General features: G+C 42.2%; 77 protein-coding genes across 77 annotated transcripts; 41 read left to right on the top strand and 36 right to left on the bottom strand.

Annotated features, from left to right (window-relative positions):
• Positions 1 to 1,875: 1,875 nt before the first annotated feature.
• BDB00DRAFT_768938 (uncharacterized protein) lies at positions 1,876 to 3,118 on the bottom strand (the record flags this gene model as incomplete). The annotated part of the gene is made up of 4 exons (XM_053119783.1): positions 1,876 to 2,213; positions 2,303 to 2,598; positions 2,684 to 2,901; positions 2,987 to 3,118. Coding segments are annotated over 4 exons (984 nt in total), but the record flags the coding sequence as incomplete, so codon positions are not given.
• A 7,817-nt stretch (positions 3,119 to 10,935) lies between these two features.
• Positions 10,936 to 12,943, bottom strand: BDB00DRAFT_560320 (uncharacterized protein). Its single transcript, XM_053117850.1, has 6 exons — positions 12,653 to 12,943; positions 11,930 to 12,559; positions 11,734 to 11,809; positions 11,606 to 11,668; positions 11,424 to 11,437; positions 10,936 to 11,287 (listed from the first exon to the last, which is right to left on the bottom strand). Exons 1-6 carry the CDS (start codon positions 12,834 to 12,836, stop codon positions 11,064 to 11,066), a joined length of 1,191 nt encoding a protein of 396 aa, XP_052976652.1. The 5' UTR covers positions 12,837 to 12,943; the 3' UTR covers positions 10,936 to 11,063.
• A 1,309-nt stretch (positions 12,944 to 14,252) lies between these two features.
• BDB00DRAFT_875438 (uncharacterized protein) lies at positions 14,253 to 16,347 on the bottom strand (the record flags this gene model as incomplete). The annotated part of the gene is made up of 6 exons (XM_053127351.1): positions 14,253 to 14,752; positions 14,843 to 14,956; positions 15,034 to 15,298; positions 15,380 to 15,867; positions 16,040 to 16,110; positions 16,190 to 16,347. The coding sequence occupies 6 exons, from the start codon at positions 16,345 to 16,347 to the stop codon at positions 14,253 to 14,255; spliced, it is 1,596 nt and encodes a 531-aa protein (XP_052976651.1).
• Positions 16,348 to 17,282: 935 nt separating this feature from the next.
• Positions 17,283 to 20,460, bottom strand: BDB00DRAFT_961179 (uncharacterized protein). Its single transcript, XM_053129726.1, has 13 exons — positions 20,420 to 20,460; positions 20,260 to 20,342; positions 20,123 to 20,172; positions 19,773 to 20,048; positions 19,606 to 19,695; positions 19,486 to 19,524; positions 19,203 to 19,414; positions 19,048 to 19,125; positions 18,690 to 18,983; positions 18,439 to 18,627; positions 17,706 to 18,355; positions 17,598 to 17,622; positions 17,283 to 17,499 (listed from the first exon to the last, which is right to left on the bottom strand). The coding sequence occupies exons 1-13, from the start codon at positions 20,435 to 20,437 to the stop codon at positions 17,326 to 17,328; spliced, it is 2,178 nt and encodes a 725-aa protein (XP_052976650.1). The 5' UTR covers positions 20,438 to 20,460; the 3' UTR covers positions 17,283 to 17,325.
• A 3,165-nt stretch (positions 20,461 to 23,625) lies between these two features.
• Positions 23,626 to 24,829, top strand: BDB00DRAFT_838299 (uncharacterized protein). The gene has a single exon (XM_053124634.1). It carries the CDS (start codon positions 24,062 to 24,064, stop codon positions 24,674 to 24,676), a length of 615 nt encoding a protein of 204 aa, XP_052976649.1. The 5' UTR covers positions 23,626 to 24,061; the 3' UTR covers positions 24,677 to 24,829.
• BDB00DRAFT_790424 (uncharacterized protein) lies at positions 24,814 to 25,981 on the bottom strand (the record flags this gene model as incomplete). Its single annotated transcript, XM_053120956.1, has 3 exons — positions 24,814 to 25,161; positions 25,242 to 25,327; positions 25,969 to 25,981. 3 exons carry the CDS (start codon positions 25,979 to 25,981, stop codon positions 24,814 to 24,816), a joined length of 447 nt encoding a protein of 148 aa, XP_052976648.1.
• An 819-nt stretch (positions 25,982 to 26,800) lies between these two features.
• On the top strand, positions 26,801 to 28,904 carry BDB00DRAFT_768964 (P-loop containing nucleoside triphosphate hydrolase protein; the record flags this gene model as incomplete). The annotated part of the gene is made up of 7 exons (XM_053119785.1): positions 26,801 to 27,261; positions 27,344 to 27,539; positions 27,631 to 27,805; positions 27,916 to 28,029; positions 28,101 to 28,171; positions 28,230 to 28,504; positions 28,565 to 28,904. 7 exons carry the CDS (start codon positions 26,801 to 26,803, stop codon positions 28,902 to 28,904), a joined length of 1,632 nt encoding a protein of 543 aa, XP_052976647.1.
• Positions 28,905 to 30,650: 1,746 nt separating this feature from the next.
• BDB00DRAFT_769027 (velvet factor) lies at positions 30,651 to 31,252 on the bottom strand (the record flags this gene model as incomplete). Its single annotated transcript, XM_053119786.1, has 3 exons — positions 30,651 to 30,741; positions 30,830 to 30,892; positions 31,056 to 31,252. Coding segments are annotated over 3 exons (351 nt in total), but the record flags the coding sequence as incomplete, so codon positions are not given.
• Positions 31,253 to 32,850: 1,598 nt separating this feature from the next.
• Positions 32,851 to 35,067, bottom strand: BDB00DRAFT_838255 (WD40-repeat-containing domain protein). The gene is made up of 9 exons (XM_053124633.1): positions 34,912 to 35,067; positions 34,712 to 34,800; positions 34,527 to 34,630; positions 34,308 to 34,429; positions 34,153 to 34,208; positions 33,951 to 34,046; positions 33,582 to 33,863; positions 33,354 to 33,459; positions 32,851 to 33,230 (listed from the first exon to the last, which is right to left on the bottom strand). The coding sequence occupies exons 1-9, from the start codon at positions 35,051 to 35,053 to the stop codon at positions 32,962 to 32,964; spliced, it is 1,266 nt and encodes a 421-aa protein (XP_052976645.1). The 5' UTR covers positions 35,054 to 35,067; the 3' UTR covers positions 32,851 to 32,961.
• Positions 35,068 to 36,051: 984 nt separating this feature from the next.
• BDB00DRAFT_838253 (uncharacterized protein) lies at positions 36,052 to 38,902 on the bottom strand. The gene is made up of 9 exons (XM_053124632.1): positions 38,596 to 38,902; positions 38,208 to 38,484; positions 37,873 to 38,116; positions 37,742 to 37,796; positions 37,569 to 37,651; positions 37,222 to 37,449; positions 37,020 to 37,145; positions 36,612 to 36,939; positions 36,052 to 36,515 (listed from the first exon to the last, which is right to left on the bottom strand). The coding sequence occupies exons 1-9, from the start codon at positions 38,786 to 38,788 to the stop codon at positions 36,256 to 36,258; spliced, it is 1,794 nt and encodes a 597-aa protein (XP_052976644.1). The 5' UTR covers positions 38,789 to 38,902; the 3' UTR covers positions 36,052 to 36,255.
• Positions 38,903 to 41,504: 2,602 nt separating this feature from the next.
• Positions 41,505 to 41,870, bottom strand: BDB00DRAFT_768930 (cytochrome b5-like heme/steroid binding domain-containing protein; the record flags this gene model as incomplete). Its single annotated transcript, XM_053119781.1, has 2 exons — positions 41,505 to 41,663; positions 41,775 to 41,870. The coding sequence occupies 2 exons, from the start codon at positions 41,868 to 41,870 to the stop codon at positions 41,505 to 41,507; spliced, it is 255 nt and encodes an 84-aa protein (XP_052976643.1).
• A 103-nt stretch (positions 41,871 to 41,973) lies between these two features.
• On the top strand, positions 41,974 to 43,335 carry BDB00DRAFT_559795 (uncharacterized protein). Its single transcript, XM_053117849.1, has 6 exons — positions 41,974 to 42,144; positions 42,247 to 42,440; positions 42,521 to 42,625; positions 42,712 to 42,858; positions 42,939 to 42,995; positions 43,079 to 43,335. Exons 1-6 carry the CDS (start codon positions 42,036 to 42,038, stop codon positions 43,265 to 43,267), a joined length of 801 nt encoding a protein of 266 aa, XP_052976642.1. The 5' UTR covers positions 41,974 to 42,035; the 3' UTR covers positions 43,268 to 43,335.
• Positions 43,336 to 43,599: 264 nt separating this feature from the next.
• Positions 43,600 to 44,882, bottom strand: BDB00DRAFT_790417 (ankyrin repeat-containing domain protein; the record flags this gene model as incomplete). The annotated part of the gene is made up of 4 exons (XM_053120955.1): positions 43,600 to 43,632; positions 43,758 to 43,972; positions 44,102 to 44,338; positions 44,540 to 44,882. 4 exons carry the CDS (start codon positions 44,880 to 44,882, stop codon positions 43,600 to 43,602), a joined length of 828 nt encoding a protein of 275 aa, XP_052976641.1.
• An 879-nt stretch (positions 44,883 to 45,761) lies between these two features.
• BDB00DRAFT_875426 (integral peroxisomal membrane peroxin-domain-containing protein) lies at positions 45,762 to 48,196 on the top strand (the record flags this gene model as incomplete). The annotated part of the gene is made up of 5 exons (XM_053127350.1): positions 45,762 to 46,025; positions 46,528 to 46,689; positions 46,764 to 46,847; positions 47,157 to 47,414; positions 47,540 to 48,196. The coding sequence occupies 5 exons, from the start codon at positions 45,762 to 45,764 to the stop codon at positions 48,194 to 48,196; spliced, it is 1,425 nt and encodes a 474-aa protein (XP_052976640.1).
• A 9,173-nt stretch (positions 48,197 to 57,369) lies between these two features.
• On the bottom strand, positions 57,370 to 57,827 carry BDB00DRAFT_790415 (uncharacterized protein; the record flags this gene model as incomplete). Its single annotated transcript, XM_053120954.1, has 2 exons — positions 57,370 to 57,643; positions 57,736 to 57,827. 2 exons carry the CDS (start codon positions 57,825 to 57,827, stop codon positions 57,370 to 57,372), a joined length of 366 nt encoding a protein of 121 aa, XP_052976639.1.
• A 3,742-nt stretch (positions 57,828 to 61,569) lies between these two features.
• BDB00DRAFT_838198 (uncharacterized protein) lies at positions 61,570 to 63,759 on the top strand. The gene is made up of 7 exons (XM_053124631.1): positions 61,570 to 61,989; positions 62,118 to 62,178; positions 62,296 to 62,465; positions 62,546 to 62,824; positions 62,917 to 63,028; positions 63,120 to 63,684; positions 63,743 to 63,759. The coding sequence occupies exons 1-6, from the start codon at positions 61,612 to 61,614 to the stop codon at positions 63,278 to 63,280; spliced, it is 1,161 nt and encodes a 386-aa protein (XP_052976638.1). The 5' UTR covers positions 61,570 to 61,611; the 3' UTR covers positions 63,281 to 63,684; positions 63,743 to 63,759.
• A 614-nt stretch (positions 63,760 to 64,373) lies between these two features.
• Positions 64,374 to 65,156, top strand: BDB00DRAFT_875421 (uncharacterized protein; the record flags this gene model as incomplete). The annotated part of the gene is made up of 1 exon (XM_053127349.1): positions 64,374 to 65,156. The coding sequence occupies one exon, from the start codon at positions 64,374 to 64,376 to the stop codon at positions 65,154 to 65,156; it is 783 nt and encodes a 260-aa protein (XP_052976637.1).
• A 1,301-nt stretch (positions 65,157 to 66,457) lies between these two features.
• On the bottom strand, positions 66,458 to 66,613 carry BDB00DRAFT_728010 (uncharacterized protein; the record flags this gene model as incomplete). The annotated part of the gene is made up of 1 exon (XM_053118272.1): positions 66,458 to 66,613. A coding segment is annotated over one exon (156 nt), but the record flags the coding sequence as incomplete, so codon positions are not given.
• A 66-nt stretch (positions 66,614 to 66,679) lies between these two features.
• Positions 66,680 to 68,851, bottom strand: BDB00DRAFT_559356 (uncharacterized protein). Its single transcript, XM_053117848.1, has one exon. The coding sequence runs from the start codon at positions 68,725 to 68,727 to the stop codon at positions 66,784 to 66,786; it is 1,944 nt and encodes a 647-aa protein (XP_052976635.1). The 5' UTR covers positions 68,728 to 68,851; the 3' UTR covers positions 66,680 to 66,783.
• Positions 68,852 to 69,485: 634 nt separating this feature from the next.
• Positions 69,486 to 72,179, bottom strand: BDB00DRAFT_961166 (uncharacterized protein; the record flags this gene model as incomplete). The annotated part of the gene is made up of 7 exons (XM_053129725.1): positions 69,486 to 70,547; positions 70,629 to 70,761; positions 70,834 to 70,952; positions 71,059 to 71,165; positions 71,258 to 71,359; positions 71,438 to 71,471; positions 71,978 to 72,179. The coding sequence occupies 7 exons, from the start codon at positions 72,177 to 72,179 to the stop codon at positions 69,763 to 69,765; spliced, it is 1,482 nt and encodes a 493-aa protein (XP_052976634.1). The 3' UTR covers positions 69,486 to 69,762.
• A 2,600-nt stretch (positions 72,180 to 74,779) lies between these two features.
• On the top strand, positions 74,780 to 77,225 carry BDB00DRAFT_838193 (kinase-like domain-containing protein). Its single transcript, XM_053124630.1, has 8 exons — positions 74,780 to 74,928; positions 75,095 to 75,223; positions 75,360 to 75,534; positions 75,623 to 75,699; positions 75,798 to 76,059; positions 76,141 to 76,152; positions 76,291 to 76,557; positions 76,687 to 77,225. Exons 1-8 carry the CDS (start codon positions 74,885 to 74,887, stop codon positions 76,837 to 76,839), a joined length of 1,119 nt encoding a protein of 372 aa, XP_052976633.1. The 5' UTR covers positions 74,780 to 74,884; the 3' UTR covers positions 76,840 to 77,225.
• On the bottom strand, positions 77,213 to 78,428 carry BDB00DRAFT_838189 (kinase binding protein CGI-121-domain-containing protein). Its single transcript, XM_053124629.1, has 5 exons — positions 78,088 to 78,428; positions 77,859 to 77,981; positions 77,667 to 77,750; positions 77,479 to 77,568; positions 77,213 to 77,401 (listed from the first exon to the last, which is right to left on the bottom strand). Exons 1-5 carry the CDS (start codon positions 78,232 to 78,234, stop codon positions 77,318 to 77,320), a joined length of 528 nt encoding a protein of 175 aa, XP_052976632.1. The 5' UTR covers positions 78,235 to 78,428; the 3' UTR covers positions 77,213 to 77,317.
• Positions 78,429 to 79,191: 763 nt separating this feature from the next.
• BDB00DRAFT_875416 (uncharacterized protein) lies at positions 79,192 to 80,255 on the top strand (the record flags this gene model as incomplete). The annotated part of the gene is made up of 3 exons (XM_053127348.1): positions 79,192 to 79,256; positions 79,512 to 79,730; positions 79,841 to 80,255. The coding sequence occupies 3 exons, from the start codon at positions 79,192 to 79,194 to the stop codon at positions 80,253 to 80,255; spliced, it is 699 nt and encodes a 232-aa protein (XP_052976631.1).
• Positions 80,256 to 84,545: 4,290 nt separating this feature from the next.
• On the bottom strand, positions 84,546 to 85,605 carry BDB00DRAFT_931301 (uncharacterized protein). Its single transcript, XM_053129035.1, has 2 exons — positions 85,405 to 85,605; positions 84,546 to 85,304 (listed from the first exon to the last, which is right to left on the bottom strand). Exon 2 carries the CDS (start codon positions 85,152 to 85,154, stop codon positions 84,717 to 84,719), a length of 438 nt encoding a protein of 145 aa, XP_052976630.1. The 5' UTR covers positions 85,155 to 85,304; positions 85,405 to 85,605; the 3' UTR covers positions 84,546 to 84,716.
• An 8,942-nt stretch (positions 85,606 to 94,547) lies between these two features.
• On the top strand, positions 94,548 to 95,764 carry BDB00DRAFT_559107 (uncharacterized protein). Its single transcript, XM_053117845.1, has 5 exons — positions 94,548 to 94,655; positions 94,740 to 94,891; positions 94,972 to 95,071; positions 95,145 to 95,497; positions 95,595 to 95,764. The coding sequence occupies exons 2-4, from the start codon at positions 94,766 to 94,768 to the stop codon at positions 95,387 to 95,389; spliced, it is 471 nt and encodes a 156-aa protein (XP_052976629.1). The 5' UTR covers positions 94,548 to 94,655; positions 94,740 to 94,765; the 3' UTR covers positions 95,390 to 95,497; positions 95,595 to 95,764.
• Positions 95,765 to 96,775, top strand: BDB00DRAFT_559108 (uncharacterized protein). The gene has a single exon (XM_053117846.1). The coding sequence runs from the start codon at positions 96,042 to 96,044 to the stop codon at positions 96,594 to 96,596; it is 555 nt and encodes a 184-aa protein (XP_052976628.1). The 5' UTR covers positions 95,765 to 96,041; the 3' UTR covers positions 96,597 to 96,775.
• On the bottom strand, positions 96,614 to 97,406 carry BDB00DRAFT_875413 (uncharacterized protein; the record flags this gene model as incomplete). The annotated part of the gene is made up of 3 exons (XM_053127347.1): positions 96,614 to 96,754; positions 96,841 to 97,179; positions 97,260 to 97,406. The coding sequence occupies 3 exons, from the start codon at positions 97,404 to 97,406 to the stop codon at positions 96,614 to 96,616; spliced, it is 627 nt and encodes a 208-aa protein (XP_052976627.1).
• Positions 97,407 to 98,216: 810 nt separating this feature from the next.
• BDB00DRAFT_838161 (ribonuclease H-like domain-containing protein) lies at positions 98,217 to 101,441 on the bottom strand. The gene is made up of 12 exons (XM_053124628.1): positions 101,243 to 101,441; positions 100,731 to 101,096; positions 100,592 to 100,637; positions 100,381 to 100,488; positions 100,189 to 100,291; positions 99,925 to 100,097; positions 99,769 to 99,814; positions 99,596 to 99,674; positions 99,401 to 99,523; positions 99,067 to 99,318; positions 98,428 to 98,994; positions 98,217 to 98,345 (listed from the first exon to the last, which is right to left on the bottom strand). Exons 1-12 carry the CDS (start codon positions 101,337 to 101,339, stop codon positions 98,233 to 98,235), a joined length of 2,073 nt encoding a protein of 690 aa, XP_052976626.1. The 5' UTR covers positions 101,340 to 101,441; the 3' UTR covers positions 98,217 to 98,232.
• Positions 101,442 to 104,065: 2,624 nt separating this feature from the next.
• On the top strand, positions 104,066 to 108,952 carry BDB00DRAFT_838153 (dehydrogenase E1 and transketolase domain-containing protein 1). Its single transcript, XM_053124627.1, has 15 exons — positions 104,066 to 104,428; positions 104,551 to 104,618; positions 104,781 to 104,908; positions 104,995 to 105,102; positions 105,216 to 105,327; positions 105,454 to 105,615; positions 105,714 to 105,907; positions 105,999 to 106,259; positions 106,366 to 107,028; positions 107,126 to 107,383; positions 107,490 to 107,597; positions 107,735 to 107,989; positions 108,121 to 108,276; positions 108,380 to 108,784; positions 108,899 to 108,952. The coding sequence occupies exons 1-14, from the start codon at positions 104,118 to 104,120 to the stop codon at positions 108,482 to 108,484; spliced, it is 2,889 nt and encodes a 962-aa protein (XP_052976625.1). The 5' UTR covers positions 104,066 to 104,117; the 3' UTR covers positions 108,485 to 108,784; positions 108,899 to 108,952.
• Positions 108,953 to 112,805: 3,853 nt separating this feature from the next.
• BDB00DRAFT_838148 (uncharacterized protein) lies at positions 112,806 to 115,636 on the top strand. The gene is made up of 3 exons (XM_053124626.1): positions 112,806 to 113,335; positions 113,415 to 113,888; positions 113,977 to 115,636. Exons 1-3 carry the CDS (start codon positions 112,963 to 112,965, stop codon positions 115,245 to 115,247), a joined length of 2,118 nt encoding a protein of 705 aa, XP_052976624.1. The 5' UTR covers positions 112,806 to 112,962; the 3' UTR covers positions 115,248 to 115,636.
• A 2,997-nt stretch (positions 115,637 to 118,633) lies between these two features.
• On the top strand, positions 118,634 to 119,871 carry BDB00DRAFT_768929 (ankyrin repeat-containing domain protein; the record flags this gene model as incomplete). The annotated part of the gene is made up of 3 exons (XM_053119780.1): positions 118,634 to 118,981; positions 119,135 to 119,345; positions 119,465 to 119,871. 3 exons carry the CDS (start codon positions 118,634 to 118,636, stop codon positions 119,869 to 119,871), a joined length of 966 nt encoding a protein of 321 aa, XP_052976623.1.
• Positions 119,872 to 120,585: 714 nt separating this feature from the next.
• Positions 120,586 to 122,425, top strand: BDB00DRAFT_768933 (kinase-like domain-containing protein; the record flags this gene model as incomplete). Its single annotated transcript, XM_053119782.1, has 5 exons — positions 120,586 to 120,999; positions 121,165 to 121,455; positions 121,554 to 121,650; positions 121,752 to 121,883; positions 121,983 to 122,425. Coding segments are annotated over 5 exons (1,377 nt in total), but the record flags the coding sequence as incomplete, so codon positions are not given.
• Positions 122,426 to 122,783: 358 nt separating this feature from the next.
• Positions 122,784 to 123,741, top strand: BDB00DRAFT_838143 (uncharacterized protein). The gene has a single exon (XM_053124625.1). It carries the CDS (start codon positions 122,897 to 122,899, stop codon positions 123,440 to 123,442), a length of 546 nt encoding a protein of 181 aa, XP_052976621.1. The 5' UTR covers positions 122,784 to 122,896; the 3' UTR covers positions 123,443 to 123,741.
• BDB00DRAFT_838141 (uncharacterized protein) lies at positions 123,742 to 124,625 on the bottom strand. The gene is made up of 4 exons (XM_053124624.1): positions 124,426 to 124,625; positions 124,252 to 124,296; positions 124,117 to 124,155; positions 123,742 to 124,022 (listed from the first exon to the last, which is right to left on the bottom strand). The coding sequence occupies exons 1-4, from the start codon at positions 124,523 to 124,525 to the stop codon at positions 123,772 to 123,774; spliced, it is 435 nt and encodes a 144-aa protein (XP_052976620.1). The 5' UTR covers positions 124,526 to 124,625; the 3' UTR covers positions 123,742 to 123,771.
• Positions 124,626 to 124,673: 48 nt separating this feature from the next.
• BDB00DRAFT_961150 (uncharacterized protein) lies at positions 124,674 to 125,975 on the top strand. Its single transcript, XM_053129724.1, has 4 exons — positions 124,674 to 124,969; positions 125,056 to 125,196; positions 125,288 to 125,443; positions 125,539 to 125,975. The coding sequence occupies exons 1-4, from the start codon at positions 124,744 to 124,746 to the stop codon at positions 125,940 to 125,942; spliced, it is 927 nt and encodes a 308-aa protein (XP_052976619.1). The 5' UTR covers positions 124,674 to 124,743; the 3' UTR covers positions 125,943 to 125,975.
• Positions 125,976 to 127,018: 1,043 nt separating this feature from the next.
• Positions 127,019 to 129,932, bottom strand: BDB00DRAFT_838138 (RasGEF domain-containing protein). The gene has a single exon (XM_053124623.1). It carries the CDS (start codon positions 129,741 to 129,743, stop codon positions 127,338 to 127,340), a length of 2,406 nt encoding a protein of 801 aa, XP_052976618.1. The 5' UTR covers positions 129,744 to 129,932; the 3' UTR covers positions 127,019 to 127,337.
• Positions 129,933 to 130,025: 93 nt separating this feature from the next.
• Positions 130,026 to 132,821, top strand: BDB00DRAFT_838136 (tRNA synthetases class I (M)-domain-containing protein). The gene is made up of 9 exons (XM_053124622.1): positions 130,026 to 130,200; positions 130,361 to 130,476; positions 130,568 to 130,726; positions 130,778 to 130,909; positions 130,997 to 131,108; positions 131,190 to 131,675; positions 131,805 to 131,978; positions 132,054 to 132,127; positions 132,255 to 132,821. Exons 1-9 carry the CDS (start codon positions 130,083 to 130,085, stop codon positions 132,537 to 132,539), a joined length of 1,656 nt encoding a protein of 551 aa, XP_052976617.1. The 5' UTR covers positions 130,026 to 130,082; the 3' UTR covers positions 132,540 to 132,821.
• Positions 132,822 to 132,845: 24 nt separating this feature from the next.
• BDB00DRAFT_917643 (uncharacterized protein) lies at positions 132,846 to 133,914 on the bottom strand (the record flags this gene model as incomplete). Its single annotated transcript, XM_053128713.1, has 1 exon — positions 132,846 to 133,914. A coding segment is annotated over one exon (957 nt), but the record flags the coding sequence as incomplete, so codon positions are not given.
• Positions 133,915 to 134,792: 878 nt separating this feature from the next.
• BDB00DRAFT_979855 (histone H3) lies at positions 134,793 to 135,492 on the bottom strand (the record flags this gene model as incomplete). The annotated part of the gene is made up of 3 exons (XM_053129968.1): positions 134,793 to 134,990; positions 135,082 to 135,232; positions 135,325 to 135,492. The coding sequence occupies 3 exons, from the start codon at positions 135,490 to 135,492 to the stop codon at positions 134,899 to 134,901; spliced, it is 411 nt and encodes a 136-aa protein (XP_052976615.1). The 3' UTR covers positions 134,793 to 134,898.
• Positions 135,493 to 135,651: 159 nt separating this feature from the next.
• Positions 135,652 to 138,297, bottom strand: BDB00DRAFT_838134 (uncharacterized protein). The gene has a single exon (XM_053124621.1). It carries the CDS (start codon positions 137,873 to 137,875, stop codon positions 135,923 to 135,925), a length of 1,953 nt encoding a protein of 650 aa, XP_052976614.1. The 5' UTR covers positions 137,876 to 138,297; the 3' UTR covers positions 135,652 to 135,922.
• A 5,593-nt stretch (positions 138,298 to 143,890) lies between these two features.
• Positions 143,891 to 146,420, top strand: BDB00DRAFT_558690 (P-loop containing nucleoside triphosphate hydrolase protein). The gene is made up of 5 exons (XM_053117843.1): positions 143,891 to 144,237; positions 144,321 to 144,847; positions 144,913 to 145,473; positions 145,609 to 146,271; positions 146,344 to 146,420. The coding sequence occupies exons 1-4, from the start codon at positions 144,043 to 144,045 to the stop codon at positions 145,940 to 145,942; spliced, it is 1,617 nt and encodes a 538-aa protein (XP_052976613.1). The 5' UTR covers positions 143,891 to 144,042; the 3' UTR covers positions 145,943 to 146,271; positions 146,344 to 146,420.
• Positions 146,147 to 147,611, bottom strand: BDB00DRAFT_884199 (uncharacterized protein; the record flags this gene model as incomplete). The annotated part of the gene is made up of 3 exons (XM_053128309.1): positions 146,147 to 146,260; positions 146,330 to 146,688; positions 147,380 to 147,611. The coding sequence occupies 3 exons, from the start codon at positions 147,609 to 147,611 to the stop codon at positions 146,147 to 146,149; spliced, it is 705 nt and encodes a 234-aa protein (XP_052976612.1).
• A 7,222-nt stretch (positions 147,612 to 154,833) lies between these two features.
• BDB00DRAFT_838120 (uncharacterized protein) lies at positions 154,834 to 155,565 on the bottom strand (the record flags this gene model as incomplete). Its single annotated transcript, XM_053124620.1, has 3 exons — positions 154,834 to 154,989; positions 155,029 to 155,226; positions 155,350 to 155,565. The coding sequence occupies 3 exons, from the start codon at positions 155,563 to 155,565 to the stop codon at positions 154,834 to 154,836; spliced, it is 570 nt and encodes a 189-aa protein (XP_052976611.1).
• A 66-nt stretch (positions 155,566 to 155,631) lies between these two features.
• On the bottom strand, positions 155,632 to 156,074 carry BDB00DRAFT_838114 (uncharacterized protein; the record flags this gene model as incomplete). The annotated part of the gene is made up of 1 exon (XM_053124619.1): positions 155,632 to 156,074. A coding segment is annotated over exon 1 (168 nt), but the record flags the coding sequence as incomplete, so codon positions are not given.
• Positions 156,075 to 159,730: 3,656 nt separating this feature from the next.
• On the bottom strand, positions 159,731 to 160,659 carry BDB00DRAFT_838110 (uncharacterized protein). Its single transcript, XM_053124618.1, has 3 exons — positions 160,560 to 160,659; positions 160,224 to 160,436; positions 159,731 to 160,117 (listed from the first exon to the last, which is right to left on the bottom strand). Coding segments are annotated over exons 1-3 (315 nt in total). The 5' UTR covers positions 160,562 to 160,659; the 3' UTR covers positions 159,731 to 160,017.
• A 1,255-nt stretch (positions 160,660 to 161,914) lies between these two features.
• Positions 161,915 to 164,890, bottom strand: BDB00DRAFT_838103 (107-domain-containing protein). Its single transcript, XM_053124617.1, has 13 exons — positions 164,709 to 164,890; positions 164,516 to 164,617; positions 164,382 to 164,418; positions 163,979 to 164,270; positions 163,837 to 163,910; positions 163,707 to 163,766; positions 163,436 to 163,605; positions 163,259 to 163,351; positions 163,009 to 163,159; positions 162,844 to 162,919; positions 162,638 to 162,762; positions 162,356 to 162,515; positions 161,915 to 162,250 (listed from the first exon to the last, which is right to left on the bottom strand). The coding sequence occupies exons 1-13, from the start codon at positions 164,843 to 164,845 to the stop codon at positions 162,096 to 162,098; spliced, it is 1,632 nt and encodes a 543-aa protein (XP_052976608.1). The 5' UTR covers positions 164,846 to 164,890; the 3' UTR covers positions 161,915 to 162,095.
• On the top strand, positions 164,878 to 166,767 carry BDB00DRAFT_838098 (uncharacterized protein). Its single transcript, XM_053124616.1, has 6 exons — positions 164,878 to 165,265; positions 165,336 to 165,560; positions 165,746 to 165,829; positions 165,901 to 166,028; positions 166,148 to 166,409; positions 166,480 to 166,767. Exons 1-6 carry the CDS (start codon positions 164,960 to 164,962, stop codon positions 166,510 to 166,512), a joined length of 1,038 nt encoding a protein of 345 aa, XP_052976607.1. The 5' UTR covers positions 164,878 to 164,959; the 3' UTR covers positions 166,513 to 166,767.
• A 16-nt stretch (positions 166,768 to 166,783) lies between these two features.
• On the top strand, positions 166,784 to 169,221 carry BDB00DRAFT_838090 (triose-phosphate transporter family-domain-containing protein). Its single transcript, XM_053124615.1, has 8 exons — positions 166,784 to 167,149; positions 167,193 to 167,195; positions 167,374 to 167,553; positions 167,677 to 167,765; positions 167,869 to 168,022; positions 168,110 to 168,335; positions 168,421 to 168,531; positions 168,620 to 169,221. The coding sequence occupies exons 1-8, from the start codon at positions 166,833 to 166,835 to the stop codon at positions 169,007 to 169,009; spliced, it is 1,470 nt and encodes a 489-aa protein (XP_052976606.1). The 5' UTR covers positions 166,784 to 166,832; the 3' UTR covers positions 169,010 to 169,221.
• A 1,440-nt stretch (positions 169,222 to 170,661) lies between these two features.
• On the top strand, positions 170,662 to 171,838 carry BDB00DRAFT_838085 (uncharacterized protein). Its single transcript, XM_053124614.1, has 2 exons — positions 170,662 to 170,881; positions 171,014 to 171,838. The coding sequence occupies exons 1-2, from the start codon at positions 170,846 to 170,848 to the stop codon at positions 171,569 to 171,571; spliced, it is 594 nt and encodes a 197-aa protein (XP_052976605.1). The 5' UTR covers positions 170,662 to 170,845; the 3' UTR covers positions 171,572 to 171,838.
• A 116-nt stretch (positions 171,839 to 171,954) lies between these two features.
• BDB00DRAFT_838082 (uncharacterized protein) lies at positions 171,955 to 173,160 on the top strand. The gene has a single exon (XM_053124613.1). The coding sequence runs from the start codon at positions 172,247 to 172,249 to the stop codon at positions 172,811 to 172,813; it is 567 nt and encodes a 188-aa protein (XP_052976603.1). The 5' UTR covers positions 171,955 to 172,246; the 3' UTR covers positions 172,814 to 173,160.
• Positions 172,051 to 172,245, top strand: BDB00DRAFT_736790 (Homeodomain-like protein; the record flags this gene model as incomplete). The annotated part of the gene is made up of 1 exon (XM_053118401.1): positions 172,051 to 172,245. A coding segment is annotated over one exon (195 nt), but the record flags the coding sequence as incomplete, so codon positions are not given.
• Positions 173,161 to 175,106: 1,946 nt separating the features above from the next.
• Positions 175,107 to 176,901, top strand: BDB00DRAFT_838074 (hemolysin-III related-domain-containing protein). Its single transcript, XM_053124612.1, has 6 exons — positions 175,107 to 175,579; positions 175,675 to 175,918; positions 176,001 to 176,056; positions 176,142 to 176,305; positions 176,373 to 176,501; positions 176,576 to 176,901. Exons 1-6 carry the CDS (start codon positions 175,201 to 175,203, stop codon positions 176,699 to 176,701), a joined length of 1,098 nt encoding a protein of 365 aa, XP_052976602.1. The 5' UTR covers positions 175,107 to 175,200; the 3' UTR covers positions 176,702 to 176,901.
• On the bottom strand, positions 176,817 to 177,666 carry BDB00DRAFT_838070 (uncharacterized protein). Its single transcript, XM_053124611.1, has one exon. It carries the CDS (start codon positions 177,637 to 177,639, stop codon positions 176,938 to 176,940), a length of 702 nt encoding a protein of 233 aa, XP_052976601.1. The 5' UTR covers positions 177,640 to 177,666; the 3' UTR covers positions 176,817 to 176,937.
• Positions 177,667 to 178,584: 918 nt separating this feature from the next.
• On the top strand, positions 178,585 to 179,498 carry BDB00DRAFT_558145 (uncharacterized protein). Its single transcript, XM_053117841.1, has 4 exons — positions 178,585 to 178,845; positions 178,941 to 179,084; positions 179,176 to 179,261; positions 179,370 to 179,498. The coding sequence occupies exons 1-4, from the start codon at positions 178,762 to 178,764 to the stop codon at positions 179,416 to 179,418; spliced, it is 363 nt and encodes a 120-aa protein (XP_052976600.1). The 5' UTR covers positions 178,585 to 178,761; the 3' UTR covers positions 179,419 to 179,498.
• On the top strand, positions 179,463 to 180,889 carry BDB00DRAFT_558172 (uncharacterized protein). The gene is made up of 4 exons (XM_053117842.1): positions 179,463 to 179,662; positions 179,766 to 180,002; positions 180,353 to 180,553; positions 180,611 to 180,889. Exons 1-4 carry the CDS (start codon positions 179,579 to 179,581, stop codon positions 180,680 to 180,682), a joined length of 594 nt encoding a protein of 197 aa, XP_052976599.1. The 5' UTR covers positions 179,463 to 179,578; the 3' UTR covers positions 180,683 to 180,889.
• On the top strand, positions 180,785 to 182,240 carry BDB00DRAFT_558070 (uncharacterized protein). Its single transcript, XM_053117840.1, has 4 exons — positions 180,785 to 181,117; positions 181,212 to 181,357; positions 181,449 to 181,821; positions 181,915 to 182,240. The coding sequence occupies exons 1-4, from the start codon at positions 180,887 to 180,889 to the stop codon at positions 182,068 to 182,070; spliced, it is 906 nt and encodes a 301-aa protein (XP_052976598.1). The 5' UTR covers positions 180,785 to 180,886; the 3' UTR covers positions 182,071 to 182,240.
• Positions 182,241 to 183,465: 1,225 nt separating this feature from the next.
• On the bottom strand, positions 183,466 to 184,102 carry BDB00DRAFT_732929 (S-adenosyl-L-methionine-dependent methyltransferase; the record flags this gene model as incomplete). The annotated part of the gene is made up of 3 exons (XM_053118345.1): positions 183,466 to 183,610; positions 183,693 to 183,790; positions 183,866 to 184,102. Coding segments are annotated over 3 exons (480 nt in total), but the record flags the coding sequence as incomplete, so codon positions are not given.
• Positions 184,103 to 185,529: 1,427 nt separating this feature from the next.
• On the top strand, positions 185,530 to 186,743 carry BDB00DRAFT_875387 (uncharacterized protein; the record flags this gene model as incomplete). Its single annotated transcript, XM_053127346.1, has 3 exons — positions 185,530 to 185,847; positions 186,037 to 186,426; positions 186,573 to 186,743. 3 exons carry the CDS (start codon positions 185,530 to 185,532, stop codon positions 186,741 to 186,743), a joined length of 879 nt encoding a protein of 292 aa, XP_052976596.1.
• Positions 186,744 to 192,890: 6,147 nt separating this feature from the next.
• BDB00DRAFT_557994 (uncharacterized protein) lies at positions 192,891 to 194,572 on the top strand. The gene is made up of 2 exons (XM_053117839.1): positions 192,891 to 193,533; positions 194,019 to 194,572. Exons 1-2 carry the CDS (start codon positions 193,110 to 193,112, stop codon positions 194,201 to 194,203), a joined length of 609 nt encoding a protein of 202 aa, XP_052976595.1. The 5' UTR covers positions 192,891 to 193,109; the 3' UTR covers positions 194,204 to 194,572.
• Positions 194,573 to 195,496: 924 nt separating this feature from the next.
• On the top strand, positions 195,497 to 196,449 carry BDB00DRAFT_875386 (uncharacterized protein; the record flags this gene model as incomplete). The annotated part of the gene is made up of 2 exons (XM_053127345.1): positions 195,497 to 195,606; positions 195,678 to 196,449. 2 exons carry the CDS (start codon positions 195,497 to 195,499, stop codon positions 196,447 to 196,449), a joined length of 882 nt encoding a protein of 293 aa, XP_052976594.1.
• A 1,500-nt stretch (positions 196,450 to 197,949) lies between these two features.
• Positions 197,950 to 201,045, top strand: BDB00DRAFT_557706 (uncharacterized protein). Its single transcript, XM_053117837.1, has 8 exons — positions 197,950 to 198,226; positions 198,421 to 198,579; positions 198,689 to 198,818; positions 198,928 to 199,072; positions 199,141 to 199,609; positions 199,689 to 199,873; positions 199,942 to 200,513; positions 200,590 to 201,045. The coding sequence occupies exons 1-8, from the start codon at positions 198,063 to 198,065 to the stop codon at positions 200,929 to 200,931; spliced, it is 2,166 nt and encodes a 721-aa protein (XP_052976593.1). The 5' UTR covers positions 197,950 to 198,062; the 3' UTR covers positions 200,932 to 201,045.
• Positions 200,761 to 201,850, top strand: BDB00DRAFT_557765 (uncharacterized protein). The gene is made up of 2 exons (XM_053117838.1): positions 200,761 to 200,911; positions 201,010 to 201,850. The coding sequence occupies exon 2, from the start codon at positions 201,022 to 201,024 to the stop codon at positions 201,664 to 201,666; it is 645 nt and encodes a 214-aa protein (XP_052976592.1). The 5' UTR covers positions 200,761 to 200,911; positions 201,010 to 201,021; the 3' UTR covers positions 201,667 to 201,850.
• On the bottom strand, positions 201,744 to 202,826 carry BDB00DRAFT_838023 (60S ribosomal protein L14). Its single transcript, XM_053124610.1, has 4 exons — positions 202,773 to 202,826; positions 202,447 to 202,554; positions 201,970 to 202,221; positions 201,744 to 201,859 (listed from the first exon to the last, which is right to left on the bottom strand). Exons 1-4 carry the CDS (start codon positions 202,776 to 202,778, stop codon positions 201,809 to 201,811), a joined length of 417 nt encoding a protein of 138 aa, XP_052976591.1. The 5' UTR covers positions 202,779 to 202,826; the 3' UTR covers positions 201,744 to 201,808.
• A 2,373-nt stretch (positions 202,827 to 205,199) lies between these two features.
• On the top strand, positions 205,200 to 206,958 carry BDB00DRAFT_979822 (DDHD domain-containing protein). Its single transcript, XM_053129967.1, has 3 exons — positions 205,200 to 205,333; positions 205,579 to 205,984; positions 206,243 to 206,958. The coding sequence occupies exons 1-3, from the start codon at positions 205,212 to 205,214 to the stop codon at positions 206,711 to 206,713; spliced, it is 999 nt and encodes a 332-aa protein (XP_052976590.1). The 5' UTR covers positions 205,200 to 205,211; the 3' UTR covers positions 206,714 to 206,958.
• Positions 206,959 to 207,043: 85 nt separating this feature from the next.
• BDB00DRAFT_790379 (uncharacterized protein) lies at positions 207,044 to 208,809 on the bottom strand (the record flags this gene model as incomplete). The annotated part of the gene is made up of 3 exons (XM_053120953.1): positions 207,044 to 207,075; positions 207,284 to 208,451; positions 208,561 to 208,809. The coding sequence occupies 3 exons, from the start codon at positions 208,807 to 208,809 to the stop codon at positions 207,044 to 207,046; spliced, it is 1,449 nt and encodes a 482-aa protein (XP_052976589.1).
• A 1,669-nt stretch (positions 208,810 to 210,478) lies between these two features.
• On the top strand, positions 210,479 to 211,364 carry BDB00DRAFT_875381 (phosphatidylethanolamine-binding protein; the record flags this gene model as incomplete). Its single annotated transcript, XM_053127344.1, has 4 exons — positions 210,479 to 210,545; positions 210,679 to 210,839; positions 210,925 to 211,000; positions 211,117 to 211,364. 4 exons carry the CDS (start codon positions 210,479 to 210,481, stop codon positions 211,362 to 211,364), a joined length of 552 nt encoding a protein of 183 aa, XP_052976588.1.
• A 32-nt stretch (positions 211,365 to 211,396) lies between these two features.
• Positions 211,397 to 212,437, top strand: BDB00DRAFT_875380 (uncharacterized protein; the record flags this gene model as incomplete). Its single annotated transcript, XM_053127343.1, has 5 exons — positions 211,397 to 211,666; positions 211,768 to 211,920; positions 211,991 to 212,044; positions 212,152 to 212,316; positions 212,387 to 212,437. The coding sequence occupies 5 exons, from the start codon at positions 211,397 to 211,399 to the stop codon at positions 212,435 to 212,437; spliced, it is 693 nt and encodes a 230-aa protein (XP_052976587.1).
• Positions 212,438 to 212,882: 445 nt separating this feature from the next.
• On the bottom strand, positions 212,883 to 213,107 carry BDB00DRAFT_768944 (uncharacterized protein; the record flags this gene model as incomplete). Its single annotated transcript, XM_053119784.1, has 1 exon — positions 212,883 to 213,107. The coding sequence occupies one exon, from the start codon at positions 213,105 to 213,107 to the stop codon at positions 212,883 to 212,885; it is 225 nt and encodes a 74-aa protein (XP_052976586.1).
• Positions 213,108 to 215,174: 2,067 nt separating this feature from the next.
• Positions 215,175 to 217,459, top strand: BDB00DRAFT_838012 (uncharacterized protein). The gene is made up of 6 exons (XM_053124609.1): positions 215,175 to 215,288; positions 215,366 to 215,691; positions 215,754 to 215,906; positions 215,932 to 216,039; positions 216,132 to 216,972; positions 217,005 to 217,459. The coding sequence occupies exons 1-6, from the start codon at positions 215,223 to 215,225 to the stop codon at positions 217,296 to 217,298; spliced, it is 1,788 nt and encodes a 595-aa protein (XP_052976585.1). The 5' UTR covers positions 215,175 to 215,222; the 3' UTR covers positions 217,299 to 217,459.
• A 3,264-nt stretch (positions 217,460 to 220,723) lies between these two features.
• Positions 220,724 to 222,419, top strand: BDB00DRAFT_837997 (uncharacterized protein). The gene has a single exon (XM_053124608.1). The coding sequence runs from the start codon at positions 220,857 to 220,859 to the stop codon at positions 222,267 to 222,269; it is 1,413 nt and encodes a 470-aa protein (XP_052976584.1). The 5' UTR covers positions 220,724 to 220,856; the 3' UTR covers positions 222,270 to 222,419.
• Positions 222,420 to 224,224, bottom strand: BDB00DRAFT_837994 (WD40-repeat-containing domain protein). The gene is made up of 3 exons (XM_053124607.1): positions 223,877 to 224,224; positions 223,652 to 223,758; positions 222,420 to 223,543 (listed from the first exon to the last, which is right to left on the bottom strand). The coding sequence occupies exons 1-3, from the start codon at positions 224,157 to 224,159 to the stop codon at positions 222,452 to 222,454; spliced, it is 1,482 nt and encodes a 493-aa protein (XP_052976583.1). The 5' UTR covers positions 224,160 to 224,224; the 3' UTR covers positions 222,420 to 222,451.
• A 7-nt stretch (positions 224,225 to 224,231) lies between these two features.
• On the top strand, positions 224,232 to 225,372 carry BDB00DRAFT_837992 (uncharacterized protein). The gene is made up of 2 exons (XM_053124606.1): positions 224,232 to 224,468; positions 224,535 to 225,372. The coding sequence occupies exons 1-2, from the start codon at positions 224,306 to 224,308 to the stop codon at positions 225,119 to 225,121; spliced, it is 750 nt and encodes a 249-aa protein (XP_052976582.1). The 5' UTR covers positions 224,232 to 224,305; the 3' UTR covers positions 225,122 to 225,372.
• A 501-nt stretch (positions 225,373 to 225,873) lies between these two features.
• BDB00DRAFT_837987 (histone chaperone) lies at positions 225,874 to 227,373 on the top strand. Its single transcript, XM_053124605.1, has 6 exons — positions 225,874 to 226,204; positions 226,391 to 226,506; positions 226,659 to 226,876; positions 226,964 to 226,978; positions 227,057 to 227,117; positions 227,195 to 227,373. Exons 1-6 carry the CDS (start codon positions 226,096 to 226,098, stop codon positions 227,210 to 227,212), a joined length of 537 nt encoding a protein of 178 aa, XP_052976581.1. The 5' UTR covers positions 225,874 to 226,095; the 3' UTR covers positions 227,213 to 227,373.
• BDB00DRAFT_837985 (uncharacterized protein) lies at positions 227,374 to 230,101 on the bottom strand. The gene is made up of 2 exons (XM_053124604.1): positions 229,692 to 230,101; positions 227,374 to 229,401 (listed from the first exon to the last, which is right to left on the bottom strand). The coding sequence occupies exons 1-2, from the start codon at positions 229,909 to 229,911 to the stop codon at positions 227,552 to 227,554; spliced, it is 2,070 nt and encodes a 689-aa protein (XP_052976580.1). The 5' UTR covers positions 229,912 to 230,101; the 3' UTR covers positions 227,374 to 227,551.
• A 1,411-nt stretch (positions 230,102 to 231,512) lies between these two features.
• Positions 231,513 to 233,718, top strand: BDB00DRAFT_979808 (homeobox domain-containing protein). Its single transcript, XM_053129966.1, has 2 exons — positions 231,513 to 232,526; positions 232,620 to 233,718. Exons 1-2 carry the CDS (start codon positions 231,749 to 231,751, stop codon positions 233,291 to 233,293), a joined length of 1,452 nt encoding a protein of 483 aa, XP_052976579.1. The 5' UTR covers positions 231,513 to 231,748; the 3' UTR covers positions 233,294 to 233,718.
• Positions 233,719 to 234,025: 307 nt separating this feature from the next.
• BDB00DRAFT_769038 (DNA polymerase alpha/epsilon subunit B-domain-containing protein) lies at positions 234,026 to 236,292 on the top strand (the record flags this gene model as incomplete). Its single annotated transcript, XM_053119787.1, has 10 exons — positions 234,026 to 234,264; positions 234,377 to 234,527; positions 234,596 to 234,855; positions 234,957 to 235,011; positions 235,072 to 235,152; positions 235,231 to 235,351; positions 235,452 to 235,647; positions 235,741 to 235,855; positions 235,938 to 236,048; positions 236,140 to 236,292. 10 exons carry the CDS (start codon positions 234,026 to 234,028, stop codon positions 236,290 to 236,292), a joined length of 1,482 nt encoding a protein of 493 aa, XP_052976578.1.
• Positions 236,293 to 236,914: 622 nt separating this feature from the next.
• On the bottom strand, positions 236,915 to 239,127 carry BDB00DRAFT_875370 (major facilitator superfamily domain-containing protein; the record flags this gene model as incomplete). Its single annotated transcript, XM_053127342.1, has 10 exons — positions 236,915 to 237,256; positions 237,335 to 237,471; positions 237,547 to 237,792; positions 237,900 to 238,033; positions 238,103 to 238,252; positions 238,360 to 238,378; positions 238,465 to 238,556; positions 238,630 to 238,803; positions 238,906 to 238,968; positions 239,066 to 239,127. 10 exons carry the CDS (start codon positions 239,125 to 239,127, stop codon positions 236,915 to 236,917), a joined length of 1,419 nt encoding a protein of 472 aa, XP_052976577.1.
• Positions 239,128 to 240,865: the final 1,738 nt, after the last annotated feature.

Raw genomic sequence — 240,865 nt, 5'->3', positions numbered from 1 at the left:
CCATCATTGCAGCACCAGGAAGAATCGTATGACAGGAAAAAAGACCATGACACGAGCAACCAAATGCACTTAGCATAATAGCACGCCCTTCTCCTTTTTTACGAATGATGGTTTCGTCACAAGCAAGGTACAATCTTCTTTTGCTATCATTGGAGTAGAAATACGTTTCATCAGGCGTTACAAGTACTTTTTACCGATCCTAACATAACATATAAAATATTAGAACTTTTAAAACCATTTTTTCAAACATTTTTTATAGATATAATTACCCAGACTTCCAATGACAATTCCTTCGGTTCATCATTATTGTCATAATGATTTATGGACTTTCTGTATTCGAGCATTCTTTCTGCCCATTTCTTCCGGTATTCCACCACGTCTTGTCGTTCATGTCCGTCAATATAAACCGAATCCGTCTTACTGCGACCAGTAAATCCCCATAGCTTCAAATAACGACGAACTGTTGATTCTGAAATTTCTTCCAAACGTTGATCCAGGGTGTTTTGATCAATCACCAGGTCGTTTTCAATGAAAAACTTGAGTTTATGGATTGTTCTTTGTTCTGGTCGAACTGAACAGAAATATGCGACACAATCATCTTTCAAATGTTCATCTCGAAGGATAGAAGCAGTTTTGACGTGTGCACCTCGTTTTGATGTTGTTAAGCTGTTTATGGCCAAGTATTCGTTGGCCCATTCGTGGATACGTCGTGCAAAGCGTTTTCCTTTTTTCCAAGTGTCTTTGCTTAGTTGCTCTGATGCCTCCATTCTACCAATTCCTTTTGAGATTTTCAGAAAAAAATGATGGAGAGTGATAAGACGTGTTCTTTCGAAATGGTTGACCTCGGGTGTTTTTTGAAATGGATCAGCATATTTTTTAAGAGCAGAAGCAGCATTTTTGAATTTGTTGATTTGCTCTTCTTTCTTTGTGAGTTTTGCTGCTTTTTGTTCGATGCGTTGCTTCCAGACTCGCGCGGATCCCTTTGCTTTCTCTTGTTGTTTCTTTTTGCTGCTTTCAATTGTCCGTGGGTCACTTTTATTGTAAATCTTTGGCCTTCCTTGTTTGTCAGCACCAGGTTTCCAAACAACAAAGTTAGCTTTCAACAAGCTGGTTTGAACGTCGTTTAATTCTTCTTCGTTCAGGCCAGTGGGATCTTCATCCACAGCTTCTTCTTCCTCATCCGTGATCTCGTCGTCACTAAGAGGGGATTCTTCCTCTTATTGAATGTCTTGAACTTCGATCTCTTGTTGTTCGCGTTCTGCTCTTTCGCATTCTGCTTTTTCGCGTTCAAGTCTCAATCTTTTTCCTTGTTCGTAGTTGGCTTTACCAACTTTAGCTCTTCTTTTGGTTCCTGCCATTTAAATGCGTATTTAATTATGAAGTTGGTGAAAGATGACGTGAAAAAGATTTGCGATTCAAAATAGATAATGGGGAAATGGTGTACAAAAATTGTTCGTTTCCTAGCTAAAAGTACTAAAAATAGTAGACTTCGAAACGTCATAGCTCAGCAACAAGTGAGCGCATTGAAAAAAAACTTAGTACGTTGTGTTCCTCTCCTCTAAAGCTATCGATTCTGCTATCTTTTGTGGCAATTAAGCATGCAGAGATAACTCTATGAAGGCTGGAAATCGGGTCTTAAATTGGCCCCTTTAGCTGACGCCCACCTTAATATCAGGAAGAGCCATGTCCTCAACCATCTTTTACCGCACAGACCAAGCTTTTTCCCCACATTGGGTTTTCTCAGCTTGTGTAACTATGTACTCCAGACACACCTTATTTTCTGTCACACAGATTCCAAAGAACCACCAGGGAGCTATCTCTAAAATGCCTACAGGCGCGGATTGAGCCTCCCACATACTTTTTCATCTGAGGATATCAATAATGAAAGGCAGGTTCGGTAGTGTAAAAATATTTATTTAGATTGTCGACTTGGTTGTGTTTTCTTTTTGTGCCAAGTTTTGGAGATGGCATGCAAGGTGGAATTTGTGGGGGTTCTGGGCCGTCGATCGATAGAAAAATGATTTCTTCACCAGCATTTATAATTTGTAGCGTATTTTTCATGATAACTTTGGTTTGCCAAACCAGAGCAAGGAGCGGAATGAATTTCTTTGCGAATTTTTCGACAGATCCGGGAAACTCGTAAGGACCAATACTTTTTAACCTTGTCACTGAACCAGCAGGACAGTCTTCGATGTACAACGTGATGTTGATGTCTATTCAAAAGCAATTTAGTCCAATACATCAACTTTATAATGCGACAACTCAAAGAAAACACAGTATGACTACTAAATAATATATTTACTAGAAATGACCAAACCTGCAACCTTGATATCGTTCATTTTTCCTGGTGCCTCCTTCGTCAAACGACACAAAATATCCTTCAAAGTCCTTGGAAGTTTCAATCTACCCTCGTCTACGCCTTTGGTGTTCAATGGATCGTCTGAACAACCAGCTTCCATGCAACTGTATTCTAAGTTTCCTTGCTTGATGATAAGGTCAACTTTTGTGCCAACCACTTTCCTGTTGAGTTGACCTTCTTCATTGGTAGATCGGTTTGAATTTTTTCTTATTGAGGAACTAATGCTGGACTTTTCTCCACTATATATAACCATAAACACATTAATGTCTATGTTGCCATACATTTGAATTTGTGCCATCGTAATGATTTGTGTTGAAATTTTACCTTTGGACACGGAATCTCGATTCATAAAAGCAGGACTGCACAAACCCCCATTTTTTACGTATGAGATCACTTTCAGTATCATAGGTCGCAGGTAATTGCTGGTACAAAAAAAGATCTGTTGCATGGATAATCGACTTCTGAGCCCAATACAAGTCAGGTTGGGTTCTTGGATCGAAGTCGTGTCGTTTGCGATGCTCCAAAAGCTGATCCAATGTTTTCTATATGATCAAACAGCCGTAGAATTACTCACCGACACATACTTACGAAAAAATTACTACTACACATGCTCAATATGACCTTTACCTTTCCTTGATACGACAAAAAGTATTCCTTGAGGGAAGCAGGTAGCGATGGAAGTTCGATAGGGTTCAGCGTGTTGATTTGATGGAGTTCTTGGGGCGAAAAGTAATCTTTCCAAGCATCGTCTTTAGTGTTTAAGATTATTGAATGAGCGGGGCTGAATACAAAATGAGAATATTGGTTAGTATGACTACTTCTAGACTCCTTCTTTCCCTAAAAAAATACTGCGGTGAACTTACTGGTGATGGGAGTATTTTAAAGCTAGTATCTTCATCTTATCTTCTACTGCTACCCTCTGTACTTATCCAGATTCAGACGTCGTACTGCTGGTTATCCGCTACTTTTGATTCGTTTTAAGATTTTCGTATGTGGAGGATGTTTACTAGTTGAAGTTTTTCATCTAAACTAAGGTCAACAAAATATTTAAGGTTCACAAAAATTCCTCATGTTTACAAAATTATTATATTTTTAAAATTGAATATAAAAAAAATTGAATTTTAATTAAATATAAAAATATATTACAATGGATAACCAACAAATAGATGAAAAGATTAATAATGAAGTTAACAAAATTATTGTTAATAAGTGGGAATTTTTGGAATATAACTGGCCAATTGTTAATTATAATTACAAGCATTGTACAGAATTAAAACATATTAAAGGTATTGATGATATTAAAAAGATTTTAGTAGATAAACTTGGTTATATAGCTGTTTTTTTCTTTTTGGTTATTTTATATACTAGCTGTGAATATCCTGGCCCTTATTTTGAAGTTGAAATAGGTTTATTTTTATTATATCATTTAGTTTCTAGTGTTTCTGGTATTGAAATTAATAAGTTTATCCCGCAAACATCATTTCACAAATACTATAAAAAGTTTTGGATGGATGAAGATAACTATAAAAGGTTAAATAAAAATGTTAATGATTCTATGGAGAATATGTTTTCTTCTTTAACTTTAAGAATTTTATCTTCTTATAAATATAATCCACCACTTTTTAAACACATAACTTTTATAATAGATAGTCATGATTTAAGAATTAACTATGTTAATACTGATATAAAACATGAAAGATTATAGTCATATAAATTTAAAAAAAATGGAGTTCGTATACAAATTGTTAGCGATATTAACGATATGATTTTATATGCTTCCAAAAGCGATTATTGTTCTGATAGTTCTGACAGAAGTATGTTTTTGAACATGAAATTATATAAGAAAATATCTAAACAAGATGTATTGGCAACAGATGGTGGTTATACTTTATTTGTTAATCAGCTTATAGAACTTGGTGCAGAAAAAGGATATGATTTATCTTTAAATAATTTTGTTTATCCTATACGCAAAGAAAAGAATGTAGATTTAACAGTAGAAGAAAGGCATTATAATGATGTTTTTGGTAGCTTCCGTTCAAAAATAGAAGACCAATTTGCTGCAATAGGTAATAAATTTTATAGATTTAATAATAATAAATCTATTGTTAAGATGGACAACATAAAGTTTTATAATCTTCAATTTCGTGTTGCTTATTTATTAAAAAATATAAAAATATTTAGTGAAAAGTTTAATATTAATACACAAGCACATCATAAAATTATGGGAATTAGATAATTTTGAATTTCCATACGAAGCTAAATTAATAGATATAGTTATTAGCAATTCATCTAAGGCAAAAAATAGATTAGATGAAATGGTTAAATTACAGGAACAGTTTTTAAATAATTTAAGTATAGATAATACTGATATGATTATTGATAATGAATACAGTGATGAAAATAATAATGATAAAGATGTTTCCAGCGAAGAAGATGTACCTAAATTCAATGAGAAAAAAAGAAAAAGGAAAGGTAAAGGCAAAGGAACATTAATGGATATAAATAAAATTAGAAATAATTCAACTTCTAATATTTCTTATGAAATAGAATCCATAATAAATTATAAATTTGAAAATGACTCCTATATATTCCTAATTAAATGGAAAGGTTATAATGAATCCCAAAATAGCTGGATATCAATGAAAGATTTTAATGAAACCAATATGTTAAATAACTATATGAAAGTTAATAAATTAACTTAGATAACTCGATACTTTACCCTTCCTAATAAAATATCATAACTATGTATAGTTATTTTATTTTATGTAAGATATATTATTTGAGTGTGTATAGTAGATAACGTCGGTTCCTATTATTGTAATAATCCTTTAAGTACATTTGCTAGGTTAAAACTTCCACTGTTGCATATATATATTTTTCTAGATTTTCTTTTTTTTATTCTTTTGTTATTAGTTTTATGTATAAAATCACCATCATTAACAATTATGCATGGTAAATTAGGATTTTCTATTTTTTTTGTAGATTTTTTATTTTTTTTCTTTGGAACATGAAGTTTACTATGTATAGTACAAAGGTAATCAGGTTTAGGTTTATCTCTATTAAGATTAGTATTAATTTTTCTATGACACATATGGCCATTTTTCTTACCTCTTTTATGTATGTAAGTGCACACATTATCGCTTGTATTAACATACCAAAAATAATTATCTTTAACTTTATTAATTTCTTCATTAATTTTTTTTTTCATAATCATTTTCTTACTTTCAATATCTTTAACTAACATTTCATCTTCAAAATAATTATGCATAACTTGCTCCATTAAATCTTTAATAGAACAAATCATACTATTCTTATTAATAAAAAGCTCAGTATTTAATATAACTATTTGAATTTTTTATGCCAAGTAATATTGGAGGTATTTATTTTTATATTAAAAAAAAATTCAGTTTTTTTTTTAAATAAAATTTAACAGTATGCACGATTTCAAACTCCGAGAATAAAAAAAATTGTCAGTTAAGAAAAAATTTAAAGAAAATTTATTAACATCGTGTTAATGTTTATTCCTCTGTGTTTTGAACCCATTGGCGATGCTTGACAGACAGAGAAGACGAACTAGCAGGTATAGAACGTGGAGTAGATTAATTGCGTGATGTCGCAGGGGCAGCTGAGTCACGTGGGGTAGATCCATTACCGGTAGCTGAACCACTTGGGACAGATCCAGATAGACCGGCAGCTGATAGTTGGGGTTCATTTTCAGGTATAGCAGTTTGATTATGGGATCGACGTGTTGCTTGATTGGTGACGCGGTGTACAAGACCTTCATAAATTTTTGGCCAGTCTGGTTTACTACGTTTCTTTAAAAATATACACTATTCAGTCAGAAGTCTTTCAAACAGTAGGGAACATATCCATGTACCACACTAATAAAACATACAACAATCAGATCCAGTTCTTTGGCTATGAAGGCAAACCTGGTCGTCCAGTCTGATTGAAAATCGTCACCAAGGATTGTTTGAGACAAAATGAGTGTTGTGTTTTCATTTACAAAGTTCTGGAGAGTCAAACTTTTGCCAGTTTCGGCTGCATTCAAAAGGTATTGTTTGATGACTATAAATAATTATATATTTAGTATCCAAGCAATCATTTCCATAGTCACTCTTTTTCTATTACCTGAATTCTATTCAAGGATTTCTGCTTGGACCGGCTCTGATTCTGCTTCCATGGCGATGGTGTTTGAGAAGGCAAAAAGCGGTTTGATTGAGCTTTGTACAGGAAGTCAAGGCTGCAGTTTCGAACTCAGTCAATTTTACTGATAACGGCTGCAGCACATAGCAGCCGCAGCAGTCCGTGATTTAAAAAAGAAACAATCTCGCCTTCAGTTGACAGCTTTGGGATATTTTTATCATGAACTTGGTGGTACAACAACATTAGCTGGAGTTTCAAGTGCTCTTATTCCGAATTATGGGGCACCCACTAGATATTACAAAGACAAAGTACGCAATGGAACAGTAAGTGACGCGACGCCGAAAAAAGCAAAAGGCACCGAAAGCCTAACTTAGTCTAGAAACCACAAGTCATAGACACTAGCGACAGGGGCCGGAGTATTACTAGGATCTTCATTGAGCTTTAAAGTTACAATTTCCGAATTTCGTCAGAGCAGTCCCAACTTGCTTTCGTCATTATCATGGATATAAAAATTGGGCATTCGTCATCACCGAAGCGCAGTACCTCTTGTCTTTTTTGAATTACAAAACCAAAACTAATGATGATGGAGTAGATGAACATATGCGGCTGACTCAACAATGTATTTTTCTTTTCTCAGCTCCATTTAACAAGCATATTTCTCTCTTTTCAATTTTTTTGTTTAGGATTTTAATTGTTCTCACTTTGTAGTAGATCCCTTGTCGATCACGACTAAGTGACAACAACACTGGCACTTACGTCTTGCAGGGTGCATTTATTCTTTGGCAAAAGATTTTTCCTTTTCTCCCTCGATTTCAGTTATATTTCTTTAAGCAGCTCGTAGATGCATACTTGGTCGAGAGACCCTTTGCCTTGTCCCTCTCCATGCTTGCGAATTTTGTCTTTTAGTAGGTTGTGGATGCATACTTGGTCGAGAGACCCTTTGCCTTGTCCCTCTCCATGCTTGCGAATTTTTTTATGTTTTTTTTATTTATACACTAACAATACATATTTGTAAACATTATCTTGCTTAGAATTTTGTGTTTGGATGCAGTTCCTTCAACCAGCGGGTGCAACCTAATGTACAAACGGGGTGGACAAGGCTACAACGTCAGCAATTGTTTGTTATGACCAAGAACTAGTTACTGGCAAGGCAGGATTAGTACAAGTGACTGTTGAAGACAAGGCGAAAGTATTAGCTATGAAGTATATCCGGCATCAGTGCGCTCAACGAAATATTCTGGAGGAAAGTCTATAAAATTAAGTACCATACTAACCAGTGTTCTTGTGCTGTTTTAGTTTTCTAATCAACTATCTTCATCTTGAAACACTGTGTGCGGTTATCGACGATGCAATGGTGGGTTCCCGTATGGATGCTTAGAAATATGATTGACTTTAGGCGCACGACTCTGATTAGTATGAAGGATCCGGACGTGGTGACGATTGACCAAGCGGACGTTAAGAAGAGTCCCAAAAAACGAATAACAATCCAAGATCTGAAAGTAAGTCTAAGATCCCTTTTTGGCTCTATTTGGAAGTCCTTGCATGAATGAGAGACACTATACGTTGCTCTTTACATTTTTATCATTGGTGTGACATAATCATAGTATAAAATTTTGTACTAACGTATTATGTTGTAAAATTGATTTTAGCTTACTTTTAAGGAATCGCTTTATCTATTGCTCAGCCCACACGACACCGACTCTTTTATGCAAGCTAGTACAGGTTTATTGGATTGTCTTACCAAAATTCATGAACGGGATGCTATGGACTATACTATGTGGGCTATTCAGTTGTATGTGTACACAAGGATCAAATTGGAAACACTATACTTTGTTCAAAAAGTTATACCTTTCATTTCATTTAAATGTTTGTCATGCTGTTTAACAGTATTTTCTCTCTGATAAAATCGATTTTATGAAGACCATTGTCATTGGGTCTTGTGGAACATCACTATTCATGGTTAGACCTGATACATTATTATTACTGCCCACTTCTTGGTTGTTCCTGTATATACCTAATGCATACCACGAATTGGAATAATTTCAAGTACTCGGATAAACCCCTAAAAACCTAACCTCTATATTATAGTGCTTGCTCACGTTCCCTCAATCCCAACACATTATATATAGTTCATATTCTTGTATCATTAATTAATATAAATTTTAACAAGAAAACAGGACCGAAGAAAAGTATTTCGAATTAAAGAAGTGCACATGTATTCAAGTTTTTTCATTAGACCAGAGATGAAGACATGGAAGTATATATGCTCTCATCCGCCCAAGTCCCATTTGGCCAGTCGCTTTGGATATAGATTACCGTTCTCTTTTATTTTTCTCAGTCATTCGCTCAATAAAACATCGAATAAGAAAATCACAGCATACATACAGTACTTCTATGTCGGAATCGACGGTCTCCTCGAATTGAGGGGAGATTCATCGACCGTCAATTTCATCCAAATGATAACATTGCTATAAATTTTGATGACTAGATCAATCCTTGTACCTAAAAAGAAGCTTTATTGCTTCGAGGATGTGGATCGACCATTGAACTTGAAACTACCCGGTGTTAATTTATATTATTATTAAGTAATATTTACGTTGGCAAAGTGACTGAAGTATCAATGCGATGTTATATGATGATATTCTGATCACTAACCGTTCCTGGTAAATAGTTATTCGATCATCATTTAACCTGGCGCCAAAATATTATACACAATAAGATAGATTCTCACTAATTAATTTATAATAACTTGTTGCTGCTCCAGTATTGATCTGTATTTATCAAAATGAATCATAATGTAAATCTTTTCGACATTAGGAGCAACAGAAAAATCTAATATTTATTTTTTACCAGCATCTTTAAAGACACGTAGACTGCTTTTGTTTGAAAGATGAAAGAACTTCAACCAAAAAAGTCTTTTTAAGCAATCAACCATAGGGGTCGCAATTGGACGTGTCAACACTCGGGCTGACGGGTTAAGACCGATTTCGATGTGGTAATGAAGGAAGTGTCATCCAACCTAAGTACTGGAAGTGCAAGACTCCATATATACACTGCTCTCAAAGGTGATGGCACGCAAATGTCTAGCAGTGCTAGTAACATCTGCTTTGTGTGCGTTTATTCTTAAAGGTAAAGGGTTTTGTTCCATCAGAATGAAATCGCTTGGGTTCATATGCATTAAAAAAAGTGTACATAATGGTTAAAGTAGTGAGGTTTAAAATCGACTTCCCCACACGCCCTTAATTCTTTTCCTTTTCTTCTCACTTCTTCGTTCTTATTTCTTTTTTCTGCAATCGTTTTTCTTTTCTCAATTCCTTTTTCGTCTTCTGTCAAATCTCGTCTCTTACTGCCACCCTCATGTTGTCCGTTCTTAGTGTACTATTGCTACTTCTATACTCCTTATATTGCTTATAGCTTATTTATACACTTGAGTATACAATATAATCCCACAATAAAAAGAACATACGGGCATTTTATGTCAAAGTTTTATAGCAGATATATTTACAACAACATCTTTGATATAATGATGTTTGTCAAGAAGAAGATTGACTACTTAGATACCAGTACCTCATACATTTAATATGTATACACGGGTCACAACAGGTCAACGAATTGGGTCAAGGGTTGGACGGGTCGACACACGGGTCAGAAAAGCATCAACCTGACCCGTTGACCCGTCCTTGACCTGTGGGTAGGTTTTGAACTGCGGGTCAGATTACGACCCCTAGTATGAATCCTTTGATTATACTTCAATGAATGCTGTTCAAGTAATGTTATATGAACCACAGTAAAGATTTTGATGTAATAATTGTTAGCATGTATATTTTTATCCAACAAATAATGTGTAAATATCGCTGTTTCTTTAACTTTCATGTTATCCACTTCGAATCAAATGTAGAAATGTCAATTAACCTGGTTATGTTTTCTTTTGGAGCCAAGTTTTGGTGATGGGATACATGGTAAAATTGGTGGGGATCCGGGCCTTCGCTGGATGAAAAAACAATTTCATCACCAGCGTTTATGGTTTCTAGCGTACTTTTCATGATAGCATTGGTTTGCCATACCAGAGCAAGGAGCGGAATGAATTTCTTTGAAAATTCTTCAACAGATCCGGGAAACTCGTAAGGACCGAATTGCTTTTTATCCTTGTCACTGAACCAGCAGGACAGTCTTCGATATACAGCGTGATGTTGAAGCCTATTCAAAAGCAATATAATTCAATAAATTAAGAAAACGCAGTATGAGTAGTAAATGATATATTTACCAGAAATAATGAGACTTGCAACCTTGATAGCATTCCATCCACCGTCGCGCACTTGATTTACATCGAGACGTGCGATCGCTAACACGAAGTAAAAGGGAATGGAAGCACCATACAATACGCAGGTACGATCAATGCATTGTTGTAGCGTTATTGTATCAACCGTAACACGAGTGCTGCACCCAAAGCGGCCGACCAAAGCATCAAGGTATGTGAATCAAGAAACACTTTTTCGAAACATGGGGAAGGTATAATCAAAGTTCTCGTCCAACCGACCAGCCACTTCAATGCCAGTGATCACCAGAAACCATCCCACGCCACCGATGGTCCCGACCAGGATGTGCCACGGAAAGAATCCGATGAGGATCCCAAGTTGAATGCACCTAGCAAAAAGAACGCGACGCCCGTCATTATGCTACTAATAGCAAAAGCAACCATGGTGGATGCAATAATTTCCTGCTTATGCTCTTCTCCAACATAAAGGACGATTCGTTCGGCCATGATGTGCAGGAAGGGAACCACTATAGCAAATAGTCGCAAAATAAAATAAAAAAATGTGAGTTTATGATACTTTTCTGCTTACGCACTTTTATTAAAAGGCTATACGCTGATAGATTATCAACCCAAAGTGTTTAGATTCGTCCTCCAGTTTATTACCTTCAATCATCATACTACGTAATTACACGTTGTAGCGAGAATATGATTTCACGATGCAGGCAGGAAAAAAAGCATATAAATCAAACATGTAAGCATATCATCATATGCCTCTCTCTCTCTCTCTCTCTCTCTCGCGCGTACACACAAGAAAATTGTCTTGTTTGAGATCGTTGGCATACTACCTTCCGTTGCCTCCGGGAAAGATACTTCCGCCGCATGAATACACAACCTGTGCAATTATGCAACTAAACATGTGTGTGAGTTCGGTTCCCTAATTAGTCTAGTCCACGTGACAGATCCGATCAAATACCTGACAAAAAACATCGAGATGCCATCCGGACCGAAGGATGCGAAGATCGGATTGTTGAGCGGAAACGTAATCATGCCTAAATAGCGTTAGAACCGCATTCTACGATTAGAAAGCATGATTTTCTTACGACTACTACTGCTGGTACGATATCCGTTCAAGGCGTGTAGAAATCTTGGATCTTTTCACATATTTTTACCGTATGAAATTGCGTCCAAAAGATTAAGTAATAATCCCAGAATGACAGCTGGTATACATTCTAGCGGTCTCTTGACCAAGTACATCACGAGCGCCATGCCACTCTGCTTGTCGTCATTTGTACTACGTAATGAGGAGAAAGCAGCACGTAACAGTCGATGTAGCCACAATGAAGGTGAACGTTGCTGCTGTGTTCGATGGTGGTGCTGTTGCTGATAATGCGTGGTATGGTGTGATGGGTATTGTGTACTATATCCGTTTGAATCAACGGCGCTTATAGAATGATATTGTGTGGACGTTGTACGACCAGTATCGACATGCTCAAGTAATGGTCTCGACTCTTCGTCTTGTTGTTGTTGTTGTAGCTGCTGCTGCTGTTGTTGCTGCTGGTAGTGCTTTGTAGGTAGTGGCGAGCCATTGTTACGACTACCATTTTGGTGTTTCAACAGAGCTGACAGATTGCTGACTTTGGAGGTTGCCGCAGGTACTACTGGTTCTGCTTCAGAGGGAGCAGCAGAGCCGTCGCCTCGTCTTACTCGATTTTGGGTATCCTCTGTCATGTAAAGATCGCCTAAAGCAACTGACTGGGCACGAATTGAATCGATTGAAGCAGAGTATCGAGTGTCCGTATCTATGTATAAAGAAAATGCGCATAATCAGAGTTAGACGTGTGTATAACAGTCTCTCAGTATAGCCAAGAGAAGAATAATTTGACGGGTCATACGAGGATCATAGTTGACATGAGACGAAAAGTAAGAACGAGAAGGAAGGTCATGCGTGGCGGTGGTGGTGATGGAATGGCGAGACATTGTTGGCGAGACGATATCTCTTGGTGAAGAAGAGACACATTGTTGTTCTTCGGGAACGGGCGGCAAAGATTCCGCGTCGATGGAATGCCGTCTGTCCATCTAAGCAAGCAATGTTTCTCTGAAAAAAGAATTTGTTGTAGCGAAAGACCCGTCTATTCCTCAAAGTGTAAGGTCGTTTGCTTTTTATGAAACAAATTAGTGATAAGATAATAAAAGCGTCTCGAAACATAACTCTTCTCCCAAACTCCTTTTGTAAAAAGGCCGGAGCCGGAAATTTGACATTGACGGATATGGTCCTTCCTCGTTTGTGGAAAATCATGACGTATCGCATATAGATTTTTGGTGTCCGTTGCTCATCCGAATTGAATTATGAGAATCACACTACCTAAAAGGAAATAATATCAAAATATTGATTGATTGTAAAAAGAAAAACTTCTTTGCAAGAAAAAGTTCGAACAGGGTACGTGTTTTCATGCAAAAAAGTGATGACGATCGTTTTGGTTTCGAGATATGGATAAATGAAGTTCGAAGGCGAGTTATTACACTTCAAGGGCTTCATTGTTTGTTAGAAATATGTCTCTCTCCTGCTGCAGCAACATTTATCATACGCATCTCATGTTTAACAACAAACTCAGCGTTGTTGTTCAGGAAACCATGTAACCGAAAGGATAAACGTATAGAACATATAGCGTTAGCGAGACGGGAAGGAAAGGTATGATTCAGCATTAACTGTGTGTGTATGATCCGCTTCAAAATTTTTACGGTAAGCATTCCGATACAGTGATGAACGAAGCGAATCACATCATTGCTTAAAAATCATAACATTGTGATTGATGATTTGCGACTAACGCACTAGTCTCCTAATAGCAGCAGTAACTGAGACTTATTACATAACAGAAAGGGAAAGAATGATGTATACTTTGCTTAATGAAACTACTGAAGTTTGAAGGGCGCGAATGAATTCCTTCAACTCAACAAGCCATCTACGAAAGGATCCACCATCTTTCTCGCTTTCTCCTGTTTCTTCTTCTTCTTCTTCCAAATAAACTTGCACCTGATGAATATGTGATTCCACTACTGCATTGGTCATTCTTTGCTGTCTGGATTCTTGTTGTTTTGCTTCTTGATTGAACCATCATCGCTATCATACCATCGAAAAATTCTATTATTTTTATCATATATGAGTTCGACACATCAGTAACCATCATCAGGACAAATACAGTACAGTACGACAGGTCTTTAGAAACCACACTGGTAATATCATATGTGTTACAGGCGTATGTATTAGGCTACAAACAATTTTCGCAAAGCATGCGTGCGTGTTGTTAATGTTTGTTGTACTATATATAAAGAGCAAGGGAGCACAGCAAAGGACTGAAAAGTTGGATGGATGGGAGGATACTATCGTGCGTTTCTGGATGTTTATCAAAGAAGGTGGGGTGTAGGAATTGTTACGTGGGTAGTAGTAATGATACAGAGAGTTGGAGAGAATAAAGTGTATGCAAGTTTAAATGATTATATGGTCCAATTCAGTTGAAACGCGTATCGTGTCATTGTTTCCATTCGATCACTTGAGAAGTGAAGAGAGAGCATGATAAACTTAGTTGCAAATTGCGGATCTGCTGATCTCATACGTTCAAAGGCTTCCTGTGTCAGTTTCCAAATAACTGAATCTTGCTCTGCAATAAGTGACCGCGTACGATGAGGACCACATGTGAAGAGTCCAAGCTCTCCCACTACAGTGCCTGGTAAAATCGATTCAACAACGACATAGTCGTTTTTGGCGACAGGCATCAAACTTCGTAACGATCCCTGCTCAAGTACAATGAGGCAGTCTGCAGGGTCGCCATCTTTCCATAGACATTGGCCACGCTGACAAGTCTCTTTCTTTAGATAGCCACCGAGCTTATGATAGAACTCCACAGGTATGTCGTCATGAGTCAGCTCGCTAAGTGCCTGGACCATTAATAGCGTTGGCTGTGACAGATTGGAGTACATTTGGGGTGTGCCCGTGTCTGTTACAATATTATTTCAATTGCTTCTGTGAGTGATCCTATTCTACAATGAAAACGAAAGACACATCAGTGAGAAAAGAAAATACACACCTGGAATTAGTTGTTGGATAGCTTTGGTCACCATTTTGTGGCGTGGAGAAGCATCAGAAATCATGTCAATATGTGTCTCCTCGCTATCAGCAGTGTTTGAGTCCTTGATTGGTACTGCAAAAAACAGCAAGCATAATAAATCTGTAAGCTTATTAAGATAAAACAAGAGAGAGATAATTTATATTCTTTACCTGGGATCCGATGATGTGGCACGCGCGCAAAATACGCACGCAGTAATGTATTCTCGCACCATTCCAATGCATCGTTGAGATACTCAAAACACTTCAGGTCACCATCGTCGAGCTCGTCCGCCCACATACCGGCCTTCATCAGTGCCTTGGCCTGATCTGAATCGCGTGCAATGTTACAGAGGATCATGTAGACTTCTCTGTTCTTGAGCAGGCGCCGTATACGAACGAACGCTTCAGCAGCACTGAAACCAATACCTTGAACCAACTGCAAATCGAGGATCAAGAAACGGACAGGACTCATTTCTCATGCGCGCTCATCCAGCATATCTCGAATAGCACGTTCAACTTGATTGATGGTACCAAAAAACATGTACCCTTGCAACTTGATGACTTGAATCTGTCCGCCAACATGTTTTAAGAATTTTTGCTGACGATAAAGTCTTCTGACCGTGGATCGTAGTTCTTGGCCCGTGTGCATGGATCGGATTGCATCGCAAAGTCGAGCATTTTGCACCACGAAAAAGATACACGCCATGACGATACCGACGAGGATACCTTCGACGAACCCCCATATGGCCATGAAAAAGATGATCATGCAGATTGTTATGTATTCGAGATAGTGCACGCTGCCCCATGTATCATACAGTGCTTCCTTCAACAGATCCAACACGAGATGAAAAATCAAGCTTCCGACAACAAGTGTGGGAACATAGCCAACGATCCAAGGACCCACCATCCATGGCGCCATGGTTGCTCCAGCAAGCATCAAACCAGCTAATCGGCTGTCACCACCAGATCGGATAAACAAAAGACTGTTTGTGTATACAAGATAATCTATTGGAACAAAGTAAAGATTTGGATATAGTCTAATTATCGGAAAAGTACATGTTTTCCTGGCGAATTGGAAGGATAGTGATGGTTTGTTCGATAATGATCGCAGACATACAGAACAGAAAATTCACTTGCTCTATATAGAAGCGGTGATTGAGAGCCAATCAAGGCGGACTAGCAGGTGGAGCACTTGGAGCAGTTTGATTATGAACAAGACCTTCACAAACTTTTGACCAGTCTGCGTCTCTAAAACAGTATAGAATATTCAGTCAGAAGTCTTTCAAGAAATAGAAACATATTCATATAACACATTAATGAAACTTACATAACTAAATTCAGTTTTTTAGCTACGGCGGCAAACCTAGACGCCCAATCGGATTGGAAATCTTCACCAAAATTGTTTGAGACAACAAATCGGAAGGAGCTGGAGAAACGGTTACCACATCCAAGGAAGGCAGCAGGCACGCAAGTTACCCCCAACATGGGGAAATAGTGACAATAAATAACAAGACAGGGCTTTTATAGTCTTGCAATTGGCATGAGTACATTTAGTTTTGTCAAAAATTAAGAGGTGCTGCGCTTCGATGATGTCGACGAAAGCAAGTTGATACTGCTCTGGAATGAATTCGAATTTGAAGCTGTATAAAAAAAACCAAGTCCTCGCTACTTGGTATTTCGACTTAGGGTGTTCTCAAAAAGGGCGAACGGTCGTTCGCCCCACCCACGAATAGAAATAAATTTAAAATGCCGAACATTCGGCTTCCATATGAAGGTGGGTCGAAGCTTCCAAATTGAGCGATTCGTAGTCTCAACAAATTGTTGAGACGACGCCTTGGTCCGAACTCGAAAAGGAAAATTGCTGTCTCACATTCATGCAACGGCAAAAAGCATACCTGTCTATAACTGCTGTACCAGTAGTACAGATAAATCTCACTGGAATAAACGTTCTTACTACTTATTGGAGATATATATAGATGAGAATACTAAATAACATGGTCCGAATGCCTGCAAAATTGGTCTCAAAATGTCCGTACGGACCACCACAGTTTTGGTAATACCCTACTTCTGAATCAGGACCCCGTCCGGACGGCCGTTCGCCCTTTTTGAGAACACCCTTAGATGTAAAATTCTCTAAAGCTTTCTCATTAAAGTGCTCAACAAGGTTTCCACTTGATTCAAAGCTCTCGAGTTGTCACAAGTGATTTAATGCATATCATTAGAATATTTCAAGGGGTTGGGCCAGGTGAGGTTTGTGTGTACACCCCGCCTCATCTTCTCTCGCACTATTTCACTTAAATAACCTGTCGTTCCAATCAACGATACTTCTTTCGGGTGCAGGCGTGAGCCGCATACAGCGCAGTTGCCCTATACCAAACACTACGAACAATAGGATGTACTCCGCTTGTCTTTTTCTTAACACCTAATACTGCTACAACTACATTATCATTGTATTGAGGTTCTTTATCGACGCAGCCGTAAGAAAAATGCATTTTTACTATATACACTATCGGAGGAAAGATATTTGTCGTAGAAATCCACAATAAACTCCTCTGGCTTAAAGCCAAATTTTTGGTATAATATCATGGCACTGTTGTTGGCCGACACGTGAAGCGTAATATCCTTACTGATGGCAGTCTACAAATTCATCGAAAAATAAAGGTTAGATGTATTCAACACTGCTATACCGAGTACTCCTTTCTCCCTCTCATCCACTCCGGGTATGACAGCCTTACCTGGAATAAGTGATAAAGCATGAATCTGTGAACAGAAAAAATGGAGTTCCATCACCGATTAGTATCACATTACTACATACACACACGAAGAAAGATATTTCAACTTACTGGCCAATTCCTGCACCGTCCCATCCTGGTGATACTGCAAAGTATGTGATGTATGCTTCCGGTGTCATGAATGCACATCCAATCACCGCTTGCTTGTACAAAGCAACAATGCTGAATTCTGGAAACAATAACGATTCAGAAACATCGATCCCTTCCCAAAAACTGCGTCGAAGCATAGCGTTGGCTTGATCCAAATGTTGTGGCTGAAAATAGACATAGTCAATGCTCGCCGTGTAGTCCTTGCTGCGCTGCGAAGAGAGTGGCCGTCGCATTGGTTTTCCCGCACATGCCTCAATTTCATGCAAAATTCGCATCATGGGCGGCCTGCTTTGGAAGTCCCTTCGAATAAAGGGTCGCAACTTGCGTCCGTTCCAAGACGACAGCCATGGTTCCTCCCTTGTCACCGCGCTTTCTTGACGAATCGATCCATAAAGTCGACGAGCAAACGAGCAATTGTATGTGGTATGCGTGATTTTCTCAAATTCTTTGGATAATTGCAACGTTTCCTCGTTTTCTTTTTGTGTATGATCCGCAGCACCCTTCTCTCCGGAAAGCTGTTTGGATATTGGTACAAGTTCTGATCGTGATCGTATTTGTCGTGTAACATGTGCGTCCAAGTCAAATAGCTTAAGACCTAAATTGCGCTTCAGCTATATAGCATATTTAAGATTAATCTTTTTTGACACTTGTTCTCCAAAAAAAGCAAAACTCGAACAATGTTTTTTACACTGACCCTTCGAACTGTAAGTTTTCGTTGGTAGCGTAGTGCGGCTGGTGGTAATCGTTTACTAGCATTGTTAAGTTTTTGGAGTAGTTGCCATTCTTCTTGTTGCGACAAAAACGCGCTTCGAGCAGGTTTGGGTGGTGCATCGGTTGTTGTTGGTGTTGATGTTCCCTGAACCGTTATATCTTGAGACTTATCCTAATATTTAGAAACAGCTTGAGTCGACAATAAACAACAGATGGCGTGTTCTACAATCTTACCACTTTGTCAGAACGTTTTGATTCGGCAACAGCAGAAGCCGTAGCCGTAGCACTAGCGGCGAGTGCAGAGTTAGGAGGGTTGATTGTAACTGCTGTGGTGGTAAAGTGCTGCTCTACGTTGTGGTGTGGTACTGTAGCATATGGGCTTTCAGGTTCATCCATTGAGGGGATATGTGTTGGCATAATTTCTTGCTTTTGTTCTGGCTCGCCCACAGGTGCGGATGTAGAAGCAGGTACCGATACTAATGCAGTTTCGACTTTTCGTGGTGATTTTGTGATCCTCTTTGGAACATCCTAAAATGATTGGGATTCAGTCTTTATCTACAGTGTGTATGCTAATCCTCTTATTGTAGCATACCGTATGATCATTTGCAGGAGCCATCTCCTCGTCCGATGACAGTTCCGACAGTGAGCTCATATTGAACATCTCATCATCCTGTAGACACATGAAATGATCGGTTAGCCTTTTCAGTTTTACAACGTCCTGCGGCAATCTTTCTTCTCGTTAGATACCTCTCTAGATGGCACTTCAGCATCATGAACCGGTTTCTGTTCTTTCCGTTGCCCTTTTTTTAATGGCTTTGGTGATGGCTCCACATGTTCTTCTCTACTCTCAACCTTGATCTTTTTCGGTTTATTGGCTTGTTTTTTATTTTCGCCATCTGGCCGTGCCCGCTTTTGAGTTGGTTTTCCCGGAGCTTTTACTTTGGTTGTTCGAGGTTTATCTATAAATTACATTAAAACATATTAGCGACATCTTTATTAATATCCCATAGCAGAATCATAATCTAAATACCTTTATTCGGAGGCACTTGTTCATGTAACGACCACCAAGCTAGCACAATACAAAAGAAGGATGTATTAGCAGAAACATCACCAAAAGAAACAAAATAAATAGCGACCAGCCAACACATACCACTTTGATGAAAAATCTCGTATCCAGATTTAAAAACTGTGCCATGCGTTGATAATACACTAGCGATCGTATTGTTCCAAGTTACGGATCCTACAATAGCATATACCAAAGTCGATAAATCTTCTGATCCTGACATCCTCTACGATCATCTTCACTTTAAATCTTACTTTTCTTTCCCGGGACAAGATAATCCCAATAATCATCGATGAACGCACATATATCATCCTTCCACCGAAAATATTTCAGGCCTTTTTGGTCATCGGGTTTGTTCTGGTCGCGTAGATCCTGTCGTACCATCAAATTGTATATCACCAAATGCACGACAGCCACCCAGCTCATATTATGACGATGATGTTCTTCCGCGTCTTGTGTGCATACGCTGCAGCGAAACGTGAGAAAGTTATCGCCATATAATAGTGGCCTCGGCAAGCAAGTTATACAAGCTAAAAGCAGACCAGAAAGTTAAAAAAACACGATTCAACAACACATGTAACATGAGAAGGAAAAAGTGTATTACCTGAATGAAAAAGCTGTCGACAAGAATCACAATGAGCCATTGGCTTATCCCTATACATTCAAATGTCACGATTAGCTTTACTCTCTCATGAATCAAACTTTTTCTATAGATCGATCGATTTCACAGCAAGAACATACTCTGTGTATGGACCACCACAGTAGCAATATACGTTTTCTTCGTTGCGTGAATGGTCATTGTCGATCCATGTTAAATCGTCAAGCTGCAAAGTTGTATTAGTTAACTTGTTTTACACTCGTGGGAGGGCAATGGGTGGAAAGTGTAATGGGGAGAACTCACCTTGTACGGAAACTTCATATGCTTCCCAATTTGGTTGGAAGAAAAAAACGCAGAAGATCAACACAGATGGGCGAGCGGCAGCCCCTCCCGAATTAATTGATTACCAGAGTCGCACAAAGAGCTCGATTCATGCAAGAACAACAATGGTTTCTGTGGATATTTCGGTAGCCTTTATGACAGCACGTACAACATTCTCCCATGTAGTCAAAAGAGCTCTCTTGGTCATCTAGATCGCCAACAAGCAACATGGCCTCTTCTGGATATCAACTGATTAGGCACAAAGGATAAAACGAAACAAAATGTTCTTCCGCCGCTTTCTTTGCTGATAATACTACATTAGATTCAATGAACCAGGCAAGCCATGAATACATGAACCAATTGCGTGTTCTTGGATAAACATGCTCCGGCCATACTTCATGACACTGTTCTCAAACGATAAAACAACAGTTACATGATAATATAAAGCATAGGCGAGACTGTCGACCGCTAAAGACACACGACATCCTTAAAAGTCACTAAAGGCTCTCAAAACCAATCCGTATCGAGCAAGTACATCACCTCACTCAACTAACAACATGTTAATTAGCGACCAGGATCCTCCTGATCGACTATATTTTATCAAGAGACAAGCTTGGGATGCATAAAACGGTAACGAAAATACCTCCAATGTACCTTCCAAAGCGGGTCACTTCTGACAATGAAGATAGTGCAAGCAACGAGTTGAATGACATACTGTATAAATGTCAAATTAACCGAGTTTTCGATCTCTTTGACTAAGAACACTGAATGGAAAACAGCAATTTGTCAACATCTAAGCAGGACTAGTTGAGGTCTGTCGGCGCGAAGTTTTCGATCTACAGTCTGTAAGGACATCATCGCTTTCTAAAGTCGTCTAAGAAAAGTGCCTGCGCTGCAACAAACAACCTTTTCTGAATGGAATTTGGTTGCCATGATGTTGTCTCCGTTCTCTAATACAGTCAAAAAGCGCCTATGATTAGCACTTTGTACTTTTTTTAACGGAAAGCATTTTTGAATGTTTGGCTTCAGAGCAAAGTCAAGTCAATCGCAAAGGAATATGTGCGCACTAAGAGCCGATGACCTCCATATCTATCATATTAAACATAAGAAGCGCTTTTCCCCATCACGCACTTCGTACAGTCTGCAGTATAATTTCCATTTCTTTCAAAGCTAAAGCAAAGGGGGGCTAGCGCAGATTTCTGTGCCGTCATGAAGAAAGTAGTATATAACTTTGGATGTAAACCAACATTGCGATTTCTACTATACGATACAATAAGGTTAGATCTTGGCACATATCTGCAGGCAGTTAACGCGCAAAGTGATCGAGCGCTGTCAATTTAGTAGAGGTTGCCTAAAGTTCGACGCGCTGTTAACATTTCTACTCGATTATTGTCCGAACGATTTGCCCTCCCGAAAAAGAACGCTGAACAGTTGTTTGCCAGTCGAGCCTCGGATTTCTATTTTCGCTTCTTTCAGTGACGTATACGATATTGTCTCTTCTTCGGCTTCTTTAAATTCTCGTGCTGCCTTTCGGAAGAAGACTTTTTTTGACCATCGAATCCTCATGAATAGCTACTTGAATACAGGTATTTATGTTGAATTACATAGCTTCTAAAAATCCGAAAGAAAAAGAGACAAACATAAAAAGGCGTTTTAAAGCGCATCGTCTTATTTATGCAGTTAGGCAAGCTAACAAACTAAGGTGCCGTACCGAAAAAAAAGTTAATGAAAGGGCGTATAGAATGATGCCTTTACCAGAGTAACAAGCATCCTTCAAATTCAACAACAGCTCACCTAATTGATTAATCCTTCTTTGATAATACTTGTTCGTGCAGAGGCGCGACATTCACACATCTGGGGAAAGTATCACTTTGTCGACATAATGGCCGTTACAACCGGAAAATGGGCATCTCTCCTTTGTAAAAGAGCCACGTGACCCAGCTGCTTTTGTTCTTCTTCAACGTTAATATCTCAACATTGGATAGCAAGCCAGTAGCTACACAGCTGGATACGAGCACTTGCCAAATTACGCGTTCCAAAAAGTACACAATAGACAACCGGGTAATGGACTGTGTTCTACGTGGATATACCTCGACAGACGTGTCCAAATATTTACATAACTCGTGACACCACGCAAATATTCGCTTGCGTACGAGATCCCAGTTCTCTTTTTTGCTTGTACGTATTATACTCACAGCAAGATAGAAAAGAAGCATGACAGAAAAACGAGACCGGTGAGTACCCATTACGACAGATTCCACCAAAGAGAAGTGAACAAGGCGGTTTCAATGAATATTCTTTCTCAAGATATATATGATTTGCGTGTTATATTTTTATGTAGTGATTCACCCACTTGTCGATAATAAGAAAGGGAACTGCCGATGCATAGTATGAATGGCTGTATACAATAATGTACGTGCATATTAAAACACAGGGGGAAGGTAATTCTACCACGCACCTGCTGGATAGATCCTTACTCTCCTTGCAGTGGGGCTGGTGACTACTTGACTCATTGTTACAAGCCGAATATATGGATGAAGGAGCTTCGCACTTGACGCACTCCAGTCCATACATTTTCATGTATACGCCGTTGTTGTTGTTGTTGTTGTTGTTGTACTATCAAATCAACGGGGTGTCATCTTATAGGAGCAAGCGTAGCAATGGTTAGTTAGTGAAGTAACCAGCCACCGAGTAGGGTCTACAGTAAGGTTATCAATAGCAAGCACACTGATGATGATGCCATGGCGAAAAAGAGCGTGTTCCGTGTACTACCTGGACGAGGAGAGATAATCGTGTAGTGAAATTGATTTTGCCCTGAAACTAGAATCTAAGCCTCATACGCTGCTGAGTCTATTCTCGTTTCCCTTCGCCCTCACACAGGTTGCTTTGGGCAGCTGAGAAACACATAGTACGCATGGTAAGTGAAGAAAGAAGGAGATAGATACCCATGGCGTGAATGAGAACAGCTTCTTTTATATGTAGACATAGGAAATGCGCAGCAGCAACAAGAAGGAAAGGACGCATCTGCAAAGGCAATCTGCAACGTGTGGCGAAGTGGAGGAACAGCCAATCAAGGCGTCGGAAATGGACCTGTTGGGGTGCACAGTATATAGCGGTTTACAGTACCCAAACCCAAATTCTCGTACTATTTTTCAGACAGCGTATCTGGCTGCTTCCCCTTCCCTCTCTCTCTCTTACTTTTTTTTTTCTTCCCTTTTTTCATACAAAAAAGCCTTTCTCTCTCATTCTTTGCCCATACCATTAATCCAACGGCAAAGGAAGGTGCAAAGGAAATACAGCAAGAAAGACTTTCCAAACACACGTAAAACTTATCTTCCACACGAGTGATAAGCAGGGTCTTTTCTTATATCGCTTGTGTCTTCAAGAAAACCCACAACCCAAGTGTCCCTACCCCACAAAGCAACCATTCCTCCTCAAAGAACCCTCATTTCTTCTTCAACCCATCTTTCTCAAAATGACTACTCACTTTGCTTACCAAGAAAATCCCTCCACCAACTACTGGACCACCCACCAAAGCTCGCTGGCCGCCCGCAAGGGACCGAACGGCTGTCTGGTTGCTGCGACGAAGCCGTGTTTTATCCTTGCCTGCCGGGAGCTCCCACCATGAGCAGCGACGACGAAGAGCCCCCACCTCCAAGTCTTTTGCAACAGCAGCAACAACAACAACTACTACAATCTAACACTACTCTAACTCACGGACACTCTTACCTGGACGCCCCTCTTCCATCTATACAACGCATGCCACTGCCTCCTGTAGTCGGATCCGCTGGCAAGGACCCATCACCTCGTCGGCACATTCAACCACAGCAGCGCTTCCGACCTTACCCCAACCACCACCATCCTCATCCCCGCAACAACAACAACAACAACTCCACCCTTCATCTCAACCACGAGCAAGAACCACTACTCGCCAACAAGCATACAGACAAACCAGCAAGCAACAACAAAGTAAAAGAACCTGATAAACAGCAGCTCGACTTGTTTGGTAGCATCCCCGAATCCCAGACGTGGTCGACTTGTTCCATGTCGTCGTCACTGCTAGAATCAAGCAACAACAACAACAACAACAACTTTCACGAGACTGTTTGCGATGACGAAACAATCTTTACAGAATTTGCTCAGTTAACTGCTGACCCTTCTTCCCCATCCTTCTGTTTCGAGCACGAATTCTCCTCTTCTTCCAGCAACGCTGATGATGACTTTGTACTGTTCCCATAGTTTCCTCTCTGTTTTCTTTTGTGCCAACACATACATTAGCTATTTTTCTGTCTCTTTTTTTTTTTCCTTTTCTGTTCTGCTCTGTTCTGTTCTGTTCCCCCCCATCTTTTGACGAATTTACAAGAAATATACTTTTTCTAATTCTTTACAAGTGCTTTGATATTGTCTACTTTATCCAACAATGCCTGTCCTTGCCGCACACCTTCTTTCCGTTGGTTGCGTGCCTTTTCATACTCGGGTCCACAGAGAATACCGTCAAAGTCAAACAGAATGTTCATCAACTGCTCGTTCAAGTACGTTCCATAATCCACCAGCTTTTTTTGTTCTTTTGCTTCCTTTTGCTCTGGTGCTCTCGACATGAACTCTTTGACTCGCTTCTCGTACGAGTCAATCTCAGGCATAATCCGTCCGTTTAGTTTCTCGGTTATTGCGCCAATCATTGCGAGCAGTTGACCTTCAGCACCTCCAGGAACACCTTCCGTTGCCTTTTTCAAACATACATTTTTTTGGGGTCATTATCTATACTTTGTCTTTCAACGCATTTATATCGAATTTGTTTTGTTACCTTGGCAGGCGCAGCCATAAGAATCACTTTGGAACCGTCTCTTACTCCGTAACTGATCAGTCGTTCTTGATCGTTTTTCATGACAGCTTGAAATATAGTGATCCCAACAATACATTAGTCGACACGCCTTTTCTGTTCATTATGGGTTCGTGTTCTGTCTACCTCCATAGGCCAATAGTTTCATTCTTGCTGGATCGACATGCGTGGTTTCGTGGCATTTTTGTTTCAAGTCGTGCACAGTCGCATGCTCGAATTGTTCCGGATTAAAATGTAGTTGGAATCGTTTTCCAGTCCATTTTACTTCAATGTGGGGCATAGTATGATAAATCTGGTTATGTGGTGAAGAAAAGAAAAAAAGGAGCGAACAAAGACGTCTAATCAGCAAACGTTTGTATAGGCACACAATCAATAAAGAGAATAACCGGGGTTACTGGTAGCCGTAGCAGTAAATAGCAATAGTACCTTATTGACAAGTGTATATAGTATTTACTGTATGTGTTGGTAAAAGAAACAGCCTGCTGCGGCCTATGATTAATGCGCTGTAAGAAAATAATTCGAGCTTTATCAGGCTCAGCAGCTTACTTTTTTTCTTTTTTGCACTACCCACAATGTCGAAAATCTTTAGAAAACGACGACGATCAAGCGATCCACGCCAATGGCATAACGAGAGTCTACCATTAAGCATCTTTAATGACTCCAAAACTCTGGTGTACACCGCAAAACTTACCAAACTGACTCATTATGACGGCGATCCAAGTAGCAGTAGTACTACCACAACAACCATGCCATTGTATTATCAGCTGTTTGATCAACATTCATCGTCGCAGCACCAACAGCAACAACAACAACAACGACGTCCAGACGTCAAACATGATCGAAAACGTTTTAAAGTTGAAGTTGTTTTGAATCCAAAGAATACAGATCCTAGTAAGAAGATACGCGTACCTTATGGGATGTCAAAATACCTCAAAGAACACCAGGTTCGTTCATGAACTTTCTGAGAGAATCTACCACTGGATATATTGACACTTATCTATTATCTGGGATAATTCATACGCATGAAAATTCACCAGATTGAGGGTGTACGGTTCATGTGGAAGCACATTGTTGAACGAAAACAAGGCTGTGTGCTTGCGCATTCAATGGGTTTAGGCAAATCTATACAAACTGTCACCTTTGTTACCACCCTGTTAGATGTCATGGCAAAGCATGAACATAGCTCATCCTTTCAGCTTGATGAATTCAAGGCAAATATACCATCTTTTTTTTTTTTACTTGTGGTTTTATCATGATAAAAGTAACACACTCATTGGAAGTTACAATTTCCTTTTTTTTTCTTTGTATACTACCGAAACAGTCAAAACGAATATTACTTCTTGCTCCACTAATTACGTTGAGCCATTGGGTGAATGAATTCGACAAGTGGCGACCTCCCGGATGTGTTGAGACTAGCGGAAACATCTACAACTATGCTGGTACGAATTAAAAGAGGGCTTTTCCAACCTCGTTTAATGTGTGCAACTAAAAAGATAACTGCTGATACATAATCAGATACTCCCATGGCATCTGCATCACGACGACTGAAATACCTTCAACACTGGTACAAGGATGGCGGTATCTTGTTGATGAGCTATGAACAATTTCGTATTTCTGTGCTCCGGGAGAGCCACGATAGAGACTTGATACGAACCATGCTCGTCGATCCAGGTCCAGCAATACTGATCGCCGACGAAGCACATCGAATCAAAAACAGCACATCACAACTCACCATAGCTTTACAGCTCGTCAAGACGCGTGCACGGTTATGCCTGACTGGATCACCACTGCAAAACAATTTGCTCGAATTTTATCATGTCGTCGAATTCGCGTGTCCCAATTATTTACCAGCTCAACAAGAGTTCAACCACTTGTATCTGAAACCAATTCAAAATGTATATGCGGATTCACCAGCGTCCAATATTTATATGGCAAAAAAACAGTTATTCAAGCTACAGCTGCTAACTGCTGATATCATTCTTCGGTAAAAATCTTACTATTTCTACCTATATAAACACATATCACATGCAAAAAAGCTGAACGTTATACGTCTACATTTTATCTAGTCGGGACACTACAATTTTGGCAAAGGAACTCCCTAAAAAGATTGAATATTATGTTGGATGCAAGTTAAAAGAATTGCAATACAAAGGATACGAGTCGTTGTTGCATCTGTTTAAACATACGGATATCCAAGAAAATCCAATGATCAACTTGTGTGTATTACGAGCCATCTGTAATCATCCCTCGGTGCTTAATCAGGTAATATAATGATACGAGCGTTGTTGGTCATTTTTCTAATGCCTTTCTTTTCGGGTTATGTCGTGCTGAATTTTTTGTTTTTATTGATTAGATGGCGGTGGGACGTCAAGACAAAGTGATGCCAGTACCAACAATTTCTACGCAAAGGAATCATGAACTTGAAGAATCCGATATTGCACTTGAAGAAGAAATGATGGAGATCAGTACAGCTATCAAAACCACCCAGCTAATGGCCATGGCTGAAAAGTTATTTGATACCATCCCAGGTTTGTAAAGCCATCATATTTGCAGTGGAGCGTTTTACAAATATACTAAATTTTGTAGACTGCCATAAATGATGAGTGACAACACGACTGATATTCGTTAATACATCTAGATATAGATGACCCGCGGCATTCTTCCAAGACAGAAGTGATTGTTGGCATCGCCACAGCATGTCGAGATGCTAACGACAAGTTGGTCATTGTTTCACATAGTATCTTATGCTTGGGTAATTTTCCTTACATTAAAACGTGAACAGAGAGGCCAAGTCTAATCTCTTCATACACTATAATATAATAGATTACCTGGAAAACCTACTGGGAACACTCCAATTCCAAACAGCGAGAATTGATGGTAGCACGCCCGCTACTGTAAGTGTTTGTAGTGATCACAATAGAACTTTACACCATGTACTGATTGATCTACTAGGAACGACAACCTATTATCGAGACATTCAATAACAGCACTACACAACACATCATGTTCCTTTCTGCCCGAGCTGGTTCTCTGGGTGTGAATATCACTGGTGCCAATCGAATGATTCTCTGCGACTCGGACTGGAATCCCCAGCATGACGAACAGGGTGTCGGCCGCGTGTACCGCTATGGCCAGACCAAGGATGTATTCATCTATCGACTGTATACTTATACCACCATTGAACACAAGCTGTTATACCAAAGCATTCATAAACGGGGAATAGCAAGGTAATAATAATCTCTCCATCCGTCTCGGACAAAAAACTTATTTTTTTTTTCTTTTTGTAGTCGAGTCGTGGATAATGATAAGCTATCTCTACAAGACAAGCACGAGATGCGCAAGTATTATGCTTTGCCACAACGAAACCCGAGTTCGAACACAAATCGAATCCTATCCAAGATTCAAGATCCAGTCTTACGCAAAGTGATTGAGGAAAACGCGAGTGACGTGGCGGATGCTGTTTCGAAAGAAACACTGGAGCGCGACGGTGTGCAAGCAGAAACTGAATTGGAAATCGCAGATATTGAAAAGGCACGAAAAGAAGTGAAAGGATATCAACAATTGTACTATTCAACAAAAAGCAAACGTAGTAGTGGTGGCCGTGACAGTTATAGCGACATTTTATAGCGTGATGAGAATAAATACGATCCACCCACTGATTTGTACATACACCGTATCATATATCGAGAGCGTGTATGACATGCGTGTTAGTCTTTTGATTTTTTATAATGAAAAAAAAAGAAGACTCCTATATAAAGGGGGAAAAAAGAAAGAGAAAATCCAAATGATGGAGATATGTGCATGTGTGTCTTATGTATAATTGATTAATTGATTGTGTGTGCGTGTGTGTATGTGCTGTGTTTTTTTAGATAATTCGTCTCCCACCCTACCTTTCCCTACTCTTGCCACAACCCCAAAAAACCGCGCATTATTACATTGTAGAAAATAAAAAAAAAACATTTAAAACCATCCATGTTCTCCATCCTTCCCTTGAATTTTCCAGCTACTTGTTTTTGTTGCTGTAGTGGTAGGTATTGAGAAGCCGTCCTTCCTCGACATTACTTTGGGGTCTATGTGCATTTGAGTCAAAAGACTATTGATCACCGATGGGGTTCGTGACCTTTCCGCAAAGACACCACTGCTGCTCCTGATACTGTCACCACCGGTAGTCCTGGGCCCGCCGGTGCCGCCGTCATCACCACTGAATAACAGTGGAGAGTCGCTCCTAGGATCAAGGGAAGATGGCAAAGTACAGAGGGTATCGTGTTGTTCGGGCGTAGAGAAAAGTGGATGCAAGGTTGGATGATGATGATGAAGTTGATGAGGATGATGATGGCTGAGTGTTGTGTTGCGTTGTTGTGCGTATTCAGGGTAGTAACGAGGAGCGGCAGTAATGGCAGTACCCTCTACTACTGGGACGCCTTTGGTGTTGTTGTTGCTGTTGTTATTGATAGATGACACGCTTACGCTAGCGAGTCCACCGTGGCCTAGAAAATGCACAATGTTAGGTTAGTACCAGAGTGCAACTTTCTAAAATGTGTGCATAAGTGCGAAATAAATGCTTAGAGGCACGGCTATCCGACCTGATGCAACATGTTGGGAAGGTGCATACATTTGTTGTTCTTCACTTCTTCGCCGCCATTGATACTCGCTTGGCCATGGCGCCCGTGATGAATCCATGGGAACGGCCATTGGCTGCTGCTGCTGCTGTTGTTGTTGTTGTTGTTGATCTTGTTGGTTCGGTAGTGGTGGTGGTGGTGGTGGATGGTGCACGCGCATTAAGGGTACAGGTTCTAAGGCAGGTGAAGATCCGTGTTGACGTTGTGCCAAATAAGTGGCAGCAGCTCGGGGGGCTGCATCCGGCGGAATATCATATGCTGCAGCTCGATTTGGAATGTCTGCTACTCGAGAATCGTCCAAGGATGCTGTTCTTTCACGAGAAGGAGGAGGATAATGTTGTGGAGGTATATCGGACATGATTTGTTGCTGTCGTTGCTGTTGCTGCTCTGTTGAAGTTGTTGTTGTTGTTGTTGTTCCTACTGGATGATGATGATGATGATGATGATGGTGTGGAGGAGCACTAGTACTAGCACTACCAACAGCAGCAACAGCAACAGGAGTCGGTGGCGTCGAGGCGTCAGGGTATCCGTAAGCTGCGGTTCGTAAAAATGGGCTTTGCGTATCGCTCAAAACAGCCGTTTCTGATGACTGATCTGTTGTTGTAGCAATTGCATGATCAGGCAGCGGAGAGCCGTTGTCGTCGTCCTCGTCGTCCTCTCCATTTCTGACGCGCTTGCCACTCTTGGTCTCTGGTTCAGAAAACATGGTAGTGTCGGCCTCGTCTGAATCCTTTCTACGGCTCAGCTTCCTTCGCTGACGACGAAGTTCCTTCCGTATCCGAATTTTCAGCCCCTGATCTGCAAACGCCCTGGACAAAAAAGTCGATTCTTCCATGCCAGGGAACCTTAGAAAATAGTAGTATCTCAGAAGTTTAGTTACCCATGATAATTCGATCGTCATGATCTCACTCTTTCTAGAATACTCAAACTCACTTTTTGGCCGAGTATACAATAAAGACATCCGATATAATCGATCTGCAATGAAATACATCTTTGCTAAAGAGAAAAAAAACAGAAACAACACAAGAATGAGTTAGTTTTCGTTCACGTCCCCATTTAGTGAAGGGGTATATGTGTGCTTTCAGAAAACAATACGTTCGGCTCTCCTTTCCTTCCGCTCCCCTTCTCCATCCCTTTCTTTTTCCATATACAAACTCACCCAATGATTTCAAACAAGCTTAGTTTAAGACGATAATTGCCCTCGACGCGCACGGACAGATCGGGAAACACAAAGAACCCAGCATCCGAATTGTCAATGTCCTTTAAATGATACAGTGACGAAACCACTGACCCAGTCGTGCTTCTTGTTTTGCCGTCCCGCAGCAGGTGTAACTCTTCATCCAGATCTGCAGCCATAAGGGAAGCGTACATGAAGTAGTACGGATTCTGCAAGTACGAGCTATAGAAAACCGACACATAACAAGTAAAGCGTGAATACACAAATACAATCACACACTGTTCTCCCTCTCTCACACTTTCACACACTTCTTCCCGTGGATGACTCGCCACACCCAACAATCCTTTCAATACCTTCGATCAATGGACGACAGATTCGGATCATTAACTTTGAGTTGGACGATGGCTGTACATATATATACACATACACGTCACAATATTTTTAGTTTACTGCCGTTCTGGAAGGCGAGGAGTCAATCAATAATTTAAAACGAAAAGCTTACGTGGAGGATCTATTGGTCTTCGGTCCGCTGTGTAAACGGGAAATGCCGAGTCATAATTTAAAAAAACGAAAACAAATTGTAATGCCAGGGGCGAATATCCACAAACTACAATTTACCTTTTTCGCCTACACCACACATGCGTGATTGCTTTGGCTGTTGGCGTAGCTTGAGTTGATACTCACTACATGGGAAAGAAGAGATAAAATGAATGCGTGTTCGGCATTGAGGCGTGAATACAAATTTTAACTAAAGTCCAAGTTATCAACTTTTGGGCATTGCTCTTCCTTTTTTTTTTGGTATAAAACCAAGCGCGTGTAGCATTTATACGTAAAGGGAAAAGAAAGTGATAAACATACATTCTCTGCCTGTTCTGCCGAGATTGTTTAACCGTTGCAAAATGGTAAGACACCTGATCCTCCATGGGTTGAGATGCATGCAAGGTAGGTTGCTGTGAAGGGCGTAAGTGTAGAATGGTGGCTATTTTGTCGTTGTGGTTAAATGTGTGAGTGTAGTGTAGTGTGGTGTGTAGAAAAGAAAGAAAGTAAAGAGAGAAAGACAGGGAAAGTAAGCGAAAGGGTGTGTGAAAAGTGGGTTGTGTGTATGCTTCGAGTGGTATTGAAAGTATAAGTGGAGAAAAAAAAAGGTCAAAGCTTGCTGTTTGCTGTAGTGGTGTGGCGTTTCGTATGTGTGGTACCGAAATTGGTATACCGCTTCTTTCTGCTGGGAGAGGCAAACGTGCAGTTATCAGACATGCAAAAAAAAAAAAAAACTTCTTATTCCGCAGTGTTTTCTCACGTTACGGCGGCCAATCGCAATTACACTAGGTCTTTTTATATCTTTCTTTTACAACAGCGCTTCTGCTCTTGAAAGCAAGCATCATTACTCGATTCGGGTATCACAAAAGCCCAAGATGTAAGGGATAGTATGCAGCGTGCGCTATGTGTGTAATTGGGGTTAGCTGCAGAAGTGGTTACAAACCCAGTGATGATGATTGACGCAGCGTATATTACGCTCCTTCCTAAAAATTTTGCAGAGAACGTTGCTAGTATACATCACAAAGACAATAGCTGTTTAACTGAGTATGTATTATCTGATCCGTTTAAGATAACTGTCTCCTGGCGACGCGGGAACATCATTCCCGTATTCATAACAACGTGCTACTTTCACCAAGCAGACGTGACATGTCAACAACACTTAAATGAACAGGCAGGAAATTCACTGCGCATTCAGCAGAACGGCGTGAACATGTATATATTTACTTGGAACAAATATATGAATGTGTAAGCTTTTTACTTTTATTAAGAGGATGAAAATGCATAAATGTGTGTAAAAATGGTTATCAAATTCTTTTTTTACGTTGTTATCAGTAGCTAAATGAGTGTGGTTTTATGCTTTGGTTTGATATATCCGCAGGTGCTTATCTTCACCACCACTAATGATGAACTGCTCGTCCCAGTCAACAGAAAGTACTTTAGAGTTTGAAGAGGCATCGGCTGCATTGACAGTGTAAAGAGGACCTTTGCTTCGAATATCCCATACGCGTACAGTAGAGTCGTACGAGCCAGAGCATAAAAGATGCTCCGACGTCTTTGACCAAGATACCGAAGAAATCCATGCCGAATGACCACGCAAAGATTGCTTCACGTTCGTGCCCTCTATTTATAGATTTCATATTACATATAGAATTGTTAAATAACATGTGCAAACGTGAGCCAGCTTTTCCTCTTATCACACTGTAGAAGGAGGGGGGAAAAGGACGATGATCAAAGATACATTACCTTCTGAACGAGGATCCCACAATCTTAAAACGTTGTCAGCGTGACCAGTAGCAATCAATCGCGAACGAGAAGAGTAGTCAACATCCAATACAACTTTTTCGCAGTTCTGTGTGGACAAACAGTCATTGTTAGCAATTACAATGAAGGGAACGAAGCTTGATCTGCCTACGTCTAGCCTATCTATCTATCTATCCTGCCTCTGGTCGCCATCTTTTCTTTTTCCTTTACCTTTGTAACAAGATTCACTTGTTGTTCAATGTTCCAGGATCGGATCGAATGGTCCCAGCCACCCGAATACACGACGCTTGAGTCGCTATCGTCAAAAACAACTGCATTGACAGCACCGACATGTCCTTCCAAAGTGCACATACTGGCCTTGGTCTTTCTGTCACTCTTCTTTTCCGTCTTTCTTCGCTTCGATTTTCCAGCAGCAGCAGTTTCTTCTTCATCCTCTTCAGGCTCTGCAGTAGACCAGATCTTGATCGTGCTATCTGCTGATCCACTAGCCATCTAAACATATTTCAATTATGAAATCATTAATTGGATTAGCATTTTGCTGACATAATCTACTGAAAAAGAATTGAAATCCAAACGTACGAGTTCCTTGTCTGCATTCACTGAAATCGACTCGATTGGGGCCTTGTGTCCCTTGCACTCATACAAATCACGCTGTGTTCCATTATCCGCATTGTACTAGATGAAAATGTATCGCCATGGCACCAGTTGAGTATATCTCGTTTTTTGTCAAATCCCTTCCCTCGAACTGTTTTTTGTAACTCAAGCTTGTTTCCTAACTTACAGCCCATGCCATCAACGTGTGATCCAATGATCCAGACAATATAATAGCTTCGGAATCTATTGGGTTAATAAGGATATTTGATTTAGTCAAATTTGCACAACAACAGTCTTACTTGCCAACTGCAAAAGAGGCCACAAAGGTCGGTTTATATTTACCAGTTGAGGGGCCAAATGCAACAGATTTGACAGCATCGCTATGTCCAGTAAATGTTGCTACGCATTCTCCTGACTTGTTCCATAATCGAAGCATGTTGTCGTACGAACCCGTTAAGAATAAACTATACATGCATATATAATGAGATACAGTTGTCAGTCGAACAAGCCATTTTCTTTCTTGAAGATCTTTTTATAACCTTGTATCAGCATGATCCGTACCCATTATGTGCTTTCACAGAGCTAATCCAATCATCGTGTTGAAAAGCACTGAGTTGTGTAGGTGGAAGCATTGATTCGACATATTCGATAGTGAGCGTGTTTTCCTTTTTGCAAAGAAAAAAAAGCCGTGGTATCAGTTAAATCCACCCTCCAAAAAAATGAAGCACCCGTGATAGAGCCCTTACAGTAGACAATCGCTTCTCAGAGAGATAATCAGCAAGACTGGTTCTAAGGATCTGACCGTCGAGAAAGAAATCAAATGGAATCGGCTTCTCTACATGTGTTCCAATTGTGTAAGTATTCAGGTTGAATCAGTATAGTCGCTTATTACTGGGAACGAACATGCAGCTCTTGTCGCGATCTACTTGGAAGAAAGAAAGCTTACCGTGACTAAGAAGGTTGTTGACGATCTCGGACAAACCGAAACGTTTAAATGCAGTGGGTACACGGATCGCCGCGTCAGGAATAGCATGTTTTTCCTGGCGACTCACCAATCGCACCTGAATTTGTTCTTGGTCTACGTCCATTGTATTGTGTAAAAAGAAAATAAAGTTCTAAAAAAAATTTGTGGATTGACAGCTGGAGTTGTTTTTAAGCACAGTTCAATTCTGTAGCATAGACATCCTCACAATCATGATACTAAACGCAGCAAACACAAGTTTTTAAAGTAGGTATATCCTCGCACAACACCATTCAATAGATTCCAGTTATAGTACTGTCATCTATGGCTACGCAACAAAGCAATGTTCCCATGCTTTACATTTATGATGCATACGAAAAATATCTTTTCAAGATTTTCACAAAAGGACACTGTGCACTAACATTATATCCTTAGCACTACGTGAGATGGTTTGCCTGTTCCTTATGGTGATTAAAAATATGCTGCAACAGCCAAAATAGTAGGCCCATGTGAGGAGAGAGATCGACACAGCTTATTTCGTCTATGTATCCATGATATGAACATGTTAAAAACAAGTATACAATATATTTAGGTAAGCCCTTCAACCTCTGGTGTAGCCATTGCCATCGGAACATAAGACCTAAAATTCCCCATGCAAAATCAAGGTTGTTTTGAGCCAGCACAACAAATGTCGTTTTTAAAAGATTTATACTCCATACTGATCTTATGATAATGGAAGGTACAATATGTACATATACGTTTGGATTCATATCACTTACATGGTCCTTCATTGAGCATCATAAACTGGTGTAGCGAATAATTAGATATATATATTCTGCTGTTGTTGTGAGTATACACAGCAGATATAAGAAAAACCTCTTTTACTGATCCTTTCTACTTTATGCTAGTGTGTGTATGGAGCGCGGGCTTCACAACGCATATATGTAATGATTTATGTATGTATACGGAAAATACTATACCTGTTTCGCTTATTAAGGAACAGAAACTAGAGGGCAACTAACCGTATAAATGTGATTTTTTTTCATCTTCAACTACGTCCGCCAAAAGTATTACGGTAGATTCTATGCGACCACCAGCGGAAAATAGCATTCTAAAATAGATACACGGAAGAGCTACATTGTTTGTTTATATGCAATATTTAAGATAAATCTTCGGTAATGGTGGGTACACAGCAACTATGAATGAATAAGAGAATGTATAGATGGGTGTGGGTTAAAGGATGTTTACGGCAGCTCTATATGTTCTTTTTTCTGTATATATACATAAGGTGATTGCGGGGCACTTTTAAGAATCGTCGAATGGATGATTTCACTGGAATATACGGGTGAGAAGGCTTGCTGCATATCTTTGTGGTGAAACAGCGCCCAGACGTTCACTTTCGGCTGGCAATGCTAAGTCTAGGTCTTGAATAAAGTTTTCCAAACCAGAGAAGTTCTCATCTGCTGTATATCGGTCCAAGAGCAGCTTTTTTCGAATCGCTGGTAAATCCATACCCATATCCGTCGTTTCATTGGGTAACGTCGAGAGAAACACCCGCAAGATATTCTTGAGTAATGGAGAAGTAAGATCTATTGGTGCATGTGTGTGCAATTAATAAAATACTGCCACGCTACTAATATCTACTACGGCCTAGTGTCACGCGTAGCTCATTATCTTATTCTTACCTCCAGATGCACCAGCCCCTTTTAAAACAAGGCCTTGTCCAAGCACAAGGGGAGCATCACCGTTGGAGCCTTCTCCAATGTGCACAATGTTTTCATCGTCTAGCAATAATGCCCAGCCTTGCATCTTTGCCACGCGTTCTTCCTCCGGAGCAGACTTTCTCAGAATACCACGCAGCTCTGTTAAAAACGCAATCTCTGGAGTGACAAATGACGGCGATGAACGGCTTTTACGCGTTTCCGAAGCAGTACCAGTCTCTTCCTCTCGTGTAGCAGCTTCATTGAGTTTAGTATCGATAAGATTATAGACATAATCCTTGAGATCCAATTCCTATTATGAAAACATGTATGAGTTGGTTTGACACAGAATGTTATACGATGCATGTGCATAAAATTTGTAATCATACTAACAGTTTGCTTTACTTGCTCTTGTTCAATCTTTTCTTGTTCTCTCTGTTGTCTTCGTTCTTTTTGTTCAACGGCGATCTGCTGTTGCTCCAATTCATCTGTTTTGAGCCGCTTGCTCAATTCTTCCTCCTACAAATTTTTATAGTGCAAATGCTTAGACTTTCATTACATCCTAAAAAACAAAGAATACTACGATGATATTTACCTTGACTTCTAATCGTCTACTACGCTTGCGTGGTAATGCTTCGAGTAATCTCTGCTTTTCCAATCGTGCCTCTTCACGTGCTTTTGCTGCCTGCTTGGCTTCTAGTTTGGCAATAATTTGGGGTGCGATTTCATTAATTGTGTGGCCAAGTGCTTTTCCATTGTGATTGCGTGTCTTGACCGAGAACCGTGAGAGACAGCTTTGCCAACTTTCGAGTGTATCACAGACCTAAAATGTACCCCATTTTGATTAGTATCGTTGTTCTTGCTACTCGTGTTTTGTGTTCCTCTCCCGTCACCTTTTATCGACACCTTTACTCTAACTTTGGATCCAATATGATGACTTACCATCTCAAATGTATAATCCGTATCCCTCATCAAAGGCAGACCCTTCTTTTGTGGCATTGGTAGTTCTCTGTATAAACGCATATCTAGTATCGCATCCCAAAAAAGAAATACATTAACCATTAGCCGGATTATAGATGACTTTACACTTGTATATCTGTACCAAGATGACGTACCGTCAAACATCCAATATCTCCAACCTTCAGCGTCATCTCCGATAGGTGCCAAGCGCTATTCAGAAATAATCCCATGATGGATTAGCTTTGCATTTTCTTCTAATGCAAATCAAACAAAATCAAATCCATACCATATCTTCAGGAGCCTTACCAGCACGTAGCTCCACTATCTGATCCGTCTTCTCGATACGATCAATCAAGGATTTCAACACGCGTATTTTCACCGGCACGGCAAGGTCCCAAATAGTCCAGCTATTCTTTGGCTTGCTCAACTTGCATTCATCCTCATGCTCATAATTGCTGTTATCGTTTTCTTCATTATGTTGTTGTTGTGACACCAAAAAATCATACAAGAAGCCGTGACAATTGGATGTGCTAACACATGTATGTATAAAGATGGAGAAAGACAATAAATATCTCTGCTTTTAAAACACGGATCATTTATATCGCTATATATAATACGTACTTGACCCGTTGACTTTGAACATGTTTCAAAAGTGCTACGAGGATTTGTTCAAGCGTTTGTCGTGCTGCGTCTTTTCGCGTTGAATCAAGTATAAGGCTGTTGTTCATTTCTTCAGCAAGAAAGCTGCCTTCAGATCGTGCAAGTGAGGGTTCTTTGGTAACTTTGAGCGCATTCTCAAATGTTTCTATGGTAATGACAGGAAGTTTCAAGAGTGATCGAAACAATGACAGGAATTGGAAACAATAGAAAAACTTCCAAGACGATCGCAAGATTTGATCTGTGTCAAAATAGTAGAATGAGTTACAGCACTGATACTAGCAAAATATAAAGTAAAGAGTAGATCGAGTCGCTGCTAACTGTTGTTGCTGTACTCTTTTCTTTTTATCACCTGGTGAAGACGCGTCTGTTACGGTGACAGTAGGCGGTGGCGGTTTCTGTGGTGTTGCTTGTTGTGTTTTTGTACTTGCTTTGGCATTCGTCTTTTTCGTGCCACTGGTCTTGCTTGTTTTAGTTGATTGGGTCGTTGTCTTCTTGGTAGCAGAAGATGTGTTGGCTGTCTTGAGCGATTTCTTGGCTGCCATGATGTTGGTTTGAGACCTAGTCGCGAAAAAACAAGAAAAAAAAATTGTTGACGCGCGCGTCTGCCTGAATTGACGTGACTATTCTGTTGGACAACCATTTCATTTTAGAGATCACTCAACCTTCCATCAACATGTCTATCCTCTTTTCAAGCTCGCTTTACATCTATTTTATTCTTTGATAATTCCGTCTAGCTCGCTCGGACATCATTAAGACTATCGTATGATAATAAATATCTTTACATGTGTAAATGGTATGCTGATACATAGTGCATATCGCATGGACATAAATTATATATGCTGCTCCGTGCTACGATGCTAAATGTCCAAGGTTGGCCGACAATGGCTGTAGTTTCCACCGTCTCAGAAATGGGCGAGTTGATAATGTATGTGTTCCTTTGTTACTGATCACCCGTGTTTTCGACTGCTAAGGAGCTACCGATAGGACAGCGAGAAATTGCCAAGAAAAAGGAAAAGATAAAAGTTTGATGACATTATATCGTATGTAAGGTTCGTCATCAGCAACCGTGATCATAATAAATAGTCTGACTACAATCAGGGGCTAATCACGGTGGCGAGGACGCATGGCTATACTTGATTCGATGGGATGCCCGGTGCGCTATGTATCATCATTATTTTTGCCAGACTGATCCTGTTAAAGAGGAACTATGCTGTTGTGCCTGCTCTTAATCGAGTTCGACGACGAAAAGACATGCGGAGTAATATCGCGACTAACTTAAAAAAACAAGAAGATAAAGGAGAAAATGAGTGGAGGAGTGTAGGAGACCTCTTTCTTGTTTAGAGGGAAAAGAAACGCCTTGCAGCATCAAGGGGGCGTAGTATAGGATGACGGCGGTCAGATAGCATATATGCTATGATAATTATTCTACTGATGTGATGCTGCGTGGAATTAACGCAGCTATTATCATATTAACCCGGTTAAATTTTTAATAGTCGAGACGGTTATAAGAGATGAGTAAAAAACCAAGAGCGGCTCTTTACGTACATGGTGCTGCTGATATGCACACAAAGAAAAGAGAAAATTGATCGACGTCAAAAAGATGAGAATCTTTCGATCAGTAAAAGAAACAAAGAAGCCGTCAGGAGTAATAATGAGTCTTGTTATGCTTGTTGAGGACACGAAGGACGAAAATAGGGCGTAGATGTACACTTAGGTCACATACATACATACTACTACTAGGTAGTAGTAACTCCTTCTGTTCCCTTTGTCCTTTATTTCTCCCTTCTTCTTTTGTTTTTCCAGTCTACTACAGAATCTCCTCGCAACCCCCGGATAAATAGAATTTGCTTTCGCATGCATCTTAAAAAAAAGGAGGGTGATCCTACTAATCGTCACCACCTAGATCCAGCAAGACTATCATGGAGGTACTATGCTTGACGCGCATTAATATTGGATAAGCGTCCTGGTTTTTTTTCAAGGTCCTTAATTGACTCCTATACGCGTCTTTAGAACATAGGGAAGAAAAAGAAACCATGTACATAACACGACAGAAGAACGATTGGTATATCCCAGAGCAAGAGATAATCTAAGGAGAAATGCAGAAAGAAGAAGAATATAAAAAAGCACATGTTTTTCTGGAGGAGCCCGCATTTTGTTCTTGTCAGTTTCATCGCAAAACATGGTAAAAACAACGTTCTTGGCTGCCGCTGCTACCTGTGTTCTGCTCTTTGCGTCCACCACCAACACAGTCATGGCCGACGATCAAGCCAAATGCAAGTGTGAAAACGAGTACAAGGGAAATACTGCAACCTGTTGTCTTCAAGTCGGCGGGCAAAATCGCGGTAGCGACTGTCTACTTCCAGACCGCAGTGTAGGGCCTCAAAATATTTTCTTAGGATGCTGTAGAGGTCCAAGTCTCAAAATCCTCGGTGACATTGAAGATTCGGAACACGTCGCAGGCCAGTGCGGTGACTAAACGACGAACCTATTGGTATGTATACACAACATCTAACGCCACGATTGATTGATTGAATTTTAGAACAATACTGACATATTATATAACGATGCGTGTGTATAATTAGGCCTGTAATACATTTTCGCGATAAAACTCTTGCGTGACCCTCAGAGCTTAATACACGCTTCCTTCTTTGTCTATTCCTCCGCGTCTCATATTACACATCCAAGTTTTTTCTTTCTCTAATAAACAAACAAATGATGTAAACTTTTCTCTACTCCTCACCAACAATACATAGCATTAGGTATATTAATATCAGTCGATTTATAAAATGATACTTGTGAGTGAGAATAATATGTTTTACACTAATGTCCTTTGCTTGTATTGATATGTGATATATAAAGGAGCTCTGTGTATATAGGACGTTTTTTTTGGAGGGTAGGTATAGCAAGGCAGGTATTAGCCAGAGTAAATGTACTTGACGACAATGATGGACACAATCAAGACCAGCAAGGGGATCGCCATACCCGTCAGTGTGCTATTATAATATTAATGATTACAAAGAAAAAAACGATAGAATAAAGTATCAATGTTCATTCTCTACGTAAATATAAGCGATCAAACGTTACCTAGAGTTTGTACCAGCATTCCCAGCAGTCGCCACTGGGATTGGTTTTGCTTCTGGTATAGGCTTCCTGACAGTTTCTCGAGCACTCTGTATGGGTCAGGAACAAGCGAAAGTCAATCAATCAATCGAATAATCAAAGCGAATAGTTTCATCGATTGCATACGCGCACACCCCGCTAGTAAGTGGCTATACTTCGGCTGACCTTTTCATCCAGTTCGCCAACGAGGTATTTCTTCAAGAGTTCACGCGCATCATCCGAGTGGCCAATATCCTCGAATGACTCTGTGGCGTCTCTACCCCCTTCATCCAATAGGACTTCTTCACCACCAGGATGCTAGATATTATTCGAGAACAAAGTAATAAAAGAGAGGAAAGGTTATAAAGATACAGTCAAGAAAAAGAAGAGAACGACTTATCACGAACCAAGAAAAACAATATAACTCACCTCGCTCAGGAACGCAGTGATGTCATAAACTTTGTTATGAATGACTACATAAAGATCGTTACGCTTGTCGTGTTTTTTGATTTCTTCGAAATTCATGATGCCACAGAAAGAAGTTGGAAACAAAAAACAGGTCGGTTCCATATGCCGAATGTGCTGGTGTAACAAAAGAAACGAATATTTTGGTGCGACGTTCAAAGTTCAGATAGACTTTCTCTTTTGCCCTTCCAGCAAAACGGCATTTGAGACGAAATTATATTAAGCATGGCCAACAATGACGTGTTGATTATACTTATACCCGTTGCACTTTGCTTATTGGGCATTTTATTATTGTTGGAAATACGCGAACGATTAAGGGCTGGTCCTGGAGGAGGTAAAACGACCACTTTTGCTGTATGATTGTCTCCAATTTATGCGTTTCTGACAAAAGCACACTACGAATTTTCTCGCGAACCATATATATACAAATGTACAGAAGGAGACAGCACATTGTTGCGCACCTTAGACGAGGATAGTGATTCCGAACTGCTTGACGACTATATCGATGAAACAGCAGAAGATAATAATGATCGTGGAGAAGGATCTTCGACTGGGGTTCATGTTAGAAAGATTGGCAAGAAGAAAGGCGAAAAGCTGCGGAGAAAGGAGCAAATGCGACAGTATCGTGAAGTAAGGATACGCATGGGATGTCAAATAAAAAGCAGGTGGAAGATGGATAGTCGACTGATATTTTTTATGTGTACATATAGTATATGAATCAGCAACGTGATCTGCGACGGGCTCAGGAAGAAGTACTGGAGGAAGAATTCCAAAGAAAAAAAGCAGAGGAAGCAATACGAAGAGCTGATGAGGTAGTGAACGTGAACATGGACCACATATCGGACGAGAAAGAAGTCAGGGAATGAATATGTGCTAAGATCATGAGTCTTTATTTGTACAGAGTGAAAAACGCAGAAAGGAGAAGGAAAAGAAAGCCAAGCAAGAGGAAAAAGAACGAGTAAAGCGGGAAAAGGCAGAAGTAAAAGAGGCCAAGAAGAAACGCAGTCGGTTTGATAAGTACAGTGGTCGCATTGCAGATGCTGCAAAGGTAAGATACTCTACATGGCGAAGTGTATGCGCTTTCCATTAGTCAGTCAGCTGATCGCAATGCTATTTATGTATTCCTAGCGGCTCAAAATTTGTAACATGGAAACGTTAGCAAATGCATCCGGGTTTTCAGAAGAGGTAATATATCTGCAAAAGAAGAAGAGAAGAAGGAATTATTATACGTGAGATAAATGAAGTGGTAATAGTGAACTATCACATAGGAAGCGACAGATATCTTAAAGGAGCTATGTGCCACATCCTCAGAGTTCCGGCTATCGCTGTGGTCAGGATCGACGTTCATGTTTGTTACGGAAGAAGATTATGCAAAGCTGGCAGCGTATTTGGAGAGGAATGGCAAGACATCGATCAAACATGCCAGTCATGACATCTTGGCGATATTGCAAGCGTGACCAGGAGGGGGTAGTAGCGGTAGAAACGCGATAGGATGATTTGAAAAGAAGGAAGGGAAAACAAAAAACTGCATACAAGCTAGGAAGAAAAAGAACGATAGACAGATAGAAGACGAACAATGACAACAACAACAACTATATGTGTAATTTGGATATGACGTCTCTTAAACTTGTCATGATCTCAAGTTCTTCGTCATCATCCTTGTTGTTGGAGCCTGGATCACCAGCAATCCCACCCTCTCCTCCCCCTTGTTCTTGTTGCTGTTTCTGCTGCAATCCAATTGATGAAAGTTTGGAAGCAAGTTCATCCAACTCGCGTGTAACGTTTTCGTTCACACGACTCGATCCCTGTTGTTCTTTTGGCGCTGGAAAGTACCGTAGTAACTTGATAATCTGGGAATTTATCACGAAGAGCGGAAAAATAAAAAGGAGAAAATACATCCATCAGTACAACGTTAGAAAGATGGCATGTTTTGGGGTTGATATCTACCTGTACGATTTGATCCATGCACACTTCGCGTTGCTTGGTCACATTGACACCATCGGTATTTTGGCGCTGTGCAATGAGCAAGTCCAGTCGCGACTGGGCCAAGCTAAGTGGTGATCGGGCACCAACGCGACGGTGTGCAGGTGCTGGCAAGCGACTGTCTCGTTCACTCATACTAGTGGCAGGTGGTGCGACAGGAGGCTGTGTCACATGGGCCCCTGTGATATGTAGAAATCCAGTTAAAAAACGCTATCTATCCCAATGCCATATATCCATATATGATTGAACCCACGCATACAATAGCTGTACTCGTCGTTTTAAATTATGTAATCCTTTCTTTGTATTACCTGCTTCCAACAATGCCAGCACCGTATCAAAACTGTTAGAAATGACGGCCAAATCAAGCGGCTTATTGCCGATAACGTCTCCCACTGGATTGTTGACATCTGCGCCCCATCGTATTAGCACCCGAACCACATCTGCTTTGCCTGCTGCACAGGCGACAAGCAAAGGCGTGCGAAGTTTGGAATCGCGCACCATATCTGGATTGACATTAGGTTTGGTGTGTGCAAGCAGATGGCTCACTATCCAATCATATATAAGCTGTTAGATTCCATCCATCCATCTACCTTCATCTCCAAAGAAGCATGCAACCATCACACACTCTCTCTTTCTATCTGCCATTAACACCCACACGCACATAATTCACAGTATCCAAGCACACATAGAGTGTACTGTAAGTATGGCCAGATAGGTCTAGCTTCCTTTTTCCCCCCATTACATACCTCTATCAACGTCGCCTTTCGAGCAAGCGGTCATAAGTTCCTCACGTTCTCGGTTATTGACAAAGAGGTTTTTCAGCTTGGTTGTAACTTGCTTAGAGGTCGATTTGCGATCATGGTAAGACGTGATGCGATTTGCAGTTGATTTACGGATGACGTCGCCTGGCCTCCTTGCTTCTGATAGGGCTGGTGACATGTGCTGACTTGGACTGGGCCCACAGTGAATCGAGTAGTAAGAACTTGGTGACAAAGTCGGTGCCTGATTGTGTTGGTGAGTGTGTCGAGTGTAGTCAATGGGCGGCCGTGGTGGCGGTACATCAGTGGTGCTATTGTTGCCAGTGTACATTGTATTTCAAAGATCAGGTAAACAGAAGCGGAAGAAACGAAGAAGGAGAAAGTAGAAAAAGATAAAGAGGTCGACTAAAAGGAAGTGAGTGGCAGTGCCAGTTGGAAAAAATACAAATGTCGGAACTAGGTTTTTGATGAGCAATGTTTCTTGTTTCTGGTTGCCGCTTGCTTATATAACACTTTGGTGCAACAACCCTTATTTTTTTGTTGTTCTTGAATCTCACACAGCCAGCGACACGAGTTGCCCTTCTGCACCGTCCCTTCCTTTCTTTTAATTATACGAAAGTACAACAGCAAACTATCCGTTTTCAACCTGGTCACCAGCGCACCCATCCAAAATGCACAGCACCCGCATCTCAAATATATTGCAGTTACACCAACCTGAATTGTAATCCATGCTAACCTCACCGGTTCATCTCTAAACGAATCACAACCGGCTCGTTGACTGCTGCTGATCAACGTGTCAGCTCTCATCTACTTCACAATAGTGTAGCGCTACCAGATAGTGAAGTTGTCATCATCCGGATAAAACGGATCCCGACTCAATAGCGTGGTGCTAAGTATCACTTGGTATTCTTAGTAATACAAGTCTTACTATATAAGCTATTCTTGGAACATATGTGTTCAGCTTGTTGAGCTTGACATATATCGGTTGCTGCTATTGATACACTCTTTTCCGGAATCAAAGCCGCACCCCATCAGTTCGGAAGTCACAGGTCATCAAAAATAGAAATCGTGTCTGCCCAGAAGTCTTTGCGCGTGATGACGAATCTGAATGTCGTATCCATTTAAGAAGTAGCCGTACAAGAAGGCTTGGTAAGTCTATACCTATATAGACACGCCAACTTTTCAGACCCATATGGTTTATTATTCGAAAATGCGCAATCAGTTTTTTTATGAAGATGGACAGGGCCATGTCGTTGACGAGCATGGATGTCCTAAGCCCATGGATTATGTAGTTGATGAAAAAGTGTACGCTCTTCAGACCATTAGTTCTCATAGTGATTATTTGCGCACTTTTACCAGTGAGCATCACAGCGGGCTTACAGCTATGCATGTTGAAGAGCCAACCGACATTGATATTCGTGTCAAAGAAACGACCCCTAAGCGTACATACACTGCATACACTGATCAGGATAAGGTTAGATATTTCAAATTGATGTTTGAGAAGGTTTTAAGTGCATCAGCTGCTGCAAAGCAACTAGGAATACATATTCGTTCGGCACAAAGATGGGTGTTACAGCATGAAAAGAACCCTGACAGCATTTTCAGAAAGCGCACAAACAGAGGTCGTCCGCGCATCCTTGATGAAGAGATAAAAAAAAGTTATGTTAGAGTGCATTGTTGAAAATTCTTCGATTGTCCTAGAACAGTTGATCGAGCGACTACTTCAAATATATGATGGATCTAAAGTATCCAAAACGACGCTATATTGACTCGTGAAGAATGAATGCAACTTTTCATTGAAAAAGGCTAGGTTTCAGCCTGTAGATAGAAACAGCGAGGCTAAAGATCCAAGAGCGCCTTGACTGGGTGTGCAAGTGGGACATGACTGACCTTGACTTCATAAAAAAGCTGTGTCTTTCTTGATGAATCCGCCTTTCATATTAACATGAAGCGCAGCATGGCGTGGTCTATAAAAGGCTCACCTGCTATCCTGTGCTAGAGAGTTCTATCAACAACTGTATACCCCCGACGACATTGACCAGCAGGCCATCAACATACTACTGGATGCCGTCCCTTTGACTGCAATCTTAGATCCCACTCTACAGCCGCCTCTGCTTCGTACCTGGACAACAGATGACGTAGAGGATGCTCTATTCAAAACCCCTGCCAAAAGCAGCTCGGGCATCGATGGGATACCTTATGAACTCCTTAGGCACCTATGGACATCTTCACCTTTCATTCGCCAGTTGCTACAGTTGCACCCCGGTTTTTGCAACCCCCGGGTTTGCAATTCCTCGTATATCTGGAACTTTTTTTTGAAAAATCCAAAAAAACTTAGTAGTTTCGCAAATTTGCAACTTGCAAATGAGTTTATACGATTTGCGCGTTATCGGGGTAAAAACAGCTTCAATTTTTTCAATATCAACTGAAAGAAGCATCTGTTGCGTATTATCGAGGAATAAAATGATACGGTTACTGCACTAGACAGCTTCAATAAAAGAACGGTCTTATATATGCAAGTAGTAACATTTAGAGCTGTGTAAAATCCCCACAGAACGTATCGTACATCATCTCTAACAGATAAACAATGGGTTAGTGTATATAGGATGACTTATCCAGTGTCTATTTGAAGCAGAATTGTTTACCCCGTTACTTGCAAATCCTCACTTTGTGCAAAAAAAAATCGTTTCTACAATCCTTGTTTATGGGTGTTTTCATCGGTCCATTGGAGTCTCAACACGGAACAGAAGACGCACTGGTGCGCAGACGATCATTGACACAACGCGTGGAGGATTTCCAGCGTGAAAAGATGCAATTCAATGCAACAACCTCTGTGTTTGAATTTGTCATTTATGAAAACCAGGTACGATCCGATATGTGCAACACTATCTAAAATCGAATGCCAGAGGGAAGGGGAGTAGGGGAAGATATGAGTGGAAAATGAAGGAATTAAGCGAATGCACAATTCTTGGTCATTTGATTTACTAGCGATCTTGGCCATTGAGAGGCTGGCGCGCAGCAACACTGCCCTTTATCGATCGAGCACCGTGGACAGATCCTGCCAAGAAGCCGCTGGCTCCAAAGACCGAATTTCAACTTCCAGAAACGATTCAGGCACAATCTGGTGCGTGGACATGGTCATGGACGGATACAGAATGGCGGCTTGCGTCAAAAACAGAAACGGATGCACTTGGATGGACTTATGGCACTTTGCTATGGTCTGTGTTCGATCGCCATCCAAAAGGTTGGATGTCCACACGTTATCGACGATGGGCACGCACAGCAACATTGACAAATCAAAACCCAACAAAAAGCACTTCCTTGTTACCACCACGTATCGATACCGCATCATCGCGTAGCGGTCTGCTATCCCCAACAAGCCCAGCATCACCGAGCCCATCTTTAATGTCGCGGGGACGAAAATTGACTTCGTCTGTACGTTTTTCGTCAGCAACAATCACGGAACACGATAATGATAGCACAGTCAGCAACAGCACTACAGGCACTACCAATACCACCACGTTTAAAAAGAAATTATGGTCATCGAGCAATAGCTCATCCACATCTACTACACCAAAAACACCACCCGAACAAAAACGCGATTCTGTATGGCGAAGTATTGCTCGCGTCAACAAGCATCATTAACTACCATTTTGTACTGTTTATCTTCCCACTTGCCAACCATCATTGACTGTATGTTCTGATTATTCATTATAACTCTTCCACTTTTGCCTTTTTTCCATTGGGTACGTTTACTCTACAGAAATACAAAGATTATAAATATGTAAAGCAAGAAATATTTGTTCCAATGCATTTATTTTGACTGCAGCAGTATGTAATCAAGTCAAATTTTAGCATCTATACCCAATCAGATATCTCCAGCATCATGTATGCTATCATAACAGGATACATTGTTTATCCTTAGATAACTACTGAAAGTAGCCAAATTGTTTCTTGCTCGTGCCCTCAATACCAAAAACACTACTTTCCCTGCAAACATATGTTCCTTGTCGAGCAGGCGGTGAGCAACATCACAGTGCGACCATCCCTAAAGGATTGGTTAGCAGCTGTCCAAAATACAAACAGCACTACATCAAGCACCCACAATAGTATTACACGCCCACCCACCCAAAATCAATTGCAACGCAATGACGGACCAAAGGATAGCCTTAAGTGCGCATTAAAGAAGCATATTAGTAAGGCAAATGCCATGATGCGTCGCGTAGACAAATCTATTATAGATAATAGCAAAGCTGATGAGGTTGCCCAGTTGCTCGCCACAGTTGAAAAATGGACAAACGACTTTGATACCTCCCTGAACAACATCCTTTCCACACCGCCGAATTCCAACTTCCAAAGGCAAAACCCATAGCCCTTTTCTTCATCTTCTTTCTATTCTATTATTATCGCTTCATTATCTTTTGTATAGAATATCATTGTATTTATGTCTGTTTGAATATTCTCTTCTATAAAAAACCATCTTCCTATCCATACACGATGCGCTCGATCTCCCAATACTCTACCTATAAATTTATGTCGATCCAACTGCTTACTTCCATCGTGTACAAAGCAACTACACTGGTGATGGATAAGGCCGTAACGAACGGATCCGATCATCGTTGCTACATTGATTTCGTATTTGTGTGGATCATTGTTGCAAGGTTGAGATACAAAGGCTGGATGCTGTGATGGCCGATCCATAAGGTAGGTCGTTGTGTAAGAAACAAAAAGCATACTTCGATTCCATCCAATGATGTATTGACGTCCATCCCACAATAGCATCCCTTCCCTTTAGCTCCATGCCTACAATATCGTTTCGTTTTCGTGCAAATGTGCAAGTGATCGTATGTATATATGCGTATTTGTATGTGCCGTACAATGTATGGATCGTGTATGTATAGCGAATCGTGTTTGTAACGTGTGGTGCAGGGTATAACATAAACGCGGCGCAGAACCTATAGAAATAAGAAATCAAACCTACAAGTGCTAACTTCATATACAACATATCTTATTCCCTTCCATAGCTTGTCAGTTTTCTATCAATGAAACAAACCTTAGGTATCAGCAGTGCTTGTGGGTACTTGATACAGTGGATGGACGGCAAGGGCGAGTTGAGAGCAGGCAAGAAAAGTGTTGAATATCTTTACTGCACTCTATAAAGAATAAACGAAAAAGACCCTCGCCCTGACCTCTTCCTTTTCCATCAACTAATGAGTCTTGATTCCTGTGATTAAATAAGAGTTCAAATGATTCACCAACGATGCCGCTACCAGAAATGCATTCACAACGTGCTTTTGCAACGCAAACAAAGAGCAAGTGTGTGGTAGTTTCTTAACCGCGTTCTGTAAAAGCAAGGAGAAAAAAGCTTTCACAATTCGTACCAAGTCGGTCAAGCAAATCGTCCGAGTAAAATGAGTTGTGTGCCAATGCCAACGATGCTGCTTCGATTGATCCCTTCAAAATGAGTGTTTCTCAACAATGAATACGTTCTAAAGAAACATTAAGAAAGCAACCATCGTGTTTGTTGTTATTACCGCGTTACATAGAATAAAACAAAGAAATAGCACTTTTCATTCCTTTTCACCCCTCCATTTAAAACCATTACCTTTTGAATTAGGTCAAGTTGCTGGCATTTTCATGTGGATCTGCAATTAAGAACGGTTTCTTTGTTGCTTTAGAGAATGCTCTCAGATGAGCTGAAAAAAAAAACGTTTTTATAAAGGAATATAAGGCACTTGGTAAAATTCTCTTCCCCTCAAATGCCCCTCTGCTGCCCAGTACAGTGTCTCTGGCGGCTGACCTTAAAATTCAAAAAAATTGAGGGGGGGGGAACTAACGACGAGTCTCGCTCGCATATGACAACAATATAAAACACGCACAAGCAAGTTTAGCGAACGGGAAGAGAAAAAAACATTTTTTATTTGATACATGATACTACTAATCAATAATAGGGTGTCGATGTCTTAGCTTCCCTGCTCTTAAGCAGGTATGACAGGAGCAACCACGAGAAGGTGCATCGACATCTGCTCCCGTAACCCTCTCACCACAAAGCTAGGGTCTTGTCTTGGTCGCTTTGTGGATCATCAAAGGTCGATTGGTATTGAGATGCCCAGTCCGCTCTCACCAATCGCGCGTGCCTACAAAACAAGCACCACCTGCCCACCCACCCACCCACACACCACACCACACCACCGTCGCCTGTGCCTACAAAACAAGCACCACCACCCACCCACACACCCACTTACCTTCACCCACTTACCTTACGCCTCCGTCGCCTGTGCCTACAAAACAAGCACCACCACCCACCCACACCCACACCCACCACTTACCTTACGCCTCCGTCGCCTGTGCCTACAAAACAAGCACCACCACCCACCCACACACCCACTTACCTTCACCACTTACCTTACGCCTCCGTCGCCTGTGCCTACAAAACAAGCACCACCACCCACCCACACACCCACTTACCTTCACCACTTACCTTACGCCTCCGTCACCCGTGCCTACAAAACAAGCACCACCACCCACCCACACACCCACTTACCTTCACCACTTACCTTACGCCTCCGTCCCGTGCCTACAAAACAAGCACCACCACCCACCCACACACCCACTTACCTTCACCACTTACCTTACGCCTCCGTCACCCGTGCCTACAAAACAAGCACCACCACCCACCCACACACCCACTTACCTTCACCCACTTACCTTACGCCTCCGTCACCCGTGCCTACAAAACAAGCACCACCACCCACCCACACACCCACTTACCTTCAACCACTTACCTTACGCCTCCGTCGCCTGTGCCTACAAAACAAGCACCACCACCCACCCACACACCCACTTACCTTCAACCACTTACCTTACGCCTCCGTCACCCGTGCCTACAAAACAAGCACCACCACCCACCCACACACCCACTTACCTTCACCACTTACCTTACGCCTTCGTCGCCGTGCCTATAAAACAAACACCACCACCCACCATACACCCACCACCCACGACCTACAAAACCCGCGTTAGCCCCCACTCCCTCCCCAGACATCCACAAAAAAAAGAAAGGGACTTACCATACATGATCGTGAAAAAGTGAAAAGTGAAAAGTGAAAGAAAAAGCGAGGAAGCAACACGCTGCGGAAAATGGGTGTCTTTTTATGGGCAAAGTTCATTTCCAAAAAGAACGCTGGTCTGGGCCCAATGAGATTCTGAAGGGACGCTTGCTTTTTTTTCCTTTCCTGTATCTTTTTTTTTTGCGTACAAAAAACTAAAATAGGCAAAGAAGCTCCGTGCTCAACAAAGCGCACAACAATGACAGACGACAGTAACACGATCACAACGCGCATTATCACACTTTGGCACTGTTTTTTATCTTTTTTTTTTTTACTTTCTGTGTTCGCGTAGTTCAGTTCGCGAAAATAATGGAAAGGAAAAAAGTTTTATTATTCCAAAGCACATCACGTAGTTCAGTTCGCGAGAAAAATGGAAAGGAAAAAAAGTTAGCTCGGAGGATACGTTCCGAGCCAATCTGGTTTGCTTTTTTCGCATGTATCATACTTCACGCGCACCCTGGGAAAAGCAGACAGATAGGATATACGATCGACGCTGTTTTTCTTGAAAAGAATCCCTTTCTCTGCATCCACCACGCTTGCCAGCTTACGATTATCGTTCGTTAAGCTGACTACCGAGCGAGCTCAATGCGAGACTAAAGACGACAAGCAGTCTAAAACCACACCTCCATAAGCGTATACAGTGTAGTGTTTTCGCCTGGACGAGTGACGTCCCCCAACTTTGGTTCCATCCCCCCATCCAACCCCCCACCCCCAACTTTATTCACGGCCAGCACGGAAGGTCTGCGCATGAAGAAGCCGAGCATGACAGCAAAGTACAATGGAGACCCTGCGCAAAAAACATCGTAACTTGGCCTCAGAGCCTCGAAAAAACAAGGGTTGAGTATGTGCGTGTTGCTACGAGTCTGCCCATTGCGCTGGTTGCGGTTGTGTGAAAAAAGCGCTGCGAATCGCTTCGCAAGAGCAGCCGCCATTTCGCTCGGAATTGGTCAAAATGGGTGACGCGAATAAAATAAAATGTGTTTTGACATGCTTGTCCTGGCAACAAGCGGCTTTCAGGAACATGGATTGTCATGACTACTGAATGCCATGGCAATAAGCAGCTTTCTTATGCAGCGTGGTTATAAAGCAAGCCTCATAGAGAAGGATGTTAAAACGAGCAAACCAAACAACAGTATCAACCTGAAGAAGCAGCCTGTATGGATAATAGTAGCTCTAGGATGACGCGCATACTATGCTGAAAACAGCCATGCTGCTCCATATTCTGCTCTTGACAATCTATTTTAAGCTGCCCACATCCATCATTGCGGGCTTGGAGGATCAGCAATCGTTAATTGCCGTGCGCATATACTCGTACAAGAGAGCGTTTTTTATTTTCGTTACACACGCCACCACAGTCGATACAACGATGGCCGAGTCTTTCACTGATCCCATGAAGACGCTGGCTGCGGCGTTCAGCACATGTTTACACCAAACGAAACCCAAACAAACAATTTATTGTTCAATATAAACAACATTGACCCGAACCCTGTACAGAGACCCTTTGATCATTGGCCTGACCTTTGCGCTATCCCAATCTAATACACGCCCAGTCATCCTGCTGATAAGATATTAACCAACTTGCATAACACTATCCGCTATCTCCCCCATCCCCCATCCCCTTCTTTCCTGATACTTTTCCTTTTTTGGATTATAATTCACCAATATAACTAGTAACAAGACAACCATTCCAAGTGCATCATCAGCCGTAAATAATCGTTAAAAGATCACAAACGACATCATATCACGCCAGCCCATTCGGGTCATAGGCGTTCATTGCTGTACAGATGTTGTTTTACATAAACTGGATCATTCGAGTATAATGTTTCCGTGCTTTATGGGGCATACTAGTGTGTCTCAAAATCTGGAGATATCTGGAGAGCTCCAATATCTGCAGGATTTTTCAAAATGGATACGCTTTTGGATACGCTTTTTTCAAAATGGATACGCTTTTGGATACGCTTTTTTCAAAATGGATACGCTTTTGGATACGCTTTTTTGAAAATGGATACGCTTTTGGATACGCTTGTTTAGAGCGTTTTATAACTTGAACTGGATATATGTTTTTATAAGTATTACGATACAGTAATTGAGAAGCTTAATATAAAAGAAGAGACTCCATTTTCATTTCAAGCTACTATTGTCCCTAGCTTTATCACATTGTACTACACTTCGCTTCACTATTTATTTAACGCTTGCCATTACAGCTTTAACTTCAAAACAATGCCTCCTACAAGGAGTTTTGCCGAATCTACGAAATTTTTTATCAGGGGGGTCGGAGGATGCCTATAAACGTTTCTTCATCCTTTTCGTTATTGCCACTTATGCTGCAACCTTCTTCTATTTTTACTTCGTTATCGTCGTCGATGTGTGGAGTAGTAGACAGCGTAAAATGCGATACCCCGTAACACGGTCCGAGCTTCCAAATCGCTACGAAGATTCGCTTGCACGCATTACGTTAGCCAACCGGGTTGACCGACAGTTTATTGGTTGCTGTGGATGCACTGTTGCCGCTTTCGATCGCCTGCATCGCCGGTTCGTGCGCTTTTATCTGGCTTTAAAGCAGCGTGGTCGCTCTCACTCTGACCTGGCTTCACACATACAACAGACAGGACACAACCGGTTCCCTCTATGGTGTTGTGCCAGCTACTACTTCGAGAGCAAGGAATCTTGGTCTAGAGACGCTGTACAAGGTCTTCTCAAATGAGAACGACAGGCGATGGCGAATTCGTTGGTCATCACAGCAAGAAATGGCTCGATTTGCATCAATCATACAGCATGTCGAACCATCGTTGCAACGTGTATTCGGTTTCGTGGATGGACTCAACCTAAGAATCGAGGATCCAGGCGAAAACAATATTCAAGACGCGTACTACAATGGATGGCTGTCTGACTGTTATGTAGCACAGGACATTGTTTTCACGCCGAATGGTCGCATATGCTGGATCAAGTAGGTGTCATGCTAATTTACTTTTACTTCATGTCACATTGCTATCTAGTATGAATGGATCACTGACAATTGAGCTTAACTTAGCTACAACTGCCCTGGATCATCGCATGATTCTAATATTACCGAGCCACTCCTATCTACAGTTCTTCGAGAACAAACGCTCGGTTGCAAAAACCGGGGTACAACTGTACTACAGGTATTCAACACTGCGCTACACGAGCACGCTTTTCCAGCAACATGGCAGCGGTCGACCGTTATATTACTGCCGAACAAAAGGGATCGCATGCTGCTCAAGAACTGGCGCCCGATTTCGCTCATCTGTACCGATGCCAAGATTTTTACTCGTCTTATAGCCAACCGCGTCAAGTTTGTTTTGCCCGACTTGATAGATCCACATCAAACTGGATTCATGGCTGGTCAGTTTATTGCTGACAACGGTTTCATCACGCGACTGGCAATGGAACTGGCGCAGAAGTTCAAGCTACCAAGGGTGGCAGTACTTCTCGACGAAGAAGGAAAGCATATGAGCGGTTGCATAGTCAAGATCTACAACAGTGTCAGCTTCACTTTGGATTCCCAGTGGAACTGGTGGATTGCTTGATGTCCCTTTTTTTCAACACGTCAATCTGCATCAATACCAACGGCTTTTTTCATCAGCTTTTGGACAACAACGTGGCCTCCGCCAAGGTGACTCAATATCTCGTCTGCTTTTCAACATTGCCATCGAACCGTTTCTATGTACCATCCGGCAACACCCTGACATTCTTTTCAGTCAGCGGTTGGATCACCGCCAAGATCAGCGATATATCCCGACGTCTCGCCTGTTAGGACCTTGGCGTACGCCGATGTCGTCTAAATTATTCTTGCGAGATACGCACGAACTGGCTGCCTGTTTAAATCTCGTCGAAATCTATGGCCAGACATCCATGCACGGATCAACCGGGATAAAACGATTGCTGTCTCTCTATTAGGCGCGGACCAGCCTCGCTGGCGCCTGTCTTTATTCTCAGCGGGTATCACTCAATGGGACAATTTGCAGGCTGGCGATGCGGTCAAATACATGGGTATCCTCTTACCAATGCACCACGCCAGCTTGACCGTTTCTTTGGCGAGCTCCTCAATACAATCTACACTCACGTCAACATTCTCACTGCTCGCAATCTATCCATTGCTAGCCGTGGCCTGGTCGCCAACTCCCTTGTCACAAGCAGACTCTGGCATACTATAAGAATCTTACCAACACTGACATCTTTCCTCAACAAAGTTCGGTCTGCCCTCATACGATTTTTTTAAATATCGCAATTTTCCAACAGTCAGCTTCGCAACCTATACGCGCCCACGTCACGAGGGAGGGTTGTCTATCCTTGATCCCGATACTCAACTTCAAGCACTTCAGTTACGATGGGTAATTCCTCTGATCACCGCCAACCACAATGACCCAAACTCATTGTCACTACCAATCATCCGTTTTTGCTTAGCCGCGCTCGCTGACGCCTGAGATCCTTTGATTCCACTGGTTTGCGGGATCCTCACACAAGCCTGCTACGCCGTACCACACACTCGCCTCGCCAGCAACATCGTAATCGGCTCCTCCGTTTTTTCGAATTATACCAACGGGGTCAGTGCTCTCTCGCACCCAGCTTTGTCCGCCATTTTATAATATATCTATCGAGTCACCAGCGACGCACACAACGTTTGCCTCCCGTGCGACCTACGACCCCAGGAATCTCGTCCGGCCTACCCTACTGACAGGAATTGCCATCGACGAGTTGACCAACCAATTGTATCGCCAAACCCTTCTCACGCCCCTGTCAACATTACCTGTCACCTATCCGCGGGCAACCCGAGCAGCATGAAAACATTTTTGGCAGGCACCACAACAAGCTCCCCAGTCGCGCTCGTCTTCACCAGTTGATCCCGGACAGCTATCCCTCAGACTCATGCATTTTCTGCGACCAACGGTAACCGATCACCACTTTATCTGGACCTGTCCAAGGAAACGCTCAGTCTGGGATCAAGTTGCCACTGTCTGTCTTGCCACACCTCACCTCTCGACTACCAACACCTCCATCTTACACACACTACTCCGCCACACATTAACAACAAATACAAGATGCTCTCTTTCCACTTATTTATTGCTTGCACTGCCCTTGCTATCTGGCAGGCGCACTGGAAACGTATTTTTGAGGACGCCGACTTCGTATCCAATCACGTTGGTCAACAGGCAGTGAGCATGCTCACCCGCCTGCATCAAGAACTAGCTTTATAGACAACTGTGTATCAAACTTATCTTCCATTTAAATCGGTTTCTCACACCGATACAATAAAATTTCTTCTCTTACAAAAAAAAAAATTCGCTAACTGTTAAAAAACTAATATGTATACCAGTTTCGAACGTAAACTAACGTTCTCTTATACTAGGTTTACCTACCCACCTGCAATTATGTTAATTGTCAAGATGATTGCAGTCAACGATCTGTATGAAATATATATATTTAAATGGAAAAGGGAACGAATAGAAAGAAAGCATATGAAAGAATATATATCAAAGAGGAGTGGTAAGATTTAAAGTGCTAAGACAGAGAGACGAAGAGAAAGGGAAGGAAAAGAAACAAGATATAGTGAGAAATCTAAATAAGAGCACTACGAAGAGAAATTTACATACTGTGTAAGGGAAAAGATCTATAGATATAAAAAGCATGCTAATGTTACAAAAAGCAATGATTAATATACATCAAGGGGGAATTATTTTTGGCACATACTTAAACATTGCGAGTGTACCGGGGTACATCTGTATATGTTCTGGGCATTGTACGCCTACGACGGGATTGGATTATGTTTGCTAAATATGTGTGGATATCGTCACGTTCAACACTCATGTCGAAATCTCGCAGCAAAGCGGGAGGCAACGAATTACGGTAACCCGTGGTTTCAACCGAAAAGTCATCATCTAATTGTTGCATTCTTTCGAACAATTCACGACGTTGCCGTCTATTTTCTTCCATCCGCTGCTCACGTCGCAAAAGATCACGCTCACTATCATTAAGAATGACAGTGTATTGACCATTTTCGCCAGTTTCAGCCGCTGGTGGTGGTGACCGTTGATTTACTGTTGTTGCTGTATTCACTGCGCTTCGTCAACGTCGGGGGAGTCGTCTATAGTGATGATGGTGGGAGTGGTGGTAGTTGGAGCAGGGCCGCCTTCTTCAGGCAATGCCATATCACGAAAGATATTTTCTGCTAACTAAATAATATAGGAATAACGTGTTATGAAATACTGTGTAATTAGTTCATCTCCAACGGACTCGCTGTCACTCTGTTTTTGCGGAATGGCGAGCCACAAAGCACCCCAACATGATCATAAATATCTCTGTATAAACTACTATCCACTGTATATAGTGCTGTTATGATAACGTGAGCAACTGTACGGTACCCTAAACAGAGAAATCATCGACTTATCGGCTGATAATGTATAGTACTAGCTAAATCACCCATTTTGTGATGCAAACAAGCTTGTCAAGATATCGAAATATCAAGTTTACAAAGTATTTTGCTCTTTTAAGGTAGCAGGTTCGGTACATATCACAACTCTTTCACATCCTTTTCCCCAAAGTGCAATATCACCGCAGTCTCACTAAAATTGAAGGTAATCGGATTCATCTCCAACAAGAGGATAGCGAGTCCACTGGAGATGCTATAAAAATCAATCTGCTAACAGCAAAATATGAAGAAACTGAACTTACTGGTCTAATACGAATGAACGGGGCAATCGAAACACGTTGGATGAAGTATCCCCTAGCTGCTATACGACGAAAGCCCGAACGCAACACGAGATGTTTACAGCATAGGAACCGGCTTTTCAAGAAAGCCTTACAGCCGCAAGTCCATGTATCAACTGATGGTATGTCCAGTGTATCGGCGTCCACGTTTTCTGTTTTGCGGTAGTCCTTGTTCCACTGGCTAACCAAGGATTGTTGCCATCTTGTATGGGCACGAGAACGGACAATATCACGATTATATTTGTGCCGCAACTCAGGAAAATGCTTATCCATGATGACAAAGACAAGCAAGTCCAAGGGGGCACGGTTGTGGCGGTAGAGGTGGTTGCGCTTCAAGACCTTCCAATGGGCTTCAATAAGCATGGTTGTCTTGCCTGCAGGGATACGATCCGGAACAGCACTGCGCGCCCGTTGTTTCCATGCACGTGGTTTATACCAGTTGTCGTAGAGGTAATTCCAAGCATCAATATTCTGGTTTATTTGGCAATCGTTGTAGACTTGTTCAGCAGCATATTGAGGAATTTCATCAGATGTACGTCTATGTGCGACTATATATTTAACGAATCAGCAGCTACGTTATTGTTAGGGTTACGATAATTTACATGAAATTTTAAAAGACTCGGGTGCATGTTTAACATGGCATTTTACCATCAGGTATTAATGGATGCATATGATATTGCTCAGTCATCATATTGATGATCACAGTGTGTGCAGATTTTTGCATAATTGCAATTCTTCCGCCGCGGCCTCCAATTGATGGCACAAAGTCTGTGTCGATGAAAGGGAATGCTGCTGTGCTTCAAAAGGACCGTATGGTGGTATGTTTGTGCTTCGCGCCTGGCAGAGATTGCGTTCAACCGGTCTTTGTAAGTGCCACAGACATAAACGTAATCGAACAGGGCCCCACGTGGCTTCGATGGCATTCATTTGAGCTTGTTCTTTATCACCATTTACAGTGGCAATAATGCCATACAACTCGGAATTAGCACGATTTGTTTAACGTCGAATCAATGCAATACTCTTCAATACATCCACTCATCATCAACAAATGGAAAAAAGGAGTAATGAAACCAAAGGCAACATAATCAAGAGTACGTCACCAAAACACCTATTTTTTTATTAAACTATATAAGACTTTACTCACACTGGAATATCACTACTAATTTTAAGACCTAACGGCAGCTTATACAGCAAAACCTGGATCATTGTCAGTAGATATCTGTTTCTACGTACCTCGTAAAACCCTCGACTGTTGTAGCGTTCAACAAGCATCCTGGTCGACGTCATCTGGTCATCATGAAGACGATACTAGGACTCAAAGCTGCGGCTCCACCAGTAATACACTTTCATAGGTGTCACATCATAGTTTTGGAACAGTTGGATAACACGCCGGTACAGAGCTGTCGCATCCGTTTAAAGAACGTTTTCGGCAATATCCGCACGTATATCGGAAGGGACCAAATTACGCTCGATGGTGCGGATGGTGGCTCCGTGCTCATCAACGCTGACACCTACGTTCTCGTGCTCTTGATGTGCCACCATGAGCTCTACGTAGCCGAGTTTTCTTCTAATCGTTCCCTTGATACGGCCTCCGCACGTGAATGTAGGCATTCTAACATTCACGCGTCTAAGAAGCTCCTCCGAAATCTGGTTCTGGTACGTTTGGGAGCGCGAACAGTACGCAGTGAACGATAGGTTGTTCGATTGCTCTGGGTCTGCCACATTCTTCAATATATAGCGGTATCCGTCGCACTTTTGCACCTCTTCTATAATTCTATCAATCATGTCTTCATCGGACATAATTTCCATGATAGAATCAATGGATAGATAGCAATAGAACGGGGTATCCTATAGAGTTCAAAGATAAATAAGCATGGACAAAGCAAAAACGCAACTACAGCATTATTTAGGTAGTTGACCTGCAACCATATCCTATTTACACTTACAACGGTACCTGGACCTGTATATTGTTCTTCCAATGAGTTGAGGTTTACCATTCGGTCGATAGGAATAACTTCAAGGGGTGTATCCCTATGACGACAATCAATACAAGTTCTGTATGGTCTCGTCCGACCGAGGTAATCAAGTCCTGGCTTGCAGTGGCGACATCTCTTGCAATAATACGATCGACTTTCGTCGAATGCATTGCTAGCGATCGCTTCTTGAACAGTAGGCAAACGAGTTGGGCCAATTGGCAAGGTGGTGTTAGAAATGAGATCCATAGCTAATAACAAGAAAGGAGGGAGAGAGAGAATCAAAATAAGCTAGGCCCTGGGGATCACTCTATTGAAACTCATCTACCATCTATTGCTACTTTGATAAGCCACATATAAAGCTATAAGAACAAAATATCTCATACAAAGTCGCTTTTAGCAACAATAAATTATATATCCAAGAGTTATTGTAGTTATTGTAAGCTGGATATATTTTTTGAAGCCTGTTATTTTATTGTTTGCGATCGTTTTTGATAATTTCATAGTTTTGGAAGAAGTTACATTTTTATTTATCGGAATTTATTTATCCGACTTTCTTGTGCGCGAATTTTCAGCGGCTCCTATGAAACCTACTCATTTATATCGTTTGTTGCAGCTTGAGCCCTTCAGACAGTCATTCTACTTTTGTTATGGCAATTCTCATTGGCAAGAAAACTAAACCCACAGCTTTAATCATAGAAGCCAGGCTATGCACGACAGTAAATGTAAAGCTATGTACCAGCAGCAGCGTTTGTGTAGCATTGGAAAAAAAAGCAAGTTGTCGGCCATTCGGGGCTTCTTGACAGGTGCATAGTTCCCACACGTTACATCAGGCAATATTTGGAAGGGGTGTGTTTATGCACCAGCGGGACTGTTGTTGTTGTTGTTGTTGTTGTTGTTGTTGCCGACTCACGTGTTGGGAGTCTATGAGCTTCATTAGCCGTGCTGGTCGATCTATCATGAGATCAGATCCAACCATCCAGCAGAGCGAAAAGAAGCTTAAGCACGTCTTCTATGTTAGGTGTTACTTGCGCAAAGTAGGGGTAGACGAGTAAACACAAAGATAGAGATGAGCCGGCGCCATTATTGTGTGGTTGACAAGAATCACTTGGCAGACCAGCAGCAGCAGGCTGCTCGGTGGCGCGTGACTTTCTGTGGGGGAGAGGAAGGTGTTTGAATCTGCATAAAACACATTTTCCGCCGCCCTCTTCTTTCTTACTCTCTTTTCTACTCTTGTTTTTTTACATATGCCATGCTAGCATCAATACCTGTTGCATTTGTATCACTACTTCTTGCTCTGCTACAAGCTGGCTCCTCTGTTACAGCAGATGACCGACGACAGCAGCAATTCCCATTTCTGTCAGTAGGAAATCAAGAAAACGACGACGGAGGAAGTGTATTATGCGATCAAACAACAGCACAGCAGCACCCAAACAGTCTTCTCCATCCTTTTACGAGCGAATGGGTACATGTGCTGGAACAGTTTTATAATGCCCTTGGTGGCCATGCCAATGCATCATACAAAGGACACGATTGCCCAGTATCACTGCCAACGTTTGATTGTGAAGCGTTTTACTGGAATGACTATGCCTATATTCCTTCTCGCGATGCTCAGCACCTACGACCTCATGTAAGCTAAATGTCGAATGGTAGCATAGAAGAGAGTGTGTGGTGGGCAAGAGAAAGGACAGCGCCCAAAACTTCTCTTGGGCTACTGATTACGACGGGACGATGATGGTGTCTACTGCGTATATTTAGGACATCAAATCAGTGATTGCGCTTGGGGACAGCATTACTGCTGGGTTCGGCATGCTTTCAGGTCACATTACCTACTTGATTTGTTATTGGGGGAGAACGGAGAAAAATTTGGGGCTTTTTTTATTTGTGTGCTGTATGTTTGGCTTCAACTAACATGCAAGCATTTACCGTTTTGCAGGTCGACCACCCTTTGCAACTGTTTGGGAATATCGAGGCAAAGTGTTTTCAGCAGGCACCGATCCGGACGAGTATACTATTCCCAACTTTTTGAGCATATACAGCAACGCTGCAGGAGGACCTGATGGTGTCACCTTTCCCATGTCACGTGGCAAAGATTTGGATAATGCGGTATGTGTGTGTGTGACCAAGACAAAACCTTCTTGAATCATGCGTCAGCGGAAAGAGGAAAAGCTTATTCTACACTGTAGATCAGTGGGGCAAAGACACAGGATCTAGACGGCGAAGTGACACGTCTAGTGCACCTGCTTAGTTCCAACAATCACCATTATCAGAGGATCAAGGACGAATGGAAACTGATTACGCTGTTTATTGGGGCAAACAATATCTGTGTCTTGTGTGACCCTCCCATGACACGTCTGCCATTGCTTGCTCAAGCTGATGCATTTGAAGACGATATCCGACAAGCCCTTGGTAGGTTAAAGAAGGAAGTCAGCAAGTCATTCGTGAATCTGGTCGCATTGTTTAATGTGAGTATCCTGTATGTTTTCCCACGGCTGCTGTTGTGTTATTGTGTGTTACCTCACATCATTTATCCATCATCCATCATCTACACGGCTAGGTCTCAAGTGTCTACGAGGCGGCTCAAGGCGATCCATATTGTGAATTCGTCTGGAACAAGGCGCATATGACCATCTGCTCTTGTGTACAAAACGATGAGGCACAACGACGAGGTACATATTTTTTTTGTGGAAAATCGAACATTCAAATTGGAGCTGACTGCTCATGACTAACATATTATCATGCTATGACTGTCAACAAAAGCTGCTGACGATATGGTGGCAGAATACAATAAGCGTTTACATAAACTGGCGTCTGATGAAGCACTCTCTGACAAGCACTTCCAAGTAGTCTACCAACCAGGCTTTACAACATTGCCCATTGCTAAATACAAGCAAGGATATTTAAGTGGCATTGACTGGTAAAGTGTTTTAAATGCTGCTGAGTCTGCTTCATCTGATGCTTTTCCCTATTTTACAGCTTCCATCCGAATAGGTGCGCTAATCAAGTCATGGCTATGGCTTTGTGGAATGTTAGTATATACACAACGTACAAACATCATACACACTATGCTCTAATATGCACTAATTCATCGAATCACAAATCACCCCTTTGATAAACTAGAATATGTTTTCGACTCCAGAAGAAAAACTTCGACCATTGGATCTTGCGTCATTGAAGTTTGTTTGTCCTGGACCGGATAGACCGTATCTGCAATAGATTGAACTGTAATAGCATAAAAATGTTGCAAATGGAAGACGGTCAAATAAAAGGCGGTGTGTGTTTTCGTTTTACGTGGACCATCGTGTCTGATGTGTGCTTGGTATTTCTACGTTTATGATAACATGCGTTATCTTCTTTTTTCTGTTCCCCGATCGCTACCTTACCATATTTGACAGGCATGATGAGCCGGTGATCAAAGCCAGGGGCTTCTTGAAAGAGCTGGCCACTTTTACAGCCAATGACAAGGTCACAAAGTAGACCTATTGATGAAGACTAATCTTGCAGGCAGATATACTTGTTGCGAAGTTGACAAAGCGAACTATGGTGTTGCTAAAGTCGTTTGGGACCGGATTATAATACTCCTCGACCTTCACCAACGTATCGCTTCATGTCGCCTTACAATTTATCCTCTCTCACTAACTCGTTGAATTGCTCGAGAAACAAAATTACAATGGGCTTTGTTGACCAGAATCGAAAAAAATCGATATGTATCACTTGATTTTTAACTGTTCTCCAATCTAAAAAAATCATTAGTGCAAGTCAAACGCTACTAGATTCCAATGATAATTAATCAAGCAATCAAGCTACATTCTTTGTTTTGAATTACCGGTTGCACGGCCCTAATTATCCAGCAGAGGTTGTTACACAGAAGAATAACTCCACACTTTGTCCAGGAACAAACGGTTATTAGATGATGATTTCGTCCCTATTTTTCACCTTCTTTTTTTTTCTCTCTCTCTCTCTTTCGACTCTTTTTCTGTTTTTTAATTATTACAAAATACATACCTCTCTAATATGGTCAGAAACGACAACAATTGTATATCCGAGTCTAAAGAAGAAGAGGAAGAAGAAGGCCCGATGGATACGGTCGACTTGACCAAGCAGCAACAACAACAACAACAGTCCAATGATAATGACAGCAAACCTTTATCTCACCATGGAAATAACAACGACAACGATGCAGCGGAAACACTTGACATTGAAGCGATGGCAGCTGCTATTACAGCAGCAGTACAAAGCAGTGGCCGAGGGACATCCTCTATGGCACTCGGCAACGCATCCATTATTCCTAACCGAGCGAGAAGTCAAAGTGAAAGCACTCGAACCCCAGCGAGAAATAATGTGAACAACAAGTTACCACCACGAGTCATACCCCAGGATGCCATGGCACCACGACCTAAACGTAGCAGTAGTATGAGCAGTCAACACAGTTTACCACCTTCATTTACGTCCTCCTCCTCCTCATCAACATCAACACGAACACGATCCTCATCATCAGCATCCTCATCGTCAAGGCATTACTCGGCTCGGTTTTCTTGGTTGGTTGGACATTCACAAAACAATAGTAACAGTAACAGTAACACGATTGACACCCAACGTCAACAGCAAGAAACAATTGTTGAAGAAAGCTCAGAAGATCCTTCGGTGGATGATGGCCGTAATGAGTTACTGTATCGAGGCATTCGTGTCAAGGAAATGAAGACGACGCTCAAGACAATGGTGATCCCCCATGAAGTCGAGAATCCAATGCCCAAAGTAGAGCTGCAGCGACCTGGTTTTGCTCGCATTAATTATTAGAAAAGATTGGATGATCCCTTTTTTTTATTATTATTATACTAGTACTTATTAGTGAATTTGTGTACACACGCACACACAACACATGCATATATTTATACTATGTGTGAGACAACAACAGCTCATATACTTTTTTTTACATAATAAACTCTTTCTTTCGTTACATCATTTTTGCCTGTGCGCATGTGTATTTGTTTGCGTCGGTGGAAAATGGAGATGATATGTTACAAAGTAATAGTGTAATGGTGATAATAATGAAAGATGATGAGGATGTTGATGTTGATGTTTGATGGATGCGTGATAAATGAAGTTAAGGGGCAATACTATTAACAGATATACTATTTTTACAAAGCAAGACCAAAACACACAGATAAAGGGAAAGAGAGAGAGAGGTGGAAGGGGGGGGGGGCTTAAGGAAGAGTAATAATAGTAGTAATAGTAATTCAGTCATGGCAGATGGTACCATTATCCAAGAACGTCCAACCTTCAGGCTGCTTAAGTCGATCGGCGATCCTTGACTTGATCTGCTTACGTTTCTTATCCAAAGAAACCAAAATGTCAATCTGCTTCCTTCGTTCACCATCCAATTCCAATTGCCGTAGTTCTCGCCAATGTTCATGCTTGGGACACTTGCCAATCTTGTTGCAAATAGTATAATCATGCAGATCCACGCCATCCAAAAAAACGTGTTTCTCTTCTTTGGTGCCATTATTACTACACCTACTGCTGGTGGTGGGATCCTGCAACTCCACTTTGATATCCGTCCCATCCCTGGAGATGCTTTCGATAGCATGCCAGACACTGCTTTGCCACGCAAGTCGTGAATCGTACCCACACATCTTGGGGTCATTGTCTTGTTGGCTTTCAAGTACTTGGTGCAAGAACTGTGCCTGAATGTCCACAAAACTGACAATAGCTCGGGCTTTGGTCCGTTCTTTTTTCATCCGTGCCAATCGTCCCATATCCCATCGATTCGAGTCAATGTTGAGCTGACTTTTGTTGCCGGGTTGTTGTCGTGTCTGAAGCATTTCCTGTAACTTCTTTTCCGTCGTCGACTGTTGTTGCTCCTCCGTCCTCATAGTATTATGGTCATCATCATTACCAATGCCACGATCATGTTGTTGTTGACGATAATTTTGATGATCTGAATCATAAGTTTGTTGTGCTCGCTGTAATCGATCTCGTGCAACCCGCATACCGCACGCGTCTGAGCAGTATTTTGATCTACTGCTGCCTCGCGTGCTGCCACGAGCCGGACGCTTACAATGTGGATTCGCACACACTGATCGACGGGTGGATTTTTTTCCCGTAGCTGTTGTACATTCCTTGCAGTAATACAGATCGAGGAACTCGCCGTCCCTTGCTGTAATCCCGACACACGCGCCATGGAACCATTTGCCGCAGTGATCACACAAGAGCATATAGCGGGGACTTTCAAAAAGTGATTGACACGTACAATACCGCTTAGCCTCCTCCTTCTTTGCTGCTTCTTTACTACTGCTCAAACCGCTATTACTACTACTGCTTGCAGTCTTCTTGTTGGCCTTCTTTTTTGCTGCATTGGCTGCTTTTTCCGCTGCTTTTTGTGCTTCGGATTTTGGCGGTCGTCCTCGTTTTTTCGGTACCTTCTTTACTTGTGCTGATTCGTCAGTTGTCGCCAATTCAGTTGCTGTATTAGCAGTAGCGTCAGGTGTAGCTGATAATTCCTAAAAAAAAATATGTTTTTGATCGTCAGTGTGTGACCAGATCGAGGAAAACGCTGACAGACGCCACCCCATTCTCTGTGTAACCTCCTATATTGAGAATTATTATTTTTTCCCATTTTGCATACTTTAGGTTTTAAAGACGACGATCCTGCGTCGTGTTGTGGCTGCGTTGTCGCTGTTGCTTTTGATGCCGCTGCAGAGGGCGGATTCTTTAACGGTCGTCCCTTTTTCGCCGGTTTCCCTGGTTCTGCTGTGCTTGCAGTCTTTGTTTTCTTTGGTTTTTTCTCTTTGATAGGTGGTGTTGGAGGTGGTGGTGGTGGTGGTCTCGCAGAGGGTTGTATGATTGGCTGTTGTTGAATATAATGCGGCGGCATTGCATTAGGATCCATAGACGGCGGCGGTTGGTGGGACGCTTGCAAATAATAAGCTGGATACGGTTGTGGTGGTAGATATGGATTGTGCTGATGCTGATGCTGATACTGTTGAGGCGGATGGTACATGTAAGTTTCTGGATATGGTGGCGGTGGCTGATGCTGATGGTGATATTGAGGATGTTGGTGATGAGGATGAATAGTAGCAGTGTTGGGCGGCATGGGAAAGGGCGCAACAACATCACTGTTTTGACGTACACGTTTAGGTTGATTGCTGTGATCCACAGGCAAACTTCGTTTCCGCGTGTTCGCTGTAGAAGAAGTAGTAACAGCAGCAGCAGCAGGAGGAGGAGGAAGTTGTTGAATGTCATTATTAGTGCTGAAAAAGGGCGGGGTCGTTGATGAGCTGTTACTAGGCGATTCTGGCGTAGGGTAATGGTAGTAGTAATAATGGTTTCCGGTAGGCGATGGAACGGTATACATCGGTGCTGAATTTGGTCTAGGAAGGGTATCGTACGACTGTGGTGGTGGTGCTTCTTGTTGCTGTGGATAATAATGGGGATGATGGCTACCATTGCTGTTCTGTGGATGATAACCAGGTGTACTGTTGATAAACTCGATGGGCGGAGCGTGCATTGACATTGTTGGTATCTGGCGCACATCTGCTGGTGTTGTTGCTGATGAAGGTGGCGGTGGTGGTATTAATTCCCCTGCTGCTGAAGACGAAGGTGACGATGACGGTAGTGGTGGCGGCGGTGGTGGTCGACTAGGACGGTGATGCCCGTTTGTGGGTGGCAGTGCGGAAATGGAGGCATACACGTAGTGCGGCTGTTCACCAAAATGGTCCTGAGGCGTTTCCACCGGTTGCCATTTCAGTGTTGCACCTTCCGCAACAGAAGCAATGGTAGAGGGTGTCGACTTGTCCTTTGTTCGTTTGCGGTGTGGAAGTTGTTTTGGCATATCACCCCCACCACTACTACCGCTGCGACTGCCGTTACTACTATTACTGCCACGCTTGTTTGCCGTTTTTGTCACGACTTCTGCCGCCACTGTCGCGTCTTGTGAAAATATTGGCACTAATGTTTCACTACTTGTTCCATTAGTATACCCGTGTGGCGATCGCGTTTGTGATTCAAGCACGCCACTATCGTTTGACAGTTGACGTTGCTGTTGTTGTGCATGTGCTTGGATTACAGCCGGCATTCCTTGTGTTGACGGCGGTTGCGGATGTCTTTGTTGGTAACAGCGATCGTCAGTACTGCTACTATGCCTTGGTGGTGGTGGTGGTGGTGCAGACACTGAGCTTAACGATACCGGATTCAAAATAGAGCCAAGGTTCAAAGCACTTTGGCTTCTGCTTTTGTCATTGGTAAAGGCAGTGTCGTAAGCGGGCGATCGCGATGCAACGGAAGTGGTGCTGTTGCTGCTACTGTTGCCTTGCGGTCCTCCTCCGGTGGATAAGGGTGGTGGCGCCTCCTCCAACGGCCTCTGTGGCATTATCTACTTATGTTGGAGAAGAGGTAAGAGAGAGAAAAGGGAAGGAGGAGGGAGGAGAGAAGGGGTGGAGAGAGAAGAAGAAAAAGAGGAAGGGTGAGGAAGTATGTACGTAACAAAAGGTGTGTTCAATTCATTCATTCAGTCAATCAAAGCGTGGGCAGGCTGCCCATCTGTGTGACTCCCTTTTCACTTTTCTGCCGGCAGCTCTCTCTTTTTTTTTCAGTTGCCGAATGAATCTCGCGGCAATTACTCAGCTCCGTGTATCCGGGGCTGAAATGACCCGTCGTGCTTTGCACCCTTTTCAACATTTTCGTGTTTTTTTCCTTTTTTCGATAATATGCAGCGCATCAGTAAATACCAAATTTCCTTTTATAGACTCAGGTACTATTATGTGATCCCTGAACAATACAATCTACAATAGCCGTAAAAAGCCGATGAAATAATAATGGCGCGTTCGCACATGCACGCGTGCTCGCGTCATCAGAAATATCGTTGACATGCAGACGTTTCTACGTAACATATGAGCTTAACCCATCCACATAGTATTATCGAGTCTTTCTTACGACATTACACCCTAAAAGATATATGCTCTTTAGAACATTTGCTACTATCATACAGCTTTTTAAAAATGGAAAGAGAAGAATTATCCTCCTCATAGGTAGAAGAAGTCCAGCAAGATTAATGTTTCCATTACTGGTGCACTAAGATGTACTGTTTTCGGTTAATTACATTTAAATTGACACTTTTGTTGTTGTTGTAGCTATTAATATGTGGAATATAGATAATGATATGTATATTACTTTAAAGTAAGAAGAAATCAGATGAACGAGATGAAAAGTCATTGCTACTACGCGAGAACTTTGTCGGGAAAGAACAGAGAAAATTCGAAGCAGAAGGTAAAAAATGTAGAGGAAATAAATAGAAAGGAAGAAAGGTTAGAGAATAAGTGATTCCTAAAGTGTGAAGGAAGAGAACTGCTGTATGAGTATACCGAACGTCGATGATGCAAAGTAACAACAGCAAGCAGCAGATGCCTTAAGGTGATCTGACGCCACCGTTGTTTGTGGCGCCTCGAGGTGATTGATGAAGCCACATCGAATCGTCAGATTTCTGGCGACGAACGCTTTCGTATGGCTGTTGTTGCTGCTGCAAATAGTTTGATTGTTGTTGTCTCACTGAACCAGTTCCTGAGGTAATAGGTTCATGTTGCATAGGCCAATCCACTGTTGATTCCCAATCACCCGAAGCGGCATCATGGTTCACAGCCGTGACGTTAGATTCGTTCAACGCTGGCATGGCGTTATTGTTGTTGTTGAGGGCAGGATGCGGTGGCGTTGTCGATACGGGTCTGTTATTGTGGCTATTATTATTCGCTGCAAACATATCTTCTGGAGAATAACCGCCGCCATCTTTACGTTGTTGTTGCTTTGTTGCAGGTGTAGAAACGAGTGTTGCTGTTGACGGCGTAGTTGAATGTGTCATGGTTTTGTTTTTCTGTGACGACTGGTAGTAATGGTTCTGGTCAGTGGTGGGGATCGTTGCGAGCGGATTTAATTGGAACGTCGTACCACTCGCATAACTAGGTTGATTCGCCATGGGAACAATGACGGAACCGGACTTTGTGTAATGCATAAACTCACTGGATGCTTGAGAGCCCTGTGGCATCAGGATGGGCGATCCCGTGTACGTATCAAATTGTTTGCCTGTTGATAAGAAGTCTTGCGTAGGTGCTGGTAGGGTTGTCGTCGTTCCTTGGCTTGTTGGTTTTGGATGGAAAATCAGAATTACGATAAACCATGTAATGACCGACGTTACGTTGACTATTGGTGTTTTTGTTTTTCATGGTTATAATGGGAATTTGCGCCTTATTTTAAGCTGCAGAACATCTAACCAGCACTTACTGTTGCAAATGAAAATGTCAGCAGAGAACTTGTGTGCGTTTAAATACTTGCGTCCGGTCAACCCGTCAGCGCTAAGGATGATGAATGACACGGAATCGATAAACAAGACAATCGATAAAAGCAAGTTCAGCTCCTAATACAATATCAATAAAATGTGAGCAATTAGCTCTCTTTATCGAAGAAAGTAGGTATAGTAGATGCATACTTGGAAATAACGAATCTTGTGAGTGATGGATCGCGCATTATTCGACTCGCGCGAGTTATTGAGCAACTTTTTGAAACGGAAATGAGAAATTACACCAAGAACTGCAACGACAAATAACTCTAAAATATACATGTAAAAGGATTCAAACATTAAATATTCATATCAACATTGTACTATCAAATACATCCTTCAAGCTCATAAAAAATTCCCCGAGATAATACACACCACATCCGTAGATAAGTTCTGGAAAAACTTCTTTATACGTTGGATCGTAAATGTCACGTGAGAAGTTATATTGCACAATAGGAAACATGATTATGCTCAGCACAGTCCTACATGTGCACGTAGTAAATGGATCAAGTAGTACTATTAGTATACGTATGCTATCTTTCGATTGCGACCGAGCTAAATGTCATCATCATACCAGCCGATATAGAACATGAATTCTTTGCTGCTCATGAAACTTGCTTTGGCAACGGAATTGGCAAGATAGTTCCAGAAACATTGTAGTAAAAGTAAAGTACCCCTATATAATGAATATACATCATTAGCCCGGTTGGGAAATCAAACTATGATGGTCGTTTGTCATCAGTTGTGTACTTACGTTTGGAGGGAAAATCCAATACACAGACTGTAGTCTAATAGAACAAGCGGGAAAACGTTTTAGCTATGCATAATCTAACTAAATCACTTTCGATCATAGTACGCTCTTCTGAAGCGATGATTACAAGCAGAACAAAAAAAGGTGGGGGTATAGGGTGAGGAGAGGAGTAGGAGTAGCATAGAGAATAAGGACTAGTACGATGGTGAATCTGGCTAGACCTAGGAAGGAGGTGGGTGGGTGCCAAGAGGCCGTAAATAATATTGCGAATGTAGTATTTCCCAATACGGAGTATCGTAGTAAAATAGCACTCATTGGACAAGCAAGAAATTGTGGACACAAAAGAAGGGGAGGAATTGAGGGGAGGAGAGGAAGTAAAAGGAGTGGCGGAGGGGAAGAGAAGGGTGTTACTGCAGTGGTGATAGTTTTTTTTTTTTGTTGAAATTGGGTGGCCAACTTTGTCATAATGGGCAGTAGTGGTAGTAATGATAATAGCAATAATAAACAAGACGAAGAAGAATAGCACGCTTGCTGCATATTTACCTGTTGGAACGACAAGTGCTTTATCAGCTTCTGTCCACATTACCTCGGGTTTCGTAAATACGTGACCGAAAATATTTGCGAATCCTTCTTCGTATTTTATCTTGCATGTAACGATATCTGTCAATGATGTACGATAATCAATGCGGTAAAGAAGAAAGAAGTTAAAATCGTTAATGTTGCTGGAATTCTTCGCGATTCTCATTCTCTCTCTCTTTCACCCTTCCCAATTAATCAGCCCACGCACCATCATCATCATCATCCCTCGCCCCTATTTTTCTTTTTTCTTCTTTCTATCCTATTACCATAGTAGAGCTGACATGGTACCATGAATAATACTAGCAATGTTACCACGCTCTTGAGTTCACCCTGTCGAAATCTCGATGGTCGTAAACAGTTAAACCCATCCAATGAGTACACTCGGTAGAAATACCAAACGTACAAGTACGTAAGCGAAACGGCGCGCTCTACATATAGTATATACAGAAAAAGTTCGTCAATGAATGCAATATGCTGAAAATCGTTGTTTGTCGTGTGAAGAGTTGTAGATCTTAATATCAAGCTACTGCTGTTGCTGCTGCTGCTGTGTTGCTGATGTTGATTATTCTCTTACGTAGAAAACTGAAATCGCTAAGATGGGTCATTGTTGCTATTAGTTGTCGATAGTCGTGTAGTCGATAAGAAAATATTAGATATTATTTAATAAATAGAAACGTAAGGTGTTCGGAAATATGTGTGTGCTTGTTGAGTGAACGAGAGGAAGAAAAGAAGGGAAAAAATTGGAGAGGATGAAATAGTATAAAAATAAGTGTCTATCTTAAGGCCCCATATTTTTTTGACGGGTAAATCTCTTCTACTATAAACGAAAAGCTGGAATGATGCGTACGTGTCTGTAGATCGTAGCATATGTAAGAAGCAGAGTGTGTCTGGCCAGAGTAGCACTACTAGTGGGTATGATGCATCAATAATGACCGATCAGCCGTATTTCTCATCATCATGCCCCCTTACCCCACCTCCCGCAAGGATTCCTCCTGCTCAATCCTACTTATCCTCATCATTTTTGTGAGAAGAAGCATCTCATCGCGGCGAATGAAAGGGAGGGAGCAAGACAAATACTGTTTGAGGAGGCATTCAAGTCGAAAGTAGTAGCAGTAATTAGACTGTGTAAATCAGTTGCTGTATCCTTGATAATGTGTGTAACGCCAGTTCTTTTCATGCAAGAAAATGCTACTAGCGACGTTAGCAAAAAAAAAAGGAGATAAGGCTTTAATCTAGCAGTATTATGAGGGCAAATACCAACAGATTGCGGAAGAAACTGCTGGCTGCTCGCGCATCCGCCCGTTAGCTCACTTATCCTCTTCCCCGTGGATATGATAATTGCAGCAACGAGTGAAATAAAAAAAAAACAAATTGTACTACTACTATAATACTACAGTAGTAGTAGTAAAATCACATCATTTTGCACACCTTATAAGCATTACAGCTAGGGGAAAGGAGGTATGAAGAAATCCTAAGCAGTTTTTTCGTTTCTTTCCAGTATTATCTGTTCATTTGTGCAAAAGCTAAAATAAGAATGTTCAATCACTACTCTAGAACAAGATAAGCGATGCATATTTTAGGCATTTTTGAAGATCTCATTAGTACGTTAGGCAGCTATGCAGTGAAAGTAACATGATATTGTTTCCACTTATAAGCTTCTCTTTTTCAGACTGGATTAAGCACTTGCATGATATGTGCATAAGATTGAAAGAATTTGATGGCTTTCCTTTTTCGATCCCTTTTCTCTCTTTCTTGTGACCATGCGCAAGAATATGTAGGGGGAAAATTAAGGAAAATTGGAGATATCGATGACAGTAGCAGTCTGAGAGGCCATGAGCACCAGTGTTAGCCAGCCCACGTACTGTTACTACTGCATATATACATGGCTATTTAATTCCATACGTACGTATGAGGAGAGGGCAATCGAAAAAAAAAATTGATGAAGTTCGGTGAAGAAGAGAGAGAGAGAGCAAGGTCCCGTATTTTCTGCTCTACAATGCGAAACGGGTGTGATATAAAGATTGTCTGTAAGACGTGCATACAATATACACAGTAGTCTTTTCGATGGAGTCCATTCATCAAAAAGATATACAGAGAGCTATCACTATTGCGAGGGACGCATCTCTGGTGGTCCGTTTTCTGCATGTTCCATCCATAATACAGTCGCACCCGTTTAAAAAAAGGTACATATTAGGAGGCAGCAGAAACAACGAGTAGTCGCTTCTCTAGCCAACGAAAGGCGTGTTATGTTTATAATAACAGCAGATGAAGAAGGAGGAAGTAGGATGAACGAAAATGTGTTGCTTGGCTGGGGGCGCCTGAAGGAGGGAGGGATGAAAGAGACAGCAATAGTGCTTAGTAGTAATAGCAGCAGCAGTAACCGCAATAACAGCTAATTCTTAGTCCGGACATAATTTCGATATAACGGTAGCCAAGAGCGTGCTTGTTCTGTTTGCTAATATTTCCCATGTTGTGCATTTGTTGTTCTACATGTATAAAACGTTCCTATTTTATACTTTTGGATCATGGTAACCATAAATTGTTTACATTGATAGGAGCTTCTTCCCCGGAAATAGTTCATAAGCTCGCTCTAAGATGTTTGCATAATGTATACTCTCTCGATTAATTTTTCTGTGCGCGGGCACTCTTTAGCCCCTTCTCCGGACAGGTGCCGTGCTTATGAGAATTGTAATTCGTGTATCACCGGAAGCACAGCGCATGTTGAGGGAATTTCAAACCCGATCATTTTCTTTTGTCAGCGGCATTAGCTTTTTGACTTCAGAGACAAGTGTGGGACATATTAAGCATTAAACTCGATTTCTCTTTGCTTCTCTTCTTTTATTTTTTAATTATCATTATTAATTGAAAAATATGGCTGGTCAAAACGGTCAAGCAACATCCGGTGTACGAGCTGGGTACGTTATTATCAGGAACAAACAGGAAGAAGATCAAGTTTTCTTCGTCCCCTTTTTCTCCTCCTTGAGCGTTTGCCGGAACAAAAAGACACGTCAAACCAAGGGCTTCCCTTATTTTTATAAAAAACAAACTGATGTATTTTGGGGCGGGAAATACATAATATAGACACGAGCTCAATGAGGCTGCTCTGGAAGCATACCTTGTTGCCAATGTCGCTGGCTTCGTCGCTCCTCTTGAAATCAAACAATTTAAACATGGTCAATCGAACCCTACTTATTTGATCAAAGATGGAAAGTAAGTCGTTGTTGTTTTCTGAATAAAGCACTCTCAGCATTACCCCAAAGATGTCAAATTCTTGTCAACTTTATAGAAATTAGGAAATAAAACTCATGTTGTACTCTCTCTCTTTCTTTGGGAAAACCTAATGTAGCAAGAAACAATATGTTCTTCGCAAGAAGCCCCCAGGAGCTCTTTTGTCGAGCACTGCACATGCTGTTGAGCGTGAGTATCGTATCATCAAGGCATTGGGTGACTCGACAAATGTGCCTGTTCCCAAGGTTTATACCCTGTGTAGCGACAAGGCCGTTATTGGAACTCCATTTTATGTAAAGTGCATTTTCCAACCTAGGAGACTGATTAGTGGATGCACGAAAGCTCTAACTAATATTGGGTGACGGGATGCTGGTTATGCAGGTTATGGAATTTTTAAAGGGCAGGATCTTTGAAGATGTCCGTATGCCATCCATTCCATATGAAGAGCGCCGAAAGTGGTGAGTTCTTTTTTTCTCTAATTTGCTGCTATGAGAATCCGTTGCTATGAAACTTTCATGCTTATTTGATACACAAAATCTTTATAACAACAAAAAAGCTGGTTCTCTGCGATGGAAACTCTTGCCAAGTTGCACCGCGTTGATTTCAAAGCCATCGGTTTGGGCAACTATGGTAAACCATCTGGTTTTTACGAACGCCAGATCCGCTCGCTTGCCAAGGTGTCGGCTGCTCAAGCTGCTGCTGTTGATGAGGAAACTGGTAATGCCGTCGGCCCTATTCCTCGATTGGACGAGTTGTTCGCATGGTTCACGAAGAACCAAGTTCCTGACCAGGCAACCATTGTTCACGGTGATTTCAAGGTATTCATAGAACAAAATTTGATAATAAAAAATTGCTTGGTCTGTGCACACTATTTTTACTAACATGACAATTTCTTCTAGATCGATAACTTGGTATGGATATGAGTGCTATGAAAGAATGGTTTTTATTCCAATGCCTTTGTACTTTTGTACAACAGCATGGAAGAAGGCTGTATTTTTGGTTATGGAAAGTAGATTTTAACCGTGGTCTCGAACTAATGTTGGTATTAGGTCTATCATCCTACCGAGCCCCGCGTCATCGGTATTTTGGATTGGGAATTGTCAACCATTGGTCATCCATTGTCAGACTTGTCTAACTTGTTGCAACCATTCTACGTGCCCGCTAAGAGCAATTTGGTCATGCGCGGTTTCAAGAACTCGACTGAACCTTTGCCCATCCCTCCATCGGACGAATTAATGCAAGCTTACTGTAACACAGTGGGTAGCCCCTATCCTATTGACCGATGGTTGTTTGCTGTCGCCTTCTCCTTCTTCAGAGTAAGTCGTTTTTGCTTCTCTCTCAATTCCACGTTGCTCTGGTAGAGCAAGAAAAGTGAAGAGACAACGGGACATGGAAAAAAAAGAACATAGCCTAATTTGCATCTGCGTGCATCATTTCATTTTTAGCTTGCTGTCATTACACAGGGCATCGCTGCACGTGTTGCACGCAAACAAGCATCTTCGGCTGAAGCAAAAACTTATGCAGCCATGTTCAAACCCGTTGCTGCCCTTGGCCTTGAGATTGTGGATGAAGGCGATTTGAAACCAAGCAAGCTTTAGATGTAATTAATAATTAGTTTGTAATTGTGCGTTTATCTGTTCATCCACCTCTCTTGTGTCACAAATCCAACAATAAGATAAATTCCTCTTTGATTTTTTGTAATATTCCAACAACTCGTTCTCCGTCTTACTCGACCCCTCTTTCTCGTTGTTTCAATTTGAACACATTCTGCATCATCTTTCAAAGTATAAAATAATTCCTTGAGGATCTGCACACAATAATAGGAGCGCACTCATTAAGGTCATGCAAATGTTTGTTTGTCTTTCTCCGTCCTCGTTTCCCTTTCGTACCTAGGCCATTCCGAAAGTGTGGTGATCTATTGTATGTTTAGCGTAAGGTGACTGACTATACTGCTCGCTACCAACGCCGATAGAGAAGGAAAACGAATTATAAATCTTCCACACGAATACATCGTAGGTTATGCCAAGTCCCAAAGAATTGTCATATTCCTCGTTCAAAACTTTTGCCTTTATATTATTATACATGTCCTTTCAAGGCCATAGCACCTGCCACTAGTTGCATGATTATGTCTAAATCATCTTCGTTTCCTACTTGATAATACTACAAAAAAAATTCGGTTCACTCTGTTTAGCAACCATCGCTATACCATCCAGCACTGAATACAATCTTTCATTTACCTTTTTGATTTTCTTGATATCTCTCACATCTTCTAACTGACTCAAGGGTACCAGGTCTCCTTTTACATTCTCGCGCATTTCCTTTTCAACCTATAATTATTTGAAAAACATATATTTGCGTATAAGTTTTCCTTTACAACTCGGATAAGGTATAAAAATTAGATTATCGCTTGCTAAAGCCACGTTACCTCAGCAGTTTCACCTCCAACTTTAACTACTACTAGATCCTTGGTTTCATCGGTTAATCCAAACCTCCGAAACGCTTGTGCAATCTATAAGAAGTGTTTGGTTTTCATATACAAGAATATAGAGCTTAGTATCCGGGTTGAGTTATGTGGGTGAGCGTGTGTGTGCGAGTGGGTACAATTATTAAAAGTTACGTTCGGTGAAGGTGAAAGATCGACAACAATTTCGGAATGGACGTTGTGGCTCTTTATCTGGTTATTCTGCTCATCGTGCACAGCACGATTGGTCGCGAGAAGAACGTGAAAAACATTCATTACCTAGTTTAATGTTTATAAAAGAGACTATATTAAACATCACGCTCTCAAATCTACTAGTGGTAGTGCTGGTAGTGAATTGTAGTTGATACATAAAAAGAATTCATACCACAGTAGCGTCCACCAGTGCACAAGCAAGTGTTGTGTCTTGTGCTATTAATCGTTTTCGTAACTCAGGTGCATTGGTAACGTTGCGAAAGAGGGATACGTGCACAATCCCGCGATCAGGGTATAGTTCTAGCGTGTGCGATTCCATTACAAGAAAAACGTGAAGGTTCTTTTCCTGTCAGATACGGATTTGAACTATGCGAATTGCTGAGTTACGAACTGCTCACTCACACTCATAGTAAAACACTATTTTCTTTCTTGTTCCCCTTTAAATTCACTTGGAGCGATACGAACACTTAGCGATCCGGATGCAGAACAACAAAAATGACGCTAATATAGTAAACGAGCTAGCAGTATGCCTGGATCCCCTTGCGATCTTTTATTTGAAATACTGCTTGAGCTTTTCGCCAATATGTTAACGGGTGACCGCATGGCATGCATGACGGTGTCGCACTCTTGGCGGACGTGGCTTACGGTTACACCTATTATCTAGCGATTACCGGACGTGACCTTATTGTCCAATATATCCCTAAAGCAAGGCGGGCTTAAAAATTTGCTTCTACACGTTGCCAAGTATATCGAACAATTTGTTGTCGATATCCACCCGAACTTTTACTTGGAGCGAATGACGAAGCAAAGCTTTTTCAAAGATCTCAAATCGTTAAACATCATCGGTAAAGTATCTAGTATTGTATGTGAATATTAAAGCTACAGAGCACCTTCTTTTGTTTTCTCAGTATTATGCACACCCAATGACATTGTCGTATAGCGATGGGCACTCACTGGCGGTTGATTAAGGAGAGTACCTGAACCGCGATCTTTGTACCAATGTATTGCGGACGGTCAGCAACACTTTGACGGAGCTGACAGTGCTCTACAGGGTAGAAAAACTGAGCCCGTCCCAGCTTACTTTCATAGACATTTTGCAGAGCTGTTCATATCTTGTGAAGCTCTATTACAGGTTAAATCCCGAATATATTGAAGGACAAGGGCCGTTACTAAGAGGAATAAGAACCTCAATCCAGGAGCAACAGCTACATAACAATACCAGCAATGATGTCAACTGTAACCTAATCGAGCTTGGAATTTTTTCGCCGTCTACAGTATGAGCAATCAGGATTCAATCGTAGTCTCGTCACAGCGCCCCGAGCTCAAGATACCAGATGCCCAGTGTAGACGACGCAGACAGAAACGTATTTTCACTTTTGCTCCAGTCATTGTCCACAGCTAAAGCGACTTTCATATCATCAAGCTGACGTGAAAAGATCGACTTTTCTGATTACAATACCAGAAACATCAACAACAACTGGATCTTCATCCGGAAGACTTACCAATTTCTTTTCCACCTGACTATTAGCAAGACTTGTCGTCTCCTGTTACATGAGTAATAAGTAATTATCTTCGTGAAATACATTTTCTTTTCAGCTACGGTAACGAAGACTTTTTGCAGCATGACGGTCTACTCCCGCAAGAGTTTGCCATGTCCAACCTTTACAGTGTCAAATGCGTTGTTGGCGAGACACGGTCTCGGATATGCGTCGCTTCGCTTATTCGTGACGCACTCAAGTTCGGCGCCGTCAATCTTCGAAATGAAACACGTCGGGGTGGTGTACCAATTGACGACACCTTACTTAATACTTTGACGTTACTTAACAGTTTAAATGACTCGAATTGCACGAAAACAAGTATTTCCTTGAAAACGGAGTAGCTCTTAACAAAACAAGACTATCCAGCTTATTTCAATCTCACGTAAGTCTCGGTGATACATCTCCTTTGCAATACGTGGCTCTGGATGGTAAATTTCGTTCGGTGGATGCCACAACAATCCTTGATGCGTTGGCGCACATTGTGACATTGCGTGGTGTAAGACTGGCGAGCTGTGCTCCACGGATTGAACAGCTGGACCGATTTCTCGCAGCCATCGAACGCTGTACAGCATTCGATGAAATTCAATTTGAAAAATTGAAGATGGTTACCAATAGGACTCTAGGAGAAGTTGACAGGATTTCGACATTAAAATGCGTCCTTTTGTCGGACTGTCATAAATTGTATAACAATGGCTTCTATACTTTGGTTGATAACAGCAAATCACTCAAAGAGATCAGCATTGATAGAAAGACCAATCATCCAAGCGACTTGGTAGCTTACGCTAGAGAGAAAAATGTTTAATTTTCATGCATCACCTCTCTTTATTATGCACTTTATTACTATTATTGTAACTGAAGCTGTCATTACAAATAATTCAATGGAGTATAATATCTATATCCCTACTACACACAGTTTGATCACTACTACGTTCTCTGGCGAACTTTACGGGATTGAATCATAGATAAAAGAACCCATGCTTGCTGGTTATGTAAACAGCTGAGCTTCTACTCTTAACTCTCAAACTGCATACTATGTATGTAACATGATACCTTCTTCTCTGATCGCATTTTGAAAGTAGCAGACAAGAATTATTTTTAGCGATGCACGCACATCAAAAGGAATGGCATTCAAAGTCTCTGCTTCTTGCCTTTTAAAAAGGCCACCTATATCTTACCCTCCCCTTTTTCTTTTGTGTCGTTCGAGTATATATAAATATTGAGGGAGCATCATTTCTTGAAGTGATTGACGCAGAAAAGTATAGGAACGGAGGACTAGTGTGTAGATCGTCGAACGAGCGAACGACGCAGCAGCAGCAACATGTACCAGAAAGCTTGAATTGTGCCTTGCTTTTTACTATTAAGGATGCATGTTCCTGCTTTGTAGATTATGAACATGCAACGCTCTTGGTCTTCAATCCAAAGTTATGGATCGCTAGTCATGCTGTCAGTAATTCAGAAAAAAAACTAAATGGTATAGCAAAAAACCATCTCAACGATGATTATCGAATATCGGATGTAAGTAAGAACAAGAACTTTTTTTGGTTTTGGGGAATAGAAATATTAAGTGAGAATTGAGCATGATCACATCATTTCTCGATAGCTACAGCTGCTCTGTGCACATACTTCATGATATACGTAGAGGCCACAGCTGCCACCCCATTCATAAAAGGCGCGTACAATGATGCTCTAGATGTTCCTGATAAACCGATTACAGTTGGATCGGACCCTGGGCACCAGCTATGTCAATCCCAAGTGCATTAGCTTCTTTATGTATGATTGCTGTGTTTTCGTGTGTACCTGAATTACACAAAACCAATATAACGCAACGGCATCATATATATAGTTGTAGGGTGAATACATACAATCATATTTTTTGTCCCTCAGTCATCAGTCAGGTATTTATTCTGAGGGTTTTTACTCCAGTTCGGTATATACGTATGCCAAGAGTATACAGCTGGAATTTAAAAGAGCGTTGAGAAAACTCTCTTTTTTACTTGGATAGGCAAATGACGTCGATGCAAACTAAAGTTTGTCACATGCTCACCTCTTGCTGGTCTGCTTTCGAGTATTTGACGCTAGGAGGCATATGACAGAACTACATGGAAGTTAGCAGCTAATAAATTGGTGATCCAGCCTCTATGGTATCTAAGACAAATGGTTGTTTTCAATTCTCGCGAGCGCTTAATCAATAGATGTAGGGCACAGCGCTTAGCTTTATTTCTGGTGGCATCGGCGGTACGTTAACGAAAGAAGGGGTCCAATTACGATTCCGAAAAAAGTGCTACCCAAGAATGGTCGTCGAACATCCCTTTTTTTGCTCTGCCTAAATGACACCCAATGGTACGAGCGATAGGGTAAGTGGTATCCACTATATTATTCATTTCAATTCTTAATTAAATTGTTACATATTACGTCAATCGACCATGTCCCTTTTATCTGTGTCAATAAGAAAGTTTCATGCTCTCTGACCAGGCGACGTATTTCTATCCGCTTGAACATATATCGATGTCAAGAGTTCGCTTGAACCGAATTCCGTACTCAATCAAGAGCAATATATTAGTTATATATTGTACGTGGGTGTAGCTTTGTTCATAAGAGAGAAAAATAAAACGAAATTTGGAGAAGAGTACTTTGGTGTACTCTGTCATTAGGTTAGTAACATTTACAAGCAATTAAAGAAAGGAACCAATTGATGAAGTCAACAAACAAAGCAGGAGAGAAGCCTGGTGAAGGTTTTTTTTTGGGGGTGGGTGAACATTTATCTGGTTACAGTACAAGCGGTATTGTAATGGGCCATCAGTGACACTCAGCAGTTACACTTCTTTTGCCTCTCCTTTTTTAGCATAGGTGGTTGCGACACCGCATGGATAGACAGAACAAACAAACTACGTGTGCTACCACACCATTACTAATCTCCACATCAAAAACCCTTTGATTTAACATGCCTTCAGTTGTAAGTGCGAGGAATCGACCTGTGGCTGTGCTTTTTTCTCTTCATTCATATCAACTGATGCTTTGTTGTATATAGCAATTCTTAGCTATGATATAATGGTAAATGGTTCTCGAAGTGGCATATGTCGTGAAATAATATATACTTTTAGCTAGAGACCATTTTGCTAGTACACTAGCTGTTTGAACTGGTCCAAAAGTCTTTGTATATGCCTCATTACTCTAACGCGTTGTGTAAGAGTTACACAACGCGCATGAGGACGGTATATACTTTATTATTTACTGTTTACGTCTCTCTTTCTAACCGGTTCAATTCCGAGTAAACTTTTTTGAAAATGTGAGCTGGTTGAGAGGAAGGTACAAGAAGGAATGGTGTACGAATTACAGTGCGTCCCTACCTTAAATCCCTCTTATATTAATCCCTCTCCTTTCTCCTTGAATCAAGCCTCGAAAATTTAAGCGCAGCGACTGGATGCGTATTACTTATTCGCGCGCGCGAGCATTTGAGTCAATTATTTGAGTCAATTAGATGCTATGATATCGGGTGATGGTGCAGCACTTTTGTCAATAGATGAGCGGAGCGTGTTTCACCACTCGGACATCTCTTGGCTCTGCATATTAATGCGTATGCACCCCACGGTCCTTGCTCGTGTGTCACTAAGGAATCAAGAGGAGTATGCACATAAGAAGAAACAGAGGATGGGCTAGTGGAAGTATTGCACTTGATAATAATATGCATGGAACTGACCCTTGATCGTCAAGGATTAATTATTATTACTAAAGAGGATCTGACCACGCGTGACCACATGGACTTGCCATCTCCCGAGGATGGGAAAAGAAAAGATCGACATGCATAAGATGGAACGAAGATGCACACTCACACACACATACACACGAGGTCTCGGCTCTGTTCGTGCAGTATAGAAATGAATGATGCTGGGTTTTTGCTCTTCTGCCATGTGGGCCTTTTTGTGTCTGTATGTTTTCTCTCTCTAACCCTCGTTTGCACAATGAGTTGGCGCGCATTTCTTGATTTGTTCCCACCCCGCAATTTCCACGAAAAGTTTGTTTCAAATGACCTCATATCTATGCAGTAACCAGCATTGTAACATCATCACGCGCTTTCACCAGAACTTACATGTAAATCACATCTCTTCTTCTCAGACATGTTTACACGTTTCCCCATCTTTTGACTGTTTTGATTCATTTGATTGACTGATGACAACAGCATCATCAATAACTCTTGTAAATATATCCATATATGGTGATTGTTGCGCGGGGTTGGGGAAAGCAGCATCATGAGTATTATCAGCACTCGCAATCATATCCCCTCCGCCTGAAATCTCATCTTTAACACGATGATGGTAGCATTCCGTCGTTGCCGTTGTCGTCGTTGCGTTTGATTTATTCTTCATTGATTGCATTTCCATCAAGGGATCAATTGAAAGCGAGCTCAGATAATTATTAAATCACGCCCTTCCCCTCTGAGTCTCCCCCACTCCCACTCCCCCAACATCTTCGTCCAGCAATAACGTACGATATCTTGCACTCTTACCTTTTCCGATACTATGTGCACAATGGCAGTCGCTGCTGGTGTTGCTGAGGCCCAATAAAAGCGCGCGCGTTTCCCTGATTTTTTACCCTTCTCCGGTAAATACAGTAACCCTATAAGTTGACGCTTTTCTAACGATTAAATCATATCTATTGAGTTCGATACGCGTAATATATCTGATACGGGGTCTATTTCGTCACAAGGTCGTCGTTTCCTTTGCTTCTGAAGATACCCTTGTCTGTGTTGCGTGAGCGTGTGTTCTCTTTTGTGCTACGTTGGACAAGACTGTTTGCCGGAAAAACAGAGTGCAACGTGGCATCTTGAAGGACACCAATGACGTCAAACGAAGTACCTAGCGGACTTGGTTTATTTTGGTAGGAGGGCTGGAAAAAAGAAAAATACTATAGTTGGCTTTGCCAATATATTGGCTGGGCTTATTTTTTAAACTTAGTCCGTTTCTTCTATATCCCGTCCCCCCACAGTTGCCTCCCCCCTTAGCTCAAACCCCACAGGCTCACATACAATCAACGATAGGTGTTACCAAAGAAGCAAAAAGGAAGAGAAAGACGCACGCATTAGACACTATTTGATGTTGTTATCATCAGTTGAAAAAATGAGTAAAGTAGTAGTTTTAATTAAATGTGTTTGAGTATGTAATGTAACATTTAAGAGTAAATGCATCTAGTACATAAGCAAATGACACAAAAGATGACATGATAGTAGTAGTAGTAGTAGTATTATGGAGGATGAAAAAAAGAGGTATTACATATATATGGAGTGAGAGACAAGTGGGGTTACTTTTACAGGATCACTTGTATATGGACATATTAGAAAGTGGTGATGATAGTGTAATATGCATAGATGTGAAATTATTGTGAAGAAATGTGTGGAAAGATTATGAAGAAAGTATATAAAAAGATAATAGTGGGCCGGCCTGCCATGTTGCTTGTGTGTGTGTTGTGTTTGTATATGGTTGATGTTTGTATGTAAGTATATATCTTGATTGAGGAGTATGCGTGATTGAATTGTTTGGTGAGCGCCTGCTCGTCTATAATGGTTGGTATTGTTGAATGGATAGAAAAAGAAGAAAGGTCGTCGTCGTATAAGGTGGAGAAAGGAGATGATTGTTGTTGTCGTCGTGATAAGAAGGGTGTTGTTGGTGAAGTTGTCCTCGTCGGCCACAAGAGAGTGAAAACGCATGGGGGGCTTGCATCGATCTTGCGTCGTTGGAAAAAGAAGATCTCCCAGTCAGCGAAGGCTGGAAATTGATACCAAGTTACATGGCCAACAGGTTTTGTCATGGCGAATTGGTTTGACTAAGAAGAGGAGTTTGGCTTTTTCGGGCACATCCTAACGACAGCAAAATAACAATAAGGTTAGCTACGTTGTTGCTAAGGAATTTGTTGTTGTGGTAATAAACATAGCAACCATAATTGCCATTAATACTTACATGGAGTAATGACCCTTTTGGCCGCAGTGAATGCATCGTCCGTCAGACATGGTTGTATAGTAGCGTAAAAGATTAGAATTGGCTTAAAGAAAAAGAGAAAAAGAAAAAGAGTTTGCAATAAATCGTATAGTGAACGAATGAGGATAGCCACGTTGCAAAATCGAAGGCTTTATATATAGTTTTTTCTTCTCTTCCTTTTTCTCTCAAACCTCAGCGTACTTGCCCTTTTTGGGGGGAGCATAACAAAATTTCTTTCTTGCTCTTAGGCTGACCACATCACAGGAATCATTGCCTGGTAACGCCGATCTTTGTTTTTTTTATACGTGGCACGTGGCGAACTTGTCATCTTGCCTTTTCATTCGTGCTGCACTCACTTGAGCGATTGGGGGTGCTGGTTTATTAGAGCGGGCTTTTTTTGGTATGCACTGTACAACACCAAGGCCCGATTACAGATCCCTCATTCGCTCATATCTGCATTGTAAAAATATAAGTAATATATTGGCTCATTATTTTTCAATCACAGGCTCTCTTGAGCTCTCTGCTGAGCCCATATACACTGCCAATATACACACTCGCTCCCACACATACACACACACAAAGAGAGACTCATCTTGACCGAGAGTTTGGGTTGGTTTACAAACAAAGTAACTCATTAATTTGACGGTCTTTTTCCCATGCCATGATGTAAATAGTCATTCATTGTTCTACTGCTAATACTTAGCATGATGTCCAATGATCGCTCTTCTCCATCGTAATCCACTAAATTCCACTGTCCGTGAGGGGAAGAGAGGGAGAATAAAAATAAATTAGCAGCTAAGAGGGGACAATGAATACTAAAAAAAACAATAAGTGGCCCACATATTACATACACCGTGGATATTCACCCTCCCAACAGCTAGTATATACCCGCTAATTCTTGATGCGACAATAAATAAATGGTGCTCGCCCCTCCCCGCTCCGGTATTTGTACCGAAGACGGAGTTGATGGCGCCTATGACCAAACTTGTAGAAATGTAACAATAACAACGGATAGCAACTTGATGTAATTAGCAAAAGAGGCAAGAGGAGATTATTCCATCCGAGTACTGCTATTGTGAAATATTTTCGTTTTATGATGCTATTGAGAATTTACTGGTGCATTGGTACCACTACTATGGATGATTAACAAGTGCTGCGTTGGTTTTGCTCATTTGCTTGTTAATTTTCTATTGTGCTTCGCTGACCGAATCCCGCGGAGAGAAGCAGTTTTGGCTTGTTCGGTAAAAAATAATTGCTATCCGAATACACGTGGCTAATTCCGATGGATTTTGCCCGCGCTTTTTTGATTATTATTCATTCACTACTATCGTGATCGTTGTTATTTCGCAGTAGCTGACATGGAAAAAATGCATGCAAGGGAAAATGTAAGAAATCGATGATATAATGCTTCCAGCATATTCTTCTTGACTCACAACGTACGGAAAAACACGTTAAAGTTGAAGCACAGCTTAGGCTCGCAGCAAACAGCCAGTAAGCTGTAGTGGCTTAGTTCGTGAATTAAGAAGTTTCTGGTAACCCTGGTGCAACATACCACATGAAGAAGAAACCTCGCATTTAGGCGGTTCCGAATTCATCACTATGGTATGCTGTCCAGCTGGCAATGGATTATTATAGCGAGAACGGACTATGTTATTACTGCCACGTTTTTCATGGTAGGAAGTAACAATGACAAACAAAAGAGCAGTGAACCCCAACCCAACTCTCCATTTTCGGAATCCTTTCCCGCAGACCGCAACATGCGCAACCCTACGGACACTAATCATATGCACCACTACAAACTTAAATCAGGAGCTAGTTCTTCTTATTTATGAATAAAGAAAAAACGGTAGATTCGCGAACATCTCATTACGATGCTTTTGATATTGACTTTACTGACTATTGTATGTTGGTATATACTGTGTCCGTATTTTGTAAAGATTTAGCCCGCTGACCAGCCCGTCTGTCGTACACACAAAATAACAACCTTCCTATTTTTATGTACGGCTCACCTGTCTATATTCATAATGGATGGCTTGTGTCCGGCTACCTTTTCCAGGTCGATAAACTGCTCACTACTCTACATGTGCAATACTCAACACAGGATCGGTGCATTGTTCTCATGACGGAATCCATACGCCGCCATCATCTGCTAACTTCTTTTTCTTGGGGGTGAGCTGTGTGCCTGGACACCAAAGTTCGAGCTGCGAATTGACGATTAGAAAAAAATAGAACAAAGAAAATATATTTCGATTAAGGGACCAGTGGCAATGAAAGGCTGGCCGGCCCTTGAAAAGACTGGACCTGCTTCCGAGCACTCTATCTGTCCTCCCCTCCACCAAAGAACCCCCAACCCCTTCACCCCCGCCACTAGCGGACCGACGGCATCTCTCGGAAGAAGTTTGAGGAAAAACCCGAGACATTTTTTTTTGTGCCTGAGTTCCTCGTTTCTCCGCAGTTAAAATATGCATGATAAAATTAGTCATAATGGCGTGTATCCATCCGGTTAAGGCTCGCAGCATTTCTTTTTAGCCCACTAGATTTTATGCTTGTGGTGTATGAGTCTGTATGCGATGTGCGTATGCATGTGCATCATGAATTACTATAAAAAGTGCTGTGTGGCTCGTCGTTGGGCCCACAAATAAAATACCCCGGTACTACAATGTTCTATATCGAGCAGGGTGGAGAGCCATGATGGGGCATTACACAAAGAAATACACTGTTTCTGTGTGTACGGCTCGCGAGCTGGGTATCCTGTTTCGGACAGTTCGGCTCTTACACATAACTACTAGTTGGTATTGATCGGACCAATCCTCGACCACTGTCGAGTAATACAACAATGCACACTCTTTCATCTAAAGTATACATACCAAGAATATACAGGTTCCGCTTTCTTTCTTCTTCTTTGTGTACTACGTGTCTGTGTGATGTATGATGCGCTGTCGCGTGGGCCTAGAGTAAAAATTTTCTATGTGAAAAGGGTAAAACAACAACGTGGCAAAATTATATTTCTTGGCACCTTATCGGATCACAACATATCATCATGAAATTTTTCCTATATGTTTCGAAGCGTTCTACTAAGTCATCACATTAATAGCCACCATTATTTCTTTGTTCTCTGTTCTCATTCACTCCCCCAAACTTGTCAGCTGTTTGGATATACACAGTAACATTTATGACAAAACCAAGTCTGTGGCAACTTCTCTTTTTTATGTATTGATGGCGACAAACTGAGAATCGAGATACGAAGCTGTTGTCATGTGTGCAAACCAACTACTATCCTGCTCTGAGATACCAGACAACAAGAAAAAGAAAGGTCTCTTTCCACTACGCGCGTTGTAGTAATTTATCGATAGTCGTTGATGAGTAACTACAGCATGTTGTCACGCATATGTTTCATGCGCCACAGGGTTAGTCAAGAGCAACAAATCCCCTGCTTATCATCAATCATCTACCTTTCTCTTCTGTATCAAATCTCACGTCCTTTACTATCAGCATATCCGGAATAGCAACTTTTTTTGAAACTTGTTAGTCCTAAAGAAGCAAAAATAAGCGCTCGCACGTACATTGAGGGTTAAAAAGAACAAATGAAGGAGGCTGGAGGAGGCGAGTAGGGGGATGATAGGCATACATAACGACGATCATGTTGAAGACGATTATGTTATCTCTACGTATTAAGAATACACGCTTCAGCCCACTACTCAATAATTTTTCCCAAAACAGTACGTACTATCTTCCGGCTAATATAAACTATGTGTTCCTTAATGAGGGTTCATACGTATCGAAAAGAATAATGCTGACAAGGTGGCTTTGACGATGACAATGACCGAACAAGAAGTTCGGCTAATAATGTTATTTTTATTTATGTAGAAATTTTACAGTATGTATCGGCGTGAAGACCGTTATCATCCGAGTAAATACCCCATGATACTTTTCTGAGCATCTGCTTATCTTAAAATTAGCGTTTGAATTGGTAAAACAGGAAGACCAGGCTAGGATAAATCAAGAAACGTATTACCTCCATTGTAATGTAGGTTGTGATACGCTATTCCAATTACATGGTGATATGTCATACTTTGAAAGAAAGCACTGGGGGCATACATAGAGTCAGCACTTCATCCGCTTTCCCTTATTTTCCATACCAATTGGGTAAGAAACAGGTCTATTGGATTTGAATGCTGCTGCACCATAGTCGATGCTGCACTTCACGATAGCATAATACGGCATACTTACAGTTGCTATTATGACGTTATGAGTATACGGTGCAAAGCATCTCAAATACGCTATGTGAACTACTTCATGTCTATATAAAGAAGCAAGTGCTATATCATCGATCAATCTTCTAATATCTGGAAGAGTAAGAAGAAAAACGCTTTTATGATAACTGCTTGACTGCTACTATTATACCCATAGAGAAATCTAAAAAAATACATGCGATTGCTGTCAGCGTACACGATACGAGCTATGTATGGCATAGCTTCAATTAGTGCTCGTTACTAATTGTAAAAGATGTATGTGTTCTTCATTTGTCCGGGGAAAATCAATAATAGCCGATCATATCAATGATCACTCAAAGTGTTTGAGGGAATTCAGAATGGTGGACATAAGTTAATGTGTAGAATGTGAGAGACAAACACCGTTCGAAAAGGTGCTATCACCATTGGCTTGTATTATCGGCTGCATGAGTGCCTTTAAAAGCAATTTGCATGTACTGTAATAGCTCGAAACCATCAAGGATTTGAATGCTAGATTCTTACTTGTAATGTTTCACCGCGTTGTCATACCATATTCATGATTGATGGTTCATCGGTTGATGGACGCGATAATGCGTGCGCTATATACCTTTTAACATCTAAAGTTCGAACATATTGAGATGAGGGACATGGCCTAAGGACATATACTATAACTACGCTGCATATAATATACATTTCGACCTGAAATACGAAAGCTATGATGCCTCTCCATTTTGCTTTTTTTTGTTGCGACTCCTTATAGTCTCCCATACTGTATATTGTTTGCTTGACGACGGCTACTAGTCCTATACATAGAGACTGCAATGTATACACATAGAAACTAATCAACAAACAGGTCATGAATAGTCTCTTTCATGGTTCCTTATCCGATTACTTGTATGAGATTATAGCAAGTATTCGTAATACGTCGAAGATTTAAATTTTGATGCTTTTTAAAGCCTTCAAAAACCTCTAAAAGCTATCCAGAGCAGTTAGAAATCTCAGAAATCATTAAATCACAAACTTGAATACCGACGTACTTCTTCAAATCTGGTGCCATGCCCTTTTCCCGTGGATTATAGCCCCACACAATCTACAGTACATATACATACGCAAAATGTTTTTATGTAATTTCGTTGACGAATACCGCCCTCCTTTGTCATCATTATTTGACTATATAGAATAGGTACTGTATTTCAGTGGTCACATGAAAAGTCGTATACGAAAATGACGTATCAATATGTGAGACCACGAAATACGCTTGCATACTACAGGCTTAGTAACATTTCCTTTTAGGCCTTAGTACATATGTTCTAATCGCATGATGGCTTCAAACTCTAATTTAGCTACAGAAATCTCGTTGATGAACGTGTAATTCAATGTGTACACCACCGGGAGCATTTATGCGTCATTGTAGTCGTCGCATGATGAGTTTTTTTTTTACACAAACACAAGTTACTTGACGCGTGTGTCGTTCATGATTTTATTGTTACAGTGGAACGTGAACATCGCTTTGCTTGACCTCCACGATCAGCTTTTATCAATAGCAGAAGCGTTTAGCTCATTATAAATAATAAGCCAAGAAAAAAAGATGCTTGCTCCCTTGAGCAAATAAGACATGGTCAAATACAGACTTGTCAAATTTCCACAGCTAGCAACAAACCCCATCTTCTGATTTCAGCTTAATTTTGCACCTCCAGAGCCTTTTTCTTACACAGTAGCAGTGATACAATATCAAGATCAGAAGGCGAAGATACAGAAGTTTATTGGCCTTTTCGGTAGTGTGGAATAAACACCGTCTCGTCCGACATGTAAAAAGTCTTAAAGCGCCTTTACATGCTTTTGGATGCAGGATAATGTATTAAATAATGCGTTTAGGTATCGCAAATGCATTCAACGACGTCCGAAATGGGTTAAAGGTATTTTGCGTTTGGAATGACATATTAACCGTGTCATTGATCGAAGTCGTGCTGAAAGCACATAACGAAGAGGTTATCTGCAGTTGCAATCAAAGCCTCGGCAAATGCTTTGTAGTCTTCCTCATGGTGATCTCTTGAGTACATTTGCTCTTATATAATGTACCATTATGAACCCTTCATCCATAAAAGTGAATATGAAGGTCTGTTACTATCAAATTTTACTACTTAGATTCCTCCCTTCATGACGATCTGATCTCTGTTGAGGTTTAAGAGCAGTGATTGCTTGGTGTTGTAGGTATCGAAATCAGAAGCTGATCAGTATTCGTCAAGCGATCTTTTTAAGAAATACTGTAGACGATCACGGTTAACAACCAAAACGATTACGTTAGTAATGTCCTTTCGCACTATTCTTCTCTTTACTCTTAATCGACCAGCTGTATATGTATACAGCACGTATAATTGACTCTCCCATCGTATCATTTACTTAACTATCCCACTTTTTTTTTCCAAGTGAGCTAACCTTTTATATGTACGACACTACAACATACTACACTAATTCCTTTGTCTTGTCTTGTTGTCGGCTAGATATGTTTAGCTAGCAGTGGTTTATGCTTCCTTTTACAAAGTTATCTTTATCAAAAGTTACACGCTTCTCTAAAATACCATTTTATTATTGTGATGCTCAGATATTATTCATGACATAACTTTCAATTATGTACATACTGATCATAAAGTTACTATTGTGAGAAACATGGAAGTATGTAGCCAAAAGAGAAAAACTCTGTATAGAGTCTTTACAATGTCAAAGTTTTAAGAGTTAGGCAACACTTGGTTTAAGAGATGCATAGTATAAGTAGCAGCTGTTTTCTCAGTAGAGCTGGCAGCTTTATTTAGCAGCTGAATTGGTCACATGCATGATTCCGGCTATATCTGGTCTGCATTGTTACTGACCTCGTGGCGCTATTTCGATTAACCTTTTTCTCCGCTCTCCACATTCTATATGGCTGATCGACGATAACAGCGACTGTCCAATATGTCTCGACGACAATATAAAATGTTAATGCTGTCAAAAATAAAAGCTTCTTGTCAAGTCGAGCACCATACTCTCTAGGACTGGTCATTTTCTTCTGTGATGCGTGTTTGCGTTACACACGATAATTCTAGATCGTCGTCGTACCATTGCTGTTACTTTTTTGAAGAATAGTAGAGCAGGTTCACTTGAGAAAAAAGGATCGGTAACGATAGCACGGAAGGTGTTCCTAGATGTATGTTTCGTATTGATTACTCTTGTCTAATATTCTGATGCCAATAACAGTAATAACAACAAAAAAAAAAAAGACAAAGAGAATGGGTGGGGAAACGAGGGGTGTAGTAGATCAGCAGCAGCTTTTGAAATGACGAGAGCCCAGGCGCTTGTCCAATCAGGATTTCTCTTCTTTGGTTTCTGAAGCGGGTGTCGGTGTGTGCGGTCTCTGTGGTAGTAAGTGTGTGCCTCTTCTTTCGTTTACTCTGGACAATCACCCTCCTCCCTCCCCCCGGAGCAACCGAACTTGTTCACATCACACTTGCAATGTATTCTGAACAGTCCTTGTTACCGCCACCACTGCCAGGCTCTCCGCCGCGCTTCACACTGCCACCCATTGGCTCTCCACCACGCTTCTCGACCACATTGCCTCGACTTCCGTACGCCGGGCCCATTACTACTTCTGCTGCTGCTCAACAACACCAGCATCAACAGAGCCAGCATCGCGAGTCAGGGGCACCACCACCAGTGTTGGACAACAATAACAACAGCCCCAACAGTGCAATCTACAAAGTCGAACGTTGGAAATTACCGCCCTTGTCAGGTCTGTCGTCGTCTTCGTCAACCTATCAGGCACCGTTCTCGTACAACGCCAGTTCTTCTACCACTGTCAGTGACAGCAATAACAGTTTCAACAGCAACAACAATGGTAACGGCGTTGGAAGTGGAGCAGCAGCATCAGCAACAACAACGGCATACTCTTTCGCACCCTACAGCTATAGTAATAATAACGCCAACGCCAGTAACACTAATGCTTATCAACCGGTGAGAGCAACAACACCAGCACCAACAGCTGTACCTGTAGTACCGCAGCCACCTGGCCCGGCTCAGGTAGCTCCATTACCACCCCCACCAACAGCATCAATATCAGCATCCTCAATGGTGACAGCTTCCACACCAGGCTACAGACATGAAACTGATATGGGCCATCAACAACAACATCATCATCAGTCGCAACAACATCACCAGCAGCCGGCACCGGCAATATCGTCCATATGGCGAAGCACATCTTCTTTTACATCCACTTCAAATAGCAACAATCGCAATAACAACAACAATAGTGTGATTGGTGGTAACGGCAGTTCGTTGTTTGTAAAGCATGAAGCTCCACGTCCTTCTTCCGCTTCGATGCATCACAATCAGCAGCAGCAGCAGCAGCAGGCACAAACCCGACCACATCGTTCACCACGCTTCTTGTCCACTCCAGTGCCAGATGATCCGTACTACTATTATGGCGATGATGCCAGATCAGGCGACTGGATGGATGGTAAAGACTATTGGTGTCATATACAAGGATGCGGGCAGTGTGTAGTGTATTCATGGTTGCATGTATTAAATGGGCTCACCATATATCTGTAGAAGATACCAGCGAATATACCACCGCTCCTACAAATGCTGCTGCTGCGTTAGCTACGATGCCTAGTACTGCTATCAACAGCAACAACAATACTGCACGATCCAATCGATCCATTGAATTCACCGAACGGACATTGGAGATCAACCAAGAATTTCTCGAAAACAAGGAAACGTAAGTATAAGAGAGTTACTTTCTCTATTGTAGCACACAAAGATTGTGTGTATCTGCTCTCCCTTCTTCACTGCATCTTGTCCAAGACATTTTGAGTAAAAAAGTTTACATTTTCTAACTCTTTATATTTCTGAACCCTCCGCCCCCTCTTTTCATCCTCCTGCTGCTTTTGCTGCCTCCTTTTCCCCGTGACCTTAGCATATATTTGGAAAAAATCAAAGCTTTGCAAGAAGAGCTATCTGCTATCCAGCATGGTAAGCACATACACATCACTTCTGCTCATCCACTCCATCTTTGATATAGTTGGACTGACGGATTCCCGCTATATCATTCATTAGGTGGCCATGAAGTCTTTGAAGAGCATATGGTGGATCTCGAAGAAGAACGTAGCAAGGAAATCAAAAGGGCACAGCTACTTATAGAGTACCGAGTACAGTGTGCCGAAAAGCTGTATAATGATGCTTTACGTGCTGTTGAAGCGGAAGCTGAGGTAAGAATTATATTTGGCATGCATGTTGGATACACAATAGTAACACATACAGTTGTATTTATGTGTATACAAACGCACAGGTGGAGAGGCGCGATTTGAAAAAGGCCATGCTGTTCATCATCGATGAAAAGAGAAAGCGGATAAAGGAGCACAGAGATGAAGAAGCGATCGTATCAAACGGTAAAGTTCAAATGCTATTATATAGTGGCTATATCTCGTCCACGCTGATTTATTCACATAATGCGCTATCCAGATTTCGTTGTCGCAGCTCCACAAACACGTAACCGACGTCGGATACGAGGTGTTGCCGCCGCCACAGTCGCTGCGAATATTACTGATGGCAGCCTGTCACTTGAACAGCTCTTGTCTGTAAACAAGAATGGCGTCAAGACAACAAAACGACGAAACCATGATCATATCCTTTTACTTTTATGTAGAGCACCTGTACAAACGCATTCCACTGCTCATTTACTACTACTCGAATCTATCATTCTTTGACTCGTTTCTTCCTCTATAGTACGCTCGAGAGAATTAGCAGGTCTAGGTCATGTATTATCAGCAAGAAACGAAGCCGAGATCGAAGCTGATTATAATGCGATGCGTCAGGTAAAAGAGGAAAAATATCGTCTATGGCAGTGCTGACAGTTTGATAGAGATGATGAATGCTTAAACTATGTATATGTTGTGCATGCATGTACTTTAGGATCCTCCTCAAGAAACTAACAACACCAAATCATCACCACTATCGGAGGACGATGACGATGATGACGATGACGACGAGTATTTGGAGGACGAGCAAGACGTATCATCGCCAAAACGAGCACGAACAGCACAGCACTATTACCAAAGCAGCAGCACATACCAACGTTCATCCCGGCGATGATTATAACGTCTCTTGTTTTTCCTTTCCTATGTACTTTTTTCCTCTCTCTCTCATTTTAATTCTTTTCTGTAATAATCTTCTTTTTCTTTCGTGAAGCCACATCACATTCAGCCAGCCACACCACCTACATATTTTTCACATTATCACCCATCACCGCGACACTCTACCATAGCGTAGACGTATCTCCTTTCTTTGGGTCTTTCTACATCCCGTATCTTTACTCAGGCTCATTTTATTACAACAAACACACAAAGCATCTTTAATAATATGCAAAATATTCACGGATGGGCACACCTCTGTTTTCTCTCTCCCTGTTATATCGACGACGATCACAATAGCGAGGGCGTGATCTTTCGCGAGTTTCGCGGCCATGTCATTAGTACCATCAGCACAGCAGATCCCACAAGAAGCACTATGAACACGACATTTGGCATTGCCGGTGTTTATGAACCCAATCACGAAGATCCCAAACATAACGACTGCATGGACCCTGTCTTATTTTATCAGACGACGTTGAAAGGTTATAACAACAGCAGTGAACAACGACAAAGCATACCCATAACCACTAGTAATTCTTTCCTGGTACGACGCGTCACTGGAGATGATGCTGCGGGCCTCAGCACAGAACCTCAAGATAATCCAGACGAGCAATGCTTACACTTTGAGACGGAAAACTTTCTTGTTGGAACAAAAGCAGTGGAACATGTAAAAAAGTATTTGGGCGAGCATGTACTATTGACGATGGCAGGAGGAAAAACAGATGCGGAGGGTGAGCAAGAGGCTGTAGTGTGTATCGGTAAAATTGATATAACAATAAAATAAGACCAGAAAAAGCACTTTTAAAAGACATCCATTGTGTCGCAAGTATTGCAGACGCCAAGGATAGAGGTTCCATCACTCCCTGGTTCAGGAGCATAAACGATGCGACCTGGGCATTGTTGACTATGTTGGATGACTGCATTTTGAATAGCTCGAAAGGTCTATGAAACTTGGGGTCAGCCATGTACGCTTCCATCATACTCGTAGTTGTTGATCGCCACTACCCCATATCCGGTGTATGTAATACCTTTTCTGATGCACTGAATCTACATTTGGGACAAGCCAGCTTGTCCGTCCCATCCTCTTGCTGTAAAGACGCGTCTTGACAGTTCACACATATGAGTATAGGAGTGGAATGTAAGTGGATGTAGTCGGCTTCAGGATCATAGTCTTCATAAATATGTTGTTCGATGGGTGTAGTCGTGGATGGTGGTATAGAGGGCGTTGATGTAGGGTGTTGTTGACGATGCATTTCATCCATTTCTTCGAAAAAGAGGTCTGGGTCAAGAATTCCTTCTTCTTTTAATGCTTCCTCGTGCATTCGCTTAAAGTTTTCCCACTCGTCTTGTACGGTTAGCTGCCAAAGCTATGATATTGTTTTCTTCAATAAATATGGTAGTTCCTCTTCTGTCTTCAATGCATATTATATCCTTGTCAACTATTGACCTTCTCTTGTCGCTTTTGATCGACCAAATTCCAACGTTGTGATGTTATTCGGTCTCGACATTGTTTTTGAAACCGATCGCGCCATTGTTTTGAGCGATCGCGTGAGTTTTGTTTTATCGACTGGCGTTCGGATCTCTGACACAGCATGTCTTGTTGGTATATATAGTATAGTAAAAAAATAGTTAACGTTTATGTAAGAGGAAAAGGAAGAAGAGAAAATTATATTGTGGATGCCGCGTGAAACATGCTCACCCCTTTCAGGTTTTTAGACTTTCTTTTGAGAGAGCGCACTTGCTTTGTCTCACTTTTCAAAATACCACTTCCCACATGAGCACTCGCCCAAGAGAATCAATAGTGTCCACAATTCCTCACTCGACAAAGAAAAGTAATTACGCACTACTGCAAAACCAACTGCAAGATCTCGATAAAAGCATTGCCAGACTTCAAAAGAATCTTCAAATAACCGCAGAACAATTGCCGACTTTTAACAAGATTCAAACAATACATTCTTCAATGTAAAGATCACCCACAGAATGAGATTATGCTTCAAATTAAAACATGTACCGCGTTTTTACGTGTTTTTCTTTCTTTTTGTTTGATTTATTGACTTATTCTCTTCCTTGGATAGGTTTTTGGTTTCCACTCAAATGGGAAATGAAGACGGAAAGAAGACAGATTAGAAAAGGATAACCGTGTTAGCCAGGTTGGGTTATCACAGTTTTGGACCACTCGGATGATGGTAGATGCGTATCTCCTTCCATGGTGACAAACCACGAGCGCAGGGCAACAGTGAAACAAAACTTTCTGTCGCTTTACATAAAGCAAAAGCCAAAGAGAATGAAGGACCTTCTCACTCTTGGCGAGTACTTTGATACCTCTTCTGATACGGCAATCCCCAGATTGTAAATATTTTTTATTTCACTACTATGTACAAAATAAAACATGATTTCGATGTGTATGGTGTATACAATTACTATTGTCTTTTCTTGCTGCTCTTCTTTTCGTTTTCTTCATCCTCCAAATCATCATCGGGTGCTTTTCGCTTTGAACCACGCATAAAGCTAGGCGGCATCGGTATATCAATGTCTAGTAGTAATAAAGCCTGTCAGCAACAGCACGTAGTGATATTCGAAACAATCGAAAGAAACAGTAGTGAGCAATTTCTTACCGTCAAACGCATTGCCACCAACGGGGACATAAGGTTCTGTGGTTGCTGCTTGTTTCCTTTCTAATGTATTTGATGTGTCCTTTGGTGACTTGCCACTTTTCTCCTCCTTCTCTTCTTCTTCTTCATCTTCATCAGAACCAGAAGCAGTATCCACAGACGAGCTTTCCTCCTCCTCCTCCTCTGATGTCTTTGTTGTTGATGCTGGTGCTGGTGCTGGTGCTGGTCCATTAGCTGACGACGATGCATCTGCCTGAAACTCGGGTCGTGTCCGCCACTGCTCGTAGCCATACAATTCAATTTTGGCGGCAGGTGCTGTAATATTCAATGAAACGCCCTCGGCAAAACGAGATGCGCCTCTGAGGAATGGCTTGACGCGTTCTTCGCCCAAAACGCCTTCCTTGGCAAGTTCAATCTTGTTATCGTGCTTGATAATCAGCCAGGCACTGCTTGAGTTGATCCAATGGATGGTCATGGGTCGTAGTTCAGGGTATAGAACCTCGATTCCATATGCTGTCATGCCTTCGGGGACGTTGGTCAAAAAGAACCGATTAGGTACCTCGATAACCGCTACATATAAATAAAGACATTAGCATCTCTCCTTTGAACACGTTTCAAGAGAAACACAACTATAATACATACGCATCGTCTCCTCATGCACCAAATCAATATAAGGTATATCACTTCTTGTAACAAATATCCGGTTGTAATACGATGTCAATATATCTGCCAGCAGAGGATCTTCGTGTAATCGTGGAAGTGGCTCGTTTTCCCCTACTTGTCCTTCTTCTTTTTCCTCCTCCTCCTCCTCCTCGCTATCCAAATCGGATCCTTTTTTGCTCTCTTTTCCATTCTTTAAAGAAGCTTCAGCATTCGCTTTTGCTCTTTTATCAGCTTTTTAGAATGCATAATCAAATTAGTAATTTTTCTTCGTATTCATGAAGAAATTTAAACAAAATATAAGCATATACGTTACCTTCCCGCTCATATATGAAACGAGCAAAACCGATAAATACAGATCCAGTCATATATGCATCATAGCCAGCTTCGTGTTGTGCATCCTGATCCTGCGTATAACGATCGAAATCGTCTGCGATTTCTTTTAAACAGCAAATAAAGAATGTCAGTACGTTCTTTCCCAGCATCAATACATATCCTATAATCTACTCACTTATGGAGAACTCTGCTTCTGTCATTTCGTTCACAACTGTATTATACAGAGGTCCCAGCGCCGTTGTATTGAAGCATCGCTACAGAACAAGTAAATACGCATAAAAGTTCTATAGTTAAGATGAAAAGTCCCTCTGCTTCTTTTTAGTCCTGGGTTTATCTTGCAGTACATACCTTCAAATGTGGATGGAATTCAGCAAGGTATTTTGTGTCTACGATACTATATATACATACATACAGTCCAATTTTTCGTTTAGTAACTCAAAAAAAATTGATCGTACACGATTATATGCCCAAGGTCAAAGCAAGAAAAAGAAAAGAAAGCATTACCATGACCACATTTCATTGGCAAGGTTTTTAAAATCGGTCACTTTTGTTGGTAAATATTGCCAGAATTGATCAATGGTATGAAGAACATCTAGATAACCGTTGTGGGCTACAACGGGGCATCCAGCTTGGTTGATCAGTTCAATCACACGTCGGAAGTTGAGTTCTGCTTGAACCTATTACAGCATCCTAAGGTAAGCTACACATATTTTCAACATTAAAATCCCCTCCCCTCCTCTTGCTTTTAACGAGAGAAACAAAAAGTACATTATCAACACGCATGTTCTCCTTTCGTTCCTCATCAGTGAGTTTGTGAATAGACATATGCTTGGAATCACGCATTCGTCCAGTCAGGAAGCTATTGTATTTTCTGCATTGAAAAGCGAAGTCCGATGTTTGTATGAGTGCTTTATGTTTTCGCCTCGATTATCATCATCATCAGTTACACTTTCAACTTACCCTTCCTGTAATTCTTGATGGACTAGTCGTCGGATAAAGGAGTTATTGGTTTGGATTACGAGAGGTTTAGAAGTCTTTCCAGATTGCAACCAGTCGTCAATGCTTTTTCTATGTAGTGTTATTGTCATCTGATGAGTCACCATGTTTTCAGCACCACAAACATCCTATAGTAAGGTATATAGCTTGTCGCTATCCTTCACTATTTTAATACCTTGTTGTTTCCACGAATTTCATCTGTTGTTTTGTAAGCATTTGCACTACATGCACATATGGAGAAGCGCGTCAATGATTGTTCTCTCTGATCCCACTCTACCATCACTACCCTTATTACTGCCCTATATATTCCTTACAGTTTATAGGATTCTGTAATGAATTGGGCCGATCGATCCGTTTCACGACAGTTGACGTTTCAGCAAAGTTATAGAACGGGATACCATAATCGATCCACTTGTTGAAATCGAAATTATGCGATCGCAAAAACTGCAAGCTGCTGGCACTGCAAAGGAAGCTACGTTGGCTCGTCATGGTCGCCGTGTCACCACCAAAGATATAAAAGTTGAATGGTTTTGCAACGTAAACGCGTGATCCGGCTCCCTTTTTAAAAGTGCACACGCCATATTGAATAATACTGTATTCCTTGACAGTGTCGCGTAGTTTTCCGTATCGAGCTTGTTGATCGTCGAATTGAGAGTGAATGCTCGTGTTTAGTCGAAGGCCTATGAGAATTTATAAAGCATTTTTGAATGTCAATTCCGAAATTCTTTTTCCAGGAACTTGAAGTGTGTGCACACATAAAGGGGTGCGTATTTGTCTATGTGTGCTTTTTGCAAGGCGAGGAGGAATAAAGAAGCGAGGTCCATACCACTGAATTCGGCATCGATGGCAATACAGTCAGCTTCGAGAATAGCACCGGCAATGGTTGAGAATTTTTCAATAAAATTGTCTTTGGTGATGTTCATGATCAAGGAAATAGATCTATCACGCTGTTAAGCAGCAAGAACTCAGCAGGTTGACATTTTTATGTTACTATTGAACAACCGAAACAACAAAATACACATAAACAACGAGCGAAGCGACAGTACACGATTAACACGAATCTTTAATAGCAGGTAGTAAGATGAGAGGCAGGAAGATTTACACTTATACTTAAACTAGGTGTAATTCTACGACTAGGATTATGAATGAAGCATCCATTCTAACATACTTCAGCTCAGTGCTTCCACAACACAACGAGCCAACTCCATTACAATTCTCCACCTGCTTTAAAGAGCAGAAGAGGGAAAAAGTTTTTTTTTTATCATTTTCTTATTTTAAAAAAAAAGAGTGGGAAAGCACACTTTGACAAAAGAGTAGCCTCCTTTGAGTTATGTGGCAAGCACATATCCGCAATTAGCTTGGTTGATGACAAACATAATGCTAACACTAGAGCTCCAAGGCACTCATGACACTCGAAGATAGTAGAAAGCAACAGCGTTTCGCTGCCTTTTCGCCCTTTACGGACTAGCGGCCAACAGACCGGTGTGTCAGGAGAACTTCCCCGTCGCTTTGAGTTCATTAGTGAAAACGAACGTGATAAGAATGCACAAGGCATACCGTGTGTTTTGCGACAACATGCGGATCTTTTTACAAAGTGTGTTTAAAAAGAAAAATACGGATGGGCCTTTGCGAGGGGTTTTTTATACCGTTAATTCCTGTGACTTTGATTAGCGTGACAACGAAAATATGTATTCTCCGATCCAAGTTTTACACACAGCAGCACAAAGGGACAAACTGTACAACAAACGCGTAGAGAAGGAGGAAACCTGTACATACACTATCACCCATTATCTACTGATAACAGACTCTTATAAACTCTGCTGTGATAGTCTTGCAGCAAACCATCTCCTTGTGTAGAATTGGAATGTTTTACACTCTTTGAGGCCTCATTTCACTTGATGCATGTTATACATAGTATATAGCATCGCAAAAAACCAAGTTGTTGAAAGTTTCACATATGATACAATAGCTGCAGCATCGAACATCCGCAGGGTTTTACTAATCAGCTGGGACGCTTGGATTACAAGTTTTTGTGTACTTATGTTTTAACAGCATCGTTGCACTTCGAGTCTCCTTGCTATTTTCGCTGCATTTCAACCGCTACAGACCCTTCAATTTGAGGTGGATCTGACAGTTCATCGAGTACAATAGTCGGAAAACGCTGGAAAGGAAAGGATAGCGACGATAGTATGAGTCTGTATCTTTTGAGGTAGCAGTAGTATGGCACGGCATCTGGTGCTAGCAGCAACAACATCACCATGTTCTCCTGGACTACGCACCCTAAAATTTTGAACTTCAACCCACCTACCTTTCCAGGATATGAGATATAATCTATGTGCTGAGGCGCAGCCAGGACTCTCTGGATGTTGCCATCTGGCAGATTGCGTGTGCTGACAGGTCTTTCATCAAATCTGACAATGCACAGCTTAAGCAAATCCGTATGCAAGAGCATCTGCTCCAGAAAGATCGATTAGTGAGTGAATACCTCGAACTTGACTTCAAAATCAACTAAAATCCAATGCTGGCAGATACGCTCGCACGTATGGTATTATTGCCGACACTCGTCCTGGTTCGCCTCTTGATGGCCTTTGGCGCACTCCCGTTTACCTAGGGTATCCCGTCTGCTTCTGATTCCAAAAGCTCGCTACAACTGCCACATAGAAGATTAGTTATCGGGAATTCTATGCGACACTCTCCATTCAACGATAGTATCTTGCAATCATTCGCATCTAATCAATCCTCGCGTTATGTGCAACTACAAGGTGCCTTTACAAACTCTAGCTCTTCAACGACTGACCAAGAAAGTGCCCGCCGTCATTGATGAGGACTCATTATCAGTAACAAAGCACAATTCCTCAATTGTATCATAGGTGACACGAGTAGTTTTCAATACTAACGACGACATTGATCCATTAAGCAAAACATGTTTTGCACACCCGAGATTCGTCGGATGAAAAATCGATCTAAACTATCTAATTGTTTTTTCTCTGCTTGGAACAAGGTATAAGGTAGGAACTATTATCGACCCGAGTAAAAGCGTTGCTGTAAACTTTAGTGTAATTTCGGGCCAGAAATCACACAGCAGAATTCTTCGGAAACTACCGTAACTCTGTAATTTCGAGCTGAATTTCGGGTAACAGATTACCAGAATTTACGGTCTCGCTCTCTTGGTCTCCTCAGTTCTCTTGCTATGCTGTCTTCAAAGGTGTATGAGGTTATAGGTGAGCCAAAAGCACATAATATTCATTCTGAAACAATAGTGCAGTAGCATACAGATATTCAGGGGAAAATAGGGAGAGATGTAGCCTATGTAACAAAAGCTCGCAGGAAGAAGTGAAAAAGAATTCCCAGGTTCAAGATTTCCGGTTTACTGTATCACGAAACGTAGCTCTTATCCTTTCCCTCTAATAACACATTACTAGATAAGGAAGCGTCGTTTCCGAGTAATTACGTAGCAAACCTAATGGTTTGTCATGATTTTCTCTATTCGTCGAGTTTAAATTCTTCGTCATAACAGTTCACTGCTGTATGTTGTCGCAAGTGCATTGTAACGAGGTGAAAGAAGTCCGCGTACTTGGGTCAGCAGAGCGTGGAAAAAAACAATTTAAATTTGATCATGCACCCGTTTCTTTTCTTTTGCCTCTTCGTTTCTTTTTTAACCACGAGTTCTTCTTATCACTTTTCTTTTAATCCATCATATTATGCTTCCATACTGCAGGTCGGTGACAAACCGGTTGGCCTCTTCCTCAACAGTCGACCCGCGACGACGCTTGCTTCTTCAAACAAAGCAAGGAAACAGCGGAACTCTCCATAACATAACAAAAAGACGGCAATATCATGATCGCGGGGTCTATGGTTATCGTGTTCCCAAAGAGTATCGGATGCCCGATTACACCCAAGAAGAACTCGCCAATCGTATGGAATATGGTAGCCTTTTACGGTTCGTCCAAGCATACAGACAGCATGGTCACAAATCGGCCCGTCTGGATCCTCTTGAAATCATGCAACACGAGTAAGTGATAATGTTATACATATGGTTAATTTGAATCATATATGGATTGAAGCGAGGAAAGCAGCAGTGGATATATGGAGAAAAGTTTAGCATAGGTGATCTAATAGTAGTTCTGTATAAAGAAAAGTGCTGTCACTTCAAGCCGAACGCTATGGATTGACGGATCCAAAGAAAATGTACAATCTTGCAGGTATGGTCATTAGGATTCGTTATCTTTTTCAAAATTTCGGTCGGTCGTGGATGTGATAAAATAATGAAGGCTTGAATACTTGGCGGGGTTGACATGATATCATCCTTTCTCTTTCCGATGGCATGACGCGGTTCTGATATGCTGTACGTCCACTTGAAAAAGGCATCCTTCATGTAACTGAGTCAACAAGCAATCCATCCGGTCGAGAAGAAGCGGATTTTGAAGCCATTCTGGGCCATCTTAATGCCGTGTATTGCGGTAAGATTGCACACGAATTTATGCATCTTCCGGTAAAGAAACTCAAGAGTAATGAACATGAAGCAGGATCCATGCAACGACAACTGCAATTGCAGCTAATCTTAGATCGTTCATGTAGTCTGCAAGTGAAAGACGATGGTGGTACCATGCTGTAGAATCATGGACAAAGCCGCAACTTTCTGTTAAGCAAAAACGGCGTATTCATGAATTGCTGACAAATTCGGAGGTTAGTAATGCTCAAGGATGGGTGGAGGACGCTGATGTCTAAGGGAAAAACAACTGCTGGTGGTACTCTCTTATCTCTCAACAAGGTTTACTGACGAGATACTTTACTACTAGACATTTGATCATTTCTTGGCCAAGAAGTTCCCCAACATGAAGCGATACGGCTTAGAAGGAGCCGAGAGTATGATGGTAGCGTTGGATCGACTGTTTGAGCTGTCAGCACAAAGTAAGCCTCGAATAAGGGAAATCAGGGGCGTGAGAATATTTGTTGCTTAGCCTTGCATGATTGTTGTAACTGACCACAAATTACTTTTTTTACCACGGATTTTATCATGATGCCGGTTATTTTTAGCTGGCGTTCAAGACGTGCTTATTGGTATGCCTCATCGTGGCCGTCTGAATTTACTCTGCAATTTACTCGAATATCCACATGCTGCTCTATTCAGTAAAATGAAAGGAAACTCGGAACTGCCTGGTGATACGACGCATACTGGTGATGTGATTTCGCATTTAAGTAAGTTTTACCGTTTACAAACAGGTTACCACTGTGTGTACAAACTGGAGTTATAATAAGTAGTATGGAACCACTTCATGTATTTATTGTTGACTTAGTCAATAACCCAACACTCAAATACGACGGCGGCGAGGTTCATGTTTCATTGCTGAGCAACCCTTCTCATCTCGAGGCTGTGAATCCTGTTGTTATGGGCAAAGCAAGAGCCAAGCAGACCGAATTGTTGACTTCAGCCAATCCTGATTGTAGCTTGGGTGATCGAGTTATGGCTGTTCAAATTCACGGTGATGCAGTACGTTTCTATTTTCTCCTCTTTGCCATTATGATTTCAATTGAATTTAATGTTGAGAAAATAACCGAACATTCGGGTTAATGATTCATAGGCATTCACTGGACAAGGTATTGTCATGGAGTCATTGAGTTTATCCAACTTGCCTCACTATTCATCTGGTGGTTCGGTTCATATTGTGGTCAACAATCAGCTTGGTTATACCACACCCGCACAGAATGCCCGCTCGTCCGCTTATTGCTCGGATATTGGCAAAATGATCAATGTGCCTGTCGTTCACGTAAATGGAGATTTCCCTGAAGATGTGGCGCGTGCCATGGATGTCGTATTTGAATATCGAAACAAGTTTAGAAAGGTACGCGCAACATCATTTTATTTTGATTTTGGCAAGGACTTGAAAGAAAAAAAAAAGAGCAAAAACTAAGGGAAATTAATATTATACCATTTGCTACTATTGATAGGATATCATCCTTGACTTAATTTGCTATCGTCGATGGGGTCACAACGAACTGGATGAGCCTGCATTTACCCAACCATCCATGTACAACAATATTCGTCTACATAACTCTGTTCCTAAACAGTACGAGCAAAAGCTGATCAGTGAAGAAAACGTATTCGAGTCCGCTGAAAGCGTTGCTGCTGTGCGTGAGTCTCAATACAGTCTACTGGATAGCGAGCTTCAAAAGGCCAATAATGAGCCCCTTGTCGACTGTCCATCTTCCTACCACTTGCAAGGCAATTGGAAGGGTATCAAGCATGTTAAGACAAGGCCGCTTCCTGAAGAAGAACCTGATACTGGTGTCGCGACAGATGTTTTGACGCAAGTTGGCAAACAGTCTGTGACATCGCCTGATGCCAGCATTAAATTGCACCCGCGCTTGCAAAAATACCATATTGCATCCCGACTCAAACGTCTCGATCAAGGTTCTGGTATTGACTGGGCTACAGCTGAAGCACTTGCTTTTGGAACATTGCTGCAGGAGGGTCACGATGTCCGAATTTCAGGCCAAGATGTGGGCCGTGGTACGTTCTCCCAGCGTCATGCCATGTTTGTGGATCAAGGAACTGAAAAGGCGGTGATCCCGCTTAACCATGGATTGGGCGATGGACAAGGGTTCCTTGAGGTTAGACCATACATCTTGTCATGCTCATGATTACCAATCTGTTTTAGAGAAACTAACAAAAGATATTTTACAAACTTCCACGTTGTATAAATTATAGGTTGCCAACAGTCCATTGTCTGAATATGCTGTGCTCGGGTTCGAATACGGCATGTCAATCGAATCACCCAGCCGACTAGTTATTTGGGAAGCTCAATTTGGCGATTTCTTCAACGGAGCCCAGATTGCTATTGATACATTTGTCTCTAGCAGTGAAGCTAAATGGTTGCGCCAGACTGGCCTTGTTATGCTTTTGCCACATGGTCAAGATGGTGCTGGACCAGAACATTCATCAGCTCGCGTCGAGCGATTTCTTCAGGTATGTCGCACAAATTTCTTCCTCCTTGCAGCAATATAATTAAAAGTAGCAGTAGTATCTTCTGTTGCTAATGTTCCTAACGGTTACGTGACGCTTGATTCTTCAGATGAGCAACGAACCTATGGATATCGACAAATGCTACGACGTAGCACCCAATTGGTCTGTCGTGAACTGTACTACACCTGCCCAGTACTTCCACGTGCTTCGACGTCAGGCATGTAAACTCATTTTTAATAATATTTGGAGGAATAAGAGAGTCATAGTGGAATAAGAGATGTCTGTTCCAAATATACTTATATATATGCTTCTGTTTCTTTCCGTCCTCTAATTTATACTATATAATTATTATAGATCCATCGCCCTTACCGCAAACCGTTAATTGTAATGTCGCCCAAGGGTTTACTCAAATCTCAAGCGGCTGTTAGCACATTGGATGATATGGCACCTGGCCAGCAGTTCAAGCCTGTATTGGATGACCCTGTGTCAACAGAATCGCCCAATGGAGTTGAAAAGGTTGTCTTTGTGTCGGGCAAGCTGTATTATGACCTGGTCAAAGAAAGAGCTGCCAAGGGACTTGATGATCGTATTGCATTAATAAGAGTTGAGGTAATGTAAACTATAGACAAAATGAAAACAACACCGCCATGGGTTGATAAGATACATAAGGAGGGTTATCAAACCTCAAATGTAGAATCAAGATAAGTACTCACTATATACATTGTCAATACATACAATAGGAATTAAGCCCATTCCCACGCAACGAGCTTGAACAAGTTGTCGATCAATACAATTATGCTCGCGAATTCATATGGTGTCAAGAAGAGCCCGAGAACGCGGGTGCTTATGCATTTATGGCTCCTCGTATTTCCCAGCTGATCCCACGCAATGAAAAGGTAAATTATCATATATTTTGGAGTTTAGTCAAGTTGCTCATATAAATAATTTATATGGTTTCATTTCTCACGTCGTTATTGTCACCAATCCTTGTTATTATAGTTGCAATATGTTGGTCGCGCCGCACTGGCGGCTCCCGCTACTGGAATTTCGTCCCAGTTCCGTGCCGAACAAGCACGATTGATCCAAGATGCTTTGACCGTATAAAAAAGTTGCATTGTAGAATAAAACAAGTTAGCTTATACTGTCCTGAATAATCATGTTTTCCTTTCATAAACCAGCAACATCATCCATGTCTAAATTCCTAAACAGTACTATCATATATTGGTTAAGAGATTATAAAGTAGCGTTTCGGTGTTGCTCATCACTTAATTTATCAATTTCAAATATACTTATCATAGTAAGTAGTTGGTTGTTGTAAATAGCGTATTATACAGAAATATGTTCTACTTTCCTGTTTTGTTGTAATTCATTACACAATGGTAGAAATGGGATAATATATTGAGACTGAATAGTATACATAGGGAAAAAGTTAGATTTCATCATCAGCTAATTTCACGTAATGGAAAGATAAATAATCAAGTAGTTTGAAATGTAATCAAGTTGCTCATGTAAACATACTACTAGATCTGACTACACCTCTCACGGCATGACTGTCGTTGCTTTAAGTAGTTGCATCATCCTGATCGACCCTTGCTGGCTACTATAATCTCGTCTCAATTCCATGTCAAACAATCATAATATATCCAAGATGCGTTAACGGTGTAAAAGGAAGAAACAGTCGACATTACAGTTGACCCCCGCTTTTTGCACCTCCGCTTTTTGCAGATCCTCAGTTTTTGCAGCTTTTTTTGGAGGAATCCCGCTCATCATTTAGTAAAATTGCAGTTTCCTCACTTTTTGCATTTTGCAGCCCAAAACCAGGACCTGCAATTTCCCGCTAGTGGTTTTCATTCTCCCCAGAGAGCGGCGACACTGAGAATCGAACCACTGATACTTCCTAGTTTTCTATATAAAGCTTTATATTTATTACATAAAGGTTTTATCACTGAAAATAATTGGTGATTCTGGATTGTTTGTTCTGGCTTTTCTTGCGGAAATCATCCCGGACTTTTCTGAGCTCATTCCGGATGTTTTGATGTTCCGGGGCATCTAAAATAGCAATTGTTTTTTCTAGTATTCTTGTTTTTTCTTGCAAACTATATACTGGTGTAACAGGTTCAGATGAAACAACAGTCATGCTAGTATCTTCATTGCCGTTGTCAACAACATCATCAGCTACTTTTTCATTAAGAACAGCACTAACAATTTCTTCATCGGAAAGCAGTGGATGAACAGCTGCAATTTCCTCAGGTAGATCTGCATCAAAAGTGAAATTTGCAAGGTTGTTGGCACCATAAATAAGACTGAGATGATCTGGCCAAGTGCAACTTCGTCTGCATTGTCTGACCCACTATCAGTGCTGCTAGTCATGACTGCATCTATTACCCTCGTTTTTATGTAGCAGTTTACAATTGTCAGCACTAGAACACTTTGCCATGCCTCATGACACCATTGTATTTCTGTCAAAACATCAATACGAAACGTATTTCCGTTATCAACAGGCAGGCCTTTTTCCAAGCGCTCCTGAATTCTGCTATATGCATGCTCATATTGCAAATTCCTAATACAACAGAGAAAATGGTTACTTTCAAATTTCCAAATACATATAAAATAAGCCTATCTAATAATTATAACAACAACGTACTTGAAATGCACCTTGAAGCTGCGGATAATACCAGCATCTAAAGGCTGCATAAGCGATGTTGTATTTGGCGGCAAATATACTAGCTCGACATTCTTTGGCTCGTAATCGCAAAAATGGCCCGAAAAGTTGTCTAAGAGCAATGCAATTTTTCTTTGCTGATACACCATCGATTTATCCAACATAGTAAGGTACTTCTTGAAGATATCGCGCGTCATCCAAGCATTGGCATTTGCACGGTACTTCGAGATGTCAACCTTTCTCTGCTGTGCCTGTTGTTATATAGAAAATATAATAAGCAGTTGATCATCATCTTTTACTTTATCGTATAGCATACTTTGCTGAAACAGGTTGGGCGCTGTGCCTTGCCAATGAACCAGGGGCGCCACTTATCAGATCCATCAGCATTCGTCGTCAATACAAGTGTCAACCGCGACTTGTCCTGCTTGACCCCTTTAAACGGTCCAGGTGCAATTGTAGACACAGGAGCACTGGAGTAGAAGACAGCTGTCTCGTCCATGTTGTAAATGTCCTTTAACGTATATTTTTCTAGCATTCGTTGTATTTCAGGCAACTTGACTTCTGCGAGTGTGACATCAGCAGAGCTAGCTTCACCACTTATTTTTTGGACCTTGAGGTTATATCGTTTTTGGAAGCGGTTTTGCCAGCCATTGGAGAATGTCAAGTCCTCAGTTGAGATTTCAGCTTAGTTGCAAAGTTTTCACCAGCTTTCTTAATGATATCCCAATTGATTGGGATCTTCTCATGGAATCTTTGTTCTATCCATGTATATAAAGCGTATTCTAGTTCCTATTGTATTATTTTGCTTTCTTATTAGTAAAGTGAATAGCAAGCAGTACTCAATAAGCTTAAACATACGGGAAACTTTGCTCGAGCTTTTTGTCTTTTATTTCTCTCGATGCCGTTTTCTTCTTCATGTTTTCTCTTAGCAATCATTCGTGAAATTGTTGTTGTATTCGGAACACTCTCAAGGTTGTATGTTGTTTTTATCCAGTCGAGTAAATCCTTGTATGTAAACTTGCGCAGCGCTTTCTCTTTGGCGACGTAGTACTGATACGCTGCTTCACTTATTTCGTCAGTAAGCTTTTCATATTTTCCTTTCGTCATGATGTGTAGTTTGAGTAGTGTGTATAAGACAATTGCAAAAATTCAAGTCTTTTATATATAGACATTGCAATGTGAAAGTAACCTCAACAAAGTACCGATATTCTTTAATTGTTTCACATAATTGACACTTAGTAAGCTAAGCTATACTCAGCCTGTGTAACACCCTTATACCCATCCTCACTTTTTGCAGTTCCCCGCTTTTTGCAGTTTTTTTCATGAAAAACTGCTACTGCAAAAAGCGGGGGTCAACTGTATATAAAAAGTATAGGCTGTACAGTTAGTTACAGCAATAGAACAACAATCATCCGACTTTAATCTAAACTAGAATTGTGATCGTCCCTGTCGTTAACGCTCATCGTCCAAAAAATATGTAGTTGTTTTATTGTTTAACGTCTCCTTTAATCATTTACGCATCGTCGTTTATTTGTCGGCGCAGTAGTATACCTTATTGTACATATTGTGCTTTAATAAGTATTAATAAGTATTATAAACCTGCCATCGTATCTCCTTTTTAGGCTCGATCAATGTTTTTTTCCCTCTGTGAGTAAGGATAGTATATATCGTAGCAATTTTTCGTTCCGTAAGATTGTTGAAGTAATCAATCAAGACCGAAAATAAAGTAGTAGTAACCGCAACAATCGATCCTTCTACTTGTTACATAGTATGCCTTGATTTAGGAGAAGAAATTTGTGAAGGGAATAAGAAGGGAAATTGGGAGTTCCAGGAGAAAGGGAGCGTGTTTTTGTAGTAGGAGTAGGAAGATAAAAGAAAAAAGGTGTTATTGTTCGGTGATAGACTATATATCAGCATACAGTGTCGCTCCTATTCTGATGTGTCTATTGTAATACACGAATGATCCGATGAAAAACAGCCTTTCGTTTTTCTTCTACCCCCCCTCCCATGTGGACCTCCGCTATTTTAAGCTACATATTATGCAAGACATTTTTGAATAATGCACAATTTCGTTCTTGAACATTACTCGTTTTATAGAAAAACCTGTTTTTTGTTTTTGATGTTGTTGTAAGATGATCGACGTCCGTCGTCAATTTCTAGGTTAATTCTATGTACATATACTATGTCGATGCAGCACGCACACAGATATATACTGTGAAGAGGAACATGTGCATTGTGGGTCTCTGTCCATTTGCTGATGTATGGAAAAGCCGATCGAAATTATATTCATGATATCATTAGCAATAACCGATGAGGAAGTATATGATATGTTAAGACTCTTTTTTCCTTGTCGGAAATAGATGATGATGTTCTTGAGTATTTCTTTATATCCATGATATCGAATCCAACTAAATAAGAAACAGCTATAGCCACCACTCACACCGTAAAAAGGAAAAAGATAGAAAGGGTATGGTGTGGCATTTAAACACTTCTATATATGTACTACTGCCACTAGTAACGTGGTTGATAAGCCAGAAGCACATTTTATTAATCATGAACTGTTTTATTGTCATTCTTTAAAATGACATACCAAGTCTGACAGATTGCTTGTCATTCTTAATCAATGATATGATTTTGGAGAAAGTATTATATGTGATCGTAGCAATCATCGCACACCATAGTAAAGTACGGTGTGGCTGACTTCTGTTGCTGCGACACCCTTAAAAGGTGGCGGAGGTATCATGCTTTTTTTAAGTGTGGCCACACATTTGCCGCAGTAAATCTATAATAATCCGCGCCATAACCGTTTTGTATATAACATTATACCTACGACAGTCAAATAACCATACTTTACCTTCCGTCTATCGACCATTCCCTCACTCCGTCTTCCTCCATTCTCAAAAATTATAGACTTAAGAATATGCTGGACATTGAAAAGTTAAAACAACGTCCACTGAGCGTGTTTCATATTCCTCAAGAACTACTCGACGCACTACATCCCGTCGACTATGATGGAGATCGTCAACAGCAACAAGAGTCTCAACAAGTCGACGTGACAGCTGCAGCTCTCGAGAATCTAGAAATTCAGCAACATCAAACAGCAGCAACAACAACAGAGCCCGGTTCATCCGACGTGTTGACGTGTAATACGTGCGATCTCGCCTTTTCCACGAACGATCGTCAAGATCATCGTAAGCATTTCTCAACTGACTGGCATCGATATAATATTAAGCGTAAACTGGTGCTGAAACAACCCCCTGTATCGTTGCCCGAGTTTGAAGCCATGCTTGCTGGTAATTAGTTTTCTTTTCTGCGTTCGTATTGGATCTGTTCACTATATGGTTCTCTAATATATGAATATGTGGTATACAGACTTGGCTGAAAGTATCTCGGGATCCGAGTCCGAAGAAGAAGACGAAGAAGACGATGACAACAGCTCCAGCGACAGCGAAACACAGAACGACAACACAAACGCATTGCTCAAGAAACAAGTCCAACAGCAGCAAAAGGAAGAAGCACTCCATGTTTCGCTTGATGCTGTAGCACAAGACCTGTCTCCATTCGAGAAGAAATACCGTGCATTGTCGTGGTTTCAAGCATCGCCTGCATTGCCTGGATCAATCCATTTTGGCGTGTATCGGAAACTGACCGAGACATTGGAAGGCTTGTCGCGCTTGCAAGCGACGCGGTTTGAACAACGAAAGCGGCTGTGGACGATCATCATGATTGGTGGTGGTCATTTCGCAGGTGCTGTGGTGGATGTCAATAAGAGTATCCGGGGCCCTCACAAGCTGGATCCACACGAGGTGAAAATGGTTGCGCACAAGACGTTCCATCGCTATACCAGTGAGCTTTCTTTTCTCTTATTTTATTCAATGATGGATCGCTAAGGAGGGGATCTTGATCTACTTACAACAAAGGATTTTTCAAATAGCGAGACGAAAGCAGGGTGGTGCACAATCAGCCAACGATAGTTCCAAAGGTGCAGCCAATTCCGCAGGCGCACAAATCCGTCGACACAACGAACAAATGTTGCAGCAAGAGGTACGCGAGGTGCTTGACCAATGGAAACAACATATCCAAGAAAGCGAACATGTCTTTGTCCATGCACCAAGCAACAATCGCAAGCTGGTGTATGGCTACGACGATGCCGTTCTGACGCGCCATACTTCGGAAACCATCCCTTTTCCGACAAAACGACCAACATTGAATGAAGTACGCCGTGTATTTATTGAAATGAGCACGCTCAAAGTCCTTGAAGCGGACATTGAGGCAATCCAGGCACATCGAGCCAAAGTGATTGACAAGGAGGAACGGGCACGTCAACAACTAGAAAAATCTAAAAGTGGCGGTAAACAACAAGATATGAAAAAGAGCACCAGTGGTGCTAGCAACAGCAACTACAACAAAGCGCTTCCAGCTCAAGTCGAGAAATTGGTGTCCCTGACCAAGCAGGGTAAAGAGCAATTGGTGCTAGCGCATGTTCGAAAGCACGAGGACATTTTGCTGTCTTTATCTCGTGGTCCTATATTAGCATCATTGTTCCCATCCAGTAGTACTGCTACCACCCCCAAGGGCAGTAACAACAACAACAACAATTATGATGATGATGACGCTGACGAAGAATTAAAGCGATATCCGACGCTACTTCATTTGGCAGCACATGCCGGTTACCCCGCACTCGTGTCTGTTCTGGTGCGCGAGCTGGATGCCGATCCGACAATTAAAAACGATCTAGGCAAAACGGCGTACGAAGTAGCCAAGGACAAAGACACACGTAATGCGTTACGACGGTGTATGTGTGATCTAAGCAGCCGCTGGGATTGGCTCAACGAGGCACGCGTACCGAGTCCACTGACACGAGAAGCTGAACTAGAACAGGCGGAGAAGGATCGAGTACGGAAGGAGCGTGAAGCAACAAGGCGGAGAAAGATTGAAGAGGAACGACAAAAGAAGGAAGAGGCTCGCATGCTAAAGAAGAAGCAAGAGCAAGAACTAGCTAAAGCATCATCATCACCATCATCGCAAAAGAAGACAGGGCCGCAAATGCTAGGTGGACCAGCAGCAGCGATTGTAGCAGCAACAGGAAACGGTCCTTCTGGAATGAATTTGGCAAGCATGACGCCCGAGGCACGGTCAAGGCTTGAAAGGGAGATGCGGGCAAGAGCAGCGGAAGAACGGATGCGGCGATTACAAAACAAATAAAAAAAATGTGCATTTTACCCTGGATTATTGATCAGAAAGAGGAAATAGCACATGGGATGTTTAGTAGTAGTAGTAGCAACGGGTACGTAGTATCATTGACGAGGGCAGGACAGGAGTGTATGTATATGGTCGGCCACCCGACAGAACCATCATCACCGTCATCATCGGTCAAAGGAGGAAGGGAAAGAGGAAAAGGGCAAAGGAGTACCTAGCGAAGCACTTGGCGAAGCTACCTTGGAAGCAAAGGGAAGGGTGTTGTTGTCCTTGTTGTTGCTAATGGATAGATGATTGAGTGGATGGTAAATAATGATAGAACTCTAAATTAAACAGGCACAGAGATCTGATGCCGCAGTAGGGCGAAAGACCGATCTTCAGCGACACTTGCATTTTTTTTCTTATTGTTCCCTTGTGCATGTATGCTCTCTTTCTTTTTAATAGCGGACTGTGGTTTTTGATATGGCGCATGTGTAACAGATCACTTTCATATAATTTGATTTGTTGCATCTTGTTGCATCTCTGCAGCAGCAGCAGCCTTATGTTGGGTACAGGGTAGCACAGCACCGTACTACTGCTACCGTTATTATTAGTGCTGCTATACACCCCGTATTACACTACTGCCTAGCAAGACCCATCATTAAATCACAGGAGGGGGTGGGTATTTGAAAGGAGGTGGGGTGGGTTAGAGTAGTAGGAGCAGAGGAAACGAGGAGGAAACGGCCAGTAGTTTATGGAAAGGTGCAAAAGACCGATTACTATACCCAGTTTTGTCTGTGTGCCTCTGTTCTTGCTTAATTAAGCTCATTGTCCGTCCCAGTCGTTCTGACCATGACAAATAAAGCCTAATACGTTGTGTGTGAGAAAGTGTGCATGCTGCCTGCCTGCTCTTAATTCCATCATACTTCTTGGGGGGGAGGGATGCAAATCATTGAAGCGGCGATTTGTGCTTTTGGGAATTAAACTAATAAGCCATATGCCGCTCATATCCAACTTGCGAGAAATGCTGTGGATAGGTAGGGCCCATGTGATCATGCTTTTGATAAACATAGCACAAAGTGTCAGCAGCGGCGTATTGTTCTCTAGAATGACAGGTTTACATTTGCACATAGGGAGCCATTGCTATCAAGGGACACAGGTCAAAGAGGGAGAATCGGTGGTGGTGGTTGTGGTGGTGCTTTTTGTTGGGGGGGGGGTGGGGAGAGAGAGGAGGACAATCTTAATTCTTCCAGCAGTCAGATCTACTGTTTGAAAGGGAGACAAGCAGAAGAGGAGTGTGTGTATGTATGTATGTATGTATGTATGTAAGTGTTCGCGTAGTAGTGGTAGTAATAGTAGTGATAGGATGGGGGTTGTTTGGAGCTCTGGAAAACTGCAACCTCTCTATGACATGGGCGCTTAGGAGAAAAAGAGCAAAAAACAATAGTCATAGCAACGGTAGTGTGGTAGCAACAGTAGCTAAGTAGCACACACACACACACAATGGGTGTCTGGGAACTTCATCTGTTGTTGTGGCCCGAGCAGCACTGGGACGCGTACAGGATGGTAGCTCAAAGGTGATACGGAAAGGGCTTCTTTCTTTGTTTTGATGACAAGAATGGGGTATTATGGCACCCATCGAACCCATTTGGCGGGAATTGAAGGGAGAAAAGAGTGTGCGATTCCTGTTCTTCTTTTGCTTCTTCGATGGATTTGTGTGCGCACCCCTCCCTCCTCTCTTCTCTGCTCTGTTTTTTTTTTTTGAATAAGCGTTCAAAATAGGCAATCTAACGGGAGGTGGATGGGTTAGCGAATAAATGCCCCATCGAGCCAGACAGACTAGAGCCTTTTTCCATCTTCTTTCTTTTTCTCTTTTATTTTATTTTATTTTTTTTGTTCCCGACTTCTTTTGTAGAACACATCAATTATCTCTCCGGTCGTTTTTTGCGTTACCTTCATTTCCTGTAATACACAGCACACACTCACTCTATTCACACCCGCAAAAAAACCAGTGTTGAACAAAAAAAATGACTATGCCACCACCACCACCTTCTTCTTCTTCCTTTTCTCCTTCTCCATCCTTCTGCAGTATGGAGGACCTGACTCGACCCTTCGATCGCATGCTTCGCGACGACAAAGACGACCACAGCGACCTGCCCATGAGTGCACGCGAGTGTCTCATCGAGCTAATCCAGCAGGTCGAGCACGACAAACTGCGCCAGGTCCTGAAACTCGAGCTCAAGCGATTGTTGACCGATCACGAACGACTTGTTACAATGTTACAGCAGCGAACACAGCAACTCGAGCAAGAAAACGACCAGTTCAAAGCCGTGAGCGACGAGCATCAACGGCGCTACGAAAAAGCAGTGCGCGAAATGCAATTTTTCAAAAAGAAGTTCGACTATGTGAGCAAACAGCAGCAACCACCACCACCACCAACACCAGTCGCATCATCACAACAGCCATCGCTGGTCCATTCGACCAGCAGTAGCACAACCTCCCGCTCGTTGTCCGCCGAATCAGACACCCTGAGCGAACTCCCAACGTTCTCCAACTCTTCTTCATCTGTACCACATCACCAGCATCACCATATTCTTCATCACCACACAGGCGCCTTCAGCCATCCTCCTCCTCCACTGCCACCTACCCATATCAACAACAGCAATAGCAGCAGCAATAGTAGTAATATTAATAGTACCAACAACCAAGCAATTACAGCGCCTCCACAGCAACCGCCTCCACCTCCTCCTCCTCAGCAGCAGCCGCTGCCACCCACACCAGCCTCTCCACCACAACAACGACTGCAGCAGCCACCGTTGTCAGGCTATCCCTTGACACCCACGAGCCCGCAACCCTCTGTCATTTCTGACTCGTATGAATCGCAACACAGTAGCAATGCAGCAGCAGCAGCAACAGTAGTAACCCGAGGTGGCGCCATCCCCTCACGATCATCGTCGACCTCGACCGCATCGTCGCTTTTGCATCACTACCAACAGCAGCAGCAAACACCACCACAGTCGTACTGGAACGGCACACCTTTGCCCTCTGTCTCGTCCGTCTCGTCTTCTTCCACTGCCACAATGTCATTAGCCGACAATGCGATGCGACAGCCTCCAAACCACCCTATTCGCCATCCAGGCACCAACAGCATTTACAGCGTCAGCTCCGACCTTACGACCGACTCTGCATCGATTCACAACAACAACAACCACCATAACATCCAGCAACTGGGCGGCCAAGGAGGCAATAATCGAGCCTATTTGCGACACAATCCGTCGATCCATTCCTCCTATTCTTCACCGTCCACAGCCTCATCGACCATGTCAGGAAGCGCTAACGGAGGGAGTGGAGGAGGAGGCCCTGGCAGTATTGGCCCCGGCTCTTCATCGGCCACATCGGTCTATTCAGTGCCCATGACGCCTGTGCGGTCCACCACATCCACTGCAGGCTACACCGGCTCTTCGATGATCCAACAACGACGCGTTGACCCGCTCATGTATGGTGGATCCGATGGACTCTGGGACACCATTGCCAAGTCTAAGGGCAGCGATGTGACGGTCGAAAAGATCATAAGCAACTTTTTGCGTCGTGGCGGGTCGCCTAATACCGCCAAACAATCGCCGTCAGCAAGTGCAGTCAAGTATGGCTATGGCATGATTCATGCCTTGATTGTCACCAAGGCACCCGGCGCGTTGGACCTGTTGTTGCAACAAGGCGCGAATCCAAATGCCATGACCATGGGTGACGTCGAAGAAGACAAGGTAACTTGGAATGTTTGTGCTGGGCATGGGGTTGTAGTAGTGGTAGTGGTGGATCGGCTAAGTGGTTGATAACCAAACCTTCTTGCTGTTATTAATTATTTAATATTCATTTAATCTTAATAATTTATATCATGACAAAACCCCAAAATATAGGTGACACCTTGCTATCTTGCCGCCAGCGTCGGATGGCTTGCCGGACTTCAGAAGCTGGTGCAGGCAGGCGGAGATCTTGTCCATGCTCGCGGCCAGGGCTCGCGCAACAAGACCGCTTTGCACGCCGCAGCTGAGCATTGTCATGCGGCCGTGGTGGAGTTTATTGTTGGATATACTCAGGGCGCCCTGAATCTCGAAGTCGACAGCATAGGTAATTTTTTTTTAGATTTGGCATGAATTTGAGTCAGAGCAAGGGGGGAAGACACTTATAATGACGCGATGTACACGATTCTAAACAATAAAAAACACCAAAAATGATGCGTGGCATAGGTGCTACGGCGTTACATTATGCAAGCGTGTCGGGCCACACGGACTTGGTATGCTTCCTTATCCGCTCATGTCGTATTCCTGCGGACCAAGCAGATCATCGGGGCGAGCAGCCGATCCACTGGGCTTCCCGTGCTGGACGACTGGAAGTTGTGACACTGCTGGTGGAACGGTTTAGCTGTGACATCAATGCCTATGTGTCAAAACGCGTGCCCACCCCACTGGAGCTGGCTAAATCCAACAGCCACAAGCGACTGGTCGACTATCTCAAAGGGCTGGGTGCACTCTCGACCAAGAAGATGGACAAGAAGCGGAATGAGGAAAAGTCAAAGACCGTATCCGGACATCTTGCAAACACGCTGGCATCGAATGGACTCTTTGGTGGTGGCGATGACGATGGCTTCTTCTAAGTCTTCTTGTTAGCGATGATAACCTCCTCTTACCTCCTCTTGATTACTACTACTACTACTACTGCCACTGCTACTGCTATTACCGACTATTACTGCTACCACTACTACTGCTCTTTTTAAATAACCCCTCACACACACACACACACCGTATAGTCCTCCTCCTTCTTTTTCTGCTGCCATCATGTTTTTGTATCATTTCTTTCTTATTTCTAAAAAATAGCCTTTTTGTTTCTTTTTTCCATCGTCATCAAATCAGCATCTCCTCTCAACAACGCAAACCATCCCCACCCCCCAGACCCGAGATAAAAAAAGAAAAGTTTCCCTTTCTGAACAAACAACTTCGGCATGTTAGTGCATTGTTTTCGTCCCGATGCGAGTGCCTCGTGCAATGTCGTCGGTGCTTCTCTTTCTTTCTGTCAAGAGGGAGCTTTTTTTTGTGCAAGCAAAGTAGAGGCACCGTGTAGATCTGAGTGGGCATGTTGCGGGTGGGAGAGACATACAGACGGACAGACAGAGAAGACAAATTAATATATTACAACGCTGTTCTAGTCTCTACTACAAAAGTAAGAGCTGCGGCGGTGCAATACTTTTGTACCTCCCCTCCCCCTCCAGGTTGTTGTTCTTTCTTTCTTTCTTTTTTTCGTTGTCTGCGCAGGTCACCGTATAAAACAAATTCCTCTTCTCTTCCTTTCATTATCATTATTTGCAACCTTCATGCCGCTTCGGACTGTGGCCGATCAGTTGCGAACAAAGTTACGTCGGCGCCAGTCCCAATTCCTGCCGAGACAACAACACCACCAGGACGATCTAAAGTCAGTCGCTTCATCTCCACGATCGCACCACCATCGTCCGATAACACCTACTACTACTGATACCCCTCCGGCTACCGTTACTCCTCCGCCACCAGTGCCTCCACCACCACCTTCTCCACAATCCCCTTCGCCGCCACACCAGCAGCAACAGCAACCACAGAAAAGTAGTGATAAAAAGAAAGAATTCCCACCCTCGACAGACACGCTTCTGAATGGTATTGGCGATTATAGCTTCGTCGAACAGATCGGCCACGGCAAATTCAGCAAAGTTATGCTTGCACAACATTATATTACTGGCGAACGCTTTGCAGTCAAGGTTAGTTACCGTATTAAGGGGTGAAGGTGCAAGACACAAAGAGGGGGTGCGCACGAGAGAGATAGAGAAAGAAAGAGATCTCACATAATATACGCAATTATATATGCACCACACACTCAAGAACAAATTATGCTAATATCATCAACGAACAATGGATTAAAAAAGATCATTGACAAGCGCAAGCACGAATATCGCGTCATGTCTCGATTGGTTCGTGAAGTAGCCTTGATGGAAGCGATGGATCATAAAAACGTGATCCATCTCTATGAAACATACGAGACTGCCGAAACGCTTTATTTGGTTATGGAATATGTACCCGGGGTTAATCTGGATGAGCATCTGCAGCGATCCAAGAAAGGTGCCCTGTCCGAAACAGAGGCACGAGCCATCTTTCGACAAGTGGTGGCAGCAGTAGATCATTGTCACCGCAAATGGATTGTTCATCGAGATATCAAGGTATATCTAGTAATATCTCTTTTTGAAAGGGGGGATATGTCTTAAGGTTTATTGGCAGGATTGCAACAATACTGATACGACAGAATTTAATATCAAAGACACCCAATATATTACTGATGCCGGATGGACAAATTCGCTTAGCGGATTTCGGGCTGGGGAATAGATTCGGGCACCAACGCCTGAAAACCTTATGTGGTATGCCAAGATACATGTCATTGACACAAGCTCGTTTCAAGGAGTAAACCTCTATAGACGCTAACTATATACAATCCTAAAACATGTTTTCTTTTATTAAGGATCCATGTTGTATTATAGTCCTGAAATCTTTTCAGGCCAGAGGTATACAGGGCCAGAAGTGGATTGCTGGTGTTTGGGTGTCACGTTGTTTCGCATGACGGCCGGATTCGAACCTTTTGCACATGCGCGCAGTAAGTTATCCAACAAAAGAAGGATTTGTCGGGGCTGGGAGCTGGCTCTATACATACATGATGCGTGCCATGTACTGAAACTAACAACTCGACCCAAAGATCCAGATCAGCTGAAGAAATACGTGGTAAGCGGGAACTATCCAATGCCAGAGAATCTTAGTCCAGGGCTCCAACAGACGATCCGAAAATGTTTATCGGTCGACCGACGAAAACGGATGGGCATCCGACTCGCACTCAAAGACGACGCATGGCTCAATGACGACGGCCGACTGCCGGACCTTTTCAAAGACACGGACCGCGACTATTTTCCGCTGACGGCGGATCGCGAGCGAACGCGGCAGCGGTACCTCAAAGACATGGAAGAAGAGAATCGACGCGGATGTCACGTCAAGAAATCCATCCTGTATCACCCGATCAACCCGTCTATCTATTTCACTAGCCGATCGATGCACTATACACCTTACTCCAAACGAGACGAAGTCGTACAGGCTCAAGGGCTGCTGCAGAAGGAATTGATAAAGACTGTTCGCGCGCAGTTAAAGCAAGCTCAGCTGCAGCCTGTACCTGCTGCAGACATGCATTCGCCTTTGCATCGTTTATTCCGCAAGCTCAAAGGGCCTATGATAGCTGCTGCTGCTGCTGCTCAACAACAACAACAGCAACAACAACGAGGGTTGAAAAAGACAGCTTCTACGCTCAGTTTGTCACAACTTTATCAACGCGTCGCCAAAGATCAAATCACTTATTATCGAATCCAAGGTACTGAAATGGACATGTTGCTACTCGTGCGTGCAGCCTGTGAGCTTTTGGGCATCACTTATCGTCACGACAGCTCGTTGCGTCTGGCATGCGTCATGACAATGCATAGCTATGACAACAACAACAACAACAACAATAGTGGTAATACTCACGGAGGCAGCAGTGGATCTTGGTTTCATGGATTAAAGGATCGGAAAAAATCTGTTGCTGCAGGAGCAGCAGCAGCAGCAGCAGCAAGTTCGTCATCGACACCCATGCCCAACAATCAATTACCACTGTCTCCTTCCTCGCAACAGCAAGCAGAACAGTATACGAACGCGTCATTTGCTACAGCAGCAACGGACGGTCCAGGACAACGTAGCAGTTTACTAAGTAATAACAGTGCAAGCACTGGCACAAACACAAATCGTTGGAGTCGGACGTTCAAGCGTTTATCCATGCCCTTTTCTCATCAACATGATACAATCATGATGCCTTGGTCACAGTCGTTCCAGTTACATTCATCCACACATCACCACTCGTCCCATCATTATCACAACAATAAAAGTAACAACAACAGCAACAACCATCATCACAGTCAGCAACAAGTGCCACAAGCCACTTTGGATCCTGAACAAGAAAAGGAAAGCACCGTTGTATTTACTGTCGAGACATTTGTTGCAGCAAATGACGTTATTGGTCTTCGATACTCGAAACTCGATGGATCTGCCAAAGTATTCAAGTATGCCAAAGGCTGGATCACTGGTGTACTAGCTTACAATACCGAATTTCATTCACAACAGCAACAGCAACAACAATAGCCCATTTATTAATATATACTCACACTGCACACTCACTAACGCACATTTGAGCATCACACAGTACAATGTCCCAATTCCAAAATTCCTCTGTTGTTATTATTTCCGTTCTAGAAGATACCTCTTTTGTTCTCTTTCTTTTCGTTTTCAAGGAATTTCCCTATTCTTTCTTGTTCTTTCATTTCACAAACCTTTGTAGTACTAGTAAGCTGGCATAGCATTTTGACATAACAGAAAAAAAAGGCGGGTTTGTTATCTAGTTGTTCTTGTGTAAGTTATTGATTCAAATAAAAAAAGGAAGATTCTACATTTTAAAATTACTATTATATCACTCATTTGATGTTTGCCTTGTCGTCAGGCACAAACGCATCGATATTATCCGTGCTTTGTTGTTCTTGCTGTTGATTTACAGGTGTTGTTGCTTTTGTTCCTTCGAATGGTACCACAGAACCATGACGCATTTGATCAGTTTCATGGATGATGGATAACAGTTTCGAATCGCTAGGTAGCCTGGCTCGTAATGTGCGCATGCCTTTATCCATTCCCAAGGCACCACCCAGTGCTAATCCCGTGAAAAAGCCAACTATTATATACAATATCTCGATAATTAACAAGTGTACTCTTTACCCGTCATAGAGCCGGATTATATTGTTTTTCACTGCTATCAAAGTACTTACGGATTGTGGGGATGCCTGTGCGTTTAGGTCGTGATTTATCTGAATTTTCGTGGTCACATATTGCATATCCATTAGCTCTATTCTATCCACCCTCCCTCCCTTCAAATAAAGTTAACTGGCTTATATATGACTTACTCCATAAGTATCCTGCTAAACCGAGTGAACCAGCACCCACAGTAGCTATTTCATATTCAAAAAAAACGCGTCGGCAAAGTTCATTCAGTTAGTCTCTCAATCAAGGCGGACGATCGGAATGAGCAAATTGTGTATATATAGCCGTCAATAAAGAAAGAAAAAAAGATAGTTTACAAAGGTTGACAAAGTTGAACACGGCTGATTTGATAGCAGCACGTTCTTCTTCATTCGGTTCGTACTGTGCCAATTCTTGTTTGATTTCCTCTTTTGACATGCTGTTATTTCTTATTCGAGAAGAAAAAGAACAAAGAAGCCAATAACATTAACCTTGTGACTTTTTTTAATGCAGATAATGCGTGATGCGTGTTTTTTCCCCTACCACATATAAATGAATGAAAGGAACAAGAAGAGGTGGGATAGATCGTATTTTCATCCTCCTCACCTTTCATACACAATCTCTTACTTATTTACCATCTCGCTCGAACAAAGACTATGCTGAAAAGAAAAACACACCGGTGCTTGATCATTTTCTTGCTATTTGTGTGTTATTTTACCGTGTTGTGTAATGCTTGGAACAATCCTCCCCCTCAGAATGATACTACTAACGACATTACCGACGCCGACGACCATCATCAACATCATCGTCCTAACCATCACCATACCCCAGAAAAGCCGCAACAAGAAAAACAACATCAGATCAACGATGATAAACGATATGGTTCGTGGTTATTATTCCCACCACAAGGTTTTTTGTGTGTTCAAACTCGAGTTTGTTTGCTAAAGAAGAACGAATGGCTTCGATAGATGAACCCTACGACGGTCCAGGAATTCCTGCTCATATGGGCGTTGCAGCTGCGTTTCTCATGGCATTTGGCGTCTATTTGATGGCCGCCGGATTTCGCTACTTTACTATAACTATGGGAATGGTTGGATTTATCACTGGAGGTATAATTCTCTTTCTTTTTGCTGTATACCACGTTACTTCTAAGGGCTCTCCAAAGTAAAAAAGAAGGCTAATAAAAGCTGCATACTCTAGCTACTATTACCTGGGTCTTGCTTACGGCAGCGGAACCGATAGGTAAACCCTATCCTCATGCGAGCATTGTCTTTTCATTTGGATGTTACGGCGCCGGGTTCTTGTTTGCTGGAGTAGCCATGTATTTCTGGAAAGTAACACTCTATGGGCTTGGCTGTAAGTTGCTATTAAATATCTACATGTTTAAAAACGTGATATAAAAGAGAGCCTTTATATATATATTACATTGACAAATGTGCATATTTTAAAAGTGATAGGCGGCTATATTTTGGCCATGTATTTCTGGACATGGGGCGATGGACTGCTTATCCAAAACGTATACGCACGTCATTTCGCATCGCTAGGTTTTGGTCTTGCTGGTATAATCGCGCTGCTCTTGGTTGAATTTGCTGCTGTGTGTATCCTTACTTCGTTCCTAGGCGCCTATCTTTTCATGCTGGGTCTGGATCTTGTCGTGCATACCTATATGGTTAATGGACCCCGTGCCATGCTTGACGCTATCCATCATATCAATTACAAAACCACTCCCCGTATTTATGCTATGCTTTCCGGTGTGCTTGGATTATGGATTGTCAGTACCTTATGTCAACTCATTCTTAATCGTGGAAACCGATTTGGCTTACATCTTGTTATTGATGAAGCGAATAAGAAATAAAAGCAGATACAGTACATACTGTATGTCCCCCAGTTACCGAAAGAGGGATCAAATGTATATAGCCAGCCTTCTATATAATCACCGAACGTAATCAAATAAACACATATGTTCTATTAACTAACAGTGCATGTATATTTAATGTTTTAGAACAACATGCAATAGCTTCAGGAAAGCACGAAAAAATGACGTCTATTACTATGACCATTAGGATCCTGAATATCTATGATGCTTTGTTTACTGATCATTGTTACAGAAATGTGCATACTGTATCATACAAAAAGTGCCGTGGATGGATGCGATAAAGGGAGTAAAGAATGGAAGTCGACACGAATTACAGTGCAAGTCTGCTATAAGACGACTCTTTATGTATGTACTGACATTCAAGGTTTTACTTTACCATAGCCCAACGACGGGCCGCTTCCAATATGCACCACTGTTGAAAGGATGTCATCTGAGCGGATCTGTTGTGGTGTTTCGTCCGTGTGGTCCGGCCAGCGAAGCATTTGCGAGAAAGAAAAAAGTCGACAATCAAGTCGTGGAACTAGGTTTGTAGATTAAACTTATTTAAATCACCCTAGCCAAGCGACCAGTTTATTCAGCAAGTGAACGAGCCTAATATACGATACATGCAGAGCCAAATGGAAACAAAAAGATAAGTAACTTTATGAGGTTGATGTATTGATGCAGAGTTCACTTTGTTTGAGTTATACTGACCGTTTATTCGGATTCGCTTTGTGTGCATAGTTCGCGCATAGACTGTAGAAACATCACCGTTAACACTAGTATTAAAATCAGTGAATCAGAGACAAGCGCACATCGTATTCCTGGCAAACGAACTATTTCCCCAGATGAGATATTGTTCCATTGGTCAGTTCTGAGTTAAAAAGCGTCAGTACTCCATTGCTGTGCTGCCCTTTGAGGGAAGAAAGCAATCATTGTTTTCAAAATCAAAATAGCGTTCTGATGGATCAGGATTTGTAGTATGCACTGCCTACCACGCCGACATTCAACAGCGATGACCTTTTATAACATCCTTTGAATCAAGGCTTGTCGATGAAGCATAACCCTTAGCCGCTAAAGATCTTTCCTAACTCGATATCGACAATATGGTTTTAATGGTTGAATGATATCAAAATGAGATAAATATATTATAAAGGATGGGGAGAAAGAGAGAAGAGTTGACGCGATCCTTTTTTTATAATAAAAAACATAATCCCACAACATAAGGTAAAAGAGAGACTGATCACTTACACGACACAAGGAAGGGGGTATAGGGGAGATATATAGGATGATGGATAGTGTAATGGGGTTGGTGGGGGTTAGATAGAAAGAGAACTTTAGGGTTATACTTATGTACTACTGGATGGGGGGTGGGGCAGAGTATGAAAAGGTTATTTATGAACGCAGCTTAGGCGCCCGTCGGTTATTATTAGGGCTGTTTTTGCTATTTTCTTGATGCCGACGGAACGATTCAATAGGATCATCTTGACGCCTTGCTTGCCGCGACTTTTCAAATTCGCCATCCATCATGGTACTCGAGTCCAGTTCATCCTCGTTCAGTGTTTCCAGTGTATAACCCTGCCAGTCGCGTTCTTGTACTTGAAGATCGATCTCGCGTTGCCAGACCGCTTCCATTTTGGATGCGTGGTATCCTTTCCACTCTTCAGAACTTTCGGATGGCGATGTCGATATACGTCGTGCTCCGCCTGGTCCTCCCTTGGCGCTATTACTACTGTTGTTGCTTTCTTCCAAAGGTGGGCTCGGATATCCGTTCCATGTCTCTGATTCCGTCTCGTCCTGCTTCTTGTCATAATACAAGTACCCGTGCCATTCCTCCTCGGAATCATGTTCATTGTTTCCGGTTACTTCTTGTTCTTCTTCCGCAATAGGCGCTGGGAGCTCGCGTACATCTTGAACAGAGGATGCAGGAGATACGACCACTGAGGATGGGGGTTCGGCTGTCAAGCCGCTGGTGGAAAGTTTACGCGAAGGCACAAATTCAGGAGCTGTGGGTGACAGGCGGGATTTCTTGGTCTGTTTGCTTGCTGACGATTCTTGCTGCGTTGATCCCGACTGCGTCGATTGATTCGTCAGACTCTTTTCACGCTTGTGCTGATCGTTGCCACTTGCTTCTTCCATCACATCCGGCTGTTTGCTATTCTCCTCCGCATGACTGACGTCGTCGTTTGTGCTGCTCCAGACATTGTGAAGATCTTCCTCTATTGGCTTCACCGATTGCTCCTCCTCTACCTCCGGAAGTTGCTGCTCCTGCTGAGCTGGCTGAGTTGGCTGCTCAGGTTCCACCGGCTGTACAGGCGATGGTGGAGGCATGGGTGACGCTAGGGTAATTTGTGGCTGCGGCTCTTGTGTAGGTACCGGTGGCAGTGGTATGGTTTCCGTAGCAACCGGATGATCACCCTGGTTACTATCGCTGTCATCGTTACGGTCGTCACCATTGTCATCACGGTCCACATCAAGTGTCAAGCTGGCACGTCGTGAATTTGAGGGCACGCTACCCAGCACAGCATCCGTATCAGCCATATCCCGCTCCAGCAACTCCTCTTCCTCAATTCCGGTGTCACACGCCAGCGTCTCACCCGGCTGCAATGGCTCGACTTCGATACTTTCGCTGATCAACTGATCCTTTGTCAAATAAACGCGTGAAACCAACCAGTGATGAGCAACGACATCGCCAGGCAACAATCCGTTGAGATCAGCGGGTGGGACAACGGTGCCTCTAAGACCGTCGACATGGATTGGTTTGAACGACATGCGTCTAGTATTCTTACTGGAAAGTTCTTCAATGAGATCCGCCGACTCTGTTGTGGCATTGACTTGGCACAGCTCGAGAACAGCAACGACCATGGAGAGTTTTCGGGCACCCGGAGCCGATAGGACCATTTCACCAATGCGTGCGGCTCGATAGTTGTCATGATCACCCGCGGTATATTCTTTGGTGATCGATTGGATTTCCGAGAGATGCGGCTGGATCCAGGGCACGGCCACAGTGGAGCCATTCGACGAGTGCTGGTGGAATAATTCGAGCTTGCGATGCATGAGATCGTTGTACGCCTGATGATTTTTAGACGGAGACATGATTTGTGCCAGTTCGCGGTACATGTCGCGTGCTCGTGACGAACACGCCTGCCACAACTTGCGAAGGCGTCGTACTTCGGGGAGCATTAAGGCACGCATGATCGCGGCAAATCCATTCATATCGCGATACACATGTACCAAGAGGTACGCCACCTTAACCAAATGAGTGATCAAATTATCCTTGGGATGTATTGGCGGCACCACGCCTAAACTATGACTGAGCGAATTGTTACTGTTGCTGTTGTTATTACTCGAGGACATGGACGAGGCCAACGAGGAGAGCTCCGACCAGTAGATAAGCTGATGAGCAAAGCTATGTGTAAGGTAACGATGAAAGTCGACGAGATGTACAAGTTTGGATTGCTTCTTGTCCAATTGACACAGCCATTTCTTTTTTAAAATGACTTTGGCGTATAGCTGGCAGTCGATGGCGGCAATTTGTCGGGCCAAAACGTCCGGGTCCCAATTAAAGGCTGTGGCGGCCTGCACAGATTCCATTTGGTGTTCAAAAGTGTCGAGCCTTCGTCGTTCGACCCGTGTGTCTTCAATGAGTCTTCTCAGGGTCGCCACCGTCACCGATGGTTTAGTCTGCTTTGCCTCCGAAAGCTTGTCGTTTGCTTCGGTGTATGCATGCTTGCACAATAGAGCTGATTTGGCGAGTGGGGAGAGCGGCACGAGAGGAAGACCACCGGTGGCAGCGGCCATGGTTTTTCAAAACAGTTGTGTATGTGGAGTGTTGTTTTTAAGTGTGTGGAGTCGTGTTCGAAGCGTCACAAAGAATTATTTAAATAGATAAATAGAGCAAGACAAAAGGGCTCCCAAAAGCAAAGAAAGGCCGCAGAGTAGAAAGAGTAGGAAGCGAAAGAGAAAAAGGAAAAGAGAAAGAGAAAGAAGAAGAAAAAAAAAGGCTCACTGTTTCTATGCACAGACTGAAGTTAAAAGTATGGAACACCACTACTTTGGCACGGGACGACCAAGTAGAGTTTTTTTTTTTCTTGTGCTTGTGTAAGCTTTTGCCCCGACAAGTGTCGTCCCCTTGTCACAATGTCAATCCATTCACGGTTGAGACCCGCTGTACTACTACGCCATGCCATTCGAAATCAACGACGAATGAAGCATTCCACTGCTTATGTTACCACGCCAATTTACTATGTCAATGCCGGTGTGTAGTGTTTTCCCGTTTTTTATATCTAAAAGAACGTTTATTATTTTTGCGTGTGGGTTGTGTATGTGGCTGCACCGACTATCTATCAACCGACCTATCCACATACTTACCCCTTCTCTCTTTCTCTATCTGCGCTCCTGGTTTCCTCTTGTTCCAGTTCCGCATATTGGACACTTGTATTCCAGTGTGATTGCAGATACACTGAAAAGGTATTATGCATTGAAAGGTGCCGATGCATATTTGTGCACCGGGACGGACGAACATGGTTTAAAAGTATGTAAAACCGATCACCCCTTCTCTCCTCCCGGACTCCTTTTAATTACACTATACTCTATGCTGACAACATATAACCATCACTTGCTAGATCCAACAAGCCGCTGCCAAAAACAACGCATCTCCTCTCGATTTTTGCGATCGCGTTTCCGAAAGCTTCAGGCAGCTGTGTGATGCGGCAGATATTAGTTATACGACGTTTATACGGACTACTGAACCCAGACATGCCAAGGCTGTGGCTGCACTTTGGGTAATGTATACGAACATCAGGAAAAGACATGTTCTTATGTATTTTATATAGACCGAGTTGGAAAAGAACGGGTATATCTATAAAGGGAAACATGAAGGATGGTATGCAGTTTCGGATGAAGCATTTTATGCGTCCAACCAAGTCAAAGAAGCAATCGATGAAAAAACGAGCGAAAAAGTCATGGTTTGTAACATGAAATGACACAGCTGGTCTCGGAGAAGGGTGCAGTGGAGGGAGATACACTGACCATGTACTAACATACACGTATAGGTGGCAATTGAATCTGGGCAACGCGTAGAATGGACAGAGGAAGAAAACTACAAGTTCAAGCTATCGGCATTCCAGGAACCATTATTAAAATGGATCAATGACAACCCTACAGGTAAACTCTATTTCTGACTATGGTTACACACAACAGCAGGACAACAGAAATATATGAAATAACACCATATGAAACATATAGCCATCGTCCCTGGCAATCGGCGCAACGAGGTGACCTCATGGATCAAAGCTGGCCTTTCGGATCTTTCAGTCTCTCGGCTCCGATCTAGACTTGACTGGGGCATCCCGGTACCAAGCGATCCAGGTCATACGATCTACGTTTGGCTTGACGCCCTCGCAAACTACCTGACAGCCAATGGTTACCCATGGCCCAATAAAGAGAACAGCGTTAGTGACAGTCAGGTAGCAAACGTTTGGCCTGCGGATGTTCATGTGGTGGGAAAAGACATCGTCCGGTTCCACGCCATCTACTGGCCCGCATTTTTGATGGCTGCACAGTTGCCACTTCCGAAACAAATTCTGGCGCATGCGCATTGGACCATGGGCAAACAGAAGATGTCAAAGAGCCGAGGCAATGTCGCAGATCCATTTGAGGTCATGGATACCTACGGTGTCGATCCAGTGCGCTACTATTTAGTCCGAGATGGCGGATTCGCAGATGACGGAGGTATATATAGGCATATTTGTAAACATACACGCATACACACACTATACACACATACATCCAAGAACAACATAATCGCAACAAACCAGCCGCTCACATCACTCATTATTTCTTCGTATATGCACCGATAAGATTACTCTGAGGATAACATCATCAAACGCTACAAGGACCTGGCAGGTCAATTGGGCAATCTCTTGAACAGAAGCACGGCTCCTGCATTGAATCCCAACGCAATCGCCCCTGCCATGCCCCAGAATGTTGGTGCACGCGACCAGACCCTGCACGCTAAGCTTGCTGCATTGCCAGGTTAGGAATAGAAAGATAACCTGATTTGTTTATATTGATTGCTTACATGACTACTTTCTTTCATCCATGTTCCAGACACGTATGATCAATCTTTTGAAGCACGTGAATTTGGTAAAGGCCTTGCTGCCGTGTTTGATATGTTGGCCGAGGTAAAGCGCAGAAAAGAAAATAAATCCCCTTCACATTTCTATACTCAGCGCCCTCTTGCATACTTCCCACCCACTCAACATACTGCGTTCTGACAACCAATAATTCTACCATTTATTCGTGTGATAGGCCAACAAGCATTTCCAGGATAACAAGCCATGGGATTTAGCAAAGGATCCGGCACAAAAGGAACGTCTTGATCAAGTACTCTACTATGCGATCGAGTCATGCCGTGTCGCTGGTATTCTTTTGCAACCAGTATTACCATCCAAGATGGACACCCTGTTGACTCGTCTTGGCGTGCCAAAGGGCAAGCGATCGTTGAGCGACGCACAGCCATCTCGAGAAAAACAAGTAGAACGCCCGTTGGGTGAAAGCAGAGAAACTGTTTTGTTCCCCCGTTTGAAAAAATAGAGATCTACAAGTATTAAACACGCATCACTTGGGATATATACACAAAGCGTCATCAACACAATGCTTCTTGGCGCACGATCACAATAACAGCAAAAAAGCTTAACCCCTCTCTACTTACCACCAACATCCCACTTTAAATCATCACAACTTACTATATAATCATTTTTTGCCCTTTTATTTTGCTGTCGTCAATGTATGTAAATTAAACATGTTCTTTTTCTGTTTTATTATTGTCGTCACTGCATTGTTGATCTTTAAACAAAAAAAACTTGTCTTCGATCGCTTTCTGCTGTTAACTAGTTGTCAGCTAGCTAGCATTCGTTTATAATATAAAGGGCTCATGGACTCGATGTTCGATTAGGCACACAGGAAACAAAGGTACCATTCTCTTCCTGATTTTGCTTTACAAGCTTCTATCTCAATCCATTCGATTACAACAAACGACAACACCATCATGTATCTTTTGAGCCCTACTACCGTGGCCGCTACAGCCCTGATTACTCTCTTCTTTCATGCTGGTGCAGCAGCTCCCACTACTCCCTCTTTGGCTCACCGTGTCGATGATGATCAAGGAAGCAGCGTTTCCGCCGATACTTGTCCGCGTCTCGCACTGTGGGGTCCTCAATTTGCTCCTGTGAAAGGCTCCTGCACCAAGTTTTATCGATGCTATCTCGGTCAGCCTTTTATTTGGGAATGTAGACCTGGCTTCCAGTTCAACAAAATTACTGGCGAATGTGATATCCCACAAAATGTTCGTTGTCGGGACGGCAAATACCTGGACGACTATTACGAGGGCCATCACCATCATGGAATGAGTAGACGTCAGCTCCCAGAAGATGTAGCCGCCACTGCGGCTAATCCCACTGCTGGCCAAGAACGTGAAGATCCAGAAGCTACTGCTCAGCAAGAACGAGAAGATCCAGAAGCTACTGTTCAGCAAGAGCGAGAAGATCCAGAAGCTACTGTTCAGCAAGAACGTGAAGATCCAGAAGCTACTGCTCAGCAAGAACGAGAAGATCCAGAAGCTACTGTTCAGCAAGAGCGAGAAGATCCAGAAGCTACTGTTCAGCAAGAACGAGAAGATCCAGAAGCTACTGTTCAGCAAGAGCGAGAAGATCCAGAAGCTACTGTTCAGCAGGAACGAGAAGATCCAGAAGCAACTGTTCAGCAAGAGCGAGAAGATCCTGAAGCTACTGTTCAGCAGGAGCGAGAAGATCCTGAAGCTACTGTTCAGCAGGAGCGAGAAGATCCTGAAGCTACTGTTCAGCAGGAGCGAGAAGATCCTGAAGTTACTGTTCGGCAAGAGCGAGAAGATCCTGAAGCAACTGTTCAGCAGGAACGAGAAGATCCTGAAGTCGCAGCCCAGATCTTCTAAGCAGTAGTCATAAGTATAGCAATACAATATCTTTGCCCTTATATCAAATAAAGAATATACTATAAAGCTTTTACTCAATGATACATAAGTTTTTACATAAATAACTTCATATCGAGTAATTATCCCATTCTAGAATTATAACGCAACACAGTTAATTTAAATATTTGGAAGAGTGTAATAAGTGTTCTAAGTTCAAAGTTGTTTAATCGGGCCATATACAAACGTATCATCGTATTGGTGCTATAGCATATGTAATGTATCATGTGTGATGTAACCAATATTAAGCTCATCACTGATGAGCCTACCAGTGGTACAGTTACGACCTATGAAACGTTATTGACGTGTACCCCATAAAGAACGGTTTGCAAGTTACTGTAGAACGTCGTCAAACTAACAACTTGTTTTTCTGCACTGAACAAACGATGCTCATGCTATTTGCAACTGTTTACCGTAGCCACAACCTACGACTTTGCAATGTTACCTATTAAATGTATGTACTTTTTATTCTGTTACAGGTACTACTATTTGCTTTGGGCAATACTTGTCATCTACTTGAAGCAAATATATCCTAGAGTATATATGCCGCTGCAGCGGGAACATTGTTGACGTCGATTCAGGAGGTATCTGAAGTGGGGGATTTTGTTGCAAGCGGTTGAATGAAGGCGGAATAATTGGATCTTCAGCCAAAGCTGTTTAGCAAGAGGTTCTGAGAAAAAAGTTGACGCTATGGAAGATGATGCTAAATAGAGGCTAACTGTAGACAGTAGCTTCAACCCCCATAAAAGCACTCTTACCCAAGCTTTCTTAATTGACAACAGTACTTTAACGTAATATTGGCAAAGCTAAATATTTGTTGACAATGACAAACACGTATTTGTGTTCATATTGGCATTTATTTGTATTCGCAAGGTAATTGTGTGTGTAGGCGTGTGCTATGAGCAGATTGGTATTGTTCTTCATTGTTGCTTGATTGATTTGCTTTATTTACGAACGTTCGCCACGGAGACGACGAGCCAACTGGATATCCTTGGGCTGAATGGTGACACGCTTGGCGTGAATGGCAGCCAAGTTGGTGTCTGGTATGGAAAAAAAAAAGATGTCAGTATCATGTTGGAAGAAAGAGTTCACTTCATCAGAAAAAGTAGTATATGCATAAGGTTTGTTTACCTTCGAACAAGGAGACAAGGTAGGCTTCAGAGGCTTCCTGAAGAGCGCCAATGGCAGAAGACTGGAAACGCAAATCAGTCTTGAAATCCTGAGCAATTTCACGGACAAGACGTTGGAAGGGGAGCTTGCGGATCAACAGCTCAGTAGATTTCTAAAATTTCGTGAAAAACAAGTTAAGATGCTTAGTGTCTCTGACTTATAGAAATGGATTTTAATGATTGGGGGGAAATGGCAGCATTTTACCTGATAACGACGGATTTCACGGAGAGCGACAGTACCGGGTCTGTAGCGATGGGGCTTCTTGACGCCACCAGTGGAGGGGGCCGACTTGCGAGCGGCCTTGGTAGCCAACTGCTTACGAGGGGCCTTGCCACCAGTAGACTTGCGAGCGGTTTGCTTGGTACGAGCCATTTTTGTTCTTGTGAAAGGAAGAAAAGAAAAGGAGAAACGCGTTGATAACGCGTGGTAATCTGGTTTTATATTTTTTTTTTCAATTCAGAAAAGCCCGTCATACGGCGTAATAAAACTGGGGACTCCTTCCCCCCTTTGTCTTTTTGATAGGTGATGGTGCGATGACATGAACAACACAATGTCTCAGTCTTTATAAAGCCTATTGAAAGTGGCTAGCACGTCATTAGACTATTTTTATTACTGTTTATGACTAATTATCAAACGGACAAAGAGAGTGATTCATACAGCAGAAACAAAAGTACATGTTACATATGATATTTAATCGGAAATGAAAGGGAAAGCAAGGGGTATGATGCATAAGTGGCGAATAGACGGAGAAAAGATATAACGTGACCTGCACATATACGAATGACAAAAAAAAATGGTTAAGTTATGCTCGACAGTCCAAAACTTTGACCGCTTGTGCTAGGTCGGACGCTGTTGTTGTTGCTGCTGCTGCTGCTGCGTGCTGCGGATCGTTGCTGTTGTTGTCTTCTCGTAATACCGACCAAATGCTGAACTCGATGGCTTTACCCGAATGATATACAACGCCATCTTGACGAGCAAATAATAATGGTAGTTCCAGCCGTCGTACATTGCCCGGTTGTGGAATCATTGCTGTCGATGGATGTCCAGTACTATTATTTGCGTTTGACGAGTTGGCCGATGAAAGTAATGCCATTGCCGTTGGGAGTTCGACAGTGACGTGTGTACTATGACGTGCAGATCCCGCCTGCTCTGGCTGTGAGCTGACATGTCGTGCTGCGAGTGGCCCGTGTGGACCTAGCCAGCACTCAAGTATCCGTGGTTCGGGTGCAGCTTGAATCAAGTGTTCGCCAAAGACGTCGATGGAGTGCGAGGCAGGTTGGTAGAGAACAGAAGAAAGAACAGGGAACGGCGTGATACAGCGTCGAGATGAAGAAGTTGCTGTTTGTTGAGGGTTGTACGGAGAAGATGTCTCGGATGACAGTTCTGCTGCTGCTTGTTGCTGTTGTTGTAACTCAGGTTCGAAGAAACTGTATTCAAATTGTGCAATACCGACAATTGTCCAACAGAGATAATCGTCAACTTCTTCATACGCTAATTCTAGACTAGGCCTTTCAGCGCGAACGATGCGTGATTCAACAAAGTCAATCCAAGAGCTGCTTGTATGGCCACCACTCTCGCCGCCGGCTTCGGAATTAATACCGTCCATCGTCGCGCCTGCAGCGCTGAGGTACATGGGCTTGCTACTGGGCTTGTTCTTCCCGCCCGTTGAAGCAAGCTGGAGTGCCACCTTTTGCATTTGGCTTACTGGACCAAAGGCACATGGCGCTATCCTGCCTTTGTCGACTTTGCGTATAATCAATAGTGGAGACGTTACGCCTGTGTTGTGATCTCTCAGCATTAACTCGGTGCCGTACGTAACTGGCATAGACGCTGCTGCTGGGTGGACGGAAGAGGATGAAGTGCTGGAAGAAGCAGCAGCACCGTGCATCGGAGGCCGCACCAATACAATGTCAAAGGGTGACCAGGTAGCGTTTTTGGCACACATTCGATCATCTGCTGACGTCAAGTATTTTGTTCGCACGGTTTGTGAGTTGATCCGATTAAACAGCGAAATCGGTGCATTTGCCAGGATGCAGGACGATACGTTGCGTGCTTTGGCTGTCTTTTTCGATGGTTTCGAGATGATTGAGATCGGATGAGATAGAAACGTCGCATAAGGCTGTTGTTCCTCTTCTCGTTGTGTTGTCAAGTTTAAGCTGACTCGTAGACAGAATTGTTTGGCCTTGGCCGTGCCTGTAACGTGTAAAAATTTGAAGCTGCCTGAGAGTGTTTCATCAAGAATCACCCGCTGTTCCAACGGTCGCTCGCCGTTCTCACAGACTATCGCCATGGAAATTTCGTGTGCGTGTCGGTCTACATAGCGGTTTGATTGCAAGCTGACTACAGGTGGTGGACACAAGAACCGTTTCTCGGATCCATACGATTTTTGCGCAACAGCTGCATGTAAGCATTTGATCGTCGTCATTGGTTGATATGCTGGGTACGTCTCTTGTTTTCGTAATTTGGTCATGCGTTCATTATTGTCGCTTGTTTCGCTATCATTCCATCGTCGCTTTGATGACATCGGAGGTGGTGTAGAAGAAGAGGAAGAGGATGTGGAGGATGTGGAGGTGAGGGCGGATATGCTGAGATCGTTCCTACTGTTAGACGTAGAAGTGGACAAGTCACCGTTGGAATCGAGTAAAGCCTCAATTGACATGGACTGTTGCTTTTGTGTTGGTGAAGAGTTGACGAGTTGTAGCTTTTTGCTGGAGCCGAAGACTTGTTGCGAAACGATTTGTGAATGGTGGCTCATTAGGGAAAAGAAGGTAAGAAAGTGGAGAAGGAGAGTAAAAGAAGAGAGTGTGAGGAAGAATTATGCTTTAAAGCAGAGCGAAAGAAAGAAGGGAAAGCGGCGGGGGAGATGGATCACGTGTGGGTAGGTGAGTATTGATAATGGATTAGAGTGACAAGATGTTGCTGATTTTTTTTCCCGCTGTTGACACAGGAGAAACGATAATTGGTCTACGATATGAAAAGGGAGCGATGACGATGAATGATGATGGACCCCATCTCCAGAAAAGCTGTGCACATACACATGTACACACACCACACAATAAAGACTCGCCCTCCAGGCGATAGGCGGTGTTTCGTTTCCAAAATTTCCAGCAGTGGGATGAAAATGCAAAGCCTTTCAGGATATGTTTTCTGATCAATAGCATTGCGGAGTAATCTGTGAGTCATACCGCGTTCGAGCAACCTCATTGCTTGTTGCTGAACCAACAGGGACGGTCCCAAATATACCTGTTTGGTGCATATGTGTAATATGTAGTGCTCACCCGATCAAACACACAACGCAGCAAACAGGCCAGAGATGGGGAGGTCACGAGTGGAAAGAAACTCTCTCACGGCTATTACAGAGACCTGCATACTCGCCTCCAACATCTATCAATATCAGCGAACACACACATGTACTATATCTATCAACAATAGCCCGTCTAGCTGTGTGTTTCAGAGTTCGATGATCTTAGGTCTTTCTCTCTGTGTTTTCTCTCTTGAATCCCGGTCTAATGAGAATTTCCTTTTGTAGTGTAGATAATCTTTTTTCTCGCATTGATCTCCGTGGCAAAAATAGAGGAACAACGACGTTTGGAACTGGGATGACCACAGATTCGATAAAAATGACTAACAAGCCGCGGTTACAAGCACCATCAGAGCCTTGACTCTCGGCCTCTCTCTTTGAACCAGTCGTATTCTGTTATGGTGAATCACAAATCAACTCACATCATCAACTCACAAGTAATATAACCGAACACAACTTTTCGCACGTATCATTTTCTCACGACTTTCATGCATGCAGATTCAAATGTAAACATGTGATGTGGTGTTGTTGTATATAATCTCTTTCGACTAGGTATCATGTTATCTGGTAAACCGGTTCTTTTACCACGGGCATCATTTCATGGCAGAAGACTAAAAGAGATGCTGTTCATAAAAGATTCATTGAGTCTATTACGTTTATTACTAGACTTTCATCTTTTTCTTCTAATACAGCTATTGCCACCGACCCAGCCAATGTCGATGCAGAAAGATCACAACATCACGCTAAAAGGATAATTATTTTAACAGATCTCCGTTGCTTCCGATTAGCTGATCTTTTTCATCGTTCCTTTCTTCTTGGTTTTCCGCTGATATCTTTTAGATTTTTGACAGCATCTGCCATGATAAATTTACGTACTATTATTCGATCATCATAAACTAGGCGCAGTGTGGGCAAAACACCTCCCTTCCTCAATCACCCGGATCTTTTTTGCTTCATCTTCCTGCATTTGCTGTTTATCTATACGTTTTGCGCACCACATGTAATCATATTCTGTCAAAGATTCTATGTTGTGAATGTATGTATTAATAAAAGCAGCCTTTCATCTCCAAGTAAAAGACGCTTCAAAATATGCAAGACTCACTCTCTATGTGCTACAGCTACTGATTAGCGAGTGATACGTTTTTGTCAGCACGTTCTTTCACGATGGAATGGGTGGTGTCGGGATTCTCTCTCTCTCTCCTGCTTGCTCCCTCCCATGTTTAAGTTATCTAACGCATCGAGGAATTACTGCATATGATCATTTTTTCGTTTATCAGCTGTCACGAGGTCAAGCGAACCGCACTCTTTGTTCAATTAAGTTACCCAACGCCTCAGATACATTCTGTTATTACACAGTATGTTGCTTTCTTCCCTTTTATTGTTCGAATTATGCTACACCCGAAACTATTAATAGTGGCTTTCCCACAACTCAAACTGGATAATACATCATTTGTTCCTTGGGAGGTGACCCAGCTGCCCAATTACCGTACTGTGCCTGGACATTCATAATATGTAACAACAGAACATTTGCACTACAAACAACGCAGTTTCTATACACTTTGTCATTCTTTCTGTATTGTCATACCAAGAGGGAGAAACAGAGAAACACTACTACCACCCATAAATTATTATCCAATCATTGCAATACACAACTCTCAAGACCAATATGTACCATCGATTTTTAGAGACCAAGGGAGAGAGTAGTTTAGAGCTACTTGGCTTCTTTGCATATGTTTGAAACGAAACGGTCACTCGCTCGCTATCGTACTACTATCTTATAATTACTCTTATAATTTCTCGATCCATTATTGTTGGGTTGAGCAACCGTGCACTCATGATTTAAATCCATATAGCATGTGATATGGAATGTACGACATTGATTTTTTCCCAGAAAGCTTACACATAAACGGAAGCAGCAGCAACGTTCCTGATTTGCATTCTTAGATATATGCAGCTTTCTTGCCTTTTGAGTGTTGGAAGACAATGAGCAAAAATGCTACGTTATTCATTGAGCAGTTTTGTAGACGCGTGATGGGGGCTGCGTCAACAGCAAGAATTGGGTGAACTAACTGGTTGCCGGACCTTGCAGGACATAATTGTATGCTCCCCTCATTCACAACTGGTACACTGATAGTATATAATACTAGTAGTGATAGTGGTACACAAATATAATGGGTCATTTTAGAAGCCTTATACTTTATAGCTTTGTACAGCCGCGCCTCCAGCCGTATTAAATCTGGTGTGTTACCCAAACAAAAACAAACCAACCTTTTGTCTTGCCATAAGCCCAGGTGCAAGTTCTTAGCCGAGCTCACTTTTGTCAAAAATGCAGTTTTATACAATGAGTTCTCAGCCACTATATCGTACTCGCCATAAATAATTACTAGAAATGCATTTCCTTCTGTATGGGAACAAAAATTGTGGGAATATCAATCTAAGCTGTGCTGTAACAAGTACTTGGATAGTACAAACCAGCCCATTTTGGGGTCTTAGAATAAAGAACAACAACAGGTTACGATAGGGAGTCATTATGCCCAGCATAACGATGTTGCGTTCCAAATATAAAAGGTTTGTATCTATCATAAAAAGAGAAGTCAGTTGTTCGATGACAAAAACTTATTTTGACGGTTAGTGCTCCGTCTCCCATACTTATATACATGGCTCTTTCTGTTAGGTGTTGATGAACTTGGCGAGAATTCAGGTTCAGAAAGTTCAATTGTCAATAACGGTTGCAACGATGATGGCACCATATAAAATAGAGGATGGCGCTAAGATGGTGATTATTATTGATGGTGAGCTGTTGGAGGATGCTGATGTAGGTCCACAGTTCGTGTAGAGCTCACTCGCTCGTGTTCTCGATTCAATACAATAATATCAGGCGCACTCGTTTTATTGCGTTAGGTGACGGAGTACCATCAATAATGTGTTAATGGAAAAGATTGTGAGTGTGTGTATGCGGTTTGTCAGGAGACAGCACCATGTGGTGCGCGTCTAACTGGGCATCATCGGCCGGCTCACGTCGAAAGAAGAGTCGTGGGTCCCTGCTAGTTGATATCGTTTTCTTTTATACAAATCGAGCTGTTATACTTATAGAACTCTCGACGTGTCCTTGGAAACTTGGCCTGGGAGTTACCGATCAAGTAAATGCTCCAGCGCTTACGACGTCAGAATTCAGATTAAATGAGCTTACTACACACAATTTATGCGAGAGGTGTATCTCTTTAAATACGGAGCTTTTGCCAAAACTAGTGCCATGTTTGCATAATTGATCATGCCAAGTGCGCTGCTCTGCTCTGCTTACAATCCATCGATCTTTTCTAGCAGATTTGAAACTTTTTGTTCATTTCTGCTGTGAGTTCCATGACCGCAGTTTGACTTAGAGAGTAAGTGTGCAACGCTTTGCTCGTTGGATATGAATTTAATTAGCAGAAAAGAGCAGTGGGGAAAAAACTACTGTAGAAGCTGAACACAATGCTGTGGAAGGCTTATAATATCCTAAACCCTGCTGCATAAGGTGCTATGCTATTGTCCTATATTCTTTTGCCTATACTTTCCATAACAGACGGTACCTTTGGTGGTATGTGACGTGTCCATGTGTGAGAGAGAGGGGAGCGAAGCAGCAGACTGTTATTTCATGCAGTGCTTTCACGTTTGTCACTCGGGTGAAAGAAAAAGACTTGACAGCGCTATCTGTCATCCCAGGTCACGTCAAGTTACACAAGCACGTCGAACACGCCGAGGAATGGTTTTTGCCATCTCCAGAGACGTTGCCTTCGCAGCGACATTATTCCTTGCAGTGTAGACATTACAGGCACGCGTACGCTACATACTCGTCTTGCATATTCATCGGTAGGTTTGAGTATCATGAAGCTTGGCTCTAGGCCCATATGGAAGAAGCAATCGAAGCCTCCGAGGGAGAGCGTGTAACCTTGTTGATGATTTATAAACTTGTGCATGAGTCTCTAATTTCTGTGTAACTCCAATAAGCCTTTGCCGTTAAGACACTTTCGTGACGCGACCATCGTAATTGGTTGTCATTTTGGCGGTGATCGTGTTGATGACCGTGTCAGCGAACGTGGTTAGTGTTGCGGTCTCTGTTACGACTTATGTTTCTGTGAACGACTCGTAAGCGTAGTAAAATGCAAGGTTTGAGTGAGAAAAGGAGGGAAGAAAGCAAGTTTCCTGGGAAGCAGAGGTTCTTCTAACAAGGCTTGCTTCCCCACATGTGATAGACGCTACCTGCAATGTACATATTTCAAACCGGAACGTCCCATCACTTTTGCTCGAACACTGCAAAACGCTTCATCGGACCGCTCGAAAAGGGGGCCAAATGTGGTATCGGAAGCTCCCAAGAGTGTGTGTTACGTCGGCCCATGCTATAATATGCATAGGTTCTATCGTCCTTGTGTACCTGAAGAAAGAAAACAGCTGAAAGACCTAATAACGAATATGGACTATATGGACTAGTGAATAGATATAATCAATTTGATGACTTATTAATGGACAGGATTTTGTAAAGATATTAGTAAGATAAGCGAGACATAGCTTTACACATGTTGCTAAGTATGCTCAGTCACTTATTTCATATTTCGAAGTACATTTCTCTGACAACCGTAAACATGCATGCCTGACCTGTACCTCGTATATTAGATACAGTACAAGGGAATATACACTTATATGTTGCTTTCCACTAGACATCCATCCTGTTGCCTCTCTCTATCTTCATAATTCTTTTGTACACTTCCATAGATAGATCATACTTATCTGCTTTCATCCTTCGCATAATGATAACTTGCCCGACCATGCAACTTGAGACTCAGGGCACTAGGGAAAACCGTGATCTTATTGGCTGAGGGAAAAACTTTCGGTATGCAAATTTTTTTTTCTCGGTCTGCTTCAGATCTCTCTTATAGCACTTTGACATTCGAATCGATCGATCCTAAAGAAAAAGAACGACAACATGGTTGCTGCTAATAGTGATTTCGTAATGACGATCGAAGACGACGACGAAAACTTCAAGATCGCCGAGGAGGAAGAAGAAGAAGAAGTTATTGAAGAAGAAAAGAAGCAGCCTGAACCAGAAGCACCCAGTAAAAAGAAGCGAAAGGCCGAAGACAAAAAGAAGGAAAAGAAAGAAAAGAAAAAGGCCAAAACAACAGCAGCAGCAGCAGCAACCGCGTCAACGAAAAAGAATAGTGTCAATGACGAATTTGATTCTGGATTCACGTTTGCCATTGACGGTGGTGGTTCAGCCGGTCCTGCTCATGCTTGGGACTTTACTGCTGCAAAGAGTATGCTGAAGGAGGCACAGGTAAAGAAAATTCTTCTAGCAACCTACTTTTTTTCTTTCTTTTATGTATATGTCTTTACTCACTTTGCTTCATTGCACATAGCCAAACTCGGTACCGAGAACGGATATCGATGTGATTATTGCAAAGAAACGACAGGAGACAAAGGATGCCAAAAAGAAAAAGGCTGCTGCTGCCAAGGGTAAATTGTGTTTGGATGCTACTGGCGATGAGGGTGGAGGATAGATTGTGTGTCTGTTTGATGGAAATGAACAGTTCTCTAATATCGCTGGGCAAAATGAACATCAATTAGAGACCGACGAAGATGGTGCAATGGTTGCTGATGACGATGAAGATTTGGCACTTGATGGATTTGGTGCAGGTGCTGTGGATACCGAACAAAACGAACAAGAGGATGAAGATGAGAATAGCGATACCGATGACGATGACGATGAATCTGCCAGTGATATGGATGAATACAATGCAAGCGATGCTGATGCCGAAAAGGACGCTGAAGCAGTAGAAGCAGTATGTATCTTCAAAGAATTCTCTTGTGTGTGCTTGTGTGGAATTTTTCAATTTGTTGGTTCGCTTAACACTTGAATTTTTAGCGAAAACGTGCCTATTTTGCACCGGAAGAAGAAAACAAGAACGATGAACAACACGATGCCTTCACATCCATGAACCTGTCACGACCCATACTAAAAGGTCTTGCCAACGTTGGCTTTGTGAAACCTACCGAGATCCAAACACGCACGATTCCTCTTGCATTGTTGGGTAAAGATATCTGCGGTGGTGCAGTAACCGGTTCCGGTAAAACCGCCGCCTTCATTGTCCCCATTTTGGAACGTCTTTTGTACCGGCCCCGACAGACAGCAGCCACGCGTGTACTCATTCTGTGTCCAACACGTGAGTTAGCCGCACAGGTCCATAGTGTGGCTGCTAAACTCGGTGGTTATACCGACATTACTTTTTGTCTCTGTGTCGGTGGTCTCAACCTTAAACGCCAGGAGGCAGAATTGAAGAATAAGCCCGATGTCGTTGTTGCTACGCCCGGTCGGTTGATTGATCATGTTCGCAACTCGGCAGGTTTTGCTTTAGATACTTGTGAAATTCTTGTAATGGATGAAGCTGATCGGTAAGATTTATATCTTGTAAGAGAAGATGAAGAGGGAGATTTTTGGCTAAGATTGTATTCTTTAGTATGCTTGAGGACGGTTTCGCAGAAGAACTTGGAGAAATCGTGAAAGCATGTCCGAAATCACGACAAACTATGTTGTTTTCCGCCACCATGACAGATAATGTCGATCAACTTATTCGCATGTCATTAAACCATCCTGCCCGCTTATTCGTCGACCGTTCCAACCAAGCCGCCTCTCGTCTTGTCCAAGAATTCGTCCGTATCCGTGCTCATCGTGAAGCAGATCGATCAGCGGTACTCGTTGCATTGTGTCGGAGGACGTTCAAGGCTAGAACAATTATTTTCTTCAAGTCCAAAGTGGCAGCACATCAAATGAAGATTCTCTTTGGTCTTTTGGGACTCAATGCTGGCGAACTTCATGGTAACTTGACTCAGGAACAGCGTCTTGAGGCGCTCGAACGGTTCCGTGACAACAAAGTCGACTTTTTGATGGCCACTGATCTTGCTTCAAGAGGTCTTGATATCAAGGGTATTGACGTCGTCATTAATTACAACATGCCAAATCAGTTTGCTCAATATCTTCATCGTGTTGGAAGAACGGCCCGTGCTGGTCGTAACGGTCGGTAAGTGTTCTAGATCCATCTATCATATAGTGGACTCCTATGCCCTGCACCCTGCGCCCCTCTCTCTATTTCGCGGGTGTGTAATGTGATTATGATTTGTAACCAACAAAACATATACATGTAACATGTTTATAGTTCCGTAACACTTGTTGGCGAATCCGACCGCAAAATGCTCAAGATGGCGATCAAGTCCGCAAATGCGGGGTCACAGGTCAAGAATCGGGTGGTACCGGCTGAAGCCATCCAAAAATACAAAAAGAAGGTGGAGAAGCTTACCCCACAAATTGAAGAGATTCTGCAGGAAGAAAAAGAAGAGCGTGCGCTGCGTAACGCTGAAATGCAGTTACAAAAGGGCGAAAACCTTATCAGACATTCAACCGACATCTATTCCCGACCAGCAAGAACCTGGTTTAAAACAAACAAAGAAAAGAAAGTAGCAGCTTCGGCAGCTCATAAGAAGAAGAAATAAGACTGTTGTTGTTGTTGCTGGCAACAGAAAAGAACATTATTAAAAAGATAAAAAAGTTTGTATAATAATATTAATAATAATAATAATAGTATGATAGAGAAGGAAGAAGAAAGAAAAGAACATAGTGATTTTTGTTACGGATACAATTTTTTTTATATCTACAAGGAATATGAACGAAATGGGAGGAAACTATATAGTATATATTTACACATCTACAATGCGCTTGATGCGATTGCACTCATCAAGGTGCTCTCCCCGATATTTGATAAGATAGTTGCCGTGTTCTTTGAACGTTACAGTCTTATTGACGGGACAGCCCTAATAATAAGGTAAATGTACGGTTAGTGAATAAGGTATATAACCAAAATACGATTGAATCCTATTTACCTTTGCGCTATTAGAGCATTTGTAGTATATACTCCTGAAGCCAGACTTCTTATGAACAGTATTTCCATTGTTTTTCCAAAGGTAGTCGTCGTTGTACGGAAACTCTCGCGTCTCGATAATAGTGCTTATGGCTTGCATTTCTCGTCGTCGTCTTCGGCGGGCAGCAGTAGGACGTTGCAAACGACGAGAAGTCGCCGGTAGGATAGGGAGCTTGTCAGGAGGAGGAAAGGATGGTAACATGGGTTGATAAACTTGTCTCGGTTCAATCTGCTGTGGGTGATTATGCATAGTAATAGGGTGTTGCCTACTGCCGCAATTGTTGTTGTTGTTGTCCATAGAAGTTGTCATTGGCGTTGGTGCTATGGTCGTCGCCGTCATACTGGTATCGCCATCAACGTCTGTTGGAGAGAATCCCAAGTCGGCTGATATGCTATGTTGTCCAAATGAAACAAATTCTAAGTTTTAGTTTCTTTTCTTTCGTTGCTATGTTTCAGTCTTATTTGGTTTTCAAGTTCGCTAACCTTGATCTGCTACTGGTTGCTGGCGAAGTAACTTGATTAAGAGGGGGTATATTAAAGGCGGATTGTTGTTGTTGTTGTTGTTGCAGTGGATGACAGGTGGCGATAGCAGAGATAGAGCTAGTCGTGGTCGGACTCGTTATGGGTGGTAAAGTGGCTGATACGGACTTTGGTGAATGACTAAGTAGCAAGTCAATGTTGTTGGTACTTTTCCGTCGCTCTGTACGATGCTGCTGCTGCTCCTGACTGGGAATATTTCTCCAGCTTATTGCCTTTCCATCGGTAGAATGGCTGGCCGCGGAATCCGGGCGGTTAACGTGGTGGTGGAGTAGCGGGGATTGGATCCGCGGAAGAATAGAAGCGTTGTTCATTGAGCTACTAGCATCACTGAAACGACGTGGAGTAGCATTAGTCCTAATGTTGTTGTTTGTGCTATCGGTAGAAGCAGTAGTAACACCCCAGTTGTGTATTGATTTATCGCTGGTTGTAGTTAATGTTGTTGCTGTTAGTGATGATTGACGACTCATGCTACGTGATCGGTATGTACGTGTTTGTTGTTGTTGTTGTTGTGCCGTATTAGTATGTTGCTGCAATAGATAGTCGATCTCCTTTTGTCGAAGCTTGGCTTCTTCTGCTCGCCGTCGATCTTCCTCCACTTTGCTAGACAGTATTAACTCGAGCAGATCCCGCTGCTCGCCGTACTGCTGAACAACCTTTTCGAGATTGAAGAAAGGGGAAGAGGTATCTTCATCCTGTTTTGACATGTTGGGACTAGGTATAGAATGCGTTGACGTTGGTCTCATCATCATGGAAGCACTTTGCTGTAGCTGCTGCTGCTGCTGTGATGAAGGTGTTGTTATTGTCGCATAGTAGGGTGATTTGGATCGAAAAGAGGCACGTCGGCTGGAAGATATGGTTGCTGTTGCAGAGGTCATTATAGGCGTTGAAGGGTGGCTAGTGCTAGGTGGCGATGGTGGATAATGGCGCGTGGTGGTGGAACGGTACATGCGATGATGATTGTCTTTATCGACAGCGGAAGAGAAGATGGACTGATTTGCTGGCAGCATGTAGACGTTATTCCTTGTGGCAGGCATGACGAATCCGTTGTGAATGTTGGAAGGGAAAGAGAAGAGAAGAGAGAGGAAGAGAAAGGGCTATTGTTCCGTAATGAAAACCAACTAGTAAGTTTACTTTTTTTTTTTTTTCTTGCGGGAACACAAACATTCGTTCAGACTTCCCGGATCCGTCCTCATTTTTTACAGAGGGGGAGTCCCCACCCCGGACCCCCAAAATCTCTCCAATCGGCCCATTCGCCTTATATATTCCCCTACCCCCCAAGTCGTTGTCTATGACAAAGCTTTTGACTTGAATCATCACATGTGTGAAATAGCAGACACATCGTGCGTGTGTGTGTGTGTGTGGTATCTCCCAGGTACTGGAGGTACTACAGTGGCCGCACTAGCCCGAAAATGGCCGTTTATTTCTTTTATTTACAAATCAGGACCAGCCTCTCGCCCACTCCTTACAGCTTTCTTGTTCTCTTGAGCACATATCAAAAAAGGCGAAAGCCGCATGAAGAGCACTGTTGTGCGTTGGATGTCGTGGCTCAAGAGGCCCAGTGGTCACGGAGAAAAAAAAATTCTATCGTCCATCTCCAAACTCGGACAATTAACCGTCTATGTAATACTTCCTGTCTTCCCTTACCCACTCGCCTCCCCCCCTACGAAAATGCTTAAAAGGTCCCATCCGCGGTTTATATAATAAGCCTTAAAGCAAACCCAGCTGTCAGGACCAGCGAATGAGAGCACTGCATTAAAAAGAGCAAAAAGTGGAGAACTGTGCTTTCTTTCCCCGCGCACTCCCGAGTTCGTCCGACAAGCTTTAAACGTGTGGGGGAGGAGAAATGTCTAGGCTGGGAATGAAGCGTCCAAGTAGGTCGTTGTCGAATAGTTTGCGTTTCCCGGTTATTGTTTTCACACGGTCTTTTTTTCCGGACTGCAAAAGGAGAGGACGGTATGGCGGAGTGGTGCGGATGGAAGCGAGCTTATTGGCCAATTAGCTTACGAAAGCCATCTGGTTCCCGTACCTTTTCCTCCCGTCAGTCCCAATTCCTCGAACGCTGATTCCGTCAGCCTCCCAACCTCCCCCCTGGATCTCGTAGGGACCTTAGGGTCCTCCGACTTATGTAACTCGCAGTATCCACATACTTGTTGCCACTTGTTTCACTTGCTTTCCCAGCTTTCTCGCTACTAGTATCGGGGTTTTTTCCCCTCTAGCTCTTCTCTCCTCCCCTCCCCCAGGCGCTTACATGATATTGCCTGTCCACTTTTCCAGAAACTCCATTGTAGAGTATAGCAACCAACAGCCTCTGTTGTCAATACATAGTAGCTGGTTTTAGACCATTGCCCTGCTCAAATTGCTGCTAAAGAGTGTCCAAGTGCTCCAAAACAAATCCCACAAGACACTTCACTACTAACTTAATATACCCGCCTTCGCTTTTACGTTACCCGCGGCTAATGAAGCAGCCCAAAAAAATTGAGTATGTACAAATAAGTAACAACTTTTCCCAGGCGAAAAAAAAACTGTGCCATTCCCGGAGCCCCTCTAGGGACTCCAGGGGGCTTGCTTATCAAACCTCCCGGTGGGTTGTGCTCAGTAATAAGAATAATGTAATAGCTCACTCTCTTATGTTGTATCACATTCCCGATACTATATATGACCTTCCCGCGGTACACGGCCATTATGTATTGTTGGTCACCCACCCAAAAGGCTGTTAATAGCCAAAGTATAGCGTTACGTAACTTTCCTCGGCTGCCTACGCAGCTTGTGAAACTAACAATAAGGAAAACTTTTTTTTAGAAAAGATCATAATTATATACGAGCCTCTTTATTTTTTTCTGCGTAGAACAATACCCACAATGTAGCTTTATAGGACCCACACTAATGTGTAAGCCCATTTGCCCCGACAAAGTAATGATCAGCCCCAACTCTGTCTCCTTCTTTATCACAATACTCGTACAAACTTGCCGTATAGCTGATAAGTTTGTATATACGCAATGCGTTTGGTCACCACATGTTATCGTCGCTGTATACACCCGTTATTGTTGTTGTTCTCTTTTTGTTTCTATCCGATTGGCAATAGGCTCTGCTGATCGTGTATCTTCCACTTTTTTTTACGAGGTGGGAAACAAAATAGCCCCCTTACACCCTTGATGCACCTGCTCATTATGTCAGCAGCTGTGTGTCAGCATGTGTGTGTAATCTTCATACATAGTATGATCCCACCCACCGACTACGCACAGCCAGGAAAATAGGGAAATATGTAGAGACACGTACTAGAACACTGTCTGTATGACTTCGCCACAAGAGAAGGTACTATGCTATTCTGTCTGAGGATCCTGCTTATTACATCCATAATATGCCTTTTTGTGTGTCCACCCAAGTATAAGCTTATCCTCCACATCCGATATCGTCTTCGCCTGTCTTCGTTGGTCGGAGCATTTAACATTACTGACCAATGATACACGAAATCGACCGATTTATATAATTCACCGTTCTTGTCAACAAACAAACGGCAAACGGACACACAACAGTCTGTATTCGCAAAAACGCATCTCGGATTCTGAGTTTTTAACGGTAAAAGTGCATGCGTCGCATATGCTTCAAGTGTATCTGTACAGTCGATGGTGATCCGACTTGGTTGCTCAGGTATCATAGAGTGCATCCAGCTGTTCCTTTTAAGTATTTTACTACCTATAATGAAAAAGGCATCCTTTCCTGTGGCCTCTCATTTCTAGTATGCCTTGAATATAATAATAATATATAAACTTCGTAGAGTACTTTCTTTCAGGATGCTAGCTTGCAATCCTGGCAAAAACGATATAAACATACCATAGTTACAGCAATTTTGATAATGAGCAGTAAACTTTTGTCAATTAAAAAACCGGCCCAAAATCTCTCTTTGGCAAGGTACCTTGTTGGCGTTACTAGGAAGGGATTGGAGAGAGAAGAGAGCGGATATAGAGGTCAAAAATGGAACTGTCGCCAGCGATTAATCTATATCGCAAACTGCGTTTTACTTTTGGAATATGTACATCATCAAGATCATAAAATGTGGGGTAACTAAATTGTCTTTTGTAAAAAGCACACATCGTTATTATAAGTTCAATACTTTTTATGTTGAATCTTTGATCTAGTCCAATTGAAACGGACATGGCCTCTGGCAACTCGACGAACAATTCTATTACATAATATTCATGGGAAGAACGCTGAAAACCGCTGATATACATGAAAGAGCTTCCTCTTCCTTTCCAATCTGATTAATAGTATTGAGGGCATTGAAGTTTGGACGGAAGTACCCACGCTGTCATCGACTTTCTGATTGTCTGCAGGAGCTCTACTATTATTTCGACAGCCTACTGAATCGACCATAATGCTCTCTATGAATTTCTCAAAGCTGTGGATGATAGATGAAACTTCACCATCTGCAATGTTGAAATTTACACAGACTATGGCCGGCACAGCATTTTTCTGGAAAACATGAACAAATTTTAGGAATAATGTATCGATAAATTATAATGATATAGTAAACATGACGGAATTGTTACCGTTCGTCAAATAGCTCATGAAATCAATGAGTGCTAGCACATCAACAACAAGAACCACCACGGGAAAAAATCCTCGCAATCCTCGCAATCCATGCAATCCGCGCATGTGTAACTACACTGAGTTCAAAAGTTCGCGAGGATTGCGAGGATTTTTTCCCGTGGTGAACGCGCACAGCGCAAACAGGGTATGATGCCTGTGCTAGTTGATCTCAGCACAATCGTTTAATATATTAAAAGTAATAGGGAAAAAAGAATATGTAAATGAAAAGCCTTTTAATAAAAAACCAAAAAAGATGTTTAATGTTTTCTAAGTCAACAGTTTACAGCTTTTACCAAAAAAATATACATAACTGCTGATCCTGATCCTGATGACATACTAACTTGTTGCTTGTTTTTAGTGATCATGATAATGCTGCACATTGATCGTTTCTTTAAGCACAAAATTTGGATTGCTATCGATTTTGAATTTGTCGTTGTACATCGTGTATTGATAAGGTTGCCAGTAAGTACCGTCCGTTGCCTTGAATGCTGCATGGAAAAAGGTTGACGGCACATATCAATACTGTAATAAGAATTCAGATTGATACGAAATTATATACATAGATATTAACTATATTCTAGCGTGGTCACATAGTAGCATACTGTTGCAGGCACTGCATTTTTATGGTATACGAGATAGGCTAAACTGAGAAGGGTAAACATGCAGATTTTCCGGAAAAAGTAGCTAAAAGAGGGATATAGCTATATGGATAAAGCTAGAAGGTCGGTAATTACATTGCTAATTATGTTATAGTTTGAACAAAGGCTTAATCATCGCCTTGAGTACGCACATGAATACTAACTAGCCTACGAGTTAGTATTTGCTGGGCTTGAGTAATTTTGCAGTACTTGCCGGACTTTATCGAACAAATGCCGCGCGTTTCCCCGGACCCACTTGGTAAATATCGTACAGCAAATTGCTTTAAGAAGTAATTTGCCGTACTGCACTTTTGCAGTACTATTCGTTGCAGTAAAATGGTCGTTGCAATAGAATATTCTATGCAGTGGTGACACATAAATACTCTACAGCAGCGCTCTCCATACATACTATACGAATTTTTGAGTAAGAATTTAGCCTTATCACTGATCTTATTGAATCGACTAGGAAGCTCATCAGAAGGTCAAGGCATAGTCTAAAGATGTTATTTATCTACTTATTTGTGGTGAGGAAAAGAGTGTGAGTACAGGAAATATATTGATTGAAAAAAGAGAAAGAGAAAGAAAACGGAAGCAGAAATGAAAAGGAAGATTCAAGAGAAAGATAAAGATAAATGTGTGCGCTTAGTTCTTGCAAACACATATACAAATACACTGTGGTAAAACACATCATTACACTACTTAAATCATCATCAGAATAAGGTACTCGGCTAAAAATCAAACAAAAGCATACACAGTAATTACCACGGCAACTAGCTAAGCACTGTAGCTTAGAGACAATCCAACCAGATTGTGTAAAGCACGTATACATTATATTCGGATGATCCAGCTTGTGTAAGGCTAAATCCGATATGGACTGACGCGATATGATGCATGGACGTATGTCATTTGTGATCTCTTATATCTCTTATACGATCATTTACTAAGAAAAGGGCGGCTGATGATGCACTCATAATGGATGTCTTGTCACCACAAGTTATATTGGCGAATTCATATCCAAAAAAAAAGGAAAAGTATCTGGAAAGGAGGGGATTGGGGTATGATAGCGGATAGTATTATGTAAGTTGTTTAATATCTTATCACCAGGATGACTGAGCGTGTATTGCATTGGGTTGGAGTAAATAAGTGCTGAACGCCGTAGCCAGCGTCTTCATGGGATCCAGTGAGACATTGTATTAACTGTGGTGGCGCTCTTTTATACCAATATACTCACGGCATCCAGCGATAGCCGATCTCCCCAAGCCCGCAATGATGGATGTGGGCAGCTTAAAATAAATTTTCAAGAGCAGATTATAGAGAAGCATGGCTGTTTTCAGCATAGTATGCGCGTCTTCCAAGAGCTACTATTATCCATAAAAGCTACTTCTTCAGGTTGATACATACTGTTATTTGGTTTGCTCATTTATTCAACCACCTCTCTCAGCAGTAGCGATTCAAAGTCAATCAGACGTGGTGTGACTTAATCGGCGTATGTGTGGGTGTTGTATGATATATGTGGGAGAAAAACAAAGTACCAAAAAAAGCAGGATGGTCGGCTAGTAGGAGAGTCAAGCATGCATAATCTTAGCCTTGCTTCTATGTGGGTTTATTATATAATGAAAGTTGTGCCAACGATGTTTCCGGTTAATCAAGGGGTTAACAGGGCGTGGCAAACGAAACATACCATTAAACCGATTCTCTCAGCTTAGAACAGCTTGCCTTAAGCGCCGTTGTTGCTGGTGTGCATAACCCCCCAACAAATATTTCCTTTCGATTATTTTCGCGAGCAGAACTACGCGATCACAGAAATGTAAAAACAAGAAAGGTGAAGAGCGCGTACCAATGTGTGATAAAGCGCGTTGTGACTGTGTTACTGTCGGCTACGATACAGAAGATCTGTCATTATTCTCCGCATTGTTAGCCTGGACCTGTGGAACGCTCTATGGCCAGAGATGGCACACACGAGCGATGGCAAAGACTCTCTGGGAGAGATGGCGAACGCTCTATGGGAGGCAGCCAGCACTCTATCAGGTTTATTTGTTAAAGGCTGTTAGCAAAGAGAAGGGCTTCAAAGAAACTCGACGTCATCCTCATTCTACTGTTACCGAGCTTCACCACTTGTCCTTGGTATACACTTTGCTTTGGAGCACGTGTACAGCACGGTCGTCAACTTCTGGGCCATTATTTCTTTGTGTATATGGCTTCTATTTATGTGAGCTTCTTGTTACAATATCAGTAATTTCTATTTTCTACAATGTCAATCATTCCCGGCACCTGCCATTTACTTTTTCTCTGGGATCTTGTTGCTGAAACACTGTAAACCGTGTCTGTGCGCCTTGTGGCCCGACGGGTGCACGTATCTTCCTATTCAAAAACAGGCGGCGACACCGTCGGGGCACGCCCTGCATGATACCGGTGAAACATATTTCGTAGGACTAACAAAACACGCAGACCACATACGCCTTCTTCTTGACCGCTTGACCGTGTCTCTTCAACACTTCTACTTCACATGGTATCTTCCCTGCCATTTTACTTTCCCACCTGCTGATTGAATGACGAATTACAAGTCACGTGACGTGTTTTTGAATGACGAATCACAAGTCACGTGACGTGTTTTTTCTAAGCGGCGGGGTCAATCCAAAAAGCATAAATACGCCCACATTTTTCAGGCCATTTCGTTTTTTCTCTTCACTCTTTCTTTCCTTCATTTTTCTTTTTCCTTCACTCCCATGCCTCCTCCTGGTCTTCTCTTGGCTCTTCCCTTGGCTCTGGTTCTTCCCTTGGTTCTGGTCTTCCCCTGGCTCTGGCTCTTCCCTTGGTCCTGGCTCTTCCCTTGGTCCTGGTCTTGCCTCTGTCGGTCCTGGTCTCAGCCTTTTTCCCGTGGTCCCTGGCTGCCTACAACCGGTCCCTGCTTTGGGCTGTCCAGTCTGGCGTTCAACGGTGTTGGCCACAACCGATCTTCAGGCGAGATCAGAGGACGGAGAAATCCTTTTCGGTTTCTCGCCATAGAAATATGGTAGTGTCCTTTCGGTTGGATGCCTTGTCTGCTGGTCTGGTCTGGTCTGCCATGGTGGGGGTCGCAATGAGGAGCCAGGTGCTACTGTAGATCGCGTTCGACTCCTAGGACTCGACTCTCGGCATTCGACTGTCTGGCGATCGTCTCTCTGGCATTCGTCTCTCTGGCATTCGACTCTCTGGTATTCGACTCTCGGCATTCGACTCTCGACAATCGACGCTCGGCAATCGACTCTCTGGTATTCGACTCTCGGCATTCGACTCTCGGCAATCGACTCTCGGCAATCGACTCTCTGGCATTCGACTCTCGGCATTCGACTCTCGGCATTCGACTCTCGGCAATCGACACTCGGCAATCAGCTCCCAGCTTCAGTGTTCGGCTCCCAGCATCCGAGTATCCAGTAAGCAGCTCCTCCAGCATTCGACAACAGCAGCAATTTTTTTTTTTTTTGGGTGTTTCGAGAGTCAATTCTTTCCCCTACCCCCACCCCTTCCCTTTCCTCTTCCCTTTCCTCTTCCCTTCCGTCTACCCTTCCATCTTCCTTCCGTCCTTCCCTTCCCCCTTCCCCACTCACAGGCAAACCACAACCGATTGCTTGCACTTGACTCTCGAAACGTAGCGTACGTCATGGTTCCCACTCGTTTGTACCATGATGGCTGGGTTTGTGGTTGATTGACACAGCCAAATGATTGGGAGACTGGGACTCCCAGGCCGAGGCATTGGTGGCTTTCTTTTCCTCCCCCTTTTACATACTTCTTCTGTTTCTTCTTGCTTTCTTCATGCTTTTTGTATAGCCTGCAGGTTGTGCGAACTGCTTGTTGAGGTCACTTTGTAAAATCGCGTTCTTATTATTTGTCTTTATTGTCCACTGATTGTGTTCTTTTAATAAAATTTGTACCCTTCGACTATTGATATTCATAACGATAACTTTTGTCTTTTATAAAATGTTTTCTTTACTCTAATATTACAATGAATAAAAACCTGCTCTTTTACTTTATGTCCTGCTCAAACTCATTTACAATTTCTTTCCTTGTGAAGATATTTGCGTGTCGCTTCACCTTGCAATATCCATTTTCTTTCTGACTGTGTTCAATTCGCCGCTTCATTTGACAGTTAGGAAAGAACTCATGTTTTGGCGTGCTGTGTCCTTGTTCTTATACAATGCTGACAATGTCAAATGGCTCACATTAGATTCGTAATTACTTTTACTTTGCAATGACTCGATCGATTCTAAAGATAATATCTAGGCAACCGTTTGACACAAGCACAATGCACTGACCATGTAATACAATGTCAAAATTCTTGTGAGAGCCGTTGCATGTATCAGTTTTTTGGGCACGTCAGAAGTTTCTTGCACAGCAGGATCTCTTTTGGACTTGGAACAAGTTGATCGAGCTCTGTGTGCTTAAACTGTCGTTTCTCATGCACTCTACAGCAAAAACCAAATGTTTTGATACCGAATACTGTAATGCTCATACTCATTAGTAGAATTGTTTTACAAACGTTTCAAATGGCGTTCTATTAAAGCCCCTAAATCCACGTGGATGTGCCCATCTGTTTGGGAGATCGCCTGAGATCGAGCTGCCTTTGGAGCGCCATGTATGTTTTCAGGTGGAGGCAGTTCGACACATGTACAGCAACGCTTTTCTTTATTACTTTTTCTCCGTGATCTAGCTTGTCCATACAGTTACGATAAAAATAGCTGCCGTGGCATACCTTTCACTTTTTGTCGAGGTATGGCATGGAACATAATAATGACTGTAATTAATTGGCCCACGAAAGCTTGGGACAGTACAATATGATGACTCTCAAGCTTCGGACCACCTTCCGATCTTTTGCCGTATAAGGCTACTACATATACATAAAAAACCCTTTTGCTTTGTTTCAGTTCAAATTGAGTTTGTACAGCATCTTACCGTCGCCATTTGTATTGCAAAGATATTGGCTACCCAGGCCAGTATTGATTGAGCGGTCTGTATACTTCAAACGTACGATACATCATTCCTTTGATGGATGATGAGGGGTAACAAATTGATTCTTTTGTCAATCTTCTAGAAGGCGGTCGTCAACTGATAGCGGGGGGGGGAGCTCACCAAACGGGCAAGCCTCAGTGGACATGGCCATATCTTGTCCTCGTGTACCAGTGATCTCGTTTGAAAACATCGCGAACACGCCAATTGGGACGATATCGCGAGGGTTCATTCCAACGCTGTGAAATGGGTAAAGGGCTTGGATCATCCAATTTTGGGTAATCCATTGTCTGCCTATAGCAAGGGACGTAAATCTGTTTCTGCTTCTTAGAGGGAGATTTATATACAGATTTACAACCCAATAACAAGCTTATAGACCGCAGCCTTGTCATCGGTTTTAACGAATTATATATCTCAGTCTCGCTAAATGGTCGTCTACACACTCCCATGGCTTCTCACTCCACGGGGTCATCGACACCTGTGCTTGTCTCGAGAGCTGTAAGTGTTCTGTAATCCCAATATGTATGTCAAGCGCACAAACATATATACATACAGCACATTGTGTATATATATGTAACTTTATAGAAATAGCCACTATCACTTAATAAGAAATTGACAAGTAATTGATCAACATCACGACTCATATGCGCCGACTCATCTTGATGTTTCACGGATTAGCTAGGCTAAGGAAGAAGTTGTCATTATATGGGTCACGCAATTAACATTAGCTACGATCCGAGGCATTGAGCCGGACGTACCCTTTACTCACGCACCCCATATTACCTAATCCTCTATGATTAACTAATAATAATGCATCTGTTCAATGTACATGCTGTGCGATAGTTATGCAGAACAAGACTTTGCTCTAAATGGTGAGACTTCTGTTATCACAATAAACCGGTTTTAATTCCTTTCGGGCCTCGCTCTCTTAAACTGCTCAGCGACTGCTTAGAACCGCGCAACGTTATTTCGTGTAAATATAGAAACCATGGACGTTATAGCGCATGTAGAGTTGGCCAAAGCGAACAAACTCACGAGACTGTACTTTGAATGCATACATACACTGTGCGGTGCTTCATCGGACGCAAAACGTTGGAAATATATTAGTGTTTCGACGTGCCTGATAAAGCTTTGGCAACTGTTTTATCGGATCTCAAGTCGTTAAAAGAAGTCAGGTTTCACTGGGTGGCCGCAGTAAGCGATCAAGTGGCTCTATCCTTGGACTCTGTCAACATGGTGGCGACTGTTGTCTTTGAGTATCGTTAACGATGGCTCTCGCTGGAAGCTGATTGATACTTGGAGATTTTCACAAACTCTGTCACCGCTAAGGCGACAAACAGTCGCTCAATCGTGTGACAAAAGTATCCACGACACTCGAAAAAACTATAGGCGAGTATTTTGTATAGCGACCCCCTTATATTTTTTTGTGAAAGCGAGCACATAGTCTAGTCAAAATGGTGGTATTGTTATATTATAACAACCGAAGATCAGTGCACAATGTATGGGGTATGTATGGGAATGACAGACTATTTCTTGATAAATTTTGGGCACAAGGAGAATGAAGATATTTCTTTAGCTTTTCTTGGCCGAAGGCTCACATACCAATCTGATGGTTTTATATAAAACGTGATAAAAAATGTATGTACTCCAACTATTCAAACTAGTAGTATCATATGATTGTACTAAATATGTAGAAAAACAGTTTTTGTTGCATAGAATTTTTGGTTGTCAAGACCGAGGACACCGTGTACCTGTGCTGTCATTCATAATTTCGAGAACAAACGACTTTAATCATATTGAACATGCGGATGTGAGCCTCAAAGCTGTAAACCGGCTACCCTGCTATATAAGCTTGGATTTTTGAATACTTCGTTGGACACAGTGCAACACAGCTGTTGGTCTACAATGTAAATCGCTACTTCGTATAGACCTCTCTAATTTGTGCTTAGAATATGTCATTCGTCGGTTAATAACCGCGACCCTCTAGCTCACAGTCAGCTTGAGCATCAAATGAAACCTAACAATACCTCTATTACTAAAGAAAAAGAAGATATAAAATACAATAAGTATGTACTGAGCCTACGCTGTAATTCTCAACATGCGTACGTCCTCTGCCGCATGCAACGTATGATAACTGTCTCGGTTATAATCAATTGTAGATAATCACGTAGCAAAAAAGAAGGCAAAAACAAAAATACACAAGTTGAATACTCATCGTATCAAAACGACGATCAAATAAAAGAGATGCATCTCGCACAAGGCAGCAGAAGCAACAAATCGAAAAAAGGTCGGTGCCAAAGTCAAAAAAGTATACTCCCGGGATAACTGCAGTACTCTTAATTGTAACCTTTCTCTACAGCTATTACAGTAGAAATCTGACTAAAACAGTATATACGTACTGTGAACTGCAGTGTATACTTACCTGCACGCAAAATAGAACAGTTCCCATGCTTTTACCGTGTGGGAACTGTTCAGTCAACGAGTAATCCCTATTCCGTTCTTCCATATATACCGTAGCACATACCAGGTAAAACGAAGAATATAACGAATATGCGTGTGTACACTTCTAATCCAGGTGTGACGACTAGCACAAACAGGTATATGTATGAGTTTGTGATCGATTCAAAATATTCCCATGCGTGATAATCAACGTACAGTAGAAGACAATATTTCAAGAAAAGCCCGAGATATATTGGGAAAATACGAGAAAGGGATGTATATATATATAGGTTTTTTACAGTCAATATAATCAATTGAGGGGTTTTTATTGAATAAACAAAGCTATGATACATCATCATTTGATCATGACATTTCACAAGAGAGGTATTTCACATAATGATAGTGGTAAGGAGAACGGAAACAAAAGACGGATGTTAGAATATTTAATGAAAGATGATGGTGCTTATTTCTGGAGTTCGTTGTCATAGTAGCTGTTCAACTGTTCCTCGGCATGCTTCTTTGCCTTGTACTTGTCGATGGCATCCAAACCCTTGGTCTCGATCCTTTATAATTGTAATACAATAACAAACGGTTTGAAAATCGCTCATTGCCAAAGTTTGTAAAAAAAAAAAAAGACCACACAACATCCCAACTCATCGTCAAACTTACAACTTATCAACGACACCACCAGCAAGACCAGCAAGGAGTTGCTTGGCAGTAGCATGGTCTACGGGCTCGCCGTTCTTCTCACGGTGCTCGTTGTAAGCCTTGGCAGCCTCAAAAGCAGCAGCACCGGCAATCAGTTCGTGGGTGAAGGAACCGTCGTGCTTTTCCTTGCCGTGGAATTCTTCGTGTTGCGAACCAAAGTGATCGAAAAGACCCCTGTCAGATATTGAAAACGCGTTTAGTGCATCTTGAGCCAGCCACGACCTGACGGTGATTATGCCATTATCATGCCCTTCTTGTTGTATATGTACACGCCGCGCGTTGATTATGAGTACTTACATTTTTTTATAAAGTTGTTGGAGAATAAAAGAAAGTGAAAAAAGAAGAGTGTAGTTTTATGAAGCGGCGAGCAAGATATTTCTCTTTTTTTATATCTTTAGCTCCCGCGCGCGCCCACGCCTTGATACACGTATAGCTGGGCTGATGTTGATCGCATAATAATAAAGTTTCTGAAATATTTTACCCATAAAAGACATGTGGTACAAAAAGCTTGTCGGTGAAATTCTTCGCCAAGACCCGTAACACACACTTGCTCCTCCCAGCTTATTGGGATAATATTTACAATTTAGGGTAAAAATAGTAAAATGTCCCCTTTACACACGCATTAATAGGATGCACTTCATTCGACGCTTATCCATATATTCTTCTTTTAACTAAATTCGGGCCCGGCAAAACGGTCGATCATCCCTGTTGTTACTCACATTATTAGAAAATCGGCGCCCTTTCACCCGTATATCCGTGTCCGATTGATAATAGTTACTCGGCCCTTCTTCTTTGCATCTGGCCGAGACGATATTCATCTCTACTATTAACATTAAAAAGTCTTTTTCTTGCTTGTCGCAGTCGCTTCTAGTAAAAAAGCTAGAGGAAGCTCTATATGATGAAAGAAGAACGATTATGGATATACTGGGGCAAGCTGGATCTGTTTTCACGCCGCAAAATAGAACCTTGTTCCTGTTCGCTAATGCACGATGAGAAACTCCTATATAAGATTCCTGAATTATGACAGGTTGCCTTTGTTTGTTGCCTTATCAACATACTAAATTGTGTATTACTTTGAAACAGACGAAAACAACATACATACAAGCAAGTAATATAACAGTCGCTTTAATTGCTGTTATAGTACATGACAACGAAAAATGGCTGCCTTTGAACTGGCCACCCACCATGCACGATCTCGTGCATGTTCTCGGTCGGTGTTAGTTCACATATTAATTACGGCTGAAGTCCAGTTATATATGTTATAATAGAACGGCTCGAAGCTCGGGGGAACCGGTTACTGTGCTACATTCATCTATGAAGACGTCGGTATGCCAACAAGAAAAGGAAAAGCACATCATACCCAATTACCCGTCCATGGTATACTTGTTCCTCTTTTGATTCGTCGTTTTCTTCTTGGCATGGGTGTGCATGTAACTTTTCGGCTACATATATAGTATGAGTCGCTTTGTACCTGTACGGTATGCACACTGTACTATGATTCTTCTCTCTATCCCTCTCCCTTTTTGCCTGTCTATTTTGTTGTTCAGATACTGCAAGAAGACGTATTATCTGCTTTAAATCTGATAAATTTTTATCAACAATATGTCAAGAAGCTGACACTAGAGAAAAAGAAGTATGGCAGAAAGGGCTCACTGAAAGGTCTCCGAAAAACAAGCTTTCTAAAGAGTAGTAATAAGCTCATGCCGTTTATGGCAAGGTGTTTGTTGGAAAAGGGAAAAGAGTCTGATTATATATCTGCCGTTGTTTGCATACATTTTCACAAGGTATATTTTCCAACGACGTTTACACAGTGCAGAATTCCTTCTTGTTTTATTATTTGGTCAGTAACAATTGGCGATATTTCTCAAGAGTGCAAAGTTCATCAGGAAATTTACGGCTTGCTTTTCCAAGCTGTAGCATGCATAGGTTCGTTACAGAAACAGGCACTGCAGCAAGTACAGCTTCCGCCAGCTGACTACGATGCGTGGCTAATAAAGTGGCGCGGAGAAATGTTATTACATGCATATTATCCCAACCCACCTCCTCCTCCCTCTTCAGGAACAAAGTTTTCGCGTTCTATTTTTTATATATACCTAAAGCATGTTGGATAAGCTGATTGGCAAAAGAGACCGCGTCAAAGTATAGCGCCTCGTCCATTAATAGCCATTTAAAGCTGCGTAAGCACCGCTTAGCACGTTCGGAGATGTCATCGTCAAAGCGAATAGCACGGGGTCGTTGTGCTGAACTTGTCTTCTGATAACGTTCGGGATAGACACCACAGCCGGTTAGTTGAACGGTTAAATTAAAACAGTCCAACATTCAAACAGCCGCATCGCAGCCCTTCTACTCCCCCCCGCCCCCCGCAAAGCACATACTTCTTCCTCCAAATAAGCGTTGATTTCTTTTGCTGCTGTCCGTCGTGCGATCGACACAATATCCAACTCAAATTGTCTTCCCATATCAAATAGAATCGATTGCTCATCCTCGTCCCAACTATAATCTATACAAAACGAATGATAGTGATTTCGCTTAAGTATATACTTTGCTTCCTTTCATGCCGTTACGACGAGCGAAAACGTACTGGATAAAAAATCGGAAACGAGCTCGATCTGGGACGTCTTTGGTAGGTGCGATGCATAGTACGCAAGGATTTTGGGCTATCCAGTGTGTTTTTTTAGACCGATTTTGTTTAGCAAAAGAGAATTGCTTTAGCATTGCCCTATTTTCTCTTTTTTTTTTTACTTACTCGAAGGGTATTTGGTTTTCCATTAAGCTCTGCATAGTGTCGAATGATGTCGTTTGCTTCCTTTGTCATAGGCTCTTTCATATGTTCGTTGTAGTACACTATTAATGCCGCAATGCATCGTAATGCATGTTCGCGTGTGTTTGGATCGAAACTAAGGATAAAATTAAGGTTGAGTCTGGTAACGCCTTGAGATATACATTTTATCGTCTCTTGCTCCTCTCTGTTTATTCATCTTTGCTAACTAACTAACCTTTTAGCAATATTCAAACTTGTAATAAACCGAGAAATGTTGCCAGTCAAGATCGCCAAAGCGATATTATGAAAAAACGAAAGACCGGTGTCACTAATGGTATATACATATTCATTAGTATAATGCTCTGTAAGCACGTGAATGAATGAAACAATAGAAAAAACCTTTGTCCTTTACCGTTCACTATCATCTTCATTGCGTGCCATGTTGACGATTTCGTCAGTCAACAGATAAAGTTGTTGTCGGTTCTTTGAATCATCATATATTTGATGTTCGATCGCTTCTTGTACTCGTGCATTGTAAAAAGTCCATATGACGTCTTCCCAAGAACGACATACAGGGAGCACCTATTTTCATTTGTCTTTTTCTTAGCATGACAAATAAAAAACAGCACTGGTAAAGATGATGATGTTGGAGAGAGAGAGAGAAAGAAAGGTAAATTTTTTACATGTGTAATATCTCCCGTAATGATACCATGTAATGCTGCTTCATATTGGCCCAGTCCATCCTATTCAATTTCACCTTTAATTGCCTTTCTTTATATCAGATCGTTCATGTTTTTTTTTCTGTCTACTTACTCGCGACATTATTGCACTGTATGTTTTCCGCCAAGCTGTACGCTGATCTGGTAACCAATCCAACCGACCCCCAGCTAATTGTTTGATATATCAGCAAAAAATGGATCTCTCTTTTAGAGAAAAAGGAAAAAAATCTGGTCACCTTTTGCTTTGTTGATATCATCTAGATATTTCGTCAATAGCATTGTCCGCCATGGCTCATCCTCATTTTCAGATATCTCGATCGCTTCTTTGTGATTACCGCGACGGACCGATCGTAACAGTCTTTCATTAAGCTTCTCGAACTCTTCAGTCGTTTTGGGCGCTCTGGCATTTGCAAAGAGTCGATTCTTTTTGACAAGTTCTCGGATTTCTTCTTCGACTTCGGCTACCATGTCCTCGGCTTTGGATGTATCTTCTGAGCTCGGTAATGTTTCAATAAACGCTTTAATTTCCTTTTTTTTAAAAAAAGGGAGGGTGGTTTCAGTATTTTAAGCATGAAAGTGTCATATTTTCAATTTTGCTCAAGAAAAGCATCATTTTTCAAAAGTATCATTCGTCCTTACCGAACATTGTGCTGCTGGTGGATCGGATGGTTGTATCCTACATATATCCAAATCAATGTCTACTCCTCCAAAAGACAACCACCCCCCCCCCATCTCTTCTCCCCACACACAGAGAAAAATATAAAGAAACAAACCGTGAAACAACGTCGAGCAGATCCCAAACATATTGTTCTTGTGTAAGGAATTCCAACTCGTGCGATTTTGACCGATTCTTTGTTCGTTCAAGATATTTCATTCTAGACAATTTCAGTTGAACCATGTCAAAGCGTTAAAAAAAGCACGTGTTGATATCGTTTTTTCTAGGGGGCTGTTTAGTGGTGGTGGTACCTGCATCGCACCAAAGATGCCAGATCAGACACCATATGCGAATTGTATCCCAATTGCTTTTGTTGGCCGTCCAAAACATTGACAAATGCTCGATCGAGGTTGAAATCGTTCGCGCTTAAAAGTTGTTCAGCATTCATTCAGTGTCTTTTTTTTTTGAGAAGGGTATATGGTTCGGAGTAAAAAGGTTACTACTAGAGAAGCGTCCCTAGTGGAAATTATTTCTTTCTCTTTTCTCGCAAAACATTACAAAAATGCTTCCTCAAAAATCTCAAGGCGCTTTTAAATTCGTTATTAAATCAAAACTAACGGCTGAACAAGTTTCGAGCAACAGTGAAAAAAATGCCGTTCCAGCACCACAGCCACCTAAAGAACTACAACTACAACAACAACCAGCAGCAGCAGCAGCAACTGAACCACCCAAGCAACAACAGCATCCACAACAACCAGGTGATGCATCATCCAAACAACCAGCACTCGAAACAAAAGCTGAATCCGATGAATTTGAAAAAAAACGGAAACGAAACGATAAAGATGTTCTTCCTATAGCTTCTAAAAAGGTAAAACAGTAAATTTTTTTTTCTCTTTTTTATCTTTGTTCGCACATTGACAAAGGTGATATACTTGTAGATGCATAGTCAACTCCAGCGTTGGAATCAAAAACATGCTGAATTGAAAGTTCAAGAAGCACAAGCGAATAATGATAATGATGGAGACGCCCCTGGCGACGGATCAACTGAATCATCATTACTCGACTTTGCCGATTTGACCATGATGGCCTGTTTATTGTGTCAACGCAAGTTCAAAACAAGCCAAGATATACAGCGACATCAAGAGATATCGCAGTTACACAAAGTACGGCTCTTCAGTGGTGATGGTGAACCGTTCAGCTTTTTTTTTTTTAAAAAAAAAGAGACTTCTCTCTTTTGTCTCTCTCCATCTCGATTTGGGCTTTTTTTTTGTGTTTTGAGAATGATAATAACCGAAAATCTCTCCTCTCTCCCTGGAAAATCCGTTGAAAATTCTCCCCACAATAATAGAAAAACCTTCAAGATCCGATCTGTGTGGAGAAAGCAAAGTTGAAGATGCGCGACGTGGAAACAGAAGCCGAGCGACAAGCTGAAGTAAGTTTTGACTCTATTTGATCAATTTGTCAAGAAATGTGGAAGAGAATGTGGCGTTCAACTGTGCATAGCAAAATTATCGAAACCGAGCGGCCGAACGAAGACAGGCTTATGGACAGCCAGAGAAACCAGTGATACCATCCAATGGGTTCCAGCACAAACGTGCTCCAAGATCGTTGCAACAACGACACGTAGACAAGTGAGAGAACAAAAAAAAGAGAGACAATGTTTTTTTTTGGATAGTGAGAAAAATTGGCAAGTGGACAAAAAAAAAAAACAAAGGGAATCCTAAACGAAAAAACTACTACGCTATCCCAGAACAACAACAACAACAACAACACCATCGGCTTCAATAGAGAAAGCTATCACAGACGACAATGTGGGTGCACGCATGCTTCAACAAATGGGCTGGCGACGCGGTGAAGGTCTCGGCAAAGATGCAGCTGGTATTGTGAATCCAATAGCTGCAGAGCAGTATGCCCAAGGCGCTGGCCTGGGCTCTGCTCATGCTAAACGAAGCACCATCGCCACCACCGCCAACAACGGTTCAGACAACTATAAGGATCGAGTCAAAGAAATGGTAGATATCATCACTTCATGCATGGCTTGTAATTCATTCTTGTTGTGGGTCTTTTCCTTATTATTCATAGGCACGGCGACGGTATGAAGAAGAACAGGCATAAAGGGAGGAGAGGAGCTCCTCACTCTCTTTTTTTTTTTGCACGTATTACCCGAGAGAACCTTACTTCTACGGTCTTCTTTACCAAATCCAAATAAAAACAAGACGCTACTTTATAACAATTCTCTCTATTCAATGATGCTGCTGCACGGGATAAAAGGGAAAAAGTGGCGGGTTGAGGAGGAAGGGGACAATAAAGCTTTGGGTAATAGTTCTGGTTTAGGCGTACGAAACAAGAGTTTATTTGACTTTGAAAAAATTCATTCAGGGCATTTCAGGAAACTTTTTTTTTTTTTTTTTACCCAGTTTTTCCACACATTCTGTATGGTACATGCAGCAGCAGCATCATTGGATGACGCGACAGCAACACACGATAGTGCGATGGAGCATCGCCCCAGTAGCAAGACAGACCCTACAGGACCGGCCCATTCACCGGTAGAAAGCGATGCATATACGTTTCAAGATGACGACGACGACGACGACGACGACGGTCGCTTATCACAACCTTCGGAACGGTTGTTACAACAAGAACAACCGACACGAACAAGCGACGGTGGTTCGATTCGCAAACGACTCAGTCCACAAAGCATTGCTTTATTAAAGACGTCGGGAATCAATGTACTGTGGATATTGACATGGTAACGATCTTTTCCGTTGTTGCTGTTGAACGTTGGGGGGTTTACCCCTCCTCCTCCTCTCTCTCTTTTTCGTTTGCCACGGCTAAAAGAATCTATATATCAATGTAATACTACCATAGGTACCTGGTAAGGGGTCTTGTTTGTTCTTCTTCTTATTATTATTACACAACACAATAACCGGGTGAATCGCGATAGCAGACAACTGATGATGGGGATGGTATTTCGTAGTTTGCGACGTTTCTCTCTGTATATAACAAATGGATGTTCTCAGCAGAACATTACAATTTCCAGTTTCCCCTCTTTGTTTCCAGCATTCACATGGTCGTCCAATTCATTTTTTCAGGATTATCGATCCTCTTGGTGCCTAGGTTACGGCCCACCAAAAGACCCACGGTCCGAGAATATATGTAAGGAGAAAAAAAAAACAAAACAAAATGGGGTCGTCACCCTCGCTTTAAACAACCCGGTTTATGCTTGAAAGAAGATGATGGATGCATTGTAACAAGTTCCCGCCTCTATTGTGAAATTAGATTCAAGGTGCTTCCATGTGCATTGGCAACCAGCCTTGACATTGGCCTGTCAAACCTTTCCCTCAAAACCATCACTCTGTCATTCTACAGTGAGTAGTTTTTCTTTTTGTGTAGTTCTCTCTTGCGACAATTTGGGGGGGGGGGGAAATTTAAAGTTGACTTACAGGATGTTTTCCACTTTACAAAAAACAGCAATGTGCAAGTCATCTACCCTCGCCTTTGTACTCCTGTTTGCATTTCTCTTTCGTCTCGAAAAGCCTAGCTTGAAACTCATCTGCATTATTCTTATCATTATTACCGGTGTCATCCTCATGGTGTCAGATGAAACTGAATTTGAATTAGTCGGGTAAAAAAAGATTCATGCCAAAATCATTTGGGGGCTAACAAAGGAAAAAGAGAACTCTTTAAATATTTATATCTTTAATTTAAACAGCTTCATCTGCGTCATGACTGCTTCTGCTTGTGGTGGTCTTCGATGGGCGCTTACCGAATTACTCCTTCGCAAAGAAAGCATAGGATTAAGTAATCCTTTCGCATCCATCTTCTTTCTGGCACCCGCACAAGCCGTGATCCTGATTGTACTGTCCGCCCCGATCGAAGGCTATCCCACCATTTTCCGCAGCGCGTTCTTTGTCACCTTTGGTGAAGGCATTCATACTGTACGTATCGTGATTGGACAACCTGTCTACCTTTGTGTGTGTGTGTGTGTGTTACTTATAAAGCTTGCGTGTACGCCGTTGATAGACCGGAATCATTCTTGTGGGTGGATGTTTGGCATTCTGTATGATCATGGCGGAATTCTTTTTGATTAAACGGACATCCGTGGTAACCCTGAGTGTCTGCGGTATCTTTAAGGTATGAAGGCTGTTCTTTTTTTAGAAAGAGAGAGAGAGAGTTCCTTATATTAACGAATGGGATGGAAACTGTTGTACGGAAATTCTAGGAAGTGGCAACGATCTTCATCTCAACACTTGTATTTGGCGACGTCTTGACCATTGTCAATACGATCGGTCTATGCATCACATTATTTGGTATTGGCTTATACAATTGGCTGAAGCTACGTCGTGCTACTCGACAGGCACACAAAGATGTCCGTGATCAAGAGCTAGAAGGAGCGCTGGATACAGAGGCAATTTCAGATCGTGAACATCGTCGTCATCATCATCATCCTCGGGAACCCATGTATAGCATGGTCGCTGAAAGCACACCCATGTTGTTGGTGGATGGTGCAATGTCAAGTTATCGAGACAGCACAGACAGCAATGATCTCATAAATGATGGAGATAATGGCAAGCATCAACACGCACGAGGAGAACAGTATGAGCTACGATAAATATTCTTAATTTTACCCCACAAACCACGACGACCACCATCCTATAAATACATCTCCTTTATTGCATTCCTATTTATTGACCATTCATCTGTTCTTGTGAATTGAAATCCTGGCTTTGAGAGATACAGTATCTGAAAGCATAATAAACTCAGATTGTAATGAGAACATGATAAAGCCAATGATACGAGAACTCTCGATAATGACGGTACTGGCAGCTCGATTGATATATACTCAGTATTGCACTTGTCTAGTAGTAAGACAGCTGTCTCTTTCCAGTAGCACAAGGCCTGTCTCACACAAAGTGTGTTATTGACACCAAAAAATCAACAGAGCTGAAGGTCGTTTCCTGTCATTGTGTATGGTTTGCATTTGTATAGTTATCACAAACGATAAGCTCTTCTTTCGCTCAGCGTTTGACGATACCTGCTGCCACTTATAATACACAGACAGTACACGCGACACTGTTGTTGTTGTTGTTGTTGTTGTTCAAATGCCGTTAATGATCGATTGTCTTTAGTTTAAATAGTAAAATAAAAATTCTTGCTTTCAATGGCTGGTGCTTGTCTTTATATATTCTCACGACGAGCTTGATGATATGCAACAAACAACAACAACAACAGCAGCAATATATTAATTATACGCCCAAGGCGGTTAGCCCATAGCCCATTACTGAGCCATTGTTATTGATTGGGGCATGTGAAAAACAAACAATGACTGTATCGATAGGATTGCGATCAAGTCCTATTATGCTTTTTGAGAGTGAAATATTGGGCTGGCGGTGCTGGTAATAGCGATGATGATGACGAGGTTTCTTGTGTCACTTACACACACACACACACACACATACACAAGGGAGCAAAAAAAGGAGCATTCATGTGCTTTCCCTTGACAACAACGGACACAACAGCAATAATATTTCCCGGCAACTCTCTAACAACACTAAATCATTCATTGTTGAGTAAAACCCTCGTCCACGGCAATCACACCAAAAAACCAACAATTGCATCGGCGAACCAAAATTACAAAAAAGAAAGCGGGTTTGACAGATTATGATTTCACACGTAGAAAATACAAGTCCCGTCCCAGCATGATAGGATTGACGTAATAAATGCTGCTGCTGAAACAATCCCATGATCCCTTTGGGATTCTGGATCATTGAGCGAGCGAGACCCCCTTACGAAAGAACAATAATAACCTTCTTTTCTTGGGGTGGGATGATGGCTTAAAAAGACAGTTGATACGTTGCATCCACAATCATCCAAAGAGAGATAGTGTAAAGATAGCGGATAAACCATTTTTGATTTTCACAGCGACAGACAATTTTGAACAAAAGGTACCCTTCTTCTTTTTAGTAGTAATCGTAGCAGTTGGGCATCACTTGACTCTCTTTATTAAAACAAAAAGATGGGTTGTTGTTAGAGACAGTGGCAGTAGTAGTAGTAGTAGTAGAAAATATAACGTCACAGGCCCAATTGGAAAATTGACATCTTTTTCTATTATTTTTCCCAGACGCCCAGACGTGTATACATAGTAGTAGTAGTGCAGGTGGTACACACACAACTCATTTCGTCAACTCGTGGCACACACCGCCATTTTTTCCCCCGCTCGAACAAGTTGCTCCCTTTCTTTCTTTCCTTCCTTCTCTCTTTTTTTTTTTTTTATTTTGGTTTAAACACTACTACTGCTACTACTACCAACTTGCGAAAGTCTTGTAAAAAAAAAAAAGACGGGCACCACAGTTTTTTTTTTTGCAACTACTGCCATCTCCAATAAAAAACACACCACCCACCCCACTCCTCTTTCTTTCTCCATTTTAAAATTCTGCCAAAATCAATAATGTCAAACTGTGTCCTGCCATCAACCGATAACAAGGTAAAAAATGCCCCCCACTCTGTACTATTTTTTGACATGCCGTTCCCCTTTCCACTTGTATACTTGTGTTTCTCTCTCTCTCTCTCTTTAAGATACCTCGCACATACTCACACACCATCGTTTATGAAATAGCAGCGGCGGGTATTCAGCCCTGTCATACTCTTCCATGACCACAGATTCGTTCGGGACGGGTCAGGCGACCTTGAACACGTACATATCCCGTACAGGGATCCACACTATGTCCCGTCGATAGAGTCGTCGAAGAAACGGATCCATCAGATGCTAGAAGACAATGGCCGGTTCTGGGCTGATGTCATGGTGGCATGTTCCAAAGGTAAAGATGACAGACACTGTAATGCGAATCATTATTTTATTGTTGTTGGCGCACATACCCTTTACCCTTCTTGTAATACCACTGCCTCTCTCCTTCTCTCTCTCTCTCTCTCCCTCTTGTACTTGCACACACAACACACACACACTCACTCACTCACACATCACCGCGCCCTTTCAACCCCCCCAAAAAAGAAACAGAACCCCCTTTTCCCCGAGTCTGTGCACCCCAGTTGTTCTTCTCGCTCACACACAGACGCACATTTGAACAACTTGGATTATGAAAGAAAGGAAAGAAAGGAAAAGGAAAAAAGAAAGAAGACTAACCACCATTTTCCCCTTGGGGTGAATTGTCATTAGCCGATGCAACAGCCGACAAACCGCTTTCCCCCGTTCCATCACTCGTTTCATCATCGTCGCCCGCATCCCTTACGCCACGCGAACCTCCTGCCGAATGGAACCGTATCGTTCCGTCCTCGTCTACCTCGTCCTCATCCTCATCCTCACCACCACCGCAACAACAACAACAACAACAACAACCTTCCTCGTCCACAGCTACCACCAATACTACATCAACTTTGGCTGCTGCTGCTGCTGCTGAGCGACGACCCTATCAACGACGCAGCCACCCACCCACGATGCACGTTGCACGACAAAAACGAGCCAAGAAGGCTGCGCCGGTTATACAAACTGGACAATTGAACCTGCATCACAATCACCACAGCCCTAATCACCACCATCACCCTCAAAAGCGCAGCAGCAGCAACAACAACTCAAGTAGTCACGGCATTCAAATCAAGCAGACAACAACAACAACAACAACAACAGCACAGGTTGTGAAGAAGCGACAACGCAGCAACTTGCCGAAGCCTGTCACGGCCATCCTAAAGACTTGGTTGACGGAACACAAGGAGCATCCTTATCCGAACGAAGACGAAAAGATTGCGCTTGTCAAGAAAACCGGTTTGGCACGGAATCAGATTTCCAACTGGTTTATCAATGCAAGACGGCGGATTCTGAGGCCCATGCTGGCGGATGAAGTGCTGCCGGACGACCATGATGATGAAGACTATGAAGACCATCATCATCAACACCACCATCATCATCATCAGGATTATGACGGGTTCGCTGCTTCTTCCTCATACAATAATAATACTACCACTACTACTACTAGACGTGCAAGCCGGACTACCAGTACTACGAGTTAGTCTTCTTCTTCTTCTTCTTTACCCGGCGACAAAACCCTTTCTCTTTTGCGTACGTTTTTTTTCCCCACTTGCACCCTTCGATATCATAACGTATATACATTCTCTCTCTCTCTCTATCTTCATCTTTATATATATATACACACACATATCTGTCATATCTTATATAGACTACGGTCAAAATAACCCCAACCCCCCTTTCTTCTTCTTCTTCTTCCGTGTGTATGATCTATTTCTTCTTCTGTATATCTTTCAAAAATCTTGTTGTAATATTTCCACCCCCCACCCCACCACACACAAGCAACCCTACTGCTGGCTCTCTCTTTCTTTCTTTTTTACCTTCTTTGTTGTTCTGGTACATATACATTATTCCCCCACTCAAGGCACACTCTATTAAAGCACACACACACACACACTGCTCGGTCTATCTCATACCTTGACTTGTTCAACGGATTGGGTGGGGGGGGAATGTCACATGCAGGGGGGACAGCCTTTTTATGATAAGTTGGTAAAAAAGGGGGATTTCATAATTTGACAACTTTACGCCTGTCAAAAAAAAAAAATATAATTTAGTGCGAAATAAATACATGAGGCGGCGAGAGAGAGAGAGAGAAAGAGAAAAGCTGCGCCCCTTCAAGTAAGGAGCATGAAATTTAGGAGGAGGGTGGGTTTTGATTGCTGTGCTTCTATGTTGTTTTGTTGTTGTTGTTGCTGGTGTGATCATTCGGAAAGGGACCAGCCCGGACTGCATTGTTGTTGTTGTTGTTGTTGTTTCTTCACTCACACCATCCCATCATGCTACAACCTCTTTTTTTTTTTTTCTGACCGCAGTCGTGTCTACAACGCTGTTATTTATAAAGCTAAATGGAGAAACAACCCCGTCATCCACACAGACCAGCCGTGTCAAAATGGAAAAACGACACCTGCACTTTCCTCTGTAAAAAAAAAGGGAGAATGAGGGACCTTGTTTTTCCCTTAAAGAACTTGGCCCCCGAACATGAAGGATGCTTGGCATGACAGCACCTACTCGTCATTGTCGTCAAAAGATTCATTTTACTTGTGCGTTTCATGATGTTACGATGATCTCCCGTGCACTGTGAGTCTTTGTGAGTGAGAGTGAGAGTGAGTGTGTGTGAGTGCGTGGGGCCCATGATGTCAAAGACATAAGCTTGCAGCCAGGACGGATGGAATACGCGAGAAAATACCACCTTGATGGTTAATCTGTTGTTGTTGTTGTATAATCGATGATACAAGCAAACAGACATGTAACCGGGCGCCACCCTTCAGCCGAACAACAACATTTCATGACAGCGCCCGGGGTGTTGTTGTTGTAGTAGCAGCCTTTTTGAATTGCGCTCGGGTACCGTCCTCTACTTTGTCAGCCCATTCTATTGTAAATGCCAAGATAAAAGCAGTCGACGATGGCTTTTGTCTGGGGGTGCCACCACTTTCTATCGCGGATAGGAACTTATATACGACCAGGAGTTGCACACGAATTGTGGCCCACCACCTGTCTCTAGAATTTGGATTGACTGTTATCTCAAGTATCGCATCTGCTGCTGTCAAAATACCCAATGGATGATGATTGCTTGTCGTCAAACTTCCTAAACCACATGATGAGATACCACACAACAACTTGCGTCACGTTCTTGTAATTGTTCCTTGTGTCGATAACAAGTGATTGACAAGGACGAGGTACCTTTTGAGTCCTACTTTGCAAGTACGACTGTGTAACATATTCGTGTCAACTCTGCTCCTCCTTACGCATTTTAAAGGCTAAACCCAAAAAAGAAAAAGCGACGAATCGATAGGCTTTCATCTATCATGAGGCAGCCGGGGAACAATCTTACTTGAGAGCTTTCTGTACTCGTCCACCACCTCCACCACCACCACCACCACCACCACCACACTAGCAATACCATTTGGTTAAACAACAGAAAGTGAATATGCTTCTTTCCATCGACTAGCCCAGGAATCGGGCATAAAGAGAGAGATATCTCATATTACATGCCAAGTCCTACATAGTACGTCTCCCTTTGCCTATCATTGAGTGGGCACTATCGTTTTTCTTGTCTGTTGCCACACCAACACGTCAATCTCGACAAAGCACGTTATGAGTGAGGTATCCCCCACAGTTTGAGATTACCATTTCCAGAATATAGAAAGAAAGCAACGATATACTTTGGAATTGCTGGTGTATAATCACTGTATCCTATATAGGTGTGCCAGCTTTGGAGCCCATGAAGATGAGCCCGCACAACGCCTAACAAAATAACTTTTTTTTCTGTTAAAGGACGATTCAATCGCCTAAAACGTGTTAATGATATACATTTAGTGAACTCGATTAAAACAAGTACGTGGTCGTGTACGGTCAGCATGTTTCCAATATCTTTTAAAGCTTAAGAAATTGCCGTACAGTACACAAATCATCTTACAAAATGATCGTTTTTCATGCTCTTTTTTCATGAATGGATTTATATAACTGTCAAATTTCCCCAAATTTCCACGTGAAAAGTGTAAAAGCCCACTCGTTGGGGAGTCGGAATCACCACCTTTTTGAAATTATCCCAAAGTGGGTAATTTGGGATTGACCGGAGACAAAGACAGCGGTTATCCCAGTGAAACGAGCGCGTTTATTAGTGTCAGAAAAACACCCAAAACCCCCCTTGTTGGCCTTTTTTCTATTTTTTTTTTTTTGGCCAGCATTTATATAAAGCCCACTCCACCTTGTTCAATTTTTTTGGTGGGTTGCAAATAGAAACACGAAAGAAACATTTGTGGGGCATGGTAACTTATACTACGCCAAGACAACGACAGAAACAACAGCAAAGGCCGGAAGACAACGACGACGACGACGACGAAAGTAAACGATCTATGCAAACGACGCGTTCCAATAGCGACGACGACGATCTTGAAGATTCTTCTTCCTCTTATCGAATGAGCGATTCACGCGATTTCTGCCGTGACAATAATAATGATGACGACGACGATCGTACCAACTTGTTGGGTAAACCGAATCCGAGGACTCAAACAAAAACAGTATCATGGTCAGAACTACCGCAATGGATGCAGGACAATATCTATATTACCGCCGGTTATCGCAGGCCTACAGGAAGCTATACAAAATGCATCCAGAGTCTGTTTTATCTTCATAATGAAAGTGGTCCGTGCATCATCTTGTTGTTCAATCTGGGCAAAATAACAATTCGCGGCCTACCAGGACAGAGAGAAACTCATCTTTTTTTTTTTTTTTCTTAGTGAATATCTGGAGCCATTTATTGGGATTTATTCTCTTTCTCGGCCTCGCCATTCATTTCGTCTGGCAACAGCCTTTTGCAGACAGTCTCACAGCAGCTGATTACATTTACTTTTTCTGTTTCATCGCCGGCGCCATGGTGTGTTTGGGCTTCAGTAGCAGTTTCCATTGCTTTTCGTGTCATTCAGAACCCGTCGCTGCCCAGTGGAACCGTTGTGATTATGCAGGCATTGTCACCCTTACTGTGTAAGCTTTTTTCACCCCTCCCCCTCTTGACATCGATATGCTGCACCGGTCATTCTAATGACGCCATCCAATTGTTGTATAGTGGCTCGTTTTATCCGCTCCTTTATTATGGCTTTCATTGCCATCCGACCTTACAAAGTAATAAGATGTATACCACTACCTCGTAGAGAGGCGGACTAGTTTTGAACAAGTATTAATGTCCCTCTATATTTCCCATTATCAGTCATTTACCTAGTCATCATTACGATTCTCGGCTCATTGACTGCAGCCGTAGCGCTCTTGAAACATTTCCGAACACCAGCTTATCGATGGATGCGCACTGGTCTTTTCTTGGCACTAGGCTTATTCGGAATTGTACCTACTCTGCATGGCGTCATCATTTATGGAGTAAGTATAGAGTCAGTAAGAAAAAGAAAAAGTTCTGTGACAACTTACAAAACCATGTTACTGCCAGTTTGGTAATTCTGCGGATACGATTTCTTTGTGGAACCTGGTCCTGATGGCCGTAGCCTATGTTGGTGGTGCATTGATCTATGGGTGTCGCATTCCTGAGCGCTGGTATCCTGGATCATTTAATATCTGGGTAAGTTGTTTTGATGACTCCCGGGGAGGGGGTAATGACATGGCGAGGATGGATACTAAAATTCTACATTCTAGTTTGCGTCCCATCAAATTTTTCATGTCTGTGTACTTATTGCAGTGACATCGCATTATATTGGTGTTATGCGAGCCATGGCATTCTGGCATCAAAAGGACAACCCTCTATGCGCTCAATTCATCTAATCTGCAAGAGACATCTATACATGACTCGCTTCCACATCACTCTCTACATATATTAAACCACATTCCAACTTTTTGTTCTTTGTATATGCATTCCCCCTTCCCTACTCTTTTTTTTATATTTTAAAAAGCGTTTCATATTAAAACAAAAAACAAACAAACAATAGAAATGATACATATTTATATATATATATATATATAAAAGAAAGAAAGAAAAACCAGGAACCACCACAATAACTTTACAATCCCATGGCTTCCTTGATGACCTCCTTTCTTCTCTCCACCTCGGACGATTCTGACGTCGAGGTCAAGATATATTCCTCCAAGCTCGTATGGTATGATGGATGAGGCTTCGTAGACAACGCAGCCTCGATCTTGGCATCCAAATTCTCCAACGTGACAAAACTTTCGGCCGAGCTATACAATTTCAACAATTCTTTACGACGTTGTTCGCGCAACAATTCTTGATGGGCCACACGGTTCTGGTCACGCACAGCTTGACGGTTTGATGAATCCCGGGTGGCTGTGGTGCTGTTGCTTGCCAAATCCAAGTTCAACAAGTTGACCAATTGTGCCTCGCGTTCTAAAGCGTGTTGTCGTTCTGCTGCCAATGCTTGTTTCTCTTGTTGCATTCGCTCTTCATTTTCAGCACGTTTTGTTGCGGCTGTTGCTTCACGTTTGCCATGCTTTGTCAAGAGTTCTTGTGCGTATTCGTGACGTGCCTGACGTAATTGTTCGCGATGGTGTTTCTTGGGGCTAGTGGTGACAGTTGTGGTGGTGTTTTTTTTGGCATTGCCCAAGTGAGACGGTAATGAACTGGCGGGATTGCGTCGTTTTGGTACTATTTTGGGCGTTTCTCGGCTGCCTACAGGTGGTTCAAAACCTGGTGCAAAACTACGTGCGGTTGAATAGAGTCGTCGTGGTTGAATGAAGCGATGCATTGGGTGGTTTCAATGTGGTATTTGGCCCAGTTTAATGTTTTTTTTTTCTGTTGGGTCGTTGCCCTTTCAAAAAAATATGAGCACCGCGATCCAAAAAAAGAAAAAGCAGTCCAAATGCAACCGCTTTGCCCGAGCGGACCGAGCGTGTCCCTTCCTCCTGAAATCTATACTCTGGTTGCAGCTCACCTCGGTCTCAGCGACATTCATGCTTGTGTCTTCGTCTGCAAAGAGTGGTACCAAAACTTTGTGCCTACATTATACACTTTGTTGATTGTAAGACAGCTTCAAACCGATGCCTATAACAGTGCTCGACTGTCACCGCAGTTGTTGGGTCCAGCCGTTCGCGAACTGTCTATCGACGAAGGCGTCTTGACCGATGATGCAATAAATAAACTTTGGCTTCCCTGTATTTCCACTGGCCGTAGCATATCTTCGCGTCTTTTGAAAAAACAACATCGATCCACACTACTCTTCTCACTCGTGCATACCCTTGTTGAAGTCAATCCACGCAACGACACAGCTCCAACGTTTAATGCTCTGTTGCTTTTTGGAGTAACCGCAACTGATGATATCGCCAACTGGCCTTCCTATAAGGTCGAGTTTCCTTCATCAAACCTTGTGTCACCACGCCTAATTTACGCTCCTTATCCCTCATTGGCGTATTGTCAACACTGCGCGCTACGGATTTGGATGTCATCCATTCGCACTACTGTCCGCGATTATCCCGAGTTGAAACTGACCGGTGCAAATGCGCTTTTGACTGGCTAGTAGTAGCGACCAAGGCGTTGACATGGAATATCCGCACTTGAGAAGAATTACGCTCGTTTACCCTTCAGGGTGGTCCAGGATTGCGGATTGGTTGTATTGCCTGTCTCGTCGTTATCCAAAGGGTGCCAAAGCACGACGGATCATGTCAGCCCCGGACATACGGAATTGAGTAATTGCCGCAAGATTCATTCGGGCAACTGATAAAAAGCTGCCGGCAGAAAAGTTGAAAGGGAGTCACACGGATGGGCAGCCTGCCCACGCTTTGATGCCGCTAATCTAATTGAGCTCAACTTTCTACTACAGAACACGGTGCCAATTCGCCGGAGAAAGCAAGATGTTGGAGTTGAACTTCCAATGAAAATCCGACAAACAAACACTCTAGATCCGGTTGTCGCAGAAGTACCTGTCATTCACAATAAGACAAGTTTAATTGCATATGTAAGTCATCCTTATCGCATACACCAGTCTATCCACATATGTAAATTTCATTGGTATCAAGGCTGCTAATAAGACATACAAAATTTCAAAAATAGCATCGGACCACTGCTTTGGCAAAAATCCCAAGATTGGTTCGCTATATTGACAATGTGGTTGCACGGTCAAATTCGAAGATCATTATTTTCGCACACCATAAAATAGTCTTGGATGCTATTGAAGAAAATGTTGCGGGAAATGACGTATGTTTAAATCCTATTTCGTTTTTCTAATCCTTGCTAAGGCTCGTAGCTTGGCTGACAGTGTTATTTTGACATATTGGGTATATAACAGATCGATTACATTCGCATTTTGATGGAAGCACTAAACCAAGCGATAGACAGCGACTATGCAACAGTTTTCAAGCCCAAGAATCCACAGTTCGTATAATGATCATGGAGCCTTCTTATTGATGTAGGCTTAACTTTGACAGCGGCGGACACAGGTATACTATACTACTATACTAAATATAGACGCATACTATATAGTGGTCGCGTTTTTACGCTCACTTTCAAACGCGTATTACAACACCAGTGAGGTGTCTGCTCAAGAGGCAACTTACAACATCCTCCAGCTGCCTATGTCAGTATGCAGCGACGCTGTGACGTTAATACCGACATCGCCACCTGAAGAACGTTGCCGTATCTTGAGACCTGAAAGAGAGTTGCGTGCTGTCTCTTTTATCTTACCTTGATGGATGATAGTTGTGTTCGCTGGATTATATCGGAATCCATCCCAACATCTACAAGCCGAAGACAGAGCACATATATGTAAAACAGAAGTAGATAAGATCATTACCTCTTTGCATTCCTGTGAAAAAGTTACCGTATCGAGGATTACACAGAACGAACTACTGACATGTTTCGTTTATTAAAATATGTAAGAGATTAGGACGAATTAACCCAATTGAAGTCGTCTATTTACTCGCCTTAGACACCATAGGTGATGATCAATTCAACGATATATGTTTTATTAGTAGAACGAAATTGATAACTCGATACGTAATTGTACCTGCTAGACGAAATCATTTGGCGCTTGCTGAGCAGAAAATTGGTGGTCGTCGGATCGGCTATTGGTATTTTGGTTTACTTTTTTTTAGTGCTTCCTTGCGTATAAAGTTTGTGAGTACATAATTCTCATTGAGAATAGATGGTATACAAGAGGAGGACCTTTTTAGACCAGTATCAAGAGCAGGATAAACAGTTGGAAAGATTGATGCAAGCCATGTATTTAATAGAAACACGGGAGGAGGATGTAGAGGAGCACAGCGAAGAGGAACACGGCGATGGGGAGGATCTAGCAGATGATGAAGAATAAGAAAACAGTGGTAATTAGAAGGTGCCAAGGACATAACAACATACATCAGCATGATGACGAGGACGTTGGTGAAAGAACAATTTTTATTTTACGCTATGAATACCCTGTATACGTATCTACCATCCACTCATTGCATATACATCATGATTATCAGATCAAAAAAAAATGCACGAAAAAGCCACAGAAAAAAAAACATAAGAAAGCACATATAAAAAAAAGAGCAAAAAAAGCCATCAAACGTTTTTCCCTCTCTCTATTTCATTGTAGTTATTATCTCACTCTTTCTCTTCCTGTTACTTTCAATCAACCCGGCCTGGTTAACGACAGGCTTTCCCAAAGGGTTTCCGAGAAGGAAGTAAGTGTATCTCCTTCTAGGCTTCTGATTGGCTCACTACTGACAATTGAAAATCAGATATCGGCGTATGATTATTATACGGATGGTGTGAGGTACACTAAAAAGAAGAATGTGGTCCAGTTGCTGTGAGGCGTGCCGGGCCTGTCTGTACAACCGTACCTTCAAACCGAAAATATTTTAAACGGGCTGTCGCGGAAACACAACCCTCCTTTTTCTGTTTCTTTTTCCTTCCCAACTTCATCTCCAGCTTCTTCTTTCTTTCATTCCCGGGGGAAGAAGTTCCATTGAGGAGAGAAAAGAAAAAAGAAACCCAGGACAACCAATATAATAACAATGGAAGCACTTAACGCAACAGCAACTGCAGCAACTGTCGCCAATGACAACGTACCTTATCAGCTCAATTACGTTGAAACCTTGTGGGAAGGCATGTACGAAGGCCGCAATCCCCTGATCGTCACTGGTATCTTTGCGTTCCTGTTGCACGAGATTGTCTACTTTGGACGTTTCATCCCGTTCCTCATTTGCGACTTTATTCCTTATTTCCAAAAATACAAACTGCAGCCTGTAAGTTTCTGTGTTTTTTCTTTTTTTCTACCTTTTTCGTTCGTGTGTTGTGCTAAAAAAGAAGAGGGAAAAAACCTTATACAATAATTTTTAGAACAAGTCAAACACGAACGACGATTACTGGAAATGTACCATGAAGGTGTTAAAGTCTCATTTCTTGTTTGAGGGTCCACTCATCTTTTTCTTCCATCCCATGGCCACGTTCCTCGGTATGCGCGTATCTGCGCCATTCCCTGCATGGTAAGTGCTAACTGGCGGCAACGACAACGACGAAGACGACGACGACGACGTATAACTAAAACACACACACACACAAACCCCTCCGTTATAGGCAACAAATGGTTGTTGAGATTGCCCTCTTTTTCATCTTTGAAGACTTTTATCACTACCATATGCATCGTTTCATGCACTGGCCTCCGTTCTATAAAAAGGTCCACAAGATCCACCACGATTACTCTGCTCCCTTTGGGATCGCTGCTGAATATGCCCATCCCATCGAAACAATGATCCTCGGCTTCGGCACTGTGGGCGGTCCCTTGATCTACCACGCTGTCGTCACGCTTGCGTTGAACTTGGAACCCAAGTGGGATCTTCACTTGGCTACCATGCTCGTGTGGATCATCTGTCGCTTGTTCCAGGCCATCGATGCCCACTCTGGCTACGACTTCCCCTGGAGCTTGCACAACTGGGTACCTTTTTGGGCTGTAAGTAGTGTACTCTTTTTATTCAATTTCATGAGGAGCAAGAGCTTAAAAGAATGTGGAAAAAAGACTCATCCAACGTTTCCTATGTTATAGGGTGCCGAACACCACGACTATCACCACCAGATGTTTGTCGGTAATTATGCCTCGTCGTTCCGTTGGTGGGATCATCTCTTTGGCACCAACGTCAAGTACGTTGCGTACCGCAAGCGTCAAAAGGATGAGCGTCTCAAGAAGTCCAAGGCTCAATAAAACGGCAGCCTTTATTCTTTCTTTCTTTCTTTTGCTTCCCATGTTTATTATAAAAAAAACCCTGTTCACTTTTAATGTTTTTTCTTTTGTTTTATGTATTCCCTTTTCCTCTCTCTCTCTCTCTGTCTCCCGTCCATCCATCCCGTCCACCCATCTATCCACTTGATCAGTTTCGATATTTCCCCTCTTAATCTTAATTCTCTCGGACAATTTTCTATTATTCTTTACTCTAATACAAAATCACTTTTCTTTACTTCTTTTTGAGTATAATTTATATTCAAAATCTCCTCCAAATACGACTTTCCCCACTCTTGGTGTTTTTATATAGTACACATACCAATTACTTGCAATAAACAACACACGCATCTATAAGTGTTTGTTCTTTCTTTCTTTTTGGAGGTGTAACGTTAAAACACAGACACGCACCGAGCAGTTGGGGAATGAGGGAGTGGCCTGTGTGTCGTACCGACCACCGGATGGCTATACCGATGACTACTGTATGATCATGATGAGTGGGCCACCCCCTGTGACCGAAACCTAATCCCCCAATTCTTTCTCCAGGTTAGAAAATAAAAAAATCATGCCACGCATAAAAATAATGAGATCAGGGAAAGTGTCAAAGAAATTTAATCATACGACATAATTAATTTGCTGGGTTGGGTCTAGAAATACATACAATACACAGACACGTTCACAATAAAGATACATCCTATACAGTACCATTTTAGCATTGGTACATACACAGACACTTGCTCAACATCATGTGGTGCTTGCTTGATGATGTCACCCAGTGCTGCTACTTCAATAGTGAAGATGCAAGACAGAGAATACTTATACAGCATCTGAAGGAAGCTTCTCACTCCCATCTAATCGGGGAAAATGGCGTTTATTTAATGCGAATAGTTCATGGTCTGTAGATCGCGTAACATGAGAGTGGTGAGGACCCGGCCCTTTTGTATTTCCAATCATTTCGACCTTGGTCGCCGTGCATGTATTTAACTACACTGAGCCAGTACATATCACAAGACACTTGTTTGGCAAAAGCGCTTGCCATTAAACAATCAACGAGCCAAGCTATTTGAATTGTGAAGGAGAGGCAAGAAGTCTAAAACAACCCATGGCAAGAATTGATACCTTTTACATAGTCCCGCCCTATTCACTACACCAGAAAATCGCATTTCGGTATCTATTCGCAGAATCAAGGGTTTATTTACATCATGCTGGTTTAGAAGAAGGGTAATAACAACATTTGAGTCGTCATTGTGTGTGTAATTATTTTTACTTGCGTCTCCAAACGCTCATTTTCTCGTCACCAATACGATCCTTATGGCCTTCGGCATCCTCCAAAAAGATGTTTTCAAAGTTTTCACCAAGAAGTTCATAAAACAGTGGAACGGAGACGGTGTGAGGAGGTTTTCCTGGAGTGCCTTTGTCACTGAGTGGAAATATTAATGCAACGAGCACACCGCCAGGCTTGATGATCTCAGCCATACGTGCAGCCCAATCGGGACGCATAGTAGGTGGCATAGCACAAAGGAAGCTTGAAGGGGAATCAAAATGAAGGGATATATCAGCCAAATGATCTATAGGCTTGGTAGCACAGCAGTCGTAGTAAAACTTACGTATAATCGTATACCAAGTCGTAGCCACCTTCTGGTACTTTGAACTTGTAAAAATCATCGCAGATGAAATCGTATTTTCCATCACCGGTGCCACGTTTCTGATAATATTTTTCTGATTAGAAAAAAAAAGGAGAGTTTCTACGTATGGGGGCAGCATCGTTATTCTTTCTAACCTTTTTAACCAAATCAATGCAAGTGGTGCTCATATCAAGACCGGTCATGTGTCGGTCCTCGGTGGCAAAGAGTACGACATCATAACCACTTCCACAACCGGGCACCAAACCTCGACCTTTGGCAGGAATCAAGTCTGAATGCTCCTTTAACAGTTTGACCAAAGCTGGACTGGATTCGCCGGCGTCCCAAAACGTTTCCTTATCTTGCCATTTCTTTTCCCAGTCGACCATTTGTTTTTTTGTTCTTAAAAATGAAAAAGTAAACACAGGTTAAACTTCTTCCGTTTTGTGCTTTTTGATACTTGCGGTTTTATATATACTCGCGGGTCGGACGGGACGGAGTGAAATTGCTTACGTGGCTCTGCGTGTCCCTTCCCCCCCCGCATTATTTATATGAGAGTTTTTCCGATTGAGGAAAGTCTTTGTAAGCAGTTCAATCGACCAATCACCTTGGGTAAAATCCCCGCTTTGACAGCTTTTCGGGGAACGACCATGCGTTCAAACAAGTCATGCATAATATCGGATAAACAAAGGGAGCTATGTTGATTGCCACCATATACTGATAGCATTCGGCCTTACCGTCTTTTATATTATTTTGCTGCTGCGTTGATTTCTATAGAGGTTTGATACACATTATCAAACTCATATTGCAGCGCCAAGTTAAAGGTCGGTGAGTCTTCCGGTCAAGATACATACCACCCACGACGCAAGTGGCAACAGTTCAATATATAAGAAAACTGTGATATTCATAACCACTGCCTCACTAAAGAGGGAGCTGTATATTACTTGAAGAGTACAATGAAGAGCGCAGCAAACACGAAAACACACCTGCAGTATGCGTTACTAACTAGGAATTGTCTGCGTGGAGCTATGCTGCGTGGAATCACACTCACTGTGGGAGGTGGGAGCACAAATGTTGCAGCAGAATGTTCTTTAAGCCTGCAAAGTGCTGCTGCTATCTTTGGGGGATCCAATAAATTTGACCACTTCATACTCATTGTGTGCCATTGACACTAGCAACAATTTTTGCCATTGTTTAAAGACGATATGTCGCAAATTTAAACAGAGTAAGTATCGGCGGGCTTTCTTTTCCAGGAAGCAACGGCATGAACTCTACAACCCGCGTTTCAGCTAAAGCTGCTCCCCTCACGCGATGGTAAGTTGACTGTTCCATGAACGCTGCAGGAGATGTGGTATAACAGCCACTGGTTAGCACCCATGCACGTTGTAAGTAAAGCGGACATATCACTAGGAAGCCGATCTCCTCGACTTTTAATTGCCAACCTAAAAAGTATCATTGTGCTGTTTCTTCCTGAGCAAGATATGCTAGTATTTTAAAGATTCTATAATCTACTATGTATATCACCCCAAAAGAGAGTGACAATGCGATGATGTCGGTAGCCCAGAAGTAAACATGTAAGTAGTGTGCTAATGATTCGTCATGGCGCAGGGAAACAAAGAGTGGATTCACTCATAGTAAAATATGACGATGATGGCTTCATTCGGGTATTGTCTAGCAACAACGATGAGCATACATGTGCTTCTTGGTGACAAAGAACGCCTTTGTCATTTCTGGCTGTTTATGATCAGTGTTACAAAGCTGTATAAATATACTGTGTTCAACAAAACCAAAAACTATCCCGTTAAGTTCATTATTACAAATAATGTCTTACAATTCATGCGAAATGTACAATCCATTCAAAGACCACAATCCACTGAAAGATCCCACTTTTTTCGAAAACCCCATTTTACTCGAGAAGCAAGAGTTGGTTGCAGTGAACGTCACTGTACAGCTACCGTTGAAGGAGCTCACTTACCTTTCAGTGCTCGTCCTTGTTACCTTTATTTTTCTTACTGTTTGGTTTTCTGCCTTCGTCAACCTTTCCATTCATGCCGCTCAACTGATAATGCAACCACCCGCATCAGCACCAGGCGCACATGACACCGATAATGCAGTAGAGCTTGAAGCTTTGAGAGAACAGGTAAGTTTTCTCCTTCATGAAAAAATTGCGACAATTACATATTCCTGGTTTACTTTGAGAATATCAGACACGATTTAGCGCGAGTGAATGACGTGAGAGAAACAAAAGAAGCAGTGATACTCACAAGTTCCATTATTCTACTATTTAAAATTTTTTATACCTCGGGAAACGATAATCAAAACGAAATAGGTCGAACAGGTCATCCGGAACATGAATACTATCGACACTGCACTCGAAACCATGAGAATGCATCATGGTAATAACCCGTTGGAGAGACGGTTGACCGCGTTGCTAGAACGTTTTGAAACGTTGGAAGGAGGGTTGACCAGGTTGCAAGGACGTTTTGAAACGTTGGAAGGAGGGTTGGACGGGTTGCAAGGACATTTTGAAACGTTGGAAGAAGGGTTGACCGGGATGCAAAGACATTTTGAAACCATGGAAGGAGGATTGAACGAGTTGCAAGGACAGCTTTATACGTTGGAAGAGTGGTTAAATGCGCTGCAAAGACAATTTCATACGTTGGACGGACTATTCAACGGTCTGGAAAGAGATATGCGGAATCTCCCAAGGTTTTCCCAGGTAATAATTGCTATTATACTGTATACTAATGGTACAGCAAAAGTCATGATTGGTTAGCTGGTTTGGGATGCAGAAGGACGAAAAAGCAAAGTGAATGCTGGTTAAGGAGTTTGATAGCTGCTCACTAATTCGATTATGTATTATAGAAAGACGCTGACACACTAAAATGGCTAGTTGCACAAGTTACAACTTTGAGACCGCATGTTATAGCTGCACGACGCGCTGTAGGAACTATTCAGGCCGCTATCCGTGCAATGCAAGAAATGAGCCTGCAGCATCAAGTACGTCATCATTTTGCTATCGATTCAGGTTTCTAATGACAAAAAAGAGAGGTAAGAAATAGAGAGGGAGAGAGAGCAAGAAAGTTATGCAAGAGACGAAGGAAGCGTGCGCATATTTAGTTGGAAGGCAAGGATCCGTGACACGAGCGAAGAATTGCTTCATGCATTCTTCTTGTTATATTATGCTTCAACATACCAAACTTTAACATACGGTACATTTCAGGAACAATGGGAAGGACGTTTTAAGAATTGAGGTACCGGACGACAACAACAAACGGAGCATGAACACATCAAAATTAGAAAGCCTCATAGACAAGGAAGCAAAGTCATAGAAGTGAAACAGCATAGACGAAGGACCGCAAACATTGTAATGTCGGGAAAGGGTCGTCAACAAGTAGCACATAATTACAAGATGTATCGTCAATATCGTTTTTCCTCTATCATCTGTTGTTATATGTACTTTTCTCAAACCCTACAAGTAGTTGTATTGTGCCCTTTACTATCTTTCTATATACAAATCATGTTTGTTACATCCCCTCTATGTGATTTCATTACATACATATACGTCTTACTCTAACCAACACATAAAGTGCTCTTGCTTTTTTTATCAAAGTAAATAAACGTATTAGGGTATCATTGTAAACTGCTGAATGAACGTGGGGAAAATATTATAACAATAAAGAACACGTACAATCAAACTATATATGATATCATCTCATGTAGTCTATTTATTTTCTACTATGGATCAGTAACTGACGAGTCATTGTTCGACTGTTTTCTAGAACATAGAATTTGTTCCAGCTGTTCAGCCAACAAATATTCATCATGCAAGGTGATGTTAAGAGGTAGACTGAGGTGATATCATGCATCAAATTTGGATCCTCGCTGCTAACATATGATATTTAACAACAATCTTCGCTTACATAATTACAACTCTGTTTATTATGTGCACAAATGAAACTCCTCAACTATTCAACACTTTCACTACCATAACAATACTACCTGTTGTCGATCATGTACAGCAAGTTTGCAACACAGAAGGTGCTCGTTTTATTGCTTGATGCCTTACAGTTCAGTCCCGCATTAAATGATAAGCAGCAGAATACAGAAGATATGTATTATTGCTGCTTTCAGATAATCCTTTTCTAACATCATCCCACGAACAAAAGGAGAGATAACATCTTTACTTTGAGACTGATATCATACTATAATAAAAGGAACACCAGCTTCCAATGAACGGACCCTCAAACAACGACATGGCTTTTCTGCCATTCATAACCACCAACTTTTTGAACCAAATATTGATCTTGAAGAGCATATATTATGTAATATAAAATGGACGCCTTCAGATGCGTTTGCAATATCTTAATGCTTCCCTGAACGGCATTTACAGTCATTCAAAGACATGTAAAAGTATGTGAGAGCGCTCAAAAGCCTTTTATATATTGGGATCACGTATTGCCTGCTTGAAAATTCCCACAACCTCCCCAAGAGGATAATAATGACATTGACCAACAAAATCATCAAATGTTTCGACCGCTTCGCTCAGGTTGTTGCTTTTGAAGAAAACACTAGCGTCACAATAGGCGACTAGCGCACTTCAGGGCTCCGTCGAGTTTACCATACTGTTTTTAAGCTTCGGTGCGAATGGCCAGGAACTACTTTTTGCAATGGCGTAAAGCAAGGAAGCCTGGTAATATACTTGCTGATCCTCCACACACTGACCGCTTGTTAATTGTACTACTTGCAGTCGATGAACCTAATCAACTGTATGTTTTGCATCGTGGATAATATGAAGAAAGACCTTGATTGAGAGTTTGTAAAAGAAGTGAGAATGACTCTTCCTTTTTAAACGAGAGTACCTCAGAACTTGTATAGCTTGAACGTCGGGAGCACCAGAATAGGCGATCGCAATCCAGGGAATAATGAGTGCGTAGATATAGAGTCGCGCCCATCAGCTGCTGCCTTTTATTAAGCATTCAGTTGTGTTTATCAATTTGAGAGAACAGACAGCTTTGTATATTCGGATAAAGAAGAGTTTAGTCAACAAATTTGGTAATATGTTTTATGACGTAGAGCTCTTGACAATTGTCTAATTGCAATACTCCCAGTAACTACAGGATGTATCAACAACGAGGAGTTTTCCAAGCCCCAAGAGGTGTAAAAACGAGGCGGTTTTAAAAGAGAATGCAGTGCAAAGTCTAACAGGAGAACCAAGCATCGTAGAATTGAAAGGTCCTGATAGAATGACACATAACCAGTCCTCGTCATCTAGTATGACAGCGCTATTACCCAATCGCAAAAGGAGCTTGCCACACCTTCGCCACCGTGTACATAACAAATCAGCAACCTATGAAAAATTGGAAGGAATTGGGTCGAGCGAATTTCAACAAAATACTCCATGGGTCGGACAGAATCCACATTATCACTTGTAGATATCTGGTCCGCCAGGGCAAATGATGCGAGTCCTTGGCAAATTAGCAGTTACTGCTTCCCAGATCGCACACGAGCACTCATCCGTCGTTCTTAATCATCGTTGGCATTCTGTCTTTCTTCCTTGCCATTTCTAATTGAGTTGTTCAGTCGCACTTTTTTTTTTCTTGCGTACTCATTGAAAAAGTTGGCAATCGAAACGTACCTGTATTTGACGCGGAGGCTGGGTGTGTGCACCGACGCTTCTTTTCAAAATAAGCGGCGACAGTATCGGAGGGTACATCGGCATGGTGAAACATACATAGCATGTCGATCACTGCTGCTATAGCGTATTTGACTTCTTCACGACGACTATCACTTACACATCTCCTTCCCCTTCCCTTTGCTTTTGGGCCAAGTTGCGTCATATGATATAAGCGGTCCATAAAAGGAGCCAACCAGAGCGGAGCCAATCAAAAATGATGGATTTTCATTGAAGACCCGAGCGTGACGGCAAAAAAAATTGTCTGAATAAGAATACCAAAAACCCCCCATCCCTCCCATTTTTTTTTCTTCTTCAGTTCCATTTACACAAACTTTATGAAGCGCAAAGTGTTGTGTGAATCCTTGACTTGGAAAGCTATCCGCCGAGTCGAGGTGGATATTTTCACCCGAAAGATGCTTCAACGGTAGCAAGGTTGTTGGAAGCATGCCCTAGGGCTGCATCAACGTAATACAACAACCTTGAGGCGTCTTTGTGCTTAGTTGACGTTGTGGGCACACACGGCACGGGCGCCACTAGTGAATGGCGAAGGTCTCTCATTGCGTAGCGACCATTCACTACCTGCGTCTTCGATCAGGTTTTGTTGTCTTCCTGGAAAAAAGAGACAGCAGGAGTTTTTCCCCTCTTTTTCTATTGGAACTTCCTAGAAAAGAGGGTTTCTCTTTAAAATACAATAAGAAAATGACAAAAAGATTATTATAACGAAAAGTTGATAATCCGTTGGGTAATGACATCCCAATTCACAAAGAAAGATCTCTCGCTTACTGATCGACCTTGTGATGTACTTTTGTACTTTGTTTGTGATTGTACTGATTGAGATTTAGGATCTCTTTCAAGTGCATATGAAGCGGTGGCAACTCTTTGACACCGTGTTCTCTACGCACGGACCCTGCTATAGTTCTTGAAAGAAAGAAACGAGGTTGCGTCTGTGTTTTTCTTTTCTGTGATGCAAAGATCCATTTGAAACAAATGGCCATCAACGGCAGCAATTGAGACACGCTTGACTTCAAGTCAAGCTTGACCTGACCGACTGCTGCGGATTCGCGTTGTCAAAGCTTGGTTTAAAAAGGCTTATACGATATTTTATAACGCGCTGGTATTGCCTTTTTTCCCGCTATTCCCTGGTTTTGACCATTCGTTTTTCGTAAACGGAATCCACCTTGTCAATGGCGTTTGAGCTTGCGTTACTTCTCCCTCGCGCTTACAGGCGAAGAATGACTCTTTTATCATTTTAGTTATCATCCTCGCATTATTTCTGTCGCGTAACCTCCATGAATAATTTATGTGGCACATCATGCTATACACATATACACATATACAATAAAGTAGAAGAACGGCACAAAGGCATTGAATCATCTCTTTAGGTATGTACAGTGCAAATTAGGCACTTACCCATCTCACTCGGTTTCAACCAAGAAGGTACGACCTATCAAAAAGCTGGTTACGACAAATGGACTTTTTTTTGCGTTGTCAAGTTTTTTATAGATTAGCTGGATCAATAAAATTAGAATGAGTGCATGCATAAACAGTTCATTGTATAGCTACACTTATGGTTTGGTATGAACTTGGAATTTAAAGGAGTACTAGCCTGCACTCTCGCGAGTATTAATTGACCTGTGAGAGAAAGGGGGAGCATAGTAGCGGTAGTTGTGTTATCCAGAAACTCGATACTGCACTTTTCGTGGAGAAGTAGTAAATGCAACAATATGTACCGTTTTTGGATCAAACTACTGTAAACGTATAGATCCGATCGGGGTTTCCTTATCACCATTCCCTACTTTTGATACTTTCGCCAGTATTGATATCGAATTAGAGTCGAGCAAATCAAAAAATCCGAAGTAGCTTTACTAGATTGCATGAAGAATTTCAGTAGTATAGCTCCAAGTAATTTTTGAGACTTCAACGCTAACAAAAAAATTGTACGGACCTTACCACATTTCTGAATGTCTCTTGAAAACCGGCTTGCCGGATGCCGTTTCGGTGTAGTTTGGAAAAGCAGGCGATCATGACAAGACAAAGAAGGGGAGTAAATCAATCTCAAAATAAGAAAATTAAAGTTAAGCACATTACAGTTGTACCCCGGTTTTTGCAACCGAGGGTTTTCCGATTTTTTTTGCAAAAAGTGAGGATTTGCAAGTAACGGGGTAAACAATTCTGCTTCAAATAGACACTGGATAAGTCATCCTATTAACACTAGCCCATTGTTTATCTGTCAGAGATTATGTACGATACGTTCTGTGGGAATATTCATACAGCTCTAAATGTTACTACTTGCATATATAAGACCGTTCTTTTATTAAGCTGTCTAGTGGTTTGATAATTATTAGCTCTTTTAAGCATGACAAAATCGTTCCACAAGTTCACCTCTAAGCAAGAGGATCGAACCTACGACGAGCACTTGAGCGGGCGGTGGACGAAAGCGCTGATTCGCCTATTCCAGGGCCAACGTCAAAGGAAAAACAGGTTGCAATTGCAGGAGTTTTGAGCTTTTTAAATAATATCGATGACTGCGACTTAAAGAAGTCTTTGCGTAGGATTCAAGAGAGTCTCAGGCAGCAATCATTCTCCCGACAATCATCCCTTGATGACTTCTTCGATGTATATAGTTGAAAGCTCATTTGAGCAAACATTTTATTTCTATATCTATATGTAGTGTGTTCACTTTTTCTTATATCTTCTTCATTTCTTTTATTGATTCAACCCAATCAGTGCTATATATGTGTCCCGATTCTACCGGCTCAACTACCAAGTAATAATTTTTATTTTGACAATAAATACATCTTCATATTTACATATTTATCTTGCAGTAACCGTATCATTTTATTCCTCATAATCCGCAACAGATGCTTCTTTCAGTTGATATTGCAGAAATTGAAGCTGTTTTTACCCCGATAACGTGCAAATCGTATAAACTCATTTGCAAGTTGCAAATTTGCGAAACTACTAAGTTTTTTTTGGATTTTTCAAAAAAAGTTGCAGATATACGAGGAATTGCAAACCCGGGGGTTGCAAAAACCGGGGTACAACTGTATTATTTTGACTCATCATTAGCAGCACAAAACAATGCGCTTCTAAAAACTTGGCAACTTTGGCGCCGGTGAAAGCTATTGGAGACAAGAGATATTAATAACTTGTTGGGATAGCTTAGTATAATCGTAAGCAGTGATGGTACATTTCATATTCAATCTATCTATGAGTATTACTAGTATACGTGTATCAGTAGTATTAATCTTGAGAGATTGGTGGCAGGACCCAACAAGTTGGATGATGTAACTTTTCTAATGAGCGTATGTACTGGGCCTTTTATACTGCAAAGAAAATCAAGGCAAACATCATTTAGTTTGGGTTGGCGATCTGGTTCGTGTATATGTGAATATAGGATGGTCTGTTTGCTTTGCGATACGGTTTTTTATTTTGCCACCAGCAATTTGCAATCATTGTTGTATAGTCGTGATGGTAAACCAGCTGTATTGTTTTTGAGAGCACCTATGCGAATGCACAGCCTATGGTTTTCTCGACGACTCAAGCACAAAAAGGCTCATTTGCAACTACATAACTGCTCCAGAGAAAGCACCAACAAGTACCAAGCGCAATGGCAGTAGGAAGATATAAAAAAAAGATCGCGTTTATTACAATCGTCACTCGATCTGCCCAATAGTTACAATGACATTATTTATAAAAGTACAATAAGAAACCAAGTTTATTTGATGTTGCTTGACAAGTCGACCGAGTTTTATGAATCCTTCGTTCCTCAAGGGAGGTTGCCCTCCCTTGTTCCCCGCAAGCCTCAGTTCCCGACGGAACCTACTCCTCCACAGTTCCTACAAATAAAAGAAACATCAAAAAGGTCTGTCAACGGCGGGAATATACGTACCTCGACTTTTATGAATCCTCCGTTCCAAAGGGAGGTTGCCCTCCCTTGTTTTCCGCAAGCCTCAGTTCCCGGCAGAACCTACTCCTCCACAGTTCCTACAAATAAAAGAAACATCAAAAAGGTCTGCCAACGGCGGGAATATACGTACCTCGACTTTTATGAATCCTCCGTTCCCAAGGGAGGTTGCCCTCCCTTGTTTTCCGCAAGCCTCAGTTCCCGACGGAACCTACTCCTCCCTTTCTTGTCCACAAGCCTCAGTTCCCGACAGAACCTACTCCTCCACAGTTCCTACAAATAAAAGAAATATGATAGCACAAAGGTCTGTCAGCGGCGAACATATACGTACCCACAAGGGAGGTTGCCCTCCCTTGTTTTCCGCAAGCCTCAGTTCCCGTCGGAACCTACTCCTCCCTTTCTTGTCCACAAGCCTCAGTTCCCGACAGAACCTACTCCTCCACAGTTCCTACAAATAAAAGAAATATGATAGCACAAAGGTCTGTCAGCGGCGAACATATACGTACCTCCACAAGGGAGGTTGCCCTCCCTTGTTTTCCGCAAGCCTCAGTTCCCGTCGGAACCTACTCCTCCCTTTCTTGTCCACAAGCCTCAGTTCCCGACAGAACCTACTCCTCCACAGTTCCTACAAATAAAAGAAATATGATAGCACAAAGGTCTGTCAGCGGCGAACATATACGTACCTCCACAAGGGAGGTTGCCCTCCCTTGTTCCCCGCAAGCCTCAGTTCCCGGCAGAACCTACACCTCTCCCTTTCTTGTCCACAAGCCTCAGTTCCCGACAGAACCTACTCCTCCACAGTTCCTACAAATAAAAGAAATAGCACAAAGGTCTGTCAGCGGCGAACATATACGTACCTCTTTGCACACACTCTCGCTTTCAGTTTTTGAGGAAGATAAAAAACCAAGATGAAACAAAGAACTTTGCAACTGTACAAAAGATGAGCAAGAGCCAGTCGTGCACTACTAGCTCTCTTCATCTTTGTACACCCACCAAGACCGTAGTCCCGAATCAAAAGAAGGTAAAAAGTGATAGTGAAAGAAACACTGCAAAAGTACAAAGATGAATAAGAGCCAGTCGTGCACGACTAGCTCCCTGCATCTTTATACACCCACATTGCAAATGCACAAAGATGAATAAGAGCCATCCGTGCACGACTAGCTCCTTTCATCTATGTACACCCACAGGGACACTCGTCCTGGATAAAAAAAAAAGAAAGGTAAAAAGTGATAGTGAAAGAAACAATGCAAATGTACAAAGATGAATATGAAAAGAATAAAGGGCAAAACGCGCAGTCGATTCTTTTTTTTATGAAGCCCGATAAACAAAAAGACGGAGTTTAGAAATTATGTTGTCACTACTGCCCTAAGGAGCCAGTGAACTGCAGCAATGTAAAGAAGTGCCTTGATGATAATTATCGTTGTAGTCTGTCAACTGTCTTTTTCTTATGGTGCGTATATGTTGGTTTCACTATGCGGCTCCGCTTGCCGTGCTCCGCTCTGATCAAACAATGTCGGCGACGGTCTGTGCGCTTTAATGGAACAAAGAACCGTTAATATTTTTTTTTCATTTTACCGTTGGACAAACTGTGTGTTAAGCTGAAGCACCACAGCAGCATTATGCTTGTATGGATCGTACAGTTTACGTGCATAGAGCGCTCGTTATTCCTAATGATACCTCAACGGATGCAGCCTGCGGTCGTCAATATATTGAGTAAAAGATCCTTTAATCAATTTCCGGTAGAATTGAATATCCTGGAAATCAAAAACTGATAAGGAACCGGCGAGTGTGAAGATGCTGAGAAGCATTTGTACAACAGCAGCCAATTTATGAGGTGAACGATTGCTGATGTTACTGCTGGCCCAGCTACAAGTGCGATTATTCTTGTGTGTGCCCTCGTCAAAAACGACGATCGCGTCAAGTCAGTACCCGAGCGCACGAGGTTGAACAGAGTCGAACAGAAGACGGCAGCAAAGGACGACCTCAGAGCTGTGGGCGTGTGATACGCAACGCCATTCACAATAACCATAGACTTCAAAGCACAGTATTTTGGTATCGCTCATGACAGGTACAGCTGTGGGTCGCTCGTTGTCACGTTTATGCAGTATGGAGAGCCAGCAGGATTATTTGCGTGGTGGTTCTCAATCAGGCATGTCTGAGTGATCGCTACAATGACCGCCACTGCCATAATCAGCAGCTACAGGTATGGCCGGCGCTGTTGGAGCTGGCGTACTGGCTGTTGCTACATACAACAATTATAATAACCGGCAACCCAAGGTAGAAGAACTGGATCCCGCAACATTTGAAGATCAACAGTACTATGCAACCTAGCTTTTGGACCTTCTTCTCCGACGCATGCCATTGCGGATAACCATGACAACATTAGAATTCAGGCAGGACAACAGGAGCAATATGATCCATATCGACCCAATCCACATGCTAGCTGGTTGTCTCAAGCATCCGCCATCGATCCTTTCGGTACAGCAGCTGCATACAATTACGCTACACAACTACATCAAGCTTCTGCAGCAACCTCATCAGTCGAACGCCCTCCTACTACTGTCATCCGCGAATCCACCTATAACAATCTCCATGCATCCATCTTCCATGTCAGTGCTCCGCCAGAAGACAATACGGTACCAGCTGGTGGTGGTGCCTATGTTCCAGCATTTGTACCTACTATCCATGATCAATCACGTCAATCACCTGAGATGGATGCTTTTGGAGGCAACGGCGGCGGCGGTGACGGTGGCAAGCGAGGAAGCTGGCTCTTGAAGAAAATTGCAGCACGATGGCAGCAAGGGTGGGCAACGGGCGCACATGCATCTGACATCACAGCAACAACCGATGCAAGCAGTGTCAATAACGATAGTTCTACCTCTAATACCACTGACGAGTCTAAGCAGCAGAGACCTCAACACATTCAAACAGATTCTGGCGATAACAGTAACAATAACAAAGGAAGAATGTTATGGGACATCGCATTAGCAAGCGCTGGCGGTAGTACAGTAGCGCGCTCAGCTTCAACAGCATCGACCAACCCATTCCGTAGCAGCATGTCTACTCATCGTGATAGCGTCATTTCAGCCTTACGTATACCACTTATTCAAGAAGATGCTTGGACTTTGGAGGACCATGCTGCCATGTCCAATGAATAACCCTGTTGCCACTACCAAAGGAGGCAACAATAGTAATGATACCTCGCCAACACAGCATCATCCATAACCTGTCCATCGCAATAGCACGAGCCAAATTTAATCTTATGGACAAAGTTTTTTAATGCAATGGTTTTATTATGTAGAAGCAGGTCCTCATTTTTTTGATATTATGCTTCACCGGTTTACATAAATATGTCTAGTGCTTCGTACGCAAACAATTCGCAAAGAGAGCATACTTCTTACCGTGCGGCGGCAGACGCAACGGACGCAACAATACCAAAATTGCACTTATCGGACCGAATGGGTGCTTTTACCTATGCTCACACTAGAGCAAATGTCTAACAATGGCTCCCAGCATCCTGATTCAACGATGCTCGTGTATAGATCGGATTAACCATCGCCGCAAGACAAATCCCAAACAAATTTTATCGATTTAAAATATATCTTACAGTGTCACACAAACATGTTACCGTAAAGATATTGCACAGGCCAGGTCCCTCACGCAATTCCATCATTTGATCACGTAAAAAAGGCCTTCAGGCTGGATTACTACCCCACATTCAAGACAAGAGCGAACTTGAAAGCGCACATCGACTGAAATATGGAATCCGCATATTGTGTCACCATTCGTAGTAGTGCACCCCAGCAGCATGATAGACAATGATTTTGAGCTCTTCAACTTCATTAGTAATGCTGTGTCATTTTTTCTCAAATGATGGGACATCACCAGTTGGGCAGAACTTTACTCCAAGCTTATGAGCGTCTGTGATAATGGATGTGGAGGAGGAGTTTGAGTAGCCAGTAGCATGTAACAAGAAGAGTGTTTCGAAAAAGGAAAGTTTTAGGGTAGTACACACTCGCTGACACGACAAAACCACATGTCTGCTGCCACGCCACCATCGTGCGAACGCTTCTTATCTCTAAAGTCCAACAACCTTAAAATAGTTGCTCCTTTGGATAATTTCCATCACTACTCTGAACCGACTGCAAGCCTCGTGCCAGTCAATATTACCACGACCACACCATGTAGTAGTAGTAGTAGTAGTAGCAGAAGCAACAGCAGCAGTACTAGTGCATGGGAACGCTGTCAGAATGACTCTAGAATGCAACCATTATGTTTATACGGACATGCAGGAGCACACACGTACTTCTTTCAATGGAAATAAAGGCGTTTTGGACAAACAGATGCAAATATGTCAAATGGCATTGGATGCCACTAGGTGGGAGTTACGCAGCCAACGAGGGGCGGAGTTTTAGCTCAAAGTTATGTATATGTTCAACAGCGCTTTCTTTCTTTTTTTTTTTCGTACAGTCTACTTTTTTTTTCCTCGCTCCCTCTCTCTTCTCTTCCTTAATCAGCAATTCGCCTCCAATGCCAACCTGTTGACAGTCTAATCACAAGTCAAATTCGCAATAACACGACTGACAAACCCCACTTTTTTTTTGCACCGGAAGAAGAAAGCAAAAAAAAAAAAGACAAAACGAACGAAACGAACTACAAGAAAATAACAAAAAGAAGCTTCCAGCCCGACAGAGACAGCTCTAGCCCAAAAGAAAGACTTTCTTTACTCCCTCCCTCTCTGTTTGATAATGGAATTAGTGTTTAAACAAGAATGCAAAAACCCAGTCCAGTTTCTCCTCCAGACGTAAAGAATAAGACGTCGCAGAACCAAAAGCGTCGTACACGTAGACGACAGCGTCACAAGAAGAAACAGCAACAAGAAGTAGACGTAGTATTTAATCAGCCAAAAAACTTTGATTTGAATGATTTGATTAGGTGAGTTGCTGCTCAGACTTTGGTCGTTTAAAAGTATCAATTCATAAGAGAGAGAGAGAGAGAGAGAGTGTGTGTGTGTGTGTGTGTGTGTGTGAAAGAACATAAAAAGAGGAAGACGGAATTATGCCTTCTCTTTTGCCTCCCCGCCGAAAGGTAGAAAGAAAAACAAATATGCTGATGAAAAGAATATATAGCGAGGCCTCGGCTCTCGAACGACAACTCGGAGAACTTCAGTCACAGTTGAAAGCCAACCATGCAAACATGCCCAGCAAGGAACAAGGTCGACGGGCCAATGCCATCGCTACAGAACAAATTGTTGCCACAGAAGATGAAATTGAATATGTTCGCAAAAGGTAATTTCGCTGTGGAGAGGAAAGTTCTATGACCCAAGAACACACGTGCCCTGTGAAGCAAGGGGAGAGAAAAAGAGAACTGATGATGTTAACTGTACTCTCCCATCAGTTTGAAAATCATTTACCGCCAAATTCTCACAGATGACTTATCGTATGCTGCGACACATCATATCGAAGACAAGTTGTGGCGGTACATCTGCTATGCAACCATCGAACAAGTCCGGAGCAAGTTACGCAAGGTAAAAATCTCATACTGAGATCGTCTTTGCTGTTGCTTTGCAATTGTGGGGAAATTGAGCAGCGCTTATTCACACTTGTATCGAGTATTTTCATTCATTCATTCAATAGCTGCATCCAGACGAAGATGAAGCTATTCGGCAACGACTCCAGAAACAGTTGCTGAAACACATAGACAGCAGTTTCAAATTCTATCGTGAGCTTAACAACCGCATCAAAAGTGACCACCTTATCGATACAAAGACCATCGGTATAGGTAAATAGTAGGAAGGCAAATTGATGTCGTATGAATAAATATACTAATATACAGTTACTGTCCCTCAGATTTATTCCGACACGGTACTGCCACATTAACAGGCGATGAACAAGTCGCAGTCATATTACAATCCAACTACATTTGCATGGGCGACATTGCACGCTATCGCGCATCGACGGGTACCATCCACAACAACAAGGCCCACGGCGAGAACTGGAGACTTGCGAAAAGCTGCTATCAAAAGGCAATTGACGTGTATCGATTCAGTGGAAAGCCTTACTCGCAACTTGCTCTTGTGTCGCTATCAAGTGGAAGTGCTGTAGATGTCGTGTGGTATTATTGCATGAGTCTGGCCATGAAACAGCCCTCCAGCGTCGGCCGAGACAATTTGAAGGCTTTTTACTCCAAAATCCGGTTTTCTTCTCCAGATAACAGCAAAGCTCATAGCAATGAGAGCAGCAGTACCAAGATGATTTCTCAATTTGTTGAGTCGTTTCTTCAAATTCACAAGCAAGCCATGTTTGGCGATCCTCATAGGTAAGTTTGGAAAGAAAAAGTAACCCGAGTGAAGTGGTTTTTAATGAAGATGCTAATCATATAACCTATCTTTGTTTAGTATTGCATCCACTCCGGATACGCTGCAGACGGTGGTCGCGCGTATAGTTTCGTCCGTGGCCAACCAGGATGAGATCAACAAGCCTGAAACCTCCACAGTACACGTTCTTAAGAGCATGTTGTCGCGCACAGTTGTCATTCTGATTATTACCATTTGGGACATCGGAGAACGTATGAAAAACAAAGGTAATGCAATTTCATTTTCTCTCACTATAAAAACATATATAGATACTGATTAAAGAAAACGCCTTTAGGAAATCTACCGCAGTGGACACAGCTACAATCGTCGCACGTACGCCTACTGACTCTGGGCTTTACACTACTCTCCGGACTAGTCAAAGCGACTACACAAGAAGAGAAAGGATGGGCAGATGCCAAAGAAAAGATGACTGATACCAAGTACGAACAGCTCAGCGCCATGATCGAAAACGCAGTCCTATCCGCATTATCCATCTGGTGTACCTTTCTTGCCAACAATCTGCCCGTGATTGCCCAATACTGCACACCATCGTCATCGGCTGGTGCAGTGGATGGACGGCGTGACAATGAAAAAAAAGAGCTGGTGAAAATGGTCCAGTCGTTCTTGTCTGCTCTTATCAACCATCCCATGTTTCCAGATCCTGTGGTGAATGTGTTGCCCATCAGTTATCCAGTATCAGAGGATGTCATGTTGCTCGGCATGGTGCCTTTGTTGCGATTTCATGCCACGGTGGATTTCTTTAAAGAAAACGCGTATGAAGCTGAAAACGAATCCAAGATTGATGCGCGACGACAAATTCGATGGGGTCGCGTACGGGAACTTGTTAAAAAGATTGCCGAATCAAGTGTAAGTAGCTTCCTCCTTCGCGTGTGTATCGATTATGTGTTGCTGACAGTGTTTTCGTGTTGTATACCCTTGTTAGGCATTTGATTTTGTTCAATACAATAAGAATGAGCAAAAGTACAGTGTTGTTGACGAAAATGCTAAGCGACAACAACAAAGTCGATTCATGAAAGCTTTGGCCACCCAACGACTTATTGATCAAGTCTCCTCACTTGAGAAAAATGTCAGTCGCATGAATCTGGCTCCACCGCCACCAGACAAGGTGGAGATATACACAGTCGTGGTGGATGTCACTGCGTTCCTCGATGGTCTCAACAAGATCAAGAAATGGGCCAACCAAACTCTGAATCCAAACAATCGTGCGCAGGACAGTGTACTAGAAGTTCTTGTTCCCTTGGAAAGTAAGTTTGAACAAAGATAAACATCCACTAGTGAAGTAACAAGGTGTCATTACTTATATGTACTATTAGCAATCGATTCTCTCGATGTCCACAAAAAGGGCTCATCACATATGAACATGCAAGCACGCGAATCGATCCGTTTCTTGGACCAGCATCTTGCTCGTGAAAAGCCAAACGATACCACTTCCTCTTATCTCCGTACCCAAAAAATCAACGAACAGTTGACGGAATGGAGTCAAGCCGAAGCCTACTGGATCGGTGAAGAAAGCCGAGCAAATATAGTCGACGCGCTTCTCTCGGATGATGACGATGAGGACAATGGAGACAAGGTCATACATGAAAGTGATGTGGAATCATTATCGTCCAGTGACGATTTCTTTGGGTCTCGGAGACGCCAGTTCGACGAAGACGATGATAGCTCAGAGGATCCTAGTAGTTCAGAAGAAGTGAGCGAGGATGATGAAGAAAGCGAGGAAGGAGGAGATAATGAAGATGATGATGCTGCCGTCGCCGCTGTTACACGGTTTAGCCAAGTACCCCGAGCATACATACCCATTATCAGTTGCATGCTCTATAACCTCAAGGAACGATTGGTGTTGGTCACTAATGACGAAAATCTAGCATGGTGGGCGGAAATGTTTGGTGATTCTGAAACAGGACGACGACTGTGCGTGAAAACTGTGGATGAATGGGATCAAATTGTACGCACAATGAGCTTTAACAAGACCTACGCTTATTCATGGAAAAAAAGATAGACAATAATGAAAATAACGAACTTATTTACATCATCGTCAACATTACTACTTTTACAATCTTCCTTTTGTTCCTTTGTCTTTTGATTTGATTTAATGGAGCAATATGTGTGGTTTTTATTGTTGTTCAAAACAAGAAAAGAATTTAAGCCGACTTCTTGGCCTTGGAGACAGCAGAGCCAACAGCGAAAGCACGCTAATTTATATGGAAAAAAACAGGCAAGTCATTAGTATAGAGTTCAACCACACTCTCCAACATCTCCCTTCTTGCTGTATATCCCTCTCCCTTTGCAATCATTTCTTTACCTTGTTCTTCAACTTTTGAATCTTGAAACGCTCAAAGTCGGTCAAGTTAGCACGGACCTCACGCTGCTTGAGCTTCTCGGCCCAGGCAGACTTCTCCCACTGGGAAATGACCTGGCTCTTCTCCAAGTACTTCTTGAGGGTAGCCTGGCCAGCGCTGCGGGGAAGACCCTTGACAACCAAGTTGGTCAAAGTAAGACGGGCGTAAGCCAAAGACTGACGAGAGACACCAGTGGTAGGGCCGTCAATGAGGGCCTAATTCAAAAGAAGAAAAAAGAAAGTGGGTTCGTTTTTTTTGCGTCAAAAAGATGATTCGTTTTTTTAAAAAGCTCGAATCGCGTTGTATAGATGGGGAGTTGTTATGTATGTATGTGTGTGTGCGTGAATTGTTGTTGACGTTGTTGATGTCGTAGTTGTTTTCTCTTCGAATGTTGTGTGGAAGATTTCCCTTGAAAAGATTAATCAAATACAACTACTTACGCGCTTGTGATCAATAATGTCGACAATGACAGCCAACTTGTTGGCATCAGCACCGTTGTTAACGAGAACAACACGGCCGACCTCGACTTGACGCTTGAAAGAACCTTGCTATAATAATGAGAATTTCACAAAGTTGATTTTTTTAGTATATACATGTTTCATTCACCTTTAACAGATATTCTCATCCATCCATTTGATACATCCATCCATATCATTCATCCATCCGTATGCGTTTTTCGTTTTGACTCAAATGTACTTTCCCACTTTCGATTCATAATCCCTTTCCTTTTCATCAACCCCCTTTTTCATGTTATATGTATACGTACCACCATGGTGATTATATCGGAAGGAGAGAGCGTCTTTGCCCAGCAAGTGCGTACGATTTTGTCGGGATCGCAGGCACCTTCCCGAAACGGATGTCTGGGTATGAAAAGTCTCGCCCACTCTAACCTATTGCTTTCCCAAAAATCATGCGCTTCCTGTTTGATGTGAGTTCCTAGTCAAATTGCACAGTAGGCAATATGGCAATAAAAAAAGCCATAGTAACTGCTCTAGATGTAGAACACAATTATTAGGCTTTGTAAATGGGTAGTGTCATCAACAGCACCGGTGCATATAAACATGAAAAATCTAGGAGATACTACATAAAATCCTTCATTCGCACAGACCATTTTACGGAGGATAACCATCTTCTTCATGGCGATTCAGAGATTTCAACTAAAGACTGATACAACAGCAGGGAAACCGGCTACTAACAGCTGCTAACAATAAGTGGGACGAGAAACTTTATCAGAGACAATGATAATCTTATTACATCCTGTCAATCGACGTGCTAACTGACGCAGGGTTCTCGTTCGCTCGTGACGATATCAAATGAAGCAGTAGTAGCTGTACATATGTACTGTGCAAGTCATTCTGGGATTTCATATTGCTTTATTTTTATATTATTGCTCAATTTTAGCTGTAATTGCTTTTCCGGAAAGGATTACTGCTGCTTTCATTATATTTGCGTATATGTAATTTATGTATACTTGATCCTTTTGAAAGCTTTAACCCCCTTACCTTGCTTTTTCCTGTGGTATATAGTCGCCGTCGTCACCATCACCAGATTCGTTGTGAGTGTACAATACAGCAGAAGTGACACTTGAGTACATACGTAATGTCATATACCGTCCATGTAACTACTTACTACATGTCAAAGTGTATATCCCTCAAAAAGTGGGAGTGCATGATGGTGCATCACAGATATGCATCAAACAAATTTGCTGCTGCCACATTCCTTTCTTCTTTCTAGCCTCGACTATGCACCCTATGCACGATCATAGTAGATAGGGTTTCATAAATGATAATCTCTTTTTTTATTACTTCTGCAACTGCAGTAGAAAGTACAGGCGTAATGTGTCAAAATCACTGTGTTGAGCGCATAAAAGAAAGAGAGAGACAACAGCAGGGTGGCGAAAATAAAGAAACAAAAACGTGCGAAGCTTAGATAATTCTCATATTTTCATTGTTGTTGGCGACAACGCATCTATAGAGAATAGTATTGAGATTGTCGGCATGTCGAACGAAAACCTCGTGTGCCCAATAATAAGGGGAGCAGCAGTTAGTGGCATCAGTGTGGTACATGTTGGTGGCCACTCTCCATTGATAGGGAAAGAAGATGGGGAGGTAAATATGGGAGGAGGTGGAGTGACGGGGGTTTGGAGGGCAGGAGGAGAAGAGGAGGAGGCCAAAAGAACAAAAGCCACATTGGATACTACCATCAACATCTTCTCGCCAGTTAAGCTTTATCCACCAGTAGCTGTAAGCAGTGTACGCTCGTTATTGGATCGCTGCCACCTCCCCCATCCGCCCCTATCTTTCTTTGTCCCCACCTCCTCGCTTCTTCTTTCTCTTCTTCCTCTCTATTTCTCCAAAGTACTGCTGCTTTTCTTCCTTTATTGACATTTTTTTGTGCAGATAATTGCTATTTACTTCTTTCCCTCACATTTCATAAAATATAATCTTTCACAAATGTACTTTGAAACTACTGGTCTGAACACGCCAGAACTTGCCCCAAGCTTTTACACAGGTACGCGTATAGCTGTTGGTGCCCCGAAAACAAAGAAATTATACAAAGCGCTCGGATCAGCTAATACTGATAAACATTGTTCACCGTATATATCAATTTAGCAATGGAAGATCCAGAAGATCTCAACAAGTCGCAGCAATCAGCACCGCTTGACGTACCGTCTCAATTATTTGAAGACGATACCGAGTATTACGCTAATGCTGATCATGTCGTATTTGTCATCCATGTAAGTCCTGGGGAGTCTTTTGTTTTGCATTCTTTAATGTAGATCAAAAATGGTAATAATCTTTTTTTACTTACATATACCGATTTATTACTTGTACATTGAAATCTCAGGGTATCGGCCAGGTATGTGATATGATAAAAGTTTTCTTGTTTTACTATGAAATGGTTTTTGCTGATACGTGTAAAATGTGTTATGTTTCTAGCAAACTGAGCAATATGGCATGTTCCATACACACAGTAAGACTTTAGTTTTTTACTATGAAAAAAAAAGAGTCAAGATTCCATAGTCTTATTGGAGAACTAACCCATTTGGAACCTATGAAAAATATATACAGTGAATGCACTAAGAGAAACGATGAAGCAAGTACTATCTAGTCGAATGCCACAAGAAGACATTCGTATCAAGATGATTCCAATTGAATGGCATCGCCATATCCATTCACAGACGGATGACACTTTGAGTCGTGTCATGCCCAAGACGATCCCAACCATCCGTTTGATTGAAAGCGATTATCTCTCTGATGTCATGTTCTACTTCACCAAAGAACGTGGACAAAGCATCATCAACCATGTTACTAGTTCGTTTAATCAGTCCTATCATGATTTTATGGAGCAACAGCCCAACTTTAATGGCAAGGTGGCTATCCTTGGCTACTCGTAAGTCTCACTTGTTCATCCCATTCTTTAGTTTGTTGTTTCTGTTGTCTTTTGGTCCTAAGCCTCAAAAAATCTAATCTTTCCTTTACGCCCCTTTTTTTCTCGCTCTTTTTTTTTTACTAAAAATCCTTCTCTCTTTTCCTCCCTTGATGACGATACTCCCGGCGAAAAACACACAGACTTGGCGGCCTTATTTCATGGGATATTCTATCACATCAACGACAAGACCTGACCCCTCAAGAAATGGAACAATTGGGCAAATACGATGTCAATTTTCCGAAACTTGATTTTCAGCCAGATTTCCTGTTTGGTATGGGATGTCCTATGGCCGGTTTATTGGTTGCGCGCGACCAGGATCCTCGCTACTACCACCCAGATTATCGCACCGTTTACGAAAACATCTTTCATCCGATGGATCCCCTGGCTTTTCGCTTAGAGCCCCTTTTAAACCATGACTTTGACGAACCGGCTGTGGCGATAGAACGAGCTATCCCTCAACAACCGTCCTCCTTTGCATCAATGGTCTTTTCCCTATTTCGGGGTAGTAATGCTACCACCATTGCCAAGGAGCAAAATCAAACAGGAGTAGTAGCAACAACAGCAACAACAACAACAACTGTAGTAGCAGCTCAACAAGGAGGCATTCTTTCGTCATTGTTTGGCTACTTTAATTATTCATCATCACAGACAGGAAATGATCAACAAGACGAAGAGCAGCAACCACAGCGACGTGCAAGTGAGGGTGATATTCTCAGAATAAAAAAGAAGCAGCAGCGACCCGAGCCCATGACAAAGTCATTATTGGAACAATCACAACAGCAGCAGCAACAACAACAACGACAGAGATGTAATACGATGCCTTCCTTGGCTACTGGTGCAGCAGCATCAGCATTGACTAGAATGAGTCCTGCAGTAGGAGAAGTACACGATGATGTTATCATGCCTACACCATCACTTTCAGCTACTCCTACATCTTCATGTCCAACGACAGCTCCACAGACCCCAACATCAGAACATCTTTCGACACCGCTACTGTCGTCTTCTGTATCCTCATCATCATGTTGGAACGGTAATGATGAGGAGTTTTGTGACATTGGAAGAATGTCTTCGTCCTTGTTAGAAGAAAAGCAACAAGATGCGAAACAGCCAGCATTACCATTGGGCCGACGTTATGACTATGAATTGACGCCGGAAAGTTTGATGGGAATGATCTCTAACGAGTATATTCTGGGCTTGCGGGCACATTTCTCGTATTGGAATAACAAGGACATGCTTTGGCATATCTTTCGTCGAATGGAAGACATGGAGCATTGACTTTATTTTTCTTTCTTTGTTCGTCCTTCTGCGATGCTTCTACACCCCCCTCCGTTATCTTTCAATCGTCATATCAACATCTCTCTCTTCTCCCTTTTTTTTTCCACCTACATCTTCATCCCCGTTTCTTCCTTCCTCCCCTTACACAATCGCCCTCCGGGGAGCAGCGGTAACACGGAAGTATAGTAACAGCGCACATAAAAACATTCAGTATTGATAACATACAGTACAAAAAAACAATGCACACACACACACACACATCCTCACATCCTTCATCATTATCTCATTACACCTTTCATAAAATTTTATTTTTTTCTCCCTCTTTGTTGTTTAGTTGCAGTCTTTTCTCTCTTGTTGATAAGCTGTTATTATTATTATTGTTTAAAGTAGTGATAGTAATAGTATTTAGTAAAAGTTCTTCTCTTTAGCAGGACCAGCCTGCAGAAGTAGTGTCAAAAATCGATGATGTTTGAAGGTCTAACCATTAACCACCCAAAAAATTAGAAGAAACAGGTTTAATCCAGTTTACATTATTCAAGGGGAAAAAAGATGGGATGCTAGTATACTTACTGGCAGTGGAAGAGCCATCCATCATAAAATAGTGCTCGCCCTGTGTACATACAGCATTAGCGGCAGCGGCAGCAACAGAAGTGCTATCCGTAGGAAGAGCGGGTGGATCCACTGATAATAACGGCGGGGCAATTCCAGATTGCTGATGATGGTAGTGGTTTTGATGATCCTGCTGGTGTTCAATGTGATGATGCTGCTGTTGCTGCTGCTGCTGCTGCTGAGGATGTCCTGCTGTTGGCGTGGTAGTGACAGTAGCAGCTCCTGGATGTTGTTGTAGCTCATACTGTTGCTTTATTCCGTCATACGGCATATGATTGAAAAGTGACCAATCACCCATCATCAGCGAGTCAGCAAAGGGCGAATGCGAGCCCGCTGCTGTTGGGAAAAAGTAAAAGGGATCTGGAGGCGGGGGCGTGATGAGGTTATCTTGACCCGTATAGTAAAACGAGGGTGGTTGTGGGTGTGGTGGCAGACCTGCAGGTGCATTACTTGTGGTGACAGTAGCAGTAGAAGTATTGATGGCAACGGTAGACTCGTCTTGATTATTGGTTTTTTGTCTTTTACGCTTTGCTGCTGCTGGTCCTGTTGCTGGTCCTGTTGCCGCAGTCGCAGCTGCTGCAGCTGTAGAAGTCGATGACGTTGTGATGCTTGTAGCAGTAGACGTGCCATTACTACGTTTACCCCGAGCAATTCGTTGCTCACCTCGTAAGCGCAACTGTGCCAAAATCGATCGGGATTCCTGAACCTCTTGTTCTGTTTTGCGCATATGAGCAGCCAATTCTTGAGTCTTGTTAATAGTAGTAGTATGAGTAGGTGATGATGTACTGCTACACCCACTGTTAACACAACTACTGTTGCTTTTGGCACTCGTTGTTGTATTAGAAGAAGACGAAGGCGTCAATGGGGGACTATTATTGGTCGTCGTGGCGTTGGCAGCAGCAGTACTACTAGCATTGTTGTTCTTGCATAATGAGTGCATCATGGCTCGCTGAGATTCCAAATCGGTCTCAATACGTCGTATTCGGGCTTCGAGATGCGACAGGTTGTCAATGAAAGGATCGACATTGGTTGGCTGTGTGTTTCTGGAGCGACGGGAACTTGGGTAAGCGCACAACAAACCGGTGGTGAGACATCGAGTACAGTTGGGATGGAGACCATCGCAGCGTACCTATGGATAGATGCAGTATAGAAAGAGGTAAATACAAGGAGGAGAGGAGACCCTGAAGAAACTTAACGCACAGACCGGCATTTGCATGGGAGTTCTTTTTCCTACTTACCTTTTTGTGGTGGCAGCGAAAACAGGCGATTGGTGCCCTTGGTCTCTTCATTGAGGGGTGCATTCGTGTCATGGTCGGCTGCTGCTGTTTCTGTTGCTGCTGATTATCCCGTTTGTTTCCCTGTTGAGAAGACGCAGGACGATTGCTGCTCCTTCCATTTGCTGCTGCTGCTGCAGTGGTCGTACTGGCTGTTGTTGGCGGGAGTTGTGCAGTACCAGATGTCATGCTTTTATTACAGCTGACTGTCATGTTTGGATTGAACTGTCGTTATAGCTATTGATGATATAAGTGAAGTGTAAAGAAAAAAAATAAAAGAAAATCAAAAGAGAGGAAAGGGATTTCGGGATTGTTGCTGCAGATTTGTTTACAAACGAAACACTATATATACCACCACTCATGTACTGCTACTGGTGCTGCTGCATTATATATGCTCTCTCGCTGCAAAGAACGAAAAAAGAAAACCCAATATAGGGAGATCCGTCTTGATTCAAATATGACATTTCGTACTATACTAGCTCTTTACACACTCTAAAATTAAAACAAGCACACTTAGTAGGCCCACTATTGCTTCTCTTGCTTCTTGTCTCTAGCAACTGGTGCTTTACTGCTCTTCTTCCCTTGCACTAGTTATTAAATTCTCCCTTTTATTTCAGTATTTACTTCTCCATTTGACAGATTTATAAGCATCGTTTCTCTATCTGCCATTGTTTGGGTATATCGTTCCTTTTTCCTTACCCCTCCTTTTTTTGTCGTTTCTTTCTCTATTTCATTCATCCACCTGGTAACTCCTGTTTCTCCCTTTGACGTTTCCCCCTTTGCCCTTTGCGAAAGAAAAAGGACTATGCTCCCCTTTTACTTTTGCTTTTTTTTCTGTTTCATCGTCATCGTTCTGTAAAGAAAGATTTTGTATGCTCACAGCAGATATAGTTTAGGGGTGGGAGCGGAGGGATTAGATCACGTACATAGCCACAAGCATGATAAGCCCTGATAAATAAAATAAGAGAGGCCACTGTACTTTCGCGCGCTGTTACCAATGCTTTTGTGTGGCTGTTTTTTACTACACTAAAACCTCTACCATTCAACTGTTGCAGCGACTAATTCTTTATATACACCGGCGATAATTGCGGCAATAAGTGCACAGCACGAATATGATATAGTCAAAAAAACAATTCTGACATGGTGACATCAATTGTCTCTCTCTATTTCTCTGTCACTCACACGGCAGCAGTTAGTAGCACTGGCAGCAGTCGAAGCAATAAGTCGTTTATGCGAATATGCATACATATAGAGAGAGACCTCTATAAAAGTAGAGAATTGTTCCCAAATTCCAGAATCACCTGCCCTTATTGTACCAATGTTCCTGCTATTTATCCTTCTTGCATAAACAGGGGATCTTTTGCAGTGAAACTATTCTCAAGCTGTGTATTTTTAATCTTTTCTTTTTGCTTCTGTATCATTTTTTTTTGGTAATGGTCAAAGTCCTATAGTAAGCTTCGTTGTCTTTTGTCTTTCATGTGCGTCGTCGTAGAGGGTTGGTGGTGACGCTGATGATCATTTGCATAGAAATTTGACTAGCTGTTTCTGTAATAGCTAGCATCCCTCTCATATGATACGGATAATCAAAACGTTGTCCCCCTTTTTATTTGTTGCTCTTTGCAACAAGTGATATGTAAGTTTCTAAAAACAACAACAAAAACGAACCTAAATATGGAATTCCGTGATGGTGATTGCTGTGTATTTGTTTTTTGTATCAAAAAGCACTTCTTTGTTCCCTAATCTCGTCATTGTATTTTCCGATATTTGCAAAGTGGATTGTTTTTCCCTTGTTTCACCCTTTTAATAGCAAAAAAAGTTTAACTATTAAGGGTCTTGTTGTTTTTGCTGTTGTCAAATCAATTGTACTGGGAAAACAACCACCATGCCATTACTGACGAGCGAAATGAATATGGGAATGGCCTTGAAAAAGGCGAAGATCACACCCCACTGTTAGTTTTAACATCCAGTATCTGTAAAGATTGAGGAAGGAGCTGTATATGTATACAAAGACCATATATTATTTCATCATCATCAACACCATCCTGCCTATTAACACTTCGCTTTTTGTTTCTCTCATTACAGTGGTCGCAGAAAGCTTTTTGCCTACAACAATGATGGAAATAAAGTATGCAAATGACCAAGATGTAGCGTTAGGAAACGAATTGAGTTTGCAAGATACAGCCAATCCACCTGACATCTTCTTCCTCCCCGCGGACGAGTCTGGTTTCTATACACTGATGCTGGTAACCATATATAAACACGCTAGATCGTTATCCACACATTTGTTTCTCTTCTAAGATCGATACTGAGCAAAATTTACATGTCTAGATTGATCCTGATGCACCATCAGCTCAAGATAATAGCAGCAGCCCGTTCCGACACTGGATTGTCACTAATGTGCCAGGTAATACATAAATTTGCACTTTAAGGTAACAGTAGTAGTAGTAGTAGTAGTAGTAGGTGGATATACTTTTCAGTATCACCGTAATAGATATCTAAAAATTAAGTTACACATAACAGGATCCTCTTCACAAATCAATGGAACGACAGCACAGCAACTCTCATCTTATTACAAGCCAGCACCACCGGCTGGCACTGGCCCACATCGTTACATTTTCCTCCTGTACAAGCAAGAACAAGGCGAATTTAAGGATGATGCTGTTCAAGTCGCGGAATCACGCGCGCAGTTTGATTTCCAGCAATTTGCTCGCGAACATCAACTTTCTCTAGTTGGAGTCAACTTTTTCAAAGCTTCTTCGCACAACTGAAATTGTATCAAGTTAAAAAATAATAAACAAACATGAATGAAAACAACAACCCAACACATCGAACATCATCAACACCACCACCAATAGGAATTGCGACAACCATTCTAAAAGACGAAGTAGAACCGCCCAGCTTGAATTCACTGGCTGAAACTATCATTGCTGTAGCTGACGGATTCAGTACCTTGGACAAAGAAATGATAATAATGAGCGAGGCGAATGAATCACTAAAACGGCTGAATCGATCCTTTGGCTCGTTTATGGTTGGTCTAACAGCCCATAGTTCCGGGTTACGATACAGTCATGTAATATTTTTCTCTTTCTGGTTTTTTAATATAATACCGAACGAAAAAGGGAATTAATTTATGCGTTGGTGGTTGGTGATGGATTATTTCTCTGATCAAAGGTACCAGATTTCTCAGCATCAAATATAACAGCATCAGAATCGTCATCATCGTCAACAACAGCAGCTGTGTCATCAAAACCATCATCACATCGAGCAGTACAGCAAGGCAGAGTAGAAAAGAACACGCAAAAAGGACGACAATTTCCATCGAGGGTATGCCTTAAAAGTTGCAACAGAAGAGAGAGATAACTAATACATCAGGGAACTGCTTATGTAATGATAGGTTAATATTCGCAAGATCATTGATGGACTTCCGCGGCAGTTTCGTGAACAAAGTGTTAGTATAGTTGGTTATGCTTTCTAAAAGGGAAACCCTTTTCTAATTGATAATGGGAGAGATAGAGAGAGTTGATCATGGATCTGACTATCATATTCACCCGATAGGAATATACCAATTATATGGAAAAAGTACTCAGGCAACTCATGAAAGTACCACAAGGATCCACGCTGGCTGAACTAGCGAAAAACACTCAACTACAACCGCATAAAGTTACAGAATGCTTAAAGGAACTTATACATAGCAAACACGTTTTTAAACAACCTCATCGGGTAAGAAGAAGGATAGTTTGGGAAATATGTACAATAAACAGCTTACCGCCATTGTCTCTCTTATGTATAGGGCAAGCTGACCACCTATCAACTAAATCCAGATCGAAATCCCTCAAAATAAAAAATGAAACGGTTTATTGTACAAAAATTCGAAGAAGCGAGAATATAAAATATTGTGAAGGGATGGCTATACAGCTGAAGAAAGAAAAGACTAATAAGCATGGGGAATCATGATGGAGAGTCGAATTTGTTGTTTATGGGTGCTGTGATGATGATGCTGAAGATGACGGTGGTTGTTGTAATGATGTAAGAGAAGCAGCTGCCGCTGCTGCTGCTGCTGCTGCCGCCGCCGCAGTAGTAGTTATAGGTTGTTGCTGTTGATGAGGATTTTGTTGTAATGTATTAAGCTGCGGTGGGTCAGGCGCCATACAAGCTGGTTTGTTACGCTTATTATTCTTGTGTCGTTTTAAAGCATCCAATCTATATTACATATGCGTGTGTGTGCTTTTAGTGCTTCCTTACAGTATTAAAACTTCCCAATGACATTCTCAACACCAAAATAATACTTACCTTGAAAAATCCTTGTTACATCCAAGACACTTGTACGGCTTATCTTGTCCATGAATCTTGGAATGTCGTTTCAAGTCGTGATTCCGGCTAAATGCTGCGTTACAATACTGGCAGATGTACGGTCGATCATCGGTATGGGTTCTCGAATGGCTCTTTAGGTTATACAGACGTGCAAAGCTCTTTCCACAGTTGGGAAACAGACATGGATAAACGGTTTGCATTTGGTTGTCAATGGTTGTGGTGACTGGCGTGGCAGATGCGTATATGGACATGGCAGCAGATTGTGTTTCGGCCAACGCAGGATCAGATCGTCTGCGTTTACGTGGTGCAGATGATGGTCGAGGTTGTGATAATGTCTGCTGCTGCTGCTGTTGTTGTTGCTTGTGAACCTGTTCTTGGTCCTGCAGCTGTTGTTGTTGTTGCTGTTCTTGAGGTTCTTCTTGTTGCAGCTGTTGTTGTTGTTGAAACAAATATGTTTGATTCATCAAAGCATGCGACAATAAAGCCTCAATGACTTCAGCACCATTCCCTTCACGTGCACGTTCTGTAATCCGTTGCGCAATCTCGGCCCAGTCAGACGTCTCAAATAATCGAAACAGCTTCTCGGCCGGTTCCTCCTCTTGTTCTTGGATTTTGCTTTGAAGCCATTCTGTATCGACGTATTTGGAGGCCAAACTATTGTCCCACCGTTGTTTCAGTTGTTTCCCTCGTCGACCGGGTATAATTGTAGCGATCTCCTTCCATCGTCCGTATCCAAACTGTCGTATGCCCTGAACCAACAGCTCATCTTCTTCCGCTGTCCAACTGCCTCGTTTATAATATTCGTCACCACTCGCTTGGGCTCCTTCTACCACTTCTCCGGCTGTCGTTGGCGTTGCTGTATTCGGGCTGTTGCTTCTGCTTCTACTATCATCGTCGTCACCGTCATCATCATCTTCTTGTTGCTCTGGTAGTTGCAAGTGCTGCTCGGCGGCGCCGTTGTCGTCTCGTGAAATTAATAGTGGCTGTTCTTGTTGTATATGCTGTTGCTGTTGGGCTGTAGCTAACCCCAGTAATTGTAAGGCCGGTTCCATGAGTTCGTGTTGTGAAGTACTAGTAGCAGTAGTTGTCGTTGCTGTACTTGAGATATTGCCACTACTACTTGCTTCTGGTAGTGCTGTTGCTGGTTTTTTGCCCTTGACGTCGTTCATGGCCGCAGCAACAGCCGCATTCATCATGTTTAAGTCATGGTTGGCATGTGGCGAAGCTGTTACATCCACTTGTTCTATCCTTGCCGGCGCTGTAGGCACTGGAGGTTCCTCTTGTTTAACGACTGGTGATAAGCGTCGACGTCTGTCCGAGGAAGACGACGATGCAAATGAATATACACGTGCCATCAGGAAGAATACAGAAAAAAGAAAAAGAAAGGAAAGAACGAACTAATGGTTTTTGAAATTAAGTGTTCTTTGTTTTCCTCTGTTTCTTTCTGGTGGTGGTAATGATAGTAATGAGAAAAAGAAAAAAGAAAGCCGTGGACGAGGAGGTGTGTGTGGAGTAAGCGGAGACAGAGGCTGAGAGGCAAAGCCTAAAGTACTCTTCATGCCTCATAACCAGTGCGGCGACTGCATGCTTATTGGCTCTGATCTATACTTTTTGTGTTACCTAAAACTGATGATAGGATTGCACAGGCACTTCATCACTAAAACACTCGGCTTTCTTACGTTCCAACAATATTTGGTAGTATGAAACTTGCGTAGTTGTAGTGAGTTAAGGGCGATCAGTCAAGAGGCTGCAATACAAGCGCCTGTTGTGTGGGTTTACTCAGTTGCGCTTCTATTTTTCTCAGCTCACGGCTGTTGATGAAACGGAGGAGGATTGACGAACGCGATTTATCTAATGCATATGCGTGTGTTAATCTTTCACAACAAAATTGAATGTGTTAATTTATTGCTGTTGTCTCTCGCTGTGACGGTATATAATAGCAGTGCACTTCTCGCTTAAAAATAATAATTTAATTAGTTCCGTAATGCTTAAAAGTGCTCTAATTATCAGATTCACCAGTTATCAGATAAGCACCATCTGTCGCGTTCTGTATGCAAAACTATGCATGTCAGTGCCACGGCTTTATGGAATTGGCCCATATATCTATATAGCTTCAATTATGTGAACATACGGTTGCACACAAGGCGGCTGTGCTTAAGAATGAAATAAAAAAAAAGGAAATGCATCTGGCAAAGCAAAGCTTTCGTAAAAGGTCTTGTTGTTCTTTTTTTCACTTTCTTTTTACACCTACTCGGTAACAATTATATAAAGTAAAATAGTACGTACTACTATACTGTGCTTCAACTGTGGCAACAATGAAGAAGTTTTTCTTGAGAAGGCGACAAAAGAACAGCAATATCGAGAAAGAAAATTTAATTACGGTGAGGTTTAAACACAATTAAAGTGTAACAAAAAAATATGCAGCATAAACTTAGTCAGGGCCTTGCACATACACAAGTATCGCGAACATAGCCTCAGTAAACTATCGTCAATCAGCACGCTATTAAGTGAATATGGAGTACTGTCAGCCGACGAGCTGCCAATTAAAATATGGCAACACGTTTTTGAACACCTTAGAGCCGAAGAAGACTTGATCATATGTATCAAAGTCTCGGAACAATGGTACACATGTATACGAGATATGCTGCTACCAGACACCTTTGCCCAGCAAGTCATCCATCCGTTATCTCATCAGAGTCTCAGACATGCTAGGCTGAACCAAGATAATCTACGACTCTGCTTAACGTTTATCAACAGCAGCGAAGAACCATTTCAACGAGCTAGGTATTCACTTCAAACCCGTGTTTTCCTTTTTTACCGTTGGGTGCTGGTTGACCGATACGCAGATCTCGTTGTATGTTTTTGTCTTTGCACAAATCAGAAATTGAAGGTCTGACCTTTGATCTTTTTCGGTACCGACTCGATAATATCGTCCGGCAAAGTGCCAACAGCTTAAAGCGCATCGTCCTTGTCAATCCTATCGACATGTCATTGAAAATGTTGGCGATAATAGCTACATACCAGAACTCTGCAACACTGCCGGCAGCTTTTGGAGTTTGCGATGATCTCTGTTGACGAGAAAGAATTACGGAAAAGACAATGGCCGCTAACTCCAAAAATCAACATCGTACAGTACGTCAATATCCACATAAACCTCGATATTTGGACCCAACTGCTGTTTACATGCACCTCGCCTCTTTACGATTGAACCATATTGTTGATAGCACCGCTGCCGGTCATGTTATGGATCTACTTCAGAAGAGCCACAACCTCACCCATGTAATACTGAACCCACTTACTACCACGTTAGGCCACGCTAATATTCTCAGATATTGTGTCAGATACCTTAATTATCTCCACGTATTGATCATGGCAGACGGAGGCAGAGCAGATACGGTCCTCGGTAGTAGCAAGCATTGTGGCATTCAACCAGGAACGACGAACGGAATAACAACAATCACCACGCCATTGCCAACGTCTTCGTTAGAGTTGAAATCGTATCATTTGCATCGACGAACTCTTTATAGTATGCAAATGCGGCCACAACACTTGATCCTTATTGAAGAAGGGCGCCGAGCTACCGGTAATTCACACTGGATTCCCAATGGCATTGGCGTGACCCATTTACAAAGCTCATTCCGAAAGATTCTCCTTGAAAGTCTTTACACAGCCAAGAATGTTGTCTGGCAACATCTTTTTATCTATAACGTTCTCTTTACAAGTTTTTATGACTTGCGCTACTTTGCTGTGCATTTGGGCAGAGGAACGACGCGCAAATCATCACACGATATTAATCGGATTATTTACCTTATCGTTTCTTCTTCCACGATGCTGGAGAGCTTCACCTATCGACGCGATCATTTCACCCTGCGAGAACCTTCCAGTCATCCTCCTTCTCCTCCTCAAAATGCTGTCGCTCGTAAAGCAATAACAGAGAGCAAAAAGCGAAAACAAGCACAAAAAACAGAGTTTCAAGGAAAAGAAAAAAAGCCAGAATACAAAATTGATGACGATGAAGAGGAATCGCGTCGACATAACGTATCGGACCGTCTCTTTAATGCAAAAGTGCCTTCGGCTGACTACATTTTGTGTTTCAGAATCATCATTATAGCGACAAAAGACTGCAAGAATTCATCTGGTTTTATGGGGATCAATTAACAAAGTTGGAGCTTGATTGTTCGATAAGTATCGAGTGTCTATCGTTTAACATCGAGAATCCGACTAGTCTCGAAACTTTTTGCCTCCGTCATCGATGTGCATTAATGGATGTGAACAATTGTTTTACCATGGGTCAAGGAAGGGCTTCGAAAATGTTTGCTACTTGGCGTCGCATAAACGTTCAAGTTGGAGGAATAATACCACTAGAGAGCTCATGGCACGATATCTCTTGAATGCAATATATTTGCTGTCATATAACTAGCCATACTATTATCATCACTATCGTTAACTGTTATTACAGTACTGTAGTAATTTGTAAAGAAGAGTTAGTTAAACTATGAGTAATAAGATTTTTATAAGCATTGAATGATTTTATATGATACGTATGCCAGAATATAAAAAAAGAAGGGCCTGCTTCTACATGATAAAACCATTGCATTAAAAACTTTGTATATAAGATTAAATTTGGCTCGTGCTATTGCGATGGACAGGTTATGGATGATGCTGTGTTGGCGAGGTATCATTACTATTGTTGCTTCCTTTAGTAGTGGCGACAGGGTTATCGTCACTGGACATGGCAGCATGGTCCTCCAAAGTCCGAGCATCTTCTTGAATAGGTGGTAAGCTTCACTTATGAAAATCATCACGATCCCCACGTTTCATAAAAGAGATTGTCAAACCGTTATAAATTGCGCTGATGAAATTGGCAGCGGCCGTTTCTTGATCGTCAGCTAAGAAAAGAAGGTCATATCGAGTATCAATAGTATTGCTGGGTACGCTTCACATATAAAAATCATCATGATCCCCAGGTTTCATACTCTTTTATATCGCCGGTTCTTTGTTCCATTAAAGCGCACAGACCCGTCGCCGACAATTGTTGGATCAGAGCGGAGCACGGCAAGCGGAGCCGCATAGTGAAACAAACATATACGCACCATAAGAAAAAGACAGTTGACAGACTACAACGATAATTATCATCAAGGCACTTCTTCACATTGCTGCAGTTCACTGGCTCCTTAGGGCAGTAGTGTCAACAAAATTTTTAAGCTCCGTCATTTTGTTTATCGGGCTCATAAAAAAAAAAGAATCGACTGCGCGTTTTGCCCTTTATTCTTTTCTTTAGTCTTCATATTCATCTTTGTACATTTGCAGTGTTTCTTTCATTATCACTTTTTACCTTTCTTTTTTTATTATCCCGGACGAGGGGCCCTGTGGGTGTACATAGTTGAAGGGAGCTAGTCGTGCACGACTGGCTCTTGCTCATCTTTTGTACAGTTGCAAAGTTCTTAGTTTCATCTTGGTTTTTTATCTTCCTCAAAAACTGAAAGCGAGAGTGTGTGCAAAGAGGTACGTATATGTTCGCCGCTGACAGACCTTTGTGCTATTTCTTTAATTTGTAGGAACTGTGGAGGAGTAGGTTCTGTCGGGAACTGAGGCTTGCGGACAAGAAAGGGAGGAGTAGGTTCCGACGGGAACTGAGGCTTGCGGAAAACAAGGGAGGGCAACCTCCCTTGGGAACGGAGGATTCATAAAAGTCGAGGTACGTATATTCCCGCCGTTGGCAGACCTTTTTGATGTTTCTTTTATTTGTAGGAACTGTGGAGGAGTAGGTTCCGTCGGGAACTGAGGCTTGTGGACAAGAAAGGGAGAGGTGTAGGTTCTGCCGGGAACTGAGGCTTGCGGGGAACAAGGGAGGGCAACCTCCCTTGAGAAACGAAGGATTCATAAAAGTCGGTCGACTTGTCAGGCAACATCAAATAAACTTGGTTTCTTATTGTACTTTCTTGAATAATGTAATTGTAACTATTGGGTAGATCGAGTGACGATTGTAATAAACGCGATCTTTTTTTTATATCTTCCTACTGCCATTGCGCTTGGTACTTGTTGGTGCTTTCTCTGGAGCAGTTATGTAGTTGCAAATGAGCCTTTTTGTGCTTGAGTCGTCGAGAAAACCGTAGGCTGTGCATTCGCATGTGTGCTCTCAAAAACAATACAGCTGGTTTACCTTCACGACTATACCAACAATGATTGCAAATTGCTGGTGGCAAAATAAAAAACCGTATCGCAAAGCAAACAGACCATCCCCATATTCACATATACACGAACCAGATCGCCAACCCAAACTAAATGATGTTTGCCTTGATTTCTTTGCAGTATAAAAGGCCCAGTACATAAGCTCATTTGGGAAGTTACATAATCCAACTTGTTGGGTCTTGCCACCAATCTCTCAAGATTAATACTACTGATACACGTATACTAGTAATACTCATAGATAGATTGAATATGAAATGTACCATCACTGCTTACGATTATACTAAGCTATCCCAACAAGTTATTAATATCTCTTGTCTCCAATAGCTTTCACCGGCGCCAAAGTTGCCAAGTTTGCCAAGTTTGTATAGGCGAGTTGTTTTGTGCTAGCGACGATTCAAAATTATAATGCGCTTAGCTTTTATCTAATCAGTTTTGAAAATATATGTGATTGTGATTAAAGCGGACAAAGTCCTGATCTCTTGTGTGCTGATGTGTCGTTTTGGCAGGGTTGAAAAGCATCCGCCACAAGGATATATATTGTGTCTATGTCCCGTAGCCGTGTTAGTAATAAATAAGCACCATCCTTTGTCAGTCAATGCTACGGGATTATTGCTGCACCGCCCGAAGATTAGTGAACCAGTCGTCCCTACTGCAAGATCATTTTTGCATACCATCAAGAAGACAAGAACTTCAAAAAAAGAGAAGGAACAACTCATTTGGTGGATCTTGGTGTCTTCAACCACTGATTTGTGACGAAAATGCGTGGACGCATATTAAAACGTTCCGCCCAGTTACACTAGAATGACTCTTGGTCGGCGTATATATACCATGTACAATGTCACTGAAAGTCAAAACGCGACAGCGAACGATCGCGCGAAACAAAGGCTGAATTTTATTTACGGAAGGCTATGCCACTCTACTGATAATATGTACAGCCACGAACATAGCTTTATCTCCCAGTTTTGTTGTTCGCTTCAACTTTCCAGCTTTTTGGCAAAGCATCGAATAAGTATATTGCGAAGACCGTGACGAGAGTTTGACTTCATATGGTATTAATTGAAGACCTAATATATCAATACTAACATACTCAATTGGCACACATTATAATATGTAGTGACTGTCAATACCCCAAGGTATTATGAGCGATGTAATTCAAGACCAGTATAAATATATTTGAAAATGGAAAAAGAATGTTAGGCATACGTTAGAGATACGCTTATGAAAGCTTTGAGTGCACACCATAATATCACGCGTCTCTTATTAGCAAAACACGGAGCGCCATTGTTTAGCAAGTTTTGAGATTTAGTAGGATGGGGTTTGTATCAACTACTGCGAGTTTGATAAGTATGATGGCGCTGGTTCGATAACTACAACCATGTATATCCTTACATGAATATGAATAAACGCTTTTAGTGAGATAGAGTAGACAGTTATATCCGGAACTCGGTTTATCTAAACTTCACCAATGAATAAAAGTTATACGGATACTTCCTGTGTATTTTGTGCATTGATGCCTTACTTATAGCTCTGATGGTTGAGGCCCCAACAATACGCCCCAGGTTCGTTGTTTTAATTTGTTCCAATCATTGGAAAATCGGTCTTTTGCTCTTTATCCCTCTCTCTCTCTCTCTCTCTCTCTCTCTAACGCGTTCTCTCCTTTCTTTTCGCAGCAAACTACCTAAAATTCACTCAAGACCAAGTCGAGTGTTTCCGATTCAGCATCTGTCTCTCAAACGCAAACAAATTCCATCACAAGGATGACTGATCCTACAAGTGCTAATGGTGACACCAACACCACCTCTTCTTCTACTACTCATACGCCGAATGACATAAGCACACCGGCCCAGACAGCAACAGCGCCAATGAAAGAAGACCCCACACCAATCAAGCGAAAGCCAGGCAGACCGCGCAAATTGAAACCTCTTCAAGTGATCCCAACCGTGAAACGAAAAGTAGGACGTCCAAGAAAAATCCGGACAGAAGAAGTGATCCCAACCGTGAAACGAAAAGTGGGACGTCCAAGAAAAATCCGGACAGAAGAAGAAACCCAACCCAAAGAGAAGCGCAAGCCAGGTCGCCCTCGCAAAGTTCCAAATCCAACTGAACCTCTTAAGGAAAAGCGTCGACCCGGCAGACCTCGCAAAGTACGTCGACTTCCTGGGCGACCTCGGATAATCAGGCCAGAAGAAAATCAACAACAACTGAATGGCGATACCATAAATGCAGCACAACAAGCAGTTCAATCACAGACTTCTTTAGCGAGTACTTCTTCACTGCCGTCTTTGTCAAAGCCGACAGAGACAATAAAAAGACCACGAGGGCGTCCACCCAAGATAGTCAAAGATGCTCCAAAGCGCAAGCGGGGTCGTCCACCAAAAGTTCAAGAGGCAACGAAGCTGGTTGCGTCACCAAAGGAAAAACGTGGACCTGGACGACCTCCAAAGCAAAAGCGTGGACCTGGAAGACCTCGCAAAATACGTGTTGAACAGGACCAACAACGCGTGACAAGTCCGAAGAAAATTAAAATTCCCAGGGTCATACCAGCAGAGGCAGACTTACGAACAACAACAACGACTGCAAGAGATGATGTCAAACGCGGTCCAGGACGACCCAAGAAATTGCCTGTGGTACAAGATGAGACGCGACCTACCACTTCTGCTGCAACAGCAACAACAACAACTTATCGTGGATCAGAAGAAGACGATGACAACAAACTTGCTCAAGAGGAAGAAGACGACACTGACATCGTTGGTCAAAAAGCAATGATAGCCGATGGAAATGGCAACGATGGGAACAAGTATCCGGTGGCTGTGTTTCTTGATAAACTCCAAGTCACCGACGAGGAAATGGATGAGCTGAATGATGATGATGATGAACATGCCGAAGCAGACGCGACACGTATCGAACAAGAATCTCTTGTAGAGAAAGACAACGAGTCTGTTGCATGTGCCACCACCGCAGCCGTCGCAACAACAGCAACAAGTAAAGTAGCGCCGCCGCCTGAAGAAGATGCCATCCGGTCGACGCCACCGCAGATTATCATAACAAATGAAGATGGTTCGCCCCGCGCTTATGGTAAAGGAAAACGTAGCAAGACACCATCCGACCACGATATACCCGCCACTAATAGGAAACGAGCCAAGCGTACCATTGCAAAATACACAAAGTAGTGATAGTGATGCCTTGTCTTTAAAATTAGGAACATGCATACATCCTGCATACGTACAACAGATCGTTCCTCTCCCTTTGCGACCACACTCTGCCCCCAATGTCACATGATTTACACTCTTTTGCTATACATACATAAATAACAATGCGGATATTATGATGAACATGGTGGGCTTTCCATTTATTATGATGATGAGTAATGTTGGTTTGCAGCAATAGCAGCCATTTGCCTCCACACACCATCCGATCCAGCCTTCCATAATCGAATTTTTCCATCATCACCCGACGACGAGAGAATGGTACCGGTGATATTCCACTCTACACGCCACACTTCTGCATTATGGTCATTGAATGCAGCTACGAGTTCAATCTGCATATGTTGTTGTTGTTGTTGTCCACCAGCCTTGTTTTGTCGCATCGCGGATGAAGCCGAACCTACAGTCGGTGATTGACCATATCTTTGTTGCTGTTGCAAAGCAAATGATGGACTGGTAGTATTGGATGGTTCAGTGATCTTGAATATCCGAACATAATGATCCTTGCTTGCCGTGGCAATCAACTGATACGTTCGCGCCATACTTGGAGCCCAACTGACATCATGTACTTCTTGCTCATGACCCGGTAAATATTCGCCTGGATGCCATCGACTATGTCCGTCGTGACGAAAGATGCGTGCACCAATCTCCTTGCCTAGCCCGACCACCATCATGGGTGTTGCTGTACGGTTTGGACACCAGTCAATGCAGTAGCCACTGTCAGCCGCTCCAGGTCCATTCATTGTCGCTACATTAGAATTGTTGTTATTGCTGCTACTCGTCGGCATGATGGCAGATGCTGTGGCATTGTTTTGTGATGTGGGTGACACGGTTGTGGCTATTGCACTTGTGGTGGTTTGTGTCGTGGTGGCTGTACCGCTGGCGCTCGTCATGACTGGAAACGGGTTGACATTTCCGGGCGCGTCGAGGCCAGGTGTGGATAATGCGTGGCTGGCGATGGATGAGTTGCTAGAACTTGTACTGTGGGTGTTCATCGGTTGTTGTTGTTGTTGTTGCTGCTGCTGTTGTTGTTGTTGCAATGGTGGTTGCACTATGGCGGATGGTTGCGGGGGCATAGAAGTAAGGGATGTAGGTGGTGTGCCTGACAATGTAGGTTGTTGGGAAACATTGCCGTCGCTGTGTAATGTAATTTCGAATTCCTCCATTTGGGACCATTGTGCAAGGTTGGTAGGCTCTAATGCTTCGTATATCCGTACAATACCATCTGCTGAACACGTTGCCTAATGTTATATACACATACACACCCGGGCCCCCTTTTTTAATATATTAATCCAGGAACACATCCATTGGATAAGCTATCTCTCTTTTTCTTTCTAAACTCTATATACCAGTCTTAAAGCACCTTGCGTTGGTGAAAATGCAATGTCTAATACAGCACCGCGCGACTCAACCAAGCGGAATCGTTCGACCCATCGTTTTTGACTTGCTTTAGATTCTATAAAGATAGCCCGAAACAAAAGAGTTATCAACTAACGCTTCCTCCCCAAAAAAAAAAGAAACACATGAAAGCACAAGTGTTAAAGTAGGCAGAAGGAAACTGTTTGTTCTATTACCCATTGGTTGCTCCTCCCATATTTTGACGAGTCGATCCAAAGAACAGCTTGCAATGACCTGACCATACTCGGGATGAGCCCATATTGCTTTGAGAATAGACGAATCGTGTGCTTTCCATGTATCATTCAGTTCCCATACGGCTGCATCTTCGCGTTCAACGAAATCCCATACTTTGAGTCGTTGGTCGGATGAACACGTAACAAGACGCTTCCCGTAAAAGTCGTATGAAATGTCATGGATTAAATCCTCGTGAGCAGTGTCAAATTTCGTTACACTGCTCATGATACATATAACGCGAAAACAAAAATAAGAGAGGAGGGGAAACGGAGCTTTTTTTTTTACTCCCCACACACACAGCGACTATTTCATGCGACATTCTCAGCGGGCAGAAAATCTTTTTTTTTTTTTGCTCACTGGAAAAGAAAAAGATGCTTCGACTAGCACCCTGCACAAGATATATACGGTGTTGTTATCATACTACGCGTACTATTAACCATAGCCAACTACGCTTAATACCACACCAGCAATGGAGATCAGTACATAGCAAACGACACCTTCGACCTAACGAATATGAACTTCGCGTTGGTTTCGGTAATAAGGCATATACACAACAACGTAACTCAACAGCATAAATAATATACATGTAATGTGTTTTAGCCATTGCCATTCTACAAGACGAATTGCCCCATTTCTTTACACATGGTTTGACGGAACATTCCATATACTCACAAAACATTGTGCTGTCGGATCCGCACTACACACGCTTGTCTGTACCTGGCAAAACAGCATACCTTGGCATAGCCGAAACGCTTCGGTGGAGTCTCCGCATGTACTTTGACGATATCCAAATGGAAATTACCCGGCTACGTGTATTGCCAGATAAACAACAACAAGGGTTCGATGACGATGACAATAGCAATTCACCATCACCACGACCGTCTATAGACGATATCAAAAACAATAACAACAAACCAACGATCCGGCACCTTGAAATTCGTTGGCGACTCGAAGGCGTGCGGCATCCATCGTTTTTCCTTAAATTGGCAGGACCTATAAAGCATTACGAAGGAGTATTTTTGTACACGTTTGATCAAGAAGGTTACATTGGCGAACATCGAATCGAGCATATTGTTCCGCCGCCCAGTCGACGTATCTTGTTTGTGCATTCACTCGGTGGTCGATTGCGGGCATATTGGGAGGAGATGAAGCGAAGGAGAGTACCAGAGCTAAGCCCAGGGCTATGAAACTTGCCTTCCCCCCACCCCAGCGACCCCACCACAACCAACAAGAAGAAGTTGATATACACATATATAGTTTCAAAAGATGGGTTTAACGCGGGGGTATAACACCGATACTGAAAGTTTTACTATTCGTATAGTACCATTCCATATGTAGTAGCGCACAGATGTAAACTTTAGTAGTATATATAGCTATCTTCCATGTGTCGTAGCAATAAATATAAGGAACTCAATGTTCTCTCAATAATAATCAAGATTTTCAAATTAAAACATATACGTACTTGAATTGATGACTCAAGAACTTCTTGCATATAGTAGACACTATGTTTATAAGCATAATTGGAGAGTGGAGGGGTGGGGCGAGGTGGGGAAGAACAAGGCTAGAAATCTGTAACGAAACAAGTAGTGAAGCATGGCTCAGTCTACAATTTAAAAAAGTGGTATGTATATGCAGCACTGCCATGTAAAAGCGTGGATACATTGATGTCACGCACAGACATTCCAAGTCGTGCCGATGGTATTTAATGCGAGACAGCCCTATTTCTGGTTTTGAGCTCTCCCGCAGATCATTGCTACAAAAAATAGTGCCTTTATAATATATCATAATGACAGTGCAGCATTGCTGCAAAGGACTTGAATAAAGCATGATGGCTCTGACTTTAAGGATACGTTCGTGGCAGCAGTAGTTACTGAGATGTTCTCTCTTTCAATATATCACTCACTTGATAATAATTGTGTGTATTTCCATGGGAATGCTGCTGCATTGTTATGTACATGTTTGATATAGTTACCATTTTGATTCTAGTCGTAGTAAGCAGATAATAAGGAGTTATATCCAGCTTCAGGTCCAGCACACACCAAAATAATAACGCGGTTCTGTTTTTTTGGCGCTAATTTTCGTAGAGCGCGACGGCGCGAATACGCGTTCTCTTTCTTTCTTTCATTCTTTCTTTCGGCAAACTAAACCATTCATAGCGTCAATGTCTCTCGTCAACATTTTGAATATTGCTGTATTGGATAACCCATCGTCCATCACCAGCCCTCTTCAATTTGAAATCACTTTTGAATGCAATGCTGAACTTCAAGATGGTAAGTCTATTTTTTTTTCCTTACAATGTATATAAATTTTGTTACGATTTACACGAACCTATACAAGGTGTGAGAAAAGAAGACGCGTCTTTTCTGCATTTACTCTTCTTCTTTCTCTTTTCATATAAAGACCTGCTCTATTAAAAAAACAAAGGGGACTCTATCTAAAAAAACGGTTTACGTTAGATTTGGAATGGCGCATGATCTATGTGGGCTCGGCTGAAAGTCAAGAATATGATCAAGTCCTTGATTCCATTATGGTAGGACCCGTTCCTGTGGGCGTCAACAAGTTTGTCTTTTCGGTGAGTTTATAAGTCGAGTGGTTATTGAATAGGGAGAAAACTCTTGTTTCTATATGATAAAACAGAGGACAAGTATAAAGTAGTATAATCAACTCACACACACACACACACTCTCTCTCTCTCTCTGGTGATGTTGTTATTCTTTCAAAAAGGCGGGTCCACCCAACCTCGATCTTTTACCCCAAAAGGATCTTCTCGAGGTTACTGTCGTACTATTGAGCTGCTTGTATCACGACAAGGAATTTGTGCGTGTCGGATATTACGTGAACAATGAATATGTGGATGAAGCGTTGCGCGAGAACCCTCCAGACCAAGTGCAGGTTGACAAGTTACAACGCAACATTTTGGCAGACAAGCCTAAAGTCACCAGGTGCGGAAAAACAATTCCTATGAAAGGTTATGTGTAAGAGAGAGAGAGAGAGATCACTGGTTGCTAACAAAATAAAAATTTTATTAGATACACGATCAATTGGTAACCTTATGACGAACGACAAATAACTAAGGGTTACCTGTGAAGATGACTAAACAACAACGAAAATGTGATGTGTAGGTCGAACCCACAACAAAGTGACCCAGTAGCAGACGGTGCAGCATCCGGTCAAGCGGATCAGGTAACTTTTGTATCTGAATGAGGGGGCTACCACCAGCAGGGAAAGCTAAAATTAATTTGTACCAAATGCATATATAGGACATGTTGGTCAATTAGAAGAAGGATTTGGAGTGAGTAGGTTGATAATGAACGACGACAGGGGACGATACCCAGGAAAACACCGGTGTTATTTTGCAAAAGCACACAAGAATTTGTTTAAAAAAAAACCTAGTGGATAAGAAGAAAAAGGTGTTGGCAATTACAGCAAAATACTACAGACAAATTATAATTATTATGTACTTGAAAAAAAAAAGGACGAGCAAAAGCAGAAACAAAAAAAAAGATGATATATGAACATTTGGGAAGGAAGGGTTGGATGGGGGTTGTATGTATGGATTTGGATGAGGTCGGTGAATGGATTGGATAAGGAAAAAGATTGAGAGGGGAGAGAATATGTTATTTCTCCATGATTGCTTCTGGACCTTGCCAGAGATTGATGAGTATGGCAGCCATGAGGATTAATGAAAACCGACACCACTGGCACAATGCACCAAAGAGACATTGCAGGACCCAATAAGCGCCGCCAGTGAGTCCAGACGGCACTTCATGGAATAGTTCGACGCTATTATGTTCAGCGGCAACAGCAGAAGAAGGAGCGTAGTATTTTGGTGTTGATGGTGACCGTCGTCCTTTGTTGTTGTTGGAGTAGTAGCGGCAATCAAAGGATGTGAACAAGAGCTCGGACGAGAGCCGTGGATAGAGATCGTGGGCGGCATAGACACTTCCGGAACCACCGGGTGAAAACAGGTCAAAGTCAATGCTGCTGCCACTCTTACTCTTGACGCTTCTCGCGCTGCTACTACTACTACCCTTGTGAACGCTCCTGGTGCTTTTGATGTAACGCGCCGCCGCCTCCTGAATCATCATTGATGGCTCCTTACTAAAACAACCCGCTGGCGTTGGCGATGGAGGTGAGAACGACGTCACGGGTGTCTCTAGTGCGTATTCGGCCGGTGCTCTGTAAAATGATGCCAAATTCTGCTCGGTCAGACTTGCAACGTCGCGCAGTTTGCGAGCTACAGACGGCGTCGGCGACGACGACGACAAGCATGAGTCTGAATCGGAATTGCTAGCGTGTCCTTCGTCGTCGTCGTCGTCGTCTTGGTCAATTGTAGCTGTGGGTGAGGGAGCAACCATGTCATCTGGCTTGTTCTGTTGTTCTTGCAGGCTTCTGAGCCATGCATTCTCTAGCTCGCCCAATAAACTTTGTTTTGGCGTTGTCATACGTAGATCTTGCAGGGCGCATGATGATAGCGATGTTGTTGTTGGTGTTGCTGCTACTGGTGGTAGTGGACCTCCACGTTGTTGCTCACCATAAAAGACAACGCCACCATATTCACTGGGTGAGGGCGATGGTTTGGGTGACCAGCCGATACCACGGTCCCGTAAGCGTGACAAGATCGTACGATGCTCCTCCAAACTGGTCGTGAGTTCCTCAATATGTTTGAATTGGCGCTGATAGGCTTCCTGCAGATTCTCGTAACCGTCTCGAGTGAATTGGAACTGATGGAACTGCTGGCGCATGGTGTCGAGATCCGAAAGCGCTGTTTCGAGTTTGTCTTCAATCAGTTTTTTTGCGTGTGCAAGCCCTTGGTTTTCAGACTGCATGTGCATCATCTTTTCGGCTAACTCTTCGGCAGCACCCCATTCATTTTCTTTGTCGTGCATGTTATACAAGGGCGTTATTCTTGCACTATTAGCATCATATGGATCGTTGCTGCTGCTGCTGCTGCTGTCTTTTCTTTTCAAGGCTGCTGCTCGTTCCTGCCGAGCATTGCGTGCCTCTTCAAGCTCCTGGATCTTTTGTGCAGCACAATCCAGGTTACTCTGCAAGAGTTCGATTTCGTTGTTTAGTTTCCGCATCTGTTTTTCGTTGGCCTGGGTGGATGCTGATGATTCGTTCAGGGCATTATCGAGCATCATTTGCATCTCGGCGTTTTTGCGTTCCAGTGCTTCGATCAGTGCCTCGCGAGCATTTTGATTAGATATCAGTCGCATCGCATTGTCGTAGTCTTCTGCGTCATCGTCTTTTTCATCTTGGCTTCCGTGTGCGCTGTCCCAGCACTGTTGTTGTTGTTGTTGTTGTCGTGATTCTTTGTCATCATGAGCCTCGCCTTCATCGATCGACGGCGAAGGCAGACTTTGGTTGCACTGGTTCACTTGATCCAGCAAATTCTCGTAACGTGTCTTCAAACACATGTTATTCTCGAGGAGAGACTTGCCGATTTCGGCAGCTAGTGCGAGGTCTGTGGGCGCAACCCAGAAATAAAAAAGTGATTAGTTCTTCAACAATAACAGTGATATGGCCTGATTGAAAGAAAGAAAGAAAGAAAGAATAAAAAATAACATCACTGCGATTTTGCCTGTGTTTTATGCATGCATACGCACACCCCCCCCCTTTTTTTTTTAAACAAAGCCGCCCCCTTTCGTTCTCACCCGCACGACTTACACACACACGACCCTTGTATAAACGCCAGAGGCAGAGCGAAAAAAAAAAAGAGAAATAAAAAGGACAGCCCTTGTCAGCCAGTATTACCTCTGTCTTTTTCACGGAGCGTAGAGTACGCGTTCTTTAAAAGTGAAGTCAATTCTGCAGATGATTTTTCGGCCACCCATGAGAACGACGACATGAATGAAGCTGTGGATATTGCCCCTGGTGAGACAGGCTCAGTGTTTGGTACTCGTTGTTGTTGTTGTTGTTGTTGTTGCTGCTGTAAAAGGCAGGTGAGTGGTGGAGGTGCGTTGCGACGAGCCATGATGAGTTAGTTTTATATATGATAGATGCTGTTGTAAATGGACAGTGTTGGTTTATGTACAAAGTAATAATGAGTAATGATAGTTATGGAGTAAGGCTGGTTGGTGATATGTATAAAAGAAGTAGTAGTAGTAGCAGTAGTGAGAGTGAGAGTGAGAGTGAATGAAAAGAAGAAGAAGAAGAAGAAGAAGAAGAAGAACAGAAAAAGAAAAGAGAGATCGGAGGAGGAGGAGGAGGAGGAGGAGGAGGACCCTTTTCAGTTCAAACAGGTTGGTAGCCCATGTGCTGTACATACTTACACCCACTCCTCCACATGTATCAAGAGTACACCTGCACGTCGTATCATATCCTCCCCTGCTCTCTCTCTGTTTCTCTCTCTGCGCTTCACTGGGCACATAGTCCCATTATCATGCACGCTAATTCCTTTTTCCTCTTCTGTACAACCTCGAATGCATTCGCATCTTCCCTTTTCAACACTGGACCGCGAGCACGGTTCTTTTTCTCTCTCTCTCTCTCTCTCTCTCTTGAATCACTTGCAGCATTGCAGGTAGCACACAACAACAGCCGTACATAGCCCGAATATCACCCAGGCAGTAGATTGTGTGTGTCTGTGTCTGTGTGAACACAACAACATCAACAACAACGACAACAACAACAACAAAAGGCGTTGCTGCATACCAAATATCACATGCTTGGGGCTGACTGATTTATTGCTGTCCTCCTATGCCTAATCACTCTCCTTCTTTTCTATCGACTGTTATCTCTTGCTGCTACACACAGGCACACAGACACACACACACACACACGTCTAGAGGAGCCTTCTTTTTTTTTCATTTCTCACCTTCAGTTGCAATAAGAGAACCGTACCTTCAATGAGCACACAATAGACGACGTACCACTCGTAAAGAATCTCTGACTGGGCTCAGTGCATAAAAGATTATCAAGGAGCAACCTTAACTAATCTATTAATTCGCTGTTGACACAAAGGGACGAGAACCCTCTCTCCTATTCCATACCACTCCCAGCGAAAGGGCCCTCCTTCCTCCTCAACCTCGGTGCGTCTAGCTGCTGCTGCTGCTGCTGCTGATGATAAATGCTGATGATGCTGATGGGAAAAAGTTAGCTCGCCAGTGCCACCAGCAGAGAGAGAGAGAGAGAGAGAGTTTCATAGCGAATGTTCGGACACAATTGATAATAAATTACAACCAGTAAAGTACAGGCAATTCTAAAATTAACTCTTTCTCTCTCTGAGAGAGCTGATACTCCGATATATCAAAGCGGGGGATGATCTTTTTGACAAGTTTTCCGGGGGGGGGGGAGGGAGGGAGGACCATTACGCGCTGTATGGGACACTCTAGTCAGGGCCCACGCTAAGAAACAAGCAACAACGAAATGTATACTTGTATAGGCGGCAATAAGCAGTTCTGGATGATCGAATTACTGCCCACATCCCCTCCTTTACCTCCAACCCCAGGACAAGCACAATCAAATGCGTGCTATGAATGCTATAGCGTTGGCTGGTGGCGGGTCTTTTGTTCTTTGTGTCACGCGAACCTGGACATTTTACAAGCAGAGCCAGAAATCGCCCTTCTTTTTTTTTAGCGCCACCCTCTCTCTCTCTTTCTCTCTCTCTCTCTTTAACCCAACTCTTTTCTTTATGACTCTGTTGTAGCCAGTCCTTCCTCCATTCTTTTTCCTTCCCCCCCCTCCATTTTATAAACCACCCAAACACCTCGTTCTACAGTCATTCCTTTACATTCCTTTACTCAAAATAGTCCCTCAAGTCCTCTTCCTCCTCTCCTCATTCTTTCTTACTCTCTTCTAACATATACTCCATCATGAGCCACTTTCACCAGAGCAGTCCATCTCCACTCGCACACGCCGTCACCATCAACAGCAACCATCTTCACCATTCTCCTCCGCAACCTCAACATCATCATCAACAACAACAACAACAACAACAACCAAAGAAACGCACTCGCGTAACCCCGTCGCAGTTGACCATTCTGGAAGAAACCTTCGCCATTAGTGCAACGCCAGATAACAAGATGCGCAAACAACTCGCACAAAAGCTTCAAATGCCAGAGCGTTCGATTCAGATTTGGTTCCAGAACCGTCGCGCCAAGGTGAAAATGCTACAGAAGCGTGCAATGATGCGAGAAGAACAAGAAGCCGCCAAAGCTCGATTGTATGCAGAAGCAGCTGCCTATGTTCATCAACAACAACCTTATTGGTACCCGCGTCGGTCGCATCAATATCATCCTCACCATCATCATCCACAAGGAGGAGCTAAAGTACCCATCCAACGTGCATGGAGCTCCGACATTGTTTCATCGTCGTCATCTTCTTCTTCAACAGCAGCAGCAGCGACATCTAATCCTGCTCCTGCGCCGCCATTTGCGGGTCCCCTTCCTCCTCCGCCACCACCACCACCTCCACCAGCAGCAGCAGCAACACCGTTTCCTCCTACATTTGCTGGTGCACCGCCACCACCACCACCACCACCTCCTCCTCCACCCTTCACAACGGCTACACCGCCACTTCCATTGTACCTCATGCCAAATGAAACCATGGGCTATCCGGAAAATGTGGATGATATGCGATTTAGACGAATTGGTAAATACGCATGCAATACATAAACCTGCTTTATTAATTCCTACCTGAGTATAAAAGGCTAAGTGGAACGTATACTTGAACAAAAAAATGTAGATAGTGAACCTGCACCCATGATCCATGACCCATCCCTTTCACTCGGTCCAGATCCCATTGCCGCTGTACCAACAACAACGACAACGACAACTCACGACGGACTGATTACAGCCAACACGCTCACTGTTGGCACCTGGCACCGTATGAAAATCACCCAACAAGACCTACTGTGCTACTACCACTCAGCGGACCGAACATTCGCATGGCATATCCGAGACAGCGACTACCATTTCAAGATGGTGCTCGCGTTCGACACCATTGCTTCTATTGAGATCAACAGTCTGGCCGACAATGTTTCGGCAGATATCCATCTGGACCTGACCGAGCCACCGTTGTTTTTCATGGAAACGAATGCAGCCCTTGGCGACGGCAGCGACAACAACAACAATTGGATCCAATGCAGTGATTTTACTGAAGGCATGCAAGCAACATGTATTCTTCGACACACGATCCGTGGCTTGACAGCCGATCTGCGTCAGGAATTGTTTAATATTGCCAGTATGGACGATGGGTTGTGTCACATCACTCGGTTTTCCATCGACACCAGCTCATCCTCGGCTGAACCAGGAGGTCCTCCCTCGGGTGTTTTTGTCGATGACCCAAACATGTTGTGGCGACATCAGAGTCTGCCCTTGGGATTCGGTGGTTGGACGGACGAGTCCTCTTCTTTTTGATCTCTTTATCCAACCTTGGTCCTTCTCTTTCTTTCATTCTCTCCAATCTGCCATCTCTCACACTCACACATATTTATTATAAATAATTACACATTGTTGCATCATCACTTATCTACCCCCCCCACCCCCAACCGCCGCACACAACTCGCAATGCACTTATCCCCCTCCAACCTTTGTTATAACAACAACCACTCTTACCCAACAATCATTAGAGCTGTCCCTTTTTTTTGGCCAACCCACACGTGTTCCTCTATACATCATTACATGTTTCGCACAATGCATATCTATTATTATTCTTATTATCATTAAAAAAAAGCGAAAACTTCCTTAGATATCACCCAAAAAAAAACTGTGTATCAAAACAAGGAACGCGTTTGTTCCAAATGAATAACGCGTGCCTACTTTAGTTTTCGCGTAAATTTTGGTTGGGTATCCGCTATTAAAATTCGCGCTGAAAAAAAAAAAGTTCGCGTCGTGCCTGTGTCTGTTCCCTTTTTCTCGAAAAAAGCAAACATGAGCACACCAGCCAAAATCAGACGACTGACTTACATTACCTTCACCAAGGGCCACAATCTCCATTTAAAAACGGAAGCCACCAATTACCTCGCAGAACTATTAAAAAACGACACCCATGCAGCCGACACAATCAAGACGATCGCACAAGGTTATTTGAAACAGTTCCAGGGCGATCCGATTGTCAGTAAAGAGGCACTTTATAAAGTGGTCCTGGCCATGCAAAACAAAAAAGCAAAAGCACATGCACCGACACCTTTTACGCGAATGACTTCACAAGAAGAAGAAGAAGAGGAAGAGGAAGGAGCAGGAGACTCGACACAAGAAGAGAACATCAATAACGATATGCGTACAATGTCAATCATTGATCGCGTCGATGTCACACAGCATTTTGACGTGGTCAGTGCTTTTGATATGCCTCGGTTACGATTTAACCATGTTCGCAAGACTTTTATAACGTAAGAAGGTGTGAGAGGGGAAAGAAAAGAACCTTGCCTGTGGAGAGAGAGAGAGAGAGAGAGAGAGAGAGAGAGAATCTGACTTACAGGAAAAAAAATATGTGTGTATTAGGTGCAACGACAAGCCTGTATTGCTTGGATCCGCAAATGAAAAAGCTGCCCTGTACCGCGATCGCTTCGATATTATCAAACAACGGCTTATGCACAATGAGAATTTCTGTCCACCATCCACGCATGTATCAGATAATGATACGTATCTAAAGGTAAAAAGTGATATATGTTTGCCTTTTTTCTTTCTATTATTGACTTGCGCGTACATCCCCTTTCACAGATTGCACCCATCAAAACGCTCATTGGTCGTGATCGCGAGCATTTCTTGCTTTTTGGCATGTTGACACAGCTGGAAGAAGGGAAAATATTCTTGGAAGATGAGGATGCACATATAGAGCTGGATCTCTCGTCATGTGCATATGATGCAGGGATGTTTACCGACGGCACTTTTGCCTTGGTCGAAGGTCTCTATGGTGATGATCATATATTCCATGCAGAAGAACTTGGTTTCCCACCTCCAGAATCACGGGCGCTCACAGAGTAAGTTTCTTGGTTTTTTTTTTTTTTGGGGGGGGGGAAACGAGGGTGCTACTGGGGGTAATATAGTAATCAATACTCAATGTGCTATACCGTTCAAAAAGTACCTTTTACTCCGGCGTTGATTTCCTTGGATTGAGAAAATTGAAAGTGGAAGAGGTAAGTCAATTAAATATGATGTAAGATCCAGGAATTTCACACACTAACACTTGAGATTAGGATCGGCTAAAAGCGGAAGAAGTCGCAAACACCAATGTATTCTTTGCTATTCTATCCAATGTGCACCTCGATGAACCACGGGTAAAGAACTGATATTCATTGTTTCCCGGGGATTTACTTGAAAAAAGGCTAACACCCGCTATTTTGGAAAAAAAACAGGTGATGAATGCGTTGCGTCGAGTATTTGAAGGTTATGAAAACGACACACAGATCCCATTAGCATTTATTCTTTGTGGCGACTTTTGTAAAGACAATTCTATCGATCCACATGTCTATAAAGGTTAGTAGTACTAGTAGCATATGTATAGATTCATATTCAACGGAGAAAATGAGAAAGAGACTAAAAAAGAAGAAAACCTCTACCTTACGGGATTATCCAGATAATTTCACTGCATTGGCAGACCTGATTCAAGAATTTCGAGGCATAGCAACACATTCGTACTTTGTGTTTGTTCCCGGTAATAAAGATCCTTCCATGGGTGGCGGCAGCTTACCACAGACAGTGATTCCTGAATGGTTCACAGCGCGTATGAGAGGAAGAGTACGGAACGCCATCTTTGCATCGAATCCATGTCGGTAAGTTGATAGGCACATGGGTACCCTTTTTTTGGGTGGAAAACCAATGATAACAACAAAAAAAGTCTAAAATGATTTGGGTTTTTAATCAAGAATACGCTATTGCACGCAAGATATCGTCGTTTTCCGCGAAGATTTGTTTAGTCGCTTATGGCGAAACTCCTTATTATTCCCTCAAATGACTGAAGAAGATGAACCAACCAAACATGTAAATGATGAAGGACAGCTTTTCGTGATGAAACAAGAAAAAAAAGAAAGATGGCTGATCGATCATGCTCGTTTTCTCTTAGCTTGTACGCACAGTCATTGATCAAGGCCATTTATGCCCGGTTCCTTTAACAGTAAAACCCATCTATTGGGCGTTCGATCATGCCTTGCGATTATACCCCTTACCGCATGCAGTAAGCTCTCTCAGCCACTCCAACCTTTACACTCCATGTTGCCATGGCGAACAATATAAGCACTACTAATACACACATACTACATATATAGCTCATCTTGGCAGATCAATGCGAATCATTCGGTTTGACGTATGAAGGCACCCATTGCATTTGCCCGGGCAGTTTCCCAACTTCAGACTTTTCTTGGAGAACGTATTATCCGGCGACGCGATTATCTGAGAAATGGTACACACTTTATCTCTAAATTTAACATATTAAAAGTAGGACATGGAGGAGAACTGAATCAACCAATTTTTTTTATTGTTGCTCTGTAGTTCATTACCGTCATAACGTGTCTCTGGTGCATATCTCGCTTGTAGGCAAAAAAAAATAAATGTATTCAAAAGGCCCATTTGTTCAATCAAAACCTAATTAGGTTTCCCTAAATGCAACAGCAACATTGATTGAAAATGTTTACGTCTGTCGTGACCTATCATAGCATGTTTTTTTTGTGCGAGTGGATATATCATATAGCCACCAACAATTTCGAGAGATTTTATCGTAGCACAAGCTTTTTCTTTTTGTGGGAGCCCTATCATGCTTGCCAATCCATGTTCCGAGGAAGCATGAAAATAAGCATTTAGTGAAGCTCATATTTTAGCTGGTAACTATTGAATTTATATAATTATTATTAGAGAATTGAGATGCTATGTAAAACGCTCGCGTTCATCATACAGATCACAATGAAAGATTATTAAGAATCAAAAGCCACGACGACACAGGAACTGCCAGAGAAGTTTATGTGATATCCCGTGGGGCAAGGAAGTGGTCTCCTCTATTATCGCACTTGCGATCAATAGTGTATCACTTATTGCAGTATCACATATTCACAATCCATATCTAAAATCAGGATGTCTGTCACCAACCAACTCATGTCCACCATACTTTTCAATTTGCCGTTCCTTTTCCTCTGGTGTCATTTTGGCTCGATTGCTATTGATGCGCTTGAGCGTGAATCGTAGGGTCAAGATTGCGATGGATTGAAGAGCAACTGTGGCCAGTCCGATGGCATGGCCTTTCCAATACAGTGGTGGATCGAAATATATCTGACCACCCACAGCGCTACCGATAGCATCGATACAAAAGATGATGCCCGATGCAACAGCACGTCGCGTCAAGCCGTAATGGTTACTGGTATACCATGCTAAACGGATCGGCCCATCTACTCGCTGAAATTGTTTTTTTTAGTAGTTGTGCACTCTCTTCTCTTAGTGCGATAAACGAACTGAAAAATGAGACAATTTTACCGTGGCTGCGATAAGGATACACACTGTAAAGTACCGTACACCAACATGCTGTTCTGGGATAAACATGATCATCAAAAATCCAATGATAGCGACCACATTAGCCGCGATCAAAAAGTAAGCTCGCTGAAATAGCCGATCTAACATGAGAAAATACACATACAGTAGTATTTGATGAGTTTTCTTTTTTCAAACAAAAATTCTGGATAACTCACCCGAATAATACGCTGTCAAAAAGATAAAAAAACATGCCACAATGTTTGGCGGTGTCGTCAAAGCTTGTGAGATATCTTCTGCCCAGGTACCCAGGCCATCGATGATGGATGGTAAGGCAAGTCGCACACCAGCACCAGGGATGGTACTCAAACCAGAGATAATCCCATATGCATATGTTTTCCAATCCGTCAACACACTTTTCACTTGGATCCACGACCAAGTTGAATCCTCTGCAGCACCTTGATCTATCATTAAAAGTCATCATACCCACACATAGTAGTAACATTGTCAGAAAGATATACTATGTACTTATATAGTATGCAGAAATGCAAGTGTGACGTTGAATAATTACCAGCTTTAAGTCGATCCAACTCTAGTTTACGCTCCTCTTCTGTAAAAAACTTTGCAGTTTCCGGTTTATCGGGAAGGAAGAATAGCGTAGCGATTGCGAGTAGAATGGATGGTGCACCGAATATGATGAATAGCCTAAAATAGGAAAATAATTTTTTAAGACAACGATCTTCTGCTATCTCACTCTCTTCAGAAAAAACTAACCATTGCCAAGTATTCAACGTGTTGGTTGGTATTTGACTGATTCCAAATGCTATCAGTCCAATTGTGGCCCCACCTAAGGCTGAGACAATAGCCGTAAATCCAGAGCGTCGAGCAAGCTCGTGTCTCGTATACCAAAGAGAAATATAGTACCTACAATAAAATTAAGAAAGAGAGAGAGGGAGCCCATCAATACTGTTTATGATAGAAAATGGTGCTGATTTTGTGAACGAAAGAATAATAAGAAAATACAGCCGTACATTTGAATCGGATCGTACACTTTTTTTCGAGAATATGATAATGTTACAGAAGGTTCCATGATTTACATATCATTAGCCACCCGCTTATTTTTGCTATCGACTTACCTGCTTCTGATGCCCCCAAAATGATTCTACATACAAGTAGTCCTGCAAAATTTGTGGTAGCTGTCATGCACAGGACAAGTGTGCCCCAGGTACTGAAGTAGATAAAAGATGATTTTGAGTCAAGACAACCCCCAGCATCACACAAAAGGTTTCTCCCACACTTACAATATGAGGATTGTCAAAAAGATGGATGGCCGCCCGCGACGAAAGAGAATATTGATAGGAATATTGACTACAAAAAATGCAACATAATATGCAGATAGACACCAGCGATACTGGAATTCAGACATATTCAAATCTTCCAAAAGACCACCCAACTTTGCATTCGTTACGACCGATCTATCATTAATAATGATTCATACATGATGAGAAAAGGTGCAGTGGTGATCAGCTGAACCCGTGGTCCAAGATATACACATTTGTCTTGATAATCACTCTTACTGTTCGTAACGTCCAAACAATTCTGCAAACAGCAGAATCGGCATGATGTGCATATCCATCTTTCTAGAAACGATCAAGGAATATATATAACTGCTTGAGTAATTGCACCTCGGATCTTGTATAAACAATACTGGGTATTATGTGCTTCTGTAATATGTACCTTCGTAGTTTTTTCTCAGAGGCTATAGTGTGTGGATCATTTTTGTCGTAGTAGGAAGACATGGACGTACCATCACCCTTCTTAACCGCGTTGTCTGCTACAACAACAATGTCAGCTTTGACTGTAGTATTTACTGGATGCGGTTTCTCCATTGAGCAAAATATACGCAGGTAGTGAGAATGAGAAACAAAAGAGGAGAAGGAAAGGGTCCGTCCTTGTTGGTAAGAAATAAAGTAATGACTGCCGTAAAATAGTAAGCAGAGCTACACAATCTTGTAACACAGTGTATCACTCGCTCTTTTCCATTTAAAGCAGGACCCAACACTTTGTTTGTATAACAATACAAGGAAAGAAGCTCACATCATCAGTTCCCAATGTTCGGCTGGCTGCGGCAATGATTTTCCACATTGGATTGGTGCGAGCCAGATCTGCCGTGTAACAACAGATATGCATGACAAAAATACAACACCCTCGCTTGAATAGCTTGATGCAGTAACTTTTGCTCTCTTTTTTTTATCTTTCGACAGAACTGTACGTGAGTTGTTGTCATTGCAAGTAAACGTTTCAGGCAATGATAGCCGGTTTTCATTATTTTCACGACTACCATCAAAGTTGTAATATACTATCGAGTAGAACAGCATATGTAGTATAGTGAGGGTCAGCAGAAGCACCTCCAGTATATATAGCTACTGTTTGTACTACTATGGAAAGCAAGATGATCTCGATTTACAACTTTAGTTTGTATGTACTATGGACCATAAAAAGCTTCTTCAGTGGATCCTCGTTGATTTCACATCAGTTAAGCTTCCAGACCTTGCAAACTTTGGTAGGTGGTGGACAAACGAAAATGACAGAGGCCGCTAATACATTTGCTTGAAATTAGCGAGGACCCCACTGTACTACTGTATGATATAAGGAATAAAGATGAAGAATGGTGGATTGTAGCCACCCCATCAGACTACTTAAACTTACGCGCTTGCATGCCTTTTGTATCCCTTTTTTTATTTCATGTTGCACGGGTGTGTGTGTATGCATACAATTATCACGTAGTATGTTTTTTTTTTGAATATTTACTTACAACCGGCGCCGGAGTATATACTTTTTTCTTTCAAGAGTCATAAAGACAATTTTTCTCTTTCTAGGCTCTCATATATGTAGTGGAAACGAATGCATAACTGTACATGTTTTCTGTCCCCTGATTATCATAACTATGAACAAATACAATTTGCAAGTCTGTTGAGTCTTTAACTTTCGTTGCGTGTTGCGACGTAACGTCCGAATACGTGCGCATCGTCATAGTCAACTCTACCCCTTTCCTATTTTGAGAAACATTGTTATGTATCGATTGGACTTTCCTTTTTCTATTCTCCTCCTGTACCGAGTATCGTTATTAGCTATTCTTCCCAACATCGTTGTCAATAGCGATGTGTATACATGTTTTGATATGATGTCAAGACAGGAATAAGTTTAGTAGCGTTGACGAAAGTTATCTCTTTTCTTAGTCGCGCTTCATCTCAAATGTGTATTATAGATGCATGTTGCTGCAAAATGTAGCGTTACAGGTGTGGCGCAATTATTTCATTGCAGTGATTAGTTAATTGAGGAGTGACATCAAGAGCAATATAATTGTTTAAGCGAAAATTCCACTGCTACTTTTTCCGCGTAGTTCAAAAGGAATTTTATCTAAATCACTGAATAAGGAGGATCATTTAATATGTCAGTAGACCCAAGCTTTCTTTTACTAGGTGCTGTCTCGCTGACATATTGCTATTTTAACATTGTGTATGATATTTTAGAAGC

Source organism: Zychaea mexicana (assembly GCF_025766255.1).
Source record: "Zychaea mexicana strain RSA 1403 chromosome Unknown BDB00scaffold_72, whole genome shotgun sequence".
NCBI lineage: Eukaryota > Fungi > Mucoromycota > Mucoromycetes > Mucorales > Lichtheimiaceae > Zychaea > Zychaea mexicana.
This window is presented reverse-complemented; position numbering and strand designations above follow the sequence as displayed.

Coding starts and splice junctions, on each gene's coding strand:
- BDB00DRAFT_838074 (XM_053124612.1), top strand. CDS start 175,201: ATGGTAACTTATACTACGCCAAGACAACGACAGAAACAACAGCAAAGG. Junction 175,919..176,000: donor GGCATTGTCACCCTTACTGT/GTAAGCTTTTTT, acceptor ATTGTTGTATAG/TGGCTCGTTTTATCCGCTCC. Junction 176,057..176,141: donor TTGCCATCCGACCTTACAAA/GTAATAAGATGT, acceptor TCCCATTATCAG/TCATTTACCTAGTCATCATT.
- BDB00DRAFT_961179 (XM_053129726.1), bottom strand. Junction 18,984..19,047: donor CTCCTGCAAATGATCATACG/GTATGCTACAAT, acceptor CAATCATTTTAG/GATGTTCCAAAGAGGATCAC. Junction 17,500..17,597: donor TGCTTTATCACTTATTCCAG/GTAAGGCTGTCA, acceptor ATGAATTTGTAG/ACTGCCATCAGTAAGGATAT.
- BDB00DRAFT_838103 (XM_053124617.1), bottom strand. CDS start 164,845: ATGAATGCTGAACAACTTTTAAGCGCGAACGATTTCAACCTCGATCGA. Junction 164,419..164,515: donor CTGCTCGACGTTGTTTCACG/GTTTGTTTCTTT, acceptor GGATATATGTAG/GATACAACCATCCGATCCAC. Junction 162,516..162,637: donor ACGCTTATTTGGAGGAAGAA/GTATGTGCTTTG, acceptor GAACGTTATCAG/AAGACAAGTTCAGCACAACG.
- BDB00DRAFT_961150 (XM_053129724.1), top strand. CDS start 124,744: ATGCTGAAAAGAAAAACACACCGGTGCTTGATCATTTTCTTGCTATTT. Junction 125,197..125,287: donor GGTTGGATTTATCACTGGAG/GTATAATTCTCT, acceptor TGCATACTCTAG/CTACTATTACCTGGGTCTTG. Junction 125,444..125,538: donor AACACTCTATGGGCTTGGCT/GTAAGTTGCTAT, acceptor ATATTTTAAAAG/TGATAGGCGGCTATATTTTG.
- BDB00DRAFT_838253 (XM_053124632.1), bottom strand. CDS start 38,788: ATGGCAGCCAAGAAATCGCTCAAGACAGCCAACACATCTTCTGCTACC. Junction 37,797..37,872: donor GTAAGGCTCCTGAAGATATG/GTATGGATTTGA, acceptor ATTTCTGAATAG/CGCTTGGCACCTATCGGAGA. Junction 36,516..36,611: donor AGGGGCTGGTGCATCTGGAG/GTAAGAATAAGA, acceptor ATGCACCAATAG/ATCTTACTTCTCCATTACTC.
- BDB00DRAFT_837985 (XM_053124604.1), bottom strand. CDS start 229,911: ATGGCTCGTCGCAACGCACCTCCACCACTCACCTGCCTTTTACAGCAG. Junction 229,402..229,691: donor GCTCCGTGAAAAAGACAGAG/GTAATACTGGCT, acceptor TTGCGCCCACAG/ACCTCGCACTAGCTGCCGAA.
- BDB00DRAFT_838136 (XM_053124622.1), top strand. CDS start 130,083: ATGTCAATCCATTCACGGTTGAGACCCGCTGTACTACTACGCCATGCC. Junction 131,109..131,189: donor GATCAATGACAACCCTACAG/GTAAACTCTATT, acceptor TGAAACATATAG/CCATCGTCCCTGGCAATCGG. Junction 131,676..131,804: donor CGGATTCGCAGATGACGGAG/GTATATATAGGC, acceptor TGCACCGATAAG/ATTACTCTGAGGATAACATC.
- BDB00DRAFT_979822 (XM_053129967.1), top strand. CDS start 205,212: ATGCCCAAGACGATCCCAACCATCCGTTTGATTGAAAGCGATTATCTC. Junction 205,334..205,578: donor GTTACTAGTTCGTTTAATCA/GTCCTATCATGA, acceptor AAAAACACACAG/ACTTGGCGGCCTTATTTCAT. Junction 205,985..206,242: donor AGGAGCAAAATCAAACAGGA/GTAGTAGCAACA, acceptor CAACAACGACAG/AGATGTAATACGATGCCTTC.
- BDB00DRAFT_837992 (XM_053124606.1), top strand. CDS start 224,306: ATGCTTCGACTAGCACCCTGCACAAGATATATACGGTGTTGTTATCAT. Junction 224,469..224,534: donor TGAACTTCGCGTTGGTTTCG/GTAATAAGGCAT, acceptor AATGTGTTTTAG/CCATTGCCATTCTACAAGAC.
- BDB00DRAFT_838198 (XM_053124631.1), top strand. CDS start 61,612: ATGCTAGCATCAATACCTGTTGCATTTGTATCACTACTTCTTGCTCTG. Junction 62,179..62,295: donor TGGGTTCGGCATGCTTTCAG/GTCACATTACCT, acceptor ACCGTTTTGCAG/GTCGACCACCCTTTGCAACT. Junction 62,466..62,545: donor GCAAAGATTTGGATAATGCG/GTATGTGTGTGT, acceptor TCTACACTGTAG/ATCAGTGGGGCAAAGACACA.
- BDB00DRAFT_837997 (XM_053124608.1), top strand. CDS start 220,857: ATGACTGATCCTACAAGTGCTAATGGTGACACCAACACCACCTCTTCT.
- BDB00DRAFT_838082 (XM_053124613.1), top strand. CDS start 172,247: ATGAAGTGCTGCCGGACGACCATGATGATGAAGACTATGAAGACCATC.
- BDB00DRAFT_559108 (XM_053117846.1), top strand. CDS start 96,042: ATGCAAAATATTCACGGATGGGCACACCTCTGTTTTCTCTCTCCCTGT.
- BDB00DRAFT_558172 (XM_053117842.1), top strand. CDS start 179,579: ATGATAGTTGTGTTCGCTGGATTATATCGGAATCCATCCCAACATCTA. Junction 180,003..180,352: donor CTTCCTTGCGTATAAAGTTT/GTGAGTACATAA, acceptor CATGATTATCAG/ATCAAAAAAAAATGCACGAA. Junction 180,554..180,610: donor AAAGGGTTTCCGAGAAGGAA/GTAAGTGTATCT, acceptor ATTGAAAATCAG/ATATCGGCGTATGATTATTA.
- BDB00DRAFT_838141 (XM_053124624.1), bottom strand. CDS start 124,525: ATGTCAAAAGAGGAAATCAAACAAGAATTGGCACAGTACGAACCGAAT. Junction 124,297..124,425: donor GTTCAACTTTGTCAACCTTT/GTAAACTATCTT, acceptor AATATGAAATAG/CTACTGTGGGTGCTGGTTCA. Junction 124,156..124,251: donor TTTAGCAGGATACTTATGGA/GTAAGTCATATA, acceptor ACGAAAATTCAG/ATAAATCACGACCTAAACGC.
- BDB00DRAFT_838161 (XM_053124628.1), bottom strand. CDS start 101,339: ATGAACATCACCAAAGACAATTTTATTGAAAAATTCTCAACCATTGCC. Junction 99,319..99,400: donor TTTCATATATGAGCGGGAAG/GTAACGTATATG, acceptor CATTCTAAAAAG/CTGATAAAAGAGCAAAAGCG. Junction 98,346..98,427: donor TGGTGGCAATGCGTTTGACG/GTAAGAAATTGC, acceptor TATTACTACTAG/ACATTGATATACCGATGCCG.
- BDB00DRAFT_931301 (XM_053129035.1), bottom strand. CDS start 85,154: ATGCGTTTTCACTCTCTTGTGGCCGACGAGGACAACTTCACCAACAAC.
- BDB00DRAFT_557706 (XM_053117837.1), top strand. CDS start 198,063: ATGCAAAAACCCAGTCCAGTTTCTCCTCCAGACGTAAAGAATAAGACG. Junction 198,819..198,927: donor TCCGGAGCAAGTTACGCAAG/GTAAAAATCTCA, acceptor TTCATTCAATAG/CTGCATCCAGACGAAGATGA. Junction 199,073..199,140: donor TACAAAGACCATCGGTATAG/GTAAATAGTAGG, acceptor ACTGTCCCTCAG/ATTTATTCCGACACGGTACT.
- BDB00DRAFT_838134 (XM_053124621.1), bottom strand. CDS start 137,875: ATGAGCCACCATTCACAAATCGTTTCGCAACAAGTCTTCGGCTCCAGC.
- BDB00DRAFT_838023 (XM_053124610.1), bottom strand. Junction 202,222..202,446: donor ACATTATTGATCACAAGCGC/GTAAGTAGTTGT, acceptor CTTTTGAATTAG/GCCCTCATTGACGGCCCTAC. Junction 201,860..201,969: donor TTCAAAAGTTGAAGAACAAG/GTAAAGAAATGA, acceptor CATATAAATTAG/CGTGCTTTCGCTGTTGGCTC.
- BDB00DRAFT_557994 (XM_053117839.1), top strand. CDS start 193,110: ATGTTGCTTGACAAGTCGACCGAGTTTTATGAATCCTTCGTTCCTCAA. Junction 193,534..194,018: donor TTTCTTGTCCACAAGCCTCA/GTTCCCGACAGA, acceptor CGCAAGCCTCAG/TTCCCGGCAGAACCTACACC.
- BDB00DRAFT_838148 (XM_053124626.1), top strand. CDS start 112,963: ATGCTGGACATTGAAAAGTTAAAACAACGTCCACTGAGCGTGTTTCAT. Junction 113,336..113,414: donor GTTTGAAGCCATGCTTGCTG/GTAATTAGTTTT, acceptor TGTGGTATACAG/ACTTGGCTGAAAGTATCTCG. Junction 113,889..113,976: donor GACGTTCCATCGCTATACCA/GTGAGCTTTCTT, acceptor TTTTTCAAATAG/CGAGACGAAAGCAGGGTGGT.
- BDB00DRAFT_837994 (XM_053124607.1), bottom strand. CDS start 224,159: ATGAGCAGTGTAACGAAATTTGACACTGCTCACGAGGATTTAATCCAT. Junction 223,759..223,876: donor ATGGGAGGAGCAACCAATGG/GTAATAGAACAA, acceptor CTATCTTTATAG/AATCTAAAGCAAGTCAAAAA. Junction 223,544..223,651: donor CGCAAGGTGCTTTAAGACTG/GTATATAGAGTT, acceptor ATATAACATTAG/GCAACGTGTTCAGCAGATGG.
- BDB00DRAFT_838012 (XM_053124609.1), top strand. CDS start 215,223: ATGAAGAAGTTTTTCTTGAGAAGGCGACAAAAGAACAGCAATATCGAG. Junction 215,692..215,753: donor GAACCATTTCAACGAGCTAG/GTATTCACTTCA, acceptor ACCGATACGCAG/ATCTCGTTGTATGTTTTTGT. Junction 216,040..216,131: donor CCAAAAATCAACATCGTACA/GTACGTCAATAT, acceptor TATTGTTGATAG/CACCGCTGCCGGTCATGTTA.
- BDB00DRAFT_838085 (XM_053124614.1), top strand. CDS start 170,846: ATGTCAAACTGTGTCCTGCCATCAACCGATAACAAG. Junction 170,882..171,013: donor TGCCATCAACCGATAACAAG/GTAAAAAATGCC, acceptor TTTATGAAATAG/CAGCGGCGGGTATTCAGCCC.
- BDB00DRAFT_979808 (XM_053129966.1), top strand. CDS start 231,749: ATGAGCCACTTTCACCAGAGCAGTCCATCTCCACTCGCACACGCCGTC. Junction 232,527..232,619: donor TATGCGATTTAGACGAATTG/GTAAATACGCAT, acceptor AAAAAAATGTAG/ATAGTGAACCTGCACCCATG.
- BDB00DRAFT_559795 (XM_053117849.1), top strand. CDS start 42,036: ATGGCCAACAATGACGTGTTGATTATACTTATACCCGTTGCACTTTGC. Junction 42,441..42,520: donor AAATGCGACAGTATCGTGAA/GTAAGGATACGC, acceptor GTGTACATATAG/TATATGAATCAGCAACGTGA. Junction 42,626..42,711: donor TACGAAGAGCTGATGAGGTA/GTGAACGTGAAC, acceptor TTATTTGTACAG/AGTGAAAAACGCAGAAAGGA.
- BDB00DRAFT_558070 (XM_053117840.1), top strand. CDS start 180,887: ATGGAAGCACTTAACGCAACAGCAACTGCAGCAACTGTCGCCAATGAC. Junction 181,118..181,211: donor AAAAATACAAACTGCAGCCT/GTAAGTTTCTGT, acceptor AATAATTTTTAG/AACAAGTCAAACACGAACGA. Junction 181,358..181,448: donor TCTGCGCCATTCCCTGCATG/GTAAGTGCTAAC, acceptor CCTCCGTTATAG/GCAACAAATGGTTGTTGAGA.
- BDB00DRAFT_838193 (XM_053124630.1), top strand. CDS start 74,885: ATGGCTGGTCAAAACGGTCAAGCAACATCCGGTGTACGAGCTGG. Junction 75,700..75,797: donor TATGAAGAGCGCCGAAAGTG/GTGAGTTCTTTT, acceptor ACAACAAAAAAG/CTGGTTCTCTGCGATGGAAA. Junction 76,558..76,686: donor TCGCCTTCTCCTTCTTCAGA/GTAAGTCGTTTT, acceptor TTTCATTTTTAG/CTTGCTGTCATTACACAGGG.
- BDB00DRAFT_559356 (XM_053117848.1), bottom strand. CDS start 68,727: ATGCCACAGAGGCCGTTGGAGGAGGCGCCACCACCCTTATCCACCGGA.
- BDB00DRAFT_559107 (XM_053117845.1), top strand. CDS start 94,766: ATGGTGGATCTCGAAGAAGAACGTAGCAAGGAAATCAAAAGGGCACAG. Junction 94,892..94,971: donor CTGTTGAAGCGGAAGCTGAG/GTAAGAATTATA, acceptor ACAAACGCACAG/GTGGAGAGGCGCGATTTGAA. Junction 95,072..95,144: donor AGAAGCGATCGTATCAAACG/GTAAAGTTCAAA, acceptor TGCGCTATCCAG/ATTTCGTTGTCGCAGCTCCA.
- BDB00DRAFT_560320 (XM_053117850.1), bottom strand. CDS start 12,836: ATGGACAGACGGCATTCCATCGACGCGGAATCTTTGCCGCCCGTTCCC. Junction 11,810..11,929: donor TTTGGACGCAATTTCATACG/GTAAAAATATGT, acceptor AACGCTATTTAG/GCATGATTACGTTTCCGCTC. Junction 11,669..11,733: donor ATCTCGATGTTTTTTGTCAG/GTATTTGATCGG, acceptor ACACATGTTTAG/TTGCATAATTGCACAGGTTG.
- BDB00DRAFT_838189 (XM_053124629.1), bottom strand. CDS start 78,234: ATGGAATCGCACACGCTAGAACTATACCCTGATCGCGGGATTGTGCAC. Junction 77,569..77,666: donor TTGGAGGTGAAACTGCTGAG/GTAACGTGGCTT, acceptor AAATAATTATAG/GTTGAAAAGGAAATGCGCGA. Junction 77,402..77,478: donor ATATCAAGAAAATCAAAAAG/GTAAATGAAAGA, acceptor TTTTTTTTGTAG/TATTATCAAGTAGGAAACGA.
- BDB00DRAFT_838070 (XM_053124611.1), bottom strand. CDS start 177,639: ATGCATCGCTTCATTCAACCACGACGACTCTATTCAACCGCACGTAGT.
- BDB00DRAFT_838143 (XM_053124625.1), top strand. CDS start 122,897: ATGCCCAACAATCAATTACCACTGTCTCCTTCCTCGCAACAGCAAGCA.
- BDB00DRAFT_558145 (XM_053117841.1), top strand. CDS start 178,762: ATGAAAATCCGACAAACAAACACTCTAGATCCGGTTGTCGCAGAAGTA. Junction 178,846..178,940: donor AGACAAGTTTAATTGCATAT/GTAAGTCATCCT, acceptor TTTCAAAAATAG/CATCGGACCACTGCTTTGGC. Junction 179,085..179,175: donor AAAATGTTGCGGGAAATGAC/GTATGTTTAAAT, acceptor GGTATATAACAG/ATCGATTACATTCGCATTTT.
- BDB00DRAFT_838098 (XM_053124616.1), top strand. CDS start 164,960: ATGCTTCCTCAAAAATCTCAAGGCGCTTTTAAATTCGTTATTAAATCA. Junction 165,266..165,335: donor TTCCTATAGCTTCTAAAAAG/GTAAAACAGTAA, acceptor ATATACTTGTAG/ATGCATAGTCAACTCCAGCG. Junction 165,830..165,900: donor AAGCCGAGCGACAAGCTGAA/GTAAGTTTTGAC, acceptor AACTGTGCATAG/CAAAATTATCGAAACCGAGC.
- BDB00DRAFT_557765 (XM_053117838.1), top strand. CDS start 201,022: ATGAACATGCAAGCACGCGAATCGATCCGTTTCTTGGACCAGCATCTT.
- BDB00DRAFT_838299 (XM_053124634.1), top strand. CDS start 24,062: ATGAGCAGCGACGACGAAGAGCCCCCACCTCCAAGTCTTTTGCAACAG.
- BDB00DRAFT_838153 (XM_053124627.1), top strand. CDS start 104,118: ATGCTTCCATACTGCAGGTCGGTGACAAACCGGTTGGCCTCTTCCTCA. Junction 104,619..104,780: donor GAAAATGTACAATCTTGCAG/GTATGGTCATTA, acceptor CACTTGAAAAAG/GCATCCTTCATGTAACTGAG. Junction 107,029..107,125: donor ATGGACAAGGGTTCCTTGAG/GTTAGACCATAC, acceptor TATAAATTATAG/GTTGCCAACAGTCCATTGTC.
- BDB00DRAFT_558690 (XM_053117843.1), top strand. CDS start 144,043: ATGGTTGCTGATGACGATGAAGATTTGGCACTTGATGGATTTGGTGCA. Junction 144,238..144,320: donor ACGCTGAAGCAGTAGAAGCA/GTATGTATCTTC, acceptor TTGAATTTTTAG/CGAAAACGTGCCTATTTTGC. Junction 144,848..144,912: donor GTAATGGATGAAGCTGATCG/GTAAGATTTATA, acceptor TGTATTCTTTAG/TATGCTTGAGGACGGTTTCG.
- BDB00DRAFT_838110 (XM_053124618.1), bottom strand. Junction 160,118..160,223: donor GGTGGTGTCGTTGATAAGTT/GTAAGTTTGACG, acceptor ACAATTATAAAG/GATCGAGACCAAGGGTTTGG.
- BDB00DRAFT_838255 (XM_053124633.1), bottom strand. CDS start 35,053: ATGGACGTAGACCAAGAACAAATTCAGGTGCGATTGGTGAGTCGCCAG. Junction 34,047..34,152: donor ACACGTTGATGGCATGGGCT/GTAAGTTAGGAA, acceptor ATTTTCATCTAG/TACAATGCGGATAATGGAAC. Junction 33,231..33,353: donor GTGGGATCCTCGTTCAGAAG/GTAATGTATCTT, acceptor ATCTATAAATAG/AGGGCACGAACGTGAAGCAA.
- BDB00DRAFT_838138 (XM_053124623.1), bottom strand. CDS start 129,743: ATGGCCGCTGCCACCGGTGGTCTTCCTCTCGTGCCGCTCTCCCCACTC.
- BDB00DRAFT_837987 (XM_053124605.1), top strand. CDS start 226,096: ATGTCTCTCGTCAACATTTTGAATATTGCTGTATTGGATAACCCATCG. Junction 226,205..226,390: donor CAATGCTGAACTTCAAGATG/GTAAGTCTATTT, acceptor GGTTTACGTTAG/ATTTGGAATGGCGCATGATC. Junction 226,507..226,658: donor TCAACAAGTTTGTCTTTTCG/GTGAGTTTATAA, acceptor TCTTTCAAAAAG/GCGGGTCCACCCAACCTCGA.
- BDB00DRAFT_838090 (XM_053124615.1), top strand. CDS start 166,833: ATGGTACATGCAGCAGCAGCATCATTGGATGACGCGACAGCAACACAC. Junction 167,766..167,868: donor CATCACTCTGTCATTCTACA/GTGAGTAGTTTT, acceptor TACAAAAAACAG/CAATGTGCAAGTCATCTACC. Junction 168,336..168,420: donor TTGGTGAAGGCATTCATACT/GTACGTATCGTG, acceptor CGCCGTTGATAG/ACCGGAATCATTCTTGTGGG.